We start from the raw sequence: 267,126 nt of genomic DNA, 5'->3' as shown, positions 1-267,126 counted from the left end.
GAATCGTGCCATCCTTTTTCGCAACACACACAATTGGATATGCAATTTCCCCTGATGACGGTTCAATTAAATCTTTTTCTAATAACTCCGCTATTTGTTTTTCCACTTTAGCTTTCAAAGACTCTGGTACTTTATATATATAAGGCTGCTTTCTTTGTGCCCCCGGCTTCAACTTAATGGAGTGGGCTCCCACGTTTGCCCTTTTGATTTGCCCATCAAAAACCTCCTTATATTCCCATATAATTTTTTTCACTTCTTCCTCCCGTTCGGCGGACAGATTTTGATCCCTTAAGATGTCTTTTATTTCATCATATTGAACCTTTTCTTCCCCTTCTATCGGGAGATGCTGCACTTCCCCAAATTCTTCATCTACCTCATAAATTACCCCTATTGTATTTATTGGTTGAACATATTTTCGCAACTTGTTTTGGTGTAAATGTCGCACTGATCCCCCTGGTAACTTTACCAAGTATGAATGTTGTGATTTCTTTTCTACTATCTCCCCTGGTCCTTGCCATTTTGAACAGATTTTATTTGTAGAGTCCGGGATTAATACAATCACCTCATCCCCCACCTGAAATTGTCTCTCTCGTGACCTCAGATTATGATGGTGTGTATACTTCTTTTGTTGTACTTCCGCTTGTTCGCAAGCGAATTCTTTGGCTTTCTCTAATTTCTCCCTCAGCGTAAATAGATACTCCCCGACTGATCGGCCTACTCCTTCAGGCACGATTATATCTCCCTCCCAACTAGCTTTTAATATTGCCAGTGGTCCTATGGGAAGATGCCCATATACTAACATAAACGGAGGAACTCCAGTCGTAGAATTGGGAACCTCCCGATACGCCCATAACAAAAATGGCAACTGTTTGTCCCAGGACCTCCCATGACTTTTGATTGCATGGTGCAGCATATTTTTCATTGTCGCCACAAATCTCTCTACCAAACCATTGGACTGGGGGTACCCTGGGCAAGAAAACTTTGGGGTTACTCCTAGTTTCTTCGATAATTCCTGAGTTAATTTAGCCTTGAAATTCGATGCATTATCCATTGCAATCATTCGTGGTATCCCGGTTCTCATAAATATGTCTATAAATGCCTCACATGTCGGCTTCGCATGTAAGGATTTTAGAGGTATTGCCTCTGGCCATCTACTGTGTTGATCCATGACACACAATACATATCGATGCCCCCTAGAGGATTTTGGTTCTATTGGTCCAAATATATCGGCGTTTAGGACTTGAAACGGTAACCCAGGGCGTACCACTGCTTCAATTGGAGCCCGGTCATTTACTCGTACTTTACGCCGTAACTGACAATTGTCACAACTTTCACAAAACGCATTAACTTCTTTCGTTAATCCTTCCCACCAAAAAGACAGTTGTATCCTATCGCGGGTTTTCTTTGTCCCTAGATGACCTCCTGTTAAAGTTTCATGTGCCAATTTTAAAATCTCTCTCCTTTTATTGAAAGGAACTACTAATTGTCTAGTTTCTTGTCCGGCTACCATCCCCTTGTGATATAAAAGTCCCGATTCTACCAAATATCCATTCTTTGCCTGTTCCGCATCTTTGAAAGCATTGATAAGAGTCTGACATTCCGCTTGCTCCTTTCGAAAATTCTCCGATTGAGAAAACTGTCTTGAATCTAACACCCCTGCTGTTTCTTCTTTTTCCCATTCCAAGTTTCCCAGAGGTGTAACGCTCGGGCTTTCTTCTCCGTTATCTCCAAACCCTTTGGTTTCTTCTTTCCTCCCCCCTTCTGACTCGCTGCGTCTCTCTTCGCTTTCCCCCGCCGTTACCTCGCTCAGCTCACGGACCATGGCTACTTGCTCTGCTTCTCCACAATATTTTTCCCATTGTTCATTCACTAGTCTATAAACCTCAGGCGTAATTAACGCAATCTCATTTAAATTTTCTGCTACAGCCACATGCACAGTTACGTAAGGATTTACTGATTCATCAGCTCCTTTCCACAAACTCACAGGTACTGCCGCCAGTTGCGCTTCTACTTGCGGACCGATTGCTGGTCTAAGAAATATTTTTCCCACCGATTCTAAATATTTATCGGGGATTATTGATCTTCGAAAAACACTAATTTCCGCACCAGTATCTACAAGGGCTCTACATTTATGTCCATCAATAGCAATATCAACTATTGGTCTATCCTTCTCCAATTTACCCTCCTCGATATCTCTGAGCACCAACTCTGAATTATTTATAGGAATACATATCTTATTAATTCCCCTCTCTTCTGGCGTTTTGTGTTGGGTTTTACTTGACGCTTTCAACTTCGGGCAAGCCCGTTTAAAATGTCCTACTTCTTGACACTCATAGCATTGCATTGTATTTTGATCTTTTCTTGTATTTTGTCGTTCAAATCGGTTATTACTTCTACTTTCCCTTCCGCTCTCCTTATATTGATCATAGCGAGCGTTCATACGGGTCTGCTGATGGTTTTCTTTATTTCTTTCCATCAGCTCTTTCTCTACCCATTTATTTACCTTTTGATCCCCATATTCGGGCATAGCAGAAATAAAATTATCGATTTCATTAGTCAACTTCTCCAACGGTAACCAGCTTTCTGTTTCCTTTAAGTATATATGTGATTTTATTTGCGGTCCTAAATTATCTTTAATTTTATCCGCTATCAACAGTTGTTTTAGTTCTTCCAAAGTGGTAATTTCCCTTGCCTTTAAATATAAATTTAATGCTGTACTTAGACGATATGAAAATTGAGTATATGATTCTTTCTTTACTTTCACACAATTTTCCCAGTTCTTTTTGTGTTGTAAGGGGGTGATTTGATATCTCTTCAAAATTATCTCTTTGATTTTATGATAATCGCTCAGATTCTCCTCACTTATCCATGTACTCATTCTTATATCGTCATTTAACTTATATACTAATAACTTTCCCCATTGCCCTTCTGGAATCTCATATATTCTAAACGTTCTTTCTACATTTTGAAAATAGAAAGGCCAATCTTCTACTCTCTTCGGTGGTTCTAACGCGTTCCTCATCTTATTCAAATAACTCGTGAACTCATCTGCAACTTGTTCCCTACCTCCCGAAATTTCCTGAGCAGGATTTTTAATTTTTAGTTCTAACATTCTATACTCATGTTCTCTTTGTTTTTCCTCTTTTTCTCTTTGTTTTTCCTCCCTTTCCCTTTCCAACCTCTCTTCCACTATCGTCTCTAGCATATTTTTAATTAATTCTTCCTCGTAGTCTGTGGAATCTATAATTAATTTCCTCAATTGTAGTAAGGTGAGATTTGGAGTTACAACTTCCCCTAACTCTTCTGCTAATGCAATCAAATCTGCTTTCTTTTGTTTTGCTAAAAAGGCCATTGCGAGATTTTACTACAATATCAAAATCCCTTACCCTAGCAATTTTTAGCTTATCCTTTGAAGCTTTGAAATTTAAATCGCATTCGAAATTTTAACTCCTCCCTAACATAACTCATTCACATACAAATGCAATGATAAAAATAACAATTTCCTGTTATAAACCACAGAGAGATATCACTACTCCATATATATCCTTTCCAACCGATAGTGATTCGATTACCGTATTTATACAACAATACAGATACAACTCATAATTCACTCATACTACAGTATTCCTAGAGCAATAGTCATATTTTATCTAAATTACATTATTCACCACTTTGCAATTCAATTCTGTATTTTTCCAACCATGAAATTAATAACCATAATTTAATTAGATTTCCGTATTCCAACAACTTCATCTAAATAATATTACTCAAAACTTGCAATTCCATTACTATATTTTTACACCAATAAAAATATCTTTTCATGTCAATTACTACTTTTATAGTATTTTTACATCAATAAAGGTACTAATTTGTTGTAACTTATTTATCTTTACAATATTCCTACACCAATAGTAACACATTGCATAAATACAGTTACTCCTTATTTGCATTTAAATACCTCTTAAATTATTCATTTCCTGCTACTCATACCACAATATCATTGTATAAATAACTTAATTCATTCATTAAATATGCACTTAATTATTTTCACGAGTATTTCTCCCTGTACCCTTTTACCATTAACAACAACTCAGAGCTCTTAGCACAAACAGTATGCTTGGGAATAGAAAGCTTACCATTTCTGATGTTTTTCTTCCGGCAAAGCACATCAGCATCCACGATATCGTTCACTTCCTTACCAATCACAGGGCTTGATCACTTTTCTTGCACGTCTAGCTCCAATATTGCTATCACTTGGCTATATGGCTCCATTAAAAGTTCGCTGAAGATTCCGTTGAATCATAATTCTGGTTCACAGGACTCCGCTTATTCAGCTAATCCCCACAGGATCGTATAGAAACGTCCTTTTCGGTTGATCCGCAGCGGCTTCCTTTTTAAACATATCCTACCGACTGCGCCATTGTGAACTCCTTGTCACTTTTTTCTTTTTCTGCGCTGTATTATTGTGCAGTTCGTTTGAAATTATTACATTCTGGAGGACAAGGTCTCCCTTATTTTCATTTTGCAAAGTTAGCAGCTATTTAAAAGAAATTCTAAAGAAAGCTATTTAAATAAATTAAATAAAAAAATCATTTGAATTTTGATGTCATGAATTCAAATGTGTGTGTGTGTGTGTGTGTGTGTGTGTGTGTGTGTGTGTGTGAGTGATGTTTTTCGCAATTAAGAATTTGCGATTGGACCCTACTCGTTGGATTTTTTCTTTCTACAATTGGAATGGAAATTGAGAAGAAATTCGCACCCGTCATTTCATGATTGGGGATTTTCTAGATTAGATACTACGACGCACGACCATTAAAAGGGAAACAGTAATTAAGATATGGGGTTTATGGCCAATTTGCCCTCGTACACGTGTCATAAAAATTATATTTACAGCTTTCACCGTTTTGGTGTTTTTATTCCTTATCAATCGTAAATGATGGGAATTAGTAATCTGGAAAAATTGTATTTTGATGAAGTTTGGCCGCTTAAGTTCTTCTTTATAGGTGTTTTTCCTGAAAAAAATGTTATAAATCTGCTTGAGGTAAGCGTTGTGGGGGGGGGGGGGAAATGACGGAACGAAAAAGCGAAAGATTTGTAACCATAGCGACGAAAATTAGTCCTATTAATAAACTTCGATTTAACGATACGATATCCGATTTATGATTTCCTCACTTTTATGATACATTTCGCTGGTCCGGATTTGACGGCATTGAATCTATGCCCCTCGATTCAACGATAACTTCTTCCAGTCCCTTGACAATCGTTAAACCGAGGTTATATACTGTATCGAAATTATCGAGCTTGACGTTTTCTCGTCGTCATGGTAATATGAAAAAAATCAGTCCAACGTCAACTGTGGTCAGGCGAGAGTAATAAGCAGGGTTTGCCGATATATATCAGTCGATACTCGATATATATCGTGATATATATCACGATATATATCCGATATTTATTTTGAAAATATCATGATATTTTCGATATTTATTTCTTCAACTACGATATTTTCAGTGTAAAAGTTATATAATTATAGTAATATTGTTCATTTATAATTAAAAATAACCAAAAAGTTATTTACTATATTTTAATGATGTATTAATACATCATTAACATAACAAAGTAATATAATATGCCTTTTTACCCGACTGCGCGTGCGCGACGCAAAGGAGGGTAATGTGTTTATTTATTTTATATTCATAAAATAATTCGTTACTCCAGAGCTCGAATACGCTACCTTGCGGTGATTAATAATGCTAAAGAAAAAGGTAAAACATTCCATGCCACGTGTTTTCTTTGGGGTAAATTACAGGCTTCAGACAGTTTGTGGTGTTATCTAATTTCAGAAGAATAGAAAAAAAGCTTCCCACAAACACAATGAAAAAATTACTGTCATTCTCTAAGCGTCAAAGCAAGTTATAAATTACGGCATGATTTGTTTTACCTTTTTCATCCGCCATTAGACTGACTGCAGCGCCCCTATAGTTGATTGGAGTTGCGAATTAACAATGTAACAATTTTACTTCACATTATAAGTGCAAAATTAAATATTAAATGTTGGTCAGTAAAAAAAAGAAAATGTCTTATGACTGCACCGACTATTGCATATTTTTTATTTCTGAATCATATAACCGTGTAAGAGTAGCTAACAGAAGAAAAATGAGTATAACAGCTAACGCTAAATTTACTCCATTAAAATTGATAAAAATGTAAAATGAAATATTAGATATAAATAAGGAAAGAAACCTTAATTTTGTATTGTAGTATATAAGAAAATAAAGAGTGATTTAAGGATGCATTTACTATTTTGAAGACTTGAGTTTGCATTGATTGAAAATATCGGATATATATCAAAGTATCGGATATTTTCGGTATTTTCGAAAATATCATGATATTTTCGAACCCTGGTAATAAGTAATTCGTGATTGCTCAAAAAAAAAAATAAATAAATAAATAAAAAAAATAATAATAATAATTATAAACGTGTAAAGGAAAAGAACGTGTCTTGGGAAAGCGAGGTTATTTCAACAAAAAGAAAAGCAAATCATGTTGGCAAAAAGATCTCAATTCTTCCAAAAAGATATCTTTAAATTTAATTTTTTTTAACAGATGCAGCTTATTGCTTAGGAAATTAAGTTCCCCTCTCTTCCCCCTCTTTTTTTTCCTTCCTAGTCTGTCTGAAAAGAAGGGTCTTTAAAATGTTTCTCTCCTACTCGCGTCCTCTGCAAGATATTTAAAATAATTTTCAGTTGTTCGGTTGGAGTAATGATAGAAATTGACGTCGTAAAGACGCATTTATTTAGGCGTTTTTCAGGCATCAATTTCAAAACATTTCCGGAGGAGGGTCCCCGAACCAACACCCTTTCACTAAGGTTACTACAAAAAATAGTCTGAAATTGTGCCTTTAAGACTTAAATTTTGAAAAGCTTCGGAGGAAGATACCTGAAACCTTTCCTTTCGTCTAAACGTCTCCAAAGATGACCTGAACTTGCGTTTTACCTTTCAGAGGAGGATTCTTGAATTCTTCCTTTCCAAAGATGATATAATGTTAGAGAAAAAGTTGCTTTTGGAAAGAACCTGAATATAAAAATAATTAAAAGTTACTGACTATTTATCAGGTTATTTCGTCCAACACCTCATATTTCTTTCACCCCCCCCCCTCTCCCCATTTTTTTTTTCTTTTTCCTATTCGGTCTAAGAATAGGAAAGTCTTCAAAATGCTACACTTTGCAAGACCCCTCCATCCACTAAAACCATTAAAGAGCTTCTGAAGGCAAATGATTAATAAATCCAAAAACATGCTGTAATCTAATCTTTCTAGCTACTATTTTATTTTATTTTGTTTTATTTTTCATTAATGTACAATTGCAGGGTTTCCTGGTACCCAAGTCCAGAGTTACCCAAGTACTCTCCATGGATTTATCCCAAGGTTATCCAGAGGACAATCGAACTTTAATTTCCGAACATTCTTGAGACAACCACTGAGCACGTTCTTCGTTATATGTTGGGGATTTACTTGAACTCTAGGTCCGGCCCGTCATTTCAAATTGGGGCTGGGGCAAAGGGTCGGTGCATTTTATGGGGGAAAAAAACAAAATACATGCAAAAGCACATTTTCATCATGTTTTTGAAATCCATAATCGTTTTGAAAGAGGTCAAATGACGCCCCCCCCCCCCTCAAAAAAAAGAGAAAATATTTACCCTTGAACCCCCCCCCCTTCCCCCAAAAATTTCAATAGCACAACACCTCCTCAGTGGGCACTCTTTCAGAAATTAAAAATTAAGAAACAAGAAGTAAGATTGCGCGCAGAAAAAAAAAAGAAAAAGCTTTCTCCTCTCCAATCCCCAAAATCTGTTTTGAAAAAGGGATTTTTTGCTGTGCAGTAGGGAATTTACGCAGAAACTAATCCCTACAAAACGTTGGTTTATTTTTTTCCACACCGAAGAGCACATGCGCGCGCGAGTTGTTATTTGGTTGGTCGGTGTGTGTGGGTGAGAATATGGAGCGGTAGGACGGTGCTCAATTATTAAATCTGCAATAATTCGATCATTTATTCCCAGTCAATAATCAAAGTGCTCAATTTAATATTTTTATCGTAATCTGAAAACATGCTGGGACAAACGGCTTCAATATTTTCTTCCGTTCGACACCTGCGGTCTTGCAAAATCAATCCTACCGCACTAGACGTAGGCCTAAGCACGACAAGGTCAAATTTACTAAGGGCTTCCAGTTTTATATTGTCCAAATATTACAGTTCACATGTCATCCCGGAAAACCTCAATTATGTCGAAGATGCCGAGAACCCATCTTTTTTCCACATGGTCGAATATTTTTACCACAAAGGCTGGCAAGTTGTTGAAGAGAAATTGGTCGAGGAATTTAAAGGAAAGCTGAGCCTGGAAGAAAAACGCGAAAAAGTGAGAGGTTATTTAGGTATTTTGGGACCTTGTCATTCCGTTTTGGAAGTTTGTTTTCCGCTAAAAAGAGACAGTGGGAAATATGTGATGATCAACGGATGGCGAGCTCAACATAGTCATCATCGAACACCTTGCAAAGGAGGTATGTGGCATTTAATACGTTGATACCTTTTCTCAAATATTATGCAGTATTTCAACGAATGTGTATAAACCTACATTCAACCTATTGTAAGTGCAAGAATATTGGGTTGTGTAAATAAATATAAAATAGCTAGGTACATAGTAAAAACCTCTCTTGGAATGGTGTTGTTGCTTTAAAATTGTTAAATATGTCATAATTATATCCCAGAATATATGCTCTAAAAGAGCATGCATATGTGCACTAAACATACATTAAATATGCGCCGAAAGCAAAAAATATGCTCTGATACTTTTTTTTATTCCCGCCAACGAGTTGTCACATTTGAGTAATAACTTCTCTATTTTTATTTGGTTACTAAGGCGGTGAACATGTCCTGCAGCAAATATTTGCACAGAAAGTGGTAATTGCTTTATCTGCAATAAATCTCACTTTGGTTTTCTTCTGTTAAAAGCCTCTCTCTCTCTTTTTTTTTTCCTTTGAAAAAATGAAAATAACTTTTCAACTTCTGCAGAATAGATTTTTATTTAGTAAAAATCTTGTGAAAAAATCAGTGATATACATTTATTTTTAAAGATATCGCAATTTTTTTTGCATTTATATTCACTAATATCAGAAAAAAAAGGCTAAATTATGCAATTGTAAATTAATTCAGGTTCTAGTTGCAACTGACTGTCTGAATTTATTGTTAAACTGTATCTCATCGAGCTCAGAAACCAGGAAATATTGGAGAAGATTGCAAATTTTGAATAGTAAGGATTTCTTCTATGCTAAAACTTCTATGTTCTTAGAAAATTCAACGAAACATCAAACACATCCTTAAGCATTCTAAACAAAAATTCAAAATCTTCAACACCTATTGTTTAAAAAGATTTTTAGTTTTGAAACTTAGAAAATGTTCGAGTTGCCCTTAATGGAAACTACAATAATATTTAATAGGTAGCAACCACTAGTTCAGGAAACTTATTGAAAGTTGGTTGGTTCTATAGATTTTAACGGTAAGTAAGCCAAACCTAGATAAAATTTAAACTTGTCGGAAAATTCAAATAATTTCTTTAAAATGTTCTTCAAAATAATGTCAAGTTTCTCCTGAGACTTATATAGTAAAAAAGGGAAGTTGAAAGCAAATAGAATAAGGCAACCAATATGTGTTTTCAATTTTTATGGTTTGATCTGGGTAGTACCTCAAAATCAACAACCAACGTATCTCAGCAAAACATTTTGACAAAACAAAAATTTGTTTTAAATATCATTTTTCTGCCAGCTTCAAAAATTTTCAGCAAACAGCATTTGTACATTGTACCTCTGCAATTATCTGGATTTAGTAAGAACCTTAATAGGCTATACTGTGCCACTGATTGATAAAGCAAATATGGCCAATACTCAAAAGGTATACATTTCCCACTTCATTTGTTCTGTCAGATTCCGAAAGATTTTGTGGTATGTTTCTTTTCATACAATAAGGACTTTTTCTTTGTAATTTGTCATTATTGTTCTTAAGGTATCTATCTTTGCTCAAGTAAGCTGCTTCTGCAAAATTGACCTACACACGGTTAAGTTTTCTAGCACAAAGGTGCTTGTTAAACAAACTTGTGATTGTGCTACCATTTTTAATAAGATTTAATTGCTTTCTTTAATTCCATCCTTGTTGGACATTGCGCAGGTTAATGCATTAAAAATGGTTCCCTAGAAGAAGGAACCATTCCTGAAAAGAAAATCTTTATAATGCAGAAAAGTAACTTTCCTACAAGCACAACTGTGATCCTGTTATGTTTTGATGTTTAGTTATTAAACTGTTGAAGCATGGCCCCACTTGATAGCACTGATGCTTTTCGAGCCTTGACAATTTATGACTATTCTGTGTTATAACCGATGCAACTATGATCTGCTCTTCAAATTCTAAAAAATTCTAAACTTCATATATCACCCATTTTGACCGCAAGAGATGATGAACCCAATCCTGTGCATCCACCAATCAGTGACAACGTAATGGAAAACAAGGATTACTCATAGCGCCTCCTTTGTTGCCATGAGTTTCAGCAATCGTCACAGCCTACAAGAATTAAGTGCGGCCATGGTTGAAGATAACCAAGAATAAAAGAAAATGTCTGCTTAAAGCAAGGCTTATCTTTTTTTTAAAATGTATATTACCAATTTACATAAGCAGTAAGTTACTGCCCTTAAGCCAGGGATGTGGCAGAACTACATGCAATATACTGACAACCCGGTCATGACATCCAGAGATTCATCACTCTGGAACAGACCATAACTGAGCTGGAGGCAGATGTCATGTGATTGAATCTTAGAGTGTCAAAAAACTGGTAGCTAAAATAAATTTAGCATATTAGCGAGAGCACCGCAGCGTAGTTCTGCCTTAGCCCAGGCTTAAGCGTGATACCGTATTTTCCTGCGCATTATCCGTAGGCAGCCTCTAATCTGCAGGTCCTAAAATCGGCTTGAAGAAAAAAAAGCTTCGTATAATTCGCGGACAATACAATGTAAAAAGATAAAGTTTGAATTTAACATACCGTTTGAGCAACTAAACTGAAAACGTGAAAAAGTAATTACTTTGAAGGCATAATCAAAATTAATCTGAAATATAATCTAAAATATAATTTCTTCTTGAAATCTTGATCATAGTACGCTAATTACTTGAAAAACAAAGAGTCAAGACAAAGGAGCAAAGGCTCTGATCTTGTGCAAATGGCTACCTATTTCACAGTAATCTTGCTTATTTTACATGACCTGAATCGCCACTCAAGCAACGTAAAATAACCAACATACAGGCAGGCAGCGAAGAAGAACATGCATGCTTCATAAAATAAACAACATTCACTCGGCATACGGTCTGGATCAGTGAATCCTACTGTAAAAATGTTGAGGTTCAATGCATTGGTGTTAAGGGGAAAAAAACATCACAGATAATCTGCGGCTGCGTATAATCCACACCTCATAAACTTTGCCCTTTTTAGCAGATAATCCGCGGATTATACGCAGGAAAATACAGTAACGTGCTGTTAATTACCTAAACTTTGCCTTCAGTTAACGAGGTTAAACAGATTTTTGATAAGATTCATGTTCTTAGTTTTCATTTGGTAATAGTTATTAATAGTTGAGACGAAAATGGTCAACGGAATAATACAAAAGTATACCTACAACACCAAGTACCCTTACATCAGTGCTCATTTACTGAAACCATGTTGTGAAATTCAAGCATAATGGAGTTTAAGTTCCAAAGTTAACTGATTTCTTTTTCTTTTAAGGTATCCGATTCAGTTTAGATGTGTGCTTGGATGAAGTAAAAGCTCTCTCGGCGTTGATGACTTTCAAATGTGCTGTCGTCGACTGTCCATTCGGTGGAGCCAAAGCTGGACTAAAAATCAATCCTAAGGAGTACAGCGAGTTTGAATTAGAGAAAATCACACGAAATTTTGCATTGCAATTAGCAAAGAAAGGATTTTTGGGTTTGTTATTTTCTGATACCATTTTTAATTTATAAATTATCTCAGCTAATTGCTGTGTTAAAATGTTTAAGTTGTGACAACTTTTGGTAGGGCATTCTCAAATTTGAATTAATTGTAGGTGGTAATGAATGGTATATGAGATTGAATGAGCAGCTTCTAGAAAAAAATATTAATGTTTGTATATGTTTTTTGTCAGTTTCTCTGATCTTTCCATTGAAGTTAAAATAAATAATTCTTTGTCATGTATGCAGTGTATAGAAAAGTTTAGAATTATGAGAATTAGTTAAATAAGATATCATCTAATCTTATTATTATATAAACAGATAATATTCATTTTAGAGATTATAGATTTTTTTTTTGTTTGAAAAATAAACATGAAGTATGTAGAAAAGTATCTTAAAAACTGCTGTACTTCTTCAAAAACTCTAGATTTTTGGTGAAATGTATCTGGGCACCCTATTCCTAAATAAAAATAACCTGCATCAGGGGTTTCCAAAATTTTGTGATTCACAGCAACTTTTGTAGGGCACCCTAGCCTATCTCTTATATGTATTGACACTGAACATTTTGTGGCATCCACTTTAGGAACCCCGATCTAGAGAAGTAAAATTGATCTTTAACTGTATGCACTGATTTCTAACAAAATATTTCTAAAACAGCCTGTGTAGGAAATTCTCCACGATAATTTATACATTAATTCCTGCTCAAAATTCAATCTTCTTGTGGTGAAGCCTTCAAAGTTAATGGTCAATTGAGTCTTAGTAATTGTATATTAAAATGATAAAAAATGTGGTAATGTGAACATTCAGTGTTTATTCAACAGAATTTAAGGAAAAATTTCTCAATAATTTATGTCCATTTCTAAACATTCATAATTTTATCAATTTTTAAATCCCGCTTTCCCCCAACATTTTTTTTTTTTTTTTTTAAATTAAGGGACCTGTATTTACTAGGAGGGCATCACTTCTTGAGACTCAGACCAGCAGTTTGAATTTCAAAAATGTGTTACTTTGTATTAAAGTAATACCGCCGAACCTCATTTATACTAACTGGCCTTGAAAATTAATTTGTCTTAACCAGGGCCGTCGACAGGTTTTATGGGCCCCTATGCAACTTTCTTCAGGGCCCCAAACCTTTTACTTAACCTTTAACCTCTTCTTTCTAGGCTCCGTTTTCACATAAATATTTAAAATTGATTTGCGATTTCAGGTATGGGGGACCCTTTTTGTAGCTCGGATAACTTTATGTCGATAGCAAAACAGGCCATTTTATATTTTTTTCCTCACGATGTGTCTTTTCCTACGTGTGTGTGTGTGTGTGTGTGCACTTAACAGAAATGAATAAATAAATAAAAAACATTTCTGTTGTCTGTCCTTTGGGTTAAGGGTAGAATATCTCCAACTTTAGGGGGTCCGGGGTTTTCTCCCCCGGGAAAATTTTTGAAAAATACACTAAAAAATTTTGCATTTTGAGGCCTTATACGGGATAATAGGAACTACAAAAACATGAGAAAAGAAAAAAGGAAGACAAAAAAATTCTTAAACTTTGCACTCTTTTGCAAACTAAGACAATACAAACTGCTCGTGGTTTGACAAATCGTTGATATTAATCGACAGAGAGGAAGAGCGACGAGGGAGAAACGATGACGCTTGTCACTTGCTCACATCGACTCTCGGTATAATTACTTTTATATCATCCCTTATCAACTCACCAACAAACGAAACACTGAATTAACTGAAAAATGATCAAGATTAAAATATGCTTTAAAAGAAATGGTGGAAATATCAGCCTAACCATTCGAACAAATCATACTTTATACAACTGATAGGAAATAAAATTGAAGCACTTTTCAAGCAGTATCAGAAATTTTTAAAATTAATTTCAAGGCCTCTAGAACAATTAAAATTATTCAAAGCAGTTCATTTGTACTTTCCAATCTCTGATACTTTAATACTCGATCGTATAGTTTTACATTCTAACTTAGTAAGAAACCCCTGTTATTCTGCATTTCTTGTATTTTTAAATAACAAGTAGTGCAGAAAACGAAAAGGAATAGAGGTAGTGTAGCAATTTTTCTCATGCGAAACAGATTGACAGTATGCAGTGGAAGTAATATAAAAGCAGGCAATAATAAAATAACTTTCAAAATATGAAATTCAGGTTTAAATAAATAGCAAAATGTGAACATGCTAGTCACGAAAATGTATCTCAAACAATATGTTGCAGGAACGTCATTACCATACTTTTTTACATTTTTGATGCAGAATGTAGCGAGGAGCTGAATTTGGCACATTTTGGCATCCCTTTCCCCCTCCTCGCTGTTGAAGAAGTTTAAAATGTCCCAAGTTCTTTAGGTTTTTAAGCACGTGAAAATAAAATTCATTTTTTAAAGTATTTTTCCTTTTTTTTTAGGATTAAATCATGCAATTTTTTCGAGAGTTGGGGACCCCCAAAGAAGCGGGGGACCTAAGTTATTATAACTTGTTTAGCTTATAGGTAAAACCAGCACTGATTCTAATTAATGATGACATAACTGTACCCTTTTTAGATATGTAAGGGCGTTTTATGCACTTTGATGAGGAAACATCTTTCAAAGTGCCCCCAATCGCTCCCCTCCCCGTTTTTACTCTAGAAACAACACTAGAACTAGTTTCAATTTGTTTCACTGTACTCAAAACTAAATCAACTCATATTTTAAATCTTTTCATCGAACTGCGTCGCTTGCCTATGTTTTGAGTTTCGAACGCTGAAAATGCAAGCGCTTATATTTATAAGTCTTTTTTTTTTTTTTAAATTTCTTTGCTCCTTTTCCAATTTTACTAAAATTCTGTTTAGCTTTCAAAAAGAAGCAATTTTTTTTAGCTTTGGAATTCACGCAAAAAAAAAGTCACATTTATTTTTGGTTCCATGCGTCGATAGTGGGCTATGAAGATAAGGACAAGTAGAATTTTCACTTTGGGGAGATTTATCTTTATCTTAGGCCCGCTTCGCGGGCCCCTCAATCTCTCACGGGCCCCTGAGCAATGCATAGGCTTGTCCCCCTCTCTCGACGGCCCTGGTCTTAACTGTAGTGAATCATATCCGAACAAAAATCAACAACAATCAATAGGATGAGGATCGCAAATGTGGTTCGTCTTAGCAGTACAGTGAAACCTGTGTAAGTTGACCACTTGCGGTGCACTAGGTACTTTAATGGTCAACTTGTGGTCAACTTACAAAGATTGATTTATATGATAAGAGCTAATTCCGTGCCTGAAAAAAGCGGTCAACTTAGACAGGTGGTCAACTTTACAGGTTTTACTGTAATTAGTTTTAAGTTTGTTCGAATTAGTGAAGTTCGACTGTATTCCTGTAATTGCTCTTAACATTTTGGTAAAATGCTACTCATGGGCTGTTGTACCTTATCTCAAAGTTGTATCTTGCTTTTACAGGACCAGGTTTAGATGTTCCTGCACCTGATATGGGAACTGGTGAAAGAGAAATGAGTTGGATTGCTGATACTTATGCACAAACTATTGGTAATTTTTAACTTGTTTATTGCAATATATATTTTTAAAATTTGCATGACGAAATTGGATCTATTTTTTTTTATTGAATCTATTTTACTTTTCAAGTGTTTTGAACTTTTCTTTGTTTTTCCCATGGTTCCTCTGAAAACCTTGAGTTTTGTTTTCCTGTCATGAGACCCTGAAAGTTCTTTAACTTGAAAAATATATATTTTTTAAAACCCAAGTCAAATTTTACAACATTTGAAATCTTGTGTATTGATCTCAACTAAACCTATGACCCCAGATTTTCCACAATCTGCGGTCTTGACAGTCTCGGCAAAAGTTGAGAAACTGAAAAAAAATTGGAAAAATAATGTTTTTATGATTTTTACAACCAGCACTTTGGATAATCATTATTTTTTCCCTATTTTCATTTATATTTATTTTGTAAATCTTTTGGAGCTTGAACTGTGTTTCAAAAATGTAACAAAACATCTTTCATTTTTCATCTATCATTTGAAATATATTATGTTTATAACGGTAAAAGTTATCAATATCTATGAATTTTGAAAACTAAAAAATTTTTTAAAAATCTTACTTAAATCAAAAATATCAGATTTAAATTTAAAATATCTGACGTTTTTAAGTCAAGTGAATATTACTAATCTTGACTTTTGATCAGTAGTGCTATCTACTGTTTGTTACTCACAACTAGACAAATTTCTTACATTGCATATTGTTTTTTGTAACCTGACTTTAAAGTTTAATTACAATTTTGTGCAATGTTTAAATGTGTTTCTTCTTTGAAATTTTTGTCAGCTATATGTGTCAAGATTTTGCTCTCTTTATTTCTGATGTTTGTATCTTTCTATGTGTATACAGTGAAACCTGTCTACAACAATGTTGTTGGGACCTAAAAAAAATACTGTTATTGACAGGTTATTGTTGTAGACAGTTTTATTATTTTATGCTGAGATTTTGCTGGGACTAAGGAAAATATTGTTATAGACAGGTTAATTGTTGTAGACAGTATTGTTATACACAGGTTTCACTGTATACATAGTTGGTTTTGTGCTTAAACTGTGCAACTTATTCCAGGCCACACTGATATGAACTCCCATGCTTGTGTTACTGGTAAGCCTATCAATCAAGGCGGCATTCATGGCAGGATTTCAGCTACTGGAAGGGTAATATTATTTGATTGTTACATTTTAAAAATTCACTCTTAATTATGTTTTCGGTGCTTTTTCCATTATACATGGAACTTGTTTCTTTCTTCTTTGATGAAGATTAACCCTTTCCATACCTGCCAACTCTACTGGATTTTCCGGGAGACTCCCGGATTTTTGACATTTCTCCCGGTCTCCCGATTTTTATTGAAAATCTCCCGGTTTTTATTAATCTCTAAAAAAAATCCCTCCATTTAGGGATTTTCTCGAAAATGAAAAAAATAAACCCCTTTAAAATAAATTTTTACATCGTTTTAGCGCTTTTACTCCATTGTTTGAAAGTTTCCTACTCAATTTCAAACTTTAGCACATTGGAATCTGGCAACATCAGTCCGTGTTTACGTTTGCGATCTCGCTTCGCGCACTCATCGCTAAGCATATGTTGCTTAATTACAACATTTCTTCTTGTACATAAAACGACCGCTATTATCGGGCACTTTGGGCCGAAAAAAGTAAATTAAATCTTGTTGAAGACCTGAAAAAACTTGTCTATGATTAAATTTTTACAGATAATTGAAATTCTTTTTTTTTCCCTAAATAACTTTTCATTCAAAAAGTATTACTTTAACTTTTATTCTTCCATTTAATATTTTCATTAATTTAACTCTGTGTATATGACTCAAGGAACTTGCATATGATTGCACTTTAAGAGATAATAAAAAAAATCCCTATTTTCCCCTCAATAACATGGAAAAAAGCGATATTGCGCTACATTGAAAAAATCTACTGGATTTTTTTCTTTGAATGTTGGCAGATATGCCTTTCTTGTCCTGGATCATTGAAATTTTTTAAATATAGGGGGGAAACTCTATGAGTGGGTGTAATTGATCATCTAGACATAGATTTTAGTTTTCATTTTCTTTCTTAATTTCTTTCTTTCTTTTTTTTTTTTTTTTTTTTTTTTTTTTTGGCACAGGGGGTGCTGCAACATGAAGAAAAATGGTTAACTGTTTCAGAGAAAATTTTTCAAAAAAATTCAATTTTACAAAAATTCCAATTTTGAAGTTCAAAGAATAGGGACAAGAAACTGAGAGAAAAAAACATTTTTGTAAGCTAAATAACAACACATAAGCCTGTAAATGTGTACACCCTTTTACACATTTTCATATTTTACTCATTTCGTAGTACAAAGTTTCTTGACTGCTTTTTTACATATCCCCTTTGCAGCTTCAGCCAAAATGTTAGATTAATTTGATTTTTAAATCAAGTTTTAATTATTTGTTGGCCAAATAAGTGTTTTATGATGTGATGTTTATGGTATTTCAAAATTTATTTATCTATGTTTTTAGGGGGTTTATCATGGTTTGGATAACTTTGTCAATGAAGCTAGTTATATGAGCATGATTGGAACAACACCAGGATGGGGTGGAAAAACTTTTATTGTGCAGGTATGTACATTTTTCCACTTGTGAATCAGTATGTTTTTAAAAGAATCAATATTTATTTCATCTTGTGCTGTATTGATGCATACTTGTTGTTAGGGCTTAGGTAATGTAGGTCTTCACGTGATGAGATACCTTCATCGAGCTGGCGGTAGATGTATTGGTGTCATGGAATATGATGGAAGCATTTACAATCCCAATGGAATTGATCCTAGAGAATTGGAGGACTGGAAATTGGTAATAAATTAATCTTATTTAAAAATTAATAAAAACAGCATATAACAAGCACAATAGTGAGGTGCATACACATTTGGGAGCTTTGCCAAGCAGTTAATTTTGCTTTCACATTTTTCATTCATAATACTTTTTAATAGACCCCAGAAATTGATATATTTTTTTTCATCTTCAGAAACTTTTCCTTTGTTGTGGATTTTTTAATGATTTTTACATCTTTTTTTTTAAATGTTAGTTTTTATGCATATGTTAATTTTTATGTAATAGTTTTGGCTTGTTAATTTTCCTGTTTTAGCTTCCTTTTATCAATTTAAATTTTTATTTCTCCCTTTCTTTCTATTCCAAAATGAAGGAAAGTTGTTTTTCAGATAAAAGAATATTTTTTCATCTGTCCTCAAATGTAAATCTCTGCAAAACTTATCAAACTGCTTTCTGTCAGTGTATGTTTTTCAATAAAGTGTTTCTGTAAATTAAAATAGGCCAATCAAATTTCTTGGATTTGGAGGAAAAAAATATATAGGAAATAAGGCTGAGCATAAATTGGGTTGTATTTGAAGCCCGTTTTGGTATTGAAAACTTATTTGCACATTAAAATATTAGTACCAATGGGAAAAACAAATTTTTCTGTAAACGGTAAAATTTCCTGCAACTTCCAAGCAGGGTAGATTTGTACATTTTCCATTACCGGAACCCCAATAACAGAAAATCAAATCCTGAGTCATGACCAATTCTTTGTGAAAGAGGAATGTTACCAGAAAAGTAGTCCTGGAACAATCCCCCACTAAATCACCCCTGCTTCCAAGTTGTATAGAACAGGAATTATTGTCCTTGAAAATAAATTTTACATTGTATTCTAAAGCTTTATTCACGCGACTGGTAACAATAGAGCTGGTTTATTGTTGAGAAATGAGCAGAGAAAGCTCAAAGTTTTTATCTCTTGCCAGTTTCTTTTTGTTCATAAATAAAATACTTATAACTCATTTTAGAGTATAAGAAAGGCCTTTGACAGGATTTTTAAATTTCTCTCTTGATTCTGCTTTTGGGACTAGCAAAAGTTATTAGCTGTGATTATTTTCCTATTTTTGTCCTGTCCCATGTTAACTAAAAGGAAATTAAATGTATTAAAATTTTATGTGTTGTTTTGGGGTCCGTTACAAATGACTTTTCCAGGCCCCCCTCCATATTGTTTAATCCTATATTTCACACCTTCTTTTAAAAATATTGGACCCCCTTCAGGCTCGGACCCGGCCAACAGCTGTCTCTTCTCTTTCTCTCTCCCTCCCTACCCCCCCCTTCCTTGTGCGCACCCCTGGTTCTGATCCACAAGATTTATCTAAATATGAGGTCGGCCTTCATGGTCCTTTTTTTTTTCTTCATTTTTAATTAATGTTAGTTCTTGTTATTTGCTTTTATTGAATGAACTGAATTGGCACCTAGTGCTAGAGTGTGGTCCTCGTAGCGATCCAAATGAGGATGGATTGTGAAGCAACTTAGAGGCTATTCATTGATTACGTAAGGGTCAGGGCTCGAAAATTATATTGCCCGACATGCCCGGGGCATGTGAAATTTCCGATCGGGCATGAATCTTTTACCCTTACATGCCCGGCTGGGCATGTAAATTTTTAATGAAATATTTCCTCCAAAAACTTTTTTTTGTCTTATTTTATTGAAAATTTACCACATCCTAGCCGGAGCTCAAAATTTATTTCACGCGATAACGCTAAAATCATATTTGGACTAAGATAAAATCATTAGGAATCATCGGCAAAGTCGCCCAGCGATCTGCCTAAAGTCGAGTGCGTTTTTTTCGTTCACTGCACGCGAAATGCCTCAAGTCCAGTAGAAAAAGACTTTCCTGTTTCCAGCTTGTGTGGAAGCGATCTTCCCCTACTGCGCATGCGTCAGTAAGGAGGGAGAAATCTGATCTGACGAGTGCGTGTCGTCATCGCGGGGCTCCTTTCCTTAGCTTGTGAAATAAGCTCCTCCCTCGACGCCTTGTGAAGCGTGCATCATTCTTCCTCGGCAGAGCACGTGTGCATTCTACTCGGAGAAGTGTTTTAGAGTTTTGGTTATGCAAATATTCGGATTCGGAGATTATGGATATACGACAGTTTTTTAAAACACCAAGACCTGAATCCAGCAGCAATGTTGTGGCTTCTGAAAAGCGGTCATCAAGTACAGTGGATGTGATTGATAATGACCGCGAAACAAAAAAAATGAAATCGGACTACGAACAAAAACGGAAACGTTTAGTTCTACAAGATTGGATAAAAGAATTCGCCTGGCTAGACTGTAATGAAGAGCGTACTGAAATGTGTGTCAAGATTTGTCGAGCTTTCCCGAAAATCGCCGATAATTCGAGCTCATATTTCAAAAATCCAGGAGTGCAAGGAGATGCAATCCGCATCGCATCTGTTAGAGCTCATAATAAAACAAAAAAGCACGTTTCATGTGTTCAAGCCAAATTGGCGATCGATGTTCCAACTGCCACTCCAATGAGGAAATGTCTTGTTAGGCTAACAGAAGAACAGCATAAAAAATGTCTATCCTTTTCAATACAGCCTATTTGTTCAAAAGAAGAAATGGCATTTCTAAAATTTAAAGGACTGTGCGAGTTATAAATCAAAAACGGTATTTCATGTGGAAATAACTATTTAAATGATAAGGGAGGTGCACAGTTTTGTCACCACATTGCTGAAGTGATGAAAGATGACCTCATTGCAGATTTAGAAGGAGTAAGGTTCATTTGTGTTATGGCAGATGGAAGTACAGATCGGAGCACAATTGAAAAAGATATTATTTATGTGCGGTACATTTCATCAGGCAAACCACTTACTCGTTTTGTGGATTTGGCCGAGTTAGAACACGCAGATGCTCCAGGTGTGCATGAGGCTCTAATTAAATCATTAGAAAGTGTGAAGTTGAATGAAGAAGTTAGATTTGAAAAGATAGTTGGTATAAACGTGGATGGAGCCTCAGTAAATATGGGTAAATATGATGGTGTTGCTGCTATCATGAGGGAAAATATTCCCCACCTCATATCCATTCATTGCATTGCTCACAATTTGGAGTTAGTTGTAACTGATGCAGTAAAAAACACATATATCAAAGGACTGTTTGAAAAGACCATTGAAGGGGTTGTAAAATTTTACAGCCGTTCTCCAAAACACAGAAGAGAGCTGGTTGAATTGAGTCATTTTTTTGAAACTTCAGCTGTTCAAATGGGAAGTGCATCATAAATTAGGTGGCTGTGTATTCAGCAAAGAGTATTATCAGCTTTAAAAAAGATATTTCATCTAATTGTCTTACATCTTGAGAGTGCTGCAACGGAAAAGAATAATGAAAAATCCGCCAAGATGAAGGGGTACTTGAAAGAACTAAAGCTTGTTTGCTTTGTTCAAGCTCTCCATTATTGGCTTGATATTGTTGACATTTTAGTGACAGTGTCAAAAAAAATTTCAATCTGACGATTTCAATTTTGGATGTGATCACCACTTTGGAGGTTTCTTCTTTACAGTTAGAAGCTCTGCGACATACTGATGGACCGCACATGAAGGCTTTTAAAGATAATTTCAAAAGTAATTCCTTTCAGAATATTGAACTTAAAGGAAAAGAACTCCAAATTGAAGACCTTATTGATGATGTGTTGCAGTGTGTTGACAACCGTTTTCAAAAGCTTCAAAATTCAACCCCAATTTCTTTATTCAATACTTTCAACTTCAACTATTGGCCATTAGAAAACCCTACTGCTTTGGCTGCTTATGGCAATAGTGAAATTGCTGAACTTTGTAATCACTTCAGCCAAAACCTAAGTGACGATGAAACTCGTTTGGCCATGAGTGAATGGGCAGGTTTCAAAGCAATGATCGACAAAATGCGGGCAACATCTTCTAATCTTCTGGCTGTTTATTCTTACCTTTTAAAGAGTAAACAAGAAGAATTCACTAATATTCTTTTGCTTGTAGAGATTATGCTCTGCATTTCTCCCAGCACATCTGCATGTGAGAGGGGATTCAGTGCCAAGAACCGTATAAAAAGCCCTCTTCGTTGCAGTTTATCCACAGAGACTGTTAGCAGTTTAATGAGAATAGCAATTGATGGTGTGGAATCAGATAATTTTGAGCCATCGGCAGCAATCGAACACTGGTTGTTCAACACAAAAGGAACTAGACATATTGACGGACATGCATGCCAACAATAATATTGGTAATACAATTTTGTAAATTTTCAACTATGCCTAATTATGTACTATTTATTTAAACTATATTTTTTACGATTTATATTAAACAAATTCCTATATGAAACTGTGTAGTTATTTTGTCTGATTAATGGCTAATGCTATATATGACAAATTTAAAGGTTTTTATTAATATACAATAAAAAAAAAACAGGGCATGTAAAAATTTTGTCTGGGCATGTACTTTTTAGACAAACATGCCCGGCTGGGCATGTAAAATTTTCAAGATTTTTCTAGCCCTGGTAAGGGTGCTGAGGGGGGAGGGGGTTGGAAAAATCTCTACATACCCCTACTTTGGGGGAGGGGGTCGAACCCATTCTTACGTAATATTTTCCAAGTTGATATTTTACATTAGAAATTGTGCAATCAAGTACTTTAGCATTGATCATATTTCATTTGCGTTTGGAAGGTAAAAAACGTATTAGGAAAAGCTTTTTTTAACTATTTTACAAAGAATGAATACTGTAAAATATAATAAAAGAATCGCACTATGTATGGCATATTTTGTTTTTAATTAATGCTGCATCATATACAAAAAACATTTCAAAAAAAAAAAAAAAAAACATTCAGTCTAGCTTCCATCTTTTTATTAAATATTTCTTTATGCAAAAAAGTTTAATTTAATAATAGTGAATTTAATAACGATTCCAGTGATGTAAGATTTGTTATTTTATTATTTTGAAAAACAAAATGGAATCTTTCGTAAGAATAGGGGGAGGGGTTTGAAAAATCTTACGTACCTTTACATAAGGGGAGGGGGGCAAAAATTTCCAAAATCATCCTTACGTAATTAATGAATGGCCTCTTACTTTTCCTTATTTCTGAAGCAGCTAAAATGCAGCAATAAAGGGCTGCGGGGGGAGGGAGCAAACCTTCAAGTATTTAGAATCATAATTCATATTAATCTGTATGTTTCTGTGCATTATATGTTTGAAACTTGTTCTAAATTGTTTTGTACATCAGAGTATTTCTTTTTAAGCAATTATGTTCATTATTTTTTCAGGCTAATGGTACCATTGTTGGCTTTCCTGGGGCTGAGCCATACACAGGAGAAAGCCTTCTGTATGAACCATGTGAAATTTTAATACCAGCTGCAACGGAGAAAGTTATTACGAAAAATAATGCTGATCGCATTCAGTGCAAGGTATTTTTTTCCACATCTAAAACTTATCTTTGTACAGCATAGCTATCAACTTTCGTGATTTGTTCGGGAGACTCTCAAATATCAACCCCTTCTCTCGAACTCCCTAATCAAATAAAGATCTCCCGGGTTTTCATCAAAACAATGAAACTCCCCCCAAAAAAGGGATTTTTCATTGATTAAAATTTTTTGCAAAATTCCCACAGCAAACTGATCGTGGTTACAAAAACGAAACCTCTTCATACACAAGTTTGGAAATTGCATATGTTCGATCATTTTCCAAACGTGTTAATTTCATATTCCTTTTTTTTAATGGTTTTATTTCATGAAAAGTGCGATAAAACATTGTGAATTGTTCTTAGAATTTCCTTAGTTTTTAGGTGCGGCAAGAAATGTTTATTTTCACTTATTAGGGAAAAGAAACTGATGTCTCTTTTAAAACTTTCTTTTTTTAAACCTAAAAGTTGCAAATTTTTGTTTTTAACTTTAAAATTTAAAAATAGTAATCTAAATTTCTGAATTTGCTGCATGTAAGAAATCCCTACTTATATTTGAAAATTCTTTTACTCTTTGTCACTAAGTTTATTCATACAAAGTCCCCTTAATTTACGAGTAAGTCATTCTAATTTTTATCTTTTCATGCTGGCAGCTACGCTACAATAGTTATTACTTCTTTGCCTAAAGTGAAAAAATTATTGGATTTAAAAATAAAAAAAATGAATAAAATTTAAACCACAATTTTCATTTTAATCACCTATGAACCAGTGTTGACTTTCTTGTGTGGTCGGTATGTATTAATAAATGCCCCAACATATTGGCAAAGAAAAAATCATATGACTATCCCGGAGTCCAGAGTTTTGATCGTGACATATATGTCACTAGTTCAAAAACAAACTCACTAACTTTTTTTGTGTCACCAAATAATAATAATAAAAAAGCTGTTGGAGTTTCAAATTTCTTAAGTTAGGACTTGTACCATATCTAGTTGTGAACCTATTTTTGATAAGTTCATTCAAGTGAAGGAATTAAATGGTCTAAAGCAGGGGGTTCACCAGGGGTTTTCAAACAGTGTGTCCAGGAGGGTCACGAGATGTGGAAGAAAAGTTTAAAGAAAATTAATTTATTGCTGTGTTTTTACTTAAAAAAAAAAAAGTACACATAAAGCTTTCAAAGCACATACAAGCTGGTTTTATGTTCCATTAGTTAGTGGGATACATGAGCTTGTTTGGAATTAATCAATTTTTAATGTCTGGATTGAGCTTTGTAACACACAATGTCATTTTCCAGTGTTAAATGATTTTTTGGTTCTGTTTTACTAATTACGTGTTCTTCTAAGGATAAAACTTAACCATTTGTATAATTTTTAATTACTGTTTTAGGAGTTAGACAGAGTTAAAACTTTAGGGAGTCGCCAAAAAGTCTATAAAGGGGGTTGCAGTAAAAATTTGAGAACCCCTGATCTAAAGTAAAATTTCTTCTATCTTCAGCAAATTCTCTCGCTATTCCATTTTTCCTTTTAAGATTAAAAACATGTTGATCAACTTGCAACATTTTTTTTTTTTTTGGTGAAGTATAATGAATCGAATTTTTCTTCTTTCTTTCACTTTCTTCCTTTCTTTTTTTCCACTCCTAATTGTACTATTCTATGAATCAGTTTTCATGTTCTTTTTTATTTCATTGTTCTGGCCGAATTCAAAAGTGACTGAATGAACTTCTAATCTTGTGGAAAAGATATTTTATTTCCCATATTAACAGTGAATTGAGATTCTATCTCAAGTTCTCAGTCACTCACATCATTCAATTAAAATTATAATCTTTATTATGAAAATATCTATTCCTAAAAAATAGAATAAACGCAATCAACTTAAAACCTACAATTCAAGTCATTTAAATAAACCCTTGTTTGCATCTTTTTTTAGTTTTATAAAAGCAAGAATAAAGGGTTATTTTTTTCCCTCTTAGATTGTTGCAGAAGCTGCCAATGGACCAACTACACCGGCAGCAGACAAAATTTTAATGCAGAGAAATATTTTAGTCATTCCCGACTTGTACATCAATGCTGGTGGTGTCACTGTGTCTTACTTTGAGTGGCTGAAGAATTTGAATCACGTGAGCTATGGCAGGCTCTTGTTCAAGTATGAGCGAGATTCAAACTATCATTTACTAGGTAGAGTATCTTTATTCCAATCAAATTGTGAGTTGAGAGTTAAGTTTGCATAGCTGCCAACTTGTACAATTTAGCCGTACACTTTAAGTTTTTTGGACATTTTGAACGATTGTACATTTTTATGGCAGATTTGTACGATTTTTAGTTTAATTTTATGATAAATTGCAAACGGTTGAAGTTTTTTTTTACTTCCAGCACTTTTGAGAGCAACCCCTAAAAGCGTGATGTAAACGACATTGAAAAGCGCAAAAATTCTCTTAAGTTATTCTCTGTGCTACTCTTCTCCTAAAGACTTTCGTTTGAAGCCAACATTTGGCATGATATCTTGGTTGGCAAAGCAGTTCAGCGCAGAACGATACGTTTTGCGACCAAGCAGCAAGAAAGTACCAACGTGATTGGTGGGGTTTTCCAGCGACCTTCAACTGAAGGTCCTGGCCTAAGCATAAATCTCTGACTCGTTATGCATCGTGCATGAGGCATTCTGTCTGGCTATTATCACGAGCAGCGATGTGTTTGTTCTGAAAATTACACGTGGTGCTCAAAAGTTTGCTATTCATTTAAGTTAAAATGTCTAAAGCTACGAAATATCACCAGATTTTTCTGGAATGGTATTCGAAAGATTATCCTTCAATCCTCAAAGCACGAAAAGGGCCACACTTTGCATTTTGTTCAGCTTGCAGTGTGGATATCAAGATCACACATGGAGGAGCTAACGACATCAGGCATCTTAATAATGATAAAAAAAAAATATGTAGTCACTGCATACATTGTCAGATTTTTTAAGTTGGCATGTTAGCAGCTATGCGTTTACAATGTTAATGACATGAGTACCACAAAATACAGAAAGCACTGCATCACAGATATCCCTCTTGGAAATTTTTAGAGAGCCTTGTCTTGAATCAATTTTATCTTGTTGCCTCTTTTGGTTCAATGGAAAAGAAAATGAAACAGCTCATTGATTATTTAAACAAAAAATGTTTAAAAATGTATTAGTTTTTCATTAAAACATTGTTATACATAAGTTAAATCTGGGTAATTGTAAAAAAAATCATGGGAATTTGTTAGACTTGAAAAAAATGAGGGGAAGTTGGAAAAATTTCTTAAGTTAACTTCAAAAGATCTATTTTTCCTGGTTCTGTTTTAACAGAAATTGCAAATTATTAATATTTTTTTATACTACATCCTGAGACTGCTAGAAGACTGCTTGTTCTGTTTTCACGTTCAGTAAAAATTGTTTATCTGTCTTGTAACTATGAATGAAATTGAATGTTTCTACAAAATGTTGATTCATTAAAGCAGCATTGGAAAAAGTTATTTAAAACATTTTCCTTTTTATATCGACCAGTTGTGAACGTCACATGTGAAGATAGTGTTTTATTTATTTATTGAATTATATTTCCTGACCCTTTAAATATTCGTAACGAGTTGAAAAATGCACCAAATAAAAAGATGGTGTAATATTTTTTTTTCATAACCAAGCATTTTTAGATTTTTAAGAATTTCATGCATTTTGACAATTTTCACAGCCTGAAATTTCTTGTTTTGTCTTTCAGAAAGTGTTCAGGAATCATTAGAACGGAGGTTCGGGAAAGCCGGAGGCCGCATTCCAATAGTTCCCAGTGAATCTTTTCAGAAAAAAATCTCGGTAATTATGATTGGATCAAGTTCCTTTTATTTTTGTGCAATAAATTGATTTGAGCAAGGAGTGAGGACCAAAATGATCTCTTCTAAAATGTTTTTTTATGTGTTGTAGGGTGCCTCAGAAAAAGACATAGTGCATTCAGGTTTGGATTATACAATGGAGAGATCAGCTAGGGTGAGTGACTTTTATTATACATACTTATTTTCTGTGTCTCTCTTAGTATTTTTTATCATAATCTTATTTAATATTTTATTGATTCATTTTTCAAAATGACTTAATGCTAGACTTAAGTTTTTTTTCCTTTTTTTTTACTTGGAATTCAAACCATTTGGTAAATTTATCAATTTAACTTGTTTGTTTTTTACAATTTAGCTTGTTTGTTTTGTGCTCAAAATTTAATTTTTTTCAAAACGTAAATTTGGTGTTTGACCTTGAAAAAAAAAAGCTGTCAAATTCTTATCATTTTTGTTGAGAAGAAAACACGAGCCAAACAAACAAACAAAAAAAAAAAATTATAGAACAGAATCATGGTCTCAAAGGATTGTGGTTCAAATTTTGAGGCTTTTGCAATGTGCGATAAATAATTGCAAGATTACCAAAAGAAGTTTCTGCCTTACTATCCATATTTGGAATTCATCTTTATTCCTGTAAAAAGGGAAGGGGGAGAGGAGAGAAAGCCAATAGAGTTCTAGCATAACTTCTAGCATAACTATGACTTAAAAAAAAAGGGTGTAAGATAATGGGTGGGACAGAATTGTATTTTTGTTCTAAAAAAGGGAAAGATGCTCAATTGTGGTAGGGGATTGGGATCCAAGAATGAAATCTAATTACTGAATATAAATGAATCACTTGAGAGTTTTAGAAAGAGTAGGAGGAGTTTTATGCTACATTTGCTAATAAGCCAAGTAAACACTGCAAGTTTTTCAAAAGCTGTTCGAAAAACTATTTAAAACCTACTTTTGGGGATCCTTGAATTTGCTATAAAGGACTTGTATTCTTGTTCAAATTAAAGTTTAAGCAATTTCATCTTATGTATGTATAAAAACATCTTAGCTTTTAAGGAATATTTTTGTTTTTTTACAGCAAATAAATTGGATAACTTTTTGTTTTGATGGAAAAGTAACACAATTTAATTTTAGTATAAGTGCTTTGATATGCACATCCCTTGTGTTATGCTAAATTTTTTGTTTATTTCAGATTTAATTTTTGCTTCAAAATTCTTTTAAGTGATGAAATTTTATTTTTAGGCTATAATGCGAACTGCCATGAAGTATAATCTGGGCCTTGATCTCAGGACGGCTGCATACGTGAACTCCATCGAAAAAATATATGCTACTTACAGAGAAGCCGGTTTAACGTTTACTTAAAATATATCATTGACGACAAATGTTGAACTGCTCTAATTCCCATAATCCAAATATGTATATCTTACTTTAACATAGAGTGCTTTATGTCAGCAATTTTTGGAATCAGGGCGGCAGTTAAGTTGCATAATATATTTTTTTCTTTTCATTTTTTTAGACAGTAGATTGATTTCCTTTGGTTGCAGAAACGTACCCTTCCCCCCTTGAGATACTTATATTTTTATATTCTTTGTAGTGAATGTCGATTTGAAAGCTTTTCTTTTAACAGTCGGATTTTCCGTAACACAGTGCTTGATAATGTTTTGGAAATGGTTGCTTTTTGGAAGCAACAGACTGGTTTAATATCTTGAAGTTAGATTTATTCCGAAATTATTTTTTCATGTTTGAAAGTCAAGAAGGATTGTAGGAAGAAAAACCTGTAAATGACTAGTAAAGAACCATTTTCTAACTAAAGTAGAGTTTTTATGTGAACTTCGAATTGAGTAGAAAATAAATACAAAAATTTGTCTAGATGACGTCTCCATACATTTTGAATGCTTAGGTGCCAGAAAATAGAAAACACTTTTGATTGTTGAATTTTCAGTCGATGATTTGTTGTTCAATATTATAGCTGGTATTGGAAATGAAATGTTTTCTTACCAGGTTATTTTATCGGTGATGTTTAGGAAAGAAAATTTTTCTCACAATATGTGATTAAATCATGTTTTTTGGAGAACGGTAAGGATTGTTTTTAAGAGCCTGTGAGTGGTTGTGTTTAGAAAGTTATTAATAAATCGAGCAATATATATGATTTAAATTATTTGATGTGAATCACCGAGTATTGTATACCTTTTATATATTCTCTTAAGCATAAAATTTTTCTAAATTATGCCATTTATGTGGCTTTGTGATACTTTGCTAAAAATTGATCTAGTCGTGGAAAAAAAATTTAAATACATTTTTTGTTTACGGGTGATTGTTTTATTTTCAAAGATATCACGTGTTGAACATGTTGGTAGTGTTTAAAATTATTGTATCAATAAAAAGTTTTGGGTGTAATTCATCTAAAAGAGTGCTTCGAGGAAAGGGAAGAACTGTTTCGAGTAGTTCTGGTTCGTTGTTTTTACAAAACTTGCATTAAATTTGTATTTTGCTACAGTTTGAATTATAAAGTTACCTTTGTTACTTTCTAGTGATTTCCAAGTGTGATAACCACCATATTTTTGTTAAACTATCTGTTGTACCTTTTAGAGTAAGCTCAGTCCACAACTTCTAGAAATCTTGATGTACATCTGAACTTGTACACTCTTTTGAATGTGTCATAAATTTTAAACATCACAGTTGTTTTTTTTTCTTTTGTGAATGTTTGAGATTATATTTTGGGCATTTGTAATTTTGCATTTCAAATTTCCTGTTTCATGCATCCAGAAACTAAATTATATGATTCACGATTATTGGTTGTTATCTATTGCATTTGTTTTTTCTGTTCTGTTCTAATTTTCAAATGGAATTATTTATTTTCCATGCCAAAAGTCCTATAATAGAATAGCGCATTTTTGTTGATTTTTTTTATGCTGTAATTTTACTAAATATTATCAACTTTATCCTTCCAAAGCCATATTTTGTATAAGTCATATTGATTATGCTTTTATTTGATAAATTTTGAAAATAAATATGGAAACATTTTGCCTCAAATCAGAATTACTTGTCAGTTCTTGATTGCTAGTAGTTGCGAACCGGTTACGGCCTTAACAAGTTGTTGTTTGACTTTTTATGGGAAAAGTTCATAAAAAAAACCTTTATTGATTGGTACAAATTGAAAAGCATAGTTAAGTGGCAATTATTAAAGCCTTTCGCAACTGGCTGCAGTTTGCATTGGGGAAAGTTCGAGTAATTGTGTAAACAGCTTCAAGAATGCTTCCGACAAGTGTTGTAGTTTTTAATGTTTGGGTGAACTGTCCGTTGGGTTTGGGATAAGGGGACTCACCAGAAGAAAAAGGATGTATATCACAGCTCTGTGTTGCCTCACAACTACACCATTGCTCCTGAGTATATTAAAAACTAGCTGTGTCGCCCGGCTTTGCACAGTCTACCTCGAAAAAAAAAGTTGTCCAATCGGGCTTGAACAAAAAAAAATCTGAAAAATTTCGTGACAGATCACAGAAAAATAATCACACGAAAAATTTTAAATCCCCCGATTCCCGGAAGAGCCTCAAAACAAAATAAAATATTTTATTTGTTCACAGTCAAAAAGAAAAAAGACAACACAGATCTTTCTTCTCGATTTTATTCACCGTAATTAAAACTGAGCCAGTGGCTGACGATAATTTCCAATTTAAAATTAATTTTTCCCTCACTTAAAAATGTTTATAACATTTCTTCTGTTGATTTTAAAAACCTTGGTGGTTTCTTTTCCTGATTGGAAAAAATCTTCTAATGGTGTATTTTTTGGGAGGTTTTTGTATGAAACTCAAATCAAACTGATCGGATAATTATTTCCAGTAAAAAGAGTTGTTTAATGCCCTTTTTTGGTCATGAAATTGAAATTCAAACAATTTGGTCACATTTATTCTTTGTTTTATTTATATAGGTGTTTGAAATAACATTTTAAAAACTAAGATAATTTGTTTGAATGAAGTTTAATAGTGAATTGGTAGATTTAAAAACTACGGGATTGACAAAAAGTATGAATATCAATACTCATGCCTGAAAAAAAAAAAAGCTCATTGAGGTTGCTACATACATGTTAGTCATTTTATTGGAAAGACAACATAAAACAGTTTCCTGTTGCAAAATTTTAAACACTAAATGACTTCCACGTAAGCTGACCTTTCAAGTCATTGGAGGTATACTTTCTGAAATGTTGCAAAACCCTTTGAAAAGTTGTCTCTTAGGTGGCCGATAGAGGAATGCCTCCCAAGGACCTAACAGTTGAAAAGGGCTTTAGCAACCCTTCCTTAGATGTTCACAATCATCCAGACTTTTGATATAATCTAAAACTCCATGAATACGAAAACAACTACAACTTGGTGTGAAATTGAATTTCGGCTTAATATTTTGCATCCCATCAACTGAGCTCCATGACTCTTTATAATTACCCGACTGTGCGTGCGCATCACAAAGGAGGGTAATGTCTTTATGAGTCTATGTATGTTTGTTCCTATGTGGCGTTGTAGAGGCTTAACGCCTTGATCGATTTTGATAATTCTTACATCAAAGGATTTGTCTTAACTTTGGAAGTGTCACTAAATAATGGCTGTATTAAAAATTCACCATATTAACAACCAGTCGCAATTTTTTCAGTTCAGGATCGTCAAATTCGATTTTCATCTCTAACATGTTGCATTTGTTTTTGTCGTGATTCAGCGGACTGAGTTTCGTGACAAATCTTCCTTGATGGGTTTTTTTTTTAGTTTTGCAAGAAAGAGTTGATTGACTACATTTTGAGTTTATATAGCTGTGGTTGACTTAAGTTCGCTTTTTTTGCTAAAGGTCAAGCATATGTAAGTCCAGTTAGTCCCTAGAGGGACTAATAATCAGTAATTTAGACCACAGCAAGTTACTTAATAATCCTCATGATATAAACTCTCTCAATAAAATAGCAAGATTGCAAAATTTATCGTCTTATAATCATAATAACTAAGTCATTGAAAATTAACTATAAAGTGCAAAATAAAAAATTATTATTAAATAAAAACAAAAGATCCCACTGAGTAAAAACCAAATTAACTGAGAAAAAATATATAATCTGAGTAGTTTAGAATGTCATTAAGTACTACTGAATAACTACACTATTTAAGTAGTTTTATTATTGATGCATATATAAAACAAATCATTAATTCAAAAGCAGAATAGGAGGCTCAACAGTCGGGGGCCCATTCAAATTTAACGGGGTTCCTTGATTAGTCAAAAAGGAATGAGCCCTGACTGTTGATTCTTCTATTCTGCTTTTGAATTTATGATTTGTCTTATGTGTGTACTGATTATAAAACTATTTCAATGGTGCAGTTATTCAGTAGTACTTAATGACATTCTAAACTACTCGGCTGATTTTTTTTTTTCTTTTTAGATTTTTTTGTTTTTATGCAGTTGGGTTTTTTTTTTGTTTTTATTCAATAATTTTAAAATTGTGTGGCACATAAAATTGTTTTAGGTTTTTGCAATAAAAAATAACATGTTCGTATCACAATTTTTTTTCCAACATGAAAACTCGATACTTATGGCTCACTCTATATTGAGTGTGTGCCAAGATGGGAGATGTTTCCAATAACCAAGACCCTTTATCCAAAATGGGATTCAGTTTGTAGAATTCTGTGCTCTTGCCTTTGATTTCTTCTCGTATCTGTATTCTGTTCAACATTGTGGAATGTTTTTGATTTTTTATGCTCATTCTAAAAAACTGAGAGCAATAGTTGTTTGTTTGGATAATTAGCGCTCTGTTTTGAATATGCATTTTTTAGGGATACGGGGAACTTTTTTTTCAAGGCTAATGAAAAGAAGTAAACAACAGATCAAGTTGCTGTTAACTTCTGACTTTTGCTTCCATAATTGTAAGTTTAAAACTGTTTCATTGAAAAGAGGTTCCTTGTAACCCAGAGGTACAGTGGCTCCCAAAAGTCTTCGTACACCTTCGACTTTCAATGAAATAGGCCCCAATCCATTGGTTAAAATTAATATTTCGGAATAGGTATTTAATTATAAGATCTATGATCTATTTTTAACAAAACTACATGAAAAGTTTTTTAAAAATATTAAAGCTTAATTTTTTTAAAATCAAAAACCAAAAAGTGCCGGAAATTTTATCTCACAAAAGTCTTCGTACACTTTATAAAATGTCTATATATTATTGAATAATCTAACTTTTGATTAAGTTATTAATTAGTAGAATATCATACAGCATTCATAATACCTTTTAAACGTCTGGGAATAAATTTCATTCTTTTTCTTTCTTTTTTGCGTAATTTCTGCGTAAGTGTTTAACCACACTTCGAGTCTTACTGTTTCTAGCTCTATTTTCGTTTTGAAGCCCTATTTTCGTAATCTAGTCCTCAGATATCTATAAATACGTTACATTAAGTTAAAATCTGGAGATTGAGGTGGTATTTTCTAAATTTTAGGACAATTTTCGAGTCACTAGACGCAAACGTTGAAAACCGTGTGCTTCTTATCGTTATCTTGATAAAAAAATAAAGTTGCTTCCGATAACCAAATTTTTGGCTGAGAGTTTAAAATTGGTTTTTAAAATATTTAAATGAACAGCATGATTCATTATTTCATCAAAAAATTCCAAACTACCAAGTCCTGATGCTGATATGCACCCTCACACTAAAACACCTCCACCGTCCTGATTAACTGATCCAACTAAGTTCTTAAGATTAAGTTCATAATTTTTTCTTTTACTTACAATTATACAAAAATTTAACCAAAAATGTTGAATTAATTTTTATCTGTAAGTAAGACGTAATTCTAAAACGTTTTGAGATTATTTATCATTGATTTTTCAACGAAAAGCGTAAGCTTTCTGTTTTTCGCACGATCAAGAAAATTTCTGCTGGAAGAGGTCCCATTTAATCCAGCTAATCAGAGAACTTGACGAACAATTTTAGGTGAAAATTAAATGTAAAATGTTTCTTTTAACTCTGCAGAAACTTTTACATCACTCAAATGTGTATTTTTCATAATTTTTTTAACTTTAAATCTCCGATTACGTTTTGTCAACTTTGCCGGTTGACCTTTTCTTACCTTGTTTTCGGTCCGATTTCTTACTTTAAAGCATTTTATCAAGCACTTTCATATACAAACAAATAAATTAACTACATTAGAGACATTTCAAACCAATTTACCGCTACTGTGGGAAAAAAATTCAAATTTTGAATGGTGTTTGCGGTTTTTTACGAATACCAGCCATTTTATAGTAATAAGCACAGTATTAAAGAATAAATAAACAAAAAATTAAAGCCAAATGGCTTATAAGGGTCAACACACTGCAAAAATATTAATGAAACGGCATATGATAATTTTAAACATTAATTTATTCGAAAATATTTGATTGTACGATGACTTTGGTGGCGTGTTATTTCTCTGTCTCTTCATTTTCTGACCCATTTCAAAAAGAAGATCCGTCAATATTTTTGAAAAGAACCAATGGGTTGTGTTTGGAATGACTTAGGAATGATGTGAAAAAATATTGGACATCATATTCGAATTCAGTTTCGAGTTATTTTGGTTTTACTAAAAAATTTCAAAGTGTACGAACACTTTTGGGAGCCACTGTATGTTAAGTCATTTTGCAGCATTACATCAGCTAAAGCGTATAAAAGGTAGGAAAGCGTATTAAGTGCAGTGTTGCCAGATGGTCAAATCCAGATTTCCCCAATTCCCTTCCAACTTTCCCCCAAAAAGCGATGTTTTCTATCAAAATTCCCCAAATTCAAAAATTATTTTTCCACTAATATTTTCATAAAATGAATCGACTTCCTGTAATATTTTTGGCTCTTTAAAAAAAAAAAAAATCCCCAAATAACCAAATTTTCTTACAAAATTCCCCAACTTTTTTTTTCCCCCATTTTCGTTTTTTTTTTTTTTTTTTTTTTTTTTTTTTTGTGTCTTTCAGCTTTATTATTAGTAAAGAAAGATAAAGTCTCTCTGTCCGGATCTGTCTCTGTCTGTCAGGATCTCAGTGACGCGCATAGCGCCTAGACCGTTCGGCCGATTTTCGTGAAATTTGGCAAAGAATTAGTTTGTAGCATGGAGGGTGTGCACCTTTAAGCAATTTTTCGAAAATTCGATTTTGTTCCTTTTCTATTCCAATTTTAAGAACATTTTCCCGAGCAAAATTATAAGACGGACGAGTAAATATCCAAGTAATCATTACGCGGAACCGTAACGTGGGCAAGCCAGTCGGCAAGAAATTCATCATGCATTATTTGTAAATATACAGGGGAACCAAAAGACCTTTTAATTTTCTACTACGGGCAAAGCCGTGCGGGTACCACTAGTCATAAATACAAGTGCCTGACCGAGAGATAAGAAATAGCTAAATATTTTTTTTTCTACTTGCATTTACTACTCTGCTTCTGTATGTACATTTAAACTATGATTTTTGTATATATTTATCCAAGAACGTTCTTCAGCACTTATTTTTAACTGTTTCATGCATCAACTAGTTACTTATACAAAACATTAATTCGAATTCCGGAAGCATAATATTCTACATTATGAGAAATGCGAATTCCATAAGGTTGAGCAAAGCTAAACCAACGCTGTTTGATACAAACAATGTAAGTACTACTTCTTAACGCAAACTTAAATACGAAAAAAATTCTTTTTTCCCTGAGGTTTTTTCCCCCCAGCTTTTCCCCAACAAAAAAATTTTTCCCCAAAAAATTCCCCTCAAAACCCTTTTTCCCAAAATTTCCCCAAAGAGCACCAGACTTCCCCAAAATGGGGAAATTTCCCCCAATCTGGCAACACTGATTAAGTGCAATGAAAGTTAATTAAAAAAGTGAAACACTGATCCTAAAAGTGGCAGCTTTCTACCTGCACAGACTTTTAATGTGTACTCGGGCTGATGCAAGAGAAATTCTTGACCAATTGAGTACAGAAAATATAAAATTTTGCCATGTTTGATTTCATGTATTTTTATAGTAACTTGACTAATTTACCAAATACTGAAATTTCAGCCTTATTAAGCCTAAACCTAAGTATTTGATGATTGAATAGCAAATTCTTTTCAAAATCATCTGCACGAACATAGTTTTAAATATTTAAAATTATTTGTTATTTAACACTACTTAAAACTTAGTCATCTTTACTAATAATAAAGCAGAAAGTCTCTCTGTCCGGAGGATGTCTGTAGGATGTCCGTAGGATGTCTGTGACGCGCATAGCGCCTAAACCGTTCGGCCGATTTTCATGAAATTTGGCACAAAGTTAGTATGTAGCATGGGGGTGTGCACCTCGAAGCGATTTTTCGAAAATTCGATGTGGTTCTTTTTCTATTCCAATTTTAAGAAAAAAAACTATCATAAATTACGAAATCATCATAACGTGGAACTGTAACATGGGCACAAGCCAATTGGCGAGATACGAAATTATCATAGTGTGGAACCGTAACGTCGGTACAAGCCAATGGGCGAGAAAATTCACCATACATTATTTGTAAAATATACAAGCGAACCAAAAGACCTTTAAATTTTCTATTACGGGCGAAGCCGTGCGGGTGCCACTAGTATTATAATATTGTAGGCCTATTTATTTTGAAATTCGCTCAGTCCGAAACATTTTTATACATAAAGAACTAGCCATCTGATTTCATTCATTTGTGTACTTTGAATATCCGATTTTTTTCGTAAAAATCTGATTTTTATTCATTCATTTGTTTTAAAAAAAAAGCAAAAATTGGAATTGAATTTAGTTGATTGAAACAAATTATTTTTTTAAGACTTTTTTTGAAATGAATTTTTACACTTTAACTTTTGTAGGGAAAATCTATTTTTGGAAGCATGCCAAATTGAGCACATACTTTGCCGTGTTGAAGATTTCGATCCTTCTGCATCTTTTAAATTTTTCAATTATTTTTAAGAAATTGATTGATTTGATGGCTAGCTTAAATGTGTTTTATTCCATTTTTTTACTTGATTTTTGTTATTAAATTATCGCATTTACTTTTTTGGTTGTAAACACATAAAATTTTGAGCAAACGAGCTCTTAATTACTCAATTTTTAGTTTGCAGTATATTGTTTACTTCTCATTTAAAACCTTAATCAATGTTGAATGTATTTATTTGGGGAAGGGCGGGGTGGAGAAGTTGCATACGCTTTTAGTTGAAAGGCTCTTAAGTTGAAGTTAGTTAATAATGGTTCTTATTTTTATATCTTATGGCTGAAAAGGAAAATTATTTATTTAAGCCCCCTGATGTTCTTTGCAGAATTAAATTTAGCCGTCTAAATTGTATTGGCCGTATGTAATCCGCCTTGATTATATCAGCATTCTGAAGAAAATCTTCATGGCCAAATTAACTTTAATGTAAAAAAAAACGAAACGTGGAGTGTTTTCTATTTACATTTTTACAAGGTTTCTGCATCAACGACTAGCTACCCTCTCCCCCACTCTTTTAATACCTTAAAGATAATTGTGTACTTAATTATTTAATCAATACTAGAGGACCCGACAGACGTTGTTCTGTTCAAACTTCGTAAATTGAAAAGTTGAAAAACTTCAATTAAACTATCAAGTGTATGAACCGTTTTGTTGAATAAGTAAATAGAAAATGTTTTAAGCTGCTTGGTGTCAGAAAACGTATATTTATTACAACTTGATTTATCTAGTGTCCACTGAGCAGTTGCTTCATCAACTATTTTTTCTTGCGTACTTGAAAGATCTTCATAAATCACAGTAGGAAATTTCATTACAAAAAGCAGAGCTGGCTTTCTTATTGTCTTTTGGCAACAGGTTAAATATTTATTTGAGTTCTCGCTCAACAATAGGTTAAAATGAATGTTAATAATTTGGGAGATATATCCATCCAATGTTGAAATTAATTACTTAACAAAAACGTTTCCGATTCGATCCATCGCGCTTCAAAACCATGCTTGCCCACAGCTTAATAACATACAAAAAATTTGATCAAAATCGGCCCAGTCGTTTAAAAGCCTTATGGTGACAAACGTCCCGCACAGAAGATTTTTTATATATTAAGATTATTTTGAGCTCAATCAAAAAAATATTAACTTCAATTGGGGCAAACCTAACCTGGCGGCATCGTAATGCTGTGATTAGGATCTGCGTAACCTTTGCAATGCTGCCAGGTTAGGTTTACCCCAGCAAAAATTGGAACATCCTCTCGCTGATGAACATACCTCCCATATTCATTCAAAGGTTATTTTTTACTTTTTAGTTCATCTTTCAAAACTACAACCTCTTGAACTCTTTAAAAGAATAACTATAACCCTTGAGGGATAAGTCAAACTCTAAGCAGACCCTGATCCATAGGAGGGTCATGACCCCATACCCTTTCTTAAAAGCGAACAAATATAGCCAAAAGTTGCATTTTGAGGACCCATATATTTCGAAAAAAGTTCCCCAGACCCCTATTTGATTTCCGAACTTTGCATTTCGACTCCCTCTTTCCGATAATCCCTTCAGAAGGTGGATCCGCCCTGGGTGCAACAGCTCTATTTTCGTATTGGATAAATTTGAAATTTTAAGCCATCGCAAAAACAGTTTTCTATCTCAGCGAAGACAGGAACCTCGTTTAGAGTAAATGGACTAAAGCTATCTTCAAGAGGTGTCAGAAAACCATGTTATTAATCATAATGTAAATAAACTGCTGAGAATATCTTTCCCTAATATAGGCAGGCGTGGATCAAGGGGGGGGGGGGGCTTGACCCTCTCTTCCTTTAAGTCACCAGGGGTGATTGTGTTCCGGTATTTTACCGAGTTTCCGGTATTTTCGGACGTATTTCCGGTATTTTTATGTCCGAAAATACCGGAATTATGTTTTTTTTTTTTTTTTTTGTTATGCTTTTATCTCCCTACCACCACATTTTTTAAAAATTATATAATACTCATCAAATATACCTGCAAGAGCCTTAAGATGGACACCTATCCCTTAAGATGGACAAATGTCAAGATAATTTGTATAACACCAGCTCAAAAGTAACTTCGCAACCCATTAAAAATTTAATCAAATGTACACACAATATTTTGACTCACAACTATTTAATATTATGGCAAAGTTGCACTTAAGTAATAGGGGCCAAAGATTACACCCCCCCCCCCCTCCCCGTTCTCGCTTTGAAACTTTCAGGTATTTTTTGATGAACTCACAATCACCCCTGATAAGCTTCCCGGGCCAAAAACTGCGTTTGGGGACTTATATTTCGAAAAATTCGTCCCAGACCTGCGCAAAAAGAGGATACTTACGACTCCCGTTTTGGAAAAGACCTCCGAAATCAGAAGTTGGATCCTCCCTCGACGACGAAAACGTTCAACTACGCCGATCGAACGATTGCTTAGTCCAAGGGTTCTCAACCTTTCAGGTTCTGCGCTCTCCTTTGAATACTGATATGAAGTCACGCCCCCCCCCCCCCCCACACGGTTAATACAAACAATATAATAAGAAACTGGAGTTGATTAGGGTAGATGAAATTAGTTAATAGGTCAAAATTCGGATAATTCCACTCACAAACTTTAACATTACTACCCAAAACTTTATTTTTAATATGTTAGTTATTAGATGTGAAATTCATGTAGCAAAGCAACAAATGTACAACTTTCAATCATGACTTCCTTTAACTCCAATTTAATGTCATTTCCCCGTTACTGGCAATTTTAATGTGATTCAATAGTTTACTCTCTAAATATCACCAACAGCGACCAAACTGAAATCAGATTAAAAAAAAAAAAAATCCCCAAATTTGTCGCCAAGTTGGCGACAAAATTTGGTGACTAAAAGCTTGGCGATATATCGCCAAGTGTTTGCCAAATTATAACACTGCTTGAGTTTGCATTGAAGTGAACAATGATTTCCCCCAAAAAAGTTGTAAAAGATCCTCTTTAGAACATCCAAATGCAACCAAAAGAGGAGATGGACAACGACTAGACCCCACTAGGAATCTACTTACCAAATTTCAACTTTCTAGGACATACTGCTTTTGAGTTATGCGAGATACATACGCACATACACTACAGTGGTGTTTCCTTAGGGTATACTCCATATACGCCGTATACTCTCAAACATTTTTTAGACATATAACGTATACCCTCAAGTTTCAAAAATTTTCATATTATGACGTATTATGTACATGATCGCATACACATATTGTGCATAACTGATCACTGTGAGTATACCCTCAGAAAATTAGATGGGAATACCACTGCATACGCACATACGCCGTAGACGTCACGAGAAAACTCGTTGTAATTAACTCTGGGATCGTCAAAATGGATATTTCGGGTGTCTATACGGTCTTAGCAGAGCCGTGTCCAAGGGGAGGGTTTTAGGGGTTAATCCCCTCCCATTGAAAAAAAAAAAGTATGTCAAATGAAGAAAACGATTGACTTAAATTAACTTTAATGTGAAAGCCTGCGTTTAACGTCCCCCCCCCCTTTTTCTCTGAAGTTTTTCTGTAATTTTAACACAGTAATTCTGTATTTTTTTCCCTCTAATTCAACTCAGTTGGACCTAAACGCTTGCATTTCTTTCTCTTATTACTTAAAAATTTTTGCATAACATTCAAATGTGCAATAATTTACAACTGTTAAAGCTTTGCCGACCGAAATAATAGTTTGAAAAAACTGCGGTGGTAGAACCGTTGAATTATCTACCAATACAAAGCATTAATATTGCTTATTGTAAGGAGGTAATGATGGATTTGGCATACATTGCAACTATGAAGATGTATTAGTGATTGTGTTTAGTAATGTGATTTGCATCTACAATAGGCTCGTTCTAAGCCTTCTTTCAGAACATAAAATCTGATATGCATTCTATTCTCTTACATAAAAAGAATTCGTGGAGAGTTTTTAATACTTGTTGGCAATAAACCGCATAGTTAACAGATTTAATTAAAAAGAAACAAACAAGGTTTGATAAAAGTGAACCTGTAAAATTAAGGAATACTTTGGTCACTTGAGCAGCCAGAATTATTCTTCAAGGGGAGGGGGGGGGGAGGTTACAGCAGAACTTACAGGTGCATAAACGCCATACTGGGATCGATAATTTGTAGTAAAAGTGAAGGTTGTGAGGGATTGAATCCCTCCCCCCCCCAGGTAAGATTAAAACCCCTCCCTGTATGAAAATCTGGACACGGGCCTGGGTCTTAGGCATATACACACGTATGGTCGGGTTGAAAACAAAACTCAATATTCATGCGGGGGCGAGCAAAATGGAAATTAGGGCCGATTTGGGTGAATTTTTTTTCGCGAATACAATACTTCCTTTACTTTGTAAAAGGAAGTAAAAATCGCTGGACTGTAGAACAAAGCTTAAGTCGCTCATTTGAAAGAGTGCCACAATACGAAAAAATGAAATTTTACAGGAGAAGTGTTTGAAGTTTAACTCTTCAAGAAATTTGCTGTAAGAAAGCTAAACTTGTTGTGTTCTCCAGTGGTTAATATTAGAACAAAAAGTCTGTAATTTTTTTTTTCAAAGAAAATAACGTCATTTAAAGCCCTTTAAGCGAAAGAAAATTAAAAATTTCACACACATATTGTGACACTCTTTTTTCCAAACGAGAGATATATTCATTTTATCAATTTATTGCCAGCGACCTAATTGTATCAGAATTTAGATTCAAGTTTTCGACATGATTTTACTTACCTCAGACTAAATTTCAAAAGCTAATGTAAGCCCACATAACTGTTATAATTCTGCAGTTTTAAGCTAAAATGAATAAAAACATGCTAAAACTGTTGCAATTAGATCACTTAGTTGGCAGTTAGATCAATAGTTGACAGTGATCTAAGTGTAGAATCTGCAGTGTAATTCTGCAGTTTTAAGCTAAAATGAATAAAAGCATGCTAAAACTGTTACAGTTAGATCACTTAGTTGGCAATTAGATCAATAGTTGGCAGTGATCTGAGTGTAGAATTACCTTACGGCTCTGTAGTGAATTGCAAGGATACAAATGCGAAATATGCAACTCTCATCTTCAGGCAAAGCTCATATTTAGCAATAATTGCCTGCTAAAGATCGACATCTATACGAGCCACCGAGTCTGACTGCTATTTTCTAAATTAGAAATCTATTACTGACTTTCTTTTCACCCCAAATTTAGTTCTTTAAGTGAGGCTGGCATGAAGACGTCTCTCATTCAAAATCAATCCAACCCATTCACCGAACCAACAAAGGTGGGTTATTAAGGAGCACTTATGATTGACTATTGTGATGGGCGGTATTGTTTCAGAAGTGGGGTCAATTGGCTTTCCTCCAATTGATCGCCTGCTAGCTATTGGCCACGAATCTTCGTCGTTTTTGAAGATCGGAAGCTGCAAGTTCAATGTTCCGAAGCCATGAAAAGATGCCGCTCTCACTTTCTGGGTCAGGCCCATTGAAAAGGTGTTTATTAGAATAGTAACTCATTACATGCTTGACTGAGCGGTTGATTTTCATTGTTGAAATAAACTGATGCCGGGCGACGGCCAGAAATCGAATCTTCTTTCGGAACTTAACCAGTTCTGAAGTCTCAGAAGTTTTGCTCTTTAATTTGGATGCGAAATGGCGCAGTTCTAACAAACAATGCTCTCTACCCGTGCCTCCTGCATTTTGTGTCGTCCAGGGCCAGATTAAGGCATGAGCACATGGGGCACGAGACCAGGGTACTAACATTTGGGGGGTACCAAATCTGAAGGAAAATTTTTGATTTTGGACTCATTCCATATCTTATATAGCAAGATGTAAATAGTAAATTCAGAAAAAAAAAAAAATCCCTGTAAAAATTTAATCTGTTTCACAAATTCCAAAACCACTCCAAGTTCGTTCGATATTTACAGCACATTTTAAAGTTATTCCATAGATAATTTTGATATTAATGGTTTTTTCCAACGGGCAAAGTTTGGCGACGTATTATATTATTATGTTTAGTTATCGTAATACTATGTCACTTCTATTTTTTGTAATATAAAGTACCACCGAATTTAGTATAGATATATTAATACTCAAGTATCAAGATATTTTACTGCTTCATATAAAATAAGCTCAGGGTGGGGGGGTGGGGGGGTTCCAAATAAATTTCGTGCCCAGTGTCTTCAAAAATTTTAATCGGGCTCTGCCCGTGCCGTATAGCATCACTGCGTGTATCAGGGGCGGATCTAGGCTACCGTTTCAGGAAGGGGGGAGGGTATGCTGAAGACTGATTACCATGAACGAACTTATGATTTTGGGTACGAAAAATTTCTGAAACTGCTTAGGTGTCTATAAAAAGCGTGAAATCGGCCAGGAATAAGGCGCCTAATAGGGCATATACGTTACAGATTAATTTCATATGCAAGGGAAATGAGTAGTATTCCAAATACGGTGGCCGCCGCTTGTATGAATGACGTTTGTTCTAAACAGTTTTGATTCCATAAAGCGGCCGATTCAATAAAGCGGCTAATTCAATAAAGCTGGATTTTGTTCTGTTTTGAAAATGTGATTCATTAAAGTGGTTGATTCAACTAACCACTGATTCAATTAACCAGCGTCCACTGTACTTGTTTTCAAATATAAATAGTGAAATAAGAACAACAAATTAAGTTACGTTAACTAAAATCGTTTACATTTTATTTATAAAGTGTTTTAGAACACAATGAGAGTACTATTGTCGACGGTTTACGAAGTGGGGGAGGGCATGACCCTCTTTTTGTACCCACACCTGGCGTGTATGAACACTCAACAAACAAGTAGCAGTAGGACCCAATTTAAAAATTTTAGGACAGCAGGCCAGAAAAATCTGCAGGGGCGTATCATCTAGGTCCCCAGATGGGAGGTTTCTGTGATCTCCCAACTCCTTATTTGGGATTCCCCACGATTCGGCAAATTTGGAGATAGCATTGCAAAATTGAAATTGTTTTTTTTTTTTACTAATGCCAAATGTTTCTTCTCATTAGATGTAGGTAGTGTGTATGCTCATATTTTATCATTCGGTTAAACTCGAAGTTTCATTCAGCAAACTGAGATTTCCCAGGAGTTTAATAGAAATTTTGAGAGTTTGTTTGAAGCTGTTAGGTTTTGAGCTTTATTGAAAAAAAAAAAAGTTACTCATTAAATATTCTAAAAAATAAAAAAAAACACAATATTTCCCCTAACAACATAATATTTTGGCTAAGCAATCTAGAATGGTTCTAACTTTCATGCTCAGGTTGTGACTATAAAAAGAGCGCGCTAGGAAGAAGCAAAAAAAAAAAAAAAAAAGTTCTAACCCTGGGTGTAATTTCTCTGTTTTTTTACCGTTAAAACCTTTCTTGCTTATCTATCTTGATCTATCTTCAACATTTGGTAGATAGTTTACAGTGTTGAACTTAATTTAGAATTTCTGTTGTACGAAAATCAAAGTGAACAGACAGGTAACAAAACCAGGACCTGATTAAGGCACAAACCAACTAAGCCTGGGCCTAGGGCCCATCTTGCTATGGGGCCCCGAATTAAAAAAAAAAACTCATGCATAGCATTAACGAATCGTGTATTTTTTTGAAAAAAAAAATCCTCTTTTAAGTAAATATTATACATTATTTTCCATTGATCTACAGTGATAGAATAGAGAGGGGGCCTCGAAAACATTGTGCGCCTAGGGACTCACTTTTAGTCAGTCGGGCATTGAACAAAACCATTAAAATTCAAATTGAGCATAGAATTAATTGGAAGAGTGACATGTTGTTTTAGCTGGTATATTGGGTTGAATTTACTTTTTTTTTTCTTTTCAAAAGACCACCAGTGTTGCCAGATGGTCAAATCAAATTTTCCCCAATTCCCTTCCAACTTTTCCCCAAAAAGCGATGTTTTATGTCAAAATTCCCCAAATTCAAAAATTGTTTTTCCACTAACATTTTCATAAAATGAATCGACTTCCTCTGATATTTTTGTCTCTTGAATTTTTTTCCCCCAAATAGCCAAATTTTCTTATAAAATTCCCCAACTTTTTTTTTCTTCCCATTTTCGCTTTTTTTTTTTGCCTTCTTTATCTTTATCTTTTTTTTATCTTCTTTACTAATAATAAAGCTGAATGTCTCTCTGTCCGGAGGATGTCTGGATGTCTGGATGTCTGTAGGATATCTGTAGGATGTCTGTAGGATGTCTGTGACGCGCATAGCGCTTAAACCGTTCGGCCGATTTTCATGAAATTTGGCACGAAGTTAGTATGTAGCATGGGGGTGTGCACCTCGAAGCGATTTTTCGAAAATTCCATGTGGTTCTTTTTTTATTCCAATTTTAAGAAAAAAAACTATCATAAATTACGAAATTATCATAACGTGTAACCGTAACATGGGCACAAGCCAATTGGCGAGATGCGAAATTATCATAACGTGTAACCGTAACATGAGTACAAGCCAATTGACGAGAAAATTCACAATACATTATTTGTAAATACAGGCGAACCAAAAGACCTTTTAATTTTTCTATTACGGGCGAAGCCGTGCGGGTACCACTAATTACTAATAATAAAGCTGAACGTCTCTCTGTCCGGATCTCTCTCTCTCTCTCTGTCAGGATCTCTGTGACGCGCATAGCACCTAGACAGTTCGACCGATTTTCATGAAGTTTGGCAAAGAATTAGTTTGTAACATGGGGGTGTGCATCTTTAAGCGGTTTTTCGAAAATTCGATTTTGTTCTTTTTCTATTCCAATTTTAAGAACATTTTCCCGAGCAAAATTATCATAAGATGGATTACTAAATTACCAAGTTATCATAATGTGGAACCGTAGCATAATATTCCACATAATGCGAAATGAAAATTCCATAAAGTTGAGCAAACCTAAACCAACGCTTTTTGATACAAACAATCTAACTACCAGATGACAAGACGCGAATTTCAATACAATTTTTTCCCCCGAGGTTTTTTTTTTTTTCCCCAGGTTTTCCCCAAGAAAAAAAATTTTTCCCCAAAAAATTCCCCTCAAAACCCATTTCCCCAAAATTTCCCCAGAGAGCACCAAATTTCCCCAAAATGGGGAAATTTCCCCAAAATGGGGAAATTTCCCCCAATCTGGCAACACTGAGGACCACAAATGCTGGACTTGCATAGAAATATGTAATAAAGTTTACTAATACTCAATGTGGAGTTCCTAAGAAACTACATTGCCTTTAATAATAACCTCTTTTCTTTCATTCGCAGTTGTTAATCACATTCTGTTAGTGAGTACAAGTTTCTTAGTCAGGAAAAAGCTGCATTCACATGAATAAAATTAAAACTAATAAGCATATATTTTATGTCGTGAATTTAATGAGTCTGAATCCAACTATAATGTAAATCATCATACATGTAATTAACGAAATTTTCTCTTCATTCATTCTTCCCACTTAGTTCCCAACAAAGTGGAAAGCAATGACTGAAAATTAGCGCGTTGACCGGCGTAAAATATGTAAAAAGTAAAACGCATTTCTTTTTTGTTTTGTTTCTGTTATGATTAAAGACTCCAAACACAACTGATCATTGTTTGCTTTCGCTATCAGTAATCAATATCCTATGTCAGAAATAATATCATGTAATAATAAAGTTGCGCTCGTTTCAATTGCACATTATACAAGATAAATCGATCAATTACAAGTCTCGTCTGAAAATGCGTTATTTATTTCTTGAAATAATAATAAGAAAATCATTCTAGAACTAAAGAATGAAATTAACAATTTATTGAAGAGCGTGAAGAATAAATAAATTGAAAGAAAGATTTATTTTGATAAGGCAGGCATGAAATTACAGTGCTGTCCATAGATCATGTCGCACATTTTAAAAATATCCCCCCCCCCAACTTCCCTTTGTCATCACAAAGTGTCATACTTCCACATATCCATCTATGCCCTTTGTCACATGTCACGTCATGTCACGCAAATTAAATGAACATATACTATACTTGGTGTTCAGAGGCACAACCCAAATTTTTAACCGACTTCAAAAAGGAGGCGGTTATCAGTTCATACCGTATGTATGTTTTTTTTTTTTTTTTGTCTGTCCACTCATAGCGTCTCACCTAGTGAACCGATTTCGATGATTCTTTTTTAATGAATAGAGGATGGCTCAACTTAGGTCCCATTACTTTGTTTTACCATATTTGTTCTTTAGAAAAAAAGTTATGGGCAAAAAACAGTAAATTTCCCTATTAAATGATTAAAATGATATTGTAGCGAAGTTCGCACTTTTCATCCATGGATAACGGCGGCTCAGTGGTAGAATTCTCGTCTCCCACACGAGCGACCCGGGTTCAAATCCCGACTAGGAGAAAGTGAATTTTACTAAAATTTCGTTTCTACTGTTTCCCGTATTTTCTCGAATGTTCTATTAATTTCTGTATCTTTTCAAGTCTGGAAAGTTCCAGCACTTTTTCAAGTTGCATATAAGGAGATGTAACGTTCATTCGTGGTTCTGAATAAAGATATCGAGTTCAGACTAACGAGTATTCGCTTCATTTGGCTTTCACATTGTCTTCGCTATCTTCATCTACGCGACAATATGAAATCCATTGTTATAAAAGTTTGGTGCCATATAACTGTAACATTAATGGTACAGTGAAACCTCCGAATAGCGGACAGTCAAGAGACTAGAAGTTTTGTCCGTTATTGGGAGGTGTCCGCTATTAGGAGGAACTACTTAATTTACCTTTTTCAAAATGGGCTGTTGTTTCCTTTGTAGAACACAATCGAAACAATTGCGAAAGGTTTACTACATTTTACGTCAAGAGTAATTAATCTGTTTTTTCTTAATAAAGGTATACTGACAGCACACACTTGTCTTAAAAAGCATTTAATCAATTAATGTAATCAGTTAAAACAGTTTGACATCTCTTTTTTGCATTACAAGCCTGTTTCTCAATATAAACATTTAAATCATTTACCTTAGCAAGTCTTTCAGTGTCCTCTTTGCTCAGGAAAATGTTTTTCAATTCTTTACTGTATTTCAGTGCTTCCGAAAATTCTCTACTTTTTATGGTTAATTTATTTATTTTATCTGGAGTATCACTATTGCATTATTGACAGTTGGCAATATGACCTTGAATATGGACAAATCTTTTTCATGTCTAAAAATTAAACAACCCAACGAAACCACGGCGCCATAAAGCCGACTACTACCGGCGCCGGTCTGCTCAATTGCATCTCCCGAGAGCCCCAGTTAGAAAAAGCACCCAGTTTCCCATTTTTTACCTTAACTTTTGAATAGTTATTGTGTACAAAATTCATTAAAATCTTAAGAAAAACGTACGTTAATTGTTAGACTGACATCAGTTTTCACTTATCTGCTTCAATACTCTCAAAACTAGCCGTAACAAAATTATGACTTTTTTTTTTCTTTTTCATTTTTTGCTGCTCGCAAAAAGAACCATGTCTTTTAGTTCTTTTTTTTTCTGCTCCCAACTTTTAAGCCCCAATCGCTGCTTCTGCCCATTACCACCCTTTTAATTCTAAGAAACAGTGATAAGGAAATGACGGGGGGGGGGGGGGGATATCAGTTGTGGAGGATGAAAAGCTTTGTAAGGCAAGCAGTTACTAAGATATTCTGTGAAAAAAAAAAAAAAAAACGGAAGTGCTACGATCGAAAGGGAAAGTTTTTTGTGAAATAACTGTCCGTTATTCGGAGTGTCCGTTATTCAGAGTGAATTACATGGAATGGCCTATATTGAGGGACTGGGACTTGCAAAAATGTCCGTTAATTAGAGGTGTCCGTTATTCGGGAGTGTCCGTTAAGGGAGTTTTCACTGTAATTGTAATGATAATTTCGAATAAAAGCTTTTCTAAAGCAATACAGTGATATAGATCCGCACTTCTTACTAGGTAACTTCCTACTTTTACTGAAATATCTACATTTACACTAAAAAGAATGAAATAAAAAAAATTTGAAAAAAAAAAAAAAAATAGAACCGACTTCAAAATTGCTCTAAAAAGTGAAAAATAATTTTATTCTTTAAACACCGTCGATAATACTTTTAAACATAATTTTTGAAGTTGGCGCAAAAACAAAAAGTAAAATCCATTGTAACCATGCTTCGTTCATATTTTTATCAAAAAATCCTCGTAACTTAGGAAAGAAACATTTATATCGTTACTCAAATATGCTGTCATCAATGCGTAATGCATGTGGTAGTGAAGAAACTGGACCTGGTTAAATTTATACTTGTAGTTGAGTTATGGCTGTGAATGATTTTATCGATCGTTTTTGCGCCAACTTCAAAAATTATGTTTGAAAGTATTATCGATGGTGTTTAAAGAGTAAAATTATTTTTCACTTTTTAGAGCAATTTTGAAGTCGGTTCTATTTTTTTTTTTTTCAAAATTTTTTTTATATTTCAAGTTGAATGCAGTAGCGGATTTACCATGTCGCAATTGCTAGTGGCTCCGGACCTCAACTTTTTTAGGAGAAGGGAAATTTTCAATTTGCAGAATGAAATTTCAAATTTTACCGAATGGCGAAATGTGAGCACATACCAGTAGATACCTGCACCTAATAAAAAAGATTAAAGCATCATTATTTGGAAAAAAAAATTAAAAATGCAATTTTTGTAATTAAAAGCAAAAAAAAAATGTAATTTTTTAAATGCTGTTCCTAAATATGCCGAATCTTCCGACAAAGTTCGTCAAATGAGGAATTTTTTTGGAAAGTCACAGTGACCTCCATCAGGGCGACCCTGACATTGGGGGGGAGGGGGATTGTGCGGAGCCGCATAGGCTTCGTGACATAGGAAACCCAAAAAGGGTCCAAAAGACACATGAAAAATATTTTATTTTCCAATTTTGGGGAGGGGGGAGGGGTCGGGAATATTCAAATTTTAAAAAGCTCACGAACTTTGAAATTAAATATCTCCACACATTCTGCATTTAATATAAAAATAAAAGCATCTTTTTAAGTACTTTTTTAATGTATTAATGAATGATTTTACTTGCATTTAAATAATTTATGAGGCATAAAAGGAAAGCTGAAAAAAAAAAAAAAAAAAAAAAAAAAAACACATAAAATATGAAATAGTAAGACCGAACTCCAAAATCATTAGAAGAAAACAGAATTTTTATCTTTTTAAAATGAAAGGGAATATGAAAATAAGTATCTAACATAAAATTGCCTTATTAGATGATCTTTACTAATAATAAAGCTGAAAGTCTCTCTGTCCGGAGGATGTCTGTGACGCGCATAGCGCCTAGACCGTTCGACCGATTTTCATGAAATTTGGCACAAAGTTAGTTTGTAGCATGGGGTGTGCACCTCGAAGCGATTTTTCAAAAATTCGATTTTGTTCTTTTTCTATTCTAATTTTAAGAAACAAAAATATCATAAGATGGACGAGTAAATTATGAAATTATCATAACGTGGAACTGTAACATGGGCACAAGCCATTTGGCGAGATACGAAATTATCATAACGTGGAACCGTAACGTGGGCACAAGCCAATTGGTAAGATACGAAATTATTATAACATGGAAGCGTAACATGGACACAAGCCAATTGGCGAGATACGAAATTATCATAACGTGGAACCGTAACATGGGCACAAGCCAATTGGCGAGAAAATTCACCATACATTATTTGTAAATATACAGGCGAACCAAAAGACCTTTTAATTTTTCTATTACGGGCAAAGCCGTGCGGGTACCACTAGTTTTAAATATTTTAAATTTAACTAAAAGATGTGACTAAACTCTTCTTGTTACCCTGTGCCCCCTTTTGTCGGTGGTGCAGCCAGAAAAAAAATTCGAAAGGGGATATGATAAATTAAAACCTTTTCAATAGTCGAAAAAGGAAAATTTTTGCTTCTCGGAGTTTTTTTTTTTTTTTTTTTTAAATCTCAAAATCTCCCCTCCCCCTTCTTTACGCCCTTGCTTCTGTCCCAAACTGTCTCAATTTCTCTACCCCCACCCAGTGACGTTCCTAGCACGGGTGTCACCCGGGGAGGCAATTTGTAGTGTAACATCCAACCTCCCCCACCTCTTCAAAAATAAATAAATAGCTGTCTTATGTAAACACGAAGTACGTACAGTTATTTTTGTGACGTAACGAAAGTTAACTTTAAAAGATAAGTATAAACTATTACTACGAATGGAAATTCCCCTGGACGCATGTGTAACCGCCCCCCCCCCCCTGAATAATCTGCTCTATTTTCGTTGAAATTTGATAGATTCTATATAATTTAAGATACTCGTATATAAGAGGACATTTTCAGAATTCAAGTTTCAACACTTTTTATAAAGTCTTATTCACTTTGGGTGTCAACCCTCCCATCGGGTATCCCCCCCCCCTTTTGATCCACTTTGGGTGTCAACCCTCAGATCGGGTGCCACCCGGGACGGACCGCCCCCTCGGCCCCCCCCCCCTCACGGTAGTGACGCTACTGCCAGTACCATGAGCTCACAATGCGTGAGTTTAGAGGGGGCTAAGAGAATTCATATGGTTTATGGCTTAAATTTAAAGCAAAAATAACTTTTACGCAGTGATGTTCCCGTAAATTTTTCTGAGGGTATACTACTAGTAATCCATTACGCACAATATGTGTATCGATCACATACATAATATATCAATAATATGAAATTTTTTGAAGCTTGAGCACCACTGCTTTTACGTTCTTCTTCTTTTTACAAAGCAATGAAAGAAAATTAGATTCGGGAAAATATTCTGTTTGAGGATTGACTTTAACCATTTTAAGATGATTCGTTTTTTTTTTTTTTTGTTTTCTTCAGAACACAGGAGGAAATTTGTTATTTTTTTTTTTTTTTTTATTCATTTAAAAAGTATTGCACACTGCAGAAAAAATCCAATTGCAAATAACATAAAAATTATAATTTAAACAAATGAAACATTAAAATTATTAAAACATCCAGAGTTAAAGTTATAAAAATGACGTGTTGAAAATATCGAAATCGGGGCAACAAAAGTTAAAATGTTTGTAAAATATAAACAGACAAAAATTATCAACATAGTTAAATTTGGTAAAAATATTTTTAAATGATGAATGACTTCTAAGAGTCCCATTTGGGACAGCAAATTGCATAGAATATAGAAACAATATTGGAGCAGTCAATTAAATTATTTAGGACCTTATAGAAAAAAAAGACGCAAAAGTTCACCATGTGATTTAAAACTGAAAACATTATAAATATCATACAAATAACCTAAAAAAAATTATCAAATTTTCTAAAAGCGAAACCAATGTTGATTGAAATTAGAAACTTAATAAGTAAAAGAAGTTTTAAGAAATGTAGAATAATGTACCTTATAGAAAAAAAAAAAGACACAAAAGTTCACGATGTGATTTAAAACTGAAAACATTATAAATATTATACAAATAACCTAAAAAAAAGTTATCAAATTTTCTAAAAGCGAAACCAATGTTGATTGAAATTAGAAACTTAATAAGTAAAGGAAGTTTTAAGAAATGTAGAACAATGTACCTTATAGAAAAAAAAAAAAAAAAAAAAGACACAAAAGTTCACGATGTGATTTAAAACTGAAAACATTATAAATATCATACAAATAACCTAAAAAACATTATCAAATTTTCTAAAAGCGAAACCAATGTTGATTGAAATTAGAAGCTTAATAAGTAAAGGAGGTTTTAAGAAATGTCATTCATTTTTTACTTATGTTTTAATACTTTGAACGATATTTATGCTCAAACTTTATTTTAAAAATGACAGTACCAATGTCTAGATCAAAAAAAAAAAAAGGTGCAAGAAGATATGAAGATATAAAAAATAATAGTTTAAAAAACTAAAAAAACACGCTTTAGTAGCAAAATGAACTAAAAAGTTAAACATAATCTTTGGATGACAAGTATATAAAGTAATTGACCAAACATTTAATTTTAATGTAATAAAAAAAAGCGTGGGGGACTGCCTATTTACATTTTTGTATGGATAACAAGTGGAAGAAATTTAAGACAACTGATAAGAAGCCCCCCCCCCACGCTTTTTTTCTATTACAGTAAAATTAAGTGTTTGGTCAATTACTTTATATACTTGTCATCCAAAGATTATTTTTAACTTTTTAGTTCATTTTGCTACTAAAGCGTGTTTTTTTTTTGTTTTTTTAAACTATTATTTTATTTGCATCAGACATTTTGAATGCTTTCTGGTAAATTCATGTGCAAACATTGTTATACTCCGCAGCTCTGATTTGTACGTTGTAAGTAATTCTAATAAGCCACTGGCTATTTGTCCAAAGGAAAGTTGGACCCACAAAAATACAAGTTAAACTAATAAAAGCGTGTTAATTAGAATAAACTAATAACTTATCGTTAATAAATTAATTTGATTATAAAATATTTCATTGTCATCGGGTCTGAGGTTGCATTCCAAATTTTAAAAGAATTCCGACTACAAAAAGTGGGCGAAAATTGAGTTGCAAGATTATAAATTTACTTTCGGTGTAGATGGGATTTGAAAGCACGACCAATGATTTCCAGAGGTGGACGTCAGCGAAGACCCGCGCCTTAGAACGCTCGACCGCGAACGCTCACTAAGTGGTGGAATGTACTAACAGTAATAAGCCACTAGCTCTTAGTCCAAAGGAGAGTTACTCACAAACATACAAGTGAAGTTAATAAAAGCGTGTTAAAAAAAGTGCTAGCAAAAAAAAAAAAAAAAAAATTAATTTGAATTTCGACATCTTGAATTCAAATTGTGTTTTTCGCAATCACGAGTGTGTGTATGTAGGCGTGTGTGTTTGTGTGTGGGGTATGTGTGTTTGTGTGTAGGGGTATGGGTATGTGTGTGTAGGCATGTGTGTTTGTGTGCTGGCATAAGTGTGTGGGTAGTTGTGTATATGAATGTGTGTATGTGTGTGTGGGGGGGATGTTTATGTGTGTGTAGGCATATGTGTTTGTGTCAGTGTGCAGGCATGAATGTGTGGGTAGTTGTGTGTATGTGTGTGTGTGCGTGCGTGTGTTTGTGTGTGTAGCTGCGAATGTATGCGCGTGTGTGTAGGACATGGATGCAACCTGGAGACGGCTTTCGCTATAGGAACAGCATCGTGAGGAGCCGGTCGACGGTGATGGTGCGGAGGGTGGCGGTGGGAAAATAAAAAGATAGGACATCAAAACAGTCAAATGAGAACAATAAGCAATCGTGATTGCTCAAAAATACAATTAAATTAAAAAAAAAAAGATGGGAAACAGGTTTAGGGTTTGAAGAAAAAAAAAGTGAAGTAAAGTCGTACAGGTAATAATAAATTTGAAAACAAAAAATACAATAAAAAAAGATTAAGGAAGTTGCACCAAAAAAAAATAAATAAAAATAATAAATAAATTTAAAAAATAGTTGTTTGTCAACGCCCCCTATCTTCCGGGGGGTGTCGGCTTTGTCCGCCCCCCATTACCCCTCAAAGAATGATATCTTTCATCCTAGGATTGCTTTCTCTCTTTCCAAGCTATCGCCAATCTTGCCAACTGGCGTGAAAAGGGGAAACGAAAACCAGCGGCATTATAATGAAAGGAGATGGGAAGAACTTGCAGACCGAATTGTTCTTTCATTCCATCAATGGAGCTTTAAAGCGTGCGTCACGGCATGTAAATAGCGGGAAGTTTGGATATTTTCCATTTTGTTCACGATTTTTATGTTGACAACAAATCATAAGCGCATGTTTTTCGCTACTGTATTCTCTTTTAGTGATATTTTTTACAAGCAGCTACATTTTCAAGGATCATACGACGTTTTATGCAAGATTTACATCTTCAAAAAACATTGGAGTCGGAAAAATGTGTTTGCGGAAAGTTGTTGATGAATATCCACACACGTTGACATTGGATCTCACAACTTACTGAAGTAACGACTTATATTATTTTTCAAGGTGCAATAAAAAATATTTGCTGATGTAAATGTTTGGCCAAAGGAATTTTGTTTTGTGAAAAAGGATTTTATCAGTGAAAATGAGGTTAGGTAAAATCAGATTCAATATCAACTAAAACTTTTTAATATTTTGTTCTGGTATTTCAGTGCTTATTCCAATCAAGTTCACGACGGAAAGCAAGTCTAAAAAATCTGCTTAATTCATCTTTGTGTTATTGTGGAAAATCAATTGGAGAAGACAGTACTCAAAATAAAATGAATTGTTATTTACAGTTGGACTATAAAAGTTAGATATGGTTTGTGAATGATGATTTCTTTCCGAAATCTAGTCTTTGCATTTTCCAGTAATTTTACGGAAAATATTTGTATGTAAAATTTGTGTCCAGTTTGGGTTAAAAAAAAACTTTTATTTGCATCAGTCAGAACAAACCAAATGGTGAAAATGTGATTTTAGTGAAGATTATCAGTACTAAAAGTCGTCCATCAAGTAATGGTCCATTCTTTATTAGCTTAACATATTAGTGGTTGTGAAATTGTTTATAATTGTGGTATGAAAGTAATATCGAATCTACGTAAAATTTTGGCATGGAATGAGATTTTAAAAAGTATTCCAAGGAATGAAGTTTAAGAAACGTATGCACAAATCATACGTGACAACCCATTTTGTGTGAAGTTATACAAATAATCGAATTTACGTAAAATTATGCCATGGAATGAAAGAATTTTATAAAACATTCTCAGGAATGCAATATCGGTAATGTACTCTCACGAATCATACCCAACAACCGATTTTACGTGAATCTATACGATTTTCATCCACCCTTAGGCCATGATTAGCTCATGAATTCCAGGCAGCAGCTGGAATCCAGACACAGCTCAAAGCACGTGCTAATCAATCAGAACTGTCTGGCCATCGTTTTGCACCGGATTGCCGGACTTTCGGATGGCGGTTCGAAGGACGAGGACGGGCATAGGACGTTTGCAGACTTTTTGCAGCAGAATTCGTTGTGTTTTTGGAACGGTTGTCTTACGCGTAGTGTGGCCAGTTTGGAGTACAGGGGGTGCCTAGTACCTTGTACTCTGCTGGTATGTGGTACGGATTTTGCATTGGAAGTGATTCGCTCGGCTTGGGCCAGGAGGGTTCTCAGGCCGCCTAAAGGATATGGAATTGGCAAGTTGGGTGAGTTGTTTATTTATTTTGAATATTAGCTATTATTTCAGTGGTATTTATGTAGGGGCACATAGTACAGCTTAGAGCCGCTATATAGATAGGCCGACGCATCAGCTTAAGTTGAGCCATTTTGGATCGGATTTTTCATTGTTGCACTGCTAGGGTTACCACAGCAAAGTTTCGGATTTCGCCAAATTTGAAGAAAATAATATTTTATTTCATAAACAATTCACGTGCCGCTAATAATTGCTGACAGTGTACAATCACCAACGCGATCACCCGCCAGAAAAGATAACCACCCAAACACGCGCTCCGATCCAAAATGGCTGATCTTAAGCTGATGCGTCGGCTCGTATATGTAGGGGCCTTAGTACAGCTGACCCTGGCTCCTCCAATTTGTTGGTTTTTCAAATTCATCCCATTCTTTCACATGCTTTTTATGTCGCAAATTTCTTATTTAGTTCAGTGACGGATACAAGGGGGATCATGGTGGTCATGGCCCCCCCTTGCTAAACCGTCGACAATAGAATCCGTCTATATTGTACAATGCTGTCTATACTGCCGTGTGCAGGTAAACGGCAGCATCTGCAGAAATGAGTTATCGAGATATTTAAAGAAATGTGTGTCGGATTCAATATTAACCATAGGGAAATCTTAGAATTAGACGTTTTTTTCAGCGGAAACCAAATAATCAAGCTTATATAATAAAGCTAATGTACAATAGATGACAAAAATTCAAAAAAATGAAATATGAAAAATTTGCAGTTACTGCCCTTTTCCTGCACACGGCAGTATAGTGTACCGCCAACACAATATATCCGTCTACATTGTACTGGATACAAGGGGAAGGTCATGACCCCCCCCCCTAAACCGCCGACAACAGTATCCGTCGAGATTGTGTACTAACACTTTATGAATAACATTTAAACGATTTCAGTGGTTTTCAATTCATTAATTATTTTTGAAAGTAAATATTTGAAATACTACTTCTTTTTGTTGCTTGTGAAATTAATTTGTTATGTTTATACCATATTTATGGACGATTTGGTATTTGTAACTAAATCAAACACAGAGTCAGTCTGATTTAGTACTCAAACACCGAGTTAAAAAAAAAAAAATTCAAAATGTAGCTTTTAAGAAAATGTGCTTCAGTCTTTTTGAGAAATACTTGACGGAAGATATCCATTTTTACTTTAGCTTTTTACCACAAAGTACCTCCACAAGTACCAAAAAAAAAAAAAAAAAAACAATAGTTTACCAGAAAAAATATTAGGGAGAACCATATGTCATATAAACACGGTATAGATGAATTTACTCGTTTTGTTATGTGCTTAACTCAATATTAAGAAATTCGTAAAAAAATATACAAATTCAAACAAATACAAATTTGTACTGATATTTTTAAACTATAAGAGAAATTGAAATTTTTTACACATTTCGTACAAAGATTAATATTTTTGAAGGGTATACAAATTTGCTTTGAATATCTTTGAAACAGTATGAAGTATTTATAAAAATACAGAAAAAAAAATTGGAATTAAATTCGTTACTGCACAAAATAACCATAATTGGTCCGAATGAGCGAACCGATTATTCAGCGAATGCACATTTCGTTCATTTTTGTCGTTTGTTCTATTACAGGGCATGGGCTCCCCGCATGTAAAATTGTAAGGGGGGGAGGGGGCTCAGATATTTCCCTCATGGAAAATCGATTTCAGGACAGATTAGAGTCATTAAAATTTGACATTTTTAATAACTTATTCATTGATGGCTGGAGAAGAAATATTTTTATATTTTTGCAAAGAAAGAAGTACCAAAAGCAAGGAAGTTCTAATTTCTAGAGGGGGGCTCGAGCCCCCACTTGCCCCCCTCTATGGGCGCCCTTGTATACATTGTGCATGTTGCATAAGCGGATTTAATCCAAGATTCTTCTTTTTTTTTTATTATACACTTCTTTTTCTGTAAACGTAAATAATGTAAATCAACGGGAAAATCTGCTCAATTGAACTCCAGAAGAAAAGGTTAAAAAAACGGCGATTAACATTTTTTTTCCTCCCTCTTTTTGAAGACTTTCCGTCTTATTTAAAAATATCTCCATTGCGAAACAGCAATAAATTGCACCAATCAATCAATTCAGAAACTTACAAGCCACAAAGTAATATAATGTGTGAGAATCAAGTAATCCTTGGGAATTCCAGATCTGTTTTCTGTAGTCCGTATTTCGATTAAATATTTAATGAAGTGACCTTCGAACATTTTTAGGAAAAATGCATGACGTACAAATATGACACATAAATAAGTAAAACAACCAGAGCCCGATCATTCTGATATTGGACATGGGGCCCTTTTCTATTTCAGTACCCCCCCCCTTAGGGGGACTAAGATTTTTGAAGGCACTGGGCATGGAATTCATGCGCCCCCCCCCCTCTATTTCCGCATATTCTGAAGCTATAAAAGATTTCGATACTTGCGTATTAACACAACTATGTTAAATTAGGTGGTACCTCATATCACAATATTTAAAAAGTAGAAGAAATGTAGTATACGATAATTACTTATATAATACGTGGTTAAATTTTGCCAGTTTACGGTAAATATCAAAGTTATCTATGAAATGACTTTCAATAGTAAATGCAGACTAAACTTGGAGTGGTTTTGAGATTTGCAAAGAGATCAAATTTTTAAGGGAAATTTTTAACAACAAATAAGAGATTTTTTCCTTATCTTGGCATTTGCAAAAATACCAATGATATCATTGTACTCTAGATTCTGAGAGAAATCATTATTTATTTTTAATAAGCATGATAATTTAAGGGGATTTTGGGTTCCTATTCAGAGTCACAACTGACTACAACTGTATTTATGTCGAGGACTGCATACTAAGTGCCTTGCCTCCATTATTTTATATACCGATAGATGGCAGCACCATCACCGGATGGAACAGTTAATGAGAATTTAGAACTAGTCCAGGAGTTAATAGCTACCTAGTACTAGCACCCCCAGAGGTATCGTTTCACTTGGAGGACATTGAGACCACGAGCCTATTTAACGTCGCCCAGTCCCCTTTAATGACGACGGTGGGTCTTCGACCATCGAGGTTCGAACCCAGGACCCTCCGGCCCCGAATCCGACACTCTACCGATCGGGCTACCACGGCCCGGCTTTTGGGTTCACTAGAAATCTTAGAGGAGGGACCTGTGTCCCACATGCCCCTGCGGTAATCAGGCTCTGAAAACAACTTATTTAATGAATAAATAAGAGTAAATTTCATGAAAGATGAGGATTTTCGGCTTTGGTGTTTTACAACGGGGGAAAAAATGGAAGCAGCTTTTTGACGTCCCAGATCTCTAATCTAGAGGTCATGCTTATTTAGTAAATAGATTTTTTCCTTTTATTGTATTTCCTTTTTTCTTATCCTTACTGGCGGTGGGGGGGGGGGGGGGGCAGCACCCCACAAATATTTTGGAGGGTGCTCAAAGCTCCAGCACAACATCATCCCCGAAGTCTACGCCTCTGATTTGTAAGAATTACCTCGAATTTGAAAATTCAAATTTTTAATCATTTTTGAATCATCTCGTTTAAAAAAGGTTACGTTAGATATTTATTTGAAGTAATGCTTTTATGTTTTTTTTATGTTTACGCTGTTATTAAATAAAGTTTTAGGTTTATATTTACATCATAGACAATTTTGAAATTTACTGCTCACTTTACGGGCTAAGTTTCACGACAGTTTACATGATAATGTTTAATTATTGTAAATTGCATCACTTCTAATGTAAGGTACCGCCAAGGCTGTGTTAATACGCAAGTATCAAAATATTCCACTGCTTTACTGTATAGAATAAACAAGGGGGGGGGGGAGCATCAAATAAATTTCGTGCCCAGGGCCTTCAAAAACCATAGTCAGGTTCTGCGAACCTACGGGTCATGTCAAGCACATACAGTCAGGATAGTTTATCATGGATTGTATAATCAGTAGCGGACGCAGGAGGAGGGTCATGGATGTTATGAGAAAAATGTAAACGATTGCAACATTTTTTAAAATTCATTAAAAAAAATTTTAAGCGTACATTTGAAATGGTTCTTCTTTTCGTTGCTTTTGAAAAAAAATAGTAACGTTTCTGCCCCATTTGGTGCGTCGTTATTGGCCCATCTTTCAGTCTTATGCGCGAATTGAAGATTTCAATTTAGAATTTTTTAATTATCTTTCCCGAATTTTGAGGATACCAAACTGCAACTTTTGAGACGTAACGCGATTCCAAAATAAAAAAATCGATTTTTTCGATCCACCCTATTGTATACTACACTGCCTAGATTGAAAACTAATGCTGTTTTCGTCTGTTACTTAGCTTCGCATTGCCTTTTCTTGTGTTAAACAACCTGTGAACATTTCACTGCGTTGCATTCACTTTATGGTCATTTTTCAGTTGCTCATTTTTTGAGATAGTCCAGAACAGAAATAATAAACTGCAATCGCCAGAAGCTGAAAGTTACTTTTTTCGAATTTGAGTTCACGCCAGAGCCATTTTGTCGCACAATAAAGCATATTGAGCGACTTGCACGAACAATATATAGACATACACTCAACCATCAACGAAACAGAAACCGGCACACAATCGACCTTAGTGAATGGGTTTATGTGTCATTTTATACTCACTGAAAGCTCGAGCAAGTTTAGCGCGATGCTTTTCTAAGTTCGCAGAATGTCGAAAGCTGCCTCAAGATTCCAGCATAAATCATGCACCGTAGAAGGCCATTGTTTTTGGAATAGAGAGTGTTCCAATTCGTTTTCTGTTGGTTTCAGAACAGAACTCGTTAAAAGATTTTGATGATTGAGTTGTTGGTGGGTAGCGTAGTTACATAGAAAACATCGTTTTTACCGCTGTACGAGGAAACTTTGATGTTTTAGCAAACTCTTTAACAAGAAAATTGCACAGTATTTGTAAGTAAATTTAATGGCACCCCCGATGAACTGGCCTCCATGTCACTGTGACCTCCCAAAAATTTCTAAATTAGGCAATTTTTTTCAGACTGTACGGCAAATTTGAGAGCGAATCGCAATTTTCAGACTCCCGAATGTCATTTTTCATTAGATATTGGAATTAATGTACCTGCAATTCAAATTTTATCATTCGGCAAATGGAGAATTTCCGCCCTCCCCAAAAATTTAAGTTCGGGGCGCCCCTGATTAAATTATGTCCAAAACTGAGTTTCAAAAACAGAGTTATTGGTTAGATGGATAGACCCCCCCCCCCCCCCCCCATACACACGGATCATCAAAGTGATCGATATCAACTGCTGAGGATCGATAAAATGTAAGTAGGGGTCGATCTTATCTACGAGGTCGAGGTCAAAAAGAAGAAACAAACGAAAAAGTTAAAAGACGTTACTATGGCAACACAAAATAAAATGTTAATTACTTGAATGGAGAAGAGATTTTCTAAATCCTGGTTAAAACGCTCGAAACTTTTCTAATCGAAACCTTCTAATTGAGATAGAAGCTTGAATCTCCGACCATAAGTCGAGTTAGATCTAAAGTTAAAAAAAAAGTCGCTCTTTCCAATGGTGTCAAAAAGAAGACTGAGGGATAATTTCTTGACTTTTTTTTAATGGTTTTTGTGAAGAAAGTAGTGCTAGAAATCCATCGAAGCCTTGAAAAGTTCGGAGTAAAAACGCGAGTTACTCCCGCTGTACAGGGACGTAACTAGGTCATTTTCGAGCAGGGGCAAGACCTCGTTTCGGCGCCCCCCCCCTTCATAAAATAAATATTAAAAAAATATTATTTAAAAAATATAAATTTAAATTAGGCAGAGATAAGAAGGCCGCATGTGTTGATAAGCCTTTTAATGCAAATTTTACGTAGTTATAAGTTTTTATACAGTTTTATCACTGGATTACATTTTTTAAAACTTCGATAGTGGGTAAAAATAATTAAATATTTTATTTATTATTTTACATACGAAGTTTTTCAAGAAAAACTATTTTGTATTTCACAACGGAGTAATTAACAACTTGTTGCATTATATATATATATTGAGCAATCACGATTGCTTATTGTTCTCATTTGACCGCTTTTGGTGTTCGTGCCTTTTTCAGCTTGGACCAGGTGGCCTCTGCAGCACCACCGCCCACCGTCCTTTGCAGGCGCGGCTCCGAGCACTGCCTACTGGAATCCGTTTCTCCTGGTCGGTGCGTCCGTGTCCGACACACACGCACGCTCATATATACACACGCTCATACACAAACCTTTACACAAATACACACACTCCTACGTGTATACACACATGCCTAGGTGCATACACACAATTCTACGCACACACACACAAGCCTGCACATGCACGCACGCGCGCCTACACACACACACAACTATACATTCGTAACCGCCCAGGAGGAGGGGCAGGCTTGGGGGGACATGAGTCCTTTCTAGAAACAATAGCCCCCAATGAGCAGGGTCCTGTCTCAACTCGTGATTGCGAAAAACATAATTTGAATTCAAAATTTCAGAATTCAAGTTAATTTTCAAAATTTTTTTTTTTTTTTCATCAGGTGACTCTGCGCCCTGCTCGCTGACGCATACCAACCCCCGAAGATTGCTTTGCAACCTTGTTTGATTCGCGGAGATTTAAATCGTCTGTCAGAAAGAATCAGATTGAAAAACACGTTACGAGTTCCATTTCGAACAAAGTGAAAATTCCCCTCTCCCTCCCATAGAAAATAGAGTTTAAGTGAAGAAATAATTTTTTAAACACAATCCCACTCCTACCCGAAATTATAAAAATAATTTGATAGAAATATGCATAAATGAGATGATATTTGAAAAAAATAATCGCTTTGAAGAGCATTTTTCCTCGTTCCAAACTAACTTGAACCAACTTGACAGCTGTTGGTGCTGCTGCTAAAAGGGCTCTTGAGCATTGCCAAACGGCAGTTTTATACGTTTGAAAAACTGCTTTTAAGTTCGTGATCTGTAGTAATATATTTTGCTCTTTAGCTCCGGACTGAGCATAGGACTTTTCGCTGAAATAGAAACCCTTATAGCTGCTGTTCTAATTTATTGATAAAATTGTTACAAGCTTTATTTGATGCAGAAAAAATCTGTTTGGAACAACGTGAAATATTAAGGGATGTGAGAAATCTTTCATTCCTTTAAAAGGCAATTTATGGGAAATTTTAGCTTAAAAAATTAATTACAAAAAAAAAAAAAACTAATTAGAAATTTAAAGTAAACAACCCCAGGTTCAAATCCTTGGGGCTCGAAGTAGTTTTGTACAAAATTTTAAGTCTGTAGGTGCTCTGAGGTCTCCTGGACGCAGGCTCGCCACAGGCATCTTTTCACAATTTCTTTGACGTTACTTTTTTTTTTTTTTTTCAAATATACCGAGATGCGAATCTTTCTTTCTTTATTTCACACACACACAGATTGAGGTTTCTGCTATTCCATTAGGGAAGCTTATACCTCTATTAATCCACAATGTTTCCAGGATTTTTGTTTTTCCAGGACAGCACAAAGACAACATAATAGATGGTGGTGCCATCTATGAACAGTTCGAGAGACAATTTAGAACCAGGCCAGGAGCCGAATAACTTCCTAGTCTGGCACCCCCAGAGGTATCGTTTCACTTGGAGGACATTGTGACCACGAGCATATTTAACGTCGCCCAGTCACCATTTGTGACGACGGTGGGTCTTCGATCAGTGAGGATCGAACCCGAGACCCTCCGGTCCCAAGTCCAATGCCTTACCAATCAGGCTACCACGGCCCTAGATGCGAATTTAAAATTACCACTTCAAATGTAAACAATAAAACAGAAATGTTTTCAATTATTTATTTTTAAATATTTATATTATACTACTATGAAGAAATTTGTAAGAAAAATAACAGTATTCAACAATATGTCGCAATAACGTGTGAAATAATTTTAACTCCGATGAAAAATTTAGTGGGCAATTTGATTTTGTTTCTCACTTGAAATTAATTGAATATTGCTACTACTTAGTATATAGACTTTAATCCGACAACTTACAATAGCTCCAATCGAATAGATTGTCTTATTTAAACATTACCTTGAAAATTCTATATGCAACACATTTTTAATTGTCACAAGCTGTATAGTTAAATATTAATAATCAAAAGAGTTAATTTTTGTAAAGGACGCACGTTTCCCACCTCTGGTATTTAGTATACATCTGAAAAACATTTTTTAGAAAAACAGATACCTAATGTGCTTGATATCAAAACTCTTTCTATTAACCTTTTTTAAAAAACACTTATCTTAAACATATTAACATTAGTTTTCAGTGAGTTTCTTTCCAGTTTATTTCCATTTACAGTACAACCTTATTTATCTCCACTAACTTGCACCGAAGGCAATTTGAATAAACGAAAATTTGGATACGGATAATAAGAAGAAATTAATTCGCAAATAAGAAGACTTATCTTTTATCAGCAGCAAAAAATGATCTTTTGCAGCAAAATTACATAGGATTGTTACTCGCAAATACTTGGTCATTCTTGGTCATTTGGTCAATAGTTCAGGTGCAGTGGTGCCAGACTGACACTCCAAATACGTCACGTAGTTCATTAGATGACTAGAATTTATTGTACGACTTATATATAGCCGTTGTATATTTAATTAAAATAAGCGAATATTTGGCACATTTATAGTTTCGTTGTTAATATCATTAACTTAGAATTATCATTTTAGTGAATATATTTTTTAACTCTACAAATTTGATCCGGATAAGCCGGAGGTCTGGATAAACGGAAGCCAGATAAATGAGCTTCTACTGTAAATATAAATATGCATCAAAAGTATCAAAGCAAAATTTGAGAGGTGTAAAAAAATAGTTGATTTCCAACACGTTAATTGAAGTAGACGATTTAAGCATATTTAAAGTATTGTGTGGATGGCAAAAATGTCTAAAATTTCTCATCTTAGCTGAATTTATCTCTAAAAACCTTAGTATTTTCAAAAGAAAAATGGGCAGCCTCTCGCACTTTAAATTGAATCTCCATAATTATAGTGACAGATTTTTCACCAAGAATGAGAAAAATTGTAAACTAAACTCGGCCAATGGAACAGTGTAACGATTTTTCCTTAAGGCTAGTGAGGTAGACAAGCTCTCGTCATAGTAAATGAGAGGAAGACATCATGTGGGTAACTTTATGACGTTTAGTTGTAGAAAAATGATATTTGAGCATTTCCTCTGTTTTGTATTGATGTGCACTTCCCTCAGCTTTGTTCCTATATTCCTCCTCCGAGAGGCAAGTTCTTTAAATAAGATATAACAAGTACTAGTCACTATGAGAAAATACTTTCATGCTGTTTACTGCGCCCGCCTCGCTCTCTTTCGTCTATCTTTACCACTCTTTATCCACATTAAACCATGCAAGCTTTCTGCCTGCGCCCGCCTGCGAGTTTTTTTTTCTTTTTTTTTTCGACTTCTAATAATTTTTTCTTTTTTTTTTTTCAAAAATTAATCTGAGCATTTACTTTGCCAGTTTAGCGCCCCTAAAATCTGACGCCCGGGGCACAAGCCCCGTCTGCTCCCCTCTAGTTACGTCCCTGCCGCTGTAGTTAAGTTAGAGAATTCAAACAAATTGCATAGAACGCAGAAAAATCTCCTCTTTCCAACGGTATATTCGTATATAATATCAACCCGTACGGGTAATTTTTCACCTCCATATTCGGGACTTTATGTGAAAATTGGGTCTTAAATTAGAATAAAAAATGGACTACTATTCGAAATATTTTTGAGCCGGTCTGTAAACTTTTCCCGTGCTTATAGAAACAAACTGAAAATTCCAGTGAAATCGGTCAAGTAGTTCTCGAGTTTTGCGCGTTCAAACCTTTCAAACATACAGACGCTTTTTGGAGACTTCATTTTATACTATGTAGATTAACCAAGGGAAACATTTGTATATTAGATTTTGAAGTATTTTAATTTATGATGTTTCACTTTATGTGAATTACTTAATGTTGTTAAAAAAAAAAAAAAAAAAAAAAAAAAACATTGTAATTGAAGTTTAATAACGGTACACAGTTTTGTCTTGAAACTTAATGCATTCTACATTTTCAGGTTGCAGACTGTAATGTTTTGGTTCATAAACACTCATTGCTTTTGAAAATAGATGTTCGCTACAAATATAAAGATACAACGAACAAAAATCAAATTAGCCATTTACTATATATTATTAGTTTTTTTCTTTTGGAATGTTTTTTTTAATTTAATTTTTCATTTTGAATTAACGACTTTATTTACAGTACATTAATTTAGGATGCTTTAGTGGAAATGTATTTATTTTTCACAAAAACCACACGTACAAAAAAAAAAAATCTTTTAAATTTGCAAAAAATAAAAATGCAGATACTGCTGTTAAAATATATTAATCGAATGCAGTCGAGCTTGGTTATAACGAGTGCGAAAGGACTGCAATATTTGTTCGTTATAACCGAGTGCTCGTAAAAAAAAAGGGTTCGCACAAAGATCCCAAGAATTAGGACACACTTGCTTTGTTTTTCTAATTTCAGTACAGTACCAAAATAGTTGGTAATTTTGATTTGAACTGTTTTATTGTGTCTTTCTTGTATTATTGTATTCAAGTGCTCATCACTCGCAAACCATGGTCATTTGCACCCATGGCTTTGAAAATGATTTCTACAGATCAAAAGCTATAGTGTATGTTGAGGTTTCTTCCTCTTGAAGTTCTTCCCATTTGTTGTTATTTTCCTCGCTTTCAATCATTTTTTTTCGTCATAATTAGCTTGAATTTGAGTTGCAATATCCACGGAAGCTGTATTAAATCCTTTATTGTATTTTCGTTCTTTTTCTATTCCAATTTTAAGAACATTTTACCGAGCAAATTATCATAACATGGACGAGTAAATTACGAAATTATCGTAACGTGAAACCGTAACATAGGGGAGCAAATGAACATAGCAAATTGGCGAGAAATTCATCATCCATTATTTGTAAATATACAGGCGAACCAAATGACCTTTTAATTTTCTACTACGGGCAAAGCCGTGCGGTCCGGCTAGTTCATTGATAAAAATATTAGTAATTAAACAATTCATTTTAATTTTAATCCCTGTACATATGTTTTCTGTATTATATGCCATGCTCATCCACAGAAACAACGTTCAAGAAGGATACTGTACGAACAGATCATCGACTGGTACAGCACACAAACTCTCCTTGAGTTACAATATCCTTGTTTTCAGGGTTTATGACTTATCACTAACTTTCATTTGACTTCAGAATGCTGGAAGATTTTTTTACTTCCTTTTACAAAAAGGAAGTATGTTTTAGACACAATAAAACATTCGCGAACGAAATTTCACCCAAAAATCGGTCTTCATTTCCATTTTGCTCACCCCCGAATGAATGTTGAGTTTTTTTTTCGACTCGACCACACGTGGATATGTGCCTAGGAACGTACAGACACCCGAAATATCCATTTTGGCGATCCCCGAGTTAATTACAACGAGCTTTCTCGTGACGTCCGTATGTACGTATGTATGTGCGGATGTGCGTATGTGTGTCACATAACTCAAGAACGGAATGTCCTAGAAAGTTGAAATTTGGTACGTAGATTCCTAGTGGCGTCTAGTTGTGCACCTTCCTTTTAGGTTGCATTCGTATGCTCTAAAAGGGATCTTTTGCCCGTTTTTGGAGAGAAATCATTGTTAATTTCGATGTAAACTCAAGTGGTGTTATAATTTGGCTGACACTTGGCGATATATCGCCAATCGTTTGATCGCCAACAAATTTGGCGATTTTTTAAAATTCTTTTTATTTTTAAATCTGGTTTCAATTTGGCCACTGTTGGTGATATTTAGAGAGTAAACTATTGAATCATATTAAAACTGCCAATAATGAGAAAATGACATAAGTTGGAGTAAAAAGAAGTCATGTGATGCACACATCAGCTCGTTTTCAAAAAAGGATTAGCTGAGCTGAGAGTCTAAATAAATTTTATGAATCAAAAAATATTGCTCGCTTTGAGCGGGGTTTGCTCAGTAAAAGCGAGTTTTGCTCCAATAGACTTAACAGTGTCTATTACCTATTATATAACAGACTTATATGTCTTATTTATATAACAGATCAAATCTTTCTGATTTCCTCGCTAAATCCGGATTCTCGTTAAATAAGGGCGCGTTGTAAGCGAGCTCGACTCCATTCGGTTCAAATTTCAACCGAATATCCGGTATTCGACAAAATGTGGTATTCAGTGCTCTTCTATTTATAATTAAACATTTTGTACCATGTGCTCCCACAATCCACAGCTGTGCAATTGAACTTTATTTAAAACTAGTGATACCCGCACGGCTTTGCCTGTAATAGAAAAATTAAAAGGTCTTTTGGTTCGCCTGTATATTTACAAATAATGTATGGTGAATTTTCTCGCCAATTGGCTTGTGCCCATATTACGGTTCCACGTTATGATCATTTCGTAATTTACTCGTACATCTTATGATAGTTTTGTACTTAAAATTGGAATAGAAAAAGAACCACATCGAATTTTGGAAAAATCGCTTCGAGGTGCACACCCCCATGCTACAAACTAACTTTGTGCCAAATTTCTTGAAAATCGGCCAAACGGTCTAGGCGCTATGCGCGTCACAGAGATCCTGACAGACAGAGATCCGGATAGACAGAGGGATTTTCAGCTTTATTATTAGTAAAGATAAAGAAAAAAAACTTGGTTTATTTCTTTTTAAATTATGTATCACTTATTGTAATATGTGCTGTAGTTTCGAAAATATGATTTTTTGAAGTCTAGTCCATCACTCGTGCTCATCCTGTATTTGCAATACATTTTAAACCTTCTTTGATGCTCTTTCCAACCCCCGACACACAAAAGGTAGAGGGTTATAAGTTTCATGTGTCCGTGTATCTATGCATCTGTCCGTGGCACTTTAGCGCATGAACGGATGGACCGATTTTGAAATAAAAGAAATTTGCTCGAAAGGAGAGTTGATCAAGAGTGTTCTTAGCTAGGTTGCGTCTTCGGATGACATTAATTAACGAAGATATTAATTGAAAATCTCTAAACGGTTTTTCGCGACTTTTGCACCAAAAACGTATTTAAAAATTAAAACATTTAGTACCAAAACAAAGAGTTTTTTTCAGTGTCTGATAGAATGTGTTTGAAACTTCCATGTTACATAGAATTCCAACTACAACGCTTTTTTAAAGCAGATTTAAAATACGGCTAAGCATTTATTCAGCGATTAGTAACCGAATTCATTGTTGGCCGGCAAGAAAATTAAAAGCAATGATATAAAATTTTTATCTGTTGCCAGTTTCTATTTGTTAACAAATAAAATACTTGTAATTGATTTTTAATAGTATAAGACTTTTAAAAGGATTTTCAATTTTCCCTCTTGATTCTACATTTGCAACCCAGTCGGGGGTTTTTAATTTTTTCAATTTTAGTTATTACTTGTTAACCCCCGATACACAAAGGAAGGGTGTATGTATGATCTATGTGTCTGTGTATCTGTCTGTGGCACTCTAGTGACTAAACGGATGGACCGATTTAAAAAAAAAAAAAAATGTTCGAAAGGCGAGTTGATCGAGAGTGTTCTTAGCTAGATTGCGTCTTTGGATGACATTAATTAACGAAGATATTAATTTAAAACTCTAAAAGGTTTTTCGCGGTTTTTGCAGTGAAAACGTATTTAAAAATTTAACAATTTAGTACAAAATAAAGAGTGATTTTTTTTTTCTGCTGTCTGATAGAATGAGTTTAGATTTTCCATGTTATATAGAATTCGAATTATAACGTTTTTTACTTCCTTTTACAAAAAAGGAAGTATTGCATTAGCAAAAAAATTTTCCCTCAAAAATCGACATTAATTTCCATTTTGCTCATCCCCGAATGAAGGTTGAGTTTTTCTTTCGACTCGTTCACACGCGGATAAGTGCCTAAGAACGTATAGACACGCGAAATATCCATTTTGACGATTCCCGAGTTAGTTACAACTAGAGCCCCTATAACTGGAGAGGCCATAGACTAATAATAAGAGTAGACCGAGCTTTCTCATTCTTGCTGATGAAGAAAATTGGTTCATAGATGTATCATGTGACTAGTGGAAGGGCTTGGCGAAGACTTTGGCAGCATGGTTGCTAGATGGCAGCATTATCTATAGTTTGGCACTCGACATGTATTTTAAGACAATGTGTTTTCATTAAAAAAAACTTCCAGGTGCAGAGATTGAACTGTTTTTCTTTTAGTTATGCATTATTTTGACATTAGTAATAGTTTTTGATCAGTTTTCGGTAACTTTTATTTCGTTTGGAGCTGTCAGCGTTGGCGTGAACGAAATGGCGTAAACGTTTTGCGTTAACGCAAAAATGTACTAATCGGTATCTTAAACTGAAATTGTAGGTAAAAATCTTACCGTTTGCTGATTCCTCTTGGTCGCTTGCATCTTTTATTGCTTAGAGAGTTATTGAAATTCACTAAAGAAAATGCACAATGCTATCTAAACGAAAAACTCACTATATTAACAAAATATTTACAACTTAGAATAACAAATTTACAAATCGGACTCCATAAAAGATCATTCTTCCGTGTTCCATCACTTCTATTTATTTTATTTCGCGCTGGCGTTGATCGTCTGCTACGATTAACGCCCGCTGTTGCTAGGATATCCACCAGTCACATGGTTTGGTTTATGAGCAGCAAAAGGGTTGCCAGAGCTCGGTCTACTCTTATTATTAGTCTATGGGAGAGGCCGACGCATCCGCCATATTGGAGCAAGCGTACAACAGGGAAAGCTACCTTTATTGGCAATCATTCGCCAAATAGGGAACTAGAGAGTCAGAGAGCAAAGGTGAACATTGGCGAAATTTTGGAAACAGTTGGCGTCGTTTCTAGGCTGCTAGTCACTTCGCAGGCTATTAATTATCCATTTCTTTTTTCTTTCTGCATCTGCTGGAAATCTAAAGAGATGAAATCCTTTTTTGCACAATTTACAGTCGAACAACCACCCATTTGACTCAATTTTGCACATGCTAAAGAAATGTAAACATCAGCAGCAATGCTATCGCTACGAAGCACTGGATCAAGTTTGCTCCAAAATGGCGGATGCGTCGGCTCCTCCACTATAGGGGCCTTAGTTACAACGAGTTTCTTCGTGACGTCTGTATGTACGTATGTATGTCGCATAACTCAAAAACGGTATGTCCCAGAAAGTTGAAATTTGGTACGTAGACTCCTAGTGGGGTCTAGTTGTGCACCTCCCCTTTTGGTTGCATTGGGGTGTTTTTTAGGGGGGTCTTTTGCCCGTTTTTGGGGGGAAATCATTGTTAATTTCGATGTAAACTCAAGTGGTGTTACAATTTGGCGGACACTTGGCGAATTATTGCCAGTCTTTTGGTCGCCAAGTTTTGTCGCCAACTTGGCGACAAATTTGGCGATTTTTTTTTATAATTTGGTTTCCGTTTGGCCACTGTTGGTGTTATTTAGAGAGTAAACTATTGAATCACATTAAAATTTCCAGTACTAATGGGAAAATGACATTAAATTGGAGTAAAAAGAAGTCATGTGAGGCACACATCGGCTCGCTTAAAGCCGATTTTAAGGACGGCTAAGCCTTTATTCCCGCAATTGGTAACTCGACGTTAAATCCCGGTTATCACAAATTTGCCATTTCAACTGCGCTTGCGCGCGGACTTAGCTGATTTCAAAAATCTTGCTAAAATTAATTACAAACATTTTGAATTTGGTAATAAATATGAGATGGATACAGATAAAAATTAGAAATCACAAAGTTTTCTCTGATTTAGTTTTTAGTCCTCGGTAAAGATTGAGTTTTGCGTTTTAAATTAATAATGGATTCGGTGTCTGATTTTTTTGTACCTTTTCAGGACCAATTTTTAACCTCAGAAGAGCGTACTAAAATTGCAACATCACTTCTAATACAAAGCCGAACCCTCAACGTAAATAAAAATGTATAATACTAAGTTGTTTACGCCTAACGTAAAATATTCGCAAAAGACGGATTTCTGTACTAATATTGCAATCACTTTTGAAGTACACAAGGTTTTTTACATTTATGTTAAATAAATATTTCCAAAACAATAAATACTGAGATGTCATTTTTCTCTTTACATTATAAAGATTATCAGTTATTCATATCCGTAGTTTCATATAATATATCAAAAAATTGCCGTGAAAATATTTTAATCGCATTCATTAATTTGGTGGGACTCTCGCTCAGCCTAAATATAAACAAACAACACGAAATCTTAAAACAGAAAGCCCAAAAAGCTAAGTCCGCGCGCAAGCGCAGTTGAAATGGCAAATTTGTGATAACCGGGATTTAACGTCTAGTCAATTGATAACCGAATTCATTGTTGGAAATTAAACGCAATGATTTGAAAAATATTATCTGCTGCCAGTTTCTATTTGTCAACAAATAAAATACTTATAATTGATTTTTAGTAGTACCAGGCTTTTAAAAGGATTTTCAATTTTCCCTCTTGATTCTACATTTGCAACCCAGTCGGTTTTTTTTATTTTTTCAATTAAATTTTCAACTTCTTATATGGTAAAGTGTCCTAAAAATTTTCTGATTTCATTCCTTTCTTTTGAAATGCAACACTTTACTTAAGATGAAGGAAAGACCTGATGAAATATCTCTGCTATTCATAGTATTGATTTTTTCCTACTTGCAAAACACTATCTTTACCAACCGTGCTTGTAAACAATCTTTTTTTCTTCGCGTCAGAAACCTTTGAAGCACGAAGCGTTTTGTTAGAAGCGTTTGTAAACATTATTCCATTTCGCCATTTCTCTCTTAACCAGAGAACTAATTAGCCTCTTTAATAACTACGGGAGCTTTAGCGTTTCGTTCATTGTCTCTCACTAGTTAGGAAGTAAAGTTTTTTAAGTGTTGAGCTGTAATAATTACTATTGTACTACAGGATTACGGATAACACTTTTAGAAATAATTAGTTTCTGTTATAAACGTATTCCTTTAGATAAAAAATTGAATGTTATTCGAACAATGGTTTTCTACAGCTTATGAATCTAAAAACCAAATTAGTGTGCATACTATTAAAAAGGATGTTTGAATAAAACTATCATATTACAAGTAAGTTTAATTACTTGCAATGCATATACATTAAATAAAAATATCAAGGAAGAGGGGGTGATCTCTGCTGTAGTTCTGGATGAAATTTTCTCTTTCAATGTCGCAAATCTTTCCTACCTGTTTCGTACTATCTGCACAAGTGTATCAAGACATTAATAAAACATACTATTTATGTATTTATTTATTTTTGCAGCAGACGATTTTTTACAACATTTTTTAAAGGATTGTTCCAAAGGAATAATTAAAGAATGATCAGTTGCAGTGTTTAGTATTATACATTTAATTTTTTATTTTTATGAATAATAATCGACTAACTAAAGTGGTAGCATTAAACAAGCAGATGTGTGCATCACATGACTTCCTTTTACACCAATTAAAAGTTATTTCGCCAGTATTGGCAATTTTAATGTGATTCAATAGTTAGCTCTCTAAATATCACCAACAATGGCCAAATTAAAACTAGATTTAAAAAAAAAAAAAAAAAAAAAAAAACCGCAAAATTTTTCACCAAGTAGGCGACAAAACTTGGCGACCAAAAGCTTGGCGATATATTGCCAAGTACTTGCATAAATTATAACACAACTTGAGTTTGCATTGAAATTAAAATTGATTTCCCTCCAAAAAGGTGTAAAAGACCCCCTTTAGAACATCCGAATGCAACCAAAAAAGAAGGTGCACAACTAGACCCCCTAGGAGTCTACGTACTAAATTTCAACTTTCTGGGACATACCGTTCTTGAGTTATGCGACATACATACGCACATCCACACATACGTACATACGGATGTCACGAGAAAAGTCGTTGCAGGGGCATTCCACGGTATTTTTGACATTATGTAGAGTCCGTAACGTGACCTTTTTTTGCCATAACTTTTTAATTTACCGTTTGATTTGCAAATTATTTTATTATTAGCTGGTGTGTTGGTAGGAAAAGATCAAAATAAAAAATTTTGCTAATCAAACAGTAAATTAAAAAGTTATGGCAAAAAAGGTCACGTTACAGACTCTACATAAATGTCAAAAATACCTTGGAATGCCCCTGCAACTAACTCAAGGAATGTCAAAATGGATATTTCGGGTGTGTTATACGTTCTAAGGCACTTATTCGCTTGTGGTCGAGTTGAAAAAAAAAAAACACTCAACATTCATTCGGAGGTAAGCAAAATGGAAATTAAGGCCGAATTTGAGTGAAATTTTTTTCGCGAATACAATACCTCTTTTTTTGTAAAAAGAATTAAAAAGAAAGTGAATAACTTCTAAGAATTATTTGTAATACAATTCTTAATCCTAGCCTAGATTTTGAGAATTTAAAGGGCCCAATCCAGGGTTTTGGGAAAAATCCCATTGGTAGCCCCGATTGTAACCATAGGTGCCCATACTGATGTACATTGCCTTCTGGGCTGTTTCACAGTAATTTGTCCAAATGTCGAGTCCGCAACATGACTTTTTTTTTAACCATAAATCTTTAATTTACTGTTTGGTTAGCATATTGTTTTATTTTGAGTTTATATGTTGGTAGGATTAACTTACAATGACATTTTTTGCTAATCAAACAGCAAATTAAATAGTTATGGCAAAAAAGTGCCATGTTGCGGACTCGACATTTAGACAAAGTACAGTGAAATGGCCTTTCTATGTTGCTTTAAATTTACCATCGCTTTACACCTACAGTGTTCTCATACTGGGCCACTTTACGACATTTTACAATCAAAACAATTGATCAGTAAAACAACGATGTAAATTTATGGAAAACTTTTTTGACTGCATTACCAGAACGTGATTGTCATAGAAGATGAAAATTTACACTTTTTCAAAAAAAAAAAGTTCATGTGAAATTTTACATCCAGACTGAATACAAAATATATAAGGATAAAAAGCTGATTTCTCAAGACTATAACCCCCCACACTTCTCTTGTTAGAATTTCTTTTCTGTGCATAAGACATCAGAAGAATAATATGGATTTTAGTTAGGCTCCAGTAGATTGAATCTGACCTCAAGAGCATTGATTTCTTCTCCGTGAGTGCCCTGAAATGAAAAGGTCGTACTCGAGCTGAGTTGAGTTAGATTAATTTCTCTTAGTTAGCTGAAAGGAGAAGGCAGTACTGTCAATGAGTTGAATTTAGGTTACCTTCTCAACACATCTGCGAAGGTAACCCATCTCAAATCCGCACCAATCATACAGCTACTTTGACTGAACTCCTCAAAAAGAAATATGCACTCCCAAAATGAAGCTTCAAGAAACCGCAGCAAAGAAACTATTTCAAGAAACATTGAAAATATCATAATAATTGGACATTAGCCTTGAAATTTACTGTCTCAAAGTTCTACACTTCAATCTTTATTTCTCGTTTGGCAACGGTAGAAATTTTTTGTGAGTTATCTACTTAAGATTCTATAAGCTTGTGTGCATGACATTTCAAAGTAGATCTTGCGCGTAGACTCGGAGGGAAATCTTTTGAGATTTTTATAAATAAATGTGGTCATTTGAGTTTAAAAATCATGCAATTTAAAAGATATTATTGAAAATTAAGTTATACCAATGCAGATAATTTGACTAGATATTAGAAGGCGGTAAACATCCAACTGCTCAGCTATTTATTATTTCTTTTTAGTGCCCCCCGTACGTTTCTTCTGTTGTTGAATTCTTCAATATATCTCCGTTCAATCCTCCTCGGGACTCAAATGTTCAATCCTCATTGGTTTTGAGATCCATTTTGCAAAATATTTAAACGTGCTTCTGGAAACAGATTCTCTAATCTCGTTTTCATTGAAGAAAGGAGCGATAGCTTCTGAAACCGAGCCACCAATTTTCAAGGGTTTTTATTTGTGCCAATTCACGCTGCTCTTCCATTTCACTAATGAACACCCCCTTTATTTCTTAAACTTCCCCCTACAGCTCGCGACACAATACCAAATTTGATTTTTTTTACACTGAAAGCTAAAAAAGAAAGGAAAAACCCCACTGTTACGGCATCGCTTAATGCTTTCCCTTTAAATCAAACCTAATCCCAAATCATTCCTCATCTCCGCATTGCTGCCGGCTTCCCCCTGCCCCATCCATCTTCCTGATCCTCCGCATCCACGGGAATCAATAGGAGGGGGGTTCCTGCTGTTCAGACCCTCTGGAGCCAATATCATTCTTTTCATTCCGACCACGTGCTTGCGTCCCCTGCCGATTGCCTTGTCCGCTTTTGTGGATGACTTTGAACCCTCTGATCGCTTGTTGGAGCCCACCCACGCAGTTTTTTGAGGGGTGGGGATTCTCGAGGAGTGACTTTCCACGAGGCAGCGGCCCGTAATCATATCGATTTTGAAAAGAAAAAAAAAAGTTGTAAATAGATGGAATTTGTGTCCCTTTATGTTGTTGTGGATGCAGGAGGCTAAAAGCCGCCATTTTGATGCTACCCAAATACAAAGCCCTTTTGACAAATGTATCATACGAAAGATTTCAACAACATATATTTAAGCTGAAGACATTTCATAGCAAAGCAAAAGGTATTTTAGTGGTTTTGTAATTTGCAGCGGAATCTTAATCTAGCGTTTTCCCCACTTATATTTTTCAGATGTCTGGGTTAATTTCTGATGTTTATGCTGTTCTCACAGGAACCATTGGTGACAACCCCCTAAGAGCAACTGCGCCCTCCCTAAATATCGATATCCCCCAAAAGCAAGAGCCCCCCTTAATAAGGGAAATACCCCTTCAAAACACCCCCCTAAAAATTTCAATGGCGCTGTCTGCACCCATGACCCCCTCCCCTAGGTGAGCACCCCTGCAGGAACTCTTTTACGTGCTAAACTCTATAACTTTTGAAAATTGCTTCTTGTTTAACTCATTGACGCAGATGACATTCCAGAGGCGTCAAAGGATCTGTAATGGCACATGAAGTGATGATGGCTTGGAGACGTCCATCTACAATGACACCAAAAATGAATGACGTCTATAGAAGACATCAAAACCTGCATATGTGAAGTGTATGACGTCTTGGACACGCCAGAGTCAGTCTAGTAAAACATCAAATCATGGTCCTCTGGGTTAAAGTAATTTTTAATGACGGGAAGAAGGACAGCCAATCAGTAACTGATCAACAACACGAGGGCGTGGTGACATGGTCACGTAGAACCAATGACGTGCATTTTTATTCATTATTTTTGCCCCACAATACGGGGTGATCACAAATGATGGACCCGATTTCAGAAAAATCATATTTTTGAAACTAATGCACATAGTACATAAAGTGATAAATAAATTAAGAGAGAAATATATGTTTTTTTCCCCCCAAAAAGTTCAATTGCACAACTGTACAATGCGTGAGCACATTGCATCAATTGTTCCCTTCCAAATGCTCAATTTTGGAGCCTTTTGTCACACGAGAGCTAATCGGTAATCCAATTCGTTTCACACATTTTTCAGTATCACGCTGTCAGTGGTTCGGAATGCTGCACAAATCTGTTCTTGAAGTTTTTGTTGTGGTTCCGGTATCGGGGGTTGATAATTTGAGTCTTTGACTTAACTCTACAAAAAAGAATTCACATCGTGTGTGGAGTACACTGGATTACGGATTAGAAGTTTGTAGTGTAACTAAAGGCTCACACATCGAACATTAGAAACATTTCGAGTTTGTAACCAAAAAACTCTTGGTACATTTTCATGGTATGTATAATTTCAAGAGGGGACTTTTTTACTCTTTAAGGTTTCAATTTGAAGGATATTATTTACTTACTTTTAACTTTCTACCTATTTCCTACTTACTTCTTACATCCTTCTTACCTGATTCTGATGAAGATTTTTCATATCTGTTGTCCTCGTTATAATTGTTTTTTTAAAGGAATATTTTCCTTATTCTGATGGGGACTTTAAAGCACTGTTGTCCTTGTAACGTTGGACATGTTTACAATCATTAGTGGCAAGTTGGAACGTTATGCTTCCAATCCTAATGTAAAGCGAATTCATATTTTCATTAGAAGGCAAATCTTACGTTATTTAAAATATGTCGTGTTAATTCTAAAAGTAATTTCAGTGCAGTATAAACTTAAATAAAAAAAATCAAGTAAAGAAATTTTTAATGGCTTTCGTTAAAATGTTTTCATATTGATGCACACTATTTATCCTAAAAATTGGCAGTAGTGTCTTATGGGGGCGGGGAGGGCGTCGAACTCTCTCTCTACCCTCCCCCTATGGGCGACCATGTATATTTCTCTTTCAATTCATGAGACACTTTTCATAATATGTGCAGTAATATCGAAAATATGATTTTTTGAGATCGGATCCATAATTTGTGCTAAACCTATGTTCAAACAACTCCAACGGCTGCCATTTTCCCCATGATAAATGCATGCCTTTCTGCCTCCGAATTACATCGTTTATAAACTCGTATAAACAAATCATCCGTCACGGACGTCCTTTATTTTATAGTAATCAATCGTTCACGATTACGATCCATATCAGCCAAAATATCATGCCCCCGAAACCCGATTACGCGCCGGCTTTAACAGATCGTTTGAATTTTTTTTTTCTTCCACTTTACCGATGGTTATCAATTTCGATTTTATTTTGCACGGAGAACCGATTATGAATGGAATCGATAGACAGTTCTATTTTCTATGACAGATCTGTTTTCTTTATTGGGGCCTATAACGGATGTTAAATGGTGTTGGTGTCGATGCGTCCTTGAGAAAGCTATTTTATCTGTCGTAATGGCTATACTTCATTTTTCAAAATGACTTTTGGAATCTTGGTAAAATTTTGCGGAAAGTTATCTAGGCCTGACGGTGGGACAGAATACGCTTTGCCGATCCAGACAATTTTTTCGTGTTTATACATTCTTTATGTATACGCACACATGTATGTATAAGCATATGTCTGTAGTATAAAAGCATATATACTCGTACGTGTGTGCATATGCGTCTGTATGTACACTGTTGAAACTGCGGTATAATATCTATAAGATACTATATAAGGCAGGGGTGCCCCCCCCTAAGAGCAAAGGCGCACCTCCTAAGTATCGCAAAGTCCCCCAGTGGCGTAGCTAGGGAGGGGTGGAGGGGGCGATCCGCCCCGGGCGGCAGTTTTTAGGGGGCGGCAAATTCACACTTTTAATGCGGAAAAATTCAACGCATTTCTCCAATAAAGAAATCATGCCTTTGATCCATTGCTGGAGGCAAAAAAAAAAAAGAAAAGAAATCGAATCGTAAGGTTTTGATACAGCTGCAGTCTGAGTAAAAACTTTAAGGCCAGTAAATTTTTTTTAAAAAATTGGACATTCCTTTAACTGAGGATAAAAATATATTTTGAGCGATAATTATTAACCTTAAATACAAGCAAAAAACGACAGTAGATTTCAGCTCTATAGATGAAGTAAAATGTCTCCCATTTGCATAAACTCTTCTTGCTAAGTCGCCAAATAAGTACTCGATTGGGTTGAGATCTGGAGACTTAGCTAGCCATTTCAAAGTTTCAACATAGTTGATTTTTAACCAATGATGTGTACTGTTACTCGAATGGGTAAGTGCATTGTCTTGCTGATATTTCCAATTTTCTCCAGCAATCAATTCATCATTTGGTAAAGCGATGACTTGGGAGGACATTTTGATATGCTTGTGAATCCATTTTACCCGAAACAAACGCAATTGAGCCCATACATTTGTAAGAAAAGCTCCCCCAAGTCATGACAGAGCCTCCACCCAATTGGCGCTTGGAGAATATTTCTTTTTCCCTTCGTAAATCATGCCAATAGTACTTCCATCCGTCTGGTCAATCCAAGTTCCACTTCTTTTCATCAGAAAAAAAAAATTGTATCCATTGGTTATCCCTGGTCATGACTTTTTGGCTGAAGTTCAAACGCTCTATTTTGTGCCTATTCAGCAAATGTGGCTTAGTCAATTTTGCCACGTAAACAAAACTTTCACACCTTCTAAATGTGTTATATATCGTTTTTTGACTAACATTTAAGCCTGTCGCCTTAATAAGTTTCCTGGTTGAGTATTTCCCAGTTGATGTAAGTTTGCTAACACTTCTATCATCACGCAAGGACAAAGCTCTAAGTCTTCTATTGGTTTTTTTTTACCATAATTGTCTTTCAATCTCAATAAATTATTGACCACAGTCTTTGATTTTCCTATTTTTTTCGCAATAGTACGGCTACTCATTCCCGTTGGAGAAAAAGCTTCAATCTGCCCTCTTTCATGATCAATTAACTTCTTACCTTTCGACATCTTCACAAAGAGCACCAAAACTTCGAAGAAATTAATGAAAAAAACTACAAGTTGAAGGGTTTCCACAATCTCATTAACTGTTGTGATATTTATTCTAGTAAATTTACATTTAGTATTTAAGAAATACTGGTGGCCTTAAAGTTGTTACTCATACTGAAAAACTAACTTTGAATATACTACTACTTTTCCGGTAAAAGCATACTTTAAAAAACTTAAATATTGCGTTATTTCTTTCAAATGAACATTAATGATTACTAGATCACCAATATTAAAATCCCTTTAACATCATTTTCCCGTATTCTCAATTTTTTTTTACTGGCCTTAAAGTTTTTACTCAGGCTGTATGATAGTAAAATTACTCTGATACAAAAAAACGTGTTTTTCTTGTGGACATCTCAGTACTATTGTTTTTTTTTAGTAAATTTCATAACATAATGAAGTTATCACTTGATTTTAAGAAAATTCCTTGGAAACCACCAAATTAAAAAAAAAGACTTTTTTTTTTTAAGGACTGTGAAAACAAAAGTAGTAGAAGGGATAAATAATAATTGCTCGTATTACTGTTTTCTATCAACAAATTTCTTTAAACAATGAGTTTCGCACTTGGTCATTCATTTTAATATAAGGTATTTAATTAGTAAAATGATGTCAAGCCGTTCGAGCAGGAATTAGGAAATCCAGAAATCAAGTCCAATCATTTGCTTAGCAAAAGCTGACCCACAGACTCCAAGTCACATAGTTTGACAACAGCGAATGGTTGGCACGTTTTGCGTGAAACAAGCGAAATAAACCTCATTTCTTCCAATGTTTTGCTTTAAAACCTAACACGTGCCTTGGGGTCTTCGATTCATGAACGAAAGTCTTCACTCCCTCCATTTTCTCTTCTCAATGGTCAAGCCCTGACCCCTCCTGCAACGTGATTAAAGATAGTATAAAATGTGTATTTTGGACATCAATTTCGAAATTTAAAATCCCTATCTCATCCAATGTCTCCAAAAATAGCTTAAAGTTGTGATTTTGAAGCTTCAGTTTCAGAAAAATTCTAAGGTAGGGACCCCATAAGTGCACGAAATCACCTAACGTCATCACAGTTGGCTCCAAATTTTGTTTTTAGAAATTTCTGAGCGAAGCCCGCAAAACCTTTTTTTTTTTTCCCTCAGTGATGAAGAACTTAAAATAAATGAGCTGCAGTTTCGAAACAGATTTCGAGTGGGAAACCCCCCCTCCGAACTCTCTCTCATAACGTAGTCTGTCAAACAACGCCTAAAGTAGCGTTTGTAGGACGTCATTTTCAAAAAGTTTGAAGGGGAGACGGTAGAGCCATCTGATTCCCAACATTTTTGGAAATATTTGGCCTCCCGCTTACGCCACCAAAGATAGTCTACAGTTGCGTTTTTGAAACATCGGCATCGAAAAAATTTCCAAAGAGCTCCCGAACGTTCTCTGTTTTCATTAACGTCATCAAAGATAGCCTAAAATTGATTTCCAGTTTGAAAATATTTCGGAAGGAAAAGGAGTCTTTGTTGGAGTTAGGGAAAGTCCTTACACCACTAGATACAGCTTGCATTTAGGTGCTTTTCAGTTTAGTTGAAAAATTTTCCGTACAACACCCCCCGAACCTTCCCCATTATCTTCACTTTCGAAAGATAGCCTAAAATTGCTTTTTTAACACTTCAATTTCGGAAAATTTCCTTGAGAAGTCCCGACCCCTAACGTCGCCAAAAAATATATATATATGGAGGGAGTTCCAAGCCTCTTTTCGATTAGCGTCACTAAAACTTGCCTAAAATTCCGAATTGATTCAACTTTTGAAATTTTTCGGTGAAGCTCTGAATTCCTTTTTTTTTTTTTTTTTTGTTTCCTTCCGCAAGAAAAATATGAAAAAAAATGTTTCTTTTCTTTATTAAAATCTTATTATTGTTTTAAATACTTTCGGCTCTTTATTAGCTATTTCCCATAAAAAGGGCGGCAAATTGAGGAATCGCCCCAGGCGGCAGAAAGTGTAGCTGCGCCACTGAGTCCCCCCCCCCCCCAAAAAAAAGTGAAAAATGCACCTCAAAACTCCCCTCCCCTAAAAATTTCAATAGCGGAGTCTGCGCCGTGACCTCCCTTATTAGATGGGCACCCCTGTTATAAAGTACCTTTTAAAGTGAAACGTTGTAATACCAGCGGCCCCTCCAGAATGGTGCCATTCGACTCCCTATGGCAGCCTTAGAAGTACCAGAACACACATCATTACTTTCCAAACTACATGTGCTTATTTTCCTTATTTTATTTCGTGGAGTGGAGCTGAAGAAATTATACACACAAGTCCTGAAATATGTTCGAAACCCGAATTTGAAATTTTTAATTTCCATGTGGAACTAAACAAGAAAAAAGCAGCTATAAAAGATGGATGTGGTATTCGAAGAGGCATATTTACAGCAATTTCGTAGAAAGAATGACAACTGAAGAACATGTCCTTGAGGCGAAGTAACATCCCAATGTGGAACTAATCCAAGAAAGAGAGAGAGAGAGATTTGAACTAATGCGGCGTGTTAGAAATTTGAATACCCATTCATGCGTTTCTTATGTAACCGGATGGGGAAAATTGAATTCCACATATTCTCCAAATATTTCGAATCGTTTTAGCCATTTTATTTAATTCAATCAGAAAAAGGGGAGGGAGGAGAGAAATCACACCCTTGGAGCTGACAATATTCATCAGTTGAATTCGATGTGGTGGGTTGAATACTACAAGTAGGCAACTGAAATTCAGTTTTTTTCACTCTGCTACGTGGTAAACTCAACAAATAACAAGCTGATGTGTGCATCACATGATTTCCTTTTACTCCAATTTAAAGATAATAGTGCCTCGGAGTGAGCAAAGAAACACTTTAAGTATTTTCACCCCAAGTTTGTTGCCAATCAAAGCAAAGAAAACGTTTTATACAGATACATTTTCGCAATATTGGAAGTTTAATGTGATTCAATGGTTAAGTCTCTAAATATGGCCAAATTGAAACCAGATTTAAAAAAAAAAAAAACGCCAAATTCGTCGCCAAGTTGCCGACAAAGCTTGGCGACCAAAAGCTTGGCAATATATTGCCAAGTGTTTGCCAAATTATAGCCCCGCTTGAGTTTACATTGAAATTAACAATGATTTTACCCCAAAAAGGTGTAAAAGACCCCCCTTTGGAACATCCGAATGCAACCAAACGAGATGGTGCACAACTAGACTCCACTTAGACCTATGTACGAAATTTCAACTTTTTAGGACATACCATTCTTAAGTTATGTGAGATACACATATGCACATACATACGTACATACGGACGTCACGGGAAAACTCGTTGTACTCGGCGATCGTCAAAATGGATATTTCGGGTGTCCATACGTTCTTAGGCATGTATCCACGTGTGGTCGGGTTGAAAAAAAAAATCTATTCATTCGGAGGCGAGCAAAATGGAAATTAAGGCCGATTTTTAAGTGAAAATTTTTTCGCGAATACAATATTTCCTTTTTTTTTTGTAAAAGGAAGTAAAAAGTTTTCCCCCGATTTTTGGAGAATGTGAAGACTTGATTTAAATGTTCTTAAACTACCATTTCTAAATTTTATTCAACTAGAAGTATTTATGTCTTCTTTCAAACAAAAATTTTCAACAACTGAAACATTCTTTTTTTTTCAAATTTAGTTACCTAACCTAGTTGTCGATTCATGTCCCCTTGGTCCAGGGCACCTAGACCAAGTCCATGACACCATGCTGCAGAAGTAGTTCCTCAAGTCCTAGCTCCCCCTCACTCCGCAACAGCTACTCAGGGGCGCCAATACATTCGAGAATATGATCAGCAGGGAAGTAGGACGGGAACAGGAGCACGATGGAAAAGTCTTAACTTTGTCTACGAATTTCATTCAATTGACATGGCTACTACGTAATCTGGCTAAGGAAGTCTGCAGATCTAGTCCCCTGTTTGTACAGAGATATACCAGGGTGTTTACCGGCACGCCATACAATGGGGCGAAAACGCCAAAAAGCGCTTAAAAGTGTTTTTAAACCTCTCTCGCTTGTTTGTTTACACAGGCATGTTATAATGGATTTTTCTCGATTTGTTTGCGCTCTGGGTCCAAAGTTTGCAGGTTTACGCAACTAATTCCATTTCAGGGTCTTTCTACAGACCATTTATGACTCATTAATATTAATTTCTAAGAGGACACAAGAGGACATTTTTTGTAGAGTGTTTTGAAAAAAAATAACTTTGAATTCCGAAGCTTTTGGTGCTGATCAAAGTCGATTTTCGGTTTGAGAATTCAATTGCTCTTTTTTTTCGTCCTATTACTATCGTTGGACACGAGAGAAATTAAATATACCCGCCTTTAATAAGTAAAAAAAATTATAGACTGCTTCAAAGCAATTTTTGTGAATTCCCGCACTCATTGTTCTTCAACTTTCTAGAGGCTCCCCTCAGCTTTGTACTGGACGAAGGGCTCTAAAATTCCAGTTCTGATTGCATAAGAGGTAAGCTTGTGCAAATTTATTAATCCTCAGTTGTTTTAGTATGGGAAAAAACCTCATTAATAAGTACTTTTTGCCGTTTTCGCCCCACTGTGCGCCAGCCGTGTGTGGGAGGAACTCTCCAAATAGGATTTGCTTCAGATGGATGGAGAAAATCTCGGTTGCAGGGAGTTCATCAGAGGCGGCAGTAGGGAGGTCACTTCCCTCCTTCTCAAATAATCAAAGTTCCCAACAAAGTTCTTCTCAAATCCGCAACATCATTGCTCAGAACTCCAATATGAAAGGAGATTCATTGTATGGCTGGAGTAGATATATTTTTTTGAGCAATCACGATTGCTTTTTGCTTTCATTTGACTGTTTTTGATGTCCTATCATTTTATTTTCCCACCGCCACCCTCCGCACCATCACCGTCGACCGGGTCTTCACGATGCTGCACCTCTAGCGAAAACCGTCTCCAGGTTTCATCAAATCCTACACTTACACGCATACATACACGCACCTACACACATATACATATATACACCTACACACATACACAAACACACACACACTCACATTCACACAACTACTCACACACTCATGCCTGCACACAGACACAAACACACATGCCTACACACACATACACATACCCCCACACACACATACACACAACTACCCACACACTCATGCCTGCACACAGACACAAACACACATGCCTACACACACACATACCCTTCACACACAAACACACACACACACACACACACACTCGTGATTGCGAAAAACATAATTTGAATTCAAGATTTCAAAATTCAAATTAATTTTTTTTTTCTTTTTAAACTATTAGAAAGAAAGAATAATGCTCACCGTTTTTGTTAACAGTAGAATTTCTTGTAGCTAAAAGTTCGGAAATCATACTAAAGCTTGATCACGGAGAGATGGCGGATGACTTAGAAGCGGAAACATCATTTGTAATAGGTAGAATCATCCAGAAATGGGCGAGTAGTGAGAGGCGCGTTCTCGTTGATCCTATCTACTACAAATGATACAAAGACGTTTACTTTTCAAGGTCATTCGCCATCTCTCCGTGGTCAAGCTTTACTTAGACTTCTTTAAAATATTACCAGATTCAATGTCATTATTGTTTATTTTTGAAATGGCTGTAGTAGACAATACGAAACATAGAAAACTTTGGGACATAGATTTAAATAAATCCAAAAATATTGTTATGTGAAGGAGGTAACTCTGCTGATATTTAAAATTATTTCAGTACGATTTTAAATCGTATTTTAAGTTCTAAATGACTCGAAGTGGGGACAACTAATAATCTCCATGTCCCACAATCAATTTTTTTTTTCAAGCCATTCATAAAAAATTACTCATGTACAAAGCATTAACATTTCATTATATTCAATTAAATGGGAGATAAATTTGTAAAAGTATGATTAATTGGAGGTAAATATTAAAATTCAGTTGAAAAAAAAAATCGCGTTTCATACATTGTTTGTACTATATTCGTGAGAATTTGGACCCCTATCTCCCTCTCTCTCGAAATTTGCCCTAGCTTGACCTCCCAAAATAAATGTCCACAGTGCATGATTTACCCCATATTCTGCAACGTACATAACTTAAGGGGATGCAATACCGAAAAAATGTGAAATTTTCTTTAAATTGTCGATTTTTAAATTTTAGTCTTAAAATGATCCTTCAACTGTTTTCTTTGTATGTTCTAAATCTTATTCTGAAACATTAAAAGGGAAAAAAGTTAGAACCGATTTCGTAACATCATGTCTGCTGGGATCCCTTTAAATTTCCTCCGGTAGTTCACATCCATTGAAAACTTAAAATGCGTTTTTCTCAGTTTCTAATTTTTACATGTTTTGGTGTATTTAAAGTGCAAAGGCTTTTTTTGTATTTAAGATAGCAATTTGAAATTTTTCGCACATGTTTATAAATATTTGCCTTACATAATTGGGTATTTTTGAAACTCTTAAGTGAAACATTTTTTTTTTCTAAATCAAACTTTAAAGTAAGAGATTTTTACCAATTTTTTAGATATACTGTATAAAAAAAAATCATAAATATTTTTCTATAGCTCTGATATTTTAAAAAATACCTAGTTTTATGTAAAAGTGTTTGAATAGTGTTTTAAAAAAAAGAATGGATTCGATACGACAAAAATTGTAGAAAAAGATAGCTTTTTAAAAAAAATTTCAAAAATTTAAAAATTTTAAATTTTATATTAAATAATGAATTAACACGACTTTTTTTGCTAAATTGTTTTATTGTATTAAATCATAAACATAAAATCATAAAAAGTTTTCAGTTAAAATGAATATAATTTTTTTTTTTTTTTATGTTTGGTACCGCGTCCCCTTATAAGTGTAGGCTTGCCAGACGTCACGGTTTTCAGACAAAATTCCGGTGTCCTGGCCGGTTAATTTCATGTCCCGCTAAAAGACAAATTTGGTTACAGATGACCAAAAAAGTCTAAAAATAATTAACTGTGTACTGTGAAGAATTATTCAAAATAGTCATTTTGAATAGTAGCTTTGTCATTTGTGACATTGACTTGAAAAGTTAATATTGGGTTGACTTGTGAGGATTTTTACAACTAGATTAAAACGCATACACAAAATAAGTCTTTTTTAAAAAAGTCCTTGCCAATAAAAATTACAAGAAGTGAAATTTTAAATTTATCTGCCTGTGACATTTTTTATTGAGCAATCACGATTGCTTATTGTTCTCACTTGACTGTTTTTGGCGTCTTTTGATTTTTCCCACCGCCACCCTCAGCACCATCACCGTCGACCGGCTCCTCACGATGCTGCTCCTCTTGCGAAAACCATCTCCAGGTTGCATCCATGTCCTACACACACGCGCATACATACTCAACTACACACACGCACGCACGCACACATACACACACATACACACAACTACCCACACATTCATGCCTGCACACAGACACGAACACCATATGCCTACACACATATACACATAACCCCCCCACACACACATTCGTACACACAACTACCCACACACATGCCTACACACACATACCCCCCCACACACACATTCATACACACAACTACCCACACACTTATGCCAGCAAACAGACACAAACACACATGCCTACACACCCATACACATAATTCCTACACACAAACACACACGCCTACATACACACACTCGTGGTTGCAAAAAACATAATTTGAATTCAAGATGTCAAAATTCAAATTAATTTTTTTTCCCCTTGTTTTAGGTTTATAATTCGTGACCATTTATTTTTAGCATTGAGAATAAACTACCCCTTAAAATATTATAAAAGCCAACCAGGGGTTTTTACACTTTTGAATAATCGCGACGCCGGGGGGGGGGAGGCATTCCGGTGTCCCGGTTGAACGTTTCAGACATCTGGCAAGCCTACTTAAGTGCATATTTCTCATTTTTCAGAGAAAAAGGAAAAAGCATCCAGTTGCTATCTCGTAACCTTCGACTCCGAAGTCTGAATAGTTAAAATAAAATTCCAAAACTGTAGAACTTCTCTGGCATATTGAGTACTGTGTTCTCCCGTTCCCAGCATTCTGCGAGACGCGGTAATTCATCAAAAATCACGTCAACAACCCTTAATCTCAGGTATATTAACACCGCCAGAGAGCCCGGGTAATGACAACCCGGAATACAATACCGGGAGGAAATAGTAGGTGGAAGAGTCTAAAACAGTAGTCCAGAAAGCCACTTCGAAGGTCACTTCCGTAAACACCTGTTGATGGATTCGTACTCTTCATTTCCTCCACCCCCTCCGTTTGGAACACATCTCGGGGTCATCGCTTAAGTGGGTTTCGTTTTTCGCTGGAGGGGGATTTGAATGTGAAAAATATCTCGTTTGCTAGTCTTGCTTTTCGTTTTGATTTTACGAATCAAATACAGAGATATTGGCATCCTAATAGGGAGACTCTCCAAAATCTGAACAATATAGTATCCGTTTGGAATAACATAAGAATTATATTCAGTAAATTTCCGCCCATTAGCCAGGGCTAAAGCAAAAATACGTGAAATACACCGCCAGCTCAGTCATTTCCAACCGAGGACTGCAGTTTCGTGCTTATTAGCACTCATCAGCCCGGCATAGGAAAGTGACTGAGCTGGAGATGGAAAACCTCTTAAGGAAGCCAAGAGTGCGAAATAAAATAGAATTAGCAGACCAGACGAGTGACCGAAGCAATGGTTAGGTTCAACTCGAAGATTGAACGCGAGGCAAGGCATATTCAGTAAATTACCGCCCATTAGCCAGGGCTAAAGCAAAAATACGTGAAATACACCGCCAGCTCAGTCATTTCCAACCGAGGACTGCAGTTTCGTGCTTATTAGCACTCATCAGCCCGGCATAGGAAAGTGACTGAGCTGGAGATGGAAAACCTCTTAAGGAAGCCAAGAGTGCGAAATAAAATAGAATTAGCAGACCAGACGAGTGACCGAAGCAATGGTTAGGTTCAACTCGAAGATTGAACGCGAGGCAAGGCATATTCAGTAAATTACCGCCCATTAGCCAGGGCTAAAGCAAAAATACGTGAAATACACCGCCAGCTCAGTCATTTCCAACCGAGGACTGCAGTTTCGTGCTTATTAGCACTCATCAGCCCGGCATAGGAAAGTGACTGACACACAAAGTGTTTCGTTTTAGAAATAATTTTCCTGGTGTATTTCCATTCACATGAAAACAATAACTCATTTAATTTTTTGAAAATTTTTGAAAAATTAGAAGGCTGAAGCCATTCCGTCCTGTCTCACCCCTCGAAACCTTGAGGGGACAGACATCCAGGGGTAAAAGGCTATTCCATAAAAAAGTGACCCCTTTGTCCCGCACGTGACTGTTCATATCCTCATATAAATAATAGCCAATGATCGACTAACCCACGAGTTTCAACAATGAAACTCGCGTCACGGCATGATAATTTGATAATGTGTGTTGGTAATGCTTAACATGCAGCGAAAGGTTTTATCGTGACAAGGCTGAACCGGATCCGGTCACTTAACTGTTCTACTGGTAAGACTGTGACATTTCAGGGGAATGAAGAAACGAAAAAATGGTCAACAATGAACACTACCTACTGGAGTTTAGGGTTTATCTACTGGAGTTAGGGTTACCATTTCAAGTATGGAAATATCATCAAACAGGCAATGGCTTCGTTCAAATGTAGAAGCAATTTTCACCCGTACCTTGACGGGCGATTTTTTAGCAACACAAGAATTGCTTGACCCATCAAGTTTTTGTTTTTAATCGTTAGAAATAATTTTCCTGGTGTATTTCCATTCATATAAAAGCAATAACTCATTTAGTTTTTTAAAATTTGTGAAAAATTAGAAGGGGGAAGCCCTTCTATCCTGTCTCACCCCTCAAAACCTTAAGGGGTTGGACATCCAGGGGTAAAAGGGCCATTCCACGAAAAAGTCACCCCTTTGTCCCGCACGTGACGGCTTATATATATTTCATTAAAAAGTGATAATTTTAAAAGGCAATGACGAAATTTTTTGCTTAGGGGTCTAAGGACCTTTAACCTTCAAAATTTTCGACTTTCTGGAAAAAATATATGTTATGCATAGTTTAATTTTGAACAATTTGATACCTTATTTATTACCATACGCCAAAAACTTTCCAAGGTATCGTAAAAATGCGTAAACTTTCCCCGTAGAGATTTATGTTAACAGCAGCTGTTTAAGCCTCTTTTTCTCCGGTGCCGGTTTCTTCGGTTTTCTCGTTTTGCACGCATGATATCTCAGAAAGTTTCTTATATATTTCCGTAAAACTTCTGATGTATGTTTATCTGGTTTATATTTATGACCTGAACCTAAATTTATTTATTTTTTTAAAATTATTTATTTATTTTTTTGAAATTTGATAAGTTAATATCGAAAATTTCCAAAATTTTGGGCAAAAAAAAATTTTTTTTTTTCAAATATTAACTTTTATTTTTACTTGAAATTTAGGTTCAGATCAAAAAAATGTAGCAAACAAACATGCATTAAAAGTTTTACTGAAATATATAAGAAACTTTGTGAGATATCATGCGCGCAAAACGAGAAAACCGAAGAAATCGGCACCTGAGAAAAAGTGGCTTAAACAGCTGCTGTTAAAACAAATCTATACGGGGAAAGTTTACGCATTATTACGATAACTTGAAAAGTTTTTGGCGTATGGTAATAAATAAGGTATCAAATTGTTCAGAAATAAATTATGCATAACATATATTTTTTCCAGAAAATCAAAAATTTTGAAGGTTAAAGGTTCTTAGACCCCTTAAGAAATCACACATAAGTTTGTAATTTGTTAAGCAGAAAAAATTTGTTCATTAATATTTTAAAATATTATTTTTCATAAATACATGAGGCGTCACGGGCGTGACAAAAGCACCGTTTTCCCTGGAATTGCCCACTACCATTAAGATTTTAAATTAGCATCCTTTGAGTCACCACAAATAGCGAACAGGGGCTAGCAAGCGAAGCGAGCAGTTGCGGATCACCCTAGCAATTTACCAAAATTTTCAAAAAATGCTTAAACTTTTATGCACAAAATATACTAAGGAATGCTTTATTTTTAACATAATTGGCCACAGAATATTTTCTAATTAATATTATTAGCAAATGAATGCACAGAATTGTACAGGTGAACATTTGGCAAAAGACTTTTTTAAAAATGTGCAAAATTAAAACAACCTCAGGGCTTAAAAAAAAAAGATTTTTTTTTTTTTAAATATTTGGAAAAAAAAGAGGGCTGTGTTATTAATCTTTGAAAATAAAATATCGACTTTTGTTTTTCATCATAAATGTCACTCTATGACACATGGTACTACTCAACTCAGTGTTTCTTAGAACGGTTTTTACTTAGAATCGTGAACTTCAAGAAGTTGTTCGAATGAGGATTTCCTCTTTCAAATATGTGAATGAAACTCATCTTACGACCAAACGGCACGACCTTGAGGGTCACGGATTTGGACAAAATTCTAGATATAGGTCCATTCCCACTAGGTATGAGCGCAGGTAAAGCGGTTTGACTGCATAGGCCCTAGTTCGGCTGCAACGGGGGTTCAAAGTTGTTAATTTGGACCCAGGATGCAATGGAGTTTCCTTTAAAATTACCATTTTTGTCCCTTTTTCTGCTACTGTACGGCAGTATGAGCCATTTGCATGCTTACCTTTGAATTAATTATGTTGGATACTAATTTTTAATAAGCGGTTCTCAATTTTAAATTGGCTACTACTTTTAATTTCAATAACTTGATTGCCAAAATAACATAGTTACAGGACATTTCTCGTTTGTAAATGAAACTAATTAATAGCGTTTTATATTAATCGTCTGCTAGTAAAAACTATTTATCGTTTACTAATGAAAACATTTACTTTAACTGGTTATTTATCGTCTGCTGTCAAAGATATTCCACATTGATAAGCAAAAATATGGGATCGTTTCTACTTTTCAAATAACTTAGATAGTACCCATAAATAAATACGTGTTTTCCCTCTTACTCAGTTTACTAACAAAAGATGCCTAAGGTGTTGTGAGATCGAACATAGTGTCGAAGTCTGAAATTCCAATGGAAACACCATTGCATTTCTGGGGCCAAACCAGCAACTTTGAACCCTCGTTGCAGCCAAACCAGGGCCTATGAAGTCAAGTCAAACCGCTTTATCTGCGCTCATACCTAGAGGGAATGGACCTATAGCTAGAATTTAGTCCTAATCCGTGACCCTCAAGGTCGTGCCGTTTGGTCGTTAGTTGAAAATGATTTGCTGTAATGTTAGTTAGTAGATAAGCAATTAACTTTTCTACCATGAATAAAATTGCTTTTTAAATAAAACGAGGAATAAGAAAGCTCGAACTGCGATGGCTCTTCGTCGGGACAATCTTACAAAGTAAATTGCTCAGGAAAAACAATATTTGAGAGCAGACACGTTGTTGAACCAGCTAAAAGCCTTTTCCTTTCAAGACTCTTCCAACTCTTTCGTTTATATATTTGCAGATGTTTAAAAAAAATTGTGCAAAAAAAAAAAAAGAAAAGTTAATTTGAATTTTGACATCTTGAATTCAAATTATGTTTTTCGCAATCACGAGTGTGTGTATGTGGGCGCGTGTGTTTGTGTGTGGGGGGGGGGGTATGTGTGTTTGTGTGTAGGGGTTTGTGTATGTGTGTGTAGGCATGTGTGTTTGTGTCTGTGTGCTGCCATAAGTGTGTGGGTAGTTGTGTATATGAATGTGTGTGTGGGGGGGGTATGTGTATGTGTTTGTAGGCATATGTATTTGTGTCAGGCATATGTATTTGTGTCTGTGTACAGGCATGAGTGTGTGGGTAGTTTTGTGTATGTATGTGTAAGTGTATGTGTGTATGTGTTTGTGTGTGTGTGTGCGTGCGTGCGTGTGTAGTTGTGTATGTATGCGCGTGTGTGTAGGACATGGATGCAACCTGGAGACGGCTTTCGGTATAGGAGCAGCATCGTGAGGACCCAGTCGACGGTGATGCTGCAGAGGGTGGCGGTGGGAAAATAAAATCAAAGGACATCAAAACAGTCAAGTGAGAACAATAAGCAATCGTGATTGCTCAAAAAAAAGTAATCCAGAGTTAATTTGCAACGTTTATTCGAGCTTGTATAGGGGTGTGGGAAAAATTGAATTCTTGTCAATCCGGTGGTTCAGTGATAGATTCAGATTATCACAACTCGAAGAAAACTTAACATCTTTGTTGAAGACTATGTACATATTTACATAATGGTGATTAAACCAAATATTTATTCTAAACAGCGAATTACTCGCTTCCACGGAGGTTGCGCTCATGTTTCGAATTCTATTCCATCTCTAAAACTCTCTCAGTGTTGCCACTACATTTTTCCACAATCTACTTACTTAATTCAAAAAGCGCTTGCAGCGCTCTCTATTGGAATAATAGGCGGAAAGGAGCATAGAGCTTAGGTTTCTCTACAAGGGGAAACGTTAATAAACATACAGATTACAGAGTCTCCAAAATGTCTTTACTAGTAACTCTGGTGGGTGCCGTTATGCAGCATGATTTAGAAAACAATTCAAATGAAAACCTACCTAGAATTTGAACTTTAAATGCGTTTTACTCGGAACTTTAAATTATCCACTTACAACTCTTTGCTTCTCACTGCCTTATATTAAAAATTCATAGAAAAACAGCACATTGTTGTATGAATATCCGGTTTTTACCTTAGTACTACACAGGATCAAAGATATTTTTTTATGACATCGTACAAAAGCGGAAAAGAAAGAAAAAAGTAACTATAAGTAACTTAACTGTAACGGCTGTATCGTCACAGTAAGAAAACAAACGTAATTTGGGATGTTTTTTCATCAAACATAAAACAATGCTCTTCATTACCAGAGTTTAATGTGTGCATTTTGAGCAGGAATTAGTAACTGGAGGGAGCAAACACAATCATTAGCTTCGGAAATGCTGAAGCAAAGATATCAAGTCACGTGGTTCTACTTCGACGAATGGGAGACACGTTTTACGTAAAACGAATGGACAAAAAATTCTCTCTAAATTTTTCAAAATCGATTTTTTTCCCTAAAATTAGGATGTTTGCTTACCTTAACAAAAAAATCAGCAAGAATGAAGATTTTTTCCCCTTTTTGCCGCTCTGTGTTATATCCGCGGGGCTGTTTTCTCTACATTGCCATTGCACTGGTAAGGAAACAACATTTACAGAGACTTTATATATACTCGAGGGGAAAAAAATAACGAATGCTTGACGGAACAATTGACCACCAGTTTTGTGTGCTAAATTAATGAATATGTAAGTGATTTAATAAATGAATGATTAAGAAAACGGAACGGACTATTTCGCTTTTCCCAGCGTCCACTTGACAAATTGTGTTAAACCTATAAAACAGAAACATGCCTGACGTTAACTAAATAAGTGCCGCACTTTGACATTAGTAGGTCTAATTTTCTCTTAAAATGTTAATCACAAAAACTTTATTAATCAACGACAAAAACATCGTAAAAATACTGTTAGATAGGTGACGCACCAAAGTGAGTGTCAAACAACTTAAGCTCGGATCTACCTTCGGGCTATTTTTACTTTCTTCTATAGAAGAAATATATATAGAAGAAATATATATAGAAGAAAGTATTGGATTCGTGCATATTTTCGAATTTCGAAGGATTCGAACGTTTTGAGGTGTGCTGAGTCCATTTCGACCCCATTTTTGAAAAATGTCTGTTTCTCTCTGTGTGCCCGTGTGTGTGTGTGAGCAGTTTTTTATGGCCGCTCTACAGCAAAAACTACGCATGAAATCGAACGAAATTTGGTACACAAATGTGCCCCTATGTGAACTTGTGCCCATTGGTTTTTGGTGCGAATTCCTCCAAGGGGGGTGGAGCAATGGGACAATTCTTGAGTTATGCGTGCCTGCTATTCCCCAGGAAGTAACGGGTGGAATCAAACAAAATTTGGTCCACATGTTGCCCCTAACAGGTGCAGGTGCTGATTCAATTTTGGTGTCAATAGCTCAAACAGGGGTTGAGCTATAGACAGGGCCGATCCTAGGGTGTCGGCCGCCCGTGTGCAAAGACCTTATGTGCCGCCCATTAAGAGCAATTCGCATATTTTGACTAATCTTTAACGTCTATATAAATCTTCCTTTAAATTTCTATGCCAAGTTCGAATTTAAAAAAAAGGGGGGGGGGGACAGAAGAATGATCTTATAAAAAGGAAGAAATTTTTATAGTAAGAAACTCCTTAGGTACAATTTGTATATTTGAAGAAAGTAATAGATATCAAAATTTACTAGTCTTGAAAACGCATTTTATAGTAAGATAAATAAATACCTTTGTGCTGTTGTAAAGAAACGAAAAGTAACAACGTATAAAAAGCACAAATTCGCAGATTACCATCTGCGAATTTGTGCTTTTTTATACGTTGTTACTTTTCTCATTTTATAGTCTTTCTTCGGTGACATCAGAAAAGGGACGGAGGAAGGGGAAGCGTGGGGGAGGTGTCAGGGGTTCAGGGGAGGAGGATTGCTCCAAGAAAATTATCGAAATCGGCGTATGAAAAATATTTTTAGTTAATCTTTAGTTGTTTTTGGTTGCAAGGACAAAAGAATCAAGTATATTCAAGGTGCAAGGAGAAATTTTCGAAATTGACGTCAAATATAGCAATTTTAGGAACTTTTTCGAGACTTTAGGTGAAAGTAATGTTGCAGTTCTTTCCTAAGATTCTTTCAAAATTGAAATCAATTTGAAGCTATTTTTTTAAGACCGTAGCTTAGGAAGGATCGGCGTTCTTCCCGAAAAATCTCCGCAACTAAAATTTTTAAACCCGCAATTTTGGGTTACCTTTGTTGACGTTGCAAGAGGGAGGGAGATTCAATCGTCTCCCATCGAAAGATTCCGAAATATAAGTTTTAAACGCAAATTTAGGCCGTCTTTGATGACGGTAGGGGATCTGGCGGCTATCCTCCGGTAATTTCACGGCACTATTTTTTCAAAAACCCGTTTTTGGCTAAATTTGAAAACAATAGGGGAAACGTGAAAATATTCCGAACCAAAATATTTTTCGAAACTGAAATCCATTATAGGCTATTTTTGGGAAGAAATTATTTTGGAGCTCTTAAGCGGACATTTCTAAAATCGCAATTTTATATTATCTTTGGTGACGTTAACAAAATTGGGAAGCTTCTACGGATCTTTCGGATGTTTTTCAACATTAATATCTGAAAAATATAACTATAGACTTTTGTCCACCTCACCTCGACGTTTGATGGATATGCCCCAGCGCCGTAAAAAGTTACAGTAAAAGCCTGGCAGTTCTCCTCCGGAATTCTTTAGAAATATAAGTCCCAAAATCGTATTTTAAGCATTGTTTGATAACGATGGGATTAAGAGCGGGCGGGGGTTTAGTGTGCCCTCACGAACTGTGTTTTTGAAACTGAAGTCAATTTCAGGCTAGTTTAGGCAGGAAGCTGTGGCTCCACGGAACCGTATAAAAACGAAGTTTTCTGGTATAGTGATTGCGTTAGAGAAAAGGGGGATCCGGGACCTTTCTCCAAAAGTTCTTGAAACTGATGTTTGAAAAACGCAATTTTAGTTTGTTTTTCAACACGTTAAGTGAGAGGGGGTGGAATTAGGGGCTTCTCTAAAGACGCTAATTGAGACTGTCTTTGGTAGTAATGTTTGCGAATGGATTTCGGGGTCCTCCACTGCAGGGATTTTGAAAAATGTCAAAGCAATTTTATATGACGTTTGATGATAGGAAGGGCTGTCGTCTGGAAACACGTTTTGGATTTTGGAGCCAATCTTTTTAGGCTACGTTTGATTAAGTTATTGTGGAAGAATTGAATCAGAGACTTAATTGGGTCTTTAAGATCGGTGGTTCAACCAGCGAAGTTTTCCGAAAGTAAAGTTCTAGAAACGCAATTTTAAGCCTTCTTTAGTTTCGTCAAGGAGGTCATGGCATCCTTTTGGATCTTCGTTTTTGAGCTACATTTAAATTTGCTTCCCGGGGCAAGGGTCCTGTCCTCCTACCTGATCTGAAACCGGGCAGTTTATTTAAGATTTTAATCAGAAAAACTGTCGTAAAGGGGGAAAAATACATTTTAGTTCGTCATTCATATATGTTACTCTCAAGGGAGTCGCAATTTTCCACTTTCTCTCCACGCATCCACGATTGTTAAATAGAGTTTATTACATAGTTTGTTGTTTGAAATGCTTGCGAGGGTATCTAATCAGTATAGTTTTTTTTTTTAAATAAATAAAATGTGTCTTCATTGTTTTGGTCTATAAAAGCTTGGGGGGGGGGGGGTAAACATTAGTGGCCACCCTCGGTGCTCCTTTTAGACGGCACCCTTTCATGCTTCAGAAGGGGGCCTTTCCCCTCCTTTGTATCCGTGCCTGATTACCAGTTCTGTCACAAACTTTGCAACCAAATGAAGCATGTGTGTTAAGAGTAGATATTAATGGACAATGAACTAATACAATGTTCCCTAACATTCTATTTTTCTTAAACTATGCTATGCTGTCGGGAAATCGACATATATTTTGACAATTGAACATTTAAAAATCAGCATATTTATTCTATTTATTATAAGTTATCTTGTGAGAATTTCTTGAGGAATTTTACTTGATTATAAGAACTATATGATGCGGCCTGCGGCCGCCCCTTGTTTTGGCCGCCCTTGTGCGGCGCACACTCTGCACACCTGCTAGGATCGGCCCTGGCTATAGAACGTTTTTTGTCGTCAATTGTGACTGCTGTATCTCAAGAAATAATGAACGGAATCAAACAAAAATTTATCGACAAGTTGCCCTTACAGGGTATAAGAGCTGATACTATTTTGGCGCCAACAACTGAAAAGGGGGTGGTGCAATCGAATGTTCTATTTTTCCATTGTGAGTGCCATACCTCAAGAAGAATGCTAACGTTCTGGATGAAATTTGGAATAAATGTAAATCCATATGTAAACAGGCGTTGTTTCAATTTTAGCGCCAATCGCTCCATGGGGGCTGTTTTTTTTTTTTTTTTTTTTTTTTGGTGTGAATAAAAATAGCTTTATAATTGCAACAATAAGAAAGATAAATCGTAATAGACTGTCGTTGGCGTATTTCTCGTGTTTTTTATTGTTGGAAATTGGAAAATGACCAGAAAATTGCAATGATTTAAACTTTTTAACGGTTGCCGTCTTGTTTTTGTTAATAAATAAATGTTTAATTATTTTAAGCAAGGCTTTTGAAATAATTTTCAATTTTCATTCTTTGCTTTGCTTTTGAGATAAATCGGGAATTGGGATGGTCGTCAAGTTTTGGCTTGGTGTAATTTTGTTTTTGTTGGAAATATTGCTTCCTCGTCAAGCATGGGGAGTTATTAGAATTATTAGAAAGATATAGAAGAAAGTTTCGTGATGGCCACAACATACTAGTTTATTTTTCTCTCTAGTTGACTGTTAGAAATAAATGTGTAATGAAATTATATTTCAAATTGCAATGTAAAAACAAAAAAATATTATTATTGTTTTAAAATATCAGCTTATCGAATTTCGCTAAACACAGATTTATCGAATGTTTTTTTTTTAAAAAAATATTTCTTTCGTTGCAATTTTTTTTTCGTGAAATTACTTGAGTTATGTCTGCACCAAATCATCAGCTGAAGAGGAAAATTAAAAGACTGAAATTGCCTCTTTTTCTTTTCAAAAAATATCCCCCCCCCCCACATAATTGGCCCAAATCCCCCTTACAAATGAATAAATAAATAAATACGGTTGAAACTTCCTTGGTAATAGGTTAATTCACTTAAAAAATTAACTTGCAAGATTAATTACTGCATTTTTGCAAGTTGTAAATCAACTTTCCCCGGACATTTTGACGCTTGACTTTTTTCTTGCTTTCAATTTATCTTTTAATATTTTTCCTCACTCGCTTCCGTGGGAACGAGAACGTGTTATGTCTTTTTAACTCAATTTCGGATACGCGATAAATTATATTTTCCCTGTCGTTTCAACGGGCCTGGCATACCGTCATAAGGGGCATGTTTCAAAGCGCTCATTGAAATAAATGATTTAGTTGGAGCAATGCTCTTTTAACCATCAACATTTAAGCGCGTATCGGTGTTGCAGGTCAAACCATAGACTAATAAAATAATAGTTTAAAAAACTAAAAAAAAAACACGCTTTTGTAGCAAAATGAACTAAAAAGTGAAAAATAAGCTTTGGATGATAGTAGTTGACCAATCACTTAATTTTAATGTAATACAAAAAAGCGTGGGGTGCTGTCTATTTACATTTTTGCTTGGACAACAAATGGAAGAAATTCAAGACAGCTGATAAGAAGCCCCCCACGCTTTTTTGTATTACATTAAAATGAAGTGATTGGTCAGCTACTATCATCCAAAGATTATTTTTCACTTTTTAGTTCATTTTGCTACGAAAGCGTGTTTTTTTTAGTTTTTTAAACTATTATTTTATTTTTCTGTTTTTTAGTCGTACAGTTGAAATATTTATCCAGAATTGACGAAATTATTTATAAAACAAGTGCGAGGTAATATCATCAAGTTAAGACATGGGCACCCCAATGGGAAGCTACTGTGAGTCATCGATGTATGTTTGCGGAAATCATATTTATATTACTTTGAAAATTTGAGATGCATATTTGAATAAAAGTTTTGTTCAACAATGGTCTGATCAGCAATGAATTTCCAATTGAAGGCTCACCTAAATCTTGGCATCAAATTAGTTAAAAACAATTATATTTCGTGTTCTAATTACCTTGGAACATTGGAACAAATTTTGTCTGATGCAGAAAAATTAAAGGTTTTTGTAGATATTTTTAAATAATTTTTGCGAGCATTTTTAATGTATTTTTAATTTTTTTTCCTTTTTCACATTGTTGGATTTATGCCAAAATATTGATTAAAATTGGAGGAAACTAACAATTAAAAGAGAAAATTGATTAATTTGATTATAGAATACTGCATTGTCATCGGGTCTGAGGTCGCGTGCCAAATTTCAAAAGAATCCGATCGCAGGAAGTGGGAGAAATTTGAGCTGCAAGATTCCGTTACAAGATGCATACATACATACAGGTGAAGCTAATAAAAGCATGTTAATAATAACAGTAGACCGAGCTTTCCCGGACTTGCTGATGAAAAAATTGGTTCATGGATACATCATGTGACTGGTGGAAGGTTTGGCGAAAACTTTGGAAGCATGGTTGCTAGATGGCAACATTATCTATAGTTTGGCACTCGACATGTATTTTAAGACGTAATGTGTTTTCATTATAATTTTTTTCCCCAGGTGCAGAGATTGAACTGTTTTTCTTTTAGTTATGCATTATTTTGACATTAGTAATTAGTTTTTGATCACAGTTTTCAGTAACTTTTATTTCATTCGGAACTGCTACGTCAGCGTTGGCGTGAACGTAATGGCGTAAACGTTTTGCGTTAACGCGTTCTTAAATTGAAATTGTAGGTAAAAATCTTACCGTTTGCCGATTCTTTTTGGGCGCTTGCATCTTTAATTGCTGAGAGAGTTATTGGAATTGACTAAAGAAAATGCACAGTACTATCTAAACGAAAAACTCACTATATATTTACAATTTAGAATAACAAATTTACAAATCGGACTCCATAAAAGATCATTCTTCCGTGTTCCATCAATTCTATTTATTTTATTTCTCGCTCGCGTTGATCGTCTGCTACGATCAACGCCCGCTGTTGCTGGGATATCCCCCAGTCACATGGTTTGGTTTATGAGCAGCAAAAGGGTTGCCATAGCTCGGTCTACTCTTATTATTAGTCTATGGGTCAAACAGAGCAAGCACTAATAGTCAAGATCACACCTCAAATTTCTACTCACATCTGTTTTTAAACAAGATACAACTTTTATTAATTATGCTGAGAGATACAGTAAATTCCCGATTATCCGTAGAATTAGGTGACACAAGTGCCACGGATAATAAAAATTGCGGATAAACCGCAAAAAGGCTAAAATGAGGGACAAATAAGGTAAAAATTGTCCTTCCTCAAAAACTGTATTGGTGCATAATACTTTCTTTAGACAGTGAAAATACTGTTCGCCCCGCTTAATCGAATATCGTGGGCTCCAAGAAAAATCATTCCATTAAGCGGGGTATGTGATAAGGCGGGGAAATTTTATTTACCTTTCAAAATTGACAACATTTGTTTTGAAACGTAATAATATTAAATAAGTAGCTATAACGAGCTGATGTGTGCATCACATGACTTCATTTTACTCCAATTTAATGTCATTTCCCCATTATTGGCAATTTTAATGTGATTCAATAATTTAATCTCTAAATATTACCACCAGTGGCCAAATTGAAACCAGATTTAAAAAAAAAAATCGCCAAATTTTTTCGCCAAGTTGGCGACAAATTTTGCTTCTCCTGCTTGAAAAGTCGGCAACGGATTAGCTAACCAAATGTTTCAACAAGCTTTCAAGACCGATGCTATGAGCCGTACATAAGTTTTCGAGTGGTTTGGGCGCTTTAAACGCGGTAGCATGAATGTTGAAGATCATGGTCGCTCTAAGCGCTCTTCAACGTCTCGAAATGATGAAAACGTTGAAAAACTCTGCATAAAAATCAACGAGAGTGGTCGTTTTACGATTGACGAAAATTTAGAAGAAACAAGGGTGAGTTGGAGCTCGCTAGGACGTTTGGAAGGATGGTTCCTTCACAATGATAACGCTCCCGTACACACATTCTTTACTATTAACCGCTCTCAGGGGTGGCCAGTCGTTCTTCGACCCCCGTATTCGCCAGACCTAGCCCCCTGTGATCTTTTTCTGTTCCCGAGGATGAAAAAATCTGAAAATGAAGCGTTTTGATGATGTAGAGGCTGTAAAAACTACTTCGCAACGGGCACTGGACATGGTCAAAGTTAAAGAGTTTCAGGAGAGCTTCTAACAGTGGAAAGAAAAGAATTAACAAATGTATTGCATCTAAGGTTGAACACTTTAAAGGAGACAAAAGAAATTTTGTGAATAAACTAATACATAAATATTTTAGAACAAAAATCCGGTTATTTTTGGGTCCCCCCTCGTATATCCACCTGTGGTCGGGTCGAAAAAGAAACTCAACAATCATTCGGGGGTGAGAAAAATGGAAATTGAGGCCGATTTTTGAGTGAAAATTTTTTCGCGAATACAATACTTCCTTTTTTGTAAAAGGAAGTAAAAAGGATATAATTAATGTTATTTCTGAAAAGTTTCTGAAACAAATTAAATAAACAACAAAATATTTCAATAATTAGCATATATTTCAAGCACGTATGAAAATTATAAAAAGTAACTTACAAATTAAGTTATGAAATCTTTGTCTTGTCACCTCTTTTCAGTATATTACTTTTTGAAAATTTTCATAATAGGGGGTTGCTTGCTCAAGGTATTCTGGGTATACTTTTCTGACTCTCTTTTCCTCCATTTCGTCTACCGCATAGCACATTTAATATTTATCAATTTATGATCGTCTAAAATGTGCATACTTATTTATATTATTTAATTTAATTATCAACTGCACCATTTTTTTAATGACAAAGACAAACGAAATTTTATAGAATTGTGGAAACGTTTCGATGGATTATAAATATTATTTTTCTCTCCCGTTGTCGGTGATAAATGTTACGTTGTATTTTATCGTCAATAGCTTTTCTTACTTATTATTTTTTTAATTAATTCGAAATTTTTTTCAACAAAAATATTTGCAAAAGCTGATTAATATTATTCGATTATTCGTGGAAATTATTCGAATAAGCGGGGATCTATAGTTATGCGTCTATGGGGAAACATTTTGTTCCGGGAGGTTTTATTCGTATAAGCAGGGTATTCGTTTATCCGTTACCCGTTTAAGCGGGGTTAACAGCATATATAGTACAATAAAAATGTTTTGTATTTTTGCACGACAGAACTTTTTTATCTTTACTAATAATAAAGCGGAAAGTCTGTCTGGATCTCTGTTCGGATCTATCTCTGTGAAGCGCATGGAGTCTAGACCGTTCGGCTAATTTTCATGAAATTTGGCACAAAATTAGTTTGTAGCATTGGGGTGTGCACCTCGAAGGAACTTTTTGAAAATTAGATACTGTTCTTTTTCTATGATTTTATTTTTACCACCATTGGTGGACTTAATTCCTCTGCGCCGAGCGAATTTTCATAACATGGACGAGCAAATTACCATTGCATATTGGCGAGAAATTCATCATGGATTATTTGTAAATACACAGGCTAACCAAATTACTTTTTAATTTTCTACTACGGGCAAAGCTGTACGGGTGCCATTAGGAACATCAATAAAGAACAAGTGTATGTATGATGAAGAAAGCACAATAGATAAATAAGTAAATGAAACAAAAATAACTTGAGTTTAAATTTACAATTTTTCGATAAGAAAACAGCCATTGGTATTTGCTTTTTACTGCAAAAATACATGTTCCTGATTGTTGATTGACCCGCGGATAATCGGGAGATTACTGTATATGTTTCTGCCGGGTTGCCTTCAAAATAGTGCATGGGCACCTTGGATTTTAGCTGCGTTTTTGAGCAATCACGATTGCTTATTGTTCTCATTTGACTGTTTTTGGCGTGCTATCATTTTATTTTCCCACCGCCACCCTCCGCACCATCACCGTCGACCGGCTCCTCACGATGCTGCTCCTCTAGCGAAAGCCGTCTCCTGGTTGCATCCATGTCCTACACACACGCGCATACATACACAACTACACACATACACACGCACACATACATACACACACACAAGCACATACACACACCTATACATACACACACACGCACGCATACACACACCTATACATACACACACACGCACACATACACCTACGCACACATACACCTACACACACGCACACATACACACACATACACCTACACACACGCATACATAAACACTTACACATACACACACACACGCATACATACAGACACTTACGCATACACACACACCACAACATACACACAACTATCACACATTCATGTCTGCACACAGACACAAACACATATGCCTACACACACATACACATTCCCCCCACCCACACACAAACACTTATACACACAACTACCCACACACTTATGTCAGCACACAGACACAAACACACATGCCTACACACACATACACATACCCCCTACACACATACCCCCCCACACACAAACACACACGCCTACATATACACACTCGTGATTGCGAAAAACATAATTTGAATTCAAGATGTCAAAATTCAATTGCTTATTGTTCTCATTTGACCGTCCTTGATGTTATGGTTCCTTTTTCAGCTTGGACCAGGGGCGTCTGCAGCACCGACGCCCACCGACGCGACTCCTCTGGTCCTGAGCACTGTCCCCCAGAATCCACTTCTCCTGGGTGGTGGCGTCCATTTCCTACACACGCATGCTCATACTCATTCACACTCACACACACACTCAACTTTACACACTTAAACAACCAGGAGGAGGGATATGCTTCGGGGGAAGGGGCGTTTCTAGAAGCAGTAACTCCAATAAGTAGGGTCGTCGCAACTCGTGATTGCGAAAAACATAATTTGAATTCAAAGTTTCAGAATTCAAATTAGAGTTGATTGGAGGAAGTGGGGGGTCACAGGTCTTTTTTTTTTTTCATTTTTCGTTTCATGTTTTAAAGACTTTATTTGAGGTTAAATCATTTATGGATAAATAAAAGAGCATAAAACTACTTCTAAAAATGTGTTTTTCCTTTTCTTGTAGCTATAAGAGATGCGGAGCTGTTTAATTTCAAAGTTCGTGAACTTTTGAAAAACTGGCAATTAAAAAACTCATTTTTTAATCAAGTTTAATGGGTCATCTCAGGATTGATGGGGAAAATCACAAATAATTGAAAATTATTTATTAAATTCTAATCGTTTAGACAACTTGATTACACGTTGTCCAATTTAGGGCCCTCTTTTAAGGAGAGAATCAAGGACGACCCGATGGGAGGTCACTGTGACCTCCCTAATATTTCCTTATTCGGCAAATTGTCTCTGACGATTCGGAAAAAATATCATCATTCGACGAAATTTGGAGTTCTATGTTCTATCCGGCAAATTGAGAATTTCAACTCTCCCAAAAATTTTAATTCAGGGTTCCCCTGGGGGGGGGGGGGAGCGCGGGAGAAATCACCTCAGTAAATCAGTTCTTTGCGTCGATAGCTGTGAAAGCAATTTCCATAGTTATATTTAGTCTCTCAACACTCCTTCAAGATTTAATTGCTGAGTCATTCTTTTAAGTGTCCGTGTACATAATTTCATCCGCAAAATTCAATGCGTGACTTCGTTGAGTCACGCACCGTCCTCCTAATTATCTTTCAAGAGATTGCAGGCGAATGAGGTCTGTTAAAAAATAAGCGTAACTAAACTAAAGGAATGAAATAGCTTTTTATGTGTCAGGTCTTAACTATTGTCAAATAATTATTATGCCCTATATTTCTACGACATTTTCGGAATGTAGGGTAGTTTGAAAGTATTTTAGTAAATAAGCACTTGACGCAATTGCATTTTCAGAAATTCATACTGCTGCAGTAGACTCTCAAAAACCGGATCACAAAATTCTGGACTATGGAAAATCCGATCCAAAAATCTGGAATATAGTAAAACCTCGTTTATCCAAGTTATCCGGATCGAATTCGAAGATTTATTTTTCTCTTAATTTTACGCTCACATCCTCATATATATGAGCCAATGATCGAGTAACGCTGACGTCACCAACAATAAAATTCGCGCCATAATATGTGGGACGGCATTATTTCATTTTTAAAGCACCCAAAATCCAGTAAGATAATATTTTCTGGCAATGTTTGATATGCATGGAAATGCTTTATTTTGTCAAGGCTGAACTGGATCCGGTCACTTAACTGCTTTATTGGTAAAATTGCCATTTCAGGGGAATGAAGAAAGGAAAAAGGGGTCTACAATGAACGCTATCTGCTGGAGTTTAGGGTTAAAATTTCAAATATCAAAATGTCACCAAACAGGCAACTGGCTTCGCTCAAAAGTAGAAGCAGTTTTCTTATGTCATACCTTGAGGGGCGATTTTCTAGTAGATAATAATTTTTGAATTATGATAGCAAGAACGTGATTGTAAGTACGCCAAACAGGGGCGTGCACAGGAGGGGAGAAGGGACGCCAGTTGGCCGGAGCCTGATGGAGACCCGAGATTTTTAAAATGAGGGGTGAAATATATGTAGGAACGTGGGGGTCGTGAACAATGTGGAGGGGGAACCGTAAAAGTTATTTGTGACGGCCCACGAACTTTCTGTGCATCTCCTTGACGCCAAACACTCACCTTTATTCATGGTATACACCGCCAGCTCAGTCCTTTCCAGCCGAGGACTGCAGTTTCGTGCTTATTAGCACTCATCAGCTCGGCATAGGAAAGTGACTGAGCTGGAGATGGAAAACCTCTTATGGAAGCCAAGAGGGCCAAACAAACTGGTAGCTAATGTAGAATTAGCACAGACCAGCCGAGTGACCGAAGCAATGGTTCGGTTCAACTCGAAAATTGATGGCAAGGCATGGTATATTCAGTATATCATGTATTTCTGCTTTAGCCCTGGCTATGGGGCGGTAATTTACTGAATATACCATGCCTTGCCATCAGTTTTCGAGTTGAACCGAACCATTGCTTCGGTCACTCGGCTGGTCTGTGCTAATTCTACATTAGCTACCAGTTTGTTTGGCACTCTTGGCTTCCTTAAGAGATTTTCCATCTCCAGCTCAGTCACTTTCCTATGCCGGGCTGATGAGTGCTAATAAGCACGAAACTGCAGTCCTCGGCTGGAATTGACTGAGCTGGCAGTGTATATCATGTATTTCTGTTTTAGCCCTGGCAATGGGGCGGTAATTTACTGAATATACTCACCTTTATTGTTTATTGATGATGAAGCCACAATCAAAAGCCACTCACGTTTGAAACGGAAGAGATTTTACCAATTCCTTGTTGAAAAACGATGTGAAAAGTTATTTATGTATCATGTGAACAATTCTGAGCTAAAATTGAATGAATTTGAATTGAACTTTTGTGCTTGAAAAGTAAAAAGGAAAATCAGCGATTTAATTGCACAAATTGCAGATTACTGCAGACCAGGGGCGGCAAATAGGGGGGTCAAGAGGGGGCGGTCGCACCCCCAAAAGTTTTGCGCAAAATGATAGAAAATGGGTGAATTCAATTTATGTTAGTCGGAAATCGATGTTCATTAAAAACAATCTCGCTGGCTCTTAGTAACTATTTGACGAAACTCGACACGTTCCCAGATTAGAAAAGTGTTTTTCGTTATTTGGATGATGACTTAGAAATTTATGAAGTATTTTCCGGCCTTTTCAGAACATAGAAAACTGATGTCAATTTTGACTAAAGAAAACATTTCCTCATACAGGCTAAATATTTCATACTTGTGTGCCCAGTGTAATGATGGTATGTCCAATATGAGACGCTCGTGCAAAGTGGTGTGGCTGCATCATTTTCACAAGAAATATCCTTGATAGTTTAACATTTACGCTCATTTTTAAGTGAACATTTATTTAATGAGCGTTCATCGCTTTCTTCTGCTAGAAACACGTTTGAGCTGCTCAATGCATTATATGCTTTCATAGAAACTTCTTAAAAAGTATGTGATTATTGAATAAAAAAACATATCAACAAATACCTTTTATGGGGTTCCATAATTATGCAATCTCGGAGTGACACAAGATGGTCTTCAAGAGTTAAAACCATAAAAACGTTTCTCTATAACTTCAAAGGAGTGATTTGACGACTAGAAGAATTATTGCAAAACGATTCTTTCAATGGTGAAAAAGCTCATGCACTTTAGCATGTATGACTTCGTTTGAATTTTTATTCAATTTGTTTGTATTGAGGAAAGTTTTTGAAAAATGCTTTAATCTATCAAAACATCTTCAATCCACTACCCTTAATTTCCGGACTATTCAAGCCACAGTTCAATCTACAATTGATCTGTCCACCATACTACCATAGTTAAATCTACAATTGAAACTGAAAATACATTTTACGTAGATGTATATTTCAATCAAGCGTGAAACTTTTCAAAAAAATTCTTCCTTCGAGCCAATTTTAAAAAGGCGAAAAAAAAAAAAAAATAAATAAATAAATAAAAGAATGACATTATGATGTGAAGTCAAACATTGATTTTTTAATATTTTGTATGAAATAATAGATTTAGTTTCGAATGAAATTAACACAATTTGATAATAATTATTTTCCTGTATGGTTGGCTCCATATTATCTGCATTGGATTTTGAAAACGAAAAATAAAATGTTTCAATTATGAGTAAAATTTTTAGCATGAGGCAATAAAAATTACATTATACCGACAGACCGGATATCACATTCAGAGATTGCAGCTTCATCCTTGTTATGGACTCATCAGTCCGGAATAGTGAAAAACAGAGCTGGAGGCAGATAACATCTCATTGAAGCTGAGCGCGCCGACAAGACTAGATTATTCAATGCTGAAAAATTAAGCCCCTCACAATTTTTGAAGTTCCCTGTGTACCTTTGAAGAGCAAGATATAAAAAGTGTTTTCATACATAACTTCGTTACTTCAATTAATTTTTAACTATTCTAATCAGCTCAGCTAGTAGAGATTTTTTTTTATTTTTTATGTTTTAGGAGGTTAGAGAATTATTTTCAAAGCACAATGGGCAAAAAAAAAAAAAAAAATCTATTTAGCTATACTGGCAGAACAGCACGACACTAGGCACTGACAGATTATTAACACGATTCCCTGCTCTCCCAATTCCAAAAATCACGCATTGAAACTTTTCCGAAAGGTTAGTTTCGAATTGTTTTGTATGATAACTTATTAGAAAGTGGATCAAAATTTTAATTAATACTAAACACTAATTTTTATTCATATTAAACCGATTTCATGAACACTTCCTGTTAGCTAATGTGTGTTTGGGACCGCACTGTGGTAATACATATTTAAGAAACTCGACCCCCCAAATGAAATGCTGAAATGCCGCCCCTGCTGCAGACACGTGTTTCAGGGTTACATTGCTTTTTTTCAATGCAAAATAAGTGAGCTTTGTAAATGTAATGTGAATTTGTTTCAAACCACCTTTTCTTCTGATGAGTCCCTCCAAACCTCAAGATGATTTCTTATAAATATTTTCTTGCCAACTACAGCACTGCCTATTACCCCCAAAAGAGGTAAACGAGACGTGTTACTGCTCTGATAATATGAACTATGACCTTGGCAATGTCTTATATTTGGGGAGTTCAGTGAAAAAAGAACGTGTTACAGCGTGTTACAAATTGGCAATTAAGTCTTTTTTTTTCTTTTTTACTAACTCTGCCTTAGTTTGTTGCAGTTTTGTTAGTTTGTTTTTAGCCTACTTTCTCAGTAAAAGTCAGAGAAAGACGAAAAAAGCATGAAAGAAGGCTTAATGCATCTTGAAAATATTACAAAAAAGAAAAGTAGAAAAAATAAAAATTGGAAAGTAGGGTATTGAGATGGGGAAAAATATCTGTCGGTCTGTCTGTCCCCCCCCCCCTTAAAAACTTCTGAGTGAATAGTACGATTCGAAAAAAAAAATTTTTTTTTGTTCGAAAGATTTCGGCAAGGGCACCTCATTCCTATATTTCATTTTTTGATTTGAACTATTTTTTGTTTAATTTTGAACAGTTCAAAAAAGCTTAACATTAGCGCCTACGGGGAAATTCAAGGCAATTCCGAACTGTGAGGCGAATTTGCTTCAAACAAACTTTGTAGGAAAAAGCTTTTGATGAAAAACTTGTATATAAAATATCTTTTTGATTTGAACAATTTTCCGCTCAATTTTGAACGGTTCAAATCCTTTAACTATAACGCCTACGGGGAAAATGAAAGTCAATGCAGATTCCGTACTTGAAGGCGGATTTACTTCAAACAAATTTTGCTTCAGAGTTGTAAGTATACGTTTATATAAAAAATTTACCATACCAAATCTCCTCCGAAAATTTTCAAAACTATTCAAAAAACAAAATGCTTCTTTTCATACTTTTTTGCTGAAAAAAAGATAATTACCATTTTATATATATTTTATACTTATTTACTGTTTTTCATTTCACTTAAAAAGGAAAGTAGGGGAATGTGGGGCAAAGTGAAATGGTGAAATATTTACTCTGTTTTTATCGCCACCTATATAGTAATAATTTACAAAGGTAGTAACATATGTAGTCTGTTCCAGTCGAGAGAAAAAATACCTCTGAAAATCATAGAATATGATAATACAAGCAATTTTCAAAAGTTGATACTCATATTGTAATATTTTGTTGTAAGTCAAAAATTAGTTTTGGTATTAAATGATAAAGTGTTTGTTATTGACATTTTAAATATTGATTGAGTCCTTCTAGTATTCGGTGAAGTATTTATTTAGGTGATATTAAGCTTATGGGTTGTGTTGATGTAATCAACACAACCCATAAGCTTATTTGTATTTTAAATATTTTGCACAATTAGTCAAGTACATGAGGGGGAAAGTGGACGGGGCAAGTTAAATACAGTGAAATCTCGTTACAACGAATACCAATACAACGAAATATCCGTTTCAACGAAGTAAATTTTCAGTCTCATTTTAATTCCCATTTCATTGCTGGAATTCCATTACAACGAAATTCTCATTACAACGAACAAAATTTTCGGTTCCTTGAAGTTTGTTGTTACGGCATTTCTCTGTAGTTCATTTCGTTTAATGATTCAATCATTTTTTACATCTCTAATGTATTCTTCATTAATTACTTTATTAACATACCTTAATTTATTAATTCAATTATATATTTATTCGTTCATTCACTTATTTTCTTATTCATTCCCTCTTAACTCACTATTTTGCTCACTCATTTATTTGTCCACAGACATTAGTTTACGTATTTAGTTACTTAATTATTCGTTATTTTTTTTCAATATCTTTTCATTTATTCATTCAACCTTTTATTTACTGAATCATTTGGTCAAAAATATTTTTTATAATCGAATAGAAAATATTTCATTACAAAAATAGTTCAATTTTCATTTGCCCCCATGAAAAAAAAGTGAAAATTTTCACTTTTTTTGAAAGCGAAAATTTACCGCCAAAAACAAAAAATACTATTTCAATGCAAGTTTTATGGAAAATACAATGTTTTTTTTTTCTTTATGTACTGTAATTTTCAAAACAAATTTCCAATTTGTTCCATTTGAAAAAGCTCAATCATCTTTACCATTTCACTTTGCCCCACATTCCCCTACTATTGAAGACTTGTACAAACTCAGTGCATTATCAGCAGTGTTTATTTTTATTGCAGTTATTGCGAACATCATTTCTTACAAAACAATATGGCGTTTTCCTTCTAATTTTATTCTGTTTACTAACGAAAAATATCAAAATTCTTCAAATCTGAAAGAGTCAAACTCTATATTTAACAGTTCTTATTACTGAAAAAATATGACTTTAAAAAGTGTTTCTTTGAATGTGAGTATATGAGTACATGCATCTATTTTTATTTATTTATTTTTTGTTTTCAGATTTCAAAAATGCATCAAACATGTAGCAGGGGGTAAAGTTATGTAGTGCACATATCGGGTTTTTTCCCTTCATTTAATACATACGTTATATTTCACTTTTGCTCATGTCAATAGCCTTAAAGTATCACTCCCTCATTTAAATTACTATTTGCACCATTATAGAATTTACAATGAAATAAGATTTTATTGATTATTTAAACTGCGTAAGAATTGTGTTTGGCAAACCCTCCCCGAAACAAAAGTTTAGTTACAGCCCTGCTGCTCAGATTGTTAAAATCAAAGGTTTTTATGGGGGGAGGGGGACCCCAAAGTCCCTAGCTACTATCCTGGCAAGGAAATAGGCGATACGGTTAATTGTGATTGTGACAACTCGCGACAAAAGAGCATGGTTGTCCGGTTTTGTCCTCCCTGGGAAAAAACTGCTCCGGACAAAATATCATTTTGTCCACTTTTTTTCAGTACATTAATATTTATACACAATTGTCGTGACACAATTTTACGTGAAATACTTTTAAGTGAAAAAAAAGTTTTTTTTTATGGTAAGATGCTTGTATAAAAAAATAAACTATTGATAATTAGTTAATATGCATTAAATAAGAATTTAAAAAACGTGTGCATTTTGTTCAAAAACTAACATCATCTGTTACATAAGTTTCATTGCCGATTAATGCATTTATAAAATTAAAACAAGAGATAAAAAGTCGAAGTTTTTGAATCTAGAATCAAAATTATAAAGTGAATGAATAAGTTAGTGTTGAGAAAGAAAATATTATTGTCTAGCTCCGATAAGTTCAAGTTTGACCTTGACAATGATTACTTCGTTTTGGAAAGTTCCGTGAAAAAAACTTGAGTTGTATCGCCCTTCCCCCCCACCTCAGAAAGAGAGAACTTCTGGGAGTAGAGCTGTGGGTAGCCAAGGAATGAGTTCATAAAGCATTGCAGAGTTTTGAAAAGCAAAGCAAAATTTGAAACAAAAACGAGATGGATGTTTCAAAGAACGCGGAACGAGACAGGCTTATTTTAATCTCGGCATCATCTTTAAAGAAAATAAAACGAAGCAATTCCAAAGGGAATACATTAGCATTTGGTTTTCATCTCCATGTAATGTTGCGGGAGAATAACAGGAAAAAGCGCCGAAGGGAAAGCAATATGCAATCTGATTTTCGTGACGCTTTTGTTGCGAAATAAAATTTTATATTAATGGTTGAATTATTTTCTGCCCAAATAAGAGTTCTTCAGTTCAGTTCACATTTCATGCTCAAATTTAACAAAGGTTTAATCATTGTTCATTTACGTTTGTTCTTGTAATGAAGATATCGTTTCATAAAAAATATGGAATTTTAGGTGTGTGACATTAATGTCAATGTTTTCGATGCATTTTGGGTCGATGTTTCTCTAAAACCAATGTTTTGAGTTCGATGTTTCTTGGATGTCAATGTTTTATTATTGAACCAAAAATATAAAGAAGGGGGCATTATGTATATGGAGACACATTTATGATGAACTAGCTGCGTTGCTCGGTCTGCCTTGAAAACAACCATTGCGTCAAGTGAAATATCTTCAATAACCAAGATTAAATGGAAAAAAAAAAACATCATGCAAAATTTTTTCGCCAAACAATGACGACAGATACTAAAATATTTTCAAGAAATTAAAATAAAATGAGAAAGATGGATTTAAAAGGCGTAACCATGGAAACACAAAATAAAATAAGAATTGAAAATGAGAAAGATGGAAATAATGCATTCAAAAAGCGTTACCGTGGAAACGCAAAATAAAATGGTTAAAAACTTGAATAGAGAACAGATTTTTGAAGTTCATTTAATTCGCTTGTAACTTTTTTTCTAATGGAGATAGAGGGTTAAACTTTCGACCCTAGGTCGAGTTAGATCTGGAATAAAAAAAGCAGCTCTTTCCAATGCTGTCAAAAAGAAAACTGTGGGACAATTCCTCCACTTTTTATTGATGGATTTAATGAAGAAAGTAGTGCCTAAATTTCAGCTAAGCCTAAAAAAATTCGAGCTAAAAACGTAAAAAATTCCCGCCGCAATTAAGTTAGAGCATTGGAACAAATTGCGTAGAACGCGGAAAATTATTCCCTTTCCAACGATATATAATTTTAACATGTGCGAGTAATTTTTCACCTCTATATTCGGGAATTTATGTGAAAATTAGCCTTAAATTGGAATAAAAAAAGAACTATTCATCGAATTGTTTTCGAACTGGTCTGCAAACCTTCTCAGGACTCAAAGGAACAAACTGAAAATTTCAGCGCAATCGGCCGGGTAGTTCTCGAGTTTTGCGAGTTCAAACACACAGACGCTTTTTGGAGACTTCATTTTATACTATGTAGAGAAGTGTAATTGGGGTCCTCGAAGTTAGGAAACTCGGTCGCATTTAACTGAAACTACTGAAAATAAAGAGTGTCAACTATAAAGATGTTCTCGTTTTAGTTTAGTGTCAATTCTGACCAGTCTTAAAACAATAAATTTTTGCATTCATTTTATTAATTTAGTTCTTTTGTTACAGTATATTAGGGTAATAGTTGGTGCAGTTATAACTTATTAAAAGTTTCCCCTAGGATGAATTCCCTCCAAGCTAGGTTAATTAACACCGAAAAATAATCCTTTAAGTGTCAACTACTGGTGTTTTTACCTTCCTCTGTTTTCCGCACAGTTTTATATTTACTTGGGCTTTTGTGTTTTGGAGAAAGACAATCTTTCCCCAGTTCCACTCTTTGAATCCCTTTTGCAATTTCGCATTTCCTTGCACCTTTCTTCAAGTTCAATTTCTATAAAACAGAATTTTCCTGCACTCCGTTTTAAAAATTTTTAGGTACACGTAGGATTTTTGGGGGGAGGGGAACATTTCCCCAGTTTCCTTCCGTGGATCCATTTCCGCTATTGTCCAATCGCTTTTCCTGGAGCCTTTTACAAATTCTAAAAAACGGAAACATTTTCCCGTACTCTATTTTCTGAACAGTTTTACTTGAGATTTTCTTTCTTTCTTTCTTTCTTTTTTTTTTTTTTTTTGAGGGGAGAGGGAAACATTGGAGCCCTCTTTTTTGAGAGTCCTGGTCTAACAGATATGTGATGTCAAGAAATACCCGGGCTACGCCGGATGACGCGCTGATGAAACAATGACTCTGATCGCTCTGTGAGCTGGAATTCAATTTCTCAATTAACATCGTCGAAAAGAGGCAATCTTCCGATTTGTTCTGCCCATCAGCGCAGTCGGTGCTTCGACCTTTTCATCCTCGGAAGCAATCACAACCCCCTCCTCTCTCTTTTCACGTAACCTCGCTCACTTTCCCAAAACACCTGTTGGAGAGGGAGAATCGTGACCGAAACACCGGGCCGCGACACCCCTCCTCCTCATTGTTCGACGCGCTGATTACGGAGACAGGTGATTTTGGTCACGTCCCGCCTACGGGGCTCTTTTTTTTTTCTCTCTCAAAGAATTTTGCGTGATCAACGTGTACCGATAATTCACCGAAATTGATGCGCTGACGGCGTGTTTTGCGAGCCGCCGTAATCCTTTTCTTTGGAGATGTTAGACATGTTTTTGAGCTTTCGATTGAATACGAATAACCGTTCCGACGAGCATTGGCATTAAGATAGCCATGGCCGGGGGGGGGGGGGGGGAGGTCAGGCATTTTCAACATGGTTAAGCAGAATATTTTTCCAACCGATTTCAGTACAGATTAGAGTGTTTTTAGAATTAGATATTTTTAATAATTTATTCATTAATGGCTGGAGAAGAAATATTTTTACATTTTTGCAAAGAAAAAAGTATTGAAAGCAAGAAAGTTCTAATTTCTAAGGGGGGGGGGGGCTTGAGCCCCCACTTGCCCCTCTATATGGTCGTTTATGAAGATAACTCTTCTGGGAATACAGTAGAACTTCGTTTATCTGGCTCTCTAGTATCCGGATCAAATTTGTAGAGTTAAAAAAAATTATATTCACTTAAATATAATAATTCTAAATTACGGTAGCCAGAACAGATCAGTAATAACGCCAAATATTCGTTCTTTAGTTTGATTAAATGCATAACTCCTGCATCCTGCATAGAACGTACAATAAATTATTGTCATCCAATAAACAACATGTGGCATTTGGAGTGTCAGTCCGAGACCACTTCAACTGAAGTATAAGTGATAGTGTTTTCGAGTAACAATCCTATGTGATTTTGTGATAAATTATTGTTTTTTTGCAAAAATAAAAGATAAGTCCTCTTATTTACGTATCTGTTTTACTTATTACCCGGATTTTCGTTTATGCAGATTGCCATTGGTCCCAGTTTTCGCAATTCCAGAAATTGAATATGCCACCTCGCGGTGATTTGAGAAATTAGACTAAGAGGTAGAACGTTTTAATTTTCCGCGGACAAGGCGGATATCTTATTAGGCAGCTGTTGGTTGGTGTGTCTTTGTTTTACCTCTCTCAGCAGCAATTGGTCAGAGCGCAGCAATTCCAATAGGTTGTTAGAATTGCGAACAACAGAAATCAGTAAATAAATTTAAAAACAGACAAAATTACCTTTCACAAAAATAATTATTATTTTGAAATTCTAGAGCTTGAACTCACTTCCTTGCTGTGATTTAAGAGTTTAGCCAAAGAGACAAACTATTTTAATTTTTCTGACTGAAAGCAGATGCCTCATTGCACAGCCGTATCCTGCACAAGTGAGTTGATCTCGGTTTTCTTTCAGCATTGAAGCTTTATTGTACAAGTTGGATTATTTGGTATTCGCTGAAAATAACGCCCCCCCCCTCCCAAAAACCCCCCTCGTCAAATTCCAACATTTTCCTATTGTTGATATGGAGTCCAAAACGCGTTCCTTCAAATATCTAAAAACCTCTTCTGCATATATTGCGCTTTACCTACCCACGGCGGTATATTCAAATGCGGTTTTAATACATTATACGAGTTTGATGCAAATATTCGTATCACACAGAGGTGCCTGGGGGGGGGGGGGAGGAAGGGATCATGGCGCAAAGTGCGCAATTGAAATTTTTAGGGCGGTGGCTGTTTTGAAGGGTATCTTTCACTTTTTGGGGGGGGGGGTGTCTTCGTGACATTTAGGGGGCGTGCCCTTGCTCTTAAGGGGGACACGCACACCTATATTACAAAGAAACTATTTTATAGTGTAATATTTTGACACGAAATGTATTTGAAAAAGCCATAGAATTGAAAAACCATTAGACAAAATACATTTCGTATTATCTTTAATTTCATGTAGAAAATTTTAAATACGTTACGGAAACTCGAAGCTCAAAAATAGCTTTAGATTACCTCTCATAAGCATCGATAAAAAAATAACTATCACATTCCATTGCCTCGAAAGCGAAACAATACAAGAAATAATAAAAACTCAAATTATAGTTTTTTCGAGATGGCATCAGTTCGACAGTTCCAGAGACAAACATTCGCTACAAGTAGTAGGCGGGTTTCCATCTCGGAAATGGCGGTAATAACATTTCAATTGCAGCTTCCCATCGATTTTTAGTGCGGCAGAGATAACTTTCCCTTGTCAAGGACATCTATAAAGTGAAATGCCTTCCGGACTCGGAACTCATAATCCAAGAGGAAACCCGTGATGCATCACTTTCGTGCGTGACTTGAAGTTGGAATTCGGTGAGATTCGTGATTGGTTTGTATTCCGAGGTTGTTAACCAATTAACAAAGTGGAGGTGCTTTCCAAAATGGCAGATTCTGAAAGCATTGCTATTAGGGTTCACGTAAACACGTTCTTGAAAGTTTTTATTCCAGGATTGCTGTTTAAAAAACTTTTTCCAGGAGAAAGTCAAAGACTACACCACACACACACACAGTATAGGTGTGTAGGTCTGCAATGTTAGCTATCACGCGATCTTTGCAATTTTTTCAAAGTTTTACAGTTTTATAATTTTGCTGACGTGTCGTTTATGTCACCCACGCAACTCGTACAAATCATTATTTTTTCTATTGTTTTTTTTTAGAAAATTGATACATTTTATTTTAAGATGCATCACGGTTATCATGGTTCCTCATATTTAAATACAAATAATATTACATGCCAACATCTAAAACTCGTGGAATACAGAGCTAAAATGTCGCATCCATACCAAAGCATTGAGCGAAAATATTTGGATCGTATTCAAATACATTTTTTCACTCCAGGGTCCTCCGTACCTACCACTGTTTGTGTTTTAACCAGTTGGAGACCCTGAAGACAGCTCTGATTTTTTGATCTAGACCAGGAACCGAACAATCCCTTTCCAGCATCCCCAGAGATATCTTTTCACTTGAAGAACTTTGTGACCACGAGCATATTTAACGTCCCCCAGTCACCATTAATGACGAAGGTGGATCTTCGACCGGCTAGGATCGAACCCGGAACCCTCCGGTCACAAGTCCGATGCCTTATCGATCAAGCCACCACGGCCGTTCGTATTCGAATACAGCGATTGGTTAATTCGGGCCCAGCGGGGACTAATCACTACCCGGATACTCACTACACTAGCCACCCGAGTTAGCTATTCAAACGCGTCCTTATAAAAAAATTTAAAAAAATAAAAATTAATTTGAATTTTGACATCTGGAATTCAAATTATGTTTTTCGCAATCACGAGTGTGAATGTAGGCGTGTGTGTTTGTGTCTGTGTGCAGGCATGAGTGTATGTGTGAGTGTAGGTATGTATTTACGCGCGTGTGTATGTAGGATACGGACGCAACCTGGAGACTGTTTTCGCTAGAGGAGCAGCACCAGGAGGGGCCAGTTGAAGGTGGTGCTGCAGAGGGAGGTGGGGCGGGGGAATAAAATCATAGGAATTCAAAACAGTTAAGTGAGAACAATAAACAATGTAACTGCTCAAAAAAAAAAAAAAAAAAAAAAGAATGTAATAGGCATTAAATTTTTTTTTTTTTTTTTTTAAATCAAAAGTTCTGTTTTACGTCTACACAAACAATTTGAGAATAAATAATTAATTTTTCAACGATCGTCTGCTCATGCCAGTGGTGTGTGTGTATAGGTGTGTGTGTGTGTAGGTGTATGTTCGCATGCGTGTGGGATGTGGACGCAACCTGGGGATGGTTTTCGCTATAGGAGCAGCATCGGAGGAGCGGGTCGACGGCGGTGCTGCAGAGGGAGGCGGCGGGAAAATAAAATCATAGGAACTCAAAACAGTCAAATGAGAACAATAAGCAATGTGGCTGCTCAAAAAAAAAAAAAAGAGAAGAGAGAGAGAATGAGAAGAAAATCGGTTGACTAAACAGAGAAGAAGACGGCACCGAAGGAATTCCTTGACAGTATTAGATACTTTAACGATAGGTACCAAAGGAATTCCTTTAACAATAGCATAAAGATAATCAGCTTTCTGCTGTTTATATAAAATTCGCGAAATTAGCAAGTTTCGCGAAAATAAGTGCTGTTACAGTACGATTCGAAATTTGACTTCAGAAATGTCTTGAGAAAGTTTTTATAATTCCTCAGAAAAAGAACTCTCTTAACCCGAGATTGCTCGCGCAGGGTATGACATACCCACCTCTTCGTATTCAATCAAATTTCTCCCCACCTTTTTTTTGGAAGTGGACGATTCCTTGAGTAGCTGACTCATAGGTCATAACCTTGAAGGGGTAGAAACGGTGGGGGCATTCTAAAATTAGTTTCCTTGGAATTGACTTCTACGGGTGTATCATAACCCTGCGCGAGTATTTCTGCTACAGTTTTGAACTAAAGCATACGCAATGCTTCCAAAATTAAAACTAGGATCTAGTGAAGACATTGCGCATCCCCTGCTAAAAAAGCAAAGTCAACGTACAAAAGCTGTACTGAAAGCCACAATATAAAGACAAAAACCAAATTTGTGTGTGAAAAATGTGACAAAAACTTTTGCATGGACCATATGGCATGCATTTGCAAAAAAAATGCCGAAATTGAATGCAAGTCTTTTAAGAAAGTATTTTACAATTATACTCTTTTCTCTTGTTTGCATTTTCAAACTTTTTGAAAAAAAAATTGAACTCGAAAATACTAAAAAACCTCCTCGGGTATGAGATACTCTGCGCGAGCAATCTCGGGTTAACACTAGAAAGACGGAGGGGCCTGTGTGGCCCCTCGCATAGTTCGTTGTTTAATAACTCGGATAATGTCTAACGGAACGTAATGTAACTTCCTGACTTTTCATTATATGTCACTATTTGAATGCTTGTTTAATCATTTTGTCATACGCCTCATAGTACTGTAAATATTGATCCTTATACCTAGAAAGACGGGAGGGGCCACAGTGGCCCCTAAGCTTTTTTACAATTAAAAAATTTTTTTGTTCCTTTCTCCTAATTGTTCTAGCATAAAAAAGGCCATTCTCTCTAGTTTAACCTGTAACTTTCGCTTTATACAGCCAGTTGGATATCCAAATGCTATAAACAGTACTGACTGCTTACCATCCTAACGGTGTCCATTGCTCTTAGAAAGGAAAACTAATTCAACCTTTTGACCAGCATAGAGAGAAAAACTAAAAATAATTAAGTACTAAGTTTTTATTTAGTCATGAAAGAAGGTGCATTGGGCATGTGGACACACTCAGGAAAAATTTTTAAAAGAATTCACCCCAAAAATGGGTAGGGGCCACACTGGCCCCTTCAGTCTTTCTAGGTATACAGAAAATGTCAAGTCGTTCTAGTGTTAATTAAATATCGCGAACTATACAGCTTTCTTTTCTCTCGAATGATGAAACAAAAAGACTTACACAAAGATGGCCTTTCACCCACCTTTGTTTAAGAAGAATACGGGCCGCAAAACTTCAAAGAAAGTTTAAATTGAGTGGTAATAACGCAAAGTAGGTTCATTTGAATGTGACCCTATTTTGTGTGTAGCGGTCTTTTTGTACCAATCCAACCGTTTTCGGACTCGAGCGAAATATACAAAACACTTTTTTTTTTCTCTTATGATCTAAAGAATTGTGGGTAAAATTTTGAGCAAAAATAACTGACATATTTCTCTTCACAGCGCTTTTGACAACTGTTTTGAAAGAAAATTTCTGTAAGTGGTGTGTTTTTGGGTGCAAAGAAAAAGGCCGCTGTTCTTATTCCTCGAAAATTCATTCATTTTATTCAATACATTCGTTTCATCAAAAAAAGGGGTTCAGTTTCACTCGAGCAACTTTTGAACAATCGCGTTGGAATAGTTATTTACGAAGTAATTTTTAAAACTTTCGGTTATTTAGAGTGCTCTGTTTTACAAATAAAAGATTTGTGGTAGAAATTGAATTAAAAATTTCCATAGCAAGATGAATTGTTTTAAGGATCCCGTAACTCCAAAAAGACAGCGAATCGTGATTAAAAAATTTAAAAAAATCCATTTGATTTGATGCAAATAATACGGAGATAGCGATCAAGTTAGTATAAATCTTTCTCCCAGCGTGACGCTGATTCGTACTATTATTTAAAATTAGATTCCAAAGAATCTAATCTTTATTCCTCAGAGGCAGATTGACGTATGTCCAAAAATTGCGATTTTCTGTTTGTTAGTGTATTGTATATAGAAGCCTATTTTGCATCAAGCCATGTGAATGTAATTGTAAAAAAAAATAATAATTTGAATTTTGACATCTTGAATTCAAATTGTTTTTCGCAATCACGAATGTGTGTATGTAGGCGTATGTTTGTGTGTGTGTGGGGGGGGGGTATGTATGTTGTGTGTAGGGGTATGTATGTGTGTGTAGGGGTATGTATGTGTGTGTAGGCATGTGTGTTTGTCTGTGTGCACGCATACATGTGTGAGTAGTTGTGTGTGTATGGGGGGGGGGGGTATGTGTATGTAGGCATCTGTGTTTGTGTCTGTGTGCAGGCATGAATGTGCGGGTAGTTGTTTGTATGTGTGTGCATGTATAGGTGTATGTGTGTATATGTGTGCGTGCGTGTGTAGTTGTGTATGTGTGCGCGTGTGTGTAGGACATGGATACAACCTGGAGAAGGCTTTCGCTATAGGAGCAGCATCGTGAGGAGCCGGTCGACGGTGATGGTGCGGAGGGTGGCGGTGGGAAAATAAAATCAAAGGACATCAAAACAGTCAAATGAGAACAATAAGCAATCGTGATTGCTCAAAAAAAAAAAAAAAAAAAACTATTGGGAAAATAAAGAAATTTGCCTTCATGTTAATATTATTATTTTTTTTGCTTATTCTATCAATTTCGGTGATTAAGAGTAGTAGTACTTTTAACTGAAGGAAACAAACCCATTATTTTTCCCTCTCTAGAGAGAGAATAACTATGCAAAATGACCTTAGGAGTGTAATGTAATAGAATGTAACTTGTTTACTAACTCGTCCTCGTATCATGCGTTTTATGTGAAAGAAACTGATTTTTCATTTTCATCAAGATGGGCAGATAGCGAGTCTCGTGATCTATTGAGACGTGGTTATTGGAATTCATAAAAACTTAATTAGAGAAAAAATCTCTTCTTGGAAATAAATATGATCGTTTGATTTTTTCTCATGTAAAAATACAGGGTTCATTTTTCACTTTTTTTAAGTGTGCAATGGGATAGGTTAATGGGGCTGCCAATAAATGATGGCACACTTTTTTTCAACGAGTTTGTCCCCTCCCCTCTTTGTTATAAAGTGTCACACTTCACCTTACCCCTCCCCTCGTTACGTGTCACGTTTCCATATAGCACATTGTTATAAAAAATGTTTGTCACACTTGTTGGCACCCTCTCTCTCTCGTTAAAAACTTACAATTTCACGAACCCCCCTCCCTACTCAGAGCGTCACATCATTTTTGTGCACGACCCCAATATTCTTTGCTTTATTTTAAAACTTCTAAAAAAAAATCTTTTATGCAGTCGGATACCTCTTTTCAATGACTGAGTGGTGTAGTGGTTACGCTGGTCTTTTAAGCACAGAGGCGCAGGTTCGAACCTGGTTCCAGTAGGTGGATTTTCAAGATGAAGAAAATCGACAGTGTCCATGTCGTGTGGCATGTGAAAGATTCCTCAAATACTCGTTTGGCTTGGAGTGTTCTTGGCAAAGTTAAAATCCCAGTTCAGTTTCGCATTGAATAGACCCTAAGTGCTGCCATCTGGTGGGAAAACTGGGCGTTAAAATTCTCTTGGTAATGGTTACTTGTGCGACATGAATGGATGCTATTTCAGCGGATCGCACTAGGTCTGCAAAGGTAGTGTCTACAACGCAACCCTATTAGAAAATTTAGAAAAAAAAAAAAAAGAATATCTTCTTAAAGACGATTAACTAAGACAGTTGACTTATTTCTGCCATTCCTCCACAGGGGACGTGGGCTTTCTAGAGATGGTTCCCGCCCTCCAGACTCAGTTCGCGCCTCTGTCCGAGGCGCTCTGCAAGGTGGTTGCCGACCTGAACGACGACCGGGTTTCCGCCACCACGACTACGCTCAAGGTGAGACTGGAGGAGAACTTCCCAGAGATGCAGGTGCCCAGCGAAGAGATCCTGTACAAGACGCTCGGGGGACTCATCAAGGAGAGGAAACTCTACCACACCGGGGGAGGTTAGTACAGACCTTTTATGTAACATACCGACAGTCCAGTTATGATATCCAGAGACTGCAGTTTCGGCCTTCTTATGGACTCATTACCCTGGCATAGTCAATAACCGTGCTGGAGGCAATTGTCATCTTATTAGCCTCGTTCAAATGGAACTTTTGTACCTCGCAAATCCCCGCTTCACAATCGAAAAAAAAAAAAAACGGTTGGAGAATCAACGTTTATATCGGAAAAGAGGTTGTACCCGCAAGGGCGCCCATATAGGAAGGCAAGGGGGGCTCGAGTCCCCCCCCCCCCCCTAGAAATTAGAACTTCCTTGTTTTTAGTACTTTTTACTTGGCAAAAATGAAAAACATTTCTTCTCCAGCCATTAATTAATAAGTTATTAAAAATGTCAAATTTTAATGACTCTAATCTGCCCTGAAATCTGCTTCCATGGGGAAAATATCCTGCTAAACCATGGTTATAAAAAACCCTTACAATTTTGCACATGGGCGCCCATGTGTACCCGAAATGGTGGTTTTAATCAACTTCTGGTTGTGAAACTACAGCTTTTTAAATTTTATTTTGTGCTTTTTAACTTTGCGTCGCTTACATTAAAATAAGAACATTGTCATTAAAGTATGAATTCTAAAAAAAAAATGAACTGACGTTCGAAAAATTTATTAAATATAATCATATTATGAGTTCTTTGGATTTGACGCGAGCCCGATTGATACGATAATTTTAAACAGAGATTTTAAGTGCAAATGATATAGGGTAAGGTCACCTTTAACAACAGGCAAAGGTCTAGTAACAGATAGTCATAAGTTTGGATTTAAGTAATAAGCCTTTTACGCGGGTAAAACTGATGTTGATGTGGCTCATGAATACGGTGCAACCATCTAGTGTTATCAGAGTGAATTTTATGAGCCAGTTGGTATTTACAAGGCAGTGGGGGAAGGTTATGAACAGCCACTACGAGGTCAGCTGGTGTTTCATGTTCTTTTAAATTTAATGAGGCTTTAGTTCTAAAAATAAAGAACTTTTGCACATTTTGAAGAGAAATGGGGAATTTTGTCCATTTTTTATCCTTTCCTCATTCTATCTGTTCCTTGGTACTGTCTGACCACGGATTGCATGGAAAGACAAACATCCGTTTTACAGCCGGAAATGGACGAGTCTATTATTTTTCAGCGATGCCAGCTTTTGCAGAAGCAGAGTCTCATTCAAATGAGCGGAATACCCCGGCATCAAATTTTTACTTTCCCCCCTCATTCAGATAAATTCGTCTTATCTGGACGTTTGAAAATTCCATGCAATCCGTGATTAGACAGTATCATCAGAATTCTCAGTGTCTGTTACTGGGGGTCGGACCTTTTTTCGAAATCGAGGAAACAAAAATACAATTGCCTAATTCATAGGATCCAGAAGCAGCCAAACGTTAGATGAGATGTTGTGACATAAAGAAAAATAGTTTAAAAGGCTCAGAAAATTGAGTTAACCTGAGAGCGATGTCTTGTCTGTAACTGATGCCGTTACCCTAATATCGTAGTTCGATTCTCAAACGGTGGTCCGGCGGACCGGTAACGGTCCGCAGAAGTATTTCTCCGTTTCTCATAATATTTTGTTCTTCCAGGTTAAAAACAATCTTTGCTCAAAATAAATAAATAAATGAACAAATTAAAATTAAATAAAAAGAATAAACATAATAACCTATACGAAACTTTTATGCGTGAATTTTGTGATTAACCTTCGTAATTTTCCATGATTTTTCTCAAGTGATTATTTACATAAGTATGACTACTACAATAATTACTTGTATTTACATTTAAATATATTTGTGGCAGTTTTTCAGTTCCAAGTAAAGTGTTATTTATTTATTGTTTTTTTTATTTTTTAATATTACTTTGTAATAAAGAAAAACATACCTCACCGGTCCGCAGAATTATTTCACAAGTTTTTAACAGTCCCTGAGTCTATTTTTTTAAGAAAAAGATAAAAATTTCACTGGTTCGAGAAATTTTTTCAAAAGCTTTTGCCGGTCCCCGGATTAAAATTTGTTGAGAAGCGCAGCAACGCCGAAAACAAGTTGCTTTCTCTGCCTTGACACTGCGCTGGTACAGAAACAACTTCTACAGAGAGGTTAGGAGACGAAATCGGCCGTCAAGTTTTGCAGACAGAACTTAATGATTATTAGGGGGAAAAAAAGAATTCTAGAGTGTTTTGGATACTTAATTTTCTCTACAAACTTCTAGGTTGATTGTCTTCAAGTAAAAATAAAGATACGTATGAAATTGAAAGAGCAAATGAAATTAAACTGCACTTTGCTGTTTCATTCTGACCAGTTTCAGTCTGTGTCTCTTTTAGTATTGGATTAGTATTGTGCTTATTGTGAAATAGTATTCGCAATTTCGTGTAAATATCCGTTCATTTTAAAACGTTTTGCATAGTTGAAAGTATTTTGATCAATCCAACTCTTAATTGTTGTCAGTACAAAAGACAGACCTGATGGAAAAAAAACGCAAAATGCGAGGAAAACGTAGATTCCGGGGACGTGAAATCGAGGTTTCACTGAATGAATGAGGCAGTTTAAAATAGCGAAATTGTTGATCAAAGTTACCATAGGAAATCTCTCTACGAACTTATGAAACTACGCAAGAGGTTTTCAAACTGATTAATAACGTATATCTGTTTACAGTTCGTTAACTGCGAGTTTGTTTCAATAATACTGTCCGCCTCTGAGAAGTTGAGTTATGGCCTTTAGCCAGTCCATTCCTTTCAAGAGAAAGCAATCAGTAAGAAGAGGAATTGTTAGGCGCAGAGTTGAGCTACCATTTTGAACTTCAGCCGTTTTTCCTCACCCCTATTCAACAAATGGAATCGTTGAATTGGCGGGCCAGCGAAGCTCAACTTGCCGGAGGCGGACATTACTTTTTTTTGGTTACAGTGTAGAATTGGGGTACATGATGCTTGGCGATTTGAAAACTTTGGATTAAACAAAAACACATCGTTTACGTTGCTGCCATGTTTGTTCCTCATTTCACATTCTAACAGAGCTTTTATTGTCTTTATTATGTTTTAGGTATATTTAGCGGACAATTTTACATTTGATGAAACTTTTAATGTTTAACGTAGTTGGCGAATTGTTTAACACCTTAATGGTACTTTTATATCTTTCAATATCTTGTTTTATTGTTTTGGTGGATTATTTAGCATTTAAAAAGCTAAATTTAATTAATTTGGCGGATTGTTTTTCAGCTCATTTTATTTTTAATCTTGTTCAAGGACAATCTAAAAGTCCATCAAAAGACACGCGACATCGCCAAAAAAGTAGTTTCCAAAGAACTACTTACTTGGCGATTATTTGAGTAGCTTCCAAATAAGGATGTAACTTTGACTAAACATATTGGCAAATACAGTTGAGTTCCGAAAACTCGGCAACCCAGGGGAGTCCCGTTAACTCGAGCACAATCTAAAAAGGCGAGAAACGTGTTGCTCACTCATTTCCAACAACCCGACATTTCCAAACTCGGCCATCTCTCGGTCCACACTGGACTGAGTTTTCAGGATTCTATTGTACTACGGTTGCCATACTTATGTAGAATGATGCCAACTTGGAAACCTTTAGTTTCCAACATCGATAAATCCATTACATCGCCAAAGTTAGCTCTTTGTTTCATCTGCAGGATACTTCGTGGTGAGCCCGAGCACCTACCGCCAACGTGCAGTGTCTCCCCTCTGCGAGCGCCAAATGCTGATGACCAACGAGGAGGCTATCGTCCGGTTGCACGCCAACCGAAAGGAATGCTCTCTGGCAGTACAGGTGGACGAGGCGGACATCGCTGCGGCATGGAGGTGCTCTACATCCTCCTTCATGTATGCCTCCAAGACAGACCCACTTCAACAGGTTAGCATCTGCCCTTATGTACAAGTTTGGTAAGACGTCATTTGGAGTATGCTGTTTAGTTTTGGGCTCCTTGCCTTAAGAAAGATATTAATGTATTGGAAAGGGTTCAAAGGCGGGCTACAAGGCTAATAAATGGACTTTCTCATTTAGACTATGATTCCAGGCTTAGAAGGCTAAAAATGTACAGTCTTGAGCAGAGAAGAGACCGAGGGGACATGATTCAGCTGTTTAAATTTATTAAAACGAAAGATGTTACGGGGCTAAAGTTTAGCACTGAAAACAGGACAAGGGGTCATTGTTTTAAGCTATTTAAATCTCAGGCTAACATGGATATTAGGAAAAATTATTATTTTAGCAGGGTAGTGGAACCTTGGAACAGCTTACCGGAAGAGGTGGTAATGAGCACGGGAGTAGATAGTTTTAAGAGGGCCATTGATCTTCACTGGGGATTGTAAATGGACTAGGACCAGTCTAGCTGGGCCCAGAGCTTGTTGCTGGTCGTCACTTTTGTATATGTAATTTGTATTTGTATCTTTCTTCTTGGGTAATACCTACTCCACGCGCAACGCATCCAAGGGTATATTCAGAAATTCTTCAAGAAGGGGACGATTGTTTTTACTTCTTGCTACGTATCTGATGTACACCTGCTTGAGGGGGGGGGGGCAGAGTATCACATCTTTTTATTTAAAACTAAAATATAGAGCCAAGGAGGCTCCCGTAGCTATTTCTTTCCTTTTCCGTTGATAGAGGTATTCTAAAATTGCATTTTAGAAATTCAATTTCGTAGTATTTCCGTAGGAATGTTTCGAAACCCTCACCCCTTAACATAATCTAAAATCGTTCATAATTACGCTTTTTAGAACTTCAGTTTCCAAAAATTACCGGATAAGAGTATGAACTTCCTCCTAACACCTACTTGAGATGCCTACAATAGTGTCTGTCTTTAAAAACTTAAACTTTGAAAAATGCTCGAGGGAAGGCTTCCAAACTCTTTCTCCGAACATCACCAAAGATCGTCTGACTTTGCCTTTTGGTAACTTCAATTCCAAAAAGCTTCCTAGAGGGAAATTCGAACCCAATTCCTTTCCTTAATGTCATATCGAAGATGACTTCTTTCGTTTTAGAACCTCAGTTCGAAAAAAAAAAAAAAACCCAGGTCAGGGTCCTTCAAGGGAAGGGCTGTCGCCCCTCCCTTCTATCCGTCCTTGCGCAAGATTGGCTACACGACGCGTAACAATAAATTGGATTTTCTTTAATTGTCTCTTTTAAAAAGTTTAAGTAAGTTTATCTGACATTTTTTCTTATTAATGCAGACATCTGGTATTAGAAATAACACAGGGTTTTGTTTTCCCAGCATGAAACAAGAAACAGGCTTTAATTTTTGTTTAAATCAGATAAGGGGTGCTCTGCAGTGAAACTACAGTTGACGGGGCAGTGAGAAGCAAAGGGATGTACAGACCCCGAAGTGGCTTTTTTTTGGGGGGGGGGGAGGAAGTAGGAAATAAGGATTTAAAAATTCAAAAAGTAGGAAAAAGAATCACTTAAAAAGTAGGAAAAAATAGGAAGAGATAGGACTTAACACACGTGAAGAAGAAACAAATTTAACGTTAATTTTATTTTTAATGTAAAATAAACTAACAGTATTTTTGATTTAAAACTGTCCCAAAAATAAACAAACAGTACTTTTGAAGTATTAAAGGGAATTAATGAAAGACCGAGTTGCAAAAACAAAACGAAAGAAACAAGCTGACGATCATCAGTATGAAAAACAAACTGGTGGAAACAAAGATATTAATTGCAAAAATCTTTATCTTGACTAAATTTGAAGCTGAAAGTCTGGATCTCTGTCTGTCTGGATCTCTCTCTGTCAGGATCTCTGTGACGCACATAGCGCCTAGACCGTTCGGTCGATTTTCATGAAATTTGGTACAAAATTAGTTCTTAGTATGGGGTGTGCACCTCGAAGCAATTTTTCGAAAATTCGATGTTGTTCTTTTTATATTCCAATTTTAAGAAAATTTTACTGAGCAAATTATCACAACATGGACGAATAAATTACGGAATTATCATAACGTGGAACCGTAACATAGGCAAGCAAATGAATACAACAAATTGGCGAGAAATTCATCATCCATTATTTGTTAATATACAGGCGAACCAAAACCAAATGACCTTTTAATTTTCTACAACGGCAAAGCTGTGCGGGTACCCAACGCCGCGGCTTTCCTTCTAGAAATTACTGTGGTCAGTCAATAAAAAGCTTAGGAACCATGGGCGCCCATGTGTGGAAGGGGAGTGGGGACTCGAGCCCCCCCCCCCCCCCCGCTTTGAAATTAAAACTTCTTTGCTTTCAGTACTTTTTTCTTTGCAAAAATGTAAAATCATTTCTGCTTCAGCAATTAATGAATAAGTCATTGAAAATGTCAAATTTTAATAAATCTAATCTGTACTGAAATTGGTTTCTATGGGGAAAATATCCTGCTGAACCATGGGGAAAATATCTGAGCCCCCCCTTAAAATTTTGCATATGGGCGCCCTTTTTAGGATCCGCTTGTTTCTTTTGCTTTTCAAAATTGAAACATGCGGAATCTTATCGGTGCGACACTGTAAAAATAAGAATCAATGCACAATTAGAAGTGCTATACTAAAGAAGGAAAAAGTAGGGGAAAAAGTAGGAAAATAAGGAGAGAGCTCTAAAAAGTAGGAAAAATAAGAACTCTTCGGGGTCTGTATGTAAGTGCCAAAAATAAAAAAAATGGAGATAACCAGTAGGTGAACTCTCCTCTGTTTTATGGCAAGAGATAGAACTAGTATCCCTGGTCCTTACTGCCATACTGTTTGATTTAGAAAAACTTTTAAATTTCTTTACTCAAAACTTGAAAATGTCGACTTTGCTTCTCACTGCCTCAGTTGTGGTATGTTGCACCAAAACATGACGCTAATTTGCTGGCTACAGACGATAAAGTATAATTTTCCAACATTTTGGTGCTACATGCAAGAAAGTACCATAACTTGTGTTTTGTTACATGTTGCACTAAAATATGGCAACAATGCTGCCCATCTTTAGGAGAAAGCAAATATAAAAAAATTATTATATTAATTTGAATTTTTAGCATCTTGAATTCAAATTATGTTTTTCGCAATCACGAGCGTGTGTGTGTATGAATACACGTGTGTTTGTGTAGGCACATGTGTGTGGGTGGGCGTGTGTGTATGTATGCATGTGTGTGCATGTTATGTATGCAGTGCTGTGTGTGTACGCGCGTGAGTGTAGGTGTGTGAGTTTGTATGCGCGTGTGTGTAGGACATGGATGCAACATGGACACGATTTCCGCTATAGGAGCAGCATCGTGAAGAGCCGGTCGACGGTGGTGCTGGCAGAGGGTGCTGGCGGGAAAATAAAATGATAGCACATCAAAACAGTCAAGTGAGAGCAATAAGCAATCGTGATTGCTCAACAAAGTTCGGTGCAACATACCATATTTTTTTTACAGATTGGAGCTAATGTCTGTGGGGGCTAGTGGAATAAGTTTTGGGAGTTTTATGAACAGAAAATAATTTATTTTACCAGAAATTTTAAGAGGTGAAGGGGGTTGCATTCCTCCCATACGCACTAAAATTGGAAATAAATAAATAAATAAAATAAATAAATAAAAATAAAATAGTAAGAAAAAACATTAAAATAATCGATTTTTTTTTGTACATTTTCTGAGCAAAAAAAACCACTAGAGTTTGTTCAAAGCATATTCTCGAATCAGTGAGAATTTACATTTCCTTGTAGACTCTTTCGTTAACATTTCTCTTACTATTCAAATATTGGAGGAAAAGTTGTTCTAATCAAGAAATGAGACATGAAAGTCCGGTGTCTGTTCAAGAGGTAGGCATTACAAAGACAATTTCATTCAAATACAATTATTTCTTCAAAATTTATTCGACTATTCTTTCAAAATTAATTCGGCAAAACCATATCTTCAAAAGGGGGAGGGGGGACAAAAAAAAGAGAGGAGAATATTTAATGCTATTGAGGAGAGGCGGGGGATCCACTGTTTACATACATAGTGATTAAAACTTTCTGATATTTATTTATAAATAGTATAATCCAGTCATGATCATAAATGTAATCTAGTCATTATGATAAGAGTCCAAATAAAAGGTGGTCCAAGTACAACGGTTGACCGTTATCAATCAAGTCTAAAAGTCCATCAAATAATGTAGAATTCTAGAATCTAGCCATTAAAATAAGTCCTCAAAATTTAGCGAAAGATTACCTATTTTTGACGGAAATCATTGGTTTTGTGAATAATGGCTAGAACTTCACCCACACAAAATCTAAAATTACTGAAAAAAATTAAAAATCATAAAAATTGGTCTATAAGTGAAAAATTGTAAAACTTACGGCAGGTATGAAGTATTATCAACAGTAAAATCTCAAATTCAGGGTTATAAGTGTTTAAAGAATAACTTGTAATTTTGATATAGACCCCTGGATCTCCTGATATCCAACTGCTGGAGCGAAGTCACTCTCTCAAGGTCACAAAGAAAGGTCGTCCCAAGACTACCGACGAAAGGGGAGGATCTCTTAAAGAGAAGAGTTCGAGTCCACGAAAATTCCGCTACCAGCCTAACGATTTCGAGGATGTTCACAAAAGTAAGACCACTTTTAAATATCCTTTTGCAGAGTACAGGTAATGTTGCAATCACGAAAAACTTTTCCCCCAAATTTTGATTTTACTCAACTCCAACTGAATGTCGACTACTTTTTTTTTTTGCCCGTCCGCATATGAATTATGGGTAATTCTTCGGTAGCAGATGCTTCAAATGATGCACAAAACACCCTACAAAGCATAGGTGCCCATTTGGGTAGTTTTTAGAGGGGGAGGGGGGAATTAGGAATTTCAAGAGATGTTTAAACAAAAACTTTCTAGCTCCTTTTTATCAACTTCCCTCTAACCTGATTCCAAAGAGGATTTTTCAAGCTCGCTGGATTCTTTATAACGAGTATTTTTAGGGAATATTATCCTTATTCTAATAAGTATTTTAAATCAGTTGTCTTTGTTATAATGTTGGACAGATTTTACAATAAATAGAGACAATTAGAGACACTCCAAGGTAAATAAGGGGTTTTTATTTTTGTAAGAAGATATGTAGTAACCTGTTACCTAAAATACATTGTTACTATTCTAAACACAAATTCAGAATAAAAGTGTTAAAACTTTGAAGTGAAGAAAATTTTAATAACAGTCATTTATTAATGTCTTATTGCTGAAATGTTTTAATATTATGCTAAAATTTTATTTCTAAAATTAGGAATAGTAATATGTAGAGGGAAGTTCGAGCTTCATTCCCCCCCCCCCCGCCTCCCTTTTATGGGCGCTCATGCTACAAAGCCTCCACATTTGATGCAGTGAGAAGCAAAGGGATGTAAGTTGCAAAATTAAAAAAGTTGGAGATAACCAGTACACATGGTAGGTGAACCCACTCCTCTGTCTTGGGGCAAGAGGTAGTACTAGTAGCCCTGGTAGCTGCTGCTACACAGCATGATTTAGAAAAACTTTTCAATGAAAGCCTACCTCAGATGTTATCTTTAAACGCATTTTACTCAAAACTTGAAAATGTCCACTTACATCCCTTTGTTTCTCACTGCCTCATATGTTAGATTCTCTTCCTTCATTGCATGAACAGTATGAAGAACATGGAGTCTACTTCTACATAATGCAACTAAATTTTGAAGATTTAAAGTAAAAATATTTAAATAAATTTCTTTTGTTCTGTAACGAACATATCTCATAAGATTACTGTTACTGAGCTTAAATAAATAAATATAGTTTCTGTAGTCTTCAAAAGTTAATTGTGTCGTACAGAAGTAGAGTCCCTGTTCTTGGCAAAGTTGATGCAGTGAAACGAGAAGCTAAAATATTTGGAATATTGGTAGGGTGCTTTGTGCAACATTGGTGAATCTATTAAAATGGAAATGCAAGCGTGTTTTAAAAAAATACAATTTCAGACATAGTACAGAATAGTTTTTGATACAGTTGTCCCCATATAAGAGGAAGCAGTTCCTGCTACAATTTTCATGCTCCCTCTGAAATGGCAATCCTAACTATTATTATAAGTGCAAAAGTCAGTATGTTTGTTTCATTCATGCTTTAACTACTTAACTGGTCATCATGAAAATTTCCATACATGTTGTCAGGGATGCAAAAAAGGTCACAAGGATAGGATAATCTTCATCCAAAAAAAAAAGTACCTCGAGTGATATTAATATTTTCTCCCACATTGTTTTGTTTAAGGCTCTTAGTACATTAAGAGAGCGTCCAATTGTTTCAATTTGGTATCGTTGGAAAAGCCGTAAAAAAAAAACCTTTTTAGAGGATTTTCATTATGCTGTAACACTCGAAGCTAAATAGGCTTCAAAAAAGTTGTAAGCATTTTTGAGTAGGAAAAAATTAATTTTCTAAAGATTGCATGTGGATTCAGTAAGTTACCACCCATAGTTGTTACCTTGCCTTCAATATTCGAGTTGAACCGAACCATTGCTTCGGTCACTCTTCTGGTCAGTGCTAATTCTGTATTAGCTACCAGTTTGTTTCGCACTCTTGGCTTCCCTAAGAGGTTTTCCACCTCCAGCTCAGTCACTCCTATGCTGGGCTGATCAGTGCTAGAATAAGCACAAAACTGCAGTCCTCGGCTGGAATTTATTGAGTTGGCAGTGTATTGCATGTGGAGTTAATTATAATCTCTTGACAACCCAAAATGCTACAAAATACCAACCAAATACGAAGTAGTTATTTGTTTGAAATATAAGTTAAAAAGTTAGTTCTTTCATTTCAGATGAGAAGCAGTCCATGCTGACCAAAATCTTCAAGCGCATGCAAGCATTGACGGATAAGCCGAGCAAGCATGTTGTCTTCTCCACTCAGTTCCCGCCCTTGGAATGGATGGAAGCAGATAAAATATTGTACCACTCGGTTGCAACACAGACGATGATCCAAAAGGTAAAACGCTATCTATGTTTATGTTGGAAACAAAAAAAAACGTGACATTTTGTAACTTATTGGCAAGAATATATTGTTATGAATCTACCTTTACTGCAGGTATCGATGAAAAATACGACTCGGAACTTTAAAAATCGCAGCAAATTTACTAACATTATTTACAAATAGGCTGTACAATTGCTAAGATATACAATACATATTAAGCAAACAGGATAAACCACTCTAGGGTGCAGCACAGGAATATTGGCACTTGGCTTCAGATCAAAATCATCAATCGGTCACACAATCGGTGAAACAAGTGAAGCGGTATAGTTTGTTTACAGTAAGGAATAAATTTCAATTGAAAACTGGCATCTAACTCCCAAATAATGTGAACAAAAACTGGAAGTTTTAATTTACTTAATGAGTTTACTGCCCTCCCCATTGCATACGATTTTGATGCATTTGGCTCTTCTCTCTAGTGCCAACGTTTCCACACTTTAAACACATATTTACTTCAAAATACCATAAAGCACTAAGACAAAATCACGGCTCAAACAATACGTAGGTAACTGAGCTAGCAGCTCATACTCATACTGTTGGAAAAATACACATGAATATTACAGTCAAGTCTAAGGTTTGAAATGTCATTAAACTTGACAAAATATCGAACCCCGGCAAGGAAAGTGGCAACACATAGGATAATGGCACCAGTAACAGACATGCTTAAGACAGTGCTCTCCCGTCAACTCCATTTTCTGAGCCTTTTAATATATATAGACTTTTAAAACTATTTTTCTCTCATGCAACTATATCGTATCTTTTGGCTGCTTCTGGATCCTTTGACTTAGTTAATTCTAATTTTATTTGCTCAATTTCGAAAAAACGTCCATCCCCAGTAACAGACACCCGGAATTCTGATGATACCAAGAAACAGATAGAATGAGGAAAGGATGAGAAATGGACAAAATTCCCCCTTTCTCTTCAAAATGCGCAAAATTTCTTTATTTTTAGATCTAAAACGTTATTAAACTCAAATGAAGATGAAACGCCGGCAGACCTCGTGGTATCTGTTCACAACCTTCCACCACTGCCTTGTAAATACCAACTGGCTCATAAAATTCATTCTAATAACACTAGACGGTTGCGCCTTATTCATGGATCACAGCAACATCAGTTTTACCCACCTAAAATTCTTACTATTTTAATCCAAACTTACGACTGTCTGTTACTGGACCTTTGTCTGTTACTGGTGCTGTTGCCCGAACTTGGGTAAATCATACTAAGGCCCCCTATATATACGAGCCGGAGCATCAGCTGATGATCGGCCATTTTGGATCGGAGTGCGTGTTCGAGTGGTTGTATTGTCTGGCGAGTAATCGCGTTTGGTGATTCTTCACTGCGAGCGATTATTAAAGCTTGACCGCGAAGAGAAGGCGGCTGACCTTGATGCAAACACATCATTTTTATCATTTGTAATAGGTTGATTGTTATTATTTTGTGATAGATAGGATCAGTGAGAGCGACTCTCACTTTTAGGTGCTTTCTAATTGATTCTACATATTACAAATGATACAAAATGAGGTTTCACTTCAAGGTCATCCGCCTTCTCTTCGTGGTCAAGCTATAGCGGCATGTGAATTGTTTATTAAATAAAGTATTATTTTCGGCAAATTTGGCGAAATCCGAAGTTTTGCTGTGGTAACCCTAGCGGTGCAACAATGAAAAATCCGATCCAAAATGGCTCAACTTAAGCTGATGCGTCGGCCCGTCTATATAGCGGCTCTAAATCATACTAGCTACTGATTTAAAATCCACGTTTAATGCTCTATCTTGCCAAAAAACTTCCACAAAGCTAACTTATATAATTGGTACGTGGCGGCGAAAAAATGATATAATCAATAGTGAGATCTTTAAAATTTCATAATACAGAAGAAAATTTTTCGATCTGTAAATTCGCATTATTGATTTACGCAACAAAAACTAACCATTAAATAATACATTAATAATATTTTTGTGCATATTGCAATATTTGAGTTTGAGACTAATTCGCTTAAAACTACTACAGCCTAAAACCTTGATTTTCTACAATGCTGTTTTTTTTTGGGTTGCGTTACTTTCCTGGCCTGCGCCCATATGGGAGCCTGGGTGCAATATGGGGATTTGTTGACTTATAGGAAGCATAAACCTCATATAGTAGCTTCGATATGACGAAACTGCTATATGAGGTTTTTCGCTTTCAGCTTTGTTATGGTTATTCTTGGTTGAAGATCAATAATAAGCGTGAAAAATTTGTTCGGTATGTGCTTTCATTGCTTATCACTGAAACAGTGATGTTGTCTAATTTAGAGGATGGAGAGATGATAGAAATGCCTTTCATACTTTTTTACTTTAAGAGACATTGTCCGTAAGGATCAGGCAGGTTGTGATTGTTGACATTTTTAATTTTCTTTATTTTTGCAAATGTTGTTTCGCATCATGAATGTAATGTAAATCCAAAATATGAGCTTTGTTCGACTTACCGTTTTTGGGAAATTAAATTTTTAAATTTAGGGGGCGTGGCACATTTTTGCATGTTTTTCAAATTTGCAGATTTTAAAGTTCTTGCTGCTTTAAGCGCCTCTATAATGACATGGATTTTTAAATTCTATGTTACTATATGATCTTCTTAGATACTATTACAGCTGTCAAATCGGTGTCACTACGAGGGCGACGGCCACAAACTTCGTTTAAAAATGACTGAAAATGAATTTTTTTACTACATTCAATGCCAATTTTCTCAAAGCGCCTTTATGATGACACCAACGTTTTTACATAAATTCCTAGCTACACTTGCATACATCAAAAATATGTAATAAAATTGGTGCCACTATAAGGGCGCCAGAAGATATTGGAATTTTTATTTCATAAATTTCAATAACACAAATGTTTAAAATCCAACTGCCACTCTCGCCCTCATAGCAGAAATCTGACACTAATTAAGTTTGATAACCAACATGTTCGTCTAACATTTGCACTAAAAAAATATCGGCGTCACTCCTATTACTTTCGGAAATGTAATCATTCAAAGTTAGTATGTTATGGCGTTATTTAAAAAAAAGACTTTTCAAATTCGAATGGCTTTTTGCACCGTTTGTTTTAAACTTTATTATAAAATTACAGAAGTGACACCTAAAATAATGTTTCTAATGCTTTTTATAAAAAAAGCTTTATAAAAAGCATTAGAAACACAGTAAATCGATATAGGTACAGATGGACGTATTGTGTAATGTGCATTTTTACTTAAAATAGTCATACTAATGTTCATATTTTTTCAATACAACTATTTTTTTATCTGTTATTTATATTAAATATCCAACTATTTATTTTTACCTAAACATAATGTATTACATAATTATGAACATACAGTATTACATAGCGAGTATTCAGAATCTAAAACATAATTTGTGGATGACGTAGACTAAAACAAAGAAAACATAAAAAATCACATCACCCAGTTTCAGAAAGACGGTCATCTCTTATTGATATCTGATAATTTTGTAGCACTAAAGCTTGGGAAAACATGGTATCCTGGAGAAGTAGCAGAAGTTGACCATTTGCAAATCTGAATACAACTAGCCTCCTCATAGCAGTGATCTGAAACTAATTAAGCTTGATAACCAACATGTTTGTCTAACATTTGCACTAATAAAATTAGTGTCACTCCTACTACTTTTGGAAATATAATCATTCGAAGTTAGTATGTTGTGGTGTATTTTTTTCAATTATTATTATTGTTTTTTTAAAAATTTATTTTATTTGTTTATTTATGTATTTTGTTAATTTAATCTTATCACACCCAGATAGTGTTTATGACCATATTTATTTTTAATTTATTACAAAGAAGTGTAACGTTTAACATAAACAGCTTTGGGCAGTAAGAGCATCTTTTTGAATAGAAAATACTCGTTTTGATATAGGTACATATGGATCTATTGTGCATAATATGTTTAGATTATCATACCAGTACTCGCCTATTTTCCGGTCAAATAAATTTATTTATTCCAATCCTTCTTGCCATGCATTTGACCTTTACGTGCAAATGGTCAACTTCTACTATTTCTCCGGGATACCATGTTTTCCCATGCTTTTGTGCTACAAAATTATCAGATTTCAACAAAAATTGACCGTCTTTCTGAAACTGGTTGATTTGATGTTTTCTGTTTTCTTTGTTTTAATCTACGTCATCTTCAAATTATGTTTCAGATTCTGAATGCTCGCTATATAATACATTATATTCATAACTATTTAAGACATTGTTATAAATAGTTGCATTTTTAATATAAATAACAGATAAAAAATTAGTATGGTTGAAAAAATATGAATATTAGTACGCCTATTTTAGCCTATAATGCACATTACACAATACATCCATCTGTACCTATATCGATTTACTGTGTTTCTAATGCTTTTTATAAAGCTTTGTTTATAAAAAGCATCAGAAGCATTATTTTAGGTGTCACTACTGTAATTTTATAATAAAGTTTAAAACAAACGGTGCAAAAAGCCATTCGAATTTGAAAAGTCTTTTTTTTTAAATAACGCCATAACATACTAACTTTGAATGATTACATTTCCGAAAGTAATAGGAGTGACGCCGATTTTTTTAGTGCAAATGTTAGACAAACATGTTGGTTATCTAACTTAATTAGTTTCAGATTTCTGCTATGAGAGCGAGAGTGGCAGTTAGATTTTAAAAGTTTGCGTTTTTGTGAAATTTATCAAATAAAAGTTCCAATATCGTCTGGTGCCCTTATAGTGACACCAATTTTGTTACATACTTTTGATGTATGCAAGTGTGGCTAGGAATTTAGGTAAAAACGTTGGTGTCATCATGAAGGCACTTTGAGAAAATTGGCATTAAATGTAGTAAAAAAATTCATTTTCGGTCATTTTTAAACGGAGTTTGTGGCCGTCGCCCTCGTACTGACACCGATTTGACAGCTGTAATAGTATCTAAGAAGACCATATAATAGTATAGAAACTAAAAATCCATGTCATTATAGGGGCGCTTAAAGCAACAAGAACTTTAAAATATGCAAATTTGAAAAACATGCAAAAATGTGCCACGCCTCCTAAATTTAGAAATTTAATTTCCCAAAAACGGTAAGCCAGACAAAGCTCATATTTTGGATTTACATCACATTCATGATAAGGAACACCATACGTGAAAATAAGAAAAATTAAAAATGTCAACAATCGCAAATACCGTAAACTACACGATTCTTACAGTCAGTTGCTCTTAAATACATGTTCTGGCTGTGATTGGTGGCCGTAATCCCCAAACTTTTGGGTTCTACTACACATGATTGTAGAATGTACAACACAATTTCTTGGTAAATGCTACCCATGCATTAATCATATTTTTGAAAAGTACAGAACTTTTTGACGGCCGAGTAAAAATAACAAATATTTTCTTGTGGGTTTACAGGCTGCATTCTATCCAGGATATTTTTGGTTGTACGTTATCATGTCTCTGGTTTCTTATGAGGAGGAATAAGTTCAAAGGAGAAGTGTGGTCTGAATGTTCTAAGTTGATCTTAATCCTGATTGCAACAAGGCCCAAAGCTCAAATTTGATGGTTCTGCTTCTGTAGGTGCATTCAAAAGCACTGGTAACCATAAAGGTGCATGGCCAAAATGACCCTTTTTAAAATGCTTGAATTCTGACATAATTCTTGCTCATTCTTAAGTAAAATGATCCCTGAATCCCATCGTTTTCCCCTATCATGCTCTTTTTTCAAAATGGGGCCCCCGATTTTTATTTTCAGTTTGAGTTTCATTACAATTATCTTTCTTTGGAGCATTAGGAGGGCATTATTAGACATAAAACTCTTCTAAGAGGCTAAATAGGTGCAAAGTTCAAAAACATGAGCATTTAGAGCAAGGCAGGAGACTCATAGGGGTATGCCCTCCTAAAATACTTTTAAATTAATCAAAACCCATCTTTTTTTCATTTAGGGTTTTTTTTTTTACAATTTTCCCATTCATTTTTTGGCATGAAATCAGAGTGTAGGACTCAATCCTATGAGCCCTATGTCATAAAAAATGTTCATGTTGTTAAAAAAAAGATTTAAAAAAATATATTGAAAGTATTTCATTTTGCATAGTCCGATTCAGATCACAGTAAAGAACCTTCTTGTATTATTCAACTTACACTTACAGATATAATTAAGATTAAAATGCTTATGACATAGCGTTATTGAATATTTATATTTCTTTGGATGCACTGCCCTCATTGTTTATCACAATATCAAAAAATGATAAACAATTGAGTCAGTGTCTCCCCCAAAAATTAAACATATTGTCGCCTCATAGTAACAGTAAGATATCTCAGTGTTATTTCTGGGATTAGATGTCTTAGTGTTGCTCTGAGGCGACGATATACATTAATGGTGCTTTCTAAGCATACCTAAGTTCATTTTTAATCATATTTATATGTGGGAATGTAAGTTAAATAAAAGAGGAAGGTTCTTTACTGAAGATCTGCAATACTTCCAATATAATTTTTAATGTTTTTTTACAACACAAACATTTTTTATGACATGGGGCTCATAGGATTGAGTCTTATATTCCGGTTTCATGCCAAAAAATAAGTGGGAAAATTGTAAAACAAACCCTAAGCATAAAAAGATAGGCTTCAATGAATTTTAAATATTTTAGGGGGCATACCCCTACGAGTCTCCCAATGTGCTCCAAATGTTCATGATTTTCAACTTTACACCTCTCTAGCCCCTCAGAAGAGTGACAATGGCTATAAAACTGTCAAAAAATGAAAAAAATTGGTTGTGCCCTATTTCCAAAAAGTGGGGCGTGATGGGGGGAAAACAGTGGTCATGTTTGGATTCAGGGGGTCATTTTACACGAGAATCAGCAAGAATTGTCAGAAGCATTTTGAAGGGGTTTTTTTGCCGAATTACAACAATTTAATAATTTAAAGTAACTTTCTTTTTTTTTTAGTTACGGAAGATTAAGAATTTATTAGCTTCTCTCTGAGGGACAGATCAATTAATGAAATGCTGTAGGGTGCCCAGTAGCAATTGAATGCTTAGCAACAAGTGTCTTCTGAGAATAGTAGGCAGCAGTGTTTCCCCAATGCTATTTTTATTCCTCTGTAAATACTTTTTTTTTTCATGTAGTTTGACTACGGAGGATGAATTGGAAGCAGAACAATTTTATATTATGTAGGATCATCAAAATAGCGCCAGCAGTAAAAACTATCTTTTGAGTATAATAACGAATAAATACCTTTGTGCTGAAAGTTAATTCAATGTATTGAAGCACAAAACATACAAATTATTGCAGACATGTGTTTCGGTGTTACAAGGAACACCTTTTACAATGCAAAGAAGTGTGAGCTTCTGGATGAAAGTCATCCGGGAAAAGCAAACATGCCGAAACTTTTTCCTGATGGAATTATATAATAAATTTATCATTTTATCTTTTTTTGCTCTGTTTAATTTCTGATTTTTGGCATTTATACCATCTCCCGTTCCAGCGTGTTTGCTTTTCTCGGATGACTTTTCATCCAGAAGCCCACACTTCTTTGCACTGAAAAAGGTGTTCCTTGCAACACCGAAACATGTGTCTGCATGTTTCACATGTTTTGTGCTTCAATACGTTGGATAATTATTTTATCTTCTGTGTGTTCTTTACTGGCACAATCTAGCGGATCCTACCTATTATAGAATGAAATGATCTGTTTCTTCTTTCCATACAACCACTCTGTGGTCAAGTCTTAGTATGAATGTAAACTTGGCCTCGGTGATGAAGTATTTTATGCAGAGTTACAGAGGACAAAGAATCCTCTGCCCAGCTATGATCTGTGGCTGCAGGGATGTATAAGATTCTTTGTTATTGTGTTCAAGTTTACATTGGTACTAGAGAGAAAAGCATTTGGGGGCATTCCAAGGTATTTTTGACATTTATGTAGAGTCCGTAAAGTGACCTTTTTTGCCATAACTTTTTAATTTACTGTTTGATTAGCATATTTTGTTTCGATCTTTTCCTACCAACACACCAGCTCAAATTAAAATAATTTGCAAATCAAACGGTAAATTGAAAAGTTATGGCAAAAAAAGGTCACGTTACGGACTCTACATAATGTCCAAAATACTGTGGAATGCCCCATTTATAGAGAGAAGAAACAATAGCATGGGGCAACATTGCTGTCTACTATTCTCAGAAGTCAGTTTGAAACTGTGCATTCTCTTACTACAGGATTCCAGCTCCCTTCTGGAAGATATTCAAGTTCTCCATTTGCTAATTCTTTGCTCATCTCCAAGGAGAAGCTATAAAATTCCCAAGTGCACAAATAACATTAACATAAAAAGGAAACATTAAAAGTTTTTGAAAAAAAAAAGTGTCTTTGTGCTTCAGAGTGCACATATCAGAAACAGTACCATCAAATTCTGGTCAATCCATACAGATTCGATGGATGTTTGCACTCAACTATTTTTAATGTTTTTGAAACTCACATCCCTGAAAGTTATGTATGAATGATGTTTAAGAGCCAGTTTTTATAACAGTCAGGCTGGTTAGATACATGCTATTTTTGATTTCGCTAAAAAATTTACAGTGGTTTCTTTGAATGATTTTAGACGGCACATTTTTTTCTTTTCTTCCAAAAAAATGTTTTGTGACCCACAAAAATTCCGAAAGTTGGTCCCTACTTAGGGTTTTTCTCGAATCGACTTTTTTAATATTCAATTATCTCTGCGCATTGAGCATCAGCAAATGTAATCTTTGTGGTTACAACATGATATTTAGTGCCTCAAATGAAATGTATCGTAAATTTTATGGCTGACCTTCAGTGGACCCTGGCAGGGGTGTCTCTAAACTGTGCCGAAGAAAGTGAAAATGTGTCATGTTTGAGCCATCCTGGGTCCATGCACTGAGGTTCAACCATAGTTTTTGCGAGCAATTTGTGTAGTGATATATATATAAATTATTAAATAGGCTCATTAAATGCGTGGTTAATGCTCACTGCTGGCAAAAAATGGCAGTTTTTGTATCGAAAAATGCGAAAAAAGTGCAGTTTTCATGGGCCTTTATCTCAGTGCACCGAGGGTCAGTGTAGAACTGGATACCTGCATTTCAAACTAGACTATGTGTATTTTCACAATCAAGTGACAGAACTATGGGCAAATTCTTTTCAAGAACACAATACGTATTTCAAAACAGTAAAATGAACTATTCAGTTTTCAATTTAGTCAACATATATGGGTTTAAAATTTCCTCCAGGGACTTCCAGATACTGTTAAAAAAACTAGTATCACCAAAAACTTACCATAAAAGAGTTATAAAAACTTGCAAATAGACTGATTATGCTAATTCACATACTTTATAATATGATAACTATAAGCAAAATGAAAGAAAAACATCAAAATATGAGAAAAAAATTACTTTTTAGGGGTCTGTATCTCCATGCACTCTGAGGGTTAGTATAGAACTTGATGCCTACATTTCAAACTAGAGTGTATGTCTTTTCACAAACATGTGACATAACTATGGGCAATGGTTCTGCAGGCTCATAAAATGCACTTCAATATGAGGAAATTGCATAAGAGTTAACTTTATAATATGATAACTGGAAGCAAAGTGAAAAAAAAAACTTTTACAGTAAAAAGGGGCCTCCGTGGCTTTGCGGTAGAAGCTTCGTCTCCCACGCCGGAGGTCGTGGGTTCGATTCCCGCCAGTGCCCTGGTTGTTATTTCCTTATCTTGTACTGTACACCTTTTCTGTGTATGTCCATAGGCAAGGCGCCTGGCCCGCAGTTCTCTATGTATGTGAAGCTGTTTAGTTTCTAACTTAATAAATAAATAAATTGCGGTAAAAACGTAAGTTATTTGTAACACTTTTTTGAAGGTGTTTTAGGTATATTTTTAATTATTTTAATTAAGGTAGCTTTTTTTTAGTTTATACTGAACATTATAGTTCATTGACATTCATTTAGGCTGTATATTATACTGAAAAAAATTATTTTCTCTGCACTAAACTACAATGATAGCAAACAATTAATAAGTCATATTTTATTACTTATGATAAAAGCAATACTATGACATTATAAAACAAGGGTATAGCTGCCTAACTGACTAGTGGGACAGTAAAAAATTGCAAGACAAAGCATTGTAGCTTGAATACAACTAATGCGTCATTACGCTGATGCAATTTCCTCACATTGAAGGGCATTTTACGAGCCTGCAGAACCATTGACCTTAGTTATGCCACTTGTTTGTGAAAAGACATACACTCTAGTTTGAAATGTAGGCATCAAGTTCTATACTGACCCTCAATGCACTGAGATACAGGCCCCTAAAAAGAACATTTTTTATCATATTTTGATATTTTCCTTTCACCTTGCTTCTAGTTATATTATAAAGTATGTGAATAAGCATAATCAGTCTATTTGCAAGTTTATAACTCTTTTATGGTAAGTTTTTGGTCATACTAGTTTTTAAACAGTATCTGGAAGTCCCTGGGGGAAAGTTTAAACCCGGATATGTTGACTAAATTGAAAACTGAATAGTTCATTTTACTGTTTTGAAATACGTATTGTGCTTTTGAAAATAATTTGCCCCTTAGTTCGGTCACTTGTTTGCAAAAATACACATACTCTAGTCTGAAATACAGGCATCCAGTTCTACACTGACCCTCTGAACACAGAGATAAAGGTTTATGAAAACTGCACCTTTTCGCATTTTTCGATAAAAAAAACTGCCATTTTTTGGCAGCGCAGAGAGAGAACCATGCAACTAATGAGGATATTGAATAATTTATATATATTCTTGCACAAATTATGTACAATAACCATGGTTGGGAATGAATGCAGTGCACCAGAGGGCCTCAAACAAGGCACTTTTTCATATATTTCGACAAAGTTTGGCGACCCCTGAAAGGCTGCACTGAAAGTCAGTCGCAAAATTTAAGATATACTTCAATTTAGATTCTAAATGCCATATTGTCAACACAAGAATTTTTTTGGCTGATGCTTAATACACAGAAATAACTGCATTTTGAAAAACGCTGATTTGGAAAAACCTAAACGTCGGGCTCCACTTTACGAATTTTTACAGGTTTCCAAAAAATTTTTTGGAGGAAAAGGAAAATACGTGTCTTCTAAAATCTTTAAAAGAATACACTAAATATTTGAGAAAAATCAAAAATGGTGTATATCCAAACACCCCATTTCTGCCTGATTCTTATAAAATCTCGCTCTTAAAATCACATTTATTTTTTCTCTAATCTAATCTTGACCTTTGATCGATTAGGGTTTATCAAAAGTGGTTCTTGTAGTCAAATATGGGACGTTCATCTCGATATTAAAGTGCATAAGATAATAGCCTCACATGCTAAGTTATATAGCTATGATTAAAATAATGGCAACAGGCCAAAGTTCAAGGTCAAATGTGAAGTTTTTACTCATTTCAAAGAGTGATAACTTGCTTAGGGGACAAATAAACAAAATCAAACGCAGCAAAAACTAATAAGTGGAATCGCACTAAAGAGAACAAGAAGTTCCGTCTAGAACTAGACGAGCCTACTTTCCCGTATACCCATACTACTTTCTAGTACCTGATCAATATTCTCAAAAATAGCTAAAATCGCAAATTTTTTCAAACATTTTTTTTTAAAAATATTTTAAGCTGATTTCTAGGAATAAAATATTCCTTACTTTTCTTCAAAAAAACGAACAAATAAAATAGCAGCACCTTTTAAACAAAGCAGCTAATACACTTCTTTCCATTAAAAATTTTTTTTAACAGCTTTCAAAACGATAAAATAATAATAATAAGTTCATTAAAATAAATACATCTTATTAAAAAAAATCGTTTCTTTTTCCCCTGTTGCCAAAAATAATTTTTTAAACGAATTAATGCACTTACCAAAATAATAATTAAAAAAAACAATAAAATGTCAACTTAAAGAAATAATTTTCATTGTCAAAAAAAAAAAAAAAAAAATCGTCTGCGCATATTTTTCGAGTTTATTCACCGAAAACTAAATACCTAACTTAAAACTTTAGCGTGAAAATAAAAACAAATCATATCAACAATAATTATTTCACAGTTAAAACCACAGCAGCGGAGTCGGAGTCGGAGTCAATCTCATTTTGGGATAAAAGAGTCGGAGTCGAATATCCAAGAATCGGAGTCAGTCATTTGTCCTCCGTGTATAAATGTTTGTCAAAGCTACGAAGTCAGAGTCGAAGTCGGGGAGTCGGAGTCCGATTAATTGTCGGGAACAGGAGTCAGAGTCGGTGTCAGGTGCCCCTAAATTCTCGGAGTCGGAGTCGGGAGTAGGTCCACAAGAGCTATTTCCAACAAAGTTTGTTTGAAGTAAATCCGCCTTTAAGTTCGGAATCTATATTGACTTTCAGTTTCCCCTTAGGCGCTAATGTTAAGAGATTTGAACTGTTCAAAATTGAACGAAAACTTGTTCAAATCAAAAAGATATTTTCGATACATGTTTTTTATCAAAAGTTTTTCCCTACAAAGTTTGTTTAAAGTCACTTCGCTTCTAAGTTCAAGATTTATTTTTGATTTGAATTACCCCGTAGGCGCTAATGTTAAGTTTTTTTGAACTGTTCAAAATTGAACGAAAAATTGTTCAAATCAAAAAATGAATTATGGGAATGAGATGTCCTCGCCGAGATCTTTCTAACAAAAAAAAATTTGTTCGAATCGGACTATTCATTCAAAAGTTATTAGGGGGGGACAGACAGACAGACCGACAGACAGACCGACAGACAGACAGACCGACAGACAGACAGACAGACCGACAGACATTTTTCCCCATCTCAATACCCTACTTTCCAATTTTTAATTTTTCAATATTTATCTAACTATTTTATTTATTTTTGACTTTTTTTTGTTTTTCGGAATATTTTTAAGATGTATTAAGCCTTCTTTCATGCTTTTTTCTTCTTTCTCTGATTTTTACTGGGAAAGTAGGCTAAAAATGACAATTTTAAACTCTTGTATACCAAAAGGGGGTATTTTCCCTAGCCAATTGAGAACATGCATATTCCCTTCAAGTACTACGCCTGTTGTGTGCATTGTTTTGTGTATTTGGTTTGTAAAAAAGGTACAGTTGTTTGAAATTGAGTAATTTTTCTAATTAACATACACACTAAAACAGAACTAAAAAGTATGAAAATATCTTTGCACATTCTTAAATTACATATATTATGTACTAAATAATAAAAAATCTCAAAAAACATAGTATAATATATATATAAATAAAAAAATAATTCCCTTAATTTGGATGACATAAAAATATTCGGACATGAATGAGTAGTTTATACTTGATTCAAGTAGTTAATGTATAGACTATACTAATAATGTACACACAAAAATTTGCAATGCATACAAACATACTCTCTGTACATTAACTTATGTAACTTGCTTTAAACATATGCAAGATAGTTTAATTTCTTGTTTGAGTAGTTTTGAGAAAATTTACTCACACAGTATTACTACAGTATTGACAGTTCAAGTAGGTTAACATACAATGATGAGCATTTTCTTCTGACAATTTTTAAAATAATACATACTTCTTCACGAGTATTGCTAGTGAACAATATTACTTTGAGTGAATTTGACTAAGTTAGAATAAAGGAATAATTAGCTCTCGTATTGGGAATTCTATTTGAGGAGTCGAATCTTTCTTGTGTCATTTGTTCCAAGCTATTTAAATCTATATTAGGAAAAATTATTATTTGAGCAGGGTAGTGGAACCTTGGAACAGCTTACCTGAAGAAGTGGTAATGAGCAAGGGAGTAGATAGTTTTAAGAGGGCCATTGATCTTCACTGGGGATTGTAAATTGACTAGGACCAGTGCCTGTTGCAGGTCGTCACTTTTGTATTTGTAAATTTTTTTTCAGCTAGTTCTATAGTGAATAAATTCAATGACTCTAATAGCTGAAATGCAGAAGTTATACATTTCAGTTGGAATTAAAATATGATTTCCAGTAGCTCTTTGCAAGCTGACCTTTGAAACAACTCTTTTACTCTGATCCCGTCATTTTGTCCAAAACCATGTGATATTGCACAGAAATGCCATTCTGCTTTCAAGTGGACATCCATTTTGTGATGACATCATAAATTATCTCTCTACTTTTGTAACATGCTTTGGGTAAAGCATTCCAGTACGTCACATATTATGTTGCTATTACAGATGCAGTGATACTGTGTGATTTACTTTTCTCAAAACTACACTCAAATAAGAAATTAAAAATGCATTTTCTTTTCTTCAATTATGCATGTAACATTTTTGCATACATTTAAAGCAAGTTACATAAGTTAATGTACAGAGCGTATGCTTGTATGCAAATTTTTGTGTGTGCATTATCAGTATAGTCTATGTGTTAACTACTTGAACTGAAAATCAAGTATAAACTACTCATTCATGTCCAAATATTTTTAAGCAATCAAACTAAAATAATTATTTTGATATTTGCAATATGCTTTTTTCAGTACATATATGTTATATAGTGTATAATAATATACATAATTTAAGAATGTGCAATGATATTTAAATTTTTTATTTCTGTTTTAGTGAGTGCATTAACTAGCAAAATTTCTCAATTTCAAACAACTTTTATCTTTTTTTAAACCAAATACACAAAACAATGTCCAGAACATGCATAGCACTTGAATGGAATACTTAATACGTCCTAGAAATTTTATATTTAATTCCATCCCCGTTTGGTTTACAGGAGTCATAAAAAACACTATTGTATTTTTGAGGAGCTGTAAACTATAAAGAGTAAACATGCAGTTACAGTTAAAATTTCTCATTGGTGTGATTCCAGTGAGTTGTTTTTGCCACATTTCATTTTGTATTTTTTTTCTAATAATCAAATTATCACCCTCTGAAATGAGTAAAAATTTTACATTTGACCTTGAACTTTAGCATGCTGCTATTTTTTGCTATATAACTCAGCACTGCAGACTTATCTTATGTACTTTAACATCAAAATATAAAATTAACTGCCAAAAGTAATTCAAATAGATTTGGTCTAAAATTTAAAGGTCTAAATGTCCCATTTTTGACGATGAAACTAACTTTTAATAATCTTGCAAAAGTCAAACTTCAATATTAGAGAAAAAATAAAAGTGGTTTTAAACATCTTTTATATGCAGTTGTTAGGGATATGAATTTCAAAAAAATTAATAATGTTTGAGAAGGAACCAGTACGGTTTGACCCCTGTAGATAATGTGCCCTGTTCAATTAAGATTTGATTCACAAAAAACTAGACCAAACTTTTCTTTTGAGCTCACCTGTGCTTTAAGTAAGCCTTAGACATGCCAGGAGAAATGTCAGCCAGAAACATCCTGGATGGATCCTGTCATTGGTATATAAGCCTGAAAGAAAATAATGATGATTCAATAACTAAAATGATTGTTCATCAGAATAAATATTTTGAAAAATTGATCTACCTTGATTAGGAGTACTAACATCTTTGCAAAAAGGAGTTACAGTAAAACCTGTGAAGTTGACCACCCTTGTAAGTTGACCACCTCTCTAAGTTGACCGCTTTTTCAGGCACGGAATAAGCCCTTATCATATAAATAAACCTCTGTAAGTTGACCACCTGTTTAAGTTGACCACTCAAGTAGTGTACCGCAAGTGGTCAACTTACACAGGTTTCACCAGTAAAACCTGTAAAGTTGACCACCCTTGTAAGTTGACCACCTGTCTAAGTTGACCGCTTTTTTCAGGCACGGAATTAGCCCTTATCACATAATTCAACCTCTGTAAGTTGACCACTTGTTTAAGTTGACCACTAAAGTAGTGCACCGCAGGTGGTCAACTTACACAGGTTTCACTGTATTGTCATCTTACATATTATTCTCACCCAATCTGAAGCATTTTCCCTCGACATTTTGCAGACAAGCTCCAAGCCAGGCTCGAAGCAAGTGGAGGCAACAAGTTCCAGAGTTCCTTGGAACGACATGGACAACTTTGAGAGACGTGCAATACCACATTTCTGGAGTCCCATTTCCACACATAAAAAAGGTCTCAACTTTGCAGACGGAAATAACACGAGAAAAACTGCATTGGTCTCGCTAAGACAAAATAATTCCAAACAGTCTCCACTCCATAGGTACTCCTATGGACCGCTTTCAAACAATCCTAAGCGACGCCATCGGCATAGAAGAAGCTCGAGTGAAAGCCCCAAAATTGTCAAACCATTACTGAACAATTACCACAGCCAGTCAACCAGTTCTAAATCTCCAGCGGACTATAGCGAAGATAAGGAGTCGCATAGTTCTACGAATGCCGCAACTTTGGCAGGGAAGTCGAAAGCGCCCCTGAATTCGTGCCACAATAGTCCAGCTGTAGATAAAACAAGCAAAAATTACATAGCCAAAAGCATTCCGACGAGGCAGTTTAAAAGTAACGAGCTTCAAAAGAATCCGACAGGGAGCAAAACAGTCACAGATACTAAATCCAATGCATCCAAAAAGTGTCAAATGTCTAAAAACATGGCCATTTCTCCAGAACCGAAGGCTCCAAAAAACAAAGAGAAAATAGTGGACATAGCTCCAGCCAACCACGATTCAGAAGACCAGTCCTTGTCAGTGAGCGATGCAAAACTAGCAGTCAGTGAATCAAGTAGCGAGCTTTCCGGATCCGGAAACAATTCAGAGGTAGCCGAGAAGGAAATCAAGATACCTCCGCCAATTTTGAAAAGCTTCTTGGAAATGCCAAAACAGCCAAACACAAATTCCAAACCAAATTCCAAGAAGGAAATCATAATCGACAACTCGGTTAGCGTTGAGGTGGCCGTAGAGAAGACGCCATTGACTTTGACCCCGAAAGGCAACAATGTCTCGACTACCATAGTCACTGAAGAAACGACTGTCACCAAGGGCAAAGGGAATTCCAAGGTTGTGACAGTGACGAGCATAACCACCAGTTTATCCCATGGAGGGATTAAAGAAATGGGGAATGGCAATACCGATGGCATTTTTTTGGAGCAAGAAATCTGCAACGAGAAGGAAAAGTTTTCGGTAAACAACCTGAACATTGAAAACGAGAAAGATTCACACATTGTCGATTGTAGTAGCACTTGCAACATTGTTACTGAAGTCAAATGAGTGATATATGCAACTAATTTAAATAATTAGTAAGCAAGTTGAAATAATGCCACAAGAACAAATATTTCAAATGTAGTATCAATTTTAGCTATAGAAAATACTCATTTTCGAAGAGCAAGAGAAAAACAAAAAGAGCACAGGGAAGAAAAGCAAAATGTTGATCATTAAAGGTGTTAGAGAAATCCTGTTTGGAAGTTTAAAACACCAATGTTTCTTCATTCCACCATAAACTTTTGGCTGATTTTTTGCCTTGATCCTTCTTCTTTCTAACCTGATTAAATAGAGCAATAACTTCTACTCTACAAACACTCAGTGTTGCCATACTAAACTCATCTCGAACCAAAAGATGACATTTTGTCTTTCTTCCATGCACTCTTCATATGTTACACATTTCATCAAAATGAACATTAAATTAATTGTAAGCCTTTCATGTGCTATGTCCAAGTAAATTTCAAATTATTTACTCTATCAATGTATGTTTAATAAAAAAAGACTTTTGTACATTTTTCATCAAAATTAAAATAGAACTTACAAGTTTTTGTTGAATTCTGTTATATCAAATGACTATGTATCCTTAACTGAAACAAGACACAAATACACAAAACTTAAAAATCAAAGGATATTGTTTTCTACGTTTATTTTTAGATCAATAATAATAATAATGACAGCTTCCAGTTTAAACATGATAGGAAATTTAAATTTGTAAATTTAGTTTATTGTTCTTCATTCTTATTTTTGATGTCGCTGGAATTCGAATCTGTTTCCTGTTGATGCAAAAATATTTCAGTAATGCACAAAAAGCAAATTAAAAAAAAAAGTACATGAAATTTAAACAATTCATACTATTCACTTAAATTATCTACACTGCATTAGTATGTATGTATTTATGTATATTCCACTGGTGTGCCTAAACTATTCATCTGATTTTGATGATAAAGTGTCAATCTATTCATCATTATAGCATGGGTAACATAGGCTACATTTTAACTGACTTCAATAATAGCAGAACCCATAGCACCTAAACTATTCATTCAATTTTTATGAATAAATTGTTAATGAATTGTTATGAACCGAGTAACATAGGCTACATTTTAACCAACTTCAACAATAGGAGGACTCGATTTTACCTTGTGAGTATGGATTTTAACCAATTTTATTTTTAGCGCGGATGTTAAATAAATTTATTAATAACAACGAAAAGTAAGAAACAAGTTGTGTGTTGATTACTATTATAGTGTTATTAAGTAAGATCAATCTTTTATAATTAAAAGTTTCTATCAGTTTGATATAACAGCAATAAATTAAATTTACCATTCTTGTATATAAAACTGATATGTTTGCTTCTGAAGTGTGTATTACTCACCCTATTACTTTGTTGTCCATCACAGGTTAAAACGGAAATATTTTTATATATATGTTTCTAATGGCAATGATTTGAAGACTGCTACAGCCGAAGAATATGAAAAAACAACAAACACATGGAAAAGCAAATACAAAAATAAACGAGCTGCAGCCAAAAGTCTATAATTCTATATTATATTGAGAAAGTCTATAATTCCATACTATAATTGATACTGGGAGGCTCCTCCCCTCCCAATATCGGTCCACGAGAGTTCGAAGTCAAAACAGAAAATATTAAAATTAAAAAAGTTTAAAAAACTGAATCCTGACTACGGCAAAAAAACCTAAAAGATAAGAAACAAGGTAGGTGCTGTTTGATATCATCGTCCTATTGAGTAAAATTAGTAACTTGATATGTTAGATATTCCTATTTATTTAGTTCTATTGAAATCCTCTGCCACTTTCACATTAATAACATTATAATTCAAATCAAATAGTGTAGTTATTCGTAAACTGTAGTTGATAATGCATGATAACGGAATTTGAATTGAATTACAATTCTGTTAATGTGAAAGTGACAGGGGATATCAAAAGAACTAAACAAATAGGAATCTCTAACACATCGACCTGTTTTACTCAATATGATGATATCAAACAGCACCTACCTAGTTTCGTAACTTTTAGTGTTTTTTGCTGTAGTCAAGTTTTTTTTTTTTTTTAAAATTATTGGAATAAGTTTTCATGATACTTGTTACAGAAAATGTTTCAATGTGCCCTTCTAAACATAACAATAAAAAATGTTGTCATTACGTTGATTACGTTATGTCACTTTTGAAACTAAGCAATAGATAATTCTACATTATGATTTATTCAAAATTAATATTTTGTTTTCCTGTTTCTCCCTAAAACCAATGAGAAATAAAATGCATAGGAAACGTTCAGCAAATGAACCATCAACATAAAATTTATTTATAGAAAACTTAACTATATCAAAGTATTATCTACAAATATATCAAAAAAGTTGAAATTAAATGATTTCAATACTAAATAATTATAGAATGAGTTCTGATGACAACAAAATAAATTTTATTTGCATTTGCTTAGTTATAGCAATAGTTTTCTAAATCAAAAAAAAAAAAAAAAAAATACTTACACTTTGTTCTGCATCAATTCTGTCAGCTTCTATAGTATAAGATGTTGTTTTCGCCCTGAAAGTTCATATTGCTTAGAAATATGAATAAATTGAAAATAAAAAATAATAATAAGCAGGGAAAAAATATTTTCACAACATTTAAACTTTCATCAATTGTCCATTTGAAAGTACTTTAACGATATTTTAATCTTATTCAAGAAAGAAAAATTTTTGCAACTTTTTTCTCCAAACCTTCAACTGCTTTCTAATAATTGCATTGGAAGGTGAGGGGTTGGGAGGGGGGAAAAACCACCATGATATAAAAATTTTCATTTGATTGAATTTTTCTAACGGCATTAGTACAGCATTATAATCTCATTTGCAAAATTTACATAGATTTTCATACAATTCGTAAAAAGTTCAAGACAGTACTAAAACACAAAAAGAAAAGTGAGCCAACATGTAATTAAAAATACAAATAAAAGTCACAATAAGAGAGTTAGAGCTAGCAAACAACTATTTGGGGACTAAGTCAGCTAGCCTCTGTTGAGGGGGCATAAAAAGAGAAGTTCGCAATAACTTAAAAGCTCGCAAGTAGACAAATAAAACATGAGAAAAGAGAAAAAAATTCTAAAGAAAGAAGAAAGAAAATGCTTTAAATCTAGTGTATATAAAACCTAGTTTTTAAAACTTTTTTTTTTTTTTGCTAAATTTCAATAAATTCATCTCTCCATTTAAGTAATAATATACCTACACAACACAATTTGAATTTAAAAAAAAGTTATTTGTTGGAAATTCCCCAAAAATTGAGCAAGATAATTAGAACTTTTACTATGTATGCTTATAAGGAAGAGACGGGACAAAGAAGGGTAGTAGTTGTTCTTTTTTCTATAGAAGTTTGCTTTCTTACATTGTTTTTTTTTCTTTTTCTTTTTTTTTTTTTTTTTTTTTTTTTTTTTTTTTTTTTTTTTGAGGGTTAATTTAATATTTAGATCCCATGCTTTTTTTCTTTTTAAAAATATTTCAGTTACTGTTTGAATATTAATTTATTTTGTTTAGACTGGCACTTTAGCTACAAAGATTTATCACACATCAAGTTATGAATAAATATCTAAGTATGACAAATAAAATATTATCAGTAATATTTTAAAAAAAAATAATAATAAGAGGATAATACTGAGAGTTCTACCCTACAAATAAACAATTTTTAAGTATTAACTTAATATTTTTAACGTATAATGTTGTTTAACCCTTAATGTTGTTAGTACAGAAACACACATTTTTTTTGAAAACATACAAATATTTCTTCAATATCAGTTGCAGCAAAAATGGCTCATAAAAAAAATTGTGAGATAACAGCTTCATCTAAATTTTATTTAGCAAGTTAACAAAGTCCAAGATTAATACTTACGGGTCTTCATTTACATGCAATCTGAAAAAGAAATGAAATTTTTTTAAAAAAATTCTGTTCAGTAACAATTTAAGTAATAACCAGTAGAAGATGGAATACTTTTTTTTTTGAATTAAAAAAAAAAGAAAAAAAAAAAAACTATTTTCAATACAGAAAAAATCTTAAGTAGTAATTGGCAGGTTACAAAGTAAAAAGAACAGAAAAAAATTGGCATGTATATTATTTCAGACATATATTATTAGATCCTAGAATTCCAACCAGGGTTGGCCGGATTGGACCCAATTGGGTTGGACCCAATGGGTTTTTTTGAAAAAACCCATTATTTAGCCCACTTTTGGGTTTTTTAAAATTTTCGGAGAAGTTTTTCAAAAAATTGATCAATTTAAATACTTTTACAATTTAAACTTATTTTTTATTTGTTCTTTACCACAGACAATGGACATAAAAATGAATTTTGAACTTTAATAGTATTTTTTAACTCTTGACAGCATTAAAAAAATACTTCAAAGATTTTGAATAAATATATTAAACTTTTTTCTTTAACTGGTCAATAACTCAAATTATCTTGACTTAGTCCTGTCCCGTCTGATTTTCTCAATATTTGTAGATTGTACAGAGGACCAACATGTCACAAATCTCGAATAAACAAGGTATATTTTTTAGAAATCAACAGGTTTCTCAAACGGTCAGACAGAATACAAAATAGGAGGTACAGTATTTTCATTATCTTACGAAAAAGTTTGATAGTTCTTACTCTGTACACAGAAATAGAAAAACAGGCAGCATAAAGTTCAAAGAAATGTCTTGATTAAGCTGGAATTCAGTAAAAAGGGATTTAAACTACTTGAGGTTCTACAGTCGTTTTGCATAACAAAATGTAATACAATAAAGTAAAATGCAAAAAAAAAAAAAAAAAAAAAAAAAAATCGTAGTAATTAAAAACAAACAATAGATTTTATCACTCAAGAAGTAACTTTGCCTTAACTGTTGGTAATCATGGAAACTAAAAAATCTGAAACTTCACCATTCTTGATGGTTTCGTTGTCTTTTATACTTTTCTTCAGAAAACGCTGAATTTTAACTAGTTTTCCAGCTTTTTTTACCCCAAGACAATTTTTGCGCTTTGTCCATATACTTACGCTACAATATGTTACAAGTACCCTACATTTTCCCTAAAAAAAGACAAAAAAAAAATCCATTTCTTTCAAAAAACCCGCTTTAGTTGGGTTTTTTTTGGGTTTTATTTAACAAAACCCAAAACACCCTGGGTCCATGGGCTTTTTTTAAAAAACCCGGGGTTTTGCCAACCCTGATTCCAACACATTCAATGAACGGCATTAAGCAATTTAAAGAACACACAGCTTTCAAGTTGGTTCAAACAAAACAATATTAAAAACAACAGCAAAAAAGTTCTGGAATTTAAACACTTGAATGATTCTAAATCAATATAAGGAACTAATGACCTTTGCATTGAGATGTCTCCACATTATAAGGATTTTGCAAAGCACTTTACTGTACTTATTTTTTTCGAGAGGCTTTCATTTTCGGAAGCAAGTTGTAAAGGTGAAAATTTAAGCCTCCCAAAATCTCTCTTTGTGTGCAGATTCTTCAACTTTCTGTTACTTTAATTAATATAAAATTTGAAAAAGTTTCAGTTCACGAATCACCGATACCTCCATTCTCATGAAAATAAATGCGTTTATAGTAAGTTTAACTTAGGCTTTTTTAATGTTGCACAATAGACATAAGATAATTCACAAAACTTCACTCAGTGTGGACAGGGGCCAATGCAGGATTTTTTTCTCGCTACCTATTTTTGTGAAAGTATTGCATCATTCTATTTTTGTGAAAGTTTTTTTTTTTTATATCAGCATTGTTTTTGTGAAATTTTAGAGGCATCCTAATTTTTGTAAAAGAGAAGTAGAACAAGTGAAATTTTAGTTCGAAAAGTGTCAATGTCATCTAGTATTATTTTTAACAGGTTTCGTTTTTTTTTTTTTTTGGGGGGGGGAGCTAAAAACCTAAGAAGTACCAAAAATACCATCATAATTTCAGCTTAATGGACTATGTACTGTGTACAATATTGGAAATTATGAGAAAAACGGTTTCCCAAAACAGATGTTGAAAGATTGCGATAATATTGCATAAATACACTTTGGCGAGAGAGCAGTTAAAAATTAGTTAAAATACCACAAAAAGGTTACTATTTAAGTGATTGTTCATATAAACCTGCTTAGAATTTTATTTTATGAGTAAATTTTGTTTTAAACAGAGAAACAAATTTTATATTTTAAAATGCTAATTTTTGTGAAATTTTCGATGTTTTTGTGAAGCTACTGATTTTATTACTTGATTTTTGTGAAAGTACAGATTTCAAAACAAGATTTTTGTGAAGGTACCGAAAAACGGTAGCAAAATCAGCCTGTATTGGGCCCTGGTGGAGCTTCCGTTGTTTTTAAAAACATAGCCTTAATGCTTTGTTAAAATTCATTGAATGTTAATAAATACATACAACTTAACACTAATTCTGATTTTTTCATGATTACACTAAGGTACGGTTTCATCGTCAGATGAGGAGATAGCTCAAATATTCTGTTAAAATTTCAGAATGACATTAAAAGAAATTACCCAATGGATGAAGGTACCAAATTGCGTCGACTACTGGAAGGAGGAACCCTATAAGACAAAATGTTGAAAATATCCAATAACATCAAGGATCATAAATAAATATCAGAAGATTAAATTTTAAAAACATTTCACAGAAGTGATATTTCAACTTTTAAAAAAGACAAATTTTAAAGCTTGAGAAACCAGTGGCGAAAATGAGAGGGGAGGGGCACTTTTTTACGGTTAGTTTACTTACTTTATTCTTGAATTTAGAAACCAAAACCAGAAATTGTAAAAAAAGCAAAAATGTCAAAATTTTCAGAACATAATTATTTGTTTTACTTTATATATCTACTGATGAAACATTATTTGGTGGCATACCTAGCATGAGTGAGACCCAAGGCGGTAATTTATGGTGTCACCCACACTACAAACGCAAAAAAAAAAAAGTTGTATTTAAACATGAAATTTTTACTATACTTTCAGAAACAATTGCATTTGTTGTACACAAAATATTTTACGTTGGCTATGCACAAAAGACAACTAAAAAGTATGAACACTTTTATATAAATTGCAAGCTGTCACTCGACACAGGCCCCCTCACCCCCTCGTGAAGTGATGTTACTGCGTTTCATAGATTAAATATAGTTTTAAATATATCAGGATTTATATTTTTCAGAAACCCTTAAATGCAGTGCTGGTGTCACCCCACAGAAGGATGTCAACTAATGCCCCCCCCCCCCCCCATGTAGTAATGCTACTCTGTTTTATGAATTAAATATAATTTTAAATGTTGGGGGAAAATTTCAGAACTGAATTATCTACATTTTTCATAAATTCTTAAATCCAATTTGGTATCAACCTTCCTCCAGAGGGTGTCTCCCCCCCAGGGCAAGTGCCCCCCCCCCCCCCGTATTGATACAACTGCGTTTGATAACGTCAACATAATTAAAAATAAAAATGTAGTCAGCCTTAGATTCAGTGTTCATAATGGTTGCATAGCCTTTGTTGAAGCAATTTTATAAGACTCTTGCTTAACATTTGAAATAAAGATTTTTCCTATCAAAAAGTTTAATAAATGCAATAAAATGAAAAGCTTACTTTTTCAAAACAGGCTTTATAAAACCTTTTTTCTCCTTAGGTTCCCTCAGACTGAAAAAATAAATAAATAAATGAATAAATAAACAAGAGACAAGAATGAATGATCATTTCAAATAGGAAAACATTCTTTTAAAAAAACATCAAAAATATAAAAAGTAAGTGAAAATTCTCATTAAATGCTACTGTAAAGAAATTCATTTCAGAATTTAAATGACCCAAACTTAATTAAAAAAAAAAGAGCAAAAGTACATTGAAAGCAAAAAAAAAAAAACACGAAGAAATGAAAAAAATCTTATTTATGTCCTACAGAATAATTATATTTTGCAATTAAACAGTTCAAACTTTAAAGAGTTCGAAATAAAAAATCTTAACTGTGTAAAATTTAAATTTAGTCTAAGTTGATATCTATTTTTATTAACAGCTCAACAGTCTCACAAGTATGAGCAAAATGGACAACATATATTACCACAAACTACAAAATAATACCAAGGTAACTTTGAGTTGAATACAATAACCCCTCCCCCCCACACACATTAAGCAGTTAAATTGTACAATTCATCTTCACAAATGAGGCAGTGAGAAGCAAAGGGATGCAAGTGGCAAAATTAAAAATTTGGAGATAACCAGTACACATGGTAGGCTGAACCTCTCCTCTGTCTTGGGGCAAGAGATGGTACTAGTAGCCCTGGTAATTAGTTGCTGCTGTACAGCGTGATTTACAAAAAACATTTCAATGAAAGTCTACCTAGGATGTCATCTTTAAATGCTTTTTACTCGAAACTTGAAAATGTCCACTTACATTCCTTTGCTTCTCACTGCCTTATATATCCCTGTAATCAAAGGAGGTCTATTTTTAAGATTTAAGAATGTACAGTTCAGTTTTTTAATTCAGCAACATTGTCTTTCTATAATGTGAGAAATTTTCAGTCCCTGCATAAATTATTTTTTGATCAAAATGGTGATTTCATTTCTTCAGTCACTATCCCTTTTATTTATTCCATATTTTATTTCATGTTTGAAAAAAAAAAAGTCAACCAATGCTTTTTTATCATTTTTTTTCTAGCAGGTTTTGGCATTTTTTCTTGCATTGCTTCACTTCCTTGTAATTAAAGTAAGTTTCTGGGACAAATTTGCAATTCTCACAGCAAATTCGGTTTGAATAACAATGGCTTTCTTTGTACATGCAAAATACCATATTTTCTTCGTTAAAGATAATCATTTCAAAATAATTATTTTGTTTGTTTTTTTGTTTAATAACTTTCTGGGAAAAGGTAAACGACCCACTAAATAGACTAAAATTTTTATTTTTCAAAGATGTGAATTAAAACTTATAGCAAAAACCATGCTTTTGTAGAAGAAGCACATAGAACATGCACGTTAGCAAACGCACAAAAACGTGGTTGACAAAAACAAACTTCATATCTAAATACCATGCTACTCAAATCATTATGGAGCCGTTTTAACACTGAAGAAACTTTATACACCTACAAGGCCAGATTAAGGCATGGGCACAGATTCCAGGCATCAAATCTATAGCTTAAGTATAGTTAACTAAATGAAGTAATTTCTTATCTAACTATAGCGAGATGCAAATACATTCTTCAACTTAAAATTCTTTTGCGAATTTCAAAGCCAAAATGATTATTTAGTCCACTATATATAATATTGGGGGGGGGGGGGGGACGACACCAGATCAAGTTTGTCCAGTATCTTCAAAAGTCATAATCAGGCCCTGTACACAAATGCAAAAGCAGCTTGATTTTCAGTATTTTATATTTTTCCTTTGTATTTTTTTATTGTAATAAAAGAAAAAAGTAGTACAATGAATTACCTTTTTATTTCTGGAACTACTTTTTCTGATTTCAAACTAAAAAGAGATAAAGTTAATAAGTACTGATAAAAATGCACCCAAGTAGAAAACTTAGTTACCAGCTCTCATTTTTCAAAATTCTGGACATTTTTTGTAATTTTTGCAAGACATTACCACCATTTTAAAAACTCTATTCTAAATTTCAAAATAAATTTCCTAAACTTTCAGCAATTTAGAGCATCAACGAAATTGAAATGATCTGTTTAGATAAAAACTAAACTGCATTTCTAAACAATTACAAATTTAATGAAAGAAACAATGCAAATTAAAAAAAAAAAAAAAAACAACGAAAATTAACATTCTATTGAAAATAACAGGCATGTGGATAGTTGCATTTACTGTAAAATTGGGACTACAGTTATAAAAGTCTGTGATTACAGCAAATTTTATTTTTTAATTTTAAAGTGCTAGTGCTGAAAATATATGGGCTATGGAGACCTAAGGCATGGTACAGGTGGAACCTCACCGAAATAGGTTAGAAATATGCTGGATGGTCAGAAATATACTGTATGGTCCTGTATGTATTTGTTCCAATTCTTTCACTTTTGTGAAATACAAGGAAACTTTTATCTTTTGTACGGAGAAATAAAGTCTTTACTGCATTTAAGAAAACAGTATTCAGAATTTGTGACTTTTATAGGCATGAGGACAACTTTAAAAAATATTTCTGCAGAGAAGAAATTTGATTTTTTCTTTCTTTCGATTTTACTTTTCATAGAAATATGGAATTAATCAAACAAAATGAACAGGATTAAATTTTAAGTGAAATGATTGCTGGTTACTTTAAAACGATTTTATATGCTACTACAGTCGAACCCCGATTTAAAGAATCCATCGGAACCAAAAATTTTATACATTAAATCAGGGTTATTCGTAATATCGGGGTATGAATTTAAAAAAAAAAAAAGCGCACTCACCTTATCTAAAACCCCTAATAAGCAACTGCACAAAAATATACATAATTAGAAAGTTTACACTTTTTATTCAGCATTCCATGACACTAGTTAATTTGAAATTTTAAACTACTGACAAATAGATGTTTGGACAATTTCCTTAATACTTGACTCGAAATAGTTATCTTTCGACTTTATAGAGAGAAAAAAAATACCATCTTTTGCAGCCTGCTGCATGAGATATGTTTTTAGTTTCCAGGCCATGTAAAGCATTTGAAAAAGTAACAGTTTTAGTGAGAGTTTCACTATCCCTTTCAGCATCAGATTCACAATTTGTTGGTTGTCCCCTCACGCGTCAAAAAATTGCTGATTCCAAAAAAAAATGTATTTTTCTGCTTCGGACAATATGGACGTGTAACATTTAGAAAACAATCCAATATTTCCTGACTCAAAATAACAAAAAAAAAAAAAAAAAAATTTTTTTTGGCTGTTAAAATAATTTGTTATTCGGTAAATAGGGTTCATTTCAATCAGGGAAAAAAGGAAAATTCGCTAAATTGCGAAATTTGTTAAATAGAGGTTCGTTAAATCGCGGTGTATTTTGTTACAGTAATATTAAAGCACACAAAATATATTTTGGCACACAAACATATTTTTTTTTCATTAAAAATATTTTCCCTTCTGTATTTTTCCAATGTTCACTTAAAAACAAATTAGAACTTTTGCCAAAGAGTTTTGTCAGCACTCATAAGAAAAATTATCATGAGAGTACATTTTGCATACGTAAGAACAATAGGTATGGTTTGTTTTTTAATACTTACACTTTAGTAGTAAACTTTAAACCTTTCTGCTGAGGCTGTGATTGAGTGTAGCCTCCTCCAATAGGACGGATTTTCCTTGTTGCAAAATAAGCTCGAAGCCTGTGTGAAAATTTGAAAATCGTTTTGAGGCAATTATAATCAAGATTAAACATGCAAAACTCTTGAAAATAACATATTTCACGCAGATATATCTGAAAACAAACTTTAGATATGCATAATTTCTTTGTTACTCAAAGGGTAGGTTCTGATAACACAAAAAATATTGATTTAAAAAGCTGCATTTATTTCTTCAAACATTAAAGAATTTTTTAAAACCCTTAACTCTTTCTTTTCATTGAGGAATAAATAGTTTGAAGAACTTGTTTCAACTCATTTTCAGAAATATTTTTAATTCTCAGGGACTTAAGCTCTTTTATCTTCTGATAACCTAAACCCATTTATCAAATTTAAAGGATATTTAGGACATATCAGAAACAATCAGAGTTGTAGGAACCAAAGATCGATTACTCAAAAATTGAGGAGTTTAGTAATCATATTCACTCAGCATAAATATCTGACAAATAAGCCTAAAACTATACTTGAAAGTAGAACTTTAAATAATGATTCTTGGAAGGTTCAAGTGCATTGACAGTGTAAAGGAAAAATGAATTAAATTATAGCTACAGTGGATGCCGGTTAATTGAACCAGTGGTTAATTGAATCAACTGATTTAATGAATCAAATTGTCAAAAACAATTAAATCCAGTTTTGTAGAATTAGCCGCTTTATGGAGTCAGAACTGTTTATATAAGCGGTGGCCACAGTATCTGCAAAGCCTCAACGAAGCAATTCGACACATACTCTCTGTCAATGTCTGCTTTTCTTCTTTCCCAAGGAAGTCCAATATTAGGCTTTGCATTAGCAATTAACATCGGCAATTGATCAGGCGGTACTTCTCGCTTCTTGTCCGGGGGTGGTATTGGTACACTATAAGAACAAAATCAGAAGTCAGCTGAATAAGTAAGACAATTAAATGAAAAAAAATCTCACTAATTGTAACTTGTATTCCAGATTAATATACAGCTTTTGATAATATGTACTAAAGCAAGGGTCTGGTCAGAGGAAATGTAGGTCCTTTTAAGGACCCTTCACAAAAATCTAATTAGTTAAAAAGGACCCTTCACAAAATTCTAATTAGCTAAAAAGGACCCTTCACAAAATTCTAATTAGTTAAAAAGGACCCTTCATAAAATTCTGATTAGCCAAAAAGACCCTTCACAAAATTTTGATTGACCAAATCGAACCTTTCATGAACTAATTTGGTAATAAATGAGTACGCAAACCAAAAATCTAATCTATATTGATGAATCAATGGTTAGTGGTTAAACATTTTGAAAATTCACAAAAAGATTTGATTTTTCACAAAAAAAGAAAAAAAAAATTAATTCACAAAAATAGGACCCTGTAAAAAATCCTAGACAGACCTCTGTAAAGTTTCAAAAGTTTTTTCTTGAATTGGCAACATTAACGTCCTGCCACAAGGTCGCCAATCTTGGAAACCTATTTGAGGAGCATCTGTGGTGATTTCAAATTTGAGCATTTTGCAATTTTGCAAAAGCAATTCAATCTTATGTGCAAAAATCTTAAAGAAAATTAGAACCAGTTACTTAAGTCTGTATTTGTATTTTGATCAGGGGCGGATATAGAGTACCATTTGAGGGGGGGGGGGTCATGCCAAAGAATGTCTCCCCCCCCCGCTCTTGCTTGGTTGCCAATAAAAAGCCCAAATCAGCCAAGAATGGCACCTAACAGGGCCTAAACATTATAAATTTATTTTATAAACAATGAAAAAAAGTAGCATTTCAAATATTTACATTCAAAAATAACTAATGAATTGAAAAGACTACTGAAATTGTTTACATTTTATTCATAAAATGTTTGTACAGTGTCGATGGAGATGATGGTTAGGGGTCATGACCCTTCCCCCCCCTTGGATCTGCCATTGATTTTGATAATCATCTAAAATGTTAGCAATATAAATAAAACATTCATAAAACATAGATCCTACTCCTAGAGTATAAAATTCCCAATTTTGCCATTCTCATATCAAAATAACAAAAATGTAACAAAAGTAGAAGACTTTGAAAGCTTAAAATTTTAAAATAATATTACAAGGGACAATAAAGCATTAAAACATTCCAATTTACGGTTCAATGAAAATAAAGAGCATATAGGGTAACGGCAATAGTAACTGATAGTCATAAGTATTTATTTAATAACTAGTGATACCCGCACGGCTTTGCCCGTAATAGCATGGGCGGATTTATGGGGGGTCAGAGGGGGGCAATGCCCCCCCCCCAGTTTTGGGAGGACTTTATGTAGTAACAACATATCTTCCAAAAATTTAAAAAAAAATCATTATTTTTTTGTTTTTGTTTATAGTTTAGAAAAGCATGGGTGGATTTATAGGGGGGGGCAAAGGGTGCAATGCCCCCAGTTTTGAGAGGAGTTCATATAGTAGCAACTTATCTTCCAAAATCTTATAACAAAAAAAAAAAAAATCATGATTTTTTTTTTTTTTTTTTTTTGAATAGTTCAATGATAATGAAGAGACTAGCAAATGTTCTTTTCTGAAGGGAGAAAAAAAAAGGAAAAAAAACCGAACATTAAATTCAAATAGTACAGCTGTCACTGGGGTACTGAAAATTGGTCTAAATTCACTATTTTGGACTAAAAACCATTTGAGCAAGTATATGAATGGAAATATAGGCTAAACGAGCTATGCATTCAGCTGCAACACTTATAATAATTAACGTTTGGGACCCTCCCTCCTTCCTCCCCAATTTGCGCTAATAGAATGATCTACTCGTTACGATTTGTTTTCTCTTTTCAGAATGCTTATTTTCAATTTGCGTGATTTCAAAAACTAAATGTTTTGTGCTGTTAGAAACGAAAGATTTTGAAGAACCTTCTAGTATCACACGTTCAAATGAAATTGGCTGATTTGAAATGTATGCTATTGCAAAAGAAGTACATAGCTAAAAGGTTTTGTACAGCAAAATAATATCAAATGTAAGTTAACACCATACTCAACGAATGTATGTAACAATGGAACAAAAAACTGGGAAAATTGTCCAACCATTGAACAAACAGAACGTAAAATCACTGTAAACAATGGGTTAATTTTTTAGGGGAAAAAAATAGGAATCTCAATCCCTAGCAGTTCAAAACTAAATTTCTGATTTTCCAGAATCATACGTTGTAAGGAAAACGTCTGAATAAAAGAAAAAGTGAGGGAGATATATTTCCGGCACGAATGCTTTGCACAATTCTTGTAAGATCGCATTATTACCTGATGAAATGTTTTTCTAACAGTGTTTCCTTTATTTTTTAAAGGAAAAAATTCGTATATATGAAATTAATAGTTAGAACTGTACTTCATGCGCTTGGAAAATTTTCGTCTTGTCTTTTTTTTTTTTTTTTGAGAAAGAAAAATAAATACTATCGCAAACTGAATAAGTTTCAGTTATCTGAACGTTCTGATTAATTGAATCTTTTTACTTAGGGAAAATACCATTTTCCTTACTTTCTAAATACTATTTAAAAATTAAGGTAAGTCATAATCATCTAAGTCTAAATGAGACAGTTATTGTCATTATTGTAATCTGAGTAATTCAGCCATCAAAAGTTTTGGAAAAATTTGCTGAAATTTGATAAAAACCGATAAAAACCTTACACAGATTGGTAAAATCGTAAAAATCCTTTAACTGTAATAACTGACGAATTTTCGTTAAAATTACAAAAAATCAAACAAAAATCTGCAGGTAAGAGTAAATTACATGCAAGGGCGGATTTGCCTATAGCTTAGGGCCCCTGCTTTGAAGTGGAGAGCTAACTCAAAAAAAATTGTGATTCATTCCTTAAAAAGCTTTACCATTTAAAAATCTAGTAAACTTATCATGACTTATCTCGCCGCATAATAAATCAGCTAATCCAGTAGCTGTTGCTACTGGAAAACTGAACTGGAAAACTGGTGCTTGAAAAACTAATTTCATTTTCAAGTACTTGAAAACCTTGAATATTTGGAAACATGTGGCTACAAACCTTAAATTTTAAAATTTCTAACAAATTGTAAGGGGAGGAATGCCAAAATGTGTCAAATTCAGCTCCTTGCAACATCTTGCATTAAAATGTAAAAATCATGGTTCTCGCGTTTGTAACGTATCATATTACTTGAAATAAATTTTTTTGTGACTCACATGCTTCATATCTTGCTATTTATTTAATCCCGAATGCAGAATTTTGGAAATTCTTTTGTATTGATTGCTTTTATCTTACTTTTACTGCATATTGTTAATCTATTTAGCCCGGGAAAAAAAATGATACACTACCCCTATTCTTTTTCGTTTTCTGCACTACTTATAATTAAAAAAAAAGTTGCAATGAGAAATTAAAGTTTATTTTTTCTTTTAAACTTAAAATAGACGTTTCTTACAAAGTTTGAACAATACCGTACAACTGTATAATCTACTACTCAATTTCAGAGACTGGAAAGTTCAAATTATTGGTTCTGAAATCCCTGAAAAGAATTGGCACAGTATAGCCTACTAGGGCTCTTGAGCCAAAAACCCAATCTAACTAACCAAACCTTGAAACTAATTAGACAAGTCTTTGAAATTCCTAAGCAAAGTGTGCTTCAATTTTATTTCTTATCAAGTGTATAAATTAAGAATTGTTCAAATGGGTAGTATGTTACTCTCTTGATACCTATTCTCTAAACCTGTGCACCATTTCTTTTAAAATATTAACTTGCATCACAAAGCACTTTTAAAGCGTAAAACTTTTTTTAAAAAATGATTTGCCTATTATTTCCAATTAACCCTTATAAGACTTCAAAATTCAGAATTTTATATCCATTTTAGATAATTTCCTCCGGGGGAGCAACCCCCGGGCCCCCTAAAATTGGAAACATTCTATATCCCACTTAAAAGGGAGCCCTGCGTCACTCTCTTAATACCAGCTCCCTCTCTTTTAAGGTTAATTCAAAAAGGACAGCATGATTACACACAGTAATGAAAGCGACGCATAAAAAAGTAAAGAATGGTCTTACGCATCACAGAAAACAGACAAAAACATGGAAGGGGGGGGGGGGGAGGTCAGTTAAAAATGTTGCTCCAAAAAAAAAAAAATCCTGCCCCCCCCCAAGAACTCAGTCCTAAATCCGCCTATGCGTAATAGAAAAATCAAAAGGTCTTTTGGTTTGCCTGTATATTTACAAATAATGTATGGTGAATTTTCTCGCCAGTTGGCTTGTACCCATCTTACGGTTCAACGTTATGATAATTTCGTATCTCGCCAATTGGCTAGTGCCCATGTTACGGTTCCACGTTATGATAATTTCGTAATTTACTGGTCCATCTTATATTTTTTTTCTTAAAATTGGAATAAAAAAAAAAACCACATCAAATTTTTGAAAAACCGCTTCGAGGTGCACACCCCCATGCTACATACTAACTTTGTGCCAAATTTCATGAAAATCGGCCGAACGGTCTAGGCGCTATGCGCGTCACAGACATCCTACAGACATCCAGACATCCAGACATCCTCCGGACAGAGAGACTTTCAGCTTTATTATTAGTAAAGATAAAGAAGAAGATAAGCCTTTTAGGCGTAAAATTGTTACTGTGGCCCATGAATGCAGTGCAACCATTTAGTATTATCAGAGTGAGTTTCATGAGCCAGTTGGTATTTACAAGGCAATGGTGGAAGGTTATGAACAGACACCACGAGGTCAGCTGGTGTTTCATGTTCATTTGAATCTAATAAGGCCTTTGTTTGAAAAACAAAAAGCTTTTGCACATTTTGAAGAGAAAAGGGGAATTGTGTCCATTACTCATTCTTTCCTCATCCTATCTGTTACTGGATATCATCAGATTTTTTGGTGTCTGTTACTGAAGGTCGGACCTGTATTCGAAATGGAGCAAATGAAAATAGAATTAAGCAGTTCAGGGGGTCCAGAAGCAGCCAAACGTTAGATGAGACATTGTTGCATGAAAGAAAAATAGTTTAAAAAGTCTAAATACATTAAAAGGTTTAGAAAATGGAGTTAACCCGAGAACAATGTCTTAAGCATGTCTGTTACTGGTGCCGTTACTCTAAAGAATGATTTTTATTTTGGCTTTCTGAAAGTCTTTGATGAAAGAAATCTAAGAGAAGACATTTCCTGTAGCTTTAAACAGGCACATTTTCATGATTTCTTGAAATTGCTCACATTTTGAATTTTGACAAGAAATGCAGAACAAACTAACTGATCTGCAAAGTCCAGCAGTTTCAGTTTTTGCAGAGCAACTCTGCAAAATGAGCAGCAGTTGGCAAACCTGCGGCTATCCGATTCTGAAGAGGAAAGAGAAGGGAAAAGGAAATAAAAAGAGTCTGACAGATGGCAACTTCAAAAGTGGGAAGTGAACAAAAGTAAAGTAGAAAGCAATGAAAACAAAAGAGAAGTAATAAGTAGAGAAACTAATGTTCCTAATGCAAGGTTTAGGTTTACTGTAAATAAAAAATATTTTTAAGGAATTCAAGTTCTTATTATTTACAAGAAAACAGTCATTTAAGTGCTTATTTTTTCATTCAAAAAAATTATATTTTAAAGGTAAATGTTTTTATCACATTAGGGTAGGGTTAAAATAATTAATCTTTGTGCATACGTACACATGAATCATTAAGAGCAAAAGTAGTGTAAGTCAAGGTTTAACCCTTTGTTCACAGACAGCAGACCTAAAATAGAACTGCGGCAGTACACTTTGAGCAAAAGTGCACTGCCGCAAACTAAACCAATGACTTATTTAGAATCTCGTTTCATTGACTAACACAACTTTTGCGCTCGACAGCTCACAAAATGCCCCAAGTTACAACTACTAAAACCAATGAATTATTTAAAAGTTTATGAGCAATACTCTTTAGCACAAGTATGACAGGGGCGCCCACCTAGAGCGGGTCATGGCGCAGACTGCGCCATGGAAATTTTTAGGGGGGGGGGGGGGTCGCCCCCCAAAAGTGAAAGGTAGTTTTCACTTTTTGGGAGTGTACCTTTGCTTTTAGAGAGGGAGGCAACCCTGAATACAAAATAATATAAAGACTGTCAAACGGCAGTATGATTTTGATGGGTAAAAAAATTAAATAACAATAATAAAAGGACAGAAATGAACATACTTGTCAATGTCTATTGGAGGAAACCTATTGGTAAGAGAAAATACACTTAGCAAATAGTTAAAGATATGTAAATAAATTTAATTTTAATGATAGAAGAATGTTCAATACAATCTTAATATGAGAAGTAAGAGAAAAAATATAATTAGAATAAAGTGAAAATATTTCTTTACCTTAAATCAGAGGTTGTTTTAGAGGTTGGCTGGGAGGAATTCGCAACTGCCCTGGAAATAAATACTTGTTATGGTATTGAATTCCAATAAGAATTGAAAAATAAATCTGTATAAATAAAGATGTATGTATGTGGGGGTTTCTAAGGGACCCACCCTCAGATTTTATCTGAGCATTTAAAACTGATAAACCAAGCAATTAGTAGGTGCGGGGATCTCTGAGGGTGTCAAATGTGGATGTGCTGTACACGTACATACCAAGGACGGATACAAGGGAGGGGCAATGGGGGCAATCCTCCTTGAGCTGAGATGTAGGAACTCTCCTTCAGCTTATTTTCGATACTGAAGTTCCAAAAACTTAATTTTAGATGATCTTCAATAATGTAACGAAAAAGAGTGCTCTCCCTCGGAATTTTTTCAGAGTTGTAGTCTTAAAAAGGTAATTGTTTAACATCTCTTAACACTCAAGGATTGGAACTTTGTACAGGAAGTTTTTCAAAGTTTCCAAAGCTCAATTTTAGATGATCTTAGACGGGTTTCGGGAGCTTTTATTTGTAAAGTTTTTTTTAAATTGAAGTCCAAAAACAGTAATTATAGGACACCTTGATGATCTATTCCAATAGATCTATTTTAAACAAATCTAAAAAGGTTCTTCTGCCTTTATATAGGAGTTTAACAAGACCCCATTTGGAGTATGCTGTGCAGTTTTGGTCACCTTATCTGAGGAAAGATATTTCTGTATTGGAAAGGGTTTAAAGAAGGGTAACTAAATTAGTAAGGGGACTTTCAGAATTAGATTATGATACCAGACTTAATAGGCTTAATATGCATAGCCTGGAGCAAAGGAGAGTTGGAGGGGACATGGTTAAGCTATTTAAATTTATCAAAATGAAAGATGTTAATGGATTAAATTTTTGCACGGAAAGCAGGACGAGGGGTCACTGTTTTAAGCTATTCAAATCTCAGGCTAACTTAAAAATCAGGAGAAACCACTACTTTAGTAGGGTTGTGGGCACTTGAAACAGCTTACTGGAAGACGCGATAATGAGCAAGGGGTTGGATGGATAGCTTTAAGAGGGCCATTGATCTTCATGGGGGATTAATAAATTGACTAGAACCAGCCTATCTGGGCCCAGAGCCTGTTGCTGGTCATCACATTTGTATTTGTATATTAAGGTAAAGCACGGGGTTCAGTATACGCTCCTCCAAAATTTTTCAGATATGGAAATCAAAAAAAAAAAAAAAACTTAATTTGAAAGGATCTTTCATGGTGTCAGGGGGCGGAGGTTTGGGAATTTATAAAAGGGTAAATTTCCAAAGTCAATCGCCCCCTCCTTGAATACTTTCTGGATCCGTCCTTGGTACATACATCCATTTGTGCTTATTCAAATCCAGTTTAGTAGGATCTTTGCCAAATTTGGCACAGTAATCTATTGATGCTCAAGGATTCACAAAGGGGATTTTTGTCAGAAAATCCACGACACAGAATGTTCATTCCTATTAATAACAATGACTGAATTTTTGGAATTTTACGAAAAACCCAATGAGGCCTAAACTTAAATTTGGAGTCATAAGATTATTTTTTTGTACACACTGACTGGAAATTGCACCCTTTTTTTTTCATTTAAACTTGAACGCTAACAAGTATCACTTGACACAACTTTTATTTTCAAAGTAGATCATGCAACGCAGCTAGTAACAAATAAAAAGGCTAGAACATAACTCAAAGATTGTTGCTAAAACTACTAAAATTAGTTGAATTTACTAATAATTTATTTCCTATATTTGAACTTTTGATGACTGTCAAAAATGCAGCAAAGGAAAAAAAAAAAAAAATTTGCATTCAACATTTTTATTGTTTTTATAATCATAAGCTTTCTTGTAACAGCAGGCAACAATAAAGAACTTTTAACTCTAAGTATGATGAAATAAGGAACAAAGGTGAAATATTTCTGAGAGTTTTGCAAAGTAATTCAGGGACAGTTTGTACATTTAATATTTTCACTTTAAATAGGCTTCGGCTATGCACAATGTCTAAAGATTGTCCCTTTACAGATGTTACAACCAAAATTTGGTCCCAACTAATAGGAATTTACTTTTATTGCGTTCTTTAATTTCAGAATTTTAAAGGACTCCTTTAAATGAAGTAATACTTCATGAAGTGCTACAGTAAACTTACCTTGATCTGGTTCTTTGAGAAATTGGTGGATCTTCATCATCCCCACTACCTTGGTAATTGCTTTAAATTTAAAAAAGAACAAAACAAGTTCAAATGACATTAAAAAAGCATTCAATGATATTAGCTACATTTAAAAAATAATAAATAGCCATGCATAATTATGGTCATTTGAAATTTAGAGTAATAATTCATTTGCATCAATAACACACATTTTTGTTTCCATGAATTTTTAAAGGTAAAACTTCAAAACATAAATAAATAAAAACTAAACGAATAAATCTTTCTAAAAGCACCCTTTTTTTACAGAAAAAAAGCAGTTTCCCAATCTTTTTTACATCTCTTTTGAAACCAGCTGAACTCGAGTTGCTATCAAGCTATGCAAAAGATAAAGCAGAGTACATCCTTCCATCAGTTATGAAAATGGCATTCTATCTCTAATAGTTATGCCCAATGTATTCTGCACATTCTAACCCCTGCTGTCAAAGTCACCCAATATATCATAATAAATACTAATTTCAGGTTTTAATTAAAATTCTTGAAACACTGAATTTTCTAATAAAACTTTTACACAAAAAACTACATGATTGGAGGAAAAAAGTGTGTATAATATATATATAACTGTGAACTTACTAGCTCAATAAATTTGCAGCTCGCTTGCATCCAAAACATCTGTAAAGAAAATGAATATATATTACAAATTAACAAAACTTATGTATCATCTTTCATTATGATAAGTAACCAACAAAATGACTACTATATACAAAGTTGAGAGTTAGAGCAAGAGGTCGACCTAACCTCAGATTGGTTGACTAGCTTGATAAGGATTTTCCACCATAAGAGTGAAAGATTGGCAAGCCATAGATAAAAAAAAAAAAAAAAAGAGAGAGAGGCCTGGAAGATGATTCTTGAGAAGGCAAGGGCCTACTCGGGGCTGTCGTGATATTGAGGAAGGAAGGACACATAAAATTGATCCCATAAATTTAAAAGGAAATTATATTTAAAATATTTTGCATTTTTGCACCATGTCCAAGGCCGTATGCAAGGGGTTTGTTTATAGGATTCAAACCCCCTCCGAAATTTTACATCCAAAGAAAAGCTTTCCATTATTTACTTATTTATTTATATTCTGGGGACAAAAATAATATAGTGGTTATTATTATTATTTCAATTTGATTTGTGAAATTAAATTAGTATGACTGAAAAATCGTACAAACTCATTGTGTATTTATAGTAGTTTATGGTAGTTATTGAGAAATTCATTTATTATGTAACAATTAGGTGTTTTGTAAGAACATCCTGTCCCTCCATTTAGATAGTCTATTGTAACAAAAATCAATAGAATACACTTGGAACCAAATTTGATAGACCATATAAATGGTTCAAAAAATGTGTTTGGTAAAACCCCATCTGAAACAAAAGTCTGGTTACGCCCCTAACCATTAGGGTTGGCCGAAAAAAGGAAATTTTCGAGAAGCAACTTCTAATAGCAAAAAAAAGTTGTGTATTGCCATCCTAAACATGGGAAAAATAATAAAAAAAATTAATGATGTCTTCAGATCACGCACTGGCAGCAAAGTTACAGCAAAAAACAGTCAATTTTCACATATTTTTACCACATATTATATCAGTGATGATGTGTAAAACAAGGATATTTTATCATTTCTAGAAACTAGACACTTGCTTAAGTACGCATTTTTTAAATTCCCATACCACACTCGGGCAGGTGAAAAAATTGTAGAACTGGCTAGTGAATCTGGAGATATTCATTTGAGGTATTAGACGCAAGAGATGGATTTATCTGAAAAACTTTTTAATAGGAAAGAACAGAGCCTAAACTGGGTCGTAAGTTCAAGTTCAAATATTGCTCAAAACGTAGAAAATTGTTCAAAATCGTATAGTTACTGTGAAAATAAGTTACTTTGCAAATATATAAGTCCTGCACAAAACTACTCTTGGGGGAAAAACAGGGTGGTACACAAAGTGCAACCATCTACTTGTGGTGGGTTCTGGGCAGTTAATGCAATAAAATACAATTGCAGTTTCAGAAAAGAGTTGTTTAATGCACATTTATTGAAAAAAAAAAAAAAACACATAACTGGGATCTAAAAGAAAAAATACTACAATGTGCAAAAAAAGCTAAAAACGTCAATTTTTGGTTAATTTCACGCAACTTTGCGGCTTATGCACGAACTAAAACCTGCAAAGGAATGAAAATATTTTCAAAGATCTATGAAGAAAGTATTAAAAGAAAGCACGGAAAAGGTATTAGAACAAAAATTTTGAACGTTTGGATTTTTATAAAAATATTTGAAAATTAACCATTTTTTTTACCTTTTTTCCAAATTTTGCTGCCACTGTGCAATCTAAAGACATAAATATTAATTTTTTTCATTATTTTCCCCACATTTAAGATGACAATGCACAACTTTTTTTTGCTCTTAAAAGTTACTTCTCGAAATTTCTTTTTTTCGGCCCAAAAAATTGTATAGTTAATAAAAAAAAGCATCAATCTGTCTTAAAAAATTCCTTTGTAAGTAAATAAGTTATCATCACATATGGATATGTAGGTTACTCCCCCCTCCCCTGCTAACACCACTGATTTGAATTTATATTGCCAACCTTAACATGTTAATATAAAAACAATTAAGGATTATTATGATCTCTTCACCATGAGAAAACTTTATTGTGTCAAATCTTCTTAGAAAATTTTGGCTTGTTATGACCAATCCCCTTTCCTCTGCAAAACATCCTGGCTGTACTAGTGATTTTACATTTTATACACAAAAGACTATAAAATTAACATCCATTTAGATGAAAGTTAGCAGTAAACATACTTAATGACTTTCCCAAAAAGGTCAATGTAACTAGCAACTCTTTATCTCAAATTGTTTTTTAGTGTCTTTTTTAATTTTCGATTTTTTTCCCCTCTTTATTTATTTAGTCCAGGTAAAGTTTATCTTTGCACTTGGCACACTGGTGACCCCCACACCAACCAATTTCAATCAACCAAATTGGATTTAAATATTGTGGCAAGTGGGCAGGGCCGGATTTTGGGGAGGGCAGGCAGGGCCACTGCCACGAGCCTTCCACAACAAAGGGGCCCTCACAATAAAATTTTTACAAAATATCCTTCCTTTCACGGGTCGAAAATATCGGATATATATATATAGATCAAAATATTCGGATGTATATCAACAGACCCCGAAGTGGTTTTTTGAGGGGAAAAAGTAGGAAATAAGGAATCAAAAATTAAAAAAGTAGGAAAAGTAGGAAAAAAATCGCTTAAAAAAGTAGGAAAAAATAGGAAGAGATAGGACTACACTTACGTCAAGACGACTGACAATCATTAGTATGGAAAATAAACTAGTGGAAACAAAGATAGTAATTACAAAAATATGAAAATAAAATCTAAACAAAGAAACACCTTTCACCAATACAGTAATAAAATTTTTAAGTGTGAAAGAATAAAATGCAATATTGCGATCAACAAAAAAATAAATAAATAAATAATAATAATAATAAAACTCCTATTTTGGTTCAATAAAACCATTTTTGTTTCAGATTTGTTTTGTCAAAAACGAAACATTCCTTCAAGAGCATCCATTTATCATTTAAAACTACTATCACTTTCAGCTCCTGTTATCATAAACTATGATACAAAAGCAAAGCAAATATTAAATTAGTTTTAGTCAAAAATAATCAGCAGTTGACATGCATTCTTGCATAATCAGAGGCAGATGTTTGAATTTGAAAAAAAAAAAGGAAAACGACTGAAAATACAGAACTAAAATAAATGTGTTCTTAAATATGGGGCATAAAATTTATAACAAAATAATTAAACTAAATAAATAACGAAATAAGTCAACTAAAGGGTTTGTACTATGTTATGTATTTTTAGCATTCAACATACATTTTTGTTTCAGGCACGCCATTTATGGGGGTCAATTTCTCCCCTCCCTGGATTTGGAAAATTAATGCTTAGCTATACATGTTTGTGCGTTTTTTTTTTTTGTTTGCAGATAAAATTTGCATTCAGTATACATCCTTCGCTAGCCACCTCCGGGGGGGGGGGGGGAATCAAAGTGATGAGTCAGTTCTAATTTTAATCAAGCAATAAAAACGAATATTGTTTTAATGGTTTGATGATTTTTACCTCCTTCTTGTTCCAAAATTTTTTGGCACGAAAATAAAAGGAAACATCCATGCATGGTAAACATAACATTTTTATCAAAGACAAAGATCAGTTACTAATGTTTCTATGTACATAAAAGGGAAGGCAAATAGTTTATCTCAATCCTCACCATACAACCAAAATATTCATTCGGAAATTGTTCACGAAATTGAGAGTGAGGGGGGGAAGCACTTGGCATCAAATGGCTGCATATATCTCTTTCTCCCCCCTCCCTTTGATCAGGCACAATAAGTACAATAACTTACAGTAGATGCGCCGCATCGGTATAATTGCCGCACCCCGAAAAGAGTTAAGAGTCTGTCAAAAAAATTTTAAATGCTCAGAAATGTCACATTGCCAGAAACACAGCACATAAAAATGATGAGCAACTCCTCGATATTGATGATATATCAGAGTAGAAAATACCCATTAAAAAGAAAAAAAATATATATTAATTTGTGGCTCTATCCCCCAACTTTTAAAAATGAGAAGAAATAAAAACAAAATATTGCATTTAAATTGATTTCCGATTTTTCTCCAAAAATCGGGAACGTTTTGCCCATCCAGGTTTTGCCGCTTTATTTTATTTATTTATTTATTTTTTTGCAAATACACTCTTTGCAAGGAAAGAAAATGAAATTTTATAAATTTTATAATCATGTTTACGATTTAGAATGAAAAATAATCATATTTATGTACGAAAAAAGTTTCCGCGATTTTTTTTGAAGTGGTCCGTTTTTGCGAATTTCTGTTAGATGTCGCTTTTATGTTGTACTAACATCAATAAAATATGTACAGTATACAAGTTTTTCAGTTTTTGCTTCCTTATGTCCTTTTAAGGTTTTACATTGCCTTTCTGTTTAAATAGAGCTCCATTTCACTTGTAATCATACAAAAAATTGGTGAATAGGAAATTCGGTTTTTCCCGCATTTTTTGAACAGTCGGCCGTTTACTTTAATTAAAGCTTGTAATTGATGGGTAAATAATATATAATTGCATCAGAATGTGCCAGTATATATTTTTTTTAGTTTCGTTAATACAGTAGGACTGAAGTCAGGGCGATAAAAAGAAAAGTCGATCATAAACGCCGCAACGGCAAAAAAAGTCACTTACGAAAATTTAACTTTTAAACACACAAACGCCGCGGCGTTCCTTCCAGAAATTACTATAGTCTAGTCATTCAATGAAAAGCTAAGGATCTGCTTGTTCCTTTTACTTTTCAAAATCAAAACATGCAGAAAATTATCGGCGTGGCATTGTAAAAATAAGAATCAATGCACAATTAGAAGTATTAGAAGTGCTATACTAAAGAAAGAAAAAGTAGGGAAAAAAAGGAAAAAGTAGGAAAATAAGGAGAGAGCTCTAAAAAGTAGGAAAAAGTAGGAAAAATAGGAACTCTTCGGGGTCTGTATCAAAGTATCGGACATTTTCGAAAATATGATCTTTTGAACCCTGATTAGGGGCCTCCATTCCTTCGTTGCCCCGGGGCCTCCACACTTCCAAATACAGCCCTGCAAGTAGGCCACTGAAACCTCTAGCTCCAGCATTGTACAAAAAGGGGAGGGAGAATCTCCAGTACCTGCAGTCAAAGGAACTGTTAGCGACCGACCGCAGGGCTTTTGGATCCATGGATTTCACAAAAAGGTACTTGCATGTACTCGGTGGGTATTTCATCTCACTAGGGCTCGAACCTGAAACTCTCCCATTTGGAACCTATCGTCTTATCCACTATGCTATCCACACCCATGGTAAAAAAAAAAAAGACGACTGTTTGATTATCACTGATATTGGGAATTGTCCCCACAAGTGGACAAAATCCATGATCTTTAATTAGGATTTCTTGACATCCAGCTTTTGTCCAGTATGTACGGATTTGAAAATTGTACAGATAGGAGATTATATTCAAAAAATGTTTATTACGAGTATATGATTAATGATTACTACATTGGTTTCAGTTTTAATTCTAACTATTGCAGTCAAAAAGTTTTATATTACTCAATATTAATCAAGAGTATGATTTATACTAACCCTCTTTGATTATGCAAAAACTGAATAGTCATATAACTAGGAGAATAACATCTATAAAGCACATATGTTTCAGAGTTGTTTTGAAGTTTTGGACTCTTTCAAAACTCCATTTTAAAAGAGAAAAATGTTGTTCTTACAATTTTTTTCGGTATAAAGGCATAAGAGTTTACTTCTTAAAGAGTCATAATTTAGCAAAGAAATGTTACGAGATTTTTATTTTAATATTCAATAGAATAAAAAATTGTATTTCATTTCCTCTAATTTTTAGCTATTGATCATAATTTTGAGCAAAACATAAAAGAACTGCTGAAAATGAAATTATAGAAATAACAAAAAATATTTTCCAGCCCAGTGCAATCAAAAGATGCTGGTGCGTCACTCCTCCACCCCTCCCCTAATTATGATGAAGGTGGTAGGATTTGTGTGATGTAAATTATGGTAACCCTATCTTTCAACGGAAAATTAACAAAACTAATTCATCATATGCAAAGAAGTGTGAAAAGAAACAGTTAAGTTGCTAACAAATAAATCAAAAGATAAACACACTTGATAACACCAGGAGCATCCGGGAACAATTGGGCTAGAGCAATTTCTTTTACTTTTTTAAGTTCATACATAAGAGCTTTTATTCTATTTCGTATAGGCTCGGTGGCTGTGACAAAGTCTTCCGTGTACATTTTCAAAGCGAAATCTTGACGAAGTTTACGAATACCTTCGCTCATTTCTTCTTCCTAAAAGCAAAGAACTTTTTACAGTCACAGCCCATTTTAGCGAAGTCCGTTACAGAAAAAATCTCATTTTAGCCAAGGTTTTGGTAATCTCAGGCTCAAATCACATAGCAGAAATGTCGGAATTTGCAATATCGGAATGACTAAATTTCATTGAAATGAAATAAATGACTTCACTTAAACATGACTTGAATAAAACAGGATTTGACTGTATTCAAGAAAGTTCCTTCAGCAGCGGGACAAACTCTATTTAGGTTTCTCTTCTTGAAAACAAAAATAAAAAAACAGTGGACCTAAATACAAAAGCCATCTACGATGATAAGAGTTAGAATTTATTCAATCCATTTGCAAGTAACAATATTTCAGTAGTTACATTTTGTAACTGTCCCTTTTATGAGCAAAATCAAAATATGAAATTTTTACTACACTCATTTAAGTCTTGATTTTTAAAATCAAACATTTTACAGAAACTTCAAGTGCATACTAGCATAATATGTACAATACAGCACATAAGTCTTCTAAAAGCAATAACTGATTCAAATTTCTTTTAAAGATTTTTAAACAAAAGAAAAATTGTGGATTCAAAAATTAAAAACTAAATTTTAATAGTTGAATATTGTACACAGAATTTAGTAGAAAATAAACTTCACTAGTGTTGATTTCTGACAGTTTGCGAACTCTTACCTAGGTACAAGAGCAATATAAAAATTCAAATGGAAACTAACAAAACTATTGTTTTGTAAAACAGTGGTCATTTCCATTATTACCTTTTTTTGTTATGGAGCAACCACTGTGCATTTTCACCCAACAACATAAAATTGAATATTTTGTGCAACTTTATAAAATTTCAAGCATTTTCAACATTTCTAGGCCTTTGTAAAAAGAGTGATTACATGATAAAAAGTGGAAAAACATTGCTTACGTTTATTTTCACAGTAATCGTTAATCGCTCGAGATCTTCCATAATGGTTCGTTTCATTGAAAGGAACTCACTTCGATCCAGCTTATTTCTGATCATATCAACATCAGCTTTCTATAACAAAGTAACATGTCAAACCACTGTATTTATTTTGAAAACTATTCAAACTGAATAATGAAAAAAACCCTCTGCTAGAAAGATACACTATGTATAGCTCAATTTTAACTTTCTAAAGGTCAATTCCGCAATATGTGACTGACATTCAGAAAGCAAAATAATGAGTATTTTCCAACATTCAACACAAAAGTTACATTATTTGAAATATCTTTTCTACTGGTATAGTGTTTTATTTTAAGCCTTAATTAAATGGTACAGTTAAATTCCCAAAACACATAATCATAAAATAAATAAAGCTTTAAAACATAAAAACTGACTGACATGTAGACTGCATTAATGTCAATCAGTGAGGATTTTGTGCTTTTGCCGTTCAGAAATATAAAAAACAGTTCATTTATCAATTACAGAAATAAAAGAGAAATACCAATAAATCTACTGAAACAGTGCAAATTTTGTTACAAGAGAGAAATATTTCTAATGAAATTTCTGTTTCAACCATGGCAAATCATTACCGGAAAATAAAAATTTGAGACAAAACAAAAGCACACAGAAAGACAAACAGAAAACTGCCAGATTAAAGTGAGTGGAATAGAATATAAAAACTAGGGACATTACTTGAAAAGCAGGAGGATAATAATTTAACTTAAAAGCAAGTTTCAAGTACAATTAGAAGAGTTGATATAATGGAACATTGTACATGCCAACTTTGGAAAGGCTCAATGATGTGTAAAATACTAATAATGTTTTGATAACAAACTTATAAATCAGTCTTATAAGTTCTACTAACAGCATATAACATATGTGTATGTTTAATTTTTAGAATTTTCTTGAGGAAAAGCTGAAAATAATAAAAATTCTAGCTTTTAAGTAACTCACAAATTTTCAGACGTCTTATTTTTTTCCAGGACAACAGAATCCTTCCACTTCCGAAATCAATCATCGTCTAATTATCCTTTATATTCATTGAAGAAAATTAATTTTCTTAAAATCTCGGCAAACAACAGTGAAACTTTGTTAAGCCAAACTCAAAGGGATCTTTAAAATTAAATTCTCTAAACCGTAGTTCGTCTTATCTAAAAAACTATAAAAATCGTTATTTGTAAAAAAATTAGGATGAAGATCGCAAATATAATTCATTTTCGGAGTAGTTTGTTTTAAACATGTTTGAATTAATGTGGTTTGACTGCATATTATTGGCAAGCTTGGTAAAAATTAAGGCAAAATTTTGCAAATGGCATTGGCATAACCTAACTCAAATGATATTGAATAAAAGTTTTCAAATGGGCGTGGCAAATAAGGAGGAGGTACCTAGTCTTCAACAGTACATAAAATATAGGTATAGTGGGAAATAATTCTCAACAAAAGTTTATTAATGTATAAGTGGTGAAACATTATATTAAATAAAAATGAGCAAGTGTTACAGAAGAAGATGCAATCAAAGTTCAAAATGCATTAAGTATCAGGACTGTTTGTGTAAAAGTGCATAAACAGCGAAAATGTGTGAGTTTTACACCAAACATGTAAAAGTTGGAAAGTATGGAAAATGAACCAATTTTTGGAAATATTTCAATCTTAGTTAAAATTATAAAAAATTACAATATAGTAATGAAGATGAACCTTCATGCATTTATCATACAGTTCAGCATTATATATATAGTACATAAAATATAATATTATTGTCATCCACTTCTAACTCATACAAACATGTAAATTTAAGCACATGAACATAACATTGCATCTGAATCAAAAAGCGTTTGAAAAATATGATATTGAGAAAGTAAGAAAACAACTCACTAATTCAAGGAGTTCATAAAGTTTAGATTTGTCCACTTTTGATTGTTCCAGTTTATCCAATAATGCGTTGACGTTCTGTACAAAAGAAACATAAGACTATAAGTAAAAAAGCAAAAACATTATAGCACTTTACGAAAATTGGGAAAATGAAAATTAAACGTAAAGATCAACATAAACACTAACAGCTACACTTCAAATGATGTGGGGCAAATTGAAATGGTGAAATACTTTACTTAGTTTGCAGCACCATCTATCCGGCATTAAACACGAAACTGATCCCCATCAGAAAATTGTTACTTCTAAAGATCAAGATGTACAATAATACAAGGTATTTTCAAAATTTGAAATTTGTATAGTAATATTTTGTGGTCCATGAAAAATAATTAGTTATTTTATGTATAAAAATCAGTGTCCATATGTTTGCTACCAAAAAACTGGAGAAGTAGTACGTAGATTTACTCGAAAACAACATTCCTTGTGTGTAAAAAGGTGACCAAAAAAACTTTTTATCCCCAAAATTCTAAGCAATTTGCAAGGATTCATTAAAAATATTTATGTCTGACAATTGATTTACATATATTTTCACCCACTGTTAGGCGAGAGCTGAAGAATATTAAGATGTTGCCGAAGGACAATAAGAAATTCAGCCCTATCACTCATCTAATATCTAAAAATGCTGCTTCCAATTTGATTTCTTTGAGGCTAAAAAAATACGAATAAATAATTATGTCTAACAAATGAATTAAGGCAGAGTTTCTCAAACTGTGGACTCGCTGATCCCCGGGGGTCCGCAGTGCTATCCAGCTAAAGCGTTAAACGTAATTGAGATTGAAGGATGAGTAACAATACTTTAATTCAAAAAGAAAACACATTTATGAGGAATAAAAGAAATCTTGCTTGCTCCCCCTCCCCCCACGGAACTCTCGAAAGTAAATACATTACACATTAATTAATTCTGTGTACACGACAAAGTTCATGTTCTTACAAAACTATATTGAGTAAAATGCAAACATTGAGGCACATTTTTTCAGGTGGGATATCATACTTCACATAAAACTTTTGCTTTAAAATTTTCAAGACTAATCCATTTACATCCATAGTTAATAATTGAAACCATGATACGGCATAAAAATACAACTCGTAACGAAAAATTAACACACTTAAACTAGGCTAACAGTGTTTGGTTCACAAACTTCAAAGTTCATTTTTATTAGTAAACTAGTAGTAGAAATTTGGTGATAACATTTTTTTTCCTAATTGAATTTCAAATAGGATTTTACTTCCATAACTCAGAATAATAATGTAAGAAATGAAAACCCGACAAGATCTCTGAAAAATGTACAGAACAATGAGTAATTTAAAAGAAAGAAAGCATAAAAATATATAAGAAAAAAAAAAAAGATTTAACTGTGTCAAATAATTTCTTTTTTTTTTTTGCATGCCGGGGGGGGGGGGGGACGAGCTTTGTAATTTTTGGGAGGCTTTTGGGGGTCCGTGGAGTTTTGAAGTTGGGGAACTTTTGAATTAAGGCATTTTACCCTATTGTTAAGCGAGGAATGAACTAAATACTAAGCCCGTTGCTTAAAGACAATTATGTCAAAGCCCAATTAATCATTTGTTTCAAAATATGTCAAATACTTATGACTTTAACAGCAAACACACAGTTTCAAAATCAAAAGATTTCTGACAGTCAGCGGTTCAACACATGACCAGCAGTTTTATTCATTAACTTGTTTATTTATCTATTCCATAATTTATTCATTCATTTAAAGAAAAATAGTCCTAATTATCAAAATTTATGACTCATTTACATATCCATTCACTCAGCTATTAATTTACAATAAATTTACAATAATTACAATTTTTTTCTTTTCTTATTTATTCATCAACTCATTTCTGTATGTATTCCATTCTTTATTCGCCAATTTAAAGAAAGTTTTTGCCAATTACCAAATAGAAAACTTTTCACAAGAGAATTATTTTTATTATCATTTTTATTTGGAGGTACAAATTTACTATCAAAAATAAAAAGTAACATTTCAATATAAGTTCTGTTATAAAATACATTGTTTCCTCTCTATAAACTGTAAAACATTTAAAGAAAATTCCAATTTGTTTAGTTTAAAAAATGTAACTTGTTTTAACTATTTCTTTGTACCAAACATTTCCACCCATACATACTGGGTATCTATTTTTATCAGTAATGAAAATGTGATTATAAAAATTTGCTTCATCACAACATAATTCATACAGGTTCAACATTTAAGTAACTCCAAACAAGGATATTTGTAACTCCACTGCATATCTGTGTTTCACGCAATGAAAAATAAGAAACAATGCACAAAAATTCAATCAACAGTATTTTTTTGCATTATATTTCAAAGAAAAATTAGGACATCCAAAGGAATTTGGGTATGGGAGAGCTCGAGGGCCCAATTAAGCTCACAGTAATTGTAATGCAAGGATCAGACCTCAAAGAATTTTGGTTCTGAGCAACTGTGAAACCACTAATTTACGAGTCAAGCTAAAATGAGCTTTTGCATTACGAAGACTAGGAGTCGCTTGAGCTTGACTTCTAAACAGCTTGGAAAATGAGATTCACGATTGCAAGTACACAGATGACAAAGAAAATAAAAGATAAGAAGCTTTCATACCGATATTTTGTTAAAATTCAGTTTTGCTTCTTTTTTAAATAGGTCATGTGCATTTTTCATATCTTCTAATTCCTTGATCAACATGGCAGCTTGATCTTCTAGATTTGCAAAAGAATCATTTATCTGCAAAAGATATTGAAAATAAAACACTACATAACTGCAATTAATGTAAAGAATAAAATTAGTACACAAAACTAAAGATGAAAAATTGATTTTAAATATGACGCCATATAATTTGGGAAAGTTTTAGTGGTAACTTAATTTCAGGACAGTAACTATTAATAACCCTCTGTGACAATTAGAGAGGTACAAAAGTTTATCTTTCAAACTTTAAATTTCTCCCATAAGGATTTTATTCATAACTACTCATGCATAAATATAAATCACAATTTTAACTATAGAAAATCAAACAGAACAAAATGTGCTGTACATTAGCAGCAATCAACTTCACTATAAGTAAAGAAGTAAATTTTTATGAGTTATAAATGATACTAATCTCAATTAGTAAACTTAGTTTGGGAATCTCGAAACTAGCAAATATATTTAGAAATTCCATCCCACATTTAGCACATGTAACTAATTTTTGCGCAAGCAGTAATTGCTTGTATTAATAAATGATAACTTGTAACAGTATTAGGAACTCATTATAACTAATAATATAATAGATTTTATTACAGTAGTACATATCAGTACCATTGTCCTGTAGAGATGCAAATATATAGGGAAACATGGGGCAAAGTGAAATGGTGAAATCTTTACTCTGCTTTTAGCTCAACCTATATGGTATTATTTTGACTATGTAGTACCATTTGTACTCTTCTAGTCAGGAAAAAAAAAATACCGCCGAAGATTAAAGCATTTGGTAATACAGGCAATTCTAAAAAAATTGATACTCATATTGTAATATTTTGTTGCAAGTTAAAAATTATTTTTGTTACTATAAAATGATAATGTTCTTGTTATTAACATTTAAGTATCAGTAGAGACCTCCTAATATTCAATGCAGTGTTAATTTAATTAATATTAAGATTATTCGTATTTTTGATAAATTGTACAATTAGTCAAGTACATGCAGGCCAAAGAAGATGGGGCAAAGTGAAAGAGTTTGTTTGATTTACTCACTCAAACATTTAATATCAATCACTTATGTTTTCATTTATTAATCGATTCATTTAGTAATTCACTTATTTATTCATTCATTCACTTATTTTCTTATTCAATCATTCTTCTACTCGCTCATTTATTTTTCTTCATATACTAATTGATTTATTCATTTAATTATTCATTGCTTTGTTATTTTTTCATTTATTCATTCAACCTTTAATTTACTTACTAGCTGCGTCGCCCGGCTTTGCACGGTCTACCTCGAAAATAAAAGCTATGTGAAGTGACGCGTGTTCAACAATCAGGCTTGAACAAAAAAAAAAAAAAAATCAGTAAAATTTTGCGGCAAATTGCGGAAAAATAACCAAAAATTAAACATTTTAAATCTTCCGATTACAGGAAAAGCCTTAAAACAAAAGCCAAATTTTACTTCTTCATGTTCGAGAAAAAAATGGCAATAGATGTTTCTTTTCAAGGATTTTCTTCACGCTACAAATTTTAATAAAAGCATTGTTATGGAAAGTTGAGATGAAGCACTGAATAATAATTTGAATGGAGGAAAGCCTTCGAAAAATAGGGATCTTATGTCGAAATCCAAGCTTCATAATTAATAGTTTTTAATTGATATCTCCGCTAATTATTATCGGAGGATTATGTTAAATAGCCAAACATGAAGACGGGAAGATGACGAATCCATCGATACCTGGTTCGATGGTCAGTTCACTGTCGTTCGGGAGAAGAAGCTTGGACATAGATAGATAGATAGATACTCAGATTTTATATGTATAAGATTCTTTTGATCAAGAATATGTTTTATAATCAAATAGAAAATATTCCATTACAAAAATTTCCCAATTTTTCTTGAAGACTCAATTTTACTGCCAAAAATAAAAAATACTGTTTCAACGCAAGTTTCGTTATAAAATAGAATGTTCTTTCTTTATGTACTTGAATTTTCAGAACAAATTTCCGATTTGCTCATTTTGAAAAACCTTAAGTCATCTTAACCATTTCACTTTGCCCCACATTTCTCTACTATGAGGGATTAATATTATTGATGTAGAAAATGCAACAAGTCATATATTGTTGCAATATTTTTACACGGTTTAAAAAGTTTCACATAAAAATGGAAGTATATTTCCTATTATTATTGTTAAATACACAGTGGCATGTATTGTATTCTCTCCATATTAAGCACTTACTTCATATCTCTACATATCATTGCCTCAGAACAACAGTAGGATATCTTACTGTTATTTCTGGGTTTAGATACCTTACTGTAGCTCTGAGGTGATGTACACAATATGTACACAAAGCAAAACATCTATCCTCTTCGTGCATAGTACTTTTTCTAAAAGTTGGTTTCCCATACTTTTTCTGAAAATTTGTCACAGAAAATTTTCTTTTACACAACAATCTTTAACAAGAATCCATACGATAGTGCAACAATGAAAAAAACTTAAATAAGAAACAATCAAAAGAGCATCGTAAAATATGCTTCTGTACGCGTAAATCATTTGCCCTCATGTCTCCATCATCAAAATATGAGGTCTTTAAGTCTTTTAACAAAACTTGTCAACTTAGCGAGTTTCCCGAGCTATGGAAGATATCTTTCACATGGTTTGTAGATGGATGCAGATCGTGAAATTGCGTGATCGATTTCCTACCAAGTATTTGATCAATAAAATGAAAGTAAAAGAAACTTGCAAATATTTTTTTTTTTAAGCTACAGCAAAAGAATAGCTATGCTTATCGATAAAAGAATACTTACTTCATCAGCATCTAGGGTTGCTAATTTTGCATTCATCACCTCAAGCATCTGTCCAATTTCTTCGAATTGTTGTTCCATACTTTTGACAATTTCCTCTTCAACCCTGGTTGTTAAATTATTCAAGTCTTCTTCAAGATAGGAGACCTGAAATGGATGGTTTGAAATTAGAATTTTGTATGAATGTAGCACACACGAGTTGAACTTTCACGTTTCTTGTAACGTTTTTAAATATTTCTTTTCTAAACCCATTCATATAGTTTGCATGGAAGAAAAACTTACATACCGTTTTTTTTAAACCATCGACATCTGCTCGCAAGCTTTCCTGCTCTTCCAAAAAATTATCAACAAAGCCTGGTTCCACTGAAAATATAATAATCAGTATTATTGCATGATGCAGACATAATACAAAAGAACAGATAAAATTCAAATGCAAGTAACATGCATAACAGAAATTAGTATAACCACAAATCTTTTGTTTCATGATAAACAGGGAGTGCAACACACCAATTATACAGTGATTTTTCAGTAAGAATGGTGCAAACGTATATGGTCTATGGCGAGTATGGGCCATAGGTGGATCAGACACATTAGCAATTTCTATACATTTAAATTGCTTAAACCTGACACAAAGAGGGACTTGATTTCTTTCCCTCCATCGGCAACAATGTTTCATGTGCAATATACCAACAGCCTAGTTATGACACTCAGACTCACAGTTTTGTCCTTTTAAGGATTCATCAGTCTGTGGAACAGTCAATAAATCAAGCTGGAGGCAGCTGTTATGTCATTGAAGCTGAGAGTGCCGAGAAAGCAGTAGCTCTTTTTGAATACTTTACCAGCAAGAAGCCATAGTGCATTTCAACTAGTCAATCGAAGGTAAAGCTAGGGTATTTGCTGTGGACTCTCATTGGCTTGCTTAATTTATTATTTCTACCAGTTTTTTGGCACTCTCAGCCTCGATGAGATGACATCTGGTTCCAGCTTGGTTACTGACTATTCTACACGGATGAGTGTATAACAAGAACGAAACTGCAGTCTCTGAAAGTCATAACCAGACTGTCAGCATACTGCATCTGCCCTAGCCATGACTTAAGGGTGACAACTTACTGCTTAAGATGTTTGATATTAAATCATTTATTAATTTAGTAATAAGAAAATATGTAGGAAAGATATAGCAATTTTCATCAAAATCCCAATAAAAGCATAAGGAGTTCTGAAACAGGGTTGACACTCAATTCTGGATTTAAAAAAAAACTCCTTGAATTTTCCCTGTTTGAGTATGCAGCATTACAAACGAACAAACACTGATATTTGTATAAGAAAATCAATATCCTGATAGGTTTATTGTATGAAAAAATATAAATGAATAAATTAAACAAGAAGAAGTAAAGAAGAATTTGTTAAAACTGAAATAATGCTAATTGATTATTGAGAATTAAATTTTTATTTAAAAAATAACTTCTCGTAACCATTCATTACTTGAACTTTAAAAGGAAACAAAATGCATAAATTAGCAGAAAAATAAATATTGATGGCTAATATCATGCTCACTAAAAAAATTAGCATAAAATTCAAGATACGTGTCAAACAAAACATTCAATAATTTTTTCTTTCATGATAGATATTTTAATATTTATTCAAATAAAAACTAAAAAAAAAAAAAAAACAATGAAAAAAAATATTTTTATTTTTTTATTTCATATTTTTTCTATTAATTATTTTTCTATCTTCCTTTTGTTTTCTAATGCTAACTTTTATTTTTTTATTTATTTGTAGTTTATATATTTGGGCACTATTTTTGCAACTTCATTTTTTAAAATCATGTAATGAAATTCCCTGCAATTTCCAGGTGTTCAAGAAAATTTTGAAAATTCCCTACGTTTTCCTTTTTTTTTCTTGTTTTCCTATGCCCTTCCCCTCCACAAAAAAAGTGAAAAATACCCCTCAAACCAACCCCTCTAAAAATTTCAATGGCGCTGTCTGCTGCCTAGCACTCTCTGCACCCTAGGTGGGCAGCCCTGAATATGATCATCTAAAAATAGATCAAACACATTTTAAATTAAAATGGGTGCCTTTATCTGCAAACAGTATACAATTTCCAATTTTTTTTTTCTTAATATGAAAGACCATGGATAAGCCACAATGCGGATAGTCGAAAGCTCACCACAGACTCTTTTTGAACTGTAACTGAAATGTGCAACCTTTTAGCAAGATAGTTTAATAATTGGAGGTTTTTGGCTACATTCTGAATCCTTCCAAGTTTCTGAAATTGCAAAGTCATTGTATATTCATTGTATAAGGGAGCAGAGCATCTGTAATCAAGTGTTTTTTTTTTCTTTTTCCTGATTTTCTTAAATTCAGAAAAAAAGACACTTGAGTGCAAAAGCTTTGCATAGGTTCAGCTAGTAATACAAAATTGTTGTCAATAATTATGTAATCAAAAACATAATTCTTTTACTTAAGGATATTTTCTCTAGGGCAAGAGCAACATGCTTTTTTAAAAGGAATTTCAAATCATTATTAGACGTCGATCTCTATCGTTCAATCGTTAGACCCAAACATTAATTTCTCACACAAGAACTGATATTAAGTTAAAAACCCCAAGCTCAAATGAACCATAGTTAAGATAGTGGTGCCTAACTTTTTTTAACCAGAAGACTAAATCTGATTTTGGATAAATCATCTGGATCAGAACAAATATAAAATTTAAATTTATTCAAATAACATGGAAATATACAAAAAAAAAAAAAAAAGACAATTATGAATTAAGAATTGTTGATTACTGCATGCTTATTCTGTTAAACAAAGTTCCTATCTGTTTTTTTTTAAAACCAATTCTGACTATTTGGCTTCAAATTTTCAATAACGATTCTTTATCCCAAATGAAGACAGATGATGTTTTTTTTTTTCTCAATTGGTGATGCTTGAACCACCATATATATTTACAAACCTTAAACTTATGCCCCTTCTTTTTGAACTGGGGGCTAAAAGTGGATATATATCACATGCCTTGGTGGTGATTTCAAAACAGTGAAATTCAATTCCCTTTTCAAATCATTACAGTGGCATTTATGGTAATTAAATTTGAGAGTTTTAGAACAATTATGCAGAAAGGTATTAACTGAATCTTTACTTACATAAGCGACCCATCTCTTCTCTGTTAACTTTTGTTTCCTACAAAGAAAAACACAACAGAAAATCATTAAAGCATTTTATCTTTTGAATATCTACAATTATGTTTCAAAATTAACATTTTGTTTCCCAGTTGAGTAAAAACTATCATTTTTAAAATTTTAATTGAAGAAAAAGTTGTATCATTCTAAGGGTATAATACCAGGGTCCAATTTCCTAATAGGCAGACTAGGCAGCTGCCTAGAGCGACAAAATTTTCAGGGGCGACAATGGGTGAAAACCGCTCTAACTTGACACACACATTAGCTGGAATCACTGTAAGTGGACAACCAACTGCTATTCTGTATGTATATATATATATATATATATATATATATATATATATATATATATATATATATATATATATATATATATATATATATAATGATTGATGTTAGTATTATTCTATACAAATTATGATAAATTCACAACACACAACAATCTCTTCATAGAAATAAAGCAAGCAATAAAATTAATTAACAACAATGCAAAAAATTAATGTAAATTAAAACAAGTAGCAAATTACCTCTAAAGTTTCAACTCGAGATTCAAGTTCAGCAAAGTCAATCTTGGGTACACATTCCTCTCTCAGTGCATTAATCTGAAAACAGTAAATAGAATGCCTCAAAATACTAGAAATAGTTTTCAAACAAATCACAGTAGGTTAACATTACAACAGGTCTGCTGAAACCATTTGTGTGGTTCATCCCTCTAAATAGATCATACCTCCAAGTGTCCCTCATGTTTTTTTTTTTCCATCTTTTGCTTTCTTACGTGATATCATACAAACAAATAATATGCCTAAAAAACATTCAAGTAGTAGCATTTCAAAACTGCACTATATCCATAGTTTAATAAGATTAACTTAAGCATTTTTTTTTTTTTTTTGACAAGTTTTTTTAAAATATGGCAACTGTCTACTTCAAAACTTGATATAAGTACAGCATAACTTCGATTTAACAGCACCTGATTTAACGATTTCTCAAGTTTAATGATACATTTCATTGGTCCGTATTTGACGGCATTCAATGTCTATGCTCCTTGATTTAACAATTTCTTTGATTTAATGATAACTTTGTCCTGTCCCTAGACAATCGTTAAATCGAGGTTATACTGTATTACTATTATTATAGTTATCACTTGAAGATTTAAAAATTTAGATTATACTTCTGAATATAGTTCATCTTTTCCCAAAATCCTTAAGTACTGCACACATTTCATAAAAACTTAACGTTCAATTTCAGTTTTAAATTACTTTCAGAAATAAAATATCTACAGCAGAAAGCCAAAAATCTGAACACTCTCCCACGAAGTTTTAACAAATGACTCAACAATTGCAAAGAAATGGATACATTTCATGAAATAAGAAATTACAAACAATGCGGCTGTGCTAAGCACAGATGTGGTATCTGCAGTAGAGTTCAAAATGCGAAATAGATGATTAAAGTTTTAAACTCGTTTCTTTGATTTATGACTTTATTAAATGTTCAACTCACAGTAGTCGTTTCGTAAATAGCTTATCTAACTTACGTAACAGCGTATTTTTTTAAAAGTATTTATTTAAAATTAATGAATGTAGTTACGACAAATTTTCTCTTCAAAACCTTTTCATATACTAGGTTAATTTCACTGTAAGTGACTATTACCAGTCATTTTTAAAGGTGTCTGCACATATGACAAAAATAGCTTAGTAAAACGCTCTCAATACAGTAGAAGACCGTTATAACGCACACCTTGGGACCAGAGCTTTTGCATTATACAGGATTTTGCATTATATAGATCATTTCACAAAGTTTAAAACTAACATTCAGAATATATCTATGTATTAGCACTTCAGAATGAGTTTTATTTGCAATGAGTATATAAGCATCAATATTACAATTAGTTATTCACAAATAAATATGTTTCACAATCAAAAGAAAGTGCATTATCCTGCACTTCTGCTAGCTTCATGGTTCGCATAACAGCTGCATTTGCAAGAGCCATCTGGTATTTTCTGTTTACTATGAGTAAAAATTTTTAATTTAAAAGCTTTGAATTAAGATGGAAAGATGAAAAACTTTCAACATTTAATTTGCTTAACAATTTTTATGTTTGCAAAGCAAAACAGGGATTTTTTAAGCTTCCAAAACCTACTGTTTACTTCTGAAAAGTAGTGCGGTTTATAGAGAATTGCGTTATATAGGTCAGCGTTATAATGGTCTTCTATGGTATATCATTAAATAATACTGAAAACGTCTGCTTCATTTGAATTTTGCTGTTGCTTTATTTTGTTAATACAAATCTAACAGAATCTGCCTTCTGAAAAACACCATTTTCAAAATTTCGGAAATTTAAAATTGTATAAAACATAATAATTTTCTGTTCTTTATATTCAAAGAATGTGTTGATGCTATCATTGATAATGTTTTATTTTCCAGATTAATTTTAACCCAGCATAAATTTTGACAGCAGACGATACTTAAACAAAAATATAATTGGCCGCAGAATGAAATGGGCTTTTTTTGCATAAAAGAATTAGATATGAATGTTTCACATGCATTTCATTTTTAAGAATTCAATATTTTAAATGAAAATGAAATACAAAGAGGGGAGGGGAGTATTATACTTACCATGCAAAATGGGATGGATTTCACTGTATGGGATATCAGAATAATTAAAAAAAAATGGTTTGGTTCAAAACACAGCCAGAAAGCAATCAAGCTCAACGTTCACTAAAGTGACAAATGAAGGACTTGGTAGGTATGAAAGCAATCTCAAAGCTGTAACAGCTAAAAATCAATGATTTTCAAAAATGAGTTGAAGTCTTTTCCTTACACAAAGTAAGTTAACTTTCTTTGTGTGGAGCCTGCATACTTTCAAGAACTTCTTCTATTGCTTAATTATTGCATAATAGTTCCTTACAAAGTACAAATGCAGTCATCACTCTATAGAAGGATCTCCTACTACTGCGACCCTTCCGTAATAGAGACCCATGCATGAAGTTCAGTTTCAAATTCCATAGATGCAATGTTATTTTACTGTCCATTAAAGCGTCCAAACTGAACTGTTCATTCCAATATAACGTCCAAAACTAAGTTTCAATTTTTGTATTATCTTCAGGACTAACCATTTGAAAACTAATATTTTAACACTATGTTTCTAACAGTAAAATATGTCCATTTAAAAGAATTATTTTTTAGTATAGGGTCAAAGAAGTGATGAAAACCACATGATAGACATTACAAATTGAAAAAGTCTAAAAAGCAGAAAGCTTCTACAATTGCAGTATAAAATTTTTAAAAAGAGAAAGAAACTTAATGAAATCTTTAAAAAATTATTTTGTTGGTTTCTTGATTATCTTTTAAAACAAAGCATGACTATGAGGAATTATTCGTGCATTTTAAAAAACGACTTAGTAACATGCAATACATTATAACAACCTTCTGTTATAGCGACCGATTTTGTTTAGACGACAGGGGTCATTATAACGAGCGTCACCTGTAGTATTGTAAATGCTTTTCAGTTTTCATTTAAGTTCATTGAACAATGAGATATTCTTTGGTAAATTTTGTTAAAAAATGTAATAACATATTGCAGCCTCAGGTAGTACTATACATACTGTCTAAATCACATTACTTCATTTAATGGCATAATATTTTCCTAAACGGTATATTCTTTTTTACTTTCGAAAATCTCAACTACCAATGCTGCCAATTAATGCAGATATTTGACGTTTTACTGTATTTCAATAGATTACCAAGTCTCTTATTCCTGAAACTTCAGCTTCGATAATATCATTCATGTCCAACCTCACTTTCTCCAAATCAGTTTTAAATGCAACATCAGATACTAGTTCATTGTGCTTTTTTTCTAATTCTTTGACAACTATATAAAGCAGAAGAAAAAAAAAATGGTGCAAATCATTTCAGTGAATGAATGGCAAATTATTCACAATAATGTTTTCATTAAATTTAGGATGATTATTTATTTATAAGGTCAATTTTTCTTCAAACATTTTTAATGCATGCTTACATGAAGTTCCAAACATAGTTCAATATTGTGTAACTAGGGATCATTAATTACGTAAAGATCCGGGGGGGGGGGGGGATTTCTACATACCCATTCTTACATAATATTTTCCTAGTCATTATTTTATATTAGAAATTGTGTCTGGAAGGTAAAAAACATGTTAGAATGATCTAATTTTTACTTGTTTTACAAAGATTGAATAGTGTAAAATATAATAAAGGAATCACACTGTGTTCATGGCATGTTTTATTTTTAATTACTATTGCATCATATACAAAAAAATGTCGAAAAACACTCCGTCTAGATGACCTGAATTGATCTCGTTTTAACTGTTTTAATTTATTTTCTTTGAAATTAATTAAAAACTAGTCGATCATTACTTTAAAAGTGTTATTGGTTTGTAGATTGTTTAAATGGTTTATGTTGAAGTTTATTTAAAAACTTACTTCAAACTACTGATAAATGGTATTCCAAAGACTAAATATTTATCTAATAATATAATAATAATATGTCAGTAGACAACAATAAAATAATATAACTTATGTGTTGAAAAATAAAAATATTTGATTTATGTCAAACTGGGAGTTTTAGTGTAATTGATCCTTTTCTAATTACATTTTATTACTTTGAGAAACAAAATAGAATCCTACATAACAATAGGGGGGAGGGGTTTGAAAAATCTTAGATACCCTTACATGGCATGGGTCGAAAATTAAAAAAATCATCCTTATGCAAATATTGAATGGCCCCTTACTTATTACACTTTGACTTTTACAAAAGTATGAATATGTTTTTATTCTTCCAATATTTAAACATGATGTGAAAATATAGAAACTAGAAAACAAATGTTACAGAATCATGGTATTTTCCAATTTTGAGCCAGCGGTATTCTTCTAGAGACCATGTCAAACTAGTATGTTGTGGCCATCACGAAACTTTCTTCTATATTTTTCTTTTTCTTTTTTTTTCTGATCCCTCCCCATGCTTGACGAGGAAGCAATATTCCCAACAAAAACAAAATTACACATGCAAAAACTTGACCCAATGTCTGAATTATTGCAAAAGCAAAGCAAAGAGCGAAAATTGAAAGTTATTTTAAAAGCCTTGCTTGAATTAATTACAAATATTTTATGTGTTAACAAACATAAGATGGCAACAGTTAAAAATGTTAAATCATTGAGATAATATTTCCGATCATTTCCATTCAATTAAAATCACGAGAAATACGCAGACGACAATCTATTACGATTTATCTTTCTTATTGTTGCATTAATAAAGCTATTTTTATTCAAAAAAAAAATCAACACCTCTTGGAGCGATTGGCGTCAAAATTGAACCAATGCCTGTTTACGTATGGATTCACATATATTCCAAATTTCAACCAGAACGTAGCATTACTTCTTGAGATAGGGCACTCACAATGGAAAAAAAGAACGGGCGATTGCGCTACCCCCTTTTTAGCTGTTGACACAAAAATAAAATCAGTTCTTATACCCACTAAGGGCTACTTGCCGATAAATTTTTCTTTCATTCCGTTCATTATTTCTTGAGATACAGCAGTCACAATTGACGACAAAAAACATTCTATAGCTCAACCCCCGTTTGAGTTATTGACACCAAAATTGAATCAGCACCTGTTCCTGTTAATACCAACATATGGACCAAATTTTGTTTGATTCCGCCAGTTACTTCCTGAGGAATAGCAAGCACGCGTAACTCGAAAAACGTCCCATTGCTCCACCCCCCTTGGAGGAATTCGCGCCAAAAACTAATGGGCACAAGTTCACATAGGGGCACATATGTGTACTAAATTTCGTTCGATTTCATGCGGTAGTTTTTGTTGTAGAGCATCCACAAAAAACTGGTCACACACAGACGTGACACACATACATACACACACACACAGACAGACAGACATTTTCCAAAAATGGTCGAAATGGACTCCGCACACCTCAAAACGTTCGAATCCGTCAAAATTCGAAATTCGAAAATTTGCACGAATCCAATACTTTCTTCTATATATTAGATATAGAAGAAAGTAAAAATGGAGCAACACCATTTTTTTATTTTGACTTATTCTAATTTTTAATTAGTCTGAGTTACTCTAATTTATAATTGAAATGTCTTTTTAAGTTCAATAATTCTTACATTCAGATCTGAAAGCAATCTCCACCATTTTAAAGACTACATTACTGTTTATAAAGATAGTTTAACACAGGGAGAAAATTTTTCCACACATAATAAGATCATACAACTAGACAATTGTTTTATCAAATAAGGTGCACTGACCAAGCAGACACTGACAACCTATTGGGAACTACTGCTTAACACCTTCAGGTCTGAGCTATTTCGACTGCATATCTCCCCGGGGATTTTCGGCGCTTTGCATGAGTTTAAAAAAAAATACTTGGACGACGTGTATTTTAGTAATTTTTATTGTATTACATATTTCAAGATGTTTTCTTTCACAATGAAGGAACCATTGGAATGAAATAAAAATTAATTTTTAGTTAGAAATTATCAAAAAAAAAAAAAAAAAGGATATTTGAAACAAAAAGAAAAGTTCGGCATAGGAAAACATCATTTTTAACCGTAAAAGTTTACATAAAATAAACTAAAAACTTTTTGAAATCTTGAACAAATATCAAAAATAGGTTTAATTGGTAAATAAACATTATCTAATAAACTTTGCTTTTGTATGGTACATTTCAAAGCACAAACTCAAATTTAAACTCTAAATGTAATGTTGTTATTTCTGCCTGGTGCTGCCATCTATATATGTTTTTTGAAAGTAAAAGGTACATAGATAGAGTCTAAAAAGGCTAGTAACGTTTTTAACTCTTACTTTTATAGCTATGAGAGTAAAAATTTGACCCAGAGAGAATCTAGGGCTTAGTTAACTTTACCAAAAATGGCTTCCCGAGTAACGTTCGGGCGAAGGCCTCAAAATGTTAAAAGATTGTATGTTTTAATATATTTTTTTTTTAAGGAACTGACAGAAGAAGAGAGAGAAAAGCCCCTCCTTCAATTTTCAACTCTTTTTGTTTAAATCTTTTATTTGTCAAAGTATTTGTTTTCTAAAATTTTATTTGTTAAAATTTTGTGGTATTCTGCTGCTCTGAAATATCTTACTCTTGGTGTGAACTTTTTTTTTTGGTTAGTGGCTTTTTCATTAAAAAGGTTTGAATTTATCTCATAGAGGCACATATGATAAAAATATTTGAGAGGTTCAAAAATCTTAAAATAATTAAATCAAATTTAAAGGTATTGTAAGTCAAAAATTCTTTGCAATTAAATTTCTTCAAACCCATATATGTAGCCCCCTTAGACTTCCTAGCATAAAAGAAATCCTTGCATAAAAACAACCTGTTAAGATCAGGCAAAACTTGCTCAACCACCCTTTTATGCATATATATATATATATATATATATATATATATATATATATATATATATACAGTGAAGCACCATTTATACCTTTCTCTTTTATACTGTAACGGATCTGGTGCGACTTCCAACTTTCTTGAAAGGACGACACAGTTCTCGAGAAAAGCACAGGAAATTCATTTACACTATGTACAGGAAAGATCGTCAACAACTGCTAAATTAATCATCAGCAATTAAGCAAATATTACTCAACACCGTAAACTCAACGGTTACACATGTATTTACGTCCAAATACGAAAAACAACACAGCGAAATGAGACAGAGCTAATACACTCTCAGTACAAATTCTCAATCGAAACTCACTTTTTATCATGCGTAACGGCTTTTTATACACACCGAAAGAGAACTCTCAAATATTCCACAAGATTCCCGAAAATTGGTGACCGTTATTTTATTTCTTTTCCATTCACAACTTTTATCATTCAGAAATGAGGAGACGTATACTTCAGCCGAACGTACGGGGGCTGTATATTCATTACAAGAAACTATTTACAGGTTACATTACTACAATTATTTTAGATGAAAGATAATTTAATAAACGCCGAATTTAGCTAGATTACGACAAATTAATCACAAAAACAATTACTATTTACAGAATTTGTAACAATACGTTTTTATCAATTATACGTTTTTTAAATTGGTCCCTGCAAAGTCTAATACATAATAACCTATACCTATTATATGTTTTTCCGTTTGTACGCTTTTTTCATACAGTCCCTTCAAAAAGGTATAAATGGTGCTTCACTGTATATATATATATATCGTTTTGTTTATAGATGAGCATTATGTAGGTTAGACTAGTTTTCACAGATCTTAATGTTAAGTTTTCTGAGCTCTTCAAAACTAAATGACAAAAACTGTTGAAGTCAAATTACAAAACATGGGACTATGCTCTTCTTACTACAATTTATAAAACAAGAAATATTTTTTTTTAATCAAGTTGGACTATTCCATTAAAAGTTATGATGAGTAGGCAGGCAGATAAAACCACATGTACTAATCTCAATTATTATTTTATATTTACTTATTTTAATTTTACAGGAAATAAATTAAAAGAACGTACCAAAAAGTCATAGAACCCTTATAAACTGATGAATAAAAAATAACAGAGCTTTTGACATTTAGCGACACAAAATTGGGAAAAAGAGAAATGATACCTTGCTGAGATGATTCTTCAAGCTCATTAATCTGGACTTGCAGGCGTGAAATTATTTCCTGAAGTAGAAAGAAAAGAAAGAACTGATAGTAAACATTATGATAAAGACTCTATCAAAGCTTTTAAATCAACAAAAGACATGAAATATAAATTTATTATGTAATAAAAAACAGGAATTAAATCTATATATATAAAAATGAATGTTTGAATGATCATCCATGAACTCAAAAACTACCCGGCAGATTTGGCTGAAACTTTCACCGTTTGTTATTTTTGGTACTGGGAATGTTTATAGACCAGTTCGAAAAAAATCCGATCGATAGTTCCTTTTTTATTCCAATTTAAGTCACAATCCATTGGATGAATACGAATAAAATTATCGGCTGTAGAAATTAATTCACGTGAAAGATCTCATTGATAAGAAGTTAGCTGTTGCCATTTTTCTTGAGTTTGAACAAATAAATTCTTTCTTTATTGTTTTATGGCTTTTCATGCAACGGGGGGATTTAAAACTTTTTCTATTTGATATTTTTAGCGATGGATTGATCTTGCAAACTGCGTGAGTACAAAATTTGAGTATAATCACGGCTTCACTCGATACCTGGACCGATTATTATGAAAATCGCTATATATATATATGTATTTTTCCACGGAGAAGGTGCATAATATGCTCATTGAAGCCACTCGCCACCAGGTGGCACTGCAGAGTAGCAACTTCTGCCCTGTTCAACCGATTGTCATGAAAATCAGTATAATGGTGTATTTTTTTTGTTGGCGTAGCAATGAGCGTCAGGTACAGCTAGTTCTGAATAAAATTTACAATAATGTTGATGATGAAGTACTGAACAAAGCATCTCTGAGTTTCATTAAGAAATTTTGAAACTTGGGTATTCAGGAAAACAAATATATATTTTGCATGCTAGACTTTAAAAAAAAAGATCAATAAGCAATAAAAAGGGGAGAAAATAAAACAATTTCAAGAGTGGATGTAAAAAGACTGCAGTCATATTTAGAATTGCATTTTAGTACAGATATGACAATCAGTATTAAAGATTACTGTCATCATCACTAGAGTTTTGGAAAAATTTAAAAAAAAAAACTGCTTGTTTCAAGTAACTTTTAAAAATTTTATTAGATTAAGTTGCATTCAAGCTCTTGAGAATTTGCAGCAAATTTTTTGCGTATAATTGCAGCTATATCGTTTTGAAAAGAGTGAAAAAATCAATCTTAAGCAAAAAATCTGCAGATAGCTCCAAACGACAAAACAAAGAAACAGTTCAGTCAGCACATATGTTTCAGTTATTTTGGTTATAATAATCAATACAACTTATCTGACAAATAAAATAATTGTCAGAGCAATAAAAAGACCCACTAATGCTGCTCTCGCATCATACACAGAAGGAATAATAATTATTTTGATTTGCTTTGGCATTGCATTTTAGTTAAAGACAAGAAATTAATGTTACAACAAACTAGTGACACAAATAACATAAACATTGGATATAAAAAGAAAAACACTGCATAAACAACAATTGATAAGCTTTAAGAAATACTTACTTCAAGTCTATCAATTTCACTTTTATTCTGATCACTCTGAAAATTAAAAAACAAATTAATTAAAGTATCCATAAAATATAATGCAAAGTTTTGCGTGTGAAATGGCAAGATGCATGTTTGAATGGAAAAGTTGAATTTGTTTGTACAACTAAATAAGAGTGGATTATGTATAAAAAAAGTGGTGGTTATATAAAATAACAACACATTCATAACTGGCCCAACCTAGTGAGGCACACATGCTTAAAAACATGGTTAAAAAAAAACATGTGTTTTTCTTTTTTTTTTTTTTTTGAAAAATTTCATGGTTTTCCCCCAAATGGTTTCATAAATTTTACATATTATTGCAAAAAGTAAAATCTAATTAATGCAAAGTAACTACCAAAGCTTAAAAGATAAATTACAGATTTTATAAATTTAGAAACCTATTTTATTTAAAGGTAATGTACAAGTTTGCTAAATAGTTTTTATTTTTAATTTTTTCTTTTTTTAAATCTATGCGGCTTTCCTATTAGGTACATAAATATACAAGGCATACCAACTAAGTTTTTCTAAAATTGCACGGAAAAGAAATTCAAGTAGCTCTTTTATAATGTTTTAATTATCATTATTTTTCAGTCTTTTGCATTTCAAAATAGTCCAAAAAGCATATTTCAACCAAAACTTCATATACTACTTAATTTGCTTGATTACTTAAGATTTATTGAGACACATTATGTACCATTAAAGCAATGCATAGTGTAAAAATATCTTAACACTAGAATATTTAAATGACAAGAGGAAAAATATAATTGAAGAAGTCCAAAAACACTTAGCGTAGGAATAAAATTGCGCTTATACCCTGCACATTTTTTTCATCCCTGATAGACGATGTAGTCAGAGCAAGAAAGGAAAATGTATAAAATTATGAAAACAGAAAATATTCATGTAACTCTGTGCTCTAGTAAAAAAAAATTCATGCCAAATTTTCACCTTTCAAAGAACTTTTTTGATCCCAATATAATAAAGGAAGTCTCATGTATGAATGATGGAAGAATCAATAAACATTAATTTTTATGACAGTCTTTGAGTCTTTGTTATTAAAATATGTTAAAAGAGTATTGTCATTTAAGTTTGTACTAAGACTTTTAATTATAATGATATTTTTTTCTTTGATAAAAAATTGTATTCCTAAATGCGTTAAACCAGGAGAAATAATGTTTACAATGGAAACACATAATGATTATCTGAAAACCTGCTTGTCCTGTTTCTATAAATGTTGTCACTGATACATCAGGCAAATAAATTACATGATTTGTTACTTTTTAAAAGTCTTTAAACAAAATATGCATTGATTTTTTTATTTTTAAAGTTGTATAATGTACATCAGACTTATGATTCATTTGTAGATACTGCAAAATACTTTCCATGCTTAAGAACGCATGATTTTAATTTACTTTTATTATTTTATTTACAGTGGATAGCAATGATAATGAGGAAATTAATTTTCAAGAATTTATTCTTGCTTATTTGTAATTAATAATGTCTAAACTATCACAATAAATTATTTCTTTGATTATTTATACCAAGATCCATTTACGTATTGTAAGTTTTATAATAGTTAAAGATTTTGAAAACAATATTCTCCTATAGAAATCTCGAAGGTTGAGGAAATGAAATTACAAGATTTTACTCTTGGTTATTTAATTCATTACAAAGAAATTAGGTTCAAATTTAAATGTAGAAAATAAGCTGGCAACTGAATCATGTTCATTCCGTGCAACCCTGCCCTCTGGAGGAGAGTTCAATAAAGAGAGGAGACCCCTGTTTATAGTTTGAGATGGCGGACGTCTTTTTTCTCCCGTGTGTTTTGTCTTGTGCTTTGTGTTGTAAATAATAAATATTATGTGTGGTCCCCTGCAGGGGCTGACTGGCCAAGTCGGCTACCCAGGGATCCCCGACTGAACCAACCGCCAAGTGGGCCCCATCAAACAATAATTTTATTGAACTTAATACATTTAAATTCACACCTAATATTTTTTAAAGTGTCATAATAATAATTTTAAAAAACATGTAATTTGTTTACTCTATGTGCAAAAAGCGTTTAGGAACAGGGTTCCCCCCCTCCCTTCCAACCATCCGAAGCAGGGACCTAAGTAAATAGCTGAGATTCACAAGTGCGAATGCTCTCCTCTCTTATCAACTTTCTCTCTAGTTTTTAGAGCTCTAGGGGCCATATGGCTCAGTGTTGCCAGATTGGGGGAAATTTCCCCACTTTGGGGAAATCTGCCGCTCTCTGGGGAAATTTTGGGGAAATGGGTTTTGAGGGGAATTCTTTGGGGAAAAATTTTTTCTTGGGGAAAACCTGGGGAAACTTTTTTTCTCGTATTTTAAATTCGCGTCTTGACATCTGGTAGTTACATTGTTTGTATCAAACAGCGTTGGTTTAGCATTGCTCAACTTTATGAATTCGCATGCCGCATCATGTGAAACATTATGCTACGGAATTCGCATTAATGTTCTGCGTGAGTAACTAGTTATACGTGAAACGAATAAAAATAAGTGTGATGAAGAATGTTCTTGGATAAATATATACAAAAATCATAGTTTAAATGTACATACAGAAGCAGAGTAGTAAATGCGAGTAGAAAAAATATATTTGGCTATTTCTTATCTCTCGGTCAGGCGCTTGTATTTATGACTAGTGGCACCCACATGGCTTTGTCAATAGTAGAGAATTAAAAGGTCTTTTGGTTCCCTTGTATATTTACAAATAATGCATGATGAATTTCTCGCCAATTGGCTTGCCCACGTTATGGTTTCACGTTATGATAACTTGGTAATTTAGTCGTCCATCTTATGATAATTTTGCTCGGGAAAATGTTCTTAAAACTGGAATAGAAAAAGAACAAAATCGAATTTTCGAAAAATCGCTTAAAGGTACACACCCCCAGGCTACAAACTAATTCTTTGCCAAATTTCATGAAAATCGGCCGAACGGTCTAGGTGCTATGCACGTCAGTTACTGATAGAGAGAGATTCGGAGAGAGAGACATCCAGACAGACAGACTTTCAGCTTTATTATTAGTAAAGATAAAGAAAGATAAGGATAAAGTTAAGAAAAAAAAAATCAAGAGACAAAAATATCAGAGGAAGTTGATTCATTTTATGAAATTATTAGTGGAAAAATAATTCTTGAATTTGGGGAATTTTGATAGAAAACATCGCTTTTTGGGGAAAAGTTGGAAACGGAATTGGGGAATTCTGGATTTAACCATCTAACAACACTGATATGGCTTCAACCTTGAGGAACGGGAGGGGGCCAAAGAAATTGGGGTCTGACGGGGCCTGAAAAAGGGCCCAGGATGAAAAAAAAGAGTTAAAAGCTAATATTTGTGCGTCTATTAACAAAAATTGAAGGGGCCTGTACTATTAGACAGCATCCCCGATCCTGCTATAAATGCATGGGACATGCTTTTGGGGTCTTGATGCATGAGCAAGGGCATGCACAGGGTGGAGGAGGGGAACCTGTGGGCCAAGCCTGGAGGAGGGTCTATATTTTTTTAATGAGCAAGAAATATATGTGGGGACGTACGGGTGAACAAGATAGAAGGGACCCGTAAAAGTCATTTCTGACTGGCCCCAAAATTTCTATGCATGCCCCTAGTGTTCATTGGTCGTGACAAATTCAACTGAATACTGTCAGTTGGTAAGATATTTCATTGGTCTATTACAAATTATCGCTGAACGAGCATTTTCATCTCAGAATCGCACATGGGAATGCAAGTCTGGAACAAGAGCAAAATCGTGGGGGAACCTCTTCTTTTCCTTCTCCTCTAATGTTACCAAAAATTGTAAAATTGCCATTTTTGACATCAACTTTGAAAATATTGCTTGGAAGGGCGCTTTTGAACCCCGTTTCCTGATTCTTTTCTCCTTATACCTATATAGATCAAGGAATTTCAAAAAACTTCCAGGGGAATTAACCTGATTTCTCCCTTTCCTTGTGTCCTTCCTATGTCAGTATAGATTGTAATCTAAAGATGTGCCTTTTCAGACTTATAACCATTAGTATCCTTCTTTGAAGGCACATAAAAATGTGTCTTTGTTAGCTTCATTTTACATTTCACAATTTCCTTTTTTTAGAACTTTGAAACTTGATTTAGAAACATAAAGGAAAATAGGAACTAGTAGTAGTTTAATGTCTTTTCTAAACTCAGAAGAATCGAAATTCAGTACTGGTTAATTTAACTTTTTTAATTTACAGATATGGGCCAAAATACTCTTTTGCCGACTAGGCCAAAGCCAGCCAGTCCGCCCCTGGTTCCCTGGTTGTAGTTCTTTGGAACAGATCCTACATCCCACTACAATGAAGAATGCCATTATCATTCAAAATACCCCTAGACAGTCCCGCAAAATCTACATAAATATTAAACATTCTTCAACAATTAATTCATAAAATCTTCATGATTTTCCAAAAAAAAAAAATTTTTCTTACAAAAATTAATAAAAACCAAACAAACCCAGCTTAAACCAAAAAAAAAAGCATTTTTTTGTTTTATTTTTTTTTCTAAAAACCCGGTTTTTATACCAACCCTGAAATTTACATTAAAAATTGCAGTTAAGAGTAACATTTAGGAAGATGGAGTTCGAATCTTCGAAATTGAAAACTGAAATCTGTTTTAGCTTATGGTGACATTAGGAAATCAGGGTCTTTTCTTGAATATTTTCCAAACTTGAAGTTTTAAAGATGAAATTTAAGTCTGTCTTAGTGGAGGTTGAGGGAATGAGTTAGGTTCAAAGGCTCACTACAAAAATTTTTCAACTTTGAACACTGAGAAGCGTAGTTGTAGTCACAACAAAACCTTACATTTCAAAAGGTTTTTTTTCTTTGCCCCCAGTAATAGATTTCAAGTATGTTTAACTTATTTAAATTTTTTTTCCCACATCAAAGGTGCTGAATCGACACTCCTAAAAATATGCCGCCCAGAGAAGACCGCCCCCTCCCCCCCCCCACCCCACCTTAGATATGCCACTAGATTCATGAAAAATGATGAACTGATGATGAGGTGATATTGATGAAGAATTGATTGATAAAACCGATGGAACATTAATTTATTTTTCCACTCTGGGAAACAAACTTGTTTCAAAAGAAATGCTTTCTTTTCTTATAATCACCAGTTTACTTATTAGGAATTTCATTCACGATGTTTATTTTTATTCCTGGCTGCTTGACTGATTTACTCGTTTTTATGGGACACATAGTGCATCTATATTTTAAAAGTAACATTTTAATGAAAATGATAAAAAATTTACCTTATTTTAATTTGTAACAAAACTTAAAAAAGTGTAGAATCGAAAAAATCCGATTCTTATGAAGAATGCAAAAAGATTACTCACTGAAAACATTCTATGCTATCTCTTGCTTGCATGTGGAAGAGTAGGCTTACATTATTTTACAGTGTGAAATTGCATTGAAATTTCTAAACATCTGCTATTGATTTTTCATATTACATTTCATAAAGTGTGAGAAGTATAAATTACACTGAGCAAAAATACAAAGTTGGTTTAGTAAACTCGTGCATTTTCATAAAATCAAAAAATATATAATAACCATAAATGACCAATTCCGTAAATCTGAAGATTGAAAATCTCAGAACTCGGCTAATTTTAGCGAAAAAAGTCATGTATGCAAAACACTAAGGTATTATTAAAACCCACAGGCTTGCCTGAATCACAATGAGTCAGAAAAGAAAAGCTTTGATGTAATCCAAAACTTTAGACATCAAAATTTGTACCAAAGTTTGCAAACCTAGGCTTTAAATGAAAATTGTTGGTTTCAAACTGTGTTCAAACTATCACCTGTTTTTAACTGTGAGCATATCGACTTTTGTGTGCATAATCGAAGTACAGGGTGAGCATAAGTGATGGACCCGATTACAAAAAATCATATTTTTGAAATTATTGCACACAGAACAATAAGTGATACACGATTTTAAAGAGAACTACAAGTTTTCTTAGGAAGTTCAATTACACAAATGTGCAATGTATGAGCATTGTTCAAAATGTTCAATTTCAAATGCTCAATGTTGGAGCCTCTCTTGTTACATAACAACATCTGTTACTACAACAACTGTTACTTAGTTATTTCATCACATTTTACAGTATCACACTTTCAGTGGTTTAATGCTGCACAATTATGTTCTTGAAGTTTTTGTAGTGTTTTCGGCTCGGGGGTTGATAAAATAGTGTCTTTGACTTAACCCCATTACAAGAAATCACAGGATGTGTGGAACAAACTGCATTACAGATTGGCTGACTGTTGTGCAAAAGGCTCACGCATTGATAAAATTTGTATTTGAAAAAAAACTTGACACATTTATCATTACATTTATGAATTACTTATTGTAACATGTGCAGTAACTTTGAAATATGAATTTTTAAAACTGGATCCATTATTTATGCTCACCCAGTATTTTGTTAATACCTCAATAACAAAATGAGAAAATAGAAGTGGCAGTCAATTTGTTATACAGATGTGATACTTTTTCTTTTAGGAAAGCGAAAAATATTAGTACATGCTTTTGAACTTTTTGTACATTTTTTAAATTTTCAGTGCATATTTTAGGCATTTTTTTTTTTTTTTGTACATTTCAACGATTTTTAGTTCACATAATTTTGACTCAACTCATTACATACAGAATTGAACACTGTATAACTAAATACCGTATTACCCTGCATTATCCAGCATGCCGCAAAATTCGGGGATCACCAGATTTTTAATAACACTTGCCTGGTCCTATTCAGCATGCCGGAAAAATCGAGGTTGGGGGGAAAAAAATTAAGACTAAAAGAAATATATGTTCAGCTTAAAATTGAATATAAGTTCTAGACATATCTTATTAGTATTAATACACAGTAAATTTTATAAAAATATATACAAACTATGTCATTTGTTGTTTTTGTTTAATAACGAAAAATATTGTTTAATAATGAATAATTTTATAAAAATTAAATTAAGATTAAGTAAGCAAACATTTAAGCAGTAAGTTACCACCCCTAAGACAGTGCTAAAGAATTTATCATAGCTATTCAATAAATGAAAATTAAACATACTTTTCTAAAAGGAACCACAAATCGCAGTAACGATGATTGCTTCTGAATTGATTACTTTATTGTCATATAATTAAATCCATCAATAATGACCTATCATAAAAAATACATATGCAATGCTTTTTTTTTTTTTTTTTGAAAAAAGCTTAGTTTGGGGATTTATTTATTATTTTTTTTCCTTACAGTGGTTTGCTTTCTGATTGAAACTGAATGGGGAAATTTACTTTTGTTTGCTGCAAAATAAACCTCAAATTATCCAGCATGCCGGAAAATTCGAATTTCCAGGTATGCTGGTCAACCTCGCTTTTTTCCGGCATGCCGGATAATGCAGGGATGCGACAATAATAAAAACAATGCATATTGTTTCAATACCAAAATAAACAAAACTTTTTACTAACCACATTGTCAATTGCTTCTCTAAGCCACTTGCACATATCGTCGATATCATTTATTCTTTTAACAAACTTCATTATTTCTTCAAACAGTTTTTCTGTTTTCGAAAATACATCCTTACTTTCATCTTCAACATTTTCCACTCTGTCGTACATTTCGTCAACAATGTCAGACAGCTGCAAGATAAGTATTAATTGATGTTATTTAAAAGTTACTTAAAATATCAAAAGTCTTCAAATTATGAAAGGAGATTTGGAAAGTTTTTGCTTTATTTCAACCATGTTCATCAATAAAGAGGCTAAGGCATGGACATAGGGTGGTTCAAAAATACATGTAAAAAAAATGTCCCAGGTAACAGAACACCCCACAATATTTTTAGACAAATGGATAGTAATATACTAGAAGAATTTTAGCTTCCTATTGCAACTGAAATAGGGTGCTCAACCCCCTCCCTCAAACTTCATCAGTATGGGGAAGAGGGTCAAAAAAGTACATTAAACTGAAAAAATGCTACATATTATAATCTACACTAGTATTACGCATAATATACATTGCATTAAAATAATTATTCACAAAAAACAGCTGGAAAAAATTATTTCTAAACTTGTACCATTTTCTATACTACAGCTAATGTTAAATGAAGGGTCATTGAGCACCCTCTTAAAATTTGAGTAAGACGCTAAAACTTTTACAGCATAATACTATTAGTGAGTCTAAAAAAAAAAAAATAGGGGGTATCCTGCACTTCAGCTCGAAAATTTTTTTTTTTTGAACCACCCTAATGGACTTCTTTGTCTCCTTCCTTAGTTTTGTAAAACCTAGGGTTCCTAGAGACTCATATTAAATTTGTAAATGGAAAACATTCCACTCATTTTTGTGACATTGCCTAAAAAAAAATAAAAGTCATGAAAATAAAATGAAGGATGAACGCATACTAATGCAATGACTTACAGTTTAAATAATGTAACATTCATCGAATTTCTGTTTAATGAAAGTCCCATTAAATATTTCAAATACATAATAAGTATGGAAGGGAAGAACTTAACTTTAACAATTTAATGATTTCTTCATTTTATTCTAAATATAAATAATTTAAGTGGTAAAATTATTCTCATTCCGTACAATTTCTTTATATCACAGACATTTTGCACATTACGAAAAAAAATAAGTTCATCCAATCCATTGATCTACTTTAGTACAAACCTCACGTATCTTCAAGCAGAACTTTATATTTAGGAGAAAGTTGTTAACTACATTATCCAAAAAAAAAAAAAAAACACGATTTCATTTAATCAAGTCTCATTTTCTGAATATTTACTTTTCCTTTTATTCATAGTGAGTTAGTCTGACTCACAGATAACAACGAATTTGTAAGTCTGGGGGCCTGTCGAAAATAAATTTTTAATGCCAATCTGTCAATTAGGACTAAGTGATGTAGGAATTCTACATCGTGATACATCGCCAAACTTATATCATGATGCATGATGATGTAAGTTCTTTTTTAATTGTTATTATTTAAAGAGATTTACCTATAACTGCTACTTTAAATTTTACAAAATATATAAACAAGGGGAAAAAATATAAATTGTGTCAGATACTACAAACAGACTCTAACACCAGCAAGAAACTGTCAAAAAATAATAATAAATAAATAAATAAATGAAATAATAAAAACACTATCAATAATGCACTAAGAGAAAGATATCAATAAATATTACAGACATGTATTTTGAGAATACAATGAACCTATTTTTTAAATGCAAAAAGATATAAGCTTATGGAAACAATCTCATCTTCTTGCATCTAACAAGAAGTTCCGTCTAGAACTAAGCGAGCCTACTTTCCCTTATACCCATACTATTTTCTAGTACCTGATCGATATTCTCAAAAATAGCTAAAATTACAAATTGTTTCAAACATATTTTTAAAATATTTTAAGCTGATTTCTAGAAATAAAATATTCTCCCTCATCTAAAAAATCAGATGCGTAAAAAAATAAAAAAAAAAGTAAACGAACAAATAAAATGGCAGCACCTTTTAAACAAAGCAGCTAATACACTTTTTCCATTAAAAAAATATTTAACAGCTTTCAAAACAAAAAAATAATAATTAAAATTAATATGCTCATTAAAATAAATATATCATATCAAAAAAAAAATCGTTTCTTTTTCCCGTTTCCTAAAAAAAATCTTTTAAATGAATTAATGCACTTACCAAAATAAATAAAAACAATAAAATGTCAACTTAAAGAAATAATTTTCACTGTCAAAAAAAAAAGTCTGCGCATATCTTTATGTAGAAACATAAATGACTTCGAGTTTATCCGCCGAAAACTGATATTAACAATAATTATTCCACAGTTAAAACCATAGCTGCGGAGTCAGAGTCAATCTCATTTTGAGATAAAGGAGTCGGAGTCGAATATCCAAGAATCAGAGTCAGTCATTTGTCCTCCATGTATAAATTTTTGTCAAAGCTACGAAGTCAGAGTCGAAGTCCGGGAGTCGGAGTCTGATTAATTGTGGGGCACAGTAGTCAGAGTGGGAGTCAGGTGCCCCTAAAATTCTCGGAGTCGGAGTCTTGAGTTTGGTGTCAAGAGCTATTTTCAACAAAATTTGTTTGAAGTTAATCCGCCTTCAAGTATGGAATCTGCATTGATTTTCAGTTTCCCCGTAAGCGCTAATGTTAAGGGATTTAAACCGTTCGAAATTGAACGGAAAATTGTTCAAATCAAAGATATTTTATATACAAGTTGTTCATCAAAAGCTTTTTCCTAGAAAGTTTGAAGTAAATTCGCCTCACAGTTCAGAATTGCCTTGAATTTCCCCGTAGGCGCTAATGTTAAGTATTTTTGAACTGTTCAAAATTGAACAAAAAATAGTTCAAATCAAAAAATGAAATATAGGAATGAGGTGTCCTCGCCGAGATCTTTTGAACAAAGAAAATTTTTTCAAATCGAACTATTCACGCAAAAGTTATTGGGGGGGGGAGAGACATTCCCCCCCCCCCTCTCAATACCCTACTTTCCAATTTTTAATTTTTCGAGATTTATTTATTTTTTTTTATTTTTGATTTTTTTTTAAATTTTTATAATATTTTCAAGATGCATTAAGCCTTTTTTCATGCTTTTTTCGTCTTTCTCCGACTTTTGCTGGGAAAGTAGGCTAAAAAGGGGTTCCACCCATACATAAAAAAAAGAAATCTTGTTGCTTTTCTTGGTGAATGATAATAAGATAAACTTTTTTCGTCAATACATTTTCTGTCTAGAGCTTAAAAGATTGCATTTCCTGCAAGTTTTGGGAAAAGTGAAGGTCTTCGTTCGACACAGAGAAGCCAGAACTCAAATTTTTGGGAAGGGAAAATTTTTAATTTGCTGAATCATACTCTGAATTGTACCAAATGATAAAATATGAGCATGAACACAAACATGTGACATTAAACAACCATATTTTTTAAAAAGCGAATTCCACAAAGTAGAATTTCGAGACTTCTTCAGGGAAGAACCCCCAGAACCTTTTATTTCTACATGCTAATCTTTGAGTTACTAGCTGAACTCCTTTCAAAACTAGAAACTCCATACAAGTACATTGTACGGAGGCTAAGAATGTTCTTCTGCCTTTATATAGGAGTTTAGTAAGACCCCATTTGGAGTATACTGTGCAGTTTTGGTCGCCTTATCTGAGGAAAGATATTTCTGTATTGGAAAGGGTTTAAAGAAGGGCAACTAGACTAGTAAGGGGACTTTCAGATTTAGATTATGATACCAGACTTGGAACAAATCTGATATACCCCCCTCTTGGCGACTTTTTCCTGTTGGCGCCAAAAAAGCGTCGCCAAGAAAACTATGTATGACGTCATATGTCATACATCGTTCTTAGCGATGCTTTTTTAGCGCCAACAGGAAAAATTCAAATTATGTCATTAATTATTTAATGAAATTAATGCATTAATTTTTTTCCGTTGTTTCTCCGGGATACGAGCCCTCGATCTCATAGTACTTTCGTAATGAGACCCCTGCCTCGGTCTCATTACGAAAGTACTATGAGACCGAGGGCTCGCCCGTTATCCCTCCGACTTTTAATATACATCACAGTCGGATATAAGTCACAGATCTCCTCCGTTCAGTATACAATAAAGTCACAGATTTTATGTGAAATTAACACCATTTTTGTGCTACAAAAATGCCAACCAGACCAAAATACAAACTACCAGAAACACACTAAAAACACAATAATTCAAAATATGTTCACTTACCTTTTTTACTTTTCTTTTACTTCCTCACGTGAGGCAGTGCACATATGTTCCGCTCTTAGGGAAATTATCCCATTTTTTATTATCATTACTTTACAAAAATATTTAAATTATGTTTGTTTTGACAAAAAAAATTCAAAAAAAAACAACCTTATTTTACTTGTATTTTGTACTCCACCCAATTAATTTCGCGAATTATTTCCAAAAACTTTACAAACATATCCTCATTTTTGTATTCACAATTTTTTTTGTATAAATAATAAGCTAAATAAAATTTAAAATCCCCTAATCTATTATATGTTGGTAGAGTACTTTTAACGTGTCTCCATGTGGATTCAATTGTGTTAGTGTGACATTTAGTTTCTGGATCTACAAAATTAAGTTTATGGTTGACTGTTAAATGCTCATACCCCTCCTCCCCCAATGTATCATATGCCCTCCAACAATCGGAGTGCACCGTCGTGCCTGGTAGTATCCACTGCTTAATTGCCAAAAATAGAGTTTCCCTACCCCTATCCCCAACAGCAACCAAAAAAGTTTTCCCCGAACCCCGTTCAACCCCCCCAAAAACCCATTGTCCCTCAACTGCATGTCCCCGATTATATTTTCTTTTCCCAAATTTAGATTCATCAACTTCAATAACTTTCCCAACCCCCCCTATTTGTTCGGATTTTAATTCAATGTAATTTAATATTTCTTCATTAATATAATTTCGCCAATCGGCTAAAGTTTGTGATGAAAAAAAATATTGACTTTCAATATCAGCAGTTTTGGTCCCAATTAAAATTTCATATGTTATCAAAAAAATCTCCTCTATTTTCAACTTGCTAGAACTAAACCATGACCCACTCCTGATCATTGCTTCTTTTCCACAAACAACACCCCCAATAACCTTTCTACAAAAAAAAAACTAACCCATCTGAACATTTTTTAGTTTTTTTAATTTTCATAACAGAATTACATCTAGAACATAACATTTCATTCTTAAGTAAACCAATTTCCCTTAAAAATTCTAAAAAAACCTCTTTATTTTCAATTAGTTTAAATATAAAAAATCTATTTAGGACTCCGGTACGTCCAAACGTTGGACGACCTGACGAAAAAGAAGATTCATTCAAAAATTTCAATTGATACATTTGGACAACATCACAAACCGAACTCATAATTAAAATAGAAAATTCAACTAAATTAACATTAAAAAACAACAAGAAAAAGAATACTCTAAAATAAAGTTTGAATTGAAACTTTATTTTAGAGTATTCAACTTAAAATCTCCCTAAGAGCGGAACATATGAGCACCTACCTCCTACCACAGAGACACGTGCAAAAAGACACACTTCGAGAAACTACTTTCCAGCGTTCAAGTTGCAAAACCAGGGTTGCCAAGTTATCGCCTTATTGGCGATTTTCGTATCGAGCGAAAAATTAAAATCTCGCCAAGAGGGGGGCATATCAGAGGAGAGCCCCAGACTTAATAGGCTTAATATGTATAGCCTGGAGCAAAGCAGGGTCAGAGGGGACATGATTCAGTTGCTTAAATTTATCAAAATGAATGATGCTAATGGATTAAATTTTTGCACGGAAAGCAGGACGAGGGGTCATTGTTTTAAGCTGTTCAAATCTCAGGCTAACCTGGAAATAAGGAAAAACTACTACTTTAGTAGGGTTGTGAGCACTTGGAACCGCTTACCGGAAGAGGCGGTTATGAACAAGAGGTGGATAGCTTTAAGAGGGCCATTGATCTTCATTTAGGACTAATTGATTGACTAGGATCAGCCTAGCTGAGTCAAGAGCCTGTTGCTGGTCTTTGTATTTGTACTGAACAATAAATATTAAAATTTAAAGTGTTACAGAAATTTATGATAACGGAAATTTTTCTGTTTCATGCAAACTTTGCCCGTTAAATAAAAAGCTTTCGGTAACACTGTCACTTCATATACAGTCGAATCTCAACTAACGCAAGGAATACGTTCCAAGACTTGTCGCATATTTTAAAATTTCGAGTTGCGGAAAAGGTATCTATACAATTTTTTTAATGAACCTACATATTATGTTGGACAACTGAAAACCCCCTCAAACTGTTTTAGCCCATTTCTTAACTTCAAGTTACCAAATTTAAACATAGATAACTGAAATCTTACTGTACTTAAAAAAAAAAAAAAAAGCTGTGATTATTTTCAACACACGGCACCTTTTAGTTCAAGCATATAGAAAATCTTCACATTCTTTAGTTTTCAGAAACTTTTATTTTTTCCTTCCATTTTCAAACTTTAGATTAACAGCAGCTTATGTGAAATTGTGTTTCATCAACTTCAGATTTAGAATGAAAAAAGATGCGGAGTGACGATTTATACATTAACAATGCAATGTTTTGAATAGTACGGTGTGGCAAATTTCCGCTTTCAGTGATGCTAAAGAGAAGTCCATTCACGAAACTAATATTTAGTACCCCATAAAGTAGGTGATACTTAATGTGATTCTGATCTGAAAATTTTCGTGTTGCGGGGTGAGGAATTTGCTTCAGCTCCAAAATTCGTTACTCGAGAAAAACTCGCTATATAGACATTTCACGTAATCGATTCAAGTTGTAGCCCGAGTCTAATGTTGTTTAAAACTGCACTTAGAAGAAAAGTATTAATTTTTAGTTACAGGTATGTTTCATACTTCGGAGAATTATTAATATTTTGATTATAAATAATAGTACTGTTTGGGTTATTTCTCCTATTTCTTAATTTTTAACCCCTGATACACAAAGGAAGGGGGGGGGGGAGTTTGATGTGCCTGTGCGCCTGTCTGTGGCACTCTAGGGCCTAAACGGATGGACTGATTTTGGAAAAAAAATTTGTTCGAAAGGAGAATTGATGGAGAGTGTTCTTAGCTAGGTTGTGTTTTCGGATGACTTTAATTAACGAAGGTATTAATTAAAAACCTCTAAAAGGTTTTTCACGATTTTTGCAATGAAAACATATTTAAAAAATTTTAAATTTAGAACCAAAAAGAGAGTATTTTTTTCTGCGTCTGATAGAATGTGTTTGGAACTTCCATGTTGCATAGAATTCGAATTATAGCACTTTTTTAAAGCAGATTTTAAATGCGGCTAAGTCTTTATTCACGCAATTGGTAACTGAATTTATTGTTGGCCGACAAGGAAATTAAGAGCAATGATTTAAAATTTCTATCTGTTGCCAGTTTCTATTCTTTAACAAATAAAATTCTTGTAATTGATTTTTAATTGTACAAGGCTTTTAAAAGGATTTTCCATCTTTCTCTTCTGTTTAAAAGATGTTTTTCATTATCTAAATCAATTTTATGTATGTGTATGACTATGCAAAATTTAAATCAAATTATGAATGCATCTATTTACATTTTCAAGTAGCTGAGTTGCACTTCTTGAATTAAATATGCACTGTCAGGAAAGGATTAAAAATTTGACCGTTAGGGGCCGTGGTAGCCTGATCAGTAGGGCATTGGGCTCGGGACTGGAGGGTCTCGGGTTCGATCCTCACTGGTCGAAGACCCACCGTCGTCATTAAAGGGGACTGGGCGACGTTAAATATGCTCGTGGTCACAATGTCCTCCAAGTGAAACAATACCTCTGGGGGTGCTAGCACCAGGTAGCTATTAGCTCCTGGACTAGTTCTAAATTCTCATTAACTGTTCGATCCGGTGATGGTGCTGCCATCTATCGGTATTTAAAATAATGGAGGCAAGGCACTTAGTATGCAGTCCTCGACAAAAATACAGTTGTAGTCCGTTGTGACTCTGAATAGGAATAGAATAGGAAGTCCGAAAGCAAGCCCATACCTTGAAACTTCTTGCAGCACGCCGGTGAAAAACCGAATAGCTTAAAGTTAAGTTTCACATGAAAGAAAAGACTGCAGGGGTGGAAGGAATCTTGATTTCAAATCACCTATATGGGGAAAAAAATCTGTGAAGAAGAAAAAACGGCTGCAATTATGTTTTTTCGAGTGGCAGTAGCAAACTCAAAATCTGTCCTAAAATTTCTCAACGTCGGCGTCGGTTTACAACGAGTGTTTAATCGAAGTTTAGTGTGAATGTCCATCGTCATTAATGGTGGCTGGGCGACGTTAAATATGCTTGTGGTCACAATGTCCTCCAAGTGAAACGATACCTCTGGGGGTGCCAGACTAGGAAGTTATTCGGCTCCTGGCCTGGTTCTAAATTGTCTCTCGAACTGTTCATAGATGGCACCACCATCAATTGTGTTGTTTGTGTACTGTCCTGGAAAACAAAATTCTGGAAACATTGTGGATTAATAGAGGTATAAGCTTCCCTTGTGGAATAGCAGAAACCTCAATCTGTGTGTGTGAAAGAAAGAATTTGACGGTTGAATTCTTTCAACTTTTAAATCCTTTCTTGCAGTAAATATTCGTAAAGATAGTATAAAATGTTTGGATTGACAAATTGGTTTCAAAAAGGGAAGAAATAAAACATAAATCTTAGTAATATTCCACGTCGAAATGAGCCTATTTATTAATTTAAACAACTTTGTGATTTTTTTCAATCAATCCTCAAACGGTGTGTATGTGTATGTTTACTATTTATTCATTTTTTAAAAAGTAGCGAAGTAACGACTACATTTCAAAAGTAGTTTGTAGTTGCTACATTTTGAAAAAAGTATTGGTAGTTAACTACATTTGTACTATAGTAGTTGTAGTTTCAGGGGCGGATTTACAGTCTGATCAAGAGGGTGGTGGTTGAAAACCGTTAAAGCCATTCCTCCCCCAAACCTGTTACGTAGGGGGGCAGAGAGTCAATTTCCCCTTTTATCCTGTCTGTTAAATACTGATGGCCCCCTTTTGCCCCCACGAACTTATCACCACCTTGAAGTGTCAAATCTCCCCTTTAGGGGTTATCATCCCCATAGTTGGAAACCACACTGTTCTAAGTCATAGCAATGTATAATTATACCAGTATAGTGCAGTCCATGGAAGAAACAGGTTGGAAGACACATATAGAAACATAAAAATTATTAAAGTTCAAAAAAGTGGGAGGGCCTAGCTTAGGTCCAAATTAAAATGTAGGTAACGCTACCCATCCTCGACTACACTAACTGCCTAAACTTAATTTAAAGCAAATTTGTTGAATGCACTTGATTGAAATTAGTAGTGATTGCTAGTAATTCCTTCAAATTTTATACTATTGGTTTTAGAAAATGACGGTCACGGAGGGGGTGGTCGCCCCCCTAGTAAATCAGAAACTATGTAGTTCGCTACAAACAAAATGTAATTTTTCCAACCACTGAGTTGACGTGTTCGACTCAGTAACACTACCCTCGGATGAATCATTGTTATTACTTGAAGAATAGACATCAGATACCTTAAATTTTTTTCTTTGTAGAGTTCTCATGTGATGTCTGCGGTAATCTCAAATTGTTTCCGACTTTTCCTTTAGTCACACGCAAAAAGAATTTTTTAGGGCCGTAGCAACAGCAAAATCTTCGTTCCCCTCGACTTCAAACACATTGACATCACTCGGAACACTGACGTAGAGAAAAACGTCAAAAAAAAAAAAAAAAAAAAAAAACGAATAAACTGTTGTTTATGAAAGAAAGAATTTTAAATGTGATAATTACTTCTCCCTAGTTCAATTGCAGCGCTTATTTTTCTTCACTTGATTTTCCTTTCATTAAACGCCAAGGCATAGCGTTCTAGATGAGAGAATGAAAACTGAGTCTCTTCTCTCCAGTACGCATGATTCATAATGGACTGAAGGAGCAAATATAGGAACTCTAGGTTGCACCGCTCCAAGGCCCCACAGTACCCGCACGGTGATGCCCGTGCTAAGAGTTTAAAAGAAGTCCGTTGAATAAAAAAAATCTACCCCCCCCCCCCCTTCTGATGTGAAATAATAATATTTCTTCAACTAAAATGCGTACACACCATTTCAAAACACCCATTAAAGTCTCTTTGGAATTTGAAACTATATTCACCAAAACACATAAAAAAGATTAACAGCAGGCCTTGCTCTTTAGTGAGTGAAGTGATTTTTTTTTCCTGCAATTTAAAATGCTTCGCCAAGTAAACAATGCCATGATTAAAACGTTATAAAGAACGATCACAATTGAATAATACGACATAAATAAAGTTATTTACTTAGATAAATTACTTAGGTAATCTTCAACTATAAGACCAAAAACAAAAGTTGGAGAAATAAGGAAAACAAAACCCAAAAGAAAAATCCTGCAAAATCAAATTGTACCTAAATATCGAAAAAAAAAAAAAAAAACACAATAGCGTAGCCGACCACACGTCTGACCCGCGCAGCAAGGTTCCTCGCAGCTATTGTCGGCCAGCGCCCTCTCGATCAGTTAACTTACCCCCTTATCTATTACGAGTTCATAGAACTAAACTTACCCCGCCATCTATTAGGAATTCATAAAATTAAACAATTAATTGACAATTAATTTGCAAGTACAAATATTTCGGTCAATCTGATTGAAAAAAAATAGGCTATAGCATTCCTCAGTACATGGACTATTCAACACAAAAATAATTTTTCAATTCAAACCAGTAGTTCCTGAGATTGGCGCGTTCAAACAATTACTCTTCATCTTTAAAATTGCTAGCAGTACCCGTACGGCGATGCCGGTGTTAAAAATTTAAAAAGAAGTCGGTTGAATTAAAAAAAAAAAATCATGCTCCCTCCCCTCCGTCGGATCTGAAATGAGGAGGGGGGAGAAGGTGTACTAATGCCCATTTTGTCGGTAAGTAACAAAAAGCTCGTCTACTTTTATGTGAATGCTTTTATTTTTTCAAAGTCGGATTGGGAGCGAGGGGCATTGATCACCCGTTGCTGACCATCTACCTAAATTTATCTATCGATCTATCTATACGATTTATGCATATCAGCTTCTGATGATCACTAACAATCTTTTTCTATGTATATAAAACAAAGATCATGCAGAAAAACAAAGCGCTTAATTTTTTAAAATTAAAATATCAAAAAAAAAAAAAAACTCTGTTCCCCGTACTGCTTAAAAGGTGAAAAAAAAAAAAAAAACCTCACTGCTTTAATTGAATCAAATGCACACGATATGTAACGTAAATAACGTAAAACTTGTGGGGGGGGGGAGAATAAAATTCCTAAATGGAAATAAAAAAAGAAGCACAAATAAGCGCTGCAGTTGGAGCACGTGGCCATAACGTCATTTCCATGACGTAATGACCATCCTAAATTCAAGATTGACAAAACTTCGGCTATGCTTGGACGTCGTGCCGTGCTCCGTAAAAATTGTATCAAAAAAAAAAAAAAAAAAGATTGCGTATTTTTGAAAAAAAATTTTTTCTGAAGTGGGTGAAATATGTTTTTACTATTACATAATTAACTTTTAGAAAAGAGGCCTTTATACTTTTTAGGGGATGAGTTCAGAAAAAATTAAACCCAGGAAAAAATGCAAAATAAAGGTTATTTTCAAAAATTCATAAAAAATACAAAAATCTCTCTATCAGCAAAAGCTTTTTTTCATCAAACTGAAAATTAAATATCCTACATTTTAGTACAAATAATATTTTTTTTCTGGCGTAATTGGTTCGGGGTCTGTGGGATAAAAAGTACCAAAAACTACTAAAAACCACATAAAACATTGAATAGCTTTTTTTATGATTAAAATATCAATGTGAATTGATTGACCTCCGGTTGAAACCTCAATAAACGGACTATTAAACGCAAAAATAATTCTTCAATTCGAACCAGTAGTTTCTGAGATTAGCGCGTTCAAAAAAAAAAAGGGTCTCTTCAGCTTTATAGTATTAAGATGGATGTTACAGTAGTATGGATGGAAGGATGGATTAGTATATATGGATTAGTATAGATATAGCGGCTAGGGTCGACCGAGAGCAAAGTTTCGAGTTTTGCGAAACTGGCCAAAAATAATACTTTATTTAATGAATAATTCATGTGTAGCTAGTAATTGCTCGCAAAATCACCAAACGCGATAACTCGCCAGAAAACCACTCAAAGGCGCGCTCCGATTCAAAATGGCTGATCTGATTATTGATGTCTTGTAGTTTTTATTGCTCGATGAAGTTGATGCGTTGGCTCATTGAATAGGGGCCTTAGTGCGGTGCTCCACCCTCCCCGTCGAATTTGTTAGAAATTTTAAAATTCAATTCTTCTAACTACATTTTTCCGAATTTCCAAGCACATGAAAATCGAATTTATGTTTTCAAGTAATTTTAATTTTTTAAGGACCAAATCATGCAGTTTTAGGGGCCCCCATTCAAAAGCGGGTGGCTTTAGCTATAGCCCGTTTATCTCATTAGATAGATCCGACCCTGCTCATGGCACATATGCATATGAAAACTATTTCATCTGGGCTACACTCTAAGTAGTAACGAAAACTAATTTGGATTGCAAAGGCAGACCCGGATTCATAAATTTTGGACCCCCTGCATTAAAATACGTAGGGCCTCTCTCTAGAGACTAGCAGTGTATATTTAACGTTAACAAGTCTTACTGCTAGTTTTTTTTTTTTTTTTTCAATTTTTAGTTCCTTTTACAAAAAAGGAAGTATTGTATTCGCGAAAAAAATTTCACTCAAAAATCGACCTTAATTTCCATTTTACTCACCCCCGAATGAATGTTGAGTTTTTTTTTCGACTCGACCACACGTGGATAAGTGCCTAAGAACGTATAGACACGCGAAATATCCATAATGATGATTCCCGAGTTAATTACAGCGAATTTTCTCGTGACGTCCGTATGTACGTATGTATGTCCGTATGTGTGTATGTGTGTATGTATTTCGCATAACTCAAAAACGGTATGTCCTAGAAAGTTGAAATTTGGTACGTAGACTCCTAGTGCGGTCTAGTTGTGCACCTTCTCTTTTGGTTGCATTCGGATGTTCCAAAGGGGGTCTTTTGCCCCTTTTTGGGGGGAAATCGTTGTTAATTTCGATGTAAACTCAAGTGGTGATATAATTTGTCAGACACTTGACGATATATCGCCAGTCTTTTGGTCGCCAAGTTTTGTCGCCAAGTTGGCGACAAATTTGGCGATTTGTTTTAAAAAATCTGATTTCAATTTGGCTACTGTTGGTGATATTTAGAGAGTAAACTATTGAATCACATTAAAATTGCCAGTAACGGGGAAATGACATTAAATTGGAGTTAAAGGAAGTCATGTGATGCACACATCAGCTCGTTTCTTCTTGGATCGCTGGGCCTTTTAAGGACGTTGTCCACCAATCGCACTGCGGGGTCTGCTGGTACGTAGATCTGGGCATGTACAAGGGTTATTTATTTATTAATTTTGGTTTCGTTGTTGAATTCTCCGAAAAAAAGTCCTTTTCTTGTCCAAAAGTTTTTGGAGCTCGTAGACCGGGCTTCATGGATTTACTAGTATCAGGCCTTGCCTGGGGGATGACCGCTTCTGTTGTTTCATGAAAGGAGTTTTCTTTTACTAAACCGTTTTCAACTGATAATTTCATAACACAATAAAAATATACTTACATTTCTGAGACCTTCTTCAGCAGCATCAAGTCGTCTATTGACGTTTGTCGCTCGCCACACTTCTTCCATCACTCTAGCAGGTTCAGCGTCCAGCAAATCCTCGTCTGCCAGAATTGCCAGAGCGTTCGTTACGACGGCGGCCTTCTCTGCCAGAGCATCCGCAGACTCTTCCAAGATGTCCCTGGCAGTCTCTTGCATGTCTTCTATTTGCTCCGAAGTCAGAATTTTCGTCTCGTCGTCTCCCTCGACACTGGACCTCTTCCTGATGTCCGATAATTTTTCCTGCATCTTCTTCTCAGTATCTTCCTGCAGCTCTTCTTCAGACGAGGCTTTACTTTCCTGATCCACGTCACTGTCGGTAGTTTTGTGCGTTTCTTCTTCCGTTTCTTTATCTTCATCTTTCGGCAATTTAGTTTCCTCAGGTTCATTGCTTGCTTCAGAAGATTGTTGTTTTTCTCGATCGCTCTCATCATATGCCCCTTTTTCTTCTACGGTAAGTTTGCCTTTCTTGTCATCGCTTTTCTTTTTAAGGCCCGATCCTGAATATAAATATAAGCACTTGAATATTATCACGGAGGCACCAACGATATTTTAGCCCGTTTGTACACGCAGGGACGCCTCGACTTTAAAGTTGCGGGAAGGGGGGGAGGGAATTCTCATTTTACCGAGTTTTATCACATTGTCAAATACGAGTATGCAATAATGAGAAGAAACGGAGTGTAGCAGGTAATTTAACGCTCAAAGTATCCAATGGCCGAATAAATGGCAGCATTGAAACTATATATATGAAGAAAAATTGATTTTAGAGGCGCCATCTATTGAGAAGCTAATTAGCGGAGCGGTAGACTGCCAGCTACAAAAAAAAAAAAAAAAAAAAAAAAGACGTAAGGGGTCATAAAGTATATGACAAAATTTCAATTTTGTTTACATATTTGCCGAATTGTCAAACAAAAATTTACAAACAAAGAAATATTTTAGGAGGTCACAGGGACTGCCTACAAGCTCTCATCGAAAAGCTCCTGATTACACGGAGTCAGCAAAATTTTTTCCAATTGGCAAGAGGTAGACGACATAACAGTCCTTACAGTATCAAATATTAACATGCTATAGGAATAGCCATATACAGGGTGTATTTGATATAGCGTTTACAGACTTTCAGGGCAGATAGAGTACACCTAGACGATAGAAAACCACATAGCAATGCATGGTCGGAAACGCTTTCCTGTGCGGTAGTGACGACACAAATTACCAAAAAGACAAGACATGAATAAGAGAAGGAAACATGTTTATTTTCCTTAGTATGGCAAAAAACTAAAGAAAAAGAACACGAAGGAGCCAACGATCGTCATCAAAATATGTGTTCGGAATTACGACCACGGGCCGCGATGCATGCCTCACATCCTCGGCGCATTGAAGATCGAACGTCAAAGCGAGCACGGCAACAAAAACCAAGTGTGCGCATGCACCGTCATCTGATGCTTCGGTTTACGTATCGACATCTATCGTGCACACCAGACAAAAACTTATCAGCATTTTTGCTGTATTAAGAAACATGTTCTCTCCTCTTTTTTTGTCCCGTCTTTCTTGTGATTTGTGCCGTCACTATCGCGTCAGGAAAGCGTTTCCGACCATGCATTGCTATGTGATTTCCCATCGTCTAGGTATACTCTATTTGCCCTGAAAATCTGTAAACGCTGTACTGATACACCCTGTATAGTTATAAACCGAGATTTATATAGAGAGGGGGGAAAATAGCTGCTAGATGCAACTGTTTCTACTGATCCGAAAAAGGATTGTGTTTCAGAAACCTTTTCTCCTTTAGGAAAAGCGAGGGATTGTTTGAAACAATTGGCAATACAAACAGTTTACCTCCGTGTAACACGAACGTAAGGGACGGAACACAGCTGAAAAGTTGAATACCTCTGTTCTAAATTGCTGCTACCGTTGTGATCGGTAGGCGTTGGACTCGTAAGTAGAGGTTCCCATGTTTGATGCCAACCGGTCGAATAATCTCCGTGTTCCAGGCCCGTGTCCAGGATTTCATAAAGGGAGGGGTTGAAACTTTTTACCTATGTAACTTACGTTGTCAAAGGAAAACTAACGACGCGTGTTGAATATTTCATTTTAGTTCGATAACTAGGCCTTTTTTTTTATATGTTTTGCGTTTTTTTTTTTTTTTTTTAAATGAAATCTTATTTGTACAGTTGAACATTTTGTAAAAGCACACATATTTCTTTTATGCCACTTCTAGTTTCTTTTCTTTTTTCTTTTGTTTTTCCATCAAATAACATTGAACAGGAATTTAATGAAAATAAAAATTGTATTAAAAATACAAATTGTATTGCTGTTCCGCATAGAAACATTTTTCTAATGTGTGAAACGACTAATTCATCCAACACTAAAGGCGTACCATAAAAAAGCAGTAAGCAAAGTACCCATTTTCTATGCCCCTAAGTTTTTTTCTGGGGGGGGGGGGTACGTCATTGTCTAATATTCGTTTATATAATTTTCCCTTGCATGCTTATAGCATTGCCGGACTTTCCAGCCATTCCATTTTTTCAAGCACTTAGAAGCGAAGGAGCTTGGGAATCCTACAATTGAGGAAAATAGTAATTGTTAAACATGGGGAAATATTAAAGAGGGTGAATACTGTATCAGAGTTTAACTTTAAAATTAATTAAAACTTAAAATACGTTTTGGAAAATCGTTTAATGATTCATTGATTTTTTTTTTTCAATGGGAGGGGTTTAACCCCTAAAACCCTCCCCTTGGACACGGCTCTGCCGTGTTCGTTAACGATGAGTGGGACATATGTCGCGGCGGCAAAGAAATCAGCCTCTCTCTCGTTGAAAATATTTTAGGCCGCGAAAAACAACGACGTGCAAGTGGGTGTAAAGTTTTGAATAAATAGCGCGCAACGTTCAAACAGACGTAAATGCCTTGAATGAGAAGTATTTGCAATTCAAGCTATTTAGCAGCGCCCAACCGGTAAAAGATATTCCGTGTACACTAATGGTGACTGGAGCACGTTAAATACAAGAACGATTGTGATCACAATAGTGATCTCCAAGTTCTCATTTCAAATCAATACCCCTCGGGGTGCTGGATCAGGGGTTGCTAGGCTTCTGTCTGGTTCAAAAAAAAAAAAAAAGATCTGTGTTCAGGGTCCCATCCAACTGGTGAAACCACTTGTAGTGATAGGTAGGTACGAGCAGGGCCGTGCATAGGGAGGGGGGGGAGAAAAGGGATATCTTTTGGCCCGTTCTCGAGCCTGCAGGAGGCCCGATATTTTGAAATGAGGGGTAAAATATGCAGGAATGTCAATATTGAGGGGTCCGTAAAAGTTATTTGTGACGGGCCCCAAAATTTCTGTGCACACTCCTGGGTAAGAGAAACCTTGAAGTGCAGTGAAATGCTCCAGATCACTAAATAATTTTAGGGGGGGGGGGTATAACTTCTTACCTTCCCTCCGTCGCATGGCCTTGAGCTTACTCTTGAGGTCTGTGGGCGGCCGGGCTTCCCGCTTCCCAGGCAGACCCCTCATCCGTGCTCTAGTGACCGCTGCCTGTGCCAGGGCCTCATCCTTGACGTCACAGGGGGGTTTCAGGCTCCCGATCCCCGTCTCTTTGATGATGCTGGTGATGACGGTGTGCAGGATGTTGAAGTTAACTGCTCCTTTTTCCGGAACCATCAGCGCCAGATCAGTCAACTCGAGCAGGTTGAACTTGGTGGACATTGCGACTGTAAAAGCAAATGAAATTGATGTCTGGGCGTCAAAATGAGGCACCTGTCAATCATCTGAGAAACAAGTACAGTGCAGGGGAAGAAAAAGGACATGTGCCATGTTTACTAGTTTAGCATTATTTTGGCGGCATAAATGTATTTTTACAAAAGAGGACATAATTTTTTGACCATACGAGGTCAAAAAAAAAAAAAAACATTGGGCAAATTTTTCGAAATTTATCGTCTACAATGTTTATTTTATTGCGTTAAAATTTATTTCAACTGAGATGGCTGTAAATATCTTGAGTGAAACAAATTAGTTCTCAATTCATCGTTCGCTGATTTCATTATAATGAATGAGGTACGTGGTTTTGATGATTAATACTTCAGAATTTTAGAACCACCTGAATTTAAAAAAAAATTTACTCGAAATAAAATTTTTGTAAGTATGCGATTATTTAAAGGGCGACTCTCGAAAAAATGTCACGTGCATAAAGCTAAGTTTTTTATTTTATTCAAGTAACTATTAATTAAATATAGGATTAAATATTGTGCTTTGATAGTGTATTAAAGCATGTATTATTCTCCAACAACTTTATTTTTCGAAGGCTTTGGTTAGCTGAAAAAAATAAAAAACTTAGCGTTACCTACGGGACATTTTTTCGAGAATCGCCCTACAACTGAAATTTTTAAGTTGCAGCAATAACTGCATTTAGCTGGCGAAAAAGTAAAAACGACGCTATTTGCGTTTTTTATTGCAACCCTATTCTTGCCTTTCCGTTAGAACTTCATCTGCGTATCGCACCTTCATGAAAATGAACGCTTCTGAAATAAGGCGTGATCGAGAGCTATCTCCTAACAGCCAGACTTTATCGCACAGCCAGGGCGTATGGCCAAATTTGATATCGCCAAACAAGTATTTTTTTAATATAATTTGAACCAACAATGGTGGCAATGAATGTAACGCAAAATAATCGCGAAGGTTTAAAATGAGAAACTTTTCGCTATATAATTTGCTATGTTCCACGTAAATATTCGCAACTCCAATAAACTATAGGGGGCGCTACAGCTACTGTTTAATGGCGGATTTCATAAAACAAACGCATGCCGTAATTTATAACTTGCTTTGACGCTTAGTGAATGGCAGTAATTTTTCATCGTATTTGTGGGAAGCTTTCTTTTCTATTCTTCTGAAATTACATTACACCATAAACTGTCTGAAGCCTGTAATTTACCCCAAAGAAAACACGGAATGTTTTACTTTTTTCTTTAGTATTATTAATCACCGCAAGGTAGCGCACTCGAGCTGTGGAGTTGCGAACAACTCCACCGCTAAGTGACTTCGACATCACTCTAGGGAATATTTAGGAAGATTTCGATAATTGGGAATCTGGCGATCTTTCTTCACTGGCGTCAATTTTTGGCTACAGTGCCTACGCGAGAGGTATTTTTCGTTGCAAATGGGGCATTCCAAGGTATTTTTAAAATTATGTAGAGTCCGTAACGTGACCTTTTTTTGCCATAACTTTTTAATTTACCGTTCGATTTGCAAATTATTTTAATTTGAGCTGGTGTGTTGGTTGGAAAAGATCAAAATAAAATAATATGCTAATCCAGCAGTAAACTAAAAAGTTATGGCAAAAAAGGTCACGTTACGGACTCTACATAAATGTCAAAAATACCTTGGAATGCCCCAAATCTAAACAAAGAGAACCGAAACATTACCAAATTATTTACGCCAAAAATGAGACGACCGCGCCAGATTTTCAATTATCGAAATATTTCCGAATATTTCGATAATATGGAGTTGGGTAAGGTTTTATTATATGCAGTATAAACAAGGGTGAAATAAATATATTAGCACCTATTTGGCGACAAAAGAAATTTGACCACCGTTGAAACAATTGGCGGGACATCCAGTTTTCGAATTCTTTCCGCATTTTAACATATAAAATCGCCAGAACTTGAAAGTTTAAATATTGTAGAATTGTACAAATTTTGGCATTCATTTCTTAGCTTTTGAACGTACGCTATCAATAAAATAACAAAACAGAAAATGAAAGCTTACTCAACATACCAGGACGCCAATTAGTTGTGAAAAATATGAGCGGATTTTGAAACTATATATACTTTGCTACTTTCAGAACATCATCAAAACAGAAAGCAATTCATGCCCGTGAGACTGCTTCTTTGAATACAGAAATGCCTCATCCAGCTAGATACAAAATATGTTGAAAATAAGTTTGGTTTACATCACTAGATTCATTAGTTTATGCATGGCTCTACTAGATGGCGCCGACGCTTTCGAGCCTAAACAACTTATGACTTTTCTGTCTCAAACCGATGCAACTATGATCTGCTCTTGAAATCGAACCGAATCCTGTGCATCCACCATTTAATGTCAAGTTTCAAAATTGGTTTATTTTTTATTGGACGTCGCCCATTTTGACCGCAAGAGGCACTGAACGGAGCCCTGGAATCCACCAATCAATGGCAACGTAGGGCCGTGGTAGCCCGATCGATAGAGTGTCGGATTCGGGGCCGGAGGGTACTGAGTTCGAACCTCGATGGTCGAAGATCCACCGTCGTCATTAAAGGGGACTGGGCGACGTTAAATATGCTCGTGGTCTCTGAATGTCCTCCAAGTGAAACGATACCTCTTGGGGTGCTAGCACCAGGCAGCTATTAACTCCTGGACTAGTTCTAAATTCTCATTAACTGTTCGATCCGGTGATGGTGCTGCCATCTATCGATATAAAAAAATAATGGAGGCAAGGCACTTAGTATGCAGTCCTCGACATAAATACAGTTGTAGTCAGTTGTGATTCGGAATCGGAATATCAATAGCAACGTAATGGAAACTGGGGATTCCCTGTAGCGCCCTGTTTGCTGCCATGAGTCACAGCCAATAAGCGTAAGCGAAATTTAGTGGGGGCCATGCGTAGGTTTATGTGAAAAGCGAGTCGTGTAAAGATGAACCAAATTTCAATATAAATCATAGAGTAAGGAAAACAAACTGGTAATTTCACTGTGTGACAGAGTCTTGTGGAAAAATAAATTTCCTGCACTTTTCAAATGACCCTGAAAAGAGGTCGGACTTTTCAAATTTACACCTGAAACATGACATGCATCTGGTTATATCAAGATGTTGGGGGAGTGTTTCAAGTTAGCTATTCATGGTCATTTGAAAAGCATGAGCGGCGGCATTTTTCAACAGAAACCCTGACAGAAGATATCAACTTGAATTCTCCCTATCATAACTTGAAATCCGTTCATACAATCCAAACTATTCATGCATGATTTTGTTGCCTAATTTACAAGTTATCTTCACAACGAAACAGATATTGTAAAAGTAATTTCCCCCATTTCATCCCTTCAGGTGCAGTCCAACATGAAAAGTCGGGTAGTAAAATTTTACATTGGACTGAAAATGTCGACGACCGCCTAGTCTATTGGTCAGAAAAGTCTGAGTGCTGTTGAAGAGGTCTCGGGTTCGAATCCCGGCTCGGGCATGGATGTGCTCTCTCTCTCCATTCCTTGTCCTTTCTTTGTGTGAAAGTGTTGTTGTGCTGCGAATGGTTCTTACCCTATTAAAGGGTCCTTATGGCATATCGTTGCCTCAAAGCAACAGTAAGATATCTTAGTGTTATTTCTGGGATTAGATATCTTACTGTTGCTCTGAAGCGACGATATGTGTACTGCGGAAGTAGGACTTCACACCAAAGTACGGTATGGTTGGAAAAGTGAAGCAGTGCACTTCTACTTGCTAGATTAGCTGGCACAAGACTACAACATTTAATTGAGAATAGTACTGAATAATTTCTTTGACATATGGGTACAAAATTGCGGCTAAAAAGCCTAATACAATGAAAACTTTGCAGAAGACCATTACTGGGGTCTGGTTCCAAGAAAATACCGGGTGGCTCAGCGGGTAATGTTTGACACGAAGTCCAATAGATGGTGCTAGGTGCACGTGAGTGAAGCTAAACTCGGTGCGCATGCTCCGTTGAGTGGGAAATTGTAAATGTGATGTTTTTTCAGTGTGACTCGACGTTAAATCCCGGTTATCACAAATTTGCCATTTCAACTGCGCTTGCGCACGGACTTTGCTGATTTCGAAACTCTTGCTCAAACTAATGAAAAACATTTAAATTTGTTTATATGAGATAAGAACAGATAAAAATTAGAAATTACAAAGCTTTCTTTGATTTAGTTTTTACGCCTCGGTAAAGATTGAATTTTGCGTCTTAATTATTTACGGATTCGGAGTCTGATTTTTCTATCAAACAAAGGCCCTTTTCAGGGCCAAATTTTTAACCTCAGAAGAGCGTACTCGACCTGCAGCATCACTTCCAATACAAAGCCGAACCCTCAACCTAAATACAAATGTATAATACTAAGCTGGTTACGCCTAACGTAAAATATCCGCAAAAGACGGATATTTGTAATATTCCGATCAGTTTTGAAGTACATAACGTGTTTTACGTTTACGTTGAATAAATATTTCCAAACCAATAAATATTGAAGTGTAATTTTTCTCTTTTCTTTATAAAGATTATCAGTTATTCATATCCATTGTTTCATATAATGTATCCCAAAATTGCTGTGAAAATACTCTAATCGTATTCATTAATTTGTTGGGACTCTAGCACAACCTAAATATAAACAAGCAACACGAAATCTTAAAACAGAAAGCCCAAAAAGCAAAGTCCGTGCGCAAGCGCAGTTGAAATGGCAAATTTGTGATAACCGGGATTTAACGTCGAGTTTCAGTGTGCGGTGCGCTTTAGCGTGTGATTCTCGTTAGTAAAAATGAACAAATATTCGACAGAAGTTCGCGTATTTATTGTGCTACAAATGACCAGATGTGATGAGAATGTGAATGCTTAACGAGCATGGGAGGAGAAGATCCACAACAAGAATTTTCCCTGTTTTCATTGATGGAACTCTAAGCGCAGCGAAATACAGAAAGTTACTGGACGAGGAGTTCATCCCTTTTCTTCATGGTAATGACTTGGTCCAAGGTCATTGGTATATGCAGGATGGAGCAAGACCACATCGTACCGCAGATGTTTTCGAGATGCTCAATGAGCATTTTAGCGATCGAATCATTGGGTTAGATTACACACCGCACTTTCAAGGTGGTATCGAATGGCTCCCATATTCACCAGATCTGCACCCCTCCGATTACTACCTACGGGGTTATTTGAAGAGCAAAGTGTGGCAGACAAGTCCTACGAACCTTCCAGAACAGAAAACCGTCATTACAACTGCTGTCAAGACGATTGACAGTGAGGCCTACTCACGAGTAATAGGTGTATTCCATCAGAACCGCCTAACTGCTATCCTTGTTAAAGATGGCGGTCACTTCGAACCTCTATATCATTAATAGCCCAATATGTCCTTTCAATATACCTCATTAAATTCTTCTCATGTCTCTTGTTGTTTGTTTTTATTTTTTCATTTGTTTCAAACATTACCCGCTGGGCCACCCGGTAGGTCAGCAGTACCTTCAGAAGTTGATTCCTTCTATGCGTGATCGCTGCAAAGTTCTCCTAGCAGCTCATGGTGGATCTATTAAATTTTGAAGTGTTCCTCATGGGATTATATATACTATACACGCTTCTTAGTATACTTAATGTAGAGATTGCAGTAATGTATAATCGGCATTGAATACAGAATGTCTGTATCTGTTACTTTGTTCCACGTTTCTTATACATTGCATTTTTTACATTTCTTATTTATCAAAATAATTATGAGTAAATATTTTAAAAATCGTTAGAAAATATGATTGAAATCTTTTTTACAACTGGATTTTATCGAAAAAATATCATCAATGCACACAACATACACAAGAAAAGCATTATTTACATTTTTTTTCCCACTTTATCGCAAGTGATGCAAGTTTTTCTGTCCGCCACTGTATGTGCCAAATTACATGTTCTCAAATTCGAGTTTTCCTCTACGATACGAGTAGGAAAATTATTTCAAAAAAAAAAATGAACATTTTCATTTTTTAATTTTTTTACTCATTTCCGGGAGAGTGAAAATCCCATGGACCCTCCAATTGCCTACGCTATTGGCTGGAAGGAAACGATTGTTGCACAAAATTAGATGATCACATCAAAATCTCAACGATCGAAATATCTCAAAAGCGGACTAGGTAAAACAAATAAAATAATTAGCATAAATATTACATGAAAACAAAATCTATACTATTGGGCATTTTCCGACAAAGATTTTCTGAGATTTTCCTGATGAAGATTTTCAAAGGGTGGTCGACGTTACGTGAAAACCGTTACCCTTATTGTAAGGGGGATTTTCAAACACTGATGTCGTTATTCTAATTGTGATTTTATTGAATGTGTTTAGTTTTCTAATGTAACCTTTTGTGTGCTATTTTGATCATTTAAATGGGAATTTTTAGAAACTGATGTCCTAACTCTGGTCGGTATTTTTGACAGTACTGTTGATGTTATTCAGGAACTGTTGACGTTATTTAGGAACTGTTGGCTTCCTTCTGATGGGGAATTTTAGGGACTGATGTTATCCCTCTAACGAGGTTATTTAAGAACTGTATTGAATTAGGGTTTGTAGTGCTTGTTAATGCTATTGTGGGGCTGTTGTTATTGCTCTAATGCAAATTTTAGCATTTTAACTGTATTTCTTTTTATTAATTCAAGAGTGATATGCATTGCGTGATCTCTGTTCCTTTTTTTTTGAGCAATCACGATTGCTTATTGTTCTCACTTGACAGTTCTTGATGTTCCGGTTCCTTTTTCAGCTTGGACCAGGCCTGCAGCACCACCGTCCACCGGCGGCGGCGCAGCTGCTCCTGACCACTGTCCCCCGGAATCCACTTTGGCTGGGCGGTGGCGTCCATATCCCACACACACGAACGCCTACACACACACACGAACATCTACACGCACACGCACGTACACAACACTCACTCACACACATGCATACATACACTTACGCACCCACGCACCCACACACATGCGCCTACACAAACACACACGCTCGTGATTGCGAAAAACATAATTTGAATTCAAGATGCCAAAAATTCAAATTAATTTTTTTTTTTTTTTTTTGGAAGAGAGAGATGCAACTATTGAGACAGTTCGTTCAACTGCGGTGCAATCTGAAAGGGATCTGGATTTTTAAGAGAAACGTTAACTTTAAGAACTGTTAACCTCATTCGAATCAGAATTGTTAGGGATTAGCCCGTGTAAAAGTCTTTTCTCTACTCCTACATTTATTATTTATTTACACTGTGTATTATTTTTTTCTCTTGTATTGCTTTAACCCTTTCCTATGTTGAATGTTGGTCATCCACTTGCATTAAATAAGCTAAACGCGTTTACGTTGATGCTTCCTGCTGTACCTACCGACAACGAGAATTAATTGGTGAAATCTACATTAACGCGAGCGAAGCGGTGAGTAAAAGCTAGTATCAGATGAAATTAAAATGAATTTCTTGTTTTTTAAACCTAAAGATGAATGTTTGATAGTACTGAAGATTAATCGATGTCCAACCAATCGAGAACGTGATAAAACTATCATGTATAACAGTCTCTCCCCCCCCCCGTTTTTTATCCTGCTCAAGTGCTCAGTCATGGAAGTTGTGGTTACAACAGGAAACATAAGCTTTGCTCTGAACGAAGCAGTTAATACCTTTTCAGAAGCTTGCAATACAAGAGCAAGAATGAGATAGATAAGTTCATCCGTGAAACAGCATATGTGGTTGTTCCATGTGAAAAATAACACATTTCTGATAAGACGGGCTCATATCCAAGTTAAATCATCGAACTTTTCCCTCCCTTCGGGGGGAAAAATTCGAAGTCGCCTTTCGTGACATAATTGGATATCATGAGATATAAAACTTTAGATCAGTACAATTCATTTTCACATTCCGGTATTGCATAGTGTCAAATAACGTAAGTACCTTTTGTGTGTTAGTGTGTGTAAATGTGTGTCAATAGGTAATACTTAGGAAAACATCGACGTCTTTTGTTTTTCTCAATCTCACAGTTAGTGAATAATTTTGGTAAGGGTTAGTGGGACGCGAGCCCAGGGCCCCATTCGAAAGGGGTTCCAAAATATGCAAATGTTATTGAAGAAGGGAAAACCTTCTTTCTAAATAAATTTAAAAAAATTGAAAAATAATATGAAGCATTCTGCCGGGATCAGGTAAAGGACCCAAACAGTAAATTTTTAATTTTTATTTTTTAATTTTTTTTGTTGCATTTTTGTCATCTATTGTTCGTTAGCTTTATTGTACAAGCTTGCTTATTTGGTTTTTGCTGAAAAAATAAACGCGAAAAAAACGCTTAGTTCCAACATTTTCCTATTGTTTGTTTTGAATCCAAAACAAGTTTCTCCAAACACCTCGAAAACTCATTTCCGCAAATACTGCGATTTACCTGCATACGGCAGCATTTATCACAGCGAAATTATTTTTCTTCGGAACTTCAACAAAATGGTTGACTAGAAAGAAGAGATTTGTTTTTTGATCATTACTTATGTTCAGTGTTGCTTCACAACAATTGCTCAAATAAATGAGTAATATTTTAACCATTAAATTTTGTATCAAGAAGCTCTGCTCCATGCTCGTTGCGCTCATCTACCACCATGGCGGTAGTGTACCCTCAACGGGCCGAGTCAGCTGGGCAGTCGAGCAGCTTTTGGTGGCTGCTTAACAAAGAAGGGTTTACAGCAACAAAGAGTTAACTCCATTTTTTTGATCGTTGGGAAATCTCCTCGAGTCAACTCCATGTTGTCTCAAGCGAATGAAGCAGCTAACTCATTCTAGTGAATAACTTTAGAACTATCAACCGGAGATAACTCCTTGTTGAACCAAATGACTAAAAAAACGAAATTCACTCTTTGTTGCTGCAAAAAACATTAATTGGCTACGGACTTAATGAAACGTTGATGTTAAGACCCCCCCCCCCCCCTAACTTAATCAATGCGATCAGCCCATATGGTAAACGCAGCTTTCGATCGCTGGTTGAAATTTGCCGACGGGGTCTTCAATATCTGGACAATTTTGGCAGCATAAATGATGATAGGTAAAATTTGGCTTCAATTGAGACGACCGGGCTGTTTGCGGAAGCATTTTTCAATAACATACTATATCCTGCTCGAAAAAGTCCAGAGGAACCTAACCGGAGACTTCCTCTGAATGCCCGCATGCAATTATCTTAATATATAAAAATCTTCTGTGCGGACGTTTGTCACCATAAGGCTTTTAAACGGCTGGACCGATTTTGATCAAATTTTGTGCGTAATTAAGTTGTGGCAAGCATGGTTTCGAAGCGCGATGGATCGAATCGGAAACGTTTTTGTTTATTAATTAATTATTTTAAACATCGGATGGTTATATCTCTCAAATGATTAATATTTATTTTAACCTATTGTTGAGCGAGAACTGAAATAAATATTTAGCCGGTTGCCAAAGGACAATAAGAAAGCCAGCTCTGCTTTTTGTAATGAAATTTCCTACTGTGATATGTCAATTGAGAATAGATAAAACTTAGAGTGAGAGAGTGAAGTCTTCATTTCTCTCTCTTGAACGCAACGATTTTAAATCCCGTGTATTTTAAAGTAAAGAACTGAAAGGTTTACGCAAAACGTGTGTTCTGTCATTGTAGTTGAACCATGTGACCGGATCGGTGCTTTAGGTTTTCCTAACCGAATGATCAGCCACACTAATGGCACCAATGTCAAGAATCTAACTAATCAGTACATTATTAAAGGAAGAGACGGTGGAATTTAAAGACAAAACAAGTTTTTTTTTGTCCAGCTAAATTACAACAGGGTAGATCTGTACACAAAAGATCAGTGCCAAGTGAAGACCTTTGGTGGAAAGAACAAATCAGGCAATATATGAAGTTTTAAAAGTTTTCGTTCAAAAGATCGGATTGCTAATCGGTCGGAGTTGGCTTCGCTCACTGATCGGCTGGATTACAGTAACGTGGAGGCTTGGTGACTTTAGCTATAAACAATAGAGTTGCGTGATCATTTATTTACATTTTAAAGCTACCGTTAATGTCATTTATTGTATTTTTTGTTTATTTACAATATATGAAATATTGCAAATTGCAAAGAATTGTTTTTCGGTTCTCAAGAGTGTTTAGTCATTTTAGTTGAAGAATGTTATTTTACATCGGGAGGGGGGGGGGTATTTTCGCTTATTCAGAGAACTATTTTACTTTTACCACTTTTTTAAACAATAACCTTTCGATTGTTTTATTCTTTTTCGTAGGGGGGGGATGTTGCAGCGGGATTTCCCTTTTGTCTAGATGGGTAGTTAGTTTTTTAGGACGCTTTTTATCCGTTGAGTATGGCTGAAGGAACAAACCATCAAGTACGGGAGAAAAAATAGTCAATAAAACAACTGCTCAGTGGGCATTAGATAAATCAAGTTGTAATAAATATATGCATTCTGACATCATGCAGCTTAAAACATTTTCTTTTTGTTTATTTTTTTCAAGAAAGCGGTTCAAACACTTGATAGTTTATTGATTTTTTTTTTAACTTTTCAATTTACAAAGTTTGAACAGAACAACGTCTGTCGGGTCCTCTAGTATTTTATTAAAATTTGACTTTTTTTTGCTCTTTGTGATTGGTAGATAGAGAGTCACGCGATTCATTTCAATTGCTTGAATATTTTCTGCAGATCATTATGAATCTGTAGATATAAAAAGTTGTTTAATTTCTACTGTTGGTTCGCGCTCTCCCTACATATATTTGTTCAAGTTTTCAATCGATAGTAAAATACTTTTAATTCATCCACTCAAGTTCAAATGCATTTTTTAAAACTTGTAACGGATGACACATGATCTTTATACTGTTTTTAGAATATTATTTCATTAATTAAATTTAATTAATTTCAGTTCTACATGGGAGGAAAAAAATATCTTCAATAAGTTATTTAGAAGGATATGAATTTAGAAATGGGGATTTTCCTTCAGTCAAAAGTACTATACGTTTAGTCACTGAAATGTTTAGAATGAGTAAAAAAAAACATGGACCCAGAAGATACTTTTATTTTCCCAACAGTTTCTTTTAACTAATTTTTTAAAATGTCCGATCTTTCAAACAAGGCGTGGTCTTGATGACGTCACAAATGACGCTCTTGGCGCATCTTTCTACCGCATTTCCGCGTTGTGATAATCAAGAAACGAATCAAATATTGCGCTCTACGCTTGCTATCAACCCTATCGTTGCCAATACACGTGAGTAAAGATGCGAATTAAATATTTTGCTTTGTGAATGGCAACAGTGAATGGCATTTCATCATTTGTGATGTCATCAGCAGAAGCCGTAAACAAAGAAAGTGCTCCGATTTAAGTAATTTTTTAAAAATATTAAACTTAAACAAATTATTTAAAAAATGGTCAGATCCTATGTTTTAAACATGCGTTTTCAGAATAAAATATTTTAAAAATTTTAGAAACGGCCCCATTGACTAAAAAAAAACTTGTTTTTTTTTTTTTTTTTTTTTTTTTTGCACAACTTTAATTTTTTTTTTTTTTTTTTTTTTTTTTTTTTTTTAGCAGGATGAGGATACTTGCGTTTCTACTGCTGTTTGGAATAGCATCAGCATCCTATGAGAGGGGTAAGTTTTTTTTAATCGCATTTCAGAATTCGAAGCTGACGAAGCAAGTAACCCTAATAGTCCGTTTTCGACTAGAAGACACTTCGGCCCGGCTTTCTTGAACGCTGAGGTCAATTTTACGCGGGAGTGATGGGTGATTGGTAAACATTTCCCCGTGCTTGTAATAGTAAATGAAATAACAAGTGTCCAGCTCTGGCAAGTTGAGCTCCACTGCCGACCGATTAAACGATTCCATTAGTTGAAATAGGGGTGAAGAAAAACTGCTTAAGAACTTGGGGATTTAGTTTGCAGTGTTATTGCCTATTTGGCGAGCAATATAGTAGCAAGCGGTACAGGATTTTCTCGCCTATAGGGTTGCAATTGTAGCCCAACTCTGCACCAAACAATTCCTCTTCTTACTGATAGCTCTCGCTTAAAAGAAATAGACTTGCTCAAGGCCCTAGCTCAACTTCTCAGAGGCGAACAGCACACAACCTTAACTTTGGCGTGCTTTTAACGTGCAAAAAAGTCTTTACATCACTTGCTTTAATTGTCTGTTCCTACTTTCGTTATTCTTACATTTTAAAAGCTGTTGCTTTTACGACAAAATGCTATGATTCGAACAAACGACAAAAATCGACAAAATACTTCTGCCAGAAACAGCGAAATATAATCACTCGCTACCACGTGACGAAGTGCGGAGTCAAGTGCCTTCTCGTGGAAATTCTCGAGGAGTTCTTTCTCGTTGTAAAATTTAAAAAATTAGCACAAAATGTAGTAGTAAGGAACTTGTTCACTCTCCTCTCCCCGCCGCTTCTCCGACATGAAATCCCCCCCCCCCCAATTGGTTTTCCCTTTCAATCTTACCTTTTGAGCTATTTTAGGATTTCAAGTCGGCGGAAGGACGGGAACTAGGAAAAAATAACGAAAGGAAATTTCGCACAGAGAAAACAGGGTTCAATAAAACGGCGGGAATTTGGCATTTCTATATTGTAGTGCATCCTTTCTTATAAATGGTACTTTTTATAAGAAAATAGAATGAAATATATTTGAATCAATTTTCAAGAACTTAGGAAGAATTAAAATAATAATAACCTGTGCAATATGATATGATGCGGTACTTCCACAGCCACATGGCAGAATGCGTCAAATTTTGGAGCAATTTAAATATCATTGTTCTTGGATAAGCAAACTTTTTTAAAATCATTTTTTGAACAATTGTTTATTAGAGGCTGTTCGTAAACGATGTCATGTTTTGAGAGGGGAGGGGGGCGGGGGTCCTTAAAATTGGGATAGTTTGTGTTCAAGGGGGGAGAGTGACATCACATTTTTTATGAAAAATAGCGTGACATGTGACAAAGGGGGTAAGGTTAAGTGTGACACTGACAAAAATTATAAAACCCGTCAAATTTGAAAATCTAACCCATCTTCCTAAAAAATGTTAAAAATGGACTCAGTACACCTAAAGACGTGCAAATCCATCAAAATTAGAAATTTTCTTTTTTCTATACATTAAATTAGGTATAGAAGAAAGTAAAGAGACACTATGCAACGAGATTGCAGCCCGATAATTTACACAGAAGAGCTAAACATCGTTCTACTATCGACCTTTTGGCCAGCGCTACTTACTTTCAGAGATATTCCTTGAAATTATTATAAGACACAAAACATGGTAAATAAATTCATACCGGCATAGTTAACTCGAAACCTTTCTTCTACAGTGCTCGATGACTTGAAGGATGAGCTTAGTCAAGACTTCGCTGAAGGCCTTCTGGAAATGTCGTCGCTGGGACTCCTCGACAAACGACATGTGTAAGTACTGACTTCTTTTACCTGATACTTAATTTCTTGACAATTAACAAGACATTTTAATGTCATAACTTATTTGAATGCAATTAAAAAACAAACTCTTTTGAGAAGAGTGACATTTTCTGATGAAGAACAATCTTAAGGACTTGAAACTACACGGATAGAGGGTATATATCATAGATGTAGTATAACAAGACGGACAACTCCGTAGCTGCAGCAACTTGTCACCATTAAACGAGCGAAACTTGATGTGAACGGGCAAAAGCATAGCTTTTGTGGATGCAACGCTGTTTGCATCCTATCAGGATACGGGAAAAGTTATTCGCAAGCATGCCTAAGCCGCGTACATGCGCTTTTCGGACGCTTGCCCGTCTACCAGAAGGGCTCGGTTGCCCATGGAATAGGTTTCTCGTTGTGTGATAATACTACATCTATGGTATGTATGGGTCATTCTCCAGAACGTGTACATAATTTTTGAACAAAAATATATTTCAATTTCAAAACCTTTTCATTTTTTTTTCATTCTTACATGAAAGTGTGACCTACTAGAAGTAACCATAAACAATGGCCCTGCTAAATTCCAATTATTTTTAATCATAAATTAAAAAAGTACATTTATTTATTCATTTGTGCATAAATATAACTGTATATACGTACTGAGAGTATGATTTTGTGGAAAGGACCAGAAATTATATAGAAATAGGGTTGCCATTTGTTATGTGTTTAATAAAACTGACTTTTTAATGTTCTTTACATTGAGGAATGGCATTTTGTGTTACCTTTTTATTGAAGAAAATGTATGAAAACGGGCGAAACTTTGACGGGTAAACATTGTTCTTTTGCTTAATTAACAACAAATACGTATTTCCTATCGTGGACACTTCGCGGTACCCCTTGATTATCTCTACGGCACATCAGAGTCGCACGGCACCCACTTTGGGATCCCCTGCCATATGGGATCAGAATTGAAAGTTTAAATCCCTCACCTATAATTTTCTTTTAATGACTACTACTTCAGTTTTGATTCCATTGTCACAGCATGAAGCAAGTGTTACCTATGCAAGTGCCTGCACATATAGGTAACAACTATGCAAGTTGTTACCTATATGTGCAGGCATTAAGAACCTAAATAACGTATCAAACACTAACTTTGTAGGTTTTTTCAAATGTGAAGTTGGAACGAATGATGATCGTTACAACATCGTCGCCTCAGAGCAACAGTAACATATATAATCCCAGAAATAACACTAAGATATCTTTTAGCCTTTCTTTGAGGCGATGATATGTAATTTAATAACTACCAGAACCTAAGGAAGATTTTTGCAGACGGCGATTTTAGCAGTATCGCGTATGTTCGAGACGTGTTTAACAGGTTTTTTTTTTTTTTTTTCAACTGCATTGCGTGAAAAATATATTGATTTTAGGGGTGCCCTGAACTGAAACTTTTGGGAGAGGGAAAGTTCTTAATTTTCCAAAGGAAATTCCTAATTTATTGAATCATACATCACGAACATTCATACATCATATCATACATGCGTAGCATCTAATGAGAACAAACATTAGGTACAATTAAAAATTAATTTTAAAAATTAAAAAAAAGAAAAAAGAACATCAATGTTGCAATGTTGTCTGAAAATTTGCGAAAAAGAAATACTTTTGGAGGTCACAGCGACCTCCCATTTGCTTGTTCGGTGTAGATTACAGACGTCCAATATTATAGAAAAGGTCCAAGACATTCCTAATAGGGTCAATTTCTTCGGTTCTGCCTTTCATTTGCAGTCGCTTATTTACGTTGCATGCAACAACTTGCAATATTTGATTGGATCTCCTTGCATGCAACTCCAATTGTAAAAGTGTTTTTTCTACCAAAGCACCATCAATGCACGGCAAACAACATCACAAAATCGCCAATGAACTATTGAGCTAAAAGGAATGTGAAGACGTGTCACATGAATGTGTGTGTGTGCATGCATGTGATGCTAAAGGCGCCTGATGGGAGGTCGCGGGAGGTCATTGTGGCCCCCTGAAAAAAATTTCCTTTTCGCCAAATTTAGGGACATAATTGCAAGTTTAAGTGCCCAAATGACCCCTTTCATTAGATTAACTTATGTGTGCAAATCTTATGTCGCTCATTTGGAAGTAGAGTGCCACAATACGAAGAAATGAAATTTTACAGGAGACGCGTTGGAAGTTGAACTCTTCAGGCAATTTGCATTAAGTAAAGTAAATTTGCCCGTGCTCTCCAGTGGTTAATATTAGAAAAAGAATTCTGTTATCATTTTTCAAATAAAATAACGTTTTTTTTAAGGCCTTGAAGCGAAAACAAAATTAAAAATTTCGTATTGTGGCACTCTTCTTCCAAACGAGCGATGTGTCCGTACCCATATTTTATTATTTGGCATAGTTTGGAGTTCCATTTGGCAAATTGAAAATTTCTACCCTCCTAAAAGTATAATTTCGGAACTCCCATGGTGAAAACATTTTTAATTCTTCGTGGAACTCTTTCTCATAATTCTGAGATAAAATACTCTTTACTTAGTACTTAGTATACTTCTTCTGAACGGCCATTATGATTTGAGAGGAAGTGTACCAACATAGAGGTTATTTGCTTGGAATCACAAGAGAATCTGCGCTAAGATCTAGCGCTTTCTTCTTGTCATGTCGTATGAAAAGTTTTCAACTTCTCCGTGACGCAAGTCTTTAGCAATCATGCATTTAACTATACAAATGAGTAAAACTCTAACTCTGACCGAAATAATCAAAAAGTAGCATTCTATACTGCGTTCACGGGAAAGACTAGATGTAAATATAGAAATGCGCCATTTGGCGACGTCAATCACGTGTTTGGCTTGGACGAGAAAGAATTGGTGCCAAACAGACGGCGAATATGCGAATGCTATTGGCATGCTTTTTTTTTTTTTCCATTTCCGAGAAAATCCTTAAAAGGCAAATCGACAGTTAGCTCCATAGTGGCAAACTGTTTGTTCACTTTCGGTCTATCTTTTCCGTGAATAGAAAGTGACTCCATTAAAATTTGCTGCAAGACAAATTGCTATGTGACAATCCGAGAAAATCCTGTTTAATGTCGGCGATTGGAAATCAACCCTAGTTGTCTTTATTGATATCTGCTCTATCACAGAAACCATGGTAAAGATACCGAATGTTAGCGCATGAAAATTGGTTGGTTGATTGCGTTGAAATTTACTGAGCAAGAGCTCTTTTAGGCTACACTGCGCCAAACGATTGTTTTAAAAATATCAAAGGACAGAATACAGTACCAAAAGTTTAATTTTTAACAAAAAAGGAATTTCTAAAATTAACTAACTGGACTTCTTTTCTACTTCCGTATAAAATATAATTTCTTATAGAGGTACTTCTAGAATTTTGAAGAATTTAAACGAAATAAACAGATATACGAGGATTTGAATTTTGAATAACATACCAAAATAATGTACTAAAGAAAATTTTGACTGGAAATGAAAAGTACACAAAGAAATCAATGACGAGATGAAAATTAGCGCAAGTAGACAAACACTAAACTAAATACTTAACTTCTACCTCCTGAAAGAAGGACAACAATTTGGGATGGGGTGGTTTCCTTAACCTTTTACCTGCCGATGTTCCCAAATGGGAACATATTTTTGTGAATTTTATTAGTAACCTAATTATTTGTTTAGACTTGTCATATTTTCTGAAATGACACATAGCAGTATGAATTTATTTTAGGTGTTCTTAATTTTTAAAGTACGTTTAACCTTTATCTTGAAATTAAAGTCAAATTTACTGAATTTCTGAACTTAGAATTTGTCTAAGTTCTTATGTCTCTGCCTTTGAAGAAAAAAATGTAAAAAATATTTTATTGGTATTATTTAGTAGCCAGAGGACATATATTTTATTTCAACTTAACAAAATATTTCCAATTATTATTTCTTGTGAGTTATTTTCATAAGAACTGACACGTTCCCATTTGGGAACATCGGCGGTTAGAGTATAGTATTTGAGGGGGATTTTCGTCAATCGAGGAATTTGAGTGTGATTCCTTTTTATTTCAAATATTTTGGTGTGGAAGATCTGTTTTGTGTTGAATACACGTGTTCGGTTCTTTCATTCACGAACATACATTTTTTATCAATCAGCTTGCCCTTCACACTACTATTCTATTGTAAATATGACCTTCACACCCGCCTTTATGCATTCTCTCTATTATAAGTGAATCGCGTTTTCGGGGTTGGAATTCTGGTTTTCTACCCTATTCACTTTCTAAGAATTGTATGTGTTTCACACTTTTGAAATGTATCTCGTGACTGACAGGTAGGTAAAGATAAGGGCCTTTTATGAACTTTGACCAGTCTCATTTCATCATTTCATTTCATTACTCGGCTTACTTGCGTTCTGTTTCTTTTACCGAGTCTCATACGTACCAACGATTTTGTTTTTAGACTCAGAATAATGTAGTTTTAATCTATTTAGTTTTTTGAACTATCATTCCGTATAAACAGCCATCTAGAGATGCCTTGTAAGTTTTTAACGTTAGAAGCTGCGTTAGATTATTTCCACAGCTTATCCGACAGCGAACTTGATGACGAACACGAGCATGATCTTCGTATTTTGCTACCTGATAAAGACGCGAGTCTGAGTGATGAAGAACACATAAACGGTGAAGCCTTAAATGAAGTTTATCCTAAAGGTGTCTGCGGCCAGGTTGACTTGATGCTTAGCGATGTAGATACAGGTTCAAATAGTTCAGATGATCAGCTTCACAATTCAGGATATCAAAAGGGAAGCACAACCTCATGCTCGACTGCAAAAGCGAAGAAGTGGAAACAAGAATCCTATCCCAGGTGGAAAAAATATGCTAAGTTTGAAAAAATTCTTCCGGGAAAAAAAATTCGAAAAATTGACTGAAAAATTCCCCGAACTTCAGGCAATGGATCTTCTGCAGTAATTTTTCAAAATACTTCCTCTGGATTATATGCAACATCTAGCTGATATCATAATAACTCTCAGTAAAGGTGTCAAGCAGACCTGAACCTAAATCACATCTTCCTGTTCTGAATAGAAAAACAGATAACCATTATCTTGTTCCCTTCACTCAGAGACGTTGTACGGTTTGTCAGAAGAACGTGCGAAAACGGGCATTGAATGTGAAAAGAGACTCCGTTCATCTTGCTTCCCCCAATATCATGGACAATAAGGAAGAAAAAGTGTCATTCAGAAGAGAAAAGTATAATAGTATGTAAAATAAACAAAAATATTCATATTTTCTCATCTATTTCGAAGTAATAAAGTTTCGAGATCAATCCTCCCGTTTACTTCATTCCAAACGCCGATGTTCCCAAATGGGAACATCCTAAAAACCCTATTTATAAAATTTTTTTCGCCGAAACATGTTTAGGTTAGCTATACTAGAGGTAAATTGAGACATTTAAGCAAAAAATTAAAAGTGAAAATTAAAAATTTGAATTACGGCGTTTAAAAGGTTAACAATTCTTCAAAGGAGTTCCACATAAAGATGTTAGGTATTCGTTTCATTTTGTTATGGAACCTGCACTCATTGCTCAAATGCTGACGTTCCTTGACTAATTTTTACATTTTTACTTTGAAGCTACATGGCCGATGAAAATGTTCGCGAAGAAATTGTCGAAAAGTTGAAAGAGGCACTGAACAAAGTGGTGGAAAAAATCAAAGAAGCTATCAAGGACGGCAAAATTATAAGGGAAGAACTTATGGAAAAGGTAAGCAAAATCAATTTCGACAGCTTTCAAAAGCATTCAACAGGATGCGTTGATTATATAACTACTTATTCCCAGCGTAGTTCACAGTCTGGCAGTGATAAGAAGACGTTTCACCTTGAACGAGCTCATTTTCTATTCCTAAATTTTATATTTCTAAATAACTTGCGACCCCATATGTATTGTTGTAGAAATTCTGAAACGATACAGCTACAGTTACACTATAGGTTTTATCATATCTTTCCACACATTCAAAATTCCTTTGAATACAATTAACTAATATTGAAATATAAAAACTGAACAACTTATACAATAGTTTTAAAACTAATTATTATGTTTAATATTATACATTTTAAAATAATATTATATGTTATGACTAAACTAATATTATATACATTAAAATTAATGTCACGACACCCCCCCCCCCAAAAAAAGGGCTTGACGACTCTATTTGGGGTCGCGACCCATAAGTTGGGTACCCCTGATTAAAAAGCTAACACACATTTGCAAAAGCTACCACCCCTGAAAATTAATAGATGCTTCTATTTCCGCCTGTAAACTAGATATTAGCCTTTCTGTCTCAGCGGTGATCAGACAGTAAATCCCGGATCACTTATATAAAAACCTCACTCTCCCCAATTTTTACTAAATTCAAAAATGTTATTTACAAAAAAATTTTTTAACAGGAAGTTTACTTCTAGGGTATTCTTGGGCAACATTATGAAGTATGTGTTATCGTTTGACAAATTATTTTATTTTACATATTAATAAAGTTGTAAGAAAACAAGAAGTTCTGTCTAGAACTAGACGAGCCTACTTTCCCGTATACCCATACTACTTTCTATTACCTGATCAATGTTCTCAAAAATAGCTAAAATCGCAAATTTTTTTCAAATATATTTTTAAAATAATTTAAGCTGATTTCTAAGAATAAAATATTCCTCACTTATCTAAAAAAAATTAGATGCGTAAAAAAAATTTAAAAAAAGCAGCAACTTTTAAACAAAGCAGCTAATACACTTTTTTACATTAAAAAAATCTTTAACAGCTATCAAAACGAAAAAATAATTATTAAAATTAATAAGCTCATTAAAATAAATTCATCATATCAAAAAAAAAAAAAAAATCGTTAATTTTCCCCCTTTTGCCAAAAACAATTTTTAAATGAATTAATGCGCTTACCAAAATAAATAAAAACAATAAAAAGTCAACTTAAAGAAATAATTTTTTATTGTCAAAAAAAAAAAAAAAATCGTCTGCGCATATCTTTATGTAGAAACATAAATGACTTCGAGTTTATTCAACGAAAACTGAATACCTAAATTAAAACTTTAGCGTAAAAATAAAAACAAGTCAGATCCACAATAATTATTTCACAGTCAAAACCATAGCTGCGGAGTCGGAGTCGGAGTCAATCTCATTTTGGGGTAAGGAGTCGGAGTCGAATATCTAAGAATCGGAGTCAGTCATTTATCCTCCGTGTATAAATTTTTGCAAAAACTACGAAGTCGGAGGAGTCGGAGTCCGATTAATTGTCGGGCACAAGAGTCGGAATCGGGGTCAAGTGCCCCTAAATTCTTGGAGTCGAAGTCTGGAGTTTGGCGTCAAGAGCTATTTCCAACAAAATTTGTTTGAAGTAAATCCGCCTTCAAGTACGGAATCTACACTGACTTTCAGTTTCCCCATAGGCGCTAATGTTAAGGGATTTGAACTGTTCAAAATTGAACAGAAAATTGTTCAAATCAAAAAGATATTTTATATACAAGTTTTTCATCAAACGATTTTTCCTACAAAGTTTGTTTGAAGCAAATTCGCCTCACACTTCGGAATTGCCTTGGATTTCCCCGTAGGCGCTAATGTTAAGTTTTTTTGAAATGCCCTTGCCGAGATCTTTCGAACAAAAAAAAGTTTGTTCGAATCGGACTATTCATTCAAAAGTTATTAGGGGGGGACAGACAGACAGACAGACAGACCGAGAGACATTTTTCCCCATCTCAATACCCTACTTTCCAATTTTTAATTTTTCAATATTTATTCAATTATTTTATTTATTTTTGACTTTTTTTTGTTTTTTGCGATATTTTTAAGATGCATTATGCCTTCTTTCATGCTTTCTTCTTCTTTTTCTGTCTTTTACTGGGAAAGTAGGCTAAAAAAGGAATTGAGGATCCGACTTTGGTGAGTTTTCTTTCTCTACTAGTATTTGCTCATGATGATCGGTAGGTCATTTTCAACTGAAATGAGTCATCACAGTCTGTATGTGCACTGTGTCTCTTTTTGTTAATCAAAAAATAATAATATGGAAGACGCCAGCTCTCAGCTAAAATAGAACGGCAGGGCCTGGGCAATCTTCCAAAAATGACTGACAAAACCTCAACTTTTGATTAAAATTGTTATATTTTCAGCAGGGGCCCCAGTCGCTGTTTATGTCTGGATCCCCACTTGTCGTAATCCGACACTGCCTCATTAACTCTCTACACGACAAATAGTGTTAGTTATAGGATTTTTTTAAACCGTTTTCAGTAAGGAATTTGATTTGATTATGAATATTGGCACATGCACAATTATTTTTATGCTATTAAACTCATTTATATAGAAATTTCCCATCGCTCAAAGTATCACTTTAGAATTCAGTTTCAATAAGAATAATTGTTTTGTTTTTTTAAAAATGGCACTTTATAAATCTAAAATTTACAGTTGAGGAATATCCAGGAGAAACTGAAGCTTTTGCATGTGGATCTTGGAGAACAGTTTCTGCACAAGATTCGAGAAATAGTGCGAGGATACATCAAGCAGCTGCTGGAGAAATTGGGAGTCAATGAAGAGAACACCAGGCGTCTCGTCCACGAAGCTCTGGCGGAAGTCAATCTCAAGGATCTCCTCCGTCAAGTTAGAGATCATGTAAGTAATTAAATTTGAAAATTATTTTTAACCCTAAATGTATTTCATAAATTTGACGAATTAAAGTAATTACAATACAACCCCGTTTATCCGAACTAACTGGGACCAAAGGCAATCAGGTTAAGCGAAATTACGGATAATCCAGGTAATAAATAAAACAGATCCTTAAATAAGAAGACTTATCTTTTATTGCAGCAAAAAGACAATGCCTTGTAACAAAATAACAAAGGATCGTTTCTAACAAACCCTTGATCATTTATAGCTCAGTTCATAGCCCTCCTAGATGGCGCTGATGCTTAACGGGCCTTGACAATTTATGACTTTTCTGTATTAAACCGATGCAGCTCATGCATCCACCAATCAAGGTCAATGTTTCAAAGTTTGCTTATTTTTGATTGGACGTCGCCCATTTTTAATCGCAAAGGCCCTGAACGGAACTCCTGCATCCACCAATCAATGGCAAAGTAATGGAAGTAGGGGCTCGCTGTAGCACCCTCATTGTTGCCATAAGTTTCAGCGATTGTCACGTCCTATAAGAATTAAGTGGGGCCATGCAATGGTTGCAGTGGTGATGACAAACCCTCTAAGTACGTCATGTTGTTCGCTAGTCACTATAATTTGTGTACTCTGCAGAGATGTTAGGGGTTGGAGAGAGCACTTTTTCGCATCCTGTTAACCAATACCTTCTTCAAAAAACAGGTTTTAATCACGTGACCGGACCTCTATTCATGAAATACACCGCCAGCTCAGACTGAGCTGGCGGTTTATTTCATGTATTTCTGCCTTAGCCCTTGCTATAGGGCGGTAACTTACTGAAAACACCACGCCTGGCCTTCAATCTTCGAGTTGAACCGAACCATTGTTTCGGTCACTAGTCTGATCAGTGAAAATTCCATATTAACTACCTGTTTGTTTGGCACTCTTGGCTTTCTTAAGAGGTTTTCCACCTCCAGCTCAGTCCAGTTGGAATGAATGAGCTGGCGGTGTATTTCATGTATTTCTGCTTTAGCCCTGGCTATAGGGCGGTAACTTACTGAAAATTGGACATCTATTGCTTTATCTGGAGTATTATTTTGCTGAGGACTCATCACCACAGATAGTAATTTGAGAAGAACGCGCCAAATGTGGAAAACTTTCTCCTTTGCTCACGTGATGCAAGCAGAATCCCACTTCTCTTTACTTAATGTATTGCAATGCTCTATATACACGTCTTTTCAGCATGCAATCATTACTTAAGCTTTTAACACACATTTTTGTGCAGATTAGGGGGCTACTTCCTCTGCTCACTTTGCAATTCAATTTCGTTAGCGGCGGGAGCTGATTGATGATTTTAATGCCTGTCAGTCTGTCATGATATCCTGGATGCCTTCAGGACATCATCGGGATTGGATGGGGGAGAAGATACAGGAGGAGAACTGACTGGCTAGATTGAAAACAGTAGGAATCCGATCCTCCAAACTCCAACTATTCGAATAGCTGATTATCCGAATCGCTTTCAGAATTTAAAAATAAATAAAGAAATAAATATAATCAAATAATAGTAAGAAAACGCGCTGCGATTCGCAAAATAATGGAGTGTGTCTTCGTGCGTTATTATCCTTCCCGCCACGAACTTAGTTAAACTGCTTACTTTGGCCGAGATGTTCAGCAAGCAATGACATTAATTTATTGTACCACAGTACATACTGTTCCAATGTACAGCACTTGTACTTATCTCTTAGCATGACAAGTGTTACTGACTATTTGATTAATTTATAGCTCATTTTCTTTAAAAATAATGTTTTCTCTTATTTTCAAAATTAATAATTGATCAAAATAGACTCCTTTTTCAGAAATACCAACTATCCGAATTTTTGATTAGCCAAATGGGGTTCCAATTGATTTGGACAATTGGAGCTCTAATGTACTTTTCAATTTTCATTCTGATTTGGATATTCATTGTTTTCATTTTAATTTTAAACAGTTGCGGGAGAATGTCGATCCGGAGATCATAAAACAAGGAATTTTGAAGATTTTTGATCAGAGCTCAGAAGTAAGTGTTTTAATTTTAATCTATTCATTTATTTATTCAACTAGCTATTATGCCTCAAATTTTTCATATAATCAGCTATGCATCTATTTTAACAAGTTTTTACTGATGTCAACACGCATTCTGCCGTGTGCAGATAAAGAGCAGTAACTGCAAATCTTTCATTTTATTACATTTTTGTATCTATTGCACGTTATCTTTACTGTACAAGCTTGCCTATTTGGTTTCTGCTGAAAAATAGGCGTGAAAAAGAAGTCTAATTCCAACATTTCCCATTGTTAGTAATGAATCCAAAACCCGTTTCTTCAAATATCTCGAAAACTCATTTCTGCAGATGCTGCCGTTTACCTGCACACGGCAATATTTAAGCCTGCACAAACTTGGTAATAACCTACAAAATCTATTTTATGTATTCCACTGTCCATTTCGACGAGTTTTGTTGAGACTTTGCTTTATCTCTAGTCGTCAGGTTTCACACCACTTACTAGGCTTTGTGACCCGACATAGTGTTTAATTATTTCACTATACAAAGTTAAAGAAGCTTTGCGATAGCGTAAGATTTCTACTTTCAGATTTAAGAGGAAATTATTTTTAAAGACTACTAGCTGCGTTGCCCCGCGTTGCACGGTCTACCTCGAAAATAAAAGTTAGGTCAAGGGACGCATGCTCAACAATAAAGCTTAAATAAAAGAGGAAAAAAAAATAATTTCCCATCACCGTGTGGCAAAGAGCAGTTTTAAGACTAAAAATTTAAATTTAGATCTCTTTGGATCTTTTTAAAATTCCAAAACTCGGTCATTGTTATCCAGACAGCCGTAAACAGTCTGTTTCACTTTGTCCACAGACGCAAAAAAAAAAAAAAAAAAAAAAAAAAAAAAACCTATGGATTCCTGAGCATCAAAGGACTTCTGTGCCGAATTTGGCAAAGATCCGACGCCAACTGCGGATTCGTATTAAAGAACACACACACACAAATAAACATCCATTTATATAGCTGCTTTCTTTGTCATAATGTCTACCAATTCAGATTTTTAATTATTGCCGAAAACAATGAAAAATAATAGCAATTATAAAGTTAATTTTTCGAATAAAGTTTACTAGTTTGAAGGTAGCCAAAAGCAAATCGATATTTTAGTTGTGGCAGTTGAAGCTTTTTAAATAAACAGGTTTTCGAAGTTTGCTATAATTCAAACCAAAAAATCATCAGTTTAAAAAAGTTTTTTTAAAAGCGTATTTTCTCCACTTCATCGCACATTTAGTTTAACACCACCATAAGTTCAAAATTTTAATTTTTGATTATATGGAGGTATTGCAATGCCAATATGTTGAACTTGAAATACAGCTACGAGTTGTTCAGTTAAACCATGGCCCTACTAGATGGCGCTGACGCTTAACGAACCTTGACAATTAATGACTTTTTTGTGTTAAACCGATGCCAACTATGACAAACTCATGCATCCACCAATCAATGGCAACTTCATGGAAACACGGGTTCCCTCTAGTGCCCTCTTTGTTGCCATAAATTTCAGCGATTGTCACGGCCTATAAGAATTGAGTGGAGCCATGGTTAAATATACGCATATGACAATTAAGTTTAGTTGCATTTCACTTTGAAGTCTAGTTTGGAATTTAAAAGTTCGCTGTGTTACTGCTACAACCTGATTCAATACCATGTCCCTTCCCTTCCTTGGCAGGTTGTTCATCAGCTCCTCCAAGTTTTGAAAGAGAAGGGCAGGAAGAGGCTGCTCATCCTCCTGGATCAGCTCCTTGACGAGGATGAGGATCCAGAAACTTTCCACGGTATCAAGGACTACTGGGAGAAAATCAAGGACTTCTTCAAGGACCTCAAGATAGACCTGCAGGAGAAGTACTTGAAGTTCGGAGAGTGGGTGAAGGAAGCCTACGACAAAGGACTGGAACAATCCAAAGACAAGTTCGAGAACATTAAGGCCATCGCAAAAGAGGTATGGCAAAATGAAGAAAACTTATGACGGTCATTCTCATATAAACGGTCGTTTTGAGCGTATTAAGGTCGGGGGCGCCCGATGACAGGTCACTGGTGACCTCCCAAAATATTTCTTGTTTTGAAAGTTTTGTCTGACGATTCGGCAAAGTTATCGCCATTCGGCAAAGTTATCATCATATCTTTTCGGCAAAGTTATCATCATATCTTTTCGGCAAAGTTATCATCATTCGGCAAAATTTGTAGTTCTATTTGGCAAAGTTATCATCATTCGGCAAACTTTGTAGTTCTATTTGGCAAAGTTATCGTCATTCGGCAAAATTTGGAGTTCTCTTCGGCAAAATTATCATCATTCGGCGAAATTTAGAGTTGCATTTGGCAAAATTATTATCATTCGACGAAATTTGGAGTTGCATTTGGCAAAATTATCATCATTCGGAGAAATTTGGAGTTTCATTCGGCAAATTGAGATCTTAAACAAAAATTTAAGCTAGTAGCATCCCTGTTTAAGGTCCGCAAAATTCAAGTGGTTGGAATCAGATAAAACCATTTAAAAAAATAGATCTATGTAAGGGCTTCATAAAAAATGTTGTTCTTGAAAAGTAAAAATATTTTTTTTGAACAGTTGGCACTATCTTCTCACTTAAGCGTCATTCTCTCACTAGTGAGGAAATGACAAATTGATTCACATTTGATTCTATAGTAGTTACGCCTAAGTGATGCTTGAGTTTCTTCGAATATAAATATTCTCGAACGAATAATCCACTTATTCTGTTTTTATTTTATTTAACTTTAAAACAGATGTGAGGGAATGACGGATGCAAAAAATCTTATCTGGTTTTATGTAGTGATGTTCTGGATATCCGTATCCGCGGATATCCGAGGGAAAATAAAGATCTGTATCCGTATCCCTTACTTTTCTGACGGATCTTAAACGGTTCTTTTCTATTCTAAAAATTCTCAAATATTTGGATAAAAGACTAAAATTCCATATAAATTAGGTTTTATTCCCTATTTAAATTAAAAGATATCATTTCAGAAGCCAATTTGTACCCGCCGTCACAAAAAGGAAAGGGTAATAAATTTTTAAAGTGTATCTGTGTGTCTATTTGTGGCATCGTAGTCCCTAAACAGATGAACATTTTTTTGATAGTTCTTTTTTCGGTCAAAAGGTGACTTAACCGAAAGTGTTCCTAGCTTGGCCGCGTTTTTGTGGAACTTTAATTACCGGAGATATTAATAAAAACCAACTTATATAGCGATTTTCAGAATTATGGTAGTAAAAATTCTCAATGATTTAAAATTTCTATCCGCTGTCAGTTCATATTTGTTAACAAAGTGTTTCCTGACCTGTGAAATCCATCTTAATATAAGGTCGGCCCTCTGGAACATTTTTTTAAAAAGTTTTTAGTCTAATATTAGTTTTTGTTATTGATTTGGTGTTTCTGTTATTCTTTATTTTGGTTTTTCTCCGCACCCTTCAAAAAAGTGAGACTAAATTCTCTATTTACTGTTTGTAAAGGTGTTCCCGGCTCTGTTATTCCGTTGGGCGGAGAAAGTTGGGTGGAATGAGTTAGCGCTGCATTAATGTTGAAATAAAATGCTAAAAATTATTTCTAACCTGTCCAGTAGCAGCTTTACACTCTTGCTCCTGTATCCTACATCTACCGAGCAAGCTAGAAATAATTTTTGACATTCTATCCAAGCATTAATGCAGCGCTAACCCGTTCCTTCAAACTCTCCCTCAATTTTAACGGAGATTTCTTTAATGAGTAAATCATAGTCTTGATTAAATTTTCGCCGTAGATGACATTTTTTGAACAACAGTGTTATTATTCTAACGGGAATACCTTCCGTAACAAATTTTACACTTGGATAGTTGAACTGGGTAAAAAAAAAATCAAAATCGAGATCCGTATCCGTATCTGCGAATCTTGACACAAATGATCCGGATCCGTATCCGGATCCGCGAATCTACTTTTTTAACGATCCGGCACATCACTAGTTTTATGCTTTCATACAGATTTCAAGAACGAATTTCCGACAGCTTTAAGACGCAAATAAGCTGCAATAATTTTATCTATATCCAGCTGTAAATTACTAAAATTTTTGTTGAAAAAAAATATTTCGTTGCTATTCTAGGAAGGAAGACTTTTGTGAGGGAATGATACTTCCCGCTGGGGATATACTTAAAAATGTTTGGGGGGAAAATTTTATCTCTTAAATAGGCAATTCATGTGAATTTTCATCTTAAAAAATTTAATTACAAAACAATTTATTCGAAATTTAAAAAACAAAACCCAAGGTGCAAACCACCGGGGCTCAAAGTAATTTTGTACAAAATTTCATGGCTGTAGATGTTATGGGGTCTTTTGGACACAGGCATTTCTCAGACATCTTTTCAATTTCTTTGACATTAATTTTCTTAAGCGCTTTTCATACTGGTATGTTTATGACGGAAATTCTGAGGCCTGCTTTTGTTGATAGCTCAGCAACTAGACCACTTAGAGACTTTGGGATTTTACTAAATGATTTATTTAATCTTAAAATACAATTCAACGCAAAATCATTAAATTCTGAAACAATTTAGTATTTTGATCAGGCTGAAAAACAGTAATGATACCTTATTGGTTTCATCCGTAATACAAGACGATTAAAATTTTTAAGTGCAATGAGTAAACTGTTGATTAAAAGTCGCATAGGCTGCAAACCGGTGAGTCCTTGAGTCCTATTTTAAATGAATGGCCATTTAGGTAATCATTTCTGGTTAAAAGTCGAAAAATGGCAACAGCACAACTTTGTGGAAGAATCCATTATTCTAAAGTCGTTCCCAGGTCTTTCCCTTAGCTGATGCTGAAATATGCGCAGCGATATAAATTGTCCTTCACCAAGGGGGTCTCGAATTTAAATTTTTTGGAGGGCAGAAATTCTCAAACTTCGCCAAATGGCGAGAATTTTAGCGAATGGAACTCAAAATTTGCCAAATAGAACTCCAACTTTCGCCGGAAGGTGATAATTTTGCCAAACAGAGTTCAAAGTTTTGCCGAATGATGATAAATTTGCCGAATAGAGCCCCAAATTGTCCGGTTAAATTTGCCAAATATGGAAATTATTGGATAGCCACAGTGATCTCCCGTGACCCATCATCGGGTCGCTCCTGTTCTTGACTGGCAGCGATGTTATTTCAACTGTCAGTTCTTTGTTATATTTTCCAATATGGGATTATATCGATGTTTTTTCTCTCTCATTTGTAGTTCGCCAAGCACGCCAAAAATGTCAGCAAAGAAGTAGCAGGTGAAGCCAAGGAATTTTTCAACCAATATAAGGAAGAACTGGGTGATGTCTGGGACTTGCTGAAAGAAGCTTTCCAGAGGATTAAAGAAAGAGAAGACTAAAATGCGTATTCAAATAAAATAAATATTTTTGTCACATGCAGTTAGATTCTTTTCATCTTAAACCAATCAAAAATGAAAAAAAAAGAAAAAGAAAAAAATATTCCTAACTAAAACAAAGAGAATTTCACTTTTGATTAAAAAAATTGCAAAAGAGTCTAATGGCAAAGTAAAATGCCGCCGTGTTACAGTCCAAAACTTTTATCACTAAACGTTAAAAAAGAAGAAAAAAAAAATGATTTTTGGGCTTAAAGCTAAAAAAACTGATGTACTTCTCACCCACTTCCTTTTACGTCTTTCAAATATAAATGTTTTTTACATGTCAAAGGAATGGGCCCATGTATTCAAATAAGCAGATTAGATGAAATAATTTTAAAATGAATATTTTTTTAGAAATAAAAGTATGTTAGAGATAGAGAATTGGTTACTTTTCCGTTTTACGTTACTTGGTCTATTTTAAATCTTGTTCAGTTATCATTTTATTCATCGCCGTCATCCACGAGTTGAGGGGGGAATCGTCTCTCTCCTACAAAGGGTTTGAGCATTCAAAAAATTTCTGAGAAAAGATCATCGAATTTCTCCTGCCCTAACACCACAAAAAAATCTATAAGGGAGGCTTCTCCCACAGTCAAAAATAATTTTAGTACTACTGAAATCGATAGAATAGAAAAAAAAATAGTTTAAAAAACTAAAAAAAACACGCTTTCGTAGCAAATGAATTAAAAAGTGAAAAATAATCTTTGGAGGATAGTAGTTGACCAGTCACTTAACTTTAATGTAATACAAAAAAGCGTGGGGTGCTGTCTATTTACATTTTTGCTTGGATAACAAATGAAGAAATTCAACATAACTGATAAAAAGCCCTCACGCTTTTTTGTATTACATTACAATTAAGTGATTGGTCAACTACTATCATCCAAAGATTATTTTTCACTTTTTAGTTTATTTGCTACGAAAGCGTGTTTTTTTAGTTTTTTAAACTATTATTTTATTTTCCTGTTTTTTAGTCTTATGTTGGAGAATTATCAGGTGACGAAATTATTTATAAAACGAGTGCGAGGTAATTTCTTAAAGTTAAGACAAGGGCATCCCGATGGGAAGCTACTGTGAGTCATCGATGTATGTTTGCGGAAATCATATTTATATTACTTTGAAAATTTGAAATGCATTTGAATAAAAGTTTTGTTCAACAATGGTCTGATCAGCAATGAATTTCCAATTGAAGGCTCACCTAAATTTTGGCATGAGTTTAGGTAAAAACAATTATATTTCATGTTCTAATTACCTTGGAACATTGGAACAAATTTTGTCTGATGCAGAAAAATTAAAGGTTTTTGTAGATATTTTTAAATAATTTTTGAGAGCATTTTTTAATGTATTTTTTTAAATTTTTCCTTTTTTACACTGTTGGATTTATGCAAAAATATTGATTAAAATTGGAGGAAACTAACAATTAAAAGAGTTAATTAATTAATTTGATTATAGAATATTGCATTGTCATCGGGTCTGAGGTCGCGTGCCAAATTTCAAAAGAATCCGATCGCAGGAAGTGAGCGAAATTTTAGCTGCAAGATTCCGCTACAAATTACATACATACATACATACAGGTGAAGCTAATAAAAGCGTGTTAAAAAAGGCCAAAAAACATTTTTTCCTTCAATATTTAATCTTTAACTATTTTTTTTAATGGTCAGATTTCTAAAACAAAATGTTTCATCGTGTGACGATACAAGTGAAGACAGTCGTCTTAAATCGAAGCGCGTGGTTATTAAAACTCATTCTATTTCAGTAATAATTCATACGAATAAAATGTTGCAAAAAAGTTAATGAAAATTAAAACGAACATACGGTGATTGATTAAAAAGCTCCCTTTGCTTGTAAAAGAAATGGTGCTATTAGTTAAAAATAATGATTTTTATACTAGCAATAGCTTTACATTGGTTGATTAACCAATTAAAACCATACAGTTCCGAGAATCATAGGTTTTGATTCCAAGTACCAGCTAAGCAACGGAAAAAAGCAGTGGATCACTTTTATATCCCTTTAGATCCAACGGTAAATACAGTGTATTTGGGGGGGGGGGGGGGGCAAGTCGGAGTCATAAGCCAGGGTGGAAATGTCTGAGTCTTCAAATTTAACTATGTTTTGGTGCGAAAGTGCTAATCCAAAATATCCAATAAAATATTACAGATGTTTTTTTAACCTAAAAAGTATTTTTGTAAGCCTGGTTTGTACTAAAAAATATTAATTAAAATCAGTACGAGATTTTTTGATTACACTACATCAGTTAATAACTACAGTTAATTTTAATTGCTTTATATTTAGGTTAATTCTAAAGCAGCAAACAAAATTACGATTGAAAGTTGAGGGAAGAAATATAGGCAGTACAGTAAAATGTATACTCGTACACAGCTGCACACCGCACCATTTTGTGCAAAATTTGCCCCAACCGCATACGTACCCAGCCACTCCTCGTAATATTGTGCGTTATTTTTGTTGAAATTTAAAAACTGAAAGATTATTTAAGATTTATTGGTTAACAATTTCAGAATTAAAGTAGGTATTTGTATAAACTCTGAAATTAACTTGGAGTGTCTCACTTTCAATGTATATCACCCGGGGTAAGGAAGGGCGGGGGGGGGGGGGGGGGGTAACGCCTCCTCGCAAAAAAAGTTTGGATCTTGTAAGAAAGCCCTTTTCTCTAAAGTTACTGCTTTCAAAAATTAAGAGCACATAATTATTGATATCTATTTGTTAAACATTAAAATGTTTCCCCCCAAAAAAAACCTTTTTCAAATGAAAAAAAAAATAGTATTTTTGAATATTCTCACTTTAATAATCGCAACTATTGTAAAATTTGATTTTAAAATTGAATTTCTAAGGCTGTGTGCAACATAAGTTTACAATACAATACGATGCGAAAATTTCATAAAAGGAATTAAAATTTCAACCTCTGTTTAGGGTTTTCGTCCCTTTCACATGAACGGGGAAAATTTAAAGAAAAAAGCCAAGAGTGGAAGGTGAAAAACTAATTACGAAACAATGACCAATAAAATGTAGATCGAAAATTCATGTTGACTTTGAACGTTATGCATTTTATGTTTCGTTTAGTTTGCTTTCATTATTTAGTGTTTACTTAATTCACATGTAAGCTTTGATTTTAAATCATTTTTTAAAAATTACTTTTTGAAAAATACAATGTATGTAGTACAATAAACATTCGTTTAACACGGGGATTATGTTCCACGGAAATGCCGCGTAAATCAAAACCGCGAAAATTAAAACTTAATATTTGTGTTAAAATAGGGGCGAGGTTCCGTAGATTCAAAAAATACTTCATTCTAGTGATGACTAATTATATAAGTTTAATATGTACTTAATATCCATTTCTACGCAACGGCATGCCTAAAGAAAACATAAATTAATTCGTGTTCTGTTTATAAAAAGGACCTGGCTATGATAGTCTTTTGGCACTCATTAAGAATTTTTCTCTGTAGTTCTTTGCAGAGCATTAACGCATCCGTGATCACTTGCGTCATTTCCATGAAAGAATTTTTCTTCACTAACAAATCAGAAAGATCATTTCTATTGTCTAGGAATGGCTCAAAATTTTCAATGAGAACGTTTTTGGTTGTGCGTCACCACCGTCGGTATCCTCGTTGGTTTGGCCTCCTTTGTCATTTCTAAAAGCTCTTCTTTCAGTGAGTTCTGAACTGTGTGAGTTTAATAACTTTACTTCTGGAACCAATCGCATAAAATGTCTCCAGTGGTGCAAGCTCGATTATAAGCACAAAATAATGTAGTTTATTACGTGTAATCTGCAATCTTTAGGAGTTTGGATTTTGAAAGAGGGGAAATTTTTATTTGTTTGCATTGCCGCATCTGCGTACAACCGAAACTCATCCGAGTAAAATAAAATAAAGGTGTCAAATCTTAGACGAAACAGCGTGAAATAAACCCACGTAAAACGAGGGTCTACTGTTTATAGTTTTGCATTGTCCATCTCTTTAATAACATCTTGAAAATATTGATGGTGCCCGCCATGTGACCGGTATTCTAGTACGTGCTCTTAAGTACAAAAGGTTAGGGACCGCTTCAGTAAAAGATTACTGCAGATTACTACGTTGCCGAATGCGGCCATCTATAAATTTACTAAAATAGAGTCAATAGCAACACAATGGCTGTAATAAATATTGTCTCAGTTGTTTTTGACTAACACAGGGGCGATTGTGAGTTCATCAAAAAATACCTGAAAGTTTCAAAGGGAGAACGGGGGGGGGGGTAATCTTTGGCCCCTATTACTTAAGTGCAACTTTGCCATAGTTCTAAATAGTTCTGAGTCAAAATATTGCGTGCACATTTAATTAAATTTTTAATGGATTACAAAGTTACTTTTGAGCTGGTGTTATACAAATTATCTTGACATTTGCCCATTTTAAAGCTCTTGGAGGTATATTTGATGAGTATTATATAGTTTAAAATAAATTGCGGAGGTGGGGAGATAAAAGCATAACGAAAAAAGAACATAATTCCGGTATTTTCGGACATGAAAATACCGGAAATACGTCCGAAAATACCGGAAATTCGGTAAAATACCGGACCACAATCACCCCTGCTAACAGCTGGTGAAGATTTTCTTCCTATGTGATATTTAATTGCTAACTGTGAGTACACGGGGGAGGGGAGCTAAGAGGGGTGGCATTCGGAGATAGATCCTCCCATAAACTTAGAAATTTTCCTTGTTTGGCCACAAAAAAAAAAGGGGGAAAAGTAACCCTATTCCGTTTAAAATTGTGTGTATATTATGCACGTATTTTGTTTTCTGTTTGTTTATTTTTTTCCTTTTTACCAAATTTATACTTGTACTCAAGTATATTTATGATTTTAATGCTATTTTTCTGCACTTAATGAAAAAGGTATTCCAACAATATAAATTTCACATATTGTTCCCAATTCCGGGAAAAATTGTAACAAAGCACTTCTTGACTGTTAGCACATTGTTGTAACAATCAACAAATGTGTTCAACAATGATATAATTCGCCAACAGAGCGTACGAAACTGAAAACGTTCACTTGAAGCCGATGTGACGCCTTGCTTGCTGAATTCGAGCTTCCGTTCCGAGAAAATTTTGTTACATTGGCAAAATTTTGCGAACAACTCCTATGAAAAGTAAGTCAACGTGCTTCTTTAGCTTTCGCCTAGTTACAGGGTTGCTCGATTGCAAAATATAATAGCAGAAATTGCGCTTCTCGTAAAATTGTAATGGTTCTGCCGCATTTGGCGATGTAATTGGCGATGAAATTAGAATTAATGGCGACGAACCGAGTGGAGCAAATTAGGTCATGCGCACAACCAAAGAAAGAGTTAGCATATTTCAGATTGGTTCAAAAAATGTACCCTATATTCGCAAAGGTCATTATTTTCTAAAGCCGTCCAATCATGTAAATAATAAGATGCACTTTGTCATATTTAAATCCAATAAGAGAAAAAAGAAGTCGTAGAGCATAGCCTAAAAAGGTGGTGTCAGATGTGGAAAGTGGGGGTAAAACCAATTGCCCCGAAGCTAACTTAAATTAGTTTTAATTGATCGCTATGCATTGAACTCACATTGATTAAGCATTAAGCTGAGCCACTTAACTCTGTTAGATTGTTTTCTCTCAGTGATACCATTCAAAGTTTTAACACCCCCATTTTCTTGCACCTTGGAAAAAATTTGGTGGGAAAAAATTGGACAATTTTGAGCAAAAATGTGTAAAATATGATTTCAGATTCTACTTTAAAAAATGTCTCTTTTATTATATTTAAAGATTCCAACTCTGACTTTGTTCCACTTACTTCATTTTCCCCTTTTATTTCACAGACACTCCCTTGGGGGTTAAAAAATGATAGAGAACTGGCTCGAGAAAAAATAAAGGGGGGGGGGAGAAAAAGTAAAAACCTGATATTTTTTGCCTTACAAAGGCAAAGGGTGTGGGGAGGACACTAAGTTCAACCGGTGAATTTTGACGATAAGCGGTTTTAGTACGAATCGATGTATTGGATAGCAAAAAAAAAAAAAAAAACACCCACGAAAACTGAACTTGTTTAATACTAATATTTTTGTTTCTCAGATGTCTTTAATAAGAAAACTGAAACAAAACATCTTTAAAAAGAAATCAACACCAAAGGATCTACCTGCTGATGACAATGGACACTCCCAAAAAGTAAGTTAAACTCGTGTTCATTACTTATAGACTGATCCTCGAATTCTTGGGGGGGGGGGGGATAAGGGGCAAAGTGAAATAGTTAAGATGACTGAACTTTTTCAAAATGAACATGTAAGAAATTTATTTGAAAACTACAGAACATAAAGAAAGAGTACTGTATTTTACAATAAAACTTACATTGAAATAGTACTTTTTATTTTTGGCATTTAGTTTTTTATTTGGCACCAGTTTCAAAATTTTCTTTTTTGCCATGGGGCAATATTTTTGTAACTAAATATTTTCTATTCGATTATAAAAATATTTTTGATCAAATGAATCAGTAAGTAAAAGGTTATATGAATAAATGAAAATATACTAAAAAAATGAACAAATAATTAAATTAATGAACTAATGTATGAGATCAATTAACTGAGTGAGTAAAATAGTGAATGAATAGGAAAATAACGGAATGAACAAGAAAATACGTGAATTACTAAATTAAGATATGTCACTGAAGTAAATAAAAAATACAGTGAAACCTGTGTAAGTTGACCACTCGCGGTGCACTATTTTAGTGGTCAACTTAAACAGGTGGTCAACTTATAGAGGTTGAATTACATGATATAGATCTAATTCTGTGCCTGAAAATAGTGGTCAAGTTAGACAGGTGGTCAGCTTACAAGGGTGGTCAACTTAGCAGTTTTTACTGTAATACGTACGAGATTTAAGATGATTGAATAATTAAATGACACGAACTATTTCACTTTGCCCCGCATTTACTTGCCTAATTGTACACAATATATAAAATACTAGTGGCACCCGCACGGCTTCGCCCGTAATAGAAAAATTAAAGGTCTTTTGGTTTGCCTGTATATTTACAAATAATGTATGGTGAATTTTCTCGCCAATTGGCTTGTACCGACGTTACAGTTCCACGTTATGATAATTTCGTATCTCGCCAACTGGCTTGTGCCCATGTTACGGTTCCACGTTATGATGATTTCGTAATTTATGATACTTTTTTTTCTTGAAATTGGAATAAAAAAAGAACCACATCGAATTTTCGAAAAATCGCTTCGAGGTGCACACCCGCATGCTACATACTAACTTTGTGCCAAATTTCATGAAAATCGGCCGAACGGTTTAGGCGCTATGCTCGTCACAGACATTCTACGGACATCCTACAGACATCCAGACATCCAGACATCCTCCGGACAGAGAGACTTTCTGCTTTATTATTAGTAAAGAAGACAAATAAGCTTAATATTAACTAAATAAATACTGCATCGAGAGTATTAAAAGTTCTCAATAAATATTTCAAATGTTAATGACGAGAACTTTGTAATTAACATTTGAAAAAACCGCGGTAAATGTTAATTACAAGATCATTTAATATTACTAAAAATAATTTTTGACTTGGAACAAAATATTACAATATGAGCATTAATTTTTGAAAATTGTCGGCATTATTATATTCTTTTACTTTCAGAGGTCATTTTTTCTTGACTGGAACAGACTACATGTGGTACTACATAGTTAAATCATTACTAGATGGGTGGACCCCCTTAAAGTAGTAAACATTACACCATTTCACTTTGCCCCGCTATTTCACTTCGTCCGACAGCCCCCTACATGTCCTGAAACAGCGACTGTTTGACTTGTTTACACATAAGAAAAAAAAAAGATTTTTAGTGAAATAGTTTTGTAAATATGTTTACCAAAAACGAGAAACTGTTTGTTACGTAAAATTACGCTTTGCAAAGAATTTCAATCAAACTTGGTTAACGGGTCTTTTATTGGGTAAATATTCAGTCTAATCCTTTAATAGTTTGCAATAGTTATTTTTTTAATTCTTCAAAAGCTTATGTCTTCTCAAAGCCTTGGAATAACTTGACAGTTTTTATTTAACTTTAAAGGGAGACGTAACAGCTTTTGATGCAAGCATTTTGAAATTTTTATCACCCTTTTTGGAGGAGTGAAAAGGCAATTTTTAATTTTTTCGTACAGGTAATTTTCATAAAGAAAGACTCCCAGTATCAGCTTTTTTTTTTTTTTTTAAGTGCTTCTCGTGTTTATAAAAAGGTGCTACAAGAAAAAACATTAGTTCCATGCAACATGGACATTTTCATTGACAGTTTTATGCTCGAAATGATTAAGCAATACTTTTCAAATACGGTCTGACCTCGGAGTATTTCTAGTTAATTTTAACTCAAGTTCTTTTTAAAAATTTACAGATAAAAGTTCAATCGATTAACTTAGCGATAAGCCGTATTTAATCTTCTTATTTAGTTAAATACATTTACTAAAGTCCTTAGTAAAAGGACCTAAAAAGTCGAATTTTATCTATCTGTGGAGCAAAAAGAAAAAAAAGACAAATAAAAATACTATTTATAAGGAACAAAATATTTTCAAGAAATATTAAATAAATCTGTATTGGGTTACAGAAGATTGGAACTTATTACCTACCAAATTTTATCAAAATTGAAAATGATACGACAGGGCCCAGTTCCCGTTTGTTAATTTAAAATAGAAATGATTCAATAACCAAGTGCTCGTATTGTTTTTCAGATCGGCTGCTTTCAACAAGCATGCAGGAAGATCCAAATGATATTTAAACCAAAGGACAAAACTCTCGATCCTGACATTGAAGACTCTCATGACTCACAAAATGTAAGAAAAGTTTGATAAATTATGAATGATTTTTTAATGATTGATAAACTATAATTTTTTTTTGCAAGATAAAATCCAACTATTTTTATAATTTAATTTGCACAATGTAACTCGTCGGTCACATTTGGAGCAGTCTTCCAAAGTAGACCCATGTGCTGAAATCACTTTTAAAGTCTTGAGAAAAAAGTAACAGCTAATTAATTTTGCTTGTAAAATAGTAATGCAATCTTCATTCAGAAGAAAATCAAAATAACTACAAAAAGTGTACAAGGGAGAAAATCACACCAAATGTTTTTTTCATCTTGCAGTCGAATGACTTCATCTGTTCTAGAAATCAGTTTCAAAAAGGATAGCAGAGCAATTTGTAAAGCTAAAAAAAAATACATCTTACATTGGGGCACCGGAAATTACCTTGCCTATTTTTTACTTGAATTGGACACCTTGGAAACACGCACATGATCACCACTCACACGATATATATTTATTAATTTGTTAATTCTATTAGCGGGAATGTGACTGAAGAGAAAGAAATAATCTTTCAAAAAGCGCATAAAACTCATGGTTCCAAGATGATAAACACGTTGTAAGTCGAAATATATTCTTAACAGACAATAAAAGAACAGGGTGTGCCCTAAAGACACACGAAAGAAGTAAAATCATCAATCACTTTTGAACGGCAATTATTGTTTTTATCATTCATTGATTTACTTAAAATTATATGCATATGTGTCACTGTGCATCATCTTCTTCGTTCTTACGAAGAGAAATGGGGGAAGGGGGGTCTACTTTAGAATTCCTGATGCTATGCTACAACACCCCTCTCCCTTAAGCCACATTTGCCCTTTCCCGACGTTATGTGCAAAGGAACTACATTCCACAAAAACAGGATCATCTATGTCACTCGATCCATTGATATAGTATATAATTACTTGATTTAGAAATAGATCATTTGTGGGAGATTCCTTCGTTACGTCAATTCCGTCTTGGATTAAATGCAAAGATGTAGATATATTATGATGACTGGCCAAGTGTTTGAATTTTACTCCAGGATGTCTGATTGTGATAATACGAAACCGCTGGCTGCTCTAGTTTGGATATTGTGTTTCGCATTAGATGGGGCATTATAATTTTATAATCCATTTCCTAAGTTCATGGGGACGATTGAAAAAAATGACCTCGCAAGTAAAAGGAGTAACGTTGCCTAATTTTCTGTACACATTTTCTATTTTTTTAAAATTTAAATAAATCGAGCATTTCGAAATCTTTGTATACTAAGGAGATCCACACCAGGCAATTTTCGAACGTCATGAAATTATGGTGCAAATAGAGCAGTATGAAGATGGTACTTACAAGTTAACTCACGGAAAGGATATTAATATTTGGGGTACTTAGGTATTATAAATCGTTAGTTATTTCAGGCGAAAATTTGCTTAAAAAATGTCATAACAAAAATTAATTTTATCAATGACAAAATGCTTTCCAACTGTTTTCTAGATCTGCTGTTTGAAGAGTGTCTATTTGAAAATAAAAATGAAATTCAAGGGAAGAAATAAAACTTTTGACTTACCGCAACAATCCTACACTGATGATGATACTGATGATGATGATGACAGTGCTTTTGATTTGTTGAATGATTCTACTGATCCTGGAGCGGTAAAAATCAAAGTCTGCCCTTCGGCTCCTGATGTAAGTAAAGTCATTGACTATAATTTTCGACCTAAAACATTTTGTGAACATTGAATTCTTAATTTCTAATTGCTCTCTTTCATATTGGTCTCTAAGTTCTGAATCATTCTATGGTATTTTCCAAGTTTTAATCATCCACGTAATGGATTTCACAATTATGGCAGAAATAAAAAGTAAGTCACTTCAGGGAGTCCATGACAGATCGCGCAGACCAATAAATCTTTCCGAGTAATTTTGGTTTTTGATCAGTTGGATCAAGTTTCGAGCAGGAGCGGAGATGAGTAGCATTTATGTTGCAAGAACCGCAAATTACACAGGTACTAGATGTTAGGATACCACTTTATTTCTGCTACAATTGTGAAATCCTCTAATTTACAGATTTCGGCTCTCCTCTGATATGCCCCCCTCTTGGCGAGATTTTAATTTTTCGCTCGATACGAAAATCGCCAATAAGGCGATAACTTGGCAACCCTGGTTTTGCAACTTGAACGCTGGAAAGTAGTTTCTCGAAGTCTGTCTTTTTGCACGTGTCTGTGTGGTAGGAGGTAGGTGCTCATATGTTCCGCTCTTAGGGAGATTTTAAGTTGAATACTCTAAAATAAAGTTTCAATTCAAACTTTATTTTAGAGTATTCTTTTTCTTGTTGTTTTTTAATGTTAATTTAGTTGAATTTTCTATTTTAATTATGAGTTCGGTTTGTGATGTTGTCCAAATGTATCAATTGAAATTTTTGAATGAATCTTCTTTTTCTTTTTCGTCAGGTCGTCCAACGTTTGGACGTACCGGAGTCCTAAATAGATTTTTTATATTTAAACTAATTGAAAATAAAGAGGTTTTTTTAGAATTTTTAAGGGAAATTGGTTTACTTAAGAATGAAATGTTATGTTCTAGATGTAATTCTGTTATGAAAATTAAAAAAACTAAAAAATGTTCAGATGGGTTAATTTTTTTTTTGTAGAAAGGTTATTGGGGGTGTTGTTTGTGGAAAAGAAGCAA

At 34.4% G+C, this 267,126-nt stretch overlaps 4 protein-coding genes across 5 annotated transcripts; 3 read left to right on the top strand and 1 right to left on the bottom strand.

The window, feature by feature from the left end:
• Nucleotides 1-7,950: 7,950 nt before the first annotated feature.
• On the top strand, nucleotides 7,951-30,573 carry LOC129222677 (glutamate dehydrogenase, mitochondrial-like). The gene is made up of 11 exons (XM_054857208.1): nucleotides 7,951-8,554; nucleotides 11,815-12,015; nucleotides 15,447-15,533; nucleotides 16,602-16,690; nucleotides 18,022-18,120; nucleotides 18,214-18,351; nucleotides 23,589-23,729; nucleotides 25,689-25,893; nucleotides 27,447-27,538; nucleotides 27,647-27,709; nucleotides 28,783-30,573. Exons 1-11 carry the CDS (start codon nucleotides 8,104-8,106, stop codon nucleotides 28,900-28,902), a joined length of 1,686 nt encoding a protein of 561 aa, XP_054713183.1. The 5' UTR covers nucleotides 7,951-8,103; the 3' UTR covers nucleotides 28,903-30,573.
• A 25,605-nt stretch (nucleotides 30,574-56,178) lies between these two features.
• LOC129223327 (storkhead-box protein 1-like) lies at nucleotides 56,179-152,365 on the top strand. Its single transcript, XM_054857894.1, has 7 exons — nucleotides 56,179-56,518; nucleotides 123,638-123,878; nucleotides 127,560-127,758; nucleotides 132,238-132,406; nucleotides 134,590-134,753; nucleotides 150,669-151,707; nucleotides 151,771-152,365. Exons 1-7 carry the CDS (start codon nucleotides 56,179-56,181, stop codon nucleotides 151,878-151,880), a joined length of 2,262 nt encoding a protein of 753 aa, XP_054713869.1. The 3' UTR covers nucleotides 151,881-152,365.
• A 138-nt stretch (nucleotides 152,366-152,503) lies between these two features.
• LOC129222282 (repetitive organellar protein-like) lies at nucleotides 152,504-213,180 on the bottom strand. 2 transcript variants are annotated; one of them, XM_054856767.1, is made up of 25 exons: nucleotides 212,962-213,180; nucleotides 208,713-208,883; nucleotides 201,226-201,261; nucleotides 199,670-199,727; nucleotides 194,794-194,921; nucleotides 191,581-191,655; nucleotides 191,018-191,054; nucleotides 188,164-188,240; nucleotides 187,881-188,024; nucleotides 185,006-185,128; nucleotides 182,352-182,426; nucleotides 180,444-180,554; nucleotides 179,340-179,524; nucleotides 173,224-173,262; nucleotides 172,594-172,653; nucleotides 170,418-170,468; nucleotides 170,248-170,271; nucleotides 163,897-164,022; nucleotides 163,057-163,155; nucleotides 161,304-161,339; nucleotides 159,473-159,523; nucleotides 158,393-158,440; nucleotides 155,765-155,785; nucleotides 154,375-154,429; nucleotides 152,504-152,644 (listed from the first exon to the last, which is right to left on the bottom strand). In XM_054856767.1, the coding sequence occupies exons 2-25, from the start codon at nucleotides 208,860-208,862 to the stop codon at nucleotides 152,594-152,596; spliced, it is 1,860 nt and encodes a 619-aa protein (XP_054712742.1). In that variant the 5' UTR covers nucleotides 208,863-208,883; nucleotides 212,962-213,180; the 3' UTR covers nucleotides 152,504-152,593. The 2 variants fall into 2 exon arrangements, with proteins under 2 accessions (XP_054712742.1, XP_054712743.1); XM_054856768.1 differs by lacking the exons at nucleotides 194,794-194,921; nucleotides 212,962-213,180 and having other exon boundaries at nucleotides 208,713-208,813.
• Nucleotides 213,181-234,317: 21,137 nt separating this feature from the next.
• Nucleotides 234,318-255,631, top strand: LOC129222698 (uncharacterized). Its single transcript, XM_054857228.1, has 8 exons — nucleotides 234,318-234,350; nucleotides 237,722-237,783; nucleotides 239,484-239,574; nucleotides 245,177-245,306; nucleotides 248,001-248,204; nucleotides 250,168-250,236; nucleotides 251,928-252,197; nucleotides 255,451-255,631. The coding sequence occupies exons 1-8, from the start codon at nucleotides 234,328-234,330 to the stop codon at nucleotides 255,589-255,591; spliced, it is 990 nt and encodes a 329-aa protein (XP_054713203.1). The 5' UTR covers nucleotides 234,318-234,327; the 3' UTR covers nucleotides 255,592-255,631.
• The last annotated feature ends 11,495 nt before the right edge of the window (nucleotides 255,632-267,126 follow it).

This window comes from Uloborus diversus, chromosome 5 (assembly GCF_026930045.1).
Source record: "Uloborus diversus isolate 005 chromosome 5, Udiv.v.3.1, whole genome shotgun sequence".
NCBI classification, from domain to species: domain Eukaryota; kingdom Metazoa; phylum Arthropoda; class Arachnida; order Araneae; family Uloboridae; genus Uloborus; species Uloborus diversus.
This window is presented reverse-complemented; position numbering and strand designations above follow the sequence as displayed.

Bases quoted from the DNA above. Each gene is read 5' to 3' on its own strand.
- LOC129222677 (XM_054857208.1), top strand. From the start codon at position 8,104: ATGCTGGGACAAACGGCTTCAATATTTTCTTCCGTTCGACACCTGCGG. The intron at 18,121-18,213 runs GTATGTACATTT...ACTTGTTGTTAG, and splicing joins GAAAAACTTTTATTGTGCAG to GGCTTAGGTAATGTAGGTCT. The intron at 18,352-23,588 runs GTAATAAATTAA...TTATTTTTTCAG, and splicing joins AATTGGAGGACTGGAAATTG to GCTAATGGTACCATTGTTGG.
- LOC129223327 (XM_054857894.1), top strand. From the start codon at position 56,179: ATGAATTCCAGGCAGCAGCTGGAATCCAGACACAGCTCAAAGCACGTG. The intron at 123,879-127,559 runs GTACAGACCTTT...GGTGAGCCCGAG, and splicing joins TACCACACCGGGGGAGGTTA to CACCTACCGCCAACGTGCAG. The intron at 127,759-132,237 runs GTTAGCATCTGC...ATTTTGATATAG, and splicing joins AGACAGACCCACTTCAACAG to ACCCCTGGATCTCCTGATAT.
- LOC129222282 (XM_054856767.1), bottom strand. From the start codon at position 208,862: ATGTACGACAGAGTGGAAAATGTTGAAGATGAAAGTAAGGATGTATTT. The intron at 199,728-201,225 runs GTAAGTATTTCT...TTTCTACTTCAG, and splicing joins GTGAAATTGATAGACTTGAA to GAAATAATTTCACGCCTGCA. The intron at 180,555-182,351 runs GTGAGTTGTTTT...ACTTTGTTATAG, and splicing joins TTTATGAACTCCTTGAATTA to AAAGCTGATGTTGATATGAT.
- LOC129222698 (XM_054857228.1), top strand. From the start codon at position 234,328: ATGAAGCATTCTGCCGGGATCAG. The intron at 239,575-245,176 runs GTAAGTACTGAC...TTTACTTTGAAG, and splicing joins CTCCTCGACAAACGACATGT to CTACATGGCCGATGAAAATG. The intron at 252,198-255,450 runs GTATGGCAAAAT...TCTCATTTGTAG, and splicing joins TTAAGGCCATCGCAAAAGAG to TTCGCCAAGCACGCCAAAAA.